The sequence below is a fragment of the Aquarana catesbeiana genome, linkage group LG07, assembly GCF_042186555.1.
Source record: "Aquarana catesbeiana isolate 2022-GZ linkage group LG07, ASM4218655v1, whole genome shotgun sequence".
In the NCBI taxonomy this organism is placed as follows: Eukaryota; Metazoa; Chordata; class Amphibia; order Anura; family Ranidae; genus Aquarana; species Aquarana catesbeiana.
In genome coordinates, this window is record NC_133330.1 from 245,547,876 (window position 1) to 245,836,233 (window position 288,358).

Here is a 288,358-nt window from a genome sequence, read left to right on the forward strand (position 1 = left end):
ATTGGGGTGCGTGTTATACGCCGGTGCGTGTTATACGCCGATAAATACGGTATATACTAATGTTTATAACTAATGAGGCAGTGTGAAGAGATTCTCTGCTTCATTAAGTGTCCTGTTCACACCTTGTGACTATTTATAATTACCTAGGTGAGGGCAACATCATACAGACATGTAAACAGGTGATTACAGAAGGAGCATACATCAAATGTTAAAAGAGTTTAGTTATATCATGTTTGTTCAAATTTTAAATGGTAAGTGCACTTTACAGCTGATTATTCCCTTTTGAGATGACTCAACGTAGCAACGGTCACTCACCAGCTCGCTGTTTAGGTCTCCTGGTCCTAGCCGTAAGCTCTCTTTAACTAGAAAATGGCTTATTCATAATAGATTTTTTTTGTACCTCAAATATCAGGGAAGAAGGATACAATGCTTATATATTAGCAATTATAGCTATGTTTATATTGACAACCCGAGCCAAAGACATTCAGCCAGCAGCTGGATGTAAACAAAGAGGCCAGTGATGTTGAATGATGTAATTGACCCAATATGTTGAGAGCATTAGAGGGAGTGTCGAGAGTATTGGCAGGAGTGGAAGGTCGGCACAGGCCACTGTATTTGTGTTAGCAGGATATCAGGGTGCCTGACATCATGAATCCACATCATGGGACGTTATTTGTGAATGTTTTTAATAAAGGATTTTTCTGAGGTATCTGTGTGTTTATTTTTTGTGTGTTACATTTGTATCTGTGTGTTACATTTTTTTAAAAATGAGAAACCAGGGGTGCTATATATACTATTACATATTACTCATTCACGTGGGGGTAGTTTTATGGGGGTCCCTTTATTCTAAAAGAGCTTCCAGATTCTAGATACCTCCCCTACAGACCCACACATCCACCTGGTAAGAAATTTTGGGGATGAGGCCCTTGTTCTCATCAACATAGGGAAATTAAATCTTACTTGAGGGAGTGGGGTCTCCATGAAAAAAGTACCCTCCTCATATTGAGGGCATATGGCTTGAGTTTGGTTTTGCAGTGTGGTGCACACTTGCTGCCTCTCTCCCTCTTCTGGCCAGCCAGGATGTATGTCTGAATTTTGGGAAAGACCCCATGCAGTTTTATTTTTTTTTTTTTACCTTTTGCACAGCATCATTGGTTGCTATGGTGTATCAGAACAGCTAATAACTGTAAGATCACTGGCATCCTAGCAGGCAATTATATCACTGATTGCTAGGATGCAGGAGGCCAGCCTATATAGCACCCTTGGATTACTAGTATGCAGGAGGCCGCCAGTGTCCTAGATACAAATGAAGGTAACTAGATACACAAACATCTGGAGTTCAAAGTTGATCAGAGCCCAGATCTCATCCCTAAGGACAACAGTAGACCATGCCTGCATAATAAACAGAATCTCCACCAGTGGTTGTGACTGGGTGACAGCCAAGGTGAACAACTGAGAGAACATGACCTGGGGAGTCATTTTGTTAAAGCGGAGTTCCAGTGTTTTTTCAGTTTATTAAAAGTCAGCAGCTACAAAAAGTGTAGCTGCTGACTTTTAATAAACAGACACTCAGCTGTCCCACGGTCCAGGGATGCGGGCGTCCAAAACCTCGCTCCTCTCCCCCTCCTCTCCGCAGCGCCATCATTATTAATGTGGGTGCCCAGCTGTGACAGATTGTGGCATCACAGCCGGGCATGCACTGTGCATGCTCCAGGTGCGCTGCGCTCTCTTAGTGGCCAGGCAATCGTCTGGGACATGTGACGTGTCCAAGAAGATGGCAGAGAGGGAGGGGCTGCCTAGAGGGAAGAAGAGGAGTCGCCTAGGTAAAGCAACGGAAGAAGGAAGTTGGACAGGAAGTACCTGTCAAAACCAGGTACCCACTCCCTGCTAAAAAAAAAAAATTACATGCCAAATGTGGCATGTAAAGGGTCAAGGAGTGCTTAAAGTGGAAGTTCCACTTTTGGGTGGAACTCCGCTTTAACATGACCTTTAACTAAAATGTAGATATTGGTTAACTGTTTAGTTTATAAAAGTATGGTTTTCCTTGCCTACAACCATAGCTCTCTCCCCTTTTCTGCTTTTTTTTCCTCATCCTTTTTTAACATGTCCCTTCTGTTTCTCTTTTAGGCTGAATTCACACTGAATGGACAGCTGCCAGAGAGGTAAACCACATTGCTTTACCCAGGGCTTTTTTTCTCAGACAATAGGTGCAGGAACTCCCCTTTTCTGAGTCACCCCTTTTCCCTGCCCCTACCCACCTCCGAGCACCGTCCCTTGGTTCCATCCCCTACCCACCTCCCAGTACCGTCCCTTTTAGACAATACAGAGCCAAGTATCATTTTGTGGTGCTAAGTAATTTGTATGGAATTTGGTAATGATATCAAGAAAAGCAGTAAAATAGATCCCCTTTAGCCAGCAACAATAGATCCAACAATGTACAACCCACAACAAAATCCCCCCCCCAGCAACAATAGACTCCCGGCAGCATAAACAGATCTCCGCACAACCAACATTAATAGACTCTCTGGCAACCATCAACAATAGACACCTCCCCTAACAGTAGATCTTCTTCAGCAACAACTGACCCCCCAGCAACATAAGACCTACCCCTAGCAACAATAGGTCCCCCACCAGCAACAATAGACCTCCTCAGCAACAATAGACCCCCCTGCAAATATAGATACCCTCCAGCTACAATAGATCCCCCCAGCAGTGAGCATTAATACCCTTTAGCACACCCCAGCACCACTTGCCATTACATACAGTCAGTCCAAGAGGTGCCGGAACTGCTTTCCCCCGTTGAAAAAAATCTCTGGCTTTACCCTTCGGCAGCTTTTTGTTTCTACTGCAGTAGGGGGCAGTGTGGTGTACGATTCAGTGTATCACACAGCTCCTTTGTTTGTTGAAACGTTATTTGAAGTGCACAAAAGTGACACTCTATTCATGTTGTTGTTGTACAACAGCACAATGTACGGTTCATTGCGATAAAATGCAGCATGTGTGCATTTTATCACAGCTCGCTACAGTGTAGCTCCAGGCTGATTTAATAGGACACACAGAAAACAATTGCTTCCTGTGTGTCCTAGCAGTGACCGGTGTTTGACAGTGCAGTTAAATGGCAGTCACCGCACATAGTGCAAATTAGCCCTAATGAATTTATAGTGCCTACATCATGTATTGATGCTTGTATATTTTGTACTACTTTGTTTTATTTTGGTTTATTGCAATCAATAAGGGGAACTGTACAGAGTACAATCACTACATTTGATTGGCTCTATCTGTGGATAAATCCTGATAAAAGTACTGGATTGAACAGCATTTAACACCTTTATAAATAACCACCGGTTAGCAAGAAAACAAAATGACTATAATGATACAGAACTGGAGGTTTAGCACCAAGCTGAAGCAGTGAACTCTTGTCATAATCAGTCCACAGCCTTTAGGTTCATTGCACATCTCTAATGCATAGTGATGAGTTCATTTTGTCGAAATATTTTTCAAACTGTCACAAATGTTTTGGTACTAACTTGGTTCTACTGAAAATACAAGCTGCTCAAATATCTGTTAATGTTTAGATACTGTGGACAATCCCTGTTTGACTAAAACATACAGAATCTGCTTATAGTTTTTCCACACATTGTAAAAGCAGTTTTATGACTTCTGAAGAACATTTAGCTTGCAATTTATTCTGATATAGAAATTAAAACAGTAGAGACTGTGGCCTACTTATGGATCTAGCTTATGTCAGGAAAGGTGGGTAAAAAGAGTATGTGCACATCATAGGAGAGCTACATTGCATAGTTCACCCCAGTACTCCACCATATTCCTAAATTTTATTTATTTTTGAATACATTTTTTTATTGGGTTTTCAGAGGAAATACAAAAAAAGACATAGTTGTAGACGCAGCCGCCTCAATAATAATGGTCAGTAAGGTGTAACTTGTTGAAATAACAGTACAATAAAGTAGAACATAAACACTGATACTAGTGTCATACAAATGGTACAAGGCACTGACAAATCTGAAATCAACAGAAAGAGAAATAACTGTCTAACTACTTTTGCACATATTACAGTTATAATACTTGTAAGTAGGAGACCCAAAGGCCGAGGAAGGATACCAGGAGCTTCATGGTTTTTACACAAGGTCAAAGGCTCAGAGAGATTTTTACTGTAAAGCTATAGACGTTTCCACCATAACACCTAAGTGAGACTTTGAAGACCAATTCCCAGTGGTTCACGCAATGTTTGGTGGAGTGGGAATAACAGATAGCCTGGGACCACTGGGAGTCAGAGAAGGAAACCTAAAAGTCTGATTCCCTCTGAAGCATTGGCTTAGTTTTAAATGTCCTGTTATCTTGTAGAAGGCTATATATGAAAGATCTTCCTTTCATAGATGATTTGGGATTTGTGTAAAACTGCCAAATTCTTGAATGTAAACAAACAGTAGGTAGTGGAAATGTCAGTAAAAAAATCATAGACTTGGAATAAAGTAAATAAAGTATTACATGGGACATATTCCTGAAATTTGATACTATACCATTGAACTTTTACTTGACTGATTATTGCCACCTTTACAAGTCATGATTGCCCACCATTGTCTATTGTGGGGCATATACACATACATATCCTTATAAAAAGAGAAAACTGTATGGAGCTTTTATTTATTTATTTTTTTCTTTAACGCCATCATTGTATGGTTGACAGTGTTGATAAATTTGACATGTTTAAAAAATTTGTTTTTATTTTTCTTCCAGACAGTGCTCCAGTCCAATCTCTGATGTTGTTGCCATATAGTTGCACCCTAGAAAAACATTTTACATAAGATACAAATTTCTTTTTTTTTCCATTGTCAGCATTCTTTCCTAGCTTTCAATGAAGATGTTTCTAGGATGGTGCAGGATCCCATAAAAAGTATATACATTTTTCCTTTATCTTTAGCTCCCTTTATCCTGATCCTTACTTGATCCTGTTAGTATTTGTCCATGATAACTTGATTTGTTTAGCCTTTCCCTTGACAATGCTGAAAAGACAAAAAATGGGCCTTCACTACCTTCAACCTTTTCTGTAATATTATGGTCTTTTGAATTCTGTTATGTTTTGTGACCTTATTATGTACACATACTGGTTTACAATCATACTTTTGTATTACAAAAATTCAACAAAAATGTATTGAACAAAACAAAGAGGATTTTTTTGAAATCAATAAGTTAACGAAAAAAAATGCAAAAAAAAACATTATTCATTTAGTTTCAGTATATTTATTTTCATTCACAAAAAAAAAAAAAGATCTAATAATTAGATATTCCTTTAAAAAAATGGTGGTCACCATACTTTACTAGGAAAGTCATTATAAATATGTACCATCCAGTAACAATTACAATAATATTAGCCAGAAAACACCATATTTTATAAATAACCTTCTAAGCTTCATTATTTGCATTAAATTGTTAGGCAAATCAATAGCCTCCCTAGACATTAATGTTTTATGTCTTCGGCAGTCATGGTAGTCACTTGTCCATCAAGCAGGATAAAACAGTAAAATCTGTAGCCGCTGAAGAACATCTAGGGACATGGAATTACCGATCTATATTCTGTTTTCAAAGAAGCATAACAGTGATTTACAGCCTCACTTCCTAAAAAGCTTGGGGCAGTTGAGATCTATCATGCCCAAGTCCTATTCTAAAACAATAAATTAATGTGATTATCCAATCCTGACAATGCTGTACACACTGTGAAAGAGCATAGAGGAAACAAAGAAAGAATTGCTCCCCAGTGATCAAGTGCTGCGTAAACATGAAATCTAGTTTTGGAACAGTTTATTACACAAAATACACTTCATATTCTGCAGGACTGGCACCACTTTACTGCACTTTTCAGACTCATTTGAATAAAGCTCAGTTATTCTGTCTTCTTGTTATTCAAATATTTTTTCTTGAAAAGAGAAATTACACATTTTAAATGGCTTAATGATTCAGGACCGCACTAATTCTTTTGTGTGTACTTGCACCTTAACTTAGTCTTAGACTATCTATGATATTTAGGGGAAAAATGAAGCAAGAAAGACATCTTATATTTGACAGACAGTAGTAAGATTCTCCACATTTGAAGTTATGCAGCCTAATGTACTGGTAGCAAAGATGCCAGCAAAATACTATTCCCACCAATCTTAAAATATATGTGAACTCTCACCTTGTAAAACAACCCATTCAGTTTAAAATAGATAATAAATGCAAAGTGTTTGTGTATATATATATATATATATATATATATATATATATATATATATATATATATATATAAAACAAAAACATTATAAATACATTTTTGTCTTTTTATAAGAGATCATATAACCTCTGTTCTCAGCTGCATAAGGAGCTCAGAGAGCTAGGAAAGGAGAAACAGCAGAACACTGGTCTTCCCAGTGAATGGGAGGGGGGGGACATGTCAGTAAGTCTAATCATTGGAAGAGAGCAGTCTGAGTTCCCTGCACAGCCAGAAAACTGAGCATTCTGTGCTCTCATGCCTAGTGTGGTCCGTTTTTATTAGGAAAAAAGAGGGACTGGCCAGGTATACACCAGGAATTTTGCACATAAAAGAAATACAAAGAAAACTGGATATGTTTTCATACAGTACATGGCACAACAGGCACATATCAAGAATATGAAATTTGGGGTAATATTCTTTAAGAGCACAATAAACATGAGCATGCTTACTGTATGTAGTATGATAAATAATATAGCTGACTATGGTTCACTTGTTAGCACTGCACAATTTTCTAGCGTTTGTATGCATTTACATTTTCATGAGGTTACGGTAGGTCCGGTGTCATCCAATACTGGCTAAACATACTGTCCTGTTACTTATACTGGACAAAGAGTTTGTGTAATTTCTCATGTAAATTGTGTAGAAACTTTTTATTATAAGCTAGGTTAAAGTAGAGAATAATTTGAATGATTCGGGAGCATGGTTATAAAGCAGCAGTGTGGCCTTTGGCTATACTAGTACTTAAAGCGGGATTCCGCCCCTGAAAAAAAAAATGTAAAAGTCAGCAGCTTTTAACACTGTAGCTGCTGACTTTAAATAAGTACTTACCTGTCCTGGGTGCCCGTGATGTCGGCCGCCCAAGGCCGACCCGTCCCTCGGCTCTCGGGTCCCGGCACCGACATCCTAAGTAAGGGAAACAGGCAGTGGAGCCTTGTGGCTTCACTGCCAGTTTCCTACTGCGCACGCGCGAGCGGTGCGGCACTCTGTGAATGGCCCTGTGGTGTTCTGGGAACACACACAGTTCCCAGAAGACAACGGGGCTGCTCACCGAGGAGCAGAACACTCCGCGGAATAGGAAGAGGCGGATTAGGAAGACTGCCTAGCAACAAGGGTTAAGGTAAGTTTAATTTTTTTTTTCAAATGTTTTTTTTTATTTTTTTTAGGACTTTTGGTGAATTTTTTTTTTTCAAGGTGGCCCTCCACTTTAAAGGGAAACAGTAGCACATTTGTAAAGCAACAATGTGCTGTACAAATGTGTTTACAGATGTGCTTAAACTTCCCTTGCTTCAAGACTCCCCATTCAAGCAAAGCTCCATTCATTTCAATGAATAGAGAAAGTGTTGGGTAAGGAGAGCTGAATGTAGCAGGGTACCCATTTACTCACCATGGTCAGATGCAGGTTAAGGCCCCTTTTAACTCCTTTGCCCCATAACCGCCTGGGTTCTTGGACATGTCCAAGGAAGATAAGCTTCTCTACTTCCCTCCTTAAGCAGCCCAGAGGGGCCACACCTGATGAGGCAGGGGTAGCTGGGCAAGTGATCTGCAGCCACATGAGAGGCCCTCCTCTGTCAGAACCAATGTGAAGAGCCTGATAGCATGCAGCTCCCCAGAAGACCCAGCTCCTATGAGGCGTACTACCCCAATTGCCACTAAAAACTCTAGTTCCAGTGGGGTGCCCCCTCCTTTGTCCTTGGGCCTGGGATTCCTCCAGCTCTTCACCTGTGTTACAAGAGCTACCATGGACTACGCTAAGTGAGATTCTGTTCATGAAGATAAGTGTGAGTTGCTGTGATCTAAACTGTTTTACTATTGAAGTGATTCTCAGCTAAACTCTGTTGCTATAGAGTCTTATAGAAGGTATGTTATGCAGCCAAGCTTGGTTCAATTAGGATAACATCTGACTGTATATGCTTTTTGCCATTCTGACCATTGTGATCCTGTTTTGCATCATCGACTTTAACTTTTCACCAGTTTAGTAAACTACAAGTTACATTTACGCTCTGTCTGATGATTTGGCTGATTACACATCCTGTTACAGGAACACCATGGAGAGATGTTTGGACTGGTGCTAGGGAGCAATTTAACTACTATATCAGGCCATACACAGTTCAAATCTCAGCCGGTTCAGCAGGAACCAGCCGAGATTCGAACTGTGTATGAGCAGGCTGAATGGATCAATCTATCAAGTTGGGTACAACCAGCATGCCGGGTTTCTACCTGCGATTATCACTAGCAGCTGCTATAGCCACTAGCAATAATCACTGTCTTCTCAGCTTCCCCCCCGCCAGGAGAAGACAATGACCTGGCAGGAGGTATTCCAGCATCAACACATGGTTGCAGGAATGAAATTTGATCCATGTATGGCTGGCCTAACAGCTGTAAGACATTTATATTTAGGTTTTCAGTTATTCCATATATCTAGCTACCTTTTAAAATATCAAATGGTCTCTAACAAAAGCATGTAATCTTTGATTATAACATTAACTCAGCATAACCCCTTAAAAAAGGACGGAACTTTGTAAGCTGTGACCAAAGAAGGCAAGCACAGCTGAAAAGACTAGTCACTATTGCCTGTAGGCTCCCTATAGCTGATCTTTTCCCCATTATTTGCCTTGCTCTGCACTGTGTCCCTGTGTAGAGATGGTAATTTTGGTAGAGGCAGTTCTTTGCTTCCCAAAGTCAGAGCTGATGATGAAAAAGCAGCAGGAGAAACATAGGGCAGTAGAGATCCACAGAATGGATGCAGCAGAAGAGAAATGTATACAGTACAGGTCCTCAGGTACAGATCCGTATCTCCAGCAGGACAGTAGTGGCATCTCCAGATCTTACTCCAAATGTCATGAGATTAGCTGTCAAAGAAAAAAGGGCCTTAGATGATCTCATACAACAGATATACAGTTATGAGGCTGTATACACAGGAGTGCCTAAGCACACTCACATATCAGGAAATGCATTTCAAGAAGTAAGACAACATTTCAAAATGTTCCCTATACCATTGCAAATTTTCACTTTTGGGTTGAGGTCCACTTTACAGTAAGTGTAAACCCTAAATTAAATTTAGTTATCTAAAGCAGTGTCCTATTAACAACCCCCTCTTGTGAACTAAAATGCTTGTTTATAACATTTTTAAATCAGCTGTTGCATTTCAGTGCTGCTGATCTCCTACAATCTCTTTGTAGTCAATTGTTGACTTCCATCACTACAACAATGGCTGTATGTCATTTCTCATGGCTGGTTCTTTGATGATGACAGCAGTGGGCTATGCCTACTTAATGTGCATTGAACTGGCCACTTGTAGATTCTACGAAAAGCCTGTATGACAGGGAGATAATGCAGGAGTACAGCTGGGAGGTAGGGACAGACAATTTCACTCTATAACATTAATTGCCTGAATGGAGACATGCATTGGAGGATCACAAGGTATTATTGTAATGAAAGCTGCAGGTTTCAACATATTAAAAATAACCTTTAAAAAGACATTAGCACATTAAAGCTTATAGGAAAATTTAATTATTGGGTTCATATATATTTTAACTAAGCCCTAACACCTAACTAAGCCCTTGTTCTGTATATATAGCTCATCCTACACCAGTAGCAACTACACTGCCTCCTCACAGCTTAGCACTGAAAGATAAAGCACATAGCTGCAAATGTTAATAACTTCTGATCCATAATAGCATGTAGAAAAGGGTTTCAGGGAAGGATATCAGCACTAAAAATGGAAGCATCAGAAAGAAAGAAAGAAAAAAGTCTGTGAGAGAAGAAATGTAGAAAGAGTGGTGTATACCAAGAAACCAAAGGCCAAAGTGGTTCCTGTCTGCTAAGAACTTTGTATGTTACAACAGGTTTAACTGGTGGTATTCCCCACGTTTATTTCTGGCCAGTGAGTTAGTTGCATGCAACGTGACACCTGTAGATTTTTAAATAAATGTATTACTTGCCATATTAGTTGTCTAATGTGTTGAAACCAGGCATAAGTAATGATCAACAAAATATATGTAATTAAACAGAATAAACGAGGCAGGAGTTTGTTTTTTTTCTAGGATGACTTGAAGTAGACATACAAATACTTTGGAAGGCATTATCTAATTGTATGCAGGGTTTATTTAACAGATGGCACAGCACCTCTGGGCAGATAATCCTTGCAATGCATAATTTACAGCTCTATTCTCACAGAAGCTCTCCCCTGACACCCTGGATATCAAGCCCAGTTGTAGACAACCCATTTAACCCTGTGCTCTTATTACTTTAGAACATATACATTCACTTATAATTTGGAATATTGATCCTAAATAGTATACATCATTTCATACATATAACTTATATTAGGGTCCTTTGATAAAGAGAATTATAACGCTCAACCCATCCATATCATATAGATGTGTCCACCAATAACAGGTGTTTTCTAATGACCTAGCATAGATAGCAGAACCAGTATTCTTACGCATAGACCTTCTAAATTAGCTTGTAATATGAACCAGGTATCAGTTTCCAGTGTAAGCAATATTGGCAACAGCCTAAGGAAGCATCACTTACTGGGACATGATAAAAATAAAAAAAGTTCCAAGGTGAGTGTATTCAGAATCAACACAAAAACATTATTGGGGACAGCCTTATAGGGGCTGAAAAAGCCAGAAATGGAATGTGACTTGCCCTCCTCATTAATGATGGTTGCAGAACTTTCATATGCTTGTATCTGGGGAGAACTAAAGAGGAACTAATTTCACCACCAGCAATTAGTTTGTGCACTTTGGCAGCAGCAAAAACAAAACTAAAACCTCGTACACAGGTCAGATTTTCAGATGGGAAATGTGTGATGGCAGGCTGCTGGCGGAAAATCAGACCGTTTGTTTGCTCCATCGGACAATTGTTGTCGGATTTCCTGCGGACAAATGTTGGATAGCAGGTTTTTAAATTTTCCGCGGACAAATGTCTGTTGTCGGATTTTCCAAACGTGTGTACGCAAGTCCGTCGGACAAAAGTTCAAAGTACAAACACGCATGCTCGGAAGCAAGGATGAGACAGATGCGGTCGGTCTTGTAAACTAGCATTCGTAATGGAGAATTAATATTCATGACGTGGCAAATTATGAAATCTCCAAATGCAGCGCATATTCTCTTCTTCTTTAAAGGGATAATAATGAAGCTGCTTTGCTGGTGATACTGATGGAGTTATTGCAAATTAATTTTCAAAGGCTTTTTTATTCTAGTGATATCAAGAATAATATTATTATGCTTTTTTTTTTATTTTGGCAAGTTACCACTACACTATTATCCCGTAGTTTTTAAGATCAAAGATACAACAAGATACAGTTTTGTTGGCCAACAATCCAATCATGTATAGGAGACTTAAGACTGGCTTGAAGATACAATGAAAGCTACTAAAGATTGCTTCAAAGTACACATATACATTTAATTACCAAAAGTATAGTGACGCCTGCCTTTACATGTACATGATTTTTAATGGCATCCCAGTCTTAGTCCGTAGGGTTCAATATTGAGTTGGACCAACCTTTGCAGCTATAACAGCTTCAACTCTTCTGGGAAGGTTGTTCATAAGGTTTAGGAGTGTGTCTATGGGAATGTTTGACCATTCTTCCAGAAGCGCATTTTTGAAGTTAGGGACTGATGTGGACAAGAAGGCCTGGCTTGCGGTCTCCGCTCTAATTCATCCCAAAGGTGTTCTATCGGGTTGAGGTCAGGACTCTGTGCAGGCCAGTCAAGTTCCCTCACCCCAGAATCACTCATCCATGTCTTTATGGACCTTGCTTTGTGCACTGGTGCACAGTCATGTTATAACGGGAAGGGGCCATCCCCACACTGTTCCCACAAGGTTGGGAGCATGAAATTGTCCAAAATGTCTTGGTATGCTGATGCCTTAAAGTGATTGTAAAGGTTTGTTTTTTTTTAAAATAACAAACATGTTAAACTTACCTGCTCTGTGCAAGGTTTTGCATAGAGCAGCCCCGATCCTCCATTTCTGGGGTCCCCCGGTGGTGCTCCTGGCCCCTCCTCTTCATCAAGTGCCCCCACAAAGAGCCGCTTTCCATAGGCAGCACTCATGCAGGCGCACTCCCTAGTCCTACTGCTGTGTCCATTGACACAGACAGCAGGACTCTGCCCAGGCCCCAAATCCCATGTCACAATGACTCCTGCTGCTATAAATCTATCCAATGAGGACCCGAGACTGTGGCTGGACTTGCTGTGCTCTTCACCATCGCTGGAACGATCGGGTTCGGGTAAGAAAAGGGGTTCTCTGGGGGGGCAGCTGCAGCACAGAAGGTTTTTCACCTTAATGTATAGAATGCATTAAGGTGAAAAACCATGAGGGCTTACAACTCCTTTAGGAGTTCCCTTCACTGGAACTAAGGGGCCAAGCCCAACCCCCAAATAACCAGCGTACCAAGCAAGGTCCATAAAGACATGAATAAGCGAGTTTGGGGTGGAGGAATATAACTGGCCTGACCTCAACCCAATAGAACACCTTTGGGATGAATTAGAGAGGAGACTGCGAGCCAGGCCTTCTCATCCAACACCAGTGCCTGACCTCACAAATGCGCTTCTGGAAGACTAATAAAACATTCCCATAGACACACTCCTAAACCTTGTGGACAGCCTTCCCAGAAGAGTTGAAGCTGCTATAGCTGCAAAGGGTGGGACAACTCAATATTGAACCCTACAGACTAAGACTTGGATGTCATTGAAGTTCATGTGCGTGTAAAGGCAGGCGTTCCAATACTTTTGGTAATATAGTGTATTAATGATGGTTTTCCCCCCTTAATAGGCCTGCCCCACTAAAACATAGATACATATACATACAGTAAATGCACTTTAAAAGAAACCCTCTGTAACTGCAGGCACTGGGGAGCAATTTATCCTAAAAGCTTGAAAGAGAAGCACTGAAGTTGTTTTCTCAGCAGCTTAGCTCCTCCTGTTCCCCCTCCAATAGCACCTGCTCTTTTTTTCCATTAGAGAATGGAAGACGTTTGTCAAATCACTATTGGAAAGGAGGAGCAGAGTGAGCTGAGCTGGCTTAGAAAAGGACTTAAAGTGATACTAAAGCTTTGTTTTTGTTTTTTTTGTTTTTCTTTAAAATACCAAACATGTTATACATACCTGCTCTGTGCAATGGTTTTGCCCAGAGCAGCTGCGATCCTCTTCTCTAGTGTCCCCCTCCGGCGCTCCTGGCTCCTCTCCCTTGTGCAGTGCCCCAGAGAAAGCAGTTTGCCCTGGGGGGCACCGCTGTGTGCTCGCTCCCGAACCACTGCTCTATGCCTCCATAAGACATATAGAGCCACAGTTCAGCCCCGCCTCCCCACTCTCTCCCAATGGGCTCCCGCTGCTGTCTCAGCCAATGAGGAGGCAGAGTACTGGGACAGCCAAGGCTATTGTGAACATTGCTAGATCGGAGGAAGCTCGGGTAAGGATGGGGGGGCTGGGGGGGCCACTGCACATAGAAGGTTTTTTTCCCTTATGCATAGAATGCATGAAGATAAAAAACCTTCAGCCTTTAAAAACACTTTAAAGTTCACTTTAGCAGCCAAATTGGGCTAATACTTATTTTATATTTCTTACATGTTCTTATGCATACAGCATAAAAAAATGTTTAAAAATTGCAGCTTACCATTTTAGATGCCCTATTCTGAAACCTCCATTGAGGAAAATACTACTAGTTCTCTTTGTTTATGAGGCTAGGCAGCTTTGTTTGCAATAATTATCCCTATCAGTATTTTTCAAGCAGATCTTCATTATCAGTTGTAAATACAAGGGTTTTTCAAAAAGTTTCAGCACTTTTTTTATATGTTTCTCATCCATCCTCTCCATAGCATGATAACTCTTATATTAAACTGCAAAGTCAACCAGCTTGCCAGACAGACTAGTCACATGACACTCACAACCAATTACTACTCCGCCCCTTACAGTTTCCAATGAAAATATAAAAGTTGCGGAAACTTTTTGAAGACCCCTCGTATATAACACTTCCTGTCCTAACAAAGGGTTAAAGATCTAGAAGCTAGGATTCTTGCCCTGTATGTTAATGAGAACAGACCTGGGACAGACTTACTTCTAATAAAACAGAGAAAAGGTAAGAAATACTGTATATATATTTTTTAAGTATGCTGTGTGAATGGGAACACATACCAAACACATAGAAGGGATTTCCCTAGTTTGTCTTTAAATGTGGAAATATGTTTTAAACTGCCAGAAACTTTAAAGATGAGTGCCTGAAGCTACAGAAGATTTATTTAAAGTTAATTTACTGCTTGTTAAAAATGTGTACTTATCTAAATGTCATTGCCCAGTCGCAGTTATACTTTAACCTTCAAATTAGGAAAATAGAAAACAATGATTTTTGCCTTTGGTGAACTGATGATCAAACGCATTGACTGGACTTACCTTCTGGTAATCTTACATGCTATTTTGTGTTCACACCTGGCTGACCAAATATCCATACTGTATATTATGGTAAATTGTTATTTTATAAACACCTTCATACAAAAGGCATTTTTTCATTAAAAGACCCATTACACATATTTGACAAATATTCACATATTTGAAATTACAGTTGTTTAATTGGACCTGAACTTTTGAAAATGTGCCCAAACAAATAAACAGAGGGAAAAGGACCAGCCATCAGTATTATCTATAACCTCCATGCACCTGGTCTTTTTCTTGTTACTATCTTACCATGATATGCATTGCATCTTCGTGTGGAGATGGTCATCTTGGAAAAGGCAGAATTTTGTTTATCCCATGTAAGAACAGCCCCATTGATGACTGGTTGGAGAAAATTCAAGACAAAGCCATAGAGATTCCTCCGTCCACACAAACGAGATAGAGGAAGTAGTCTTCCCCCACCAGGATATTGTATTCTGACAGCAGCACCTATCATTGATCAGCATCATTTATATAAAATTTTCCAACATGTCCCTTCAACAGAAGTTGACTTCAGTCAATTTTCCAGCAGAAGTCTCGTAAACAATTGACTTCTGTCAAGCTGGGGAGCCCACACCCTGACTGAAATTTAGCTGGTTCCTGATGGACTAAACAAATTTCGATCAGCGTATGGCCAACTTTACATCACTTTATATATGATAATGGAACTCTGTCTCCTGTTACAAATGTCTGCTGTGTTTAAAACAGAATTAAGCCAGCCAGAGGCGTACCTTGAAGCTTGTGGGCCCCAATGCTAAAATTCTACCCGCCACTTCCTCACACACCAAGATACTCCCATAGCATGCCAAGATACTCCAAGTGGCTAAAGAGTTATTTTATATCTTTATTTATATATATTTATTTTATAAATAATACATAATAAATAAAATCATTATTAGCGGACACAAAATTCCTGCTAAATCTAAAAGATAAAACTGTATTGAGGTAATAAATAAAGCTCTGTATGTGAATAAGGTCTTGGGGATATTTTTATGTGCATAGAGCTGTGTGCAGGCAATGTGGATGCAGAAACTGTATGAACACAGCCACAGATCCTAATTTGACAAGCATGTGGATGCATATGTACAGCCCCAAACACAGACAGTGTGTATTTGGTGCCACTCATTCTCACCTGCACACAGCCGCTGCATCCCCACAGAGTAAGAGGCAGCTCCAGCCACACAAAGTGCTCATTCACACTGTATGGGCCAGAGAATCTGCATAAATGAGCCCTTAATTTTTTTATTATATTTTGCACTTTTGATTATTTTATTTTTTTTTACTATTATTTTTATTTTTTACACTTTTTTCCAGAATGCTTTTGGTGGGGGGAGGGGGGCTTTGGTGCAATATCAGGGGTCTAAACAGACCCCTGAAGTCTCACTTTTGAAACAGAGAAAGGGACTGAGGAAACACATTCCCCAGTTCCTTTCTGCAGCACAGAATGAATGAACAGGAAGAGCTCTACACAGCCTGTGTTCACTTAGAAAAGGAAGGGGTGGGTAAATATGTAATCTTCCCCCACACTCCATCCTAAAACATCCCCCTTTGAGCCTACAGCTGCTGATAGGAGAGAAGGGAAGCCAGCAGCGTTGCGGGGGAGGGGCGGGGAACTTGATAGAGGACAGGAGGGGATGATCTGTGCGGTGGGAGGGGCAATTAGAGGAACCGATCCCCTGTATGGCTCTCTGTGCAGCAGCTGAAAGCAGCTGGTGGGAGAGGAGGAGAAGCTGGCTTTCAGCTGCTGCAGACTGAGCTGGACAGGGGATTGGATATTATAATTACCCCCTCCCCCAAAAAAACCTAATGTGACAGGGAGGCCACACGGGCCTCCTGGAGTATAGATGGGGTCACCATTGCGACTCCAGAAGCCCCACCAATGGAGCCAGCCAGTTTGGCTACAACAGAGCTTTCACACTAATGCCCTGTACACACGATAGGATTTTCCGATGGAAAATGTGTGATAGGACCTTGTTGTCAGAAATTCCGACCGTGTGTAGGCTCCATCACACATTTTCCATAGGAATTTCTGACACACAAAGTTTGGGAGCTTGCTATAAAATTTTCCGACAACAAAATCCGTTGTCGGAAATTCCGATCGTGTGTACACAAATCCGACGCACAAAGTGCCATGCATGCTCAGGATAAATTAAGAGACGAAAGCTATTGGCTACTGCCCCGTTTATAGTCCCAACGTACGTGTTTTACGTCACCGAGTTCAGAACGATCGTATTTTCCAACAACTTTGTGTGACCGTGTGTATGCAAGACAAGTTTGAGCCAACATCCATCGGAAAAAATCCATGGATTCTGTTGTCGGAATGTCTGATCAATGTCCGACCGTGTGTACAGGGCATAACTCTCATGAGAATAAGCTGTTCTTAGATATAGTTAATAGAGAGACCTGATGAGCTCCTGATGAGTATGTGGGGAAACTAGGATATAGACACACTGGATAGCTGCCTTCTATTAAGCATGCTGTAAATCTATTTAGGACAGTGATGTGCAGTTTTCTTTTAAAACAGCAAAACATTTGAAAAAGAGGTCATAAGTTTTGAAACTTGATGTCTAGTAATTAATCATCCTTCTGGAGGTGCATTGATTTCCTGGACCAGGAAAGAATACCTTACTGTATAGCCTAATGTCTCCTAATACAGAGTGTGTGCATGCATGAGATGTCCTCCCTGGACAGTAAAAATGTTTGTGCTTGAGGACTGCAGGTGACATGGGAGATGCAACAGTAAGTAATACATGCCAATGCTTTAAAGCAGCAGTAGCTGTTTCCATTTTAATAAAACACCTTCACCCCTGTAGATATTTTTGTTGGTTAACTTTAAGTATTACATTTTGTTTATTCTTCAGTTTTTGCAATTTTACGTCTATTACACACTATGTTACATTACAAAAAAATGGGATTGCAGATGAAAGGTCTGCATGAAAGCTAATCTCAAACAGAGATCTGTTTTTTCTATTGCTCCACTAGAGCTCTTTCTGTAGAATCTACACTGTACTTTCTTACTATTTCTTTCAAGACTCTAAGAAACAATAAAAGCACAAACATTATGCCAAACAAAATAAATAAAATATCAGTCTAGGGCACAGAATCCATGGGAGAAGATTTCCCAACATGAAAGATAAGAAATAGACACAAGTACAATCCGTTTAATACAATATAATCAAAAAAGAATAAATATACCAAACACAATGAGCCAAACAAACAGTTGCATGTGTCCAATAAGTGCATTTTCAGTCATACAGAGGGCAAAGTATACCAACTATATACAATTAAGAGAAGGTACTATAGGTTTGCATTATTGTTACTTTACAACATTTATTTTTTCTCTGTGCAGGCTTTGGTATGTGCAAAAGCAATGAAAGCTGGACTGTATCAAGATTCTGAAGAGGTATCTTACTGCCCCTTTTTATCTTACCATTTTGATTTCCTATGATAGCTTAGGGCATAAACTAAATTTGATTATCGTTGCCTTACATGCAGAATCCTACACAATGTTGTTGTTGTGTACAAGAGAGGACAAAATAAAATCAATCAGTGCCACTTTCATATTAATCAATTATCATTATTAGTCACCCAACTAATATATATATTTATATATATATATATATATATATATATATATATATATATATATATATATATACATACTGTATATATATCTGAAAGGCCTGAAAGGTTTCAACGCGTAATTGAATACAACAATGGTATATTGAATTGTTGCCTCACCCTGTCCAAACCACAGTAGCGTCACAGCATGCCAAACTTTCTAAATGTAGTACTGTCAGTACGTATCACAATGTCAGCACTGTTATTACACGTCAGTATCTTGAAACTCGAAAGACATCACTTTTTACAATATCACAACTCCAGTATATCAGAACATGTGTTTTTACCTGATCTTAGAATGCTATATTCTAGATATGTCATCCCCTACATGCATACCATATTAACCTATTTTTCAAAGGTAGCAGATCATGGGACTGCAGGTGCTCTTCATTTAGAGGGTAGTGTAAGTCATAACAATTATCCATCCTGAGGTAGGTTATGCATAAGTTTGATGCTTTTAACTACTCTTATTGTGCTACTCACTGATGCTTCTTATTTCAGGAAATGGAGTAAGCTACATGTGACCATGAGTTATGAAGTAAGTACATGGATTACATACTGTATTTTTATATGTCATCATGTGGATTACAGGTGGTACAGAATGTCACACAATGTATACCTTATCTCCATGGTTTACTGAGAAAGGCATCTCCATAATCTTGGCATAACTTATGATGAGGTACATCATTCTCTTGTTACTCTTGGGAACCAATTTTGGACACTTGCCTGTGCTTTTTTCTGTTTCCATGCTAAACATTCTCAAAAATGTGCAAGAGGAAGAGAAAGAGTGCATAGACCAATTTAGGCCACAGGTCAAATCTGTTGATTCCATATTTCAAAGAGTCTTAATTACATCCTCTGGGTTTATAATATAATATTATAATATACATTCCAGTTGCTACGTATGACACCCTTATCTGATATTGGAGTGGCAAAATATTGACCATCATATCAAAAAAGGTATATTGGCTTCTGTGAAAACATAAACAGGGGAGAAAAAGCACCAATGAGCCTTATAGTGTAGTAAATAAGTTTATTAAAAACCAATAATATGTAAACTAAAGGGGGTTAATTGGGACTTATAGAAACATAAACGCCTCTATCCCTATATCTATATGCAAGGAGAGGGGACTTTAGATGAGGCACGTGGGGCACAACTAAATATTAGTCAATGTAAAAAGACATATTTGTTTATTCTCTTGAACAATAAGTAGCAAGACACATTGCAGTTTGTACATACATAAGTATATGACTATACCAACAACGTACTGCAATTCATATATACATAAAGATAACAACATAGTACACTGCAGTATACGGTGTATATGATCATATGATCAATTACAATTGCAGAATTGTATATTATGTTCTAAAATATTGAACCATCTATAAAAGACATGACTGCATCCAAAAAAGCTCAACACATTTCATTGATTCGCTCCACTTCCTCAGGAGCGGATGCATGAAATATCGGTGAAAAGACATAAATATACCAATATGGTCTAATTAAAAGGGGAGGGGACGGGGAGTGGGACTTTAAATGAAGCACGTGGATATAAAAATTTAGATTTATTGGTATATATGGATAATATAATACATAATGGTAATCATGTCATATAACATATATAACAGTTAATGTAAATACATATGTACATACAATGGAGGCAAAAGGCCACATGATTGCACACAGTTAATCACATAATACTCAACATAGTCTCGTAAAACATAGATTAAGACATGGCATATAACATCTCTACGCGTTTCATAGATTGATCTACTCTTCAGGAGCATTGAGTCTGAAATGTACTGATGAACTGAATTTCTGTGAGGTCTGACCCTGTCAATGAAAAGGGGGGAATTAAAAATATTAAGATAGAAATTAAACTCGTATGATCCCCACTCTTTGAGATACTTACAGATGTAGCTAGATAATAGGGATGTGGCAATTGAGATCGGAGACTCCCTAAGGCAGTGATGGCGAACCTTGGAACCCCAGATGTTTTGGAACTACATTTCCCATGATGCTCAACTACACTTCAGAGTGCATGAGCATCATGGGAAATGTAGTTCCAAAACATCTGGGGTGCCAAGGTTCTCCATCACTGCCCTAAGGGCATCACAGCCAGGAGCTGGGGTGGCCTGAAGCCCAACAAGGACAGCATCCATTGAGGGCAAATGTCCAGGAAGTGAGGATGGTAATAAGTGACCATGAGTGCTAAAACATCAAAAGAGGGACTGCATAAAAAAGTCATAAATATAATGTATAATATATCGTCTACTTGGTAAAGGACAGGACAGATTAGTGGGTAGAGTAAATGAGGTCCAACCAATAAAGGTTGAAAAAAATAGGATGTGAAAGGTAGAAATCAAAACACCAAGAGAGTAGGCAAGAACCCACTCCTGACTCATGCCAATAAAGATAATAATGAGTGCTAGATTAACAAGTTGTCTGGTGCTGGAATAGGGACCTAGAAACCAGAATCATGTGAAGTGAATCAGAAATTACAGATGGGACCACCAAGGTAGATGAGCCACACAAGAATGGAGCCTATAAGGGCACGGCCGCCACACGCCCACCAAAGTCATGTAAGCATGCATAGGAGGGGGAGGCGCCGCCAACCAGGAGGGCAAGTTGCTCGAGATTGGCACCAAAAATACCTCCCATTAGCTGCTAGATGTGAGGACACTGTTGAAGAGGCAACACCACGTCATGACGCCGTACCTCCAGCGCAAGTGACGACGATGCATGGTGCAAGGGCATCCACCCACCCTGAGGGGAGGGGAGGAGGAAAGCACGCATCACAGCTCTCGGAAGAGATGGGAGCCAGAGGCTCCTGTGACCAGATCATGTGACACATGAATAAAGTACAGGAAATGGTTATTACGTCTCATTAGGATATGGGAGAAAACAATCCCATCCCTTGGGTATTAACCCTATAAAGAGTGGGGGGAATTAAAAAACTCATGGACTGGAATAATGAATAATAATTGTGGTATTGCAAACAAACCTAACTAGAAATAGCCTACGTGCTTCCATCCCTATATTTGATTTGAAAAGGAGAATATGGTCTAATGTTGTACCCAAACATTGGGGAGAGAATAAGAGTGGGAGGAAGAATGAGACTATCCATCCCTAAAATACTCACATATCGGCTAGAGTACAAAGCATGCAATACTGAAAACTAAGGGCTGCTTGAAATGTCTGTCCCAGGAGCTGTGGTGATAGAGGCCCGTGGAAAAACCGGGCTCACACATTTAGATCCCCAAAAGGAAAAGAGAATCCATGTGATGGTCTGTATGAGTTCCAAATTCTATGGAATTTTAAAAAATGGGTATAACTATGGGTATATAAAGATAATGCTATCAAAAGTGAGGTTCAATATTTTTTATTCAGACCATACCATACAATTTTAATCGATCATATGACATGGAGGACAATCGGCTTACACCATATACTGCAGTGTGCTATGTTGTTATCTTTATGTATATATGAATCGCAACACGTTATTGGTATATTCATATACTCATGTATGTACAAACTGCAATGTGTCATGCTACTTATTGTTCAAGAGAATAAACAAATATGTATTTTTTACATTGACTAATATTTAGTTGTGCCCCATTTGCCTCATCAGTTTTAAACCCCTCTCTTCGTATAAAAAACAATAATATGAACTCACAAGTGTAGGTAGAGGCAAGGCTTATTACAGGTGGTAACAGTCCAGGGCCTGAAAGGATGAATGGGTCAGCTGGGTATTGCTCCACTATCAGAGCCCTTGGAGCTGCTGCTGCTGCCAGTAGACTGGAAGCCCCTGGGACCAGGATCGATGCAACGATGAGAACTGCCCTCTATGAGAGGATTACCCACCACTGCGCACTACCGTGAGCTGCTAGGGTTGCTGGGTATGGGAGATACCCAGCAACCCTAGCAGCTCCCTTTTGTCAGCCTGAGCTAGCTGATAACCTCTAGGGATTAAATCGGAACCCATGGGTGTTAAACCTTGATGAGGTGAGAACCGACTGCAATTACTGAAGTGTACAGTATGTCCCTTAGGGAAACTGTGCTACCTGTCTGGTATAGTGGATTTGTGTGGGACATTATGAGTAGAAGATCATTTAAAAAAATAAAAATGATAATGAAATTAAAATTAAAGAAGTAAATAATGTAGAATTATCATATTAGAAATCTAAATTACAGAATAATGGATAAACTTGATGGGTTAATTAGGGTTAATGGATGTAATATTAAACAGAATTAAATAAATCATGATCAATAGTTATGTTATAAACGTGAATAAATGAACAGATAAATACATAAAATAATATAATAATGATAGAAAAAATTGTGTGAGGAATCAAATGGGATGTATTAGAAAATAAAGTTATTGATTAAATGACAATGAAAACGGAACCAATCAAACCTAAAAAATGAGTCAATAAATAAATGGATGCATTGGCCCCACTATTAAAAGTCAGGATTTTGATCCACCCAGCTTCAAATATATACAAAAATAAATATAAAAGGGGCGCATGCGCGAAGCTCGACACGGAGGATGCTTTCCACTAGAGCTCTGCACTCCCCGCTGCATTATCGGGACCCGAACAGACGTCTGAACAACCCATTTGCCTCGCTTCTTCAGGGATCACCTTACTGTACACCCCAGCATCACCCAGCATGGTACTATTGGGTCACCACGGCAAAAACAAGCAGAAACCCATAAAGGCAGCACTAGCCTGCGCCTCCTCCAAAATGGCGGCGAAGGCCCTGGCTAAGCAGCATGCAGCATCACCGACCAGATCCGAGCTCGCAGACAGCGGAGAGGAGGATGAAACTGATTTCAACCTCAGTGGCTCCGCAACCCTGCCTCAGTCAGGTATGTCTCAGAAAGACACAAAAAATCGAGATGTTTTTCTTGGGTTGTGCAGCCCCGGGTACTCTCATATATGTGTTTTTTCTAGTTTTTTGTCTCAGAAAGACTTTCTTAAACACATGGAGACAATGCTCCGGAAGGCCCTTAAAACAACTTCAGACCAAATCACCAATAGACTTTCACGGGAAATATGTGAATTAGGCCAGCGCACAGCAGATTTAGAAACAAGGGTTGATGACATGGAGCTCACCCTGCATGAACAGGCCCAAGAGCAAGCAGCACCCCGTGAGGAAAAAGCCATGCTGATTTCTCGCTTAGAGGACGCTGAGAACCGCTCCCGCAGATCTAATCTGCGACTCCGCGGGATCCCAGAAACGATTGACGATTTATAATCGTTTACCACCGCAATGTTCCAGGAACTCTCGCCCTCCATACCCATAGAGCATCTGGAGTTCGAAAGGATCCACTGGGTGCTCACCCATCCCCAAACAGACGGGCCACCGCGGGATATAATTGTTAAATTGCATTTCTTCCCCACAAAAGAACAGCTACTCTCAGCTGCCCACAATAAAGACTCCCTCCTGTTCCAGAGCCATGCATATCAGCTATTCTCTGATTTGGCACCCCTCACAATAGCCATGAAGCCGCAACTCCAAATCATGCTACAACACCAGCTCAAATATACATGGCGGTTTCCTTTTGCCTTGCCGTTTTCATACCACAGGCAGCAACACTCCTGCACATCACCTGAATCTCTGCAACGACTCCTGGAAGCCTTCCACCTAACTTCCCAGGCTCAACAATCTGAGACTATGTTGCCACGTACGCCAGCCTGCTCAGCTGCTCACCTGTACACTGCTACACCGAAACGCAATCAGCCGGGACCATCTTCTATCTGGAAGGGAACCCCATCCTGTTTACCAGGAGACAGTTTCCTCGATCTAAAGTCCTATACACCCCGCTGAGTATGCAATAGCTTTTTCATGTCTCTCTTTTTTGCTGAAAATAGGTTCTCGGTTGCCCGTGAAGAAATCTACCTCCTAACATCACCAGAAGGCTTTTCTTCAACCGAGACCTAAGGGACTGCATCCTGGTATGTACTTTTCATACCCTGAAAGACAGCCTACACAGATCCCTTTTCCCTTAATGGGTTCTATGGGTTAAGTTTTTGTATAATTCACTCACAGTTCTTAAGTTGTAAGTTTACACTCTGTTACATATATTATCCAGTTTGAAAGACTGAAGCTCTCCACATCTTTATTATACCCACCTTCAGATTTCAGCAGCACTGTTTTACTATGCTTAATCTAGTTGTTGATTGTTCTTTACACGAATGATGTTCATTAATGCTCTGTAAAGACAATCCTACCTTTTCCTACTACTAGATAAGTCCCCACTTCAGAACAATATTCCCCCTCCATACAGTTTCGCAAGCAGCTACAAAAGGCTTCTCTCCTCGACACATGGAGGGAGTGTAACCCCTTAAAGAAAAACTACACATTTTATTCCTAACCACATAAATCCTTCTCTAGGATCGACCATATATTTGTCCCGATTGCATCTTCACGAATATTACTCCACTCCAGTATACACCCCATCACATGGTCAGACCACTGTAATTACCACAGTCTCCTCATTGATACCTCAAGCCAGGGACAAAACTCGGTGTATGAATGACACACACCTAACTAATCAGTCGTACTGCTTTGACATCCAACTCGCCCTTAAAGAATATCTCTTACATAACACCACACCGGGAATTTCCCCAATCCTCCTTTGGGAAGTACATAAACCAGTGATTAGGGGTAAATGTATCTCAGTTGCCACACACCTCAAAAGTGACAAGAAACTAAAACTACAACTGGAATCGAACTTCCACCACCACTTTCTCCAATTTCAGTCTTCCCCTACTGAACCCCATAGAGTAACCCTAGAGAAGACTAAAGTAGAGTTGGATTTGCTCTTGGCTGAGTCAGCAGATAAAGCCATATGTAGATCCAATCGCACAATATAGACAAAAGCTAACAAGCCAGACACGTTCTTAGCCTTACGTCTTCATCGGCCAGAGTGGGTCCATAACCCCATTAGACTCAGATTGGCTAAACACGCCCACACAAGTAACCCAATCAAGGTGCTCTCTGAATTTCGTAAATGACTGGCCAAACTTTATGAAGCGAAGGTCTCCTTTCCTTTGAATCAAGCAAAGACACTGTTCCAAAACATACCAATACCTAAGTTGTCAGCCGCCGGTCGTGAGTCAATGGAGAGCCCAGTTACGGCCAAGGGAGTCCTCCTCGCTATTAAGTCACTTAAACCCCACAAATGACCTGGCTCTGATGGCCTCTCCAGTACATACTATAAAAAATTTGCTGACACGTTTAGCCCCTCTCCTCACAAACTCCTTTGATGCCCTACCTAAACAGCACTCCTTTGGTCGAGACACATTGACTGCTCTCATTTCCACAATTCCCAAGCCCAACACGGATAACACTCTTTGGTCCAACTATAGGCCCATATCCCTACTAAATGTGGATATCAAAATCCTGGCCAAAGTATTAGCGTTACGACTCAACCCAATCATTGGGGGGGCTGATCCACAAGGACAAGTGGGCTTTATACCCCGACGACAAGCCAGTGACAAAATCCAACGCATTATCTTGTTGCAACACTTAGCTAGATCCCGTAAAATACCTATGCATCTCCTGTCCCGTGATATAAGAAAGGCGTTTGACATGGTCTCCTGGCCTTATTGCATTATATCCTGCAATGCTGGGGCTTCAGCCCACTCTTCCTCAAATGGATTAGTGCCCTATACACCCAACCTCAAGCATACATTAAGTACTCTGGGTTTCACTCAGAATGCTTCCCTATCCAACGAGGAATGAGACAGGGTTGTCCCCTTTCCCCTTTAGTCTTTGCCCTTGCGATCGAACCCCTTGCAGCCCTGATCAGAGCGAATCCAAATATTTAAGGTTTGGAAGTAGCCTCCACGTCTCACAAATTATGTCTATTTGCTGACGACGCACTATTATTCGTTACCTCACCCCATACTTCATTTCCAAACCTCATCCAAGTATTAGACAAAATCGTACCGGTCACAGGCTTGGAGGTCATTCAAGCCAAATCTAAGGCCCTCAATGTGTTTCTTCCACAGGCAGAGCTCAAACACCTACAAGAGAATTTCCCTTTCATCTGGTCCACGTCGTCAATACCATACCTTGGGATAAAACTGACTAGCAACCCAACTCACCTCTTCCACACAAATTATCTCCCTATGCTAACCCACTTGTCCTCTCTAATTAACACCTGGCAACTCCTATGTGTCTCCTGGCTTGGGCGGGTTGCAGCCATGAAGATGGCATTGCTACCTAAGCTTTTATATCTTTATAGAGTCCTCCCGGTCGCAATCCCTCCCCATTTCCATCAAGCCATACAAAGCCGAGTATTTAAATACATTTGGGGCTCCACGAAACCCAGGGTTTCAAGAACTATCCTGCTCCGTAGCAAACTCAGCGGAGGCCATGGTTTGCCCAATTTCCTACATTATTTTCATGCAGCCCAACTGGCCCAAATCATACGTTATCATGCAAAATCTGAAACGCCTCTGTGGGTCAGTTTGGAAGCAACAGACCTCCACCCTAAAACAGTGACCAATTTGCTATGACTACCCACCTCAGCTATAGGAAGGGTTCTGGTCATCCCAAACGTCTTCCATTTAAGGATTATGGAGGCCACTGTGCTCTTAGGAACCTTAAGTGCAGCAGAATTTTTTTGCAACCTTGGCCAGATCTGTGCTTTGCCACAATTCTGTCTCTGAGCTCTTCAGGCATTTCCTTTGACCTCATGATTCTCATTTGTTCTGACATGCACTGTGAGCTGTAAGGTCTTATATAGACAGGTGTGTGGCTTTCCTAATCAAGTCAAATCAGTATAATCAAACACAGCTGGACTCAAATGAAGGTGTGGAACCATCTCAAGGATGATCAGAAGAAATGGACAGCACTTGAGTTAAATACATGAGTGTCACAGCAAAGGGTCTGAATACTTAGGACCATGTGATATTTCAATTTTTTCTTTTTTAATAAATCTGCAAAAATGTCAACATTTCTGTGTTTTTCTGTCAATATGGGGTGCTGTGTGTACATTAATGAGGAAAAAAATTAACTTTAGCCCCCGTTCACACCTATGTGAATTAGATGCAGCTTACATCGCATTCAATTCACAGGACATTTTAAAATACATTCATATGAATGCATCTGGTTTACATATGTGCGTTGCATTCGCACTTCGCATTGCACAAAAAACGTGTGCGTTTTCTGGACATTGCGGTGCGAATTACAAGCCCTTTATCTTCTATGGGAACGCATCTGATGTGCAGATGCATTGGATGGATTTTCTCCTTCTCCTCACTGCACCTCCCCCTCTCCCCCCTCCCTCTCCCTGCTCACTGATCCGCAGCTTAAACACAGATGAACCTCTGAACAACTGATTTTTATTTTCCCAGTGAAACCTGAGCTTCAATTCGCACCGCACATGTGTGAACCCGGGCTAAATGATTTTAGTAAATTGCTGCAATATAACAAAGTGAAAAATTTAAGGGGGTCTGAATACTTTCCGTCCCCACTGTGTATATATATATATATATATATATATATACACACACACACACACACACACACACACACACACACACACACACACACACACACACACACACACACACACACACACTATTGTCAAAAGTATTGTAACGCCTGCCTTTACATGTGCATGAACTTTAATGGCATCCCAGTCTTAGTCTGTAGGGTTCAATATTGAGTTGGTCTACCCTTTGCAGCTATAACAACTTCAACTATTCTGGGAAGACTGTCAACAAGGTTTAGTGTGTCTATGGGAATGTTTGAATTTTCTTCCAGAAGTGCATTTGTGAGGTCAGGCACTGTTGTGGGACGAGCAGGCCTGGCTCGCAGTCTCTGCTCTAATTTATCCCAAAGGTGTTCTATCGCATTGAGGCCAGGACTCTGTGCAGGCCAGTCTAGATCCTCCACCCTAAATATGGAAGGAAGGGGATATATGGGGCCCTCTTTATTTTAAAGGGAGCTTGAAGGTTATTATAAGTAGGGATGGGCGAATGGTTTGGCCCGAGCATAAGTTCAGGTCGAACTTTCTTTGTTCGGTTGTTCGGCGAACAAAGCCCCCCGAACCTACCACAATGCATTGCGGTGCTGAAAAGTGCATTGCAAGCCCTGATTGGCTGAAGCAGTGAAAGCTTTAGCCAATCAGGGCACAGAGCACAGTCAAAAGTATTCTTTCAATGGCAGCCATTTTCAGTCTGATTTCTGCATGGAGAGAGATAGAACAGTGCTCTGATCAGTGCTATCAGTTAGTTAGTGTGCTATACCATGCTATTTTGCTTCAATTGTCAGTGTAGAATATTAGTTTAGTGTCAGTCTAGGAATAATGTGAGTGTAGTGAGGAAGACCATCATTCAGCTTTGCATAGTGTGCAGCTAGAGTAGAGACAGCTCAGATACTACACTACAGTGAAACTGAGACCGTGTCATTCATACATACATTAGTGTGGAGTAGGGACAGCTCATATAGTTTCAGTGTAGTGTAGTGAGACTGTGTCAGTAATCTTGATATTAGTGTATAGCTAGAGTTCACACCATGCAGTCAGTTTCCGGTCAGTTTCTGCACCAGAAACTGACTGGAAACTGACTGCATGGTGTGAACTAGAGCCATTGGAATACATGGAAAACACTGTACATGCATTTTTAGTGCAGAAAAAAAAGCACACAAAACTGAACGGAACTGCGTCATGTGTGAACTAGCACTTAATGTTATCTTATGTGTACATGTACACAGGTTCGTTTACTGTCGTTTTTAGGCAGTTGAGTTTATAGGCCTTTTTCAGACGTCGAAGTTGAGTTCAGACGTTGAAGTTTCCGACTTTTCAGATGTCAGACACGTCTAAACGCAGTAACCTGCAATTAGCCACGTTTCGTTTATAGACTTTTTTTGTTTTTGGCCATTTAAAAAAAAAATACATATTTTTTTTTAAAGAAACGCTTCTAAACACAAACGCGGCAAAAGGCGGCAAAACATTTGTAAATGCGGCAAAACAGACGTTTTAAACGTGGGTTACTATCTGTCTAATTAAATCGTTCAGGAGAGGTTGTAAAAACGTCCCGTGTACATGAAGCCTTACTTCTGTGTGCGTTACTGCCAGTTTAACACCATTTACTTCTGTGTGCGTTACTGCCAGTTTAATGCCATATCGTTTTGCGTGCGTTACTGACAGTTTAACGCCATATCGTTTTGCGTGCGTTACTGCCAGTTTAACACCATATAGTTCTTTGTGCTTTACTGCCAGTTTAACGCCATATAGTTTTGTGTGCATTACTGCCAGTTTAACGCCATATAGTTCTGTGCGTCACTGTACGTTTGGCGCATTTTATTGCAGTATATTATAGTGTGTTTGTGTACTGTGAGTAATCAAATTAAAGTGCACCAAACACCTCTTTACATTGATTAAAGTGCATCTATGTACAGATTTCAACTTCTTCTTTACATTTGTTTATAAGCACTGCCCCCTCCCTACCAATAATGTCTGAGAGGACAACAAGGAGAGGCAGACGTTCCCTTGGCACTGTAAGGGTGCCAGCAACATATGTGTTCACAGGCAAAGGTGGACGTGGTGAATCCGTCCCAGGCAGGGCATCATTTCCTCTGTTTAGTGAGTTTGCCCATGCTATCCAGCCACAACATGCAGAGGAGGTGGTGGACTGGCTTACTAAACCTTCTTCATCCTTCAGTTGAGGATGACAGGAACATGAGCCTAGAGAATGGGAGGAACACTGGCAGACAAATTGGCTTTCATGTTCCCCAAGCCGCAGCATATTGCCAAGTTGTCTCTAGTGGTAATGATGAAGATGGAGGAGATGGAAATGATGATGATGATGATGATGAGGTCACTGGTGCGACTTGGGTGCCAGATAGAGCAGAGGAGGATACTGAAGGTGAGGCGGCACAACCCCAAGGAGGCCAACATCAAGAAAGAGTAGAGAGCAACCACCCTATTCCATCACATTCTGTAGCTGTTATCTCCCCAAAGCTCAGCTGTCCGGGCCTTTAAGCACATCTGCAGCAGATCGCACTGCTATCTGCAAACTGTGTCTCAGGCACATCAAACGTGGCAAAAACACCAACCATTTGGGTACCATATGCCTAACCAGGCATTTAAAGTCCAACCACTCAGCACGTTGGCAAGAACACCTAAGAGCCAAACAAAAGGGGCACAAATCTGTCCCTCCTCCTCCTTACCCACTTCAGTCTGTCCCTGCGATACCAAGTCATTACCTTTCAGTAGCCTCCACTGACAGGGATGATGGTATAGCACAGGGTGTCCCAGGTCCTAGCAGCACATCTGCCAGCAGCACACCACTAGCTGTAGACTGTAGCCGGCAAATTTCTCTGCCCCATCTGCTGCAGCAGAAAAAAAAATACAGTCCCTGCCACCCACATGCCCAGCGTCTGAATGCAAGCTTGTCAAAGCTGTTGGCTCTCCAACTTTCTGTCTGGTGGATTCTGCCCCTTTCGTGAATTCACACAATGTGCTGTACCACAATGGCAGGTTCCCAGTCGCTACTACTTTTCACGTAAGGCTGCTCCATCTCTCTACCATCACGTGGAAGGGAATGTTCTGGCATCATTGGGCAAGGCAGTCAGCCATAAAATGCACCTTACTGCTGACACGTGGTCCAGCAAGCATGGGCAGGGACGATATATTTCATTCTCAGCACACTGGGTAACGCTGCTTGCAACTCGAAAGGATGCAGGACAGGGCTTGGTGCTGCAGCTTGTTGTGCCCCCACATCTCCAATCAGCAAGTGGTGATGATGCCAGACCTGTGAGCTCTAGCCTCTCCTCCTCCTCCGCCACCTCCATGCCCTCCTCTGCAGAATTGTCCTATGAACATCAGGTACCCCCTAAGCATTCAAAGGGCTATTTCCAGAGCCAGGCTAAAAGGTGCCATGCAGTGCTTCAGCTGGTGTGTTTAGGGGACAGGAACCACACCATAGCAGAGATTCTTGCATCTCTGCAGGGACAGGCCAAGAGGTGGTTCACATCACGCCAGCTGGAGCCAGGAATGGTGGTGTCCGATAATGGCTCAAAACTCCTGTCCGCCCTTACACAGGCAAAGTTGACACATGTGCCATGCCCGGCTGTCAGGAAAGGTCCCCTCCATATCTGTACCTGTATCCCTGGATCCTTGCCCTGCAGCCTGATTCCTTCCACCTTGTCCCCTGTCTGTTTACTCCTGACCCCCCATCTACTGATCTCCTGTTTATTACCCTGGCCTGGCTCGAATACGATTCTGAAACTCCCTTTTGCTATATATACTGGTTGGTTTATTATCGCTGTTTGGTTGTTCCGTTTGTTCACTCTGTTTGTATTGGTGGTGTGTTTACATTTATATGCATCTACTTTAATAAACTAACTTACTTTCACCTATTTATGTCTGGTTCACTCTGTCAGTCACACAGTTCTGGTCACATCTGGTTTTTTACAGAATACCAGGGCCATCCCAGACCAGAAGTGGCTGCACAGGGGAACCATTTTGATTCAGTTTGATTGCAAACATGAATGCCGATGAGATTATTTATTTTTCTCTGCTGGCATCTGAAAGTGGTGATTATTGCAGCCAGGCTTTGAAAGGATGGTCTAGTGACCAGTTGTTTGCAACTATCCGTTTGGCTCACTCCCTGGTCGATCAGGGTTATATATTGTTTGGGGAGGTGCAGCCTTTGATCAAGACCTGTACTGGCCCTGCCCTGTATTCCAGAGGGCCATGATGATTTCACTCCTCCTTTTAATGTGAATCAGGTTGTATCCCTAGTGTGGCTTTTTGAAGATGATCTCACCGATTTTTGAGAGCACAACTCAGCCTGTTCCTCACAGGTGATTGCTGAGTGCATTGTGTCTGCTCAGTCTTTTGTTAGACAGGAAGATTTAAAACCACAGTTTGTACAACCTATACTTTCGGCATGGTCTGACATGGTGCAATCAGCCCCAGCCAAATAAACCACCTCTGCCATCAGACACCAGCCTACCCAAATGTATGTTTCCCCATCACCATGTCTACCTCAGTTGCAGCCCAGTATACTCTGCTCCCAACCAAACACTCATATCCGGTCTCTGCTCCCTGTACCTATCCTGCATTCAACCCACCTGCCTCTTCTCAGCTGCCTACAAACCCACAAGATCTTCCCCAGCTACTGTTACATCTTGTCTGCCATATCCCAATCCTTCTTTCCAGTCTGCTGCACTCCTTACCTACAGTCCTGCAGTCACCTACAGAGCTTCAGTGGCTAAGCCAAAGAAAAAACGAAAGTTTTTCCCAACCAAAAACGATCCTGCCATTAACTCAACCTGCCTCCACACCCACAATCTGTCCGAGCTTGAAGTTCCGGTGCCAGTATCCCAGCCCGAAGTGCCAGAGTTCCAGCCCGAAGTGCCAGAGTTCCAGCCTGAGGTGCCAGAGTTCCAGCCTGAAGTGCCAGAGTTCCAGCCTGAAGTGCCAGAGTTCCAGCCTGAGGTGCCAGAGTTCCAGCCCGAGGTGCCAGTGTTCCAGCACGAAGAGCCAGAGCCAGCGTTCCAGCCTGAAGAGCCAGAGGCAGCGTTCCAGCCTGAAGAGCCAGAGTTCCAGCCCAAAGTGCCAGAGTTCCAGCCCAAAGAGCCAGAGCCAGCGTTTCAGCCTGAAGAGCCTGAGCCAGCATTCCAGCCTGAAGAGCCAGAGCCAGCGTTCCAGCCTGAAGAGCCAGAGCCAGCGTTCCATCCTGAAGAGCCAGAGCCAGCGTTCCAGTCTGAAGAGCCAGAGCCAGCATTCCAGTCTGAAGAGCCAGAGCCAGCGTTCCAGTCTGAAGAGCCAGAGCCAGCGTTCCAGTCTGAAGAGCTAGAGCCAGCGTTCCGGTCTGAAGAGCCAGAGCCAGCATTCCGGTCTGAAGAGCCAGAGCCAGCGTTCCAGTCTGAAGAGCCAGAGCCAGCGTTCCAGCCCAAAGAACCAAAGCCAGCGTTCCAGCCTGAAGTCCCGATGTCTGTTTCCCGGTGTGAGGTTTGCGATGCCTGTTTCCCGGTCTGAGGGTGCATTGCCCGTTTTCTGGCCTGCGGAGCCTGCTGCCTAGCCTGATGTGTTCCTGTCTGCTGCCCAGACTGATGACCCTCTGTCTGCTGCCCAGCCTGATGTGTCCCTATCTGCTGCCCAGCCTGATGAGCCTCTGTCTGCTGCCCAGCCTGATGTGCCACTGCCTGATGCCCAGCCTGATGTGCCACTGCTTGCTGCCCAGCTTGAAGTGCCCATGCCTGCTGCCCAGCTTGAAGTGCCCGTGCCTGCTGCCCAGCTTGATGTGCCTGCTGCCCAGTTGATGTGCCCATGCCTGCTGCCCAGCCTGATGTACCCTTGCCTGCTGCCCCGCTTGATGTGCCTGCTGCCACGCTTGATGTGCCTGTGCCTGCTGCCCCGCTTGATGTGTCTGTGCCTGCTGCCCAGCTTGAAGTGCCTGCTGCCCAGCTTGATGTGCCCATGCCTGCTGCCCAGCACGATGTGCCTGCTGCCCAGCTAGTTGTGCCCGTGCCTGGTGCCCAGCCTGATGTACCCATGCCTGCTGCCCAGCTTGATGTGCCCGTACTTGCTGCCCAGCTTGATGTGCCTGTGCCTGCTGCCCCGCTTGATGTGCCTGTACCTGCTGCCCCGCTTGATGTGCCTGTGCCTGCTGCCTCACTTGATGTGCCCGTGCCCGCTGCCCAGCTTGATGTGCCCATGCCCGCTGCCCAGCTTGATGTGCCCATGCCTGTTGCCCAGTTCGATGTGCCTGCTGCCCAGCTCAATGTGCCTGCTACTCAGCTTGAGGTTTTGTGCCTGCTACCCAGTTTGATGTACTTATTGCCCAACCTGATGTGACTTTGCCCACTGCCCGGCTTGATGCCATGGGCCTTCCCCAGCAACAGCTAGTTGGAGTGTCCAGAGGTCGCTCCTTCGAGGGGGGGCACTGTCAGGAAAGGTTCCCTCCGCTGGTAATATCTATCATTTGGCGTGCAGTACTGAGGTCCTCCAGCAGGGGTCTCCCGGGAGTTTGGAACTGTCAGGAGAGCCTTTCCCTGCTGGTGTTACGTGATCTTTGGGCCACAGTACTGGCGTCCACCAGCGGGTGGTTCCTGGCAGTGTGGGGCCGACATTACCTCTTGCAATCAGGCATCACCTGAGTCTGATTGAGATGTGTATAAATACCCGGCAAGTGCACACACACCTGGCCCTGGTACTGACCTGCAGCCTGTCTATCTGTTATCCTGATCCCGATCCTGGACCTGAACCCTGATTCCTGATTCCTGTATCCTCTATCCTGTATCCTGAACCTGTTTGTATCTGTTCCTGTATCCCTGGATCCTTGCCCTGCAGCCTGATTCCTTCCATCTTGTTCCCTGTCTGTTTACTCTTGGCCCCCCATCTGCTGATCTCCTGTTTATGACCCTGGCCTGGCTCGACTACGATTCTGAAACTCCCTTTTGCTATATATACTGTTTGGTTTATTATCACTGTTTGGTTGTTCAGTTTGTTCACTCTGTTTGTATTGGTGGTGTGTTCACATTTATATGCATCTACTTTAATAAACTTACTTACTTTCACCTATTTATGTCTGGTTCACTCTGTCACAGTCACACAATTCTGGTCACATCTGGTTTATAACACTGGCACATGTCCTCAATTTGGTGGTGCAGCAATTTCCTAAGTACGTACCTAGGGTAGCAAGATGTTCTAAAACAGGCCAGAAGAGTCTGTAGCCATTTCAGGTGGTCATACACAGCCAGTGCTCGGTTAGCTGAAATTCAGTGTGAATTCCACCTGCCCATAAGCTGCCTGATTTGTGGCATGCCCACCAGGTGGAACCCAAGTTTGGAAATGCTGCAGCGGTTATACATGCAGCAAAGGGTCATCAACGAGTATCTGTGCCAATACAGCATAATGACAGGCTCAGGCCGCCTCAGCTTTTTTTCCCCACCCCAATGGCTGATCATTAAGGATGCATGCACTGTATTATCACCATTTGAGGAGGCCACAAAGATGGTGAGCAGTGACAGTGCATGCATCAGTGTCACAATCCCTGTTGCGTTCCTGCTGGAGCAGATTCTGTGTGGCATTATGGACAGGGCACTGGAGGCAGAGCAGCAGGTGGAAGAGGAGGACTTCCTTTCCTCTCAAGGCCCACTTTATCCAGACAGCATCATTCCTATGTCACAAAACACACAGGAGGAGAGGGCACTGGAGGCAGAGGAGCAGGAAGAAGAGGAGCGCTTCCTTTCCCCTCAAGGCCCACTTTATCCAGACACCATCATTCCTATGTCACAGAACACACAGGAGGAGAGAGGGGAGGAGGATTCTGGAACTTTCATAGGCTTCGAAGAAGAGAAAGACATGCGTCAATCTATAAGCGATGGCTTTCCAACCCCAGGACCCTTGGGAGTAGTACGCGGCTGGGAGGAGGAAGTTCCAGATGCTTTCATCCTGAGTGACCCCGAGGAGTCTGCTTCTTAAGCCTCGGCAAATTTGAGGCTCATGGGCAACCTCATGCTTCAAAGCCTGCGAAAGGACCCAAAAAAATGTGGCATAAAGGAGAAGAATGATTACTGGTTGGCAACCCTCCTTGACCACTGTTATAAGGGGAAGGTCTCAGAATTCATCTCGTCTCCACAGCGAGTGCAGAAGATAAAATCTCTTGAGAACACGTTAAAGAGGATTTTATTGAACGTTTTTCCTGACTCCAGTAGGTTATAGTGTGTTTTAAGTCTTCTGTTGATCAAGAGAGGAGCGTTGGAGAAGGCGTCCACCTAAGTGAGATATTTTGGGTTTTTTTAGTCCTCGCCACCCAGGGCTGTCAGCTTCCACATCCCGTTGGCAGCATCTGCATCACATGGTGGACAATTACCTCGGGGCCAAATCAGAGATGGAGAACTTTCCAGCTGATGATCCACTGACTTACTGAGTCATGAGACTAGACAACTGGCCAGAACTTGCCCAGTATGCTATTGAGTTATTGGGCTGCCCTGCATCCAGCGTGCTTTCAGAACGGGCATTCAGTATTGCAGGAGGTTTCGTTACTGATCATAGAACGCGTCTGTCCACAGACTTTGTGGACTGTTTGACTTTTAGAAAAATGAATCAGGCCTGGATTATCAGCTATGAAGCCCTTGATGCCGATATCACTGATTAAGTCTTTTTGGGATGTGGAATCTCTGTAGGACTTCGAGGCTGCCTAGCTTTGAGGGTGTTCAATCATTTCATCTAGAAGAATTTTTTTGGTATAGATTCATGGGCACAATTAACACCCAAAGACCAATTTTTCAGCACCTGTTTGACAGGTGCATATCATTGCAATTTTTTACAGCAAGGCCAATTCTTGCTTTCATCAAGATAGGGTTACGGTGGGAAGAAGCCCCCCACACCAAAAGAGTAATTTTTCAGCACCTGTTTGACATTGCATATCAATTTTTTTACAGCAAGGCCAATTCTTCCTTTCATCAAGAATACCTCTATAGGGTTATGGTGGGAAGGCACCACTGACACCCAAAGACCAATTTTTCAGCACCTGTTTGACAGGTGCATACCATTGCAATTTTTTACAGCAAGGCCAATTCTTGCTTTCATGAAGATTAACTCTATAGGGTTATGGTGGGAAGGCAACCAACAGCCAAAGACCAATTTTTACGCCCCCGTTACTTCTATCCAAAGTCAAAGTGACACCAGAATGTATCCAAAAAATATCTCTAATCTTGTTCTCAGTGCACTACATTGTGGCCTCATCATATACACTGGCTCCCCAGCTGTTGCTGAGCAAAATAAAGGCAGCTTGCAGGGAAAATTGCATTTTTTTGGGCTTTGTAAATGCAATCAGTGGCGGCTGGTGAAGTTTTAGGATGGGGGGGCGCCAGACCCCGCCCTTCCTTTTTAACCCCTCCCACTTGGTGAAAATGGGTGTGGTTTCGGGGAAATAGTGGGCGTGGCTCTAAGGTGGTGTGGTTAGTGTCTGAGATGAACGAGGCAGAGGGAGAGAGAGAGAGGGACAGCAGGCCTAGATCCTACACAACAATAGAAATGTGTATTCTAGAAAGTTTAACAATCAGCAGATAAAGATACTCCAAACACCTGGTGTTAGCGCTTCAATCATCCCGGCACCATGGTTGTTATGGTGTCAGGATGATTGAAGCGCATCATTACTATTTTTACATTGTAATATAAAATGAAATCATTCAACTCACCATAATGCGGAATCAGTGGGAACCCCAAGTGTGTCACTAGCCACGTCGCCTACAACCAGATGCCATCAGGTGTCCCCAGCAGTCCGTCCTTACATGCAGCCTCTGTCACATAAAATGCAGCCTCTGTCTCCCCAAATGCAGCCTCTGTCTCCCCAAATGCAGCCTCTGTCCCCCCCCAAATGCAGCCTCTGCCTCCCCCCAAATGTAGCCTCTGTCCCCCCCCCAAATGCAGCATTCCTGTGTCCCATTACATGCAGAATGCCTGTGTCCCATTAAATGCAGCCTCTGTTCCCATTAAATGCAGCCTCTGTTCTCCAAAATGCAGCCTCTGTCCCCCCCAAATGCAGCATGCCTGTGTCCCATTAAATGCAGCCTCTGTTCCCCCAAATGCAGCCTCTGCCCCCCCCAAATGCAGCCTCTGTCCCCCCAAATGCAGCATGCCTGTGTCCCATTAAATGCAGCCTCTGTCCCCCCCAAATGCAGCATGCCTGTGCCCCCCCAAATGAAGCCTCTGCCCCCCAAATGCAGCCTCTGCCCCCCCTCAAATGCAGCCTCTGTCCCCCCAAATGCAGCATGCCTGTGTCCCATTAAATGCAGCCTCTGTTCCCCCAAATGCAGCCTCTGTCCCCCCCAAATGCAGCCTCTGTCCCCCCCAAATGCAGCCTCTGTCCCCCCCAAAATGCAGCCTCTTTCCCCCCCAAAATGCAGCCTCTGTCCCCCCCAAATGCAGCCTCTGTCCCTCCCCAAAATGCAGCCTCTGTCCCCCCCAAAATGCAGCCTCTGTCCCCCCCAAATACAGCCTCTGTCCCCCCAAATACAGCCTCTGTCCCTTTACATCAGAGTTGCCATCAGTGTCCCCCCACAGCATGTGTCCCCATCAGAGCCCCCCACAGCATGTGTCCCCCACAGCAGGTGTCCCCCATCAGAGCCCCCAACAGCAGGTGTCCCCCATCAGAGCCCCCAACAGCAGATGTCCCCTTTAGAGCCCCCCACAGCAGATGTCCCCCACAGCAGGGTGTCTCCATCAGAGTCCCCCCACAGCAGGTGTCCCCATCAGAGTCCCCCCACAGCAGGTGTCCCCATCAAAGTCCCCCCACAGCAGGTGTCCCCATCAAAGTCCCCATCAGAGCCCCCCACCAGAGCCCCCCACAGCAGGTGTTCCCTATCAAAGCCCCCACAGCAGGTGTCCCCCATCAAAGCCCCCACAGCAGGTGTCCCCATCAGAGCCCCCCACAGCAGGTGTCCCCCATCAGAGCCCCCCCAGCAGGTGTCCCCATCAGAGCCCCCCACAGCAGGTGTCCCCCATCAGAGCCCCCCAGCAGGTGTCCCCCATCAGAGCCCCCCCACAGCAGGTGTCCCCATCAGAGCCCCCTCACAGCAGGTGTCCCCTACAGCAGTTGTCTCCATCAGAGTCCCCCCACAGCAGGTGTCCCCATCAGAGTCCCCCCACAGCAGGTGTCCCCCATCAGAGCCCCCCACAGCAGGTGTCCCCCATCAGAGCCCCCCCACAGCAGGTGTCCCCCATCAGAGCCCCCCACAGCAGGTGTCCCCTTCAAGAGTCCCCCCAAAGCAGGTGTCCCCATTAGAGTCCCCCACAGCAGGTGTCCCCCATCAGAACCCCCCACAGCATGTGTCCCCCATCAGAGCCCCCCACAGCAGGTGTCCCCCATCAGAGTCCCCTATCAGAGCCCCCCACCATAGCCCCCCACAGCAGGTGTCCCCTATCAAAGCCCCCCACAGCAGGTGTCCCCATCAGAGTCCCCCACAGCAGGTGCCCCCATCAGAGCCCCCCACAGCAGGTGTCCCCCATCAGAGCCCCCCACAGCAGGTGTTCCCCATCAGAGCCCCCCACAGCAGGTGTCCCCCAAAGCAGGTGTCCCAATCAGAGTCCCCCCACAGCAGGTGTCCCCATCAGAGTCCCCCAAAACAGGAGTCGCCCATCAGAGCCCCCCACAGCAGGTGTCCCCCATCAGAGCCCCCCACAGCAGGTGTCCCCATCATAGCCCCCCCACAGCAGGTGTCCCCGTCAGAGTCCCAGCGGTACTTACCTTGGGTCTCCTGCGGTGTCCTCCTCACACTGGCACCAGCATTCTTCCTGTTTCCTCTCTCGGGCGCAATGAGAGAGAGAGGCAGGAAGTGACATCTGACTCAGGGCAGATGTCAATCAAATCTGAAGTGCCGAGTAGCTTCCGCCCGGCGCCTGTAGTATCTATTACTATGGCCGGGCGGAAGCTACTCGGCGCTTCAGAAAACGCCACAAGGCGGGCTAAACGCCCGCAAATGCAGCGCCACGTCTGCAATCTCGTGATTGCATAGACGTGGCGCTTCCTATAAGTGCACTGTGTCCGGCGTCGCACTGTGTCTGGCGTCCGAACACAGTGCACTTAAGAACCTTTTTTTCCTTTTTTTTTTTTAAAGAGCCAGTAATAAAAATTTTTTTTTTTTGCTGCCTGGAGGGGGGGGGCCGCGCCCAGGCACCCCCTATGGATGGGCCGCCACTGAATGCAATTATTGCTGCTGCAGATTCTAGACATGGTACAGATCTGCCACTTTACAGGTAGACTAAGGGGACCCCCCAGGTACTATATTGGAAGGAATTTTTCATTTTTATGCTTTCACTTTTAAAAAAACAAAAAATCACTGCTCATTCAAAAATTACATTTTTCACAAACTTTTTTTTATTGATACATGTCCCCCAGCGTAGGACCCGGACCCCTATAACCATTGTATGCCCAATTACTTGCATATAAGCCTTTAAAATGGGCACTTTTTATTTTTGACGTTCGAGTCCCATTGATTTTAATGGGGTTCATTATTTGGGTCCGAACTTTCGTGGTGTTCCAAAGTTCTGAGCGAACCGAATAGGGGTCTGTTCAGCCCATCCCTAATGATAAGACATCCCCAAATAGTCCCCTACATCCATTGGGCCAAGGATGTTGAGAAGAGGCCCCTGTTTCCATCAACATTATCTGGTATGGTTCAAGAAAGGGTACACATACTCACTGCCCCATCTTTACTGGCCAGCTGTACTATATGCTCGGTTGAGAGTCTGGTATAGATTTTGGGGGACCCCATGACTTATTTGCTTTTTGCATGGAGTACCCCCTTAAAAATCCATATCAATCCCTCATCAATGATAAGGGTCTGTCATGGAAGAAAAATTCATTGCTGCTTTGTTTACAAATAGAAGAACGTGACCATGAAATGCCATTTAACAGCAATTTAAATGACATTTTTTTCTCCATGTGTCATATTTGGGCAATTATGTCAGCCAATATCCCCTGCCCCTTTATTTGTATTTAGCTGTTGTCATTCATTGTGTGAGTTCTTTGGGAGTGCAACATCTTGGCAGGTTATTGTGTTTTGTTTTAGCGGATCAACCAGCATCATTGATCATGCCTGACAATATATTTACATCATAAGACATGTTTTTTTTCGTATTAAGATCTTTTTAGTGATGTTATGTAATTTTTTACTTTGTGATTGAGTAATCAGGGCTACCCCTTACTTATTCAGGTGGGGGTCCAGATATTTGGGAACAAAAATTTTTTTGATTGCAAAAATTTCCCCTTCAGACCTCAATATCCACTGGGCCAGGGATGTAGAAAGGAGGCCATTGTCTTGTGATTTAGCTGTGATAGATAAGGCATATGAAGTGTTACTGATATAGTGCATAGAGATTAGCATAGGGGTTGTAGGCACTGGCAGGGTTGTTAATGTACTGTATATACGGTATAAGTTCTAAATCATTTTATTAAGAATCGGAATTTTGAGCGGGACGTGACGTCAGAACAGACCCCGACGTCACGACTGGCCGGAACTTCTGATTCTTAATAAAAGGCCCGAACCTCTGGTCTTTGGAACGCACGCTGCTTCCTAGTCTGGGACACGGCAGTGCAAGTTCCTGGGAAGGCTGTTTATATTGGTGCAGAGGCTGGGCACTTTTAAAAGTGAGTGGAATACTTTTATGCTTTTTATTTGGCATAATAAAATACTACACTTAGTTTACATTTCTTTGGTAATCTGATGTTGTGTTGTTACTGGAGCATTTAAAAGATGATAGGATAACATCTCAAAGATCTACTAAGGAATGGTGTGATCGATTTGGAGGTGTATATGGCTACAGTGCTTAAATACCTTTAATATTTTAGAGGTCACTGGACTGGCGGTGAGTGCAAATGTTTTGTGGCGGTGGTTGTGTAAGTTGGTGCACTACTGGAAGAACATTTGCCAAATATAAAAGATTTCTTCACTTGGTGTGGGGATTATTATGCACAATTTATGGGCATTAATAATTAATAATCAATGGACGCAGCTGCAGGACACAAGAGCAAGACCGCACGAGTGCCCCCAGGGAAAGCGCTTCTCCATGCAGGCGCTCAATACAGGGAGGAGCCAGGAGCGCCACTGGGGGACCTCTTTGTTATTTAAAAAAAAAAGAACCTTTACAACCCCTTTAACCACTTCAGCTCCGGTAGGTTTTACCGCCTTAATGACCAGGCCATTTGGCGATATGGCACTGCGTCACTTTAACTGACAATTGCGTGGGCATGCAACGCTGTATCCAAATAAAATTGATGTCCTTTTTTCCCACAAATAGAGCTTTCTTTTGGTGGTATTTGATCACCTCTGCGGTTTTTCCTTTTTTTTTGCGCTATAAACAAAAAAGGAATGACAATTTTGAAAAAAAAAAACAATATTTTTTACTTTCTGCTATAAAACATATCCAATAAAAAAATTAAAAAAACGAATTTCTTCATCAATTTAGGTCAATATGTATTCTGCTACATATTTTTGGTAAAAAAAAAAATCAATAAGCGTATATTGATTGGTTTGTGCAAAAGTTATAAAAAATAGGGGATGTATTTATGGCATTTTTAATTATTTATTTATTTTTTACTTGTAATGGTGGTGATCAGCGATTTTTAGCGGGACTGCAACATTGCGGTGGACAGATTGGACACCTAGCTGACACTTTTGAGACTTTTTTGGGAACCAGTGAAATTATTACAGTGACCAGTGCTAAAAATATGCACTGACATTGTACTAGTGACACTGGCAGGGAAGGGGTTAACATCAGGGGCAATCAAAGGGTTAACTGTGTTCTCTGGGAGTGTTTCTAACTGAATGGGGGATGGACACTCTGATCCGTCTGATTAGCAGGAACACTAGATTAGAGTGTTCATGCCTGACAGCACGGCCATCTGCTTTTTTACATCAGCAGACCACCGTTCTGTCTCTGTGGGGAGCGATCGTGGCTCCGGGGGTGTGCACTCCCAGTGGCTATTAGCAAAATCACGTACAGGTATGGGATTTTGCGTAATAGAGCTGCCTTGCTGCAGGTGGTCAGCAAGTGGTTAATGAACATTTTGTTGCTATAGTGCCATTTTTCTTTTCTTTTTATATCTTTAGGGAAGGTGGAATTTTTCACTTTAAAGAGGGCAGCTTCACATTCACATATGTCAATATAGAAGTATAAGTGCCTTTAATCACATTATCTAATCTGATTATTTTGTCCAAATTTGGGAAGGAGGCCAATCACTGATGGTGCCACAGACCACATCATTTTTTTCTATCTAATCTGATTGTACAATCTCTGTACAATTTCCTTTAGAAAACTATGGAACAAGAAGACCCACCTGAACAATCTATTCAATTTGTATCAAATCAGACAGGCCCTTACATAGTGCAGAGATGTATGCTCACCCTTGCAAATACACACAGCCCACAGTAAAAGGTTACCTGGGCTGTGAATCTGTGCACGGGGGCTTGACAGGGGATTTACCAAAGAATTATCGAGGTGAAGCCAAAGTCAGGGATTCCAGAAGTCAGAGTCGATGAACAGAGCCAGGGTCAGAAGCCGGGGTCAGTCTTGGAACAGAGAAACTTGAAAATAAGAACACAGGAAACCAGAAACCTTTGGCAATACAAGAGACAATGAACTGACACAGCCCTCAGAGTGAGGCAGTGTTTTATACCCAGCTCATTAGATAAACTGCCTCAGCTGAACCAGGAGTGACAGGTACTAATTGCAAAGCAAGATCCAGAGTATAGCCCTCAGTGCTGCATGCAGGACAAGGAATAGCTGGAAACCAGGCTGAATAATGAGCTGAGGTGTGGCTCAGAGGCAATACAGCAGGACCAGTAAACAGAAAGTCATGGGTTCAATACCTCCTTGAGCCACATGGAGCATGGCCAGGCCTGGCCGTTTGCATGGCACAGTAGGAACCGTGACAGTATAACAGTGTAAATTTTCTGTCCCCTCAAAACACCTCAACACACAGCCATTAATGTCTAAACCGCTGGCAACAAAAGTGAGCACACCCCTAAGTGAAAATGTCCAAATTGGGCCCAAAGTGTCAATATTTTGTGTAGCTACCATTATTTTTCAGCACTGCCTTAACCCTCTGGGGCATGGAGTTCACCAGAGCTCTACAGGTTGCCACTGGAGTCCTCTTCCACTCCTCCATGATGACATCACGGAACTGGTGGATGGTAGAGACCTTGTGCTCCTCCACCTTCGGTTTGAGGATGTCCCACAGATGCTCAATAGAGTTTAGATCTGAAGTCATGCTTGGCCAGTCCATCACATTTACCCTCAGCTTCTTTAACAAGGCATTGGTCATCTTGGAGGTGTGTTTGAGATCTTTATATTGGAATACTGCCCTGCGGCCCAGTATCCGAAGGGAAGAGATCATGCTCTGCTTCAGTATGTAACATGACATGTTGGCATTCATGGTTCCCTCAATGAACTGTAGCTCCCCAGTTCCGGCAGCACTCATGCAGCCCCAGATCATGACACTCCCACCACCATGCTTGACTGTAGGCAAGACACACTTGTGTTTGTACTCCCCTCCTGGTTGCCACCACACACGCTTGACACCATCTGAACCAAATAAGTTTATCTTGGTCTCATCAGACCACAGGACATGGTTCCAGTAATCCATGTCCTTAGTCTGCTTGTCTTCGGCAAACTGTTTGCAGGTTTTCTTGTGCATCATCTTTAAAAGAGGCTTCCTTCTGGGATGACAGCCATGCAGACCAATTTAATGTAGTGTGCGGCGTATTTACGTCTATTTCCCAAAGACAACCTCTGGATATGACGCTGAGCACGTGCACTTAACTTCTTTGGTTGACCATGGCGAGGCCTGTTCTGAGTGTAACCTGTCCCGTTAAACCGCTGTATGGTCTTGGCCACCATGCTGCAGCTCAGTTTCAGGGTGTTGGCAAACTTCTTATAGCATATGCCATCTTTATGCAGAGCAACAATTCTTTTTTTCAGATCCTCAGAGAGTTCTTTGCCACGAGGTGCCATGTTGAACTTCCAGTGAGCAGTATGAGAGAGTGAGAGCCATAACACCAAATTTAACACACCTGCTCCCCATTTACACCTTGTAACACCAAGGAGTCACATGACACCAAGGAGGGAAAATAAACAAATATATTCTAAATATATAAACTCGCACTGATGGTGTCACAAATATATAATGGTGTAGCAAATATTTCAAACCATAAAATAAAGTGGAAACAAAGATAACAAGTGCAGCTACTGTACACAATGTGCTAACCACTAGACCAAAATGATAATAATATGAATTTACAGCGCTAGTAAACACAACATTAGTGAAAGAAAAAACAATTAATTAATTACAAAAAGTGAAAGTCCATGTAAAGTGACTGACGTGCTCCAATCCAACAAAAGTGCAAAGTGCTCCAGAGTTTTAAGGTGTACCACAACACCCCCTCCTGTGTCCCCACTCACCAAATCAAATAGACCCTCAGCTTTTCAGTCTAGGGGTCACTTCAGGCTTAATAGTGATGGTCAGGAATGGCAGCTTGAACATCAGATCTTTCAGTAGATTTCCCTTGTTAAGGATACTCAGCCAGGATAACAGGTACCCAAAAATTGAAAGGAAAGGGACTGATAGTGACGTTCCGCTTTGATAAAGGATTTATTGTGCATAAAGGTTGATACTTACAAGAGGTAAGATAAAACCAGGCATAAAAAACATGGAGCCGTGAGTACAAAAACGCCATTCATGGCATGCTTTCCACGATACCGGATTTGATGTCAATAGGAACTGGAAATTACGTCTACGCGTTTCACCCTCCCACAGGGCATCATCAAGGACCTCATTTCCATTTAACTGAGCCATCTTTAAATACAGAGGGAGCGATACCTCCCTCTTAATGCACCAATCCAATTTGCATTGCGGCCATTTTGTCGGTAGGACAAATATGTCGCCACTATGGTCAGAGCAGAATCACAGAGGGGACATGACCGCCATATTATTGGTTAGAAAATTTTTTATTATAAAACCTATAATGCTAAAAACAATTGACGTCAGTCTAGGTTCTAACGCCATAGAACATATGACAAAGAACTTATTACTTAGATCTCTAAAAATTCAATAATTCTAAAAACTTAAATTTAAATAATGAATGACTAACATACCATGACATAAATGAAAAATAAGAAATAAAAACAAATGAAAAAAATATAATCATAAAAATAAATATAAAAATAAAAATAAGAATAAAAATCAAAATAAAATACAAATAAAATATAAATAAAAATAAAAGTGAAAATAAAAAAAAAAAAATAAAAATAAGAATAAATGAAAATAAAAAAAATAAAATTAAAAATAAAAACAGAACGAAACACCCTCAAAAATGACCAGTTAGACAAGAAACAATTTAGATCCAATTCGATGTTCAACCCCAAAGGACTCATCGTTCTAAGTCGATGGATCTACTGGGTTTCATTACGAGAGATGGCCCTCTTAAGGTTACCACCTCTCCAATGACCTTCAATTTTATCTATGCCACAGAAAGTCAAACCACTGGGATCTCTTCTGTGGAAGAGTCTAAAGTGGTTGGAGAAGCTGTGGTGCTTGAAACCTTTCTTTATCCTATTTACATGTTCCCGGAGTCTTACTCCCAGCGCTCTTGTGGTCCTACCCATGTATTGAAGTCCACATGGACAAGACAGTAGGTATGTGACGTGGGTAGTGCCACACATGATGAACTTCTTAATTTTAAAGGACTCACTAGAGGAGTGGGCTGTGAAATGTGTAGTCTTCCTCACCCTATGTTTAGAAGTCTTACACATTACGCATCTCCCACAACTAAAAAAAACCCTCTGGTCCAAAAAAGTGCATGTTTTCTTGGGGGGATCAATAACATTGGGTGCAAGTTTTAAATGTAAAGTAGGAGGTTTAGTGTAGATACACTGTGGGTTGCTTGGTAAGGTTTTCACCATCACATTCACAATCAGCATCCTTGAGCAGTAAATGCCAATGTCTATAAATAATTTTTTCTACTTGTTTGTGTTGACGAGTGAAGCCCGTCATAAAAGCAACTCCAAAGTCTCTTTCGATAGCCTCTTTCTTTTTAAACAGATCATCTCTTCTCATATTTCTTACCATTAACATTGTTTTATTCAACTCTTTGGAGGTATAGCCCTTTTCTACAAATCTGTCAAACAAAACTTTGGCCTGTGTGTCAAAATCTTTGATTCTAACACAATTGCGCTTGACTCTCATGAATTGGCTTTTTGGAATTGCACTTAGCCATCTTGGATGATGGCAGATGCCTAATGGAATGTAACTATTTCTGTCCACTTCCTTAAAATAAGTTTTAGTGGACAGATGGTGATCATCTTTAAAAATTGCTAAGTCTAGAAAAATGATACTTTGATTGTCAAAAGTTGCTGTGAAGGAGATTCCATATTTGTTGTCACCAATTTTTTTTCAAAAACTGTAAAAAGGAGTCCTGTGTGCCTGCCCAAATGATAATAATATTATCTATATGTTGCTTGTAAAATTTAAGCTCGGATATACCTCCACTAAAGATGGCATCTTTCTCCCAGTGGCTCATGAATAGATTAGCCACCGAGGGAGCATATTTAGCTCCCATGGCTACCCCTTTCTTTTGCCTAAAGTAATGCTTATCATGCCATAAAAAATTTTGGCTCATAGCCAGATCCAAAGCATGTACCAAAAAGTCTTTCAGTTTGTTTTTTATTTTGGTGCTGTTCAGCGCTCACACAACAGCTTCAATGGCATGTTGCTGTTGAATATTAGTGTATAGAGTATTAACATCAATACTGGCCAATAGATGTCCCTCATTGACCTCTACCTGCTGCTATAATTCCATAAGATTCCTACTGTCCTTTAGATAGGCTGGACACTTCTGTGCCAAAGGCTGTAAGAACTGGTCCAAATATTCACCCATTCGGGCAAACAAAGAGTCCACCCCACTCATAATGGGTCTGCCCAGCGGTTTGGATGGGTTCTGATTGACCTTGGGTAATTAGTAGATGACTGGCACCCTCGGAGCATCGGGCACAAGATATCTTGATTCCTTTTTGGTGACAATACCTTCATCTTGAGCATTTTTGACCAAACGTCTCAGCTTAGCTTTGAATTTATTGGTAGGATTACCTCCCGATTTATCATATGTTTCAGCATCATTGACAAGTCTATTAAGTTCTGCTAGTCAGATTTGTTGAGGATGACCAATCCTCCCCCTTTGTCATCCCCCCAATGACAATCTGTTTGATTTTTTCCAAAGATTTAATACCTCTCTCTACTTCGTTTTTATGTCTACTAGGTTTAATTTGTATTTCATCTAAGTCTTGTTGCACTAAGGTTTTAAAAACCTCAGAAAAATGGCTATTAGGATTTATAGGGTTAAACACCAAATTGTTTCTTAGATTAGTGTGATTAAAGTAGGGAACTTCTTGCTCCAATTGGGGTGTTGCCCTACTGAAATGCTTCTTAATATTAATTTTCCTCATAAACTTCTGAAAATCGATAAAGATATCATATTTATTGAGATCCCTATCGGGGGCATATTTAAGGCCCAATACTAAAACTTTTAACTCATCTAACGTAAAAGTGACATCACTTAAATTAAAAATACCTTGCATTAGGTCTCTCTCTTTCTTTTTCCTTTTACCTCCTCTGCAGGCTCTAGGTTTTCTGTGCCTGACTCTCCTCCATAGGGTCTGGGAGGTACCGTGGGATACCAAGGTCTCCAATCCCCTCCCCCATTCACCTGGGGATGTTTGCTTCTTCCTCTCCTTCTGGGATATGTGGATCCCCTCCCCCTCCATGGGAGGTCTCATACCCCCTTTTCTGAAAATCACCTCTATGGTTAGAACTAGTGTGTCCTCTCTGTGCTCTGAAGGGTGGACCTCCTCTAGACTGGGGTGGAGCCCACCTGGGACTACTGCAACCTCTGTTTTCACCATAATCCTGATGGTTATAACCACCAGGGGAATAATAATTATCTTGCTGTAGGGGTTCATACCGATTATAAGTGGGAACTCCATAAGAATTAGATTCTGCTTGGGACCTACCATTGTAATTACCCTGTTGTGATGATTGTGGCTTTGGTCCATTAGAACTGGATTGGGGATACAGTGGAAATGGAATGGTGTCACTGTCATCTACTGAAGTCAGAGAAGTGACTTCTTCAGAAACCGTGACATCCTGCCATTTATATACCTTGTTGGCTTTATAGTCATTAGAATGCCTCACATATTTTTTCATTTTTTTCTTTTGGGTTTATCAACTTTTCCAACAAAATCCTGTAAATATTTCATCTTTTCTTTAAACTCTGCTGATCCTTCCAAAGGTACTAGTTTGGTTTTAACCGCATTAAAATTAGCTTCTAATGCTTTAAATTTCTTTTCTTTCCATAAAATCAGAAGTTCCAATAGTCTCCTTTCAGTAAGATTAAAAAAGGAGAACCATTCCTCCTCCAATTCACTACTAATCATACCATCATTAGGAGCTATGTCTCATCTTAATCTCCTGGGGGGTGATGCCATCCTTGACATACTTAGTCAAAGTAAACACATCCCACCAGGTTCTAAATTTGTTTATCTAAAGCATTTTTCCTTGTCAAAAGAAGTTTATTGAGTATACAATGTTATAAAGATATATAAAGTAAGTTTACAAGGATCTATAAAGTAAGCTCATTGTTTTACAGTAGGGTTTATATAGGTAAATATCATGAAATTTCAAATATTAAACATTGGGTTCACGTAAACCTAAATTAAAGATATATATCATTTCCTTAGTTACTTTTGTAGGTATTTAAATGATTTATACCTACTATACATATTGTTTACAAGTAGAGTGTATATAGGTCAAATAAATTCTGATAATGAGCTTTAATCGTAAGGTGGAGAAAAGGAAAGAGAAAGAAGAAAAAGGGTTGAAAGGTAGAGGTATGGTCCACAAGGTTGTCCCGCTCGTCAGTTTATTATTCTTTTTAGTTCTCTTTGAAGCCTTAGAATGAGTGTCTCTGTAAGTCATTTAATCTGTTACCATGGCAACAGGACAGAGTCATTGAAGTTTGACAGGAACTGTTGTTTTATCCAAGGATGCCAAAGTTTTTCAAATTTTGGAATTTGATTTTGATCGATGGCTACCATCTTAGCATGGGACATTGTATTATTCATTCTGTGAATTGTTTCTGCTAGTACCAATGTAGGAGATTTCCATGCCTTGGCCACTGTTTGTTTTGCAGCCGTTATTAGTTGGATCATAAGTTTGAATTGAGAGAGTGTTAACCATTCCGGTTTTAGATTAAGTAAAGTTAAATATGGATCTGGTTGTATTATTTTTTTAAATATTTTAGATGCAATCACGAAGACTTCCTTCCAGAAGGTTTGGATTACTGGGCACGTCCACCATATGTGTAAATATGTGCCTATTTCTGGGCATCCTCGAAAACAAAGAGCTAAGGTATTAGGTGAATATTTTGCCACTCTAGCGGGTACAAGGTACCAGCGAGTTAGGACTTTATAATTTGTCTCCAGTGCTAAGATGTTGGGTGAAGATGACTTAGATGTGAGCCATATGTTAGACCAGTCCGTGTCTTCTAAAGTTCGTCCCAGGTCCTCCTTCCACCTCTGAACGTAAGAGGGTCTATTAAGATTTGCTACTCCATATAATTGATTATAAAGTGATGAAATTGTACCTTTAGCAAATGGATCTTTTGTACAGATTGATTCAAAAATGGATAATTGGGATAATGGTGATTTGGAGATATCTAAATATCTCAGAATTTGGTAGATCATATTTTTCTCTAAGCGATGGGAATGAAAGGAATGATTTAGATGCTATGAAGTCATTTAGTGTCTGAATGCCTGATGTTGTCCAAGCTTTAAAAGAATTTGGGTAGATCCATGCCGGATAAAAGGCCGGATTTCTGATAAAAGAAAGGAGAGGATTGTGTGGAGATTGTAACTGATATTTGGTTTTTAGTTTATCCCAGAGAGATAAGAAGTGTTTAGTTATGGGATTATGAATTTTAAAGCGGTCTTTAGGATCAAGCCATAATAAATTTGATATTAATAGAGGGTCATTTTCTGAAGCCTCTATAAATACCCATAATGGGATTTCCTGTTTTGCATGGTATTTGGACAGACTGGCCAAATGTGCTGTTCTGTAGTAGTTAGTAAAATTAGGGTATCCCAGGCCTCCTTTATTTTTGGGAAGATGTAGTGTGTGTATAGGTATACGTGGTTTAGAAGAGCCCCATATAAACGAAGTTGCTCTTTTTTGTACTATTCTCAAAAAATAGGAAGGAATTGGAATAGGGAGGACTCTGAATAGATAAAGCAATTTGGGTAGAATAGTCATTTTGATTGCATTAATCTTCCCTATCCAGGATAAAGGAAGTTGCGACCATTGTTTTATTAGATTTGTGATCTGTCTTAATACAGGAGGATAATTGGTTGAGAATAAGTCAGAATGAGATGCTGTTAAATGAATTCCAAGATATGGGATTGATTTTTCTGCCCATGTGAATGGGAGTGCAGCCCTAGCCGGGATCAATTCCATGTTTGTGAGTGAAATATTAAGCACTAGGCATTTCTTAGGATTAATCATAAGGCCGGATAGGGCTGCAAATCCATCAAGAGCTGGTATTAAGTTAGGACCAGAGACCTGTGGTGATGATAGAAAAAGTAATATATCGTCTGCAAATATACATAATTTGTGTGTAATACCTCCTACTTCAATGCCAGTTATAGTTTGGTTTGTTCTGATGTATTGAGCCATGGGTTCGAGTATAAGGGCAAATAATAAGGGAGATAATGGGCAACCCTGTCGGGTACCTCTTTCAATATTAAAGGCTTCAGATTTGTATCCAGCATATTTTATATAGGCTTTGGGTTTATTATATAATGCTTTGAACCATGTTAAAAAGTGGGGTCCAAAACCCCATTTTTGTAATGAATATTGCATATATTGCCAGGATACTGTGTCAAATGCCCTCTTAATATCGAGAGATAGAAAACATAAAGGGATTTTCCGTTTTTTAGCAATATGTGCCAATAACACTGCCCTGCGTATATTATCGCCTGCCTGTCTATTTGGCATGAAGCCTACTTGATCTCTGTGTATTAATTTTCCTATAATGCTATTGAGGCGTTTTGCTATTATTTTTGCTAATAATTTAATATCGAGGTTTAACAGAGAGATAGGCCGATAATTCACACAGGAAGTATCATCAGAAAGGGGTTTTGGGATCATACAATTGCCAATAGTGTTTCTTGCCGAAAAGAATGTCCATCTAGAAGTTTGTTAAAAGTTTCAGTGAGAATGGGAGAGAGTATTTCTGAGAATGTTTTATAGTATAAAGCCGAGTAGCCGTCTGGGCCTGGTCTTTTGTTAAGTTTTAGGTCTTTTATGGCGTTAGCAAATTCATCTATAGTTATAGGCTCATCCAAACTGCTTTTTTGATTCTGAGATAACTCAGGTAAGGTTATTTTTGAGAAGAAGGATTCAGCTTCTGTAGGATTAAATTCATTGTTTGTCTTGTATAAAGTTGCGAGATGTGAGTGAAATTTATGGACTATTTTAACTGGATTACAAGTGTAAACATTTTTTGATAATTTCAAACGTATTGGTTTGAAGGATTTGTTAGTTGAATTTAATGCCCGAGCCAAATATGTACCTGGTTTGTTTGTATTCATGTAGAAATTGTGTTTGGAGTGTTTGAGGGATTTATCAACTGACTCAGTGAGAAATAGATCGTATTCCAATCTAGATTTTTCCAGATGAGATTTTGTACTCTGAGATGGATTATCTTGAAATGATATGTAGGCTGCATTAAAATTGAGTTCTAGTTTTTTTGCTAGATTTTTGGGTTCTCGTTTAAATAGTGCCATTTGTCTTTGTATTGTACCACGCAAGACAGGCTTATGAGCTTCCCACAGTGTTATTGGGGAGATGTCTGTTGTATTATTAATTGATATGTATTCCTTTAAAGCTTGTTCAATGGCCATCTGATGTAGTGGGTGTTTGAGCATTATGTCCGGTAAGTACCACGTTGGGTCATGCGCTTTTGGTATGGCTGAGGCTATAGTAGTGTATACTGCATTATGGTCAGACCACGGAATCGGAATTATATCTGATGCAATAATTTCTGGTATCATTCCTATTGTTAGAAAAATATGATCTATTCTGGTGAAGGTTTGATGAGGGTGCGAGAAATAAGTGAATTTCTTTTTCATTGGGTTACTTTCTCTCCACGAATCTACCAGATTGTATTTGGAAAGAAGTTGAGAAAAAGGTAATCTAGAGGTTATTTTGAATGGTGTAAAAGGTGATTTATCTAGAAATGGGAGGAGGACCTGGTTCGAATCCCCACACATTATCACTGTTCCTATTTTGTGTGTATTAATCACTTGTAATATATGTGAGAGGAATGGTGTAGGTTGTTTGTTAGGAGCGTAGTAGGAAATCACCGTGATTGCTGTATCCATTATATAACCCATGAGTATCAGGTATCTACCTTCTGGGTCTTTAATTTCTGATGATAAGGTGAATGGTGTGGATCGGTGAAATGCAATTAGAGTTCCCCTTTGCTTGGTACAGGCAGAAGCCGTGTAAATTTGTTGATAAAAAGGAGAAATATATTTTGGAGTAGAATCTTTGGTGAAGTGTGTTTCTTGGAGGCATACTATGTGAGCCTTCTTGTTATGGAAAGTACGGAAGGCTTTGGTCCTTTTTTGAGGGACATTTATTCCCTGAACATTCAGGGAAAGTATATTCAGTGGTGCCATGGCAACAGATCAAATAGTTTTGACTTACTTTTTGTTATGCAGAGCTGACTGCGCAGATCAACCTGTGTGGACTGAAGAGATGAATAGATAGAAAAGAAACCAGTGAATTCTGGAGTAAAGAGTAAACAAAAAACATATGAGATTAGATGATACATTGTATAAATTATTTTTTGCAAGTAATCACAATTTACCCGTGAAAGAGAATAAATATCTCTCTCAGGGGAATAAGTGCCTTCGTCACACTCCCACATAATATGGTTGGGAGAATGAGGAGGGCTAATGGGGGTACACGGATCTTCCGCTTACAGGAGAGAAGTGCTATGTCAAAAGACATCAAAATGATGTTTCATTAATTGGAGTGCAGAATATAGTTTTTGTTGAAATTATTTATTCCAGGGTGGTTGTATATGGTTAGTCATGCCCTAGGCTAAATAATTCAGTTAGAAAGGTACTGTTAATAACTTTGGTATTGATGAAGATAGTTTGAATTATTTTGGGATTTTAACCCTTTTAGAGTAAACAATTACATATTTTATTCATATGTAACTGTTTAGATATGTTAACTCATAAAATTGAGGTTGTATTGCTTCAGATTAGAATAAACAAAAACATAATTCTAGGAACTAGTTAGGTAATAATATATTTGTTTTAAGAAAAGAAAGAAAAAGCTTCCATTACTTCTGGATTATTGAACATATTTGTCCTAAAAAGTAATAAATCTATTGTTATTACCTGATAATATATAACTGAATAAGAATTTCCTTATTTCACTTATATATTCTAAGGCTATATGAATCAGAAGTAATAAGAAATATAACTGGAATGTAACATGATCCCACACAGTGTGCAGTTACTTTCAGTAATAAATACAGGTTTTTTATAGAGAACCATCTCTTAGTATAATAAATGAAGAGATATCAGGAATTAGGATGTCAGTCCATTGAATCTTCTTGGTCCATGGATGATGTGGCATAACGGCCTCTTTTGTGAGAATGATGATTCCCATTTTGTTCTGAAATTTTCTGAGTGCTGCCTGAAGGTGAAGATGATGCCATTCTTCTGCGTGTGGGAGAGTTGCTGCTTGTGGGTTCTGTCAGATTTAATTTTAAAAGGGTTTGTTGTAGTTCATCTACTGATCTGCTTCTGTAAATTGTACCTTGGTAGTTAAATCTGACTGAAAAGGGGAAGCCCCATTGATACATAATGCTGTAGCGTTGCAGTTCCATTAGTTGGGGTTTCATGGATCGTCTTTTAGTAATAGTAAGTTGGGATAGGTCAGCAAAAATTTGATAATTGTGTCCTTGAAAATTAAGTTCCTTTTTTTCTCTTGCAGCAATTAGTATTTGTTCTTACGTTCTGTAATAATGAAATTTTGTGATTATATCACGTGGGGGTCCATCTTTCTTTTTGGCTGTGAGGGCTCTGTGTACTCTGTCTAGTTCTAAACGTTCAATAGGGATATCTGGCTTTAGTTCTTGTAATAGAGCAGTAATAGTAGATTGCAGGTCTGTCACAGTTTCAGGTATTCCCCTTATGCGCAAGTTTGAACGTCTGGCTCTATTTTCGTAATCTTCGAGCTTAGTTTGAAGTATTAAATTCTCTTCTTTTAATTGTTCCAATTCTGTTATATTTACTTGGGTTGTAATTTCAATTTCATCCATTTTTATTTCTAAGGCTGCGGTGCGGTTTCCCAGCTCTCTTATTTCTTTGGTTAGGCTTTTTGTTATTTGGTCTGAGGTTTGTTTTAAAGCCTTATGAAGCATCTTTTCAAATTGTAATAATATTACTGGGGATGCTGAGGAGGCTTGTGGAGAAGTTTGTGAGAGGATTTGTTCTGTATCTGACTCAAATGGAGAGTCTTGCTGTGACATTTTCTGTCTGTGAGAGCGCCCTGATGCTGTATCTTGTGAGGTGACTGGAGCTGCTTTAGTTGCAGTGAGTGCCTGTGAGCTCTTTGTGAGGTGATTTTTATTTCTGCCACGGTTTCCTCCCAGTACCATATTTCCTGCCCAAACTTTCACAGTTTGTTCCCTGGGGCAAAAAGGTTCAAATGGATACCTTTTGAGCCTGCAGGCTCCGCTTTGTCCTTCTCTTCTCTCCTCAGCGGTGCGGAGCTCTAACAATGCATGTCTGCTCCGCTAGGCTCCGCCCATCTCCCTCCTAAAGCATTTTTCAAGACCTTAAAGTCATGATTAAGATCTGAACTGCCATTGGTGCATGAAAAAAATTCATCTGCATTAATAGTTCTATCAACAAAATGACAAAATTAAATATTTCCATAGCTCCTGAGTGCACTCAATAAAGAAAAAATAAACAAATATATTCTAAATATATGGTGTAAACAAGAAAAAGAGAAAAATATTGTTGCGCTACTAAAAAAATTTTCTCTTAAAAGTGTAAATCAGCAGCCAGCATCACCAGTATGATAACCATATACAAAATGTGATCAATAAATAAATGCAGCGCTAAGTGTCATTAACCATGCGTTTTTCAGTAGTCAGCAACCCGACATGTTTCGGACGATTGTCCTGCCCCTGTAGATGTAGATGTCGGGTTGCTGACTGCTGTTACTCTGTTACCACACTAATTTCCAGTCCTATTTTTATTTCAACTTGTGATCACTTGTTCAACTTTTTTATCTGATGCTTGTGAAACGTCTGCTGTACCGCTGATGATTTCAAATAAACCTGCTTTTATCGGTTCATGCACCATGTGGAGATTCCCTTTTTTTCCCTATGTGGATGACATTGTGACGTGGTGAGAACTACATCCTTTCGGCCACCAGCGTATTGGGAGAGGTGAATCCATCCATCCATCCATCCGATGACCTACAGTCTACCTTGTCTCCGAAGTCGCTGTGTATGCAATTTCCAGTACTGTCCATTGGCACGCCTCACCGAGTTTCCAATGAACATCCATAGGATCATCTGGATCCACAAGCCCTTATGACACCCCGCCGTACGGTGAGAGTGTCCATCCCTTCTGGTAAGCGCATCCACCTTACTATTTCTATATGAAATCTGTATGCAGGAAGATTGCCCACCAGATGTAACAATCACTACGGGATCTCATCAGTGCCACAGTTTGCACAGCGTTATCGCTAGAGTTTTTTATGTATGGACATTATTCCTTTATATACCACTATACACTGCTGTGATGTAGGGTGATATATATTATTCTAATTAGATGATTCATGTGTGTAGACACTGCACTTTGTTTATTTTCACTTATATTTTTTGAATCACCATCACATTTTTTCGGATGAACATCCTTATTACCTATGAATGGTGATATGTTTGATTATATGTTTGTATAATCACTGAAAACGCATGTTTGATTATACGTTTGTTTAACCACAGAAAAATGCATGGTTAATGACACTTAGCGCTGCATTTATTCTAAATATATAAACTTGCATTGATGGTGACACAAATATATAATGGTGTAGCGAATATTTTAAACCATAAAATAAAGTGGAAACAAAGATAACAAGTGCAGCTGCTGTACACAATGTGCTAACCACTGGACCAAAATGATAATATGAATTTACAGCTCTAGCAAACACAACATTAGTGAAAGAAAAAACAATTCATTAATAACAAAACGTGAAAGTCCATGTAAAGTGACTGATGTGCTCCAATCCAACAAAAGTGCAAAGTGCTCCAGAGTTTTCAAGGTGTACCACAACACCTCCTCCTGTGTCCCCACTCACCAAATCAAGTAGACCCTCAGCTTTTCAGTCTAGGGGTCACTTCAGGCTTAATTGTGATGGTCAGGAATGGCAGCTTGAACATCAGATCATCAAATAGTTTTCCCTTGTTAAGGATACTCAGCCAGGATAACAGGTACCCAAAAATTTAAAGGAAAGGGACTGATAGTGAAGTACCACTTTCATAAAGGATTTATTGTGCATAAAGGTGGATATAAGAGGTAAGATAGAACCAGGCATAAAAAACATGGAGCTACCTCCATCTTAATGCAACAATCCAATTTGCATTGCGGCCATTTTGTCGGTGGGACAAATATGTCGCCTCTATGGTCAGAGCAGAACCACAGAGGGGACATGACCGCCATATTATTGGTTAGAAAAATTTTTATTATAAAACCTTTAACGCTAAAAACAATTGACGTCAGTCCAGGTTCTATCGCCATAGAACATATGACAAAGAACTTATTACTTAGATCTCTAAAAATTCAATATTCTAAAAACTTAAATTTAAACAATGACTAACATACCATGACATAAATGAAAAATAAGAAATAAAAACAAATGAAAAAAATTGTATACTATAAATAAAAATAAATATGAATAAAAATAAATAAAAATGAAAATAAAAATAAAAATAAAAATAAGAATAAATGAAAATAAAATTAAATCTAAAAATAAAATTAAAAATAAAAATAAAACACACCAGACTCGCTACAGGACTTCTTAGCTCAAATAGAATTCCCTACCTTATCAGAGGCTAACAATGCTAAACTAGATGCACCAATCACCCTTAAGGAAGTGCAACTGGCGATTTCATCACTCCAGCCTGCCAAAACCCCGGGCCCAGATGGTCTACCAGCCGAATTTTATAAGACTAATAGTGAAGCCCTTGCCCCACAGTTCCATGAGCTTTTACTACCTATGCTGGAGGATCAATGTCTTCCCCCATCTATGTTGGAGGCTGTGATCGTGGTGATCCCTAAGCCACGTAAGGACCCTGAGCTCTGTGAGTCATACCAACCTATCTCACTTCTTAATGTTGATGCTAAAATAGTTACTAAAATATTGGCGAACTGTCTTAATTTGGTCATCCTTTCCCTGGTTCATGGAGACCAAAGGGGCTTCATGCCAGGGAAAGGCACTGACATAAACCTACGTCAGTTGTATACGAACATATCACACGCAGTGGCCATGGACTCCCTGGGGGGGGTGGCCTCCCTGGATGCCGAGAAGGCTTTCGACTTGGTCGAATGGGAGTTCCTCTGGCAAGTATTGGACAAGTTTAATATCGGACCCAAATTTATCTCATGGATAAAGCTAATGTATGCCAATCCCACTGCGAGAGTCAGAACCAATGGCACACTCTCGCCCCCCCTGACCTGGAAGTCCCTTCCATTAACACCGGTAGGGAGGATTAACCTTCTTAAAATGACATTTCTCCCCAAATTCTTCTATGTCTTTAGAAATACCCCAGTTCCCATCCCCAACTCCTTTTTCCAAAAAGTAGACCAGGTGATCTCACAAGTGGGAATGGTGCTGCGCTAATCCTAATGTACGCACCGGTGCATAGGTGCAATCATACTGAGGTATTACTGGGTGGGAGGCAAATTGCCTACACTCAGTATACTATATACTATAAAACTCAAACAAACAATAAAGGTATAAACGTGCTGTGCTCAATTAAGAAAAAATTATACATTGATAAAAATGGGTGGAGATATTCAAACTACGCATAAATAGTACTAAATAAAAATATCGAAATAAGTGTATAAATTATGCAGTGTAAGCACTTCACCTATAGTGCAAAAAATAAATAAATAAATATCTGGAGCATAGATCACATAACAACAAACTAGACCGCAAAGGTGCAATGTTACAATGGATGTCCAGAGAGATCACAATGTCTGTGACGGATGCAATAAAGTGTCCAGTGCCAACAATAGGTGCTCACAATTGTATATAAACAATATTAAAGTTCAAAGAAAAAGTGACTTGTGCAGCAGCAAACAGCTCCAATGCTTCATCAAACGTGCCAGACAGTGAGATAGTGCAGGCAGCAGCTAGATTCTAGCATCACTTGCTTGAATAAGTGGAGAGTGTGAAGTGTATAAACCAGTCCTCTTCATGCAACAATCCTACACTGGAAGGTAATGTACCCTTACCTCATTACACTGAGGTTACAGCATAAGGCAATCAACGCTTGTGGTAACTCCTGTGGGGGTGGGTCCTGGGTCCCGGACTGTCATTCAGTATACATCAAATCCACAGGGGGCATAGCGGCCAAAGGAGAGACAAGGATGCCATATAGTGTAGTATTTTACAATGTTAGGGCTTTTTTCAAAAATAACAAACAAGGGTACTCACACAGTGAAGTGGTAGAGGATATATTGTAAGCCACGTGACCAGTGACGCCACGCGTAGGGACAGGCACCTTCCACTGTCAGCAGTGTATGAGCTCGCCCCTCGTTTGGTTACAATCTTTCCTCTACCACTTCACTGTGTGAGTACCCTTGTTTGTTATTTATTAATAAAGCCCTAACATTTTAAAATACTACACTATATGGCATCCTTGTCCTTCCTTTGGCCGCTATGCCCCCTGTGGATTTGTGGTATACTGAATGACAGTCCGGGACCCAGGACCCACCCCCACAGGAGATACCACAAGCGTTGATTGCCTTATGCTGTAACCTCAGTGTAATGAGGTAAGGGGCCATTACCTTCCAGTGTAGGATTGTTGCATGAAGAGGACTGGTTTATACACTTCACACTCTCCACTTATTCAAGCAAGTGATGCTAGAATCTAGCTGCTGCCTGCATTATCTCTCTGCCTGGCACATTTGATGAAGCATTGGAGCTGTTTGCTGCTGCACAAGTCACTTTTTCTATGAACTTTAATATTGTTTTTATACAATTGTGAGCACCTATTGTTGGCACTGGACACTTTATTGCATCCATCACAGACATTGTGATCTCTCCGGACAGCCATTGTAACATTGCATCTTTGCGGTCTAGTTTGTTGTTATGTGATCTATGCTCCAGATATTTATTTATTTATTTTTTGCACTATAGGTGAAGTGCTTACACTGCATAATTTATACACTTATGTCGATATTTTTATTTAGTACTATTTAAGTGTAGTTTGACTATCTCCACCCATTTTTATCAATGTATAATTTTTTCTTAATTGAGCACAGCACGTTTATACCTTTATTGTTTGTTTGAGTTTTATAGTATATAGTATACTGAGTGTAGGCGATTTGCCTCCCACCCAGTAATACCTCAGTATGATTGCACCTATGCACCGGTGCGTACATTAGGATTAGCGCAGCACCATTCCCACTTGTGAGCTTATGTCCGTATCAGGGGCCAGGTTGGACCCCATTCGGTGCAAGCTGCTTTTCCCCCCTCACCGCTTTTATTACCGCATGGTAGCGCAGTAATAATATACCTGACATTGTTTATCTAGACCAGGTGATCAACTCCTTCATTTGGGCCGGGCTGACCCCTAGGGTGACTAAAACTGTTTTACAACTTCCCCTCTCTGCAGGTGGATTGGCACTGCCGTGCTTTAAACAGTATTACTGGGCAGCGGTGCTGGTAACAGTACATTGGTGGTTCACCCAGTCACGAAATAACCCGTCAGTTAACCTGGAGGCAGCCATCCTGGGGTTGTACTCAGCACTGAGTAACCTAGTGTTCAGGGGCCCGAGGGCACAGGCCGCAATGACCGTCTCCATGTGCACGACAACTGGGGTTTGGGAACAGTTGATTGCTAAACTCAACCCACCTAATACACTTTCCCCCTATACGCCACTGTGGGGCAATCCTAGACTACCACATTTATTGTCCCAGACCCAGCTATCTGGGCTAGATATGATAAAAAAATTTTACAGCATATCATGCCAGCAGGTAAACTCCTCTCATATGATGAACTAAAACACACCTTCCAACTTCCAACGAAGATGTTTTTTCGCCACCTACAATTGCATCATGCCATACAAGCCCAATTTCCCACTGACATCCACTTAGAGTCACATATGGTGGAGCGATTCCTTATTTCAGCCAATGTAGACCGTATTCTCTCCGCCCTGTACCTTCGGGTATCCTGTGGGACTGATGACCAGGGGACTGGGCTCTTTAATAAATGGAAGGTGGATGTGCCCTCCCTGATGGATGATGATTGGGAAGAAGGTATCCAACAGTATATACCTTTAATGATATCCGCCAGGAATAGGCACATTCAGCTAAAATTCCTCCACAGGGCATATTATACCCCCCAGAGGCTTGCTCGGATATACCCCACCTAATCTGACAAGTGTCCAAAATGCAATACTGAAAATTATCTCCCGATGGAGATTAATAAAAACTTTTCTGTTAAAAAATACAAATAAAAAATAAAAATAAGAATAAATGAAAATAAATATAAAAATAAAAATAAAATTAAAAATAAAAACAGAACAAAACACCCTCAAAAATGACCAGTTAGACAAGAAACAATTTAGATCCAATTCGATGTTCAACCCCAAAGGACTCATCATTCTAAGTCGATGGATCCACTGGGTTTCATTACGAGAGATGGCCCTCTTAAGGTTACCACCTCTCCAATGACCTTCAATTTTATCTATGCCACAGAAAGTCAAACCACTGGGATCTCTTCTGTGGAAGAGTCTAAAGTGGTTGGACAAGCTGTGGTGCTTGAAACCTTTCTTTATCCTATTTACATGTTCATGGAGCCTTACTCCCAGTACTCTTGTGGTCCTACCCACGTACTGAGGTCCACATGGACAAGACAGTAGGTACGTGACGTGGGTAGTGCCACACGTGATGAACTTATTAATTTTAAAGTACTCACTAGAGGAGTGGGCTGTGAAATGTGTAGTCTTCCTCACCCTATGTTTAGAAGGCCTACACATTCTGCATCTGCCATAACTAAAAAAACCCACCTGGTCCAAAAAAGTGCATGTTTTCTTGGGGGATCAATAACATCGGGTGCAAGTTTTAAACATAAAGTAGGAGGTTTAGAGTAGATAAACTGTGGGTTGCTTGGTAAGGTTTTCACCAAATCAGCATCCTTGAGTAGTAAATGCCAATTCTAAGAATAATTCTATTCTAAATATTCTAAGAATAATATTTCTACTTGTTTGTGTTGGTGAGTGAAGCCCGTCATGAAGGCAACTCCAAAGTCCCTTTCGCTTGCCTCTTTCTTTTTAAACAGATAATCTCTTCTCATATTTCGTACCATTAACCATTGTATAAAGGACAGTAGGAATCTTATGGAATTATTGCAGCAGGTAGAGGTCAATTAGGGACATCTATTGGCCAGTATTGATGTTAATTCTGTATACACTAATATTCAACAGCAACATGCCATTGAAGCTGTTGTGTGGGCGCTGAACAGCACCAAAATGAAAAACAAACAGAAAGACTTTTTGGTACATGCTTTGGATCTGGCTATGAGCCATATTTTTTTCTGGCATGATAAGCATTACTTTAGGGGTAGCCATGGGAGCTAAATATGCTCCCTCAGTGTCTAATCTATTTATGAGCCACTGGGAGAAAGATGCCATCTTTAGTGGAGGTATACCCCAGCTTAAATTTTACAAGCAATATATAGATGATATCATTATCATTTGGGCAGGCACACAGGACTCCTTTTTACAGTTTTTGAAAAAAATTGGTGACAACAAATATGGAATTTCCTTCACAGCAACTTTTGACAATCAAAGTATCAATTTTCTAGACTTAGTAATTTTTAAAGATGATCACCATCTGTCCACTAAAACTTATTTTAAGCAAGTGGACAGAAATGGTTACATTCTATTAGGCAGCTGTCATCATCCATGATGGCTAAGTGCAATTCTGAAAAGCCAATTCATGAGAGTCAAGCGCAATTGTGTTAAAATCGATGATTTAAAGATGGCTCATTTAACCGGAAATGAGGTCCTTGATGAGGCCCTGTGAGAGTGTGAAATGCATAGGCATAATTTCTGGTTCTTATTGACATCACTTCTGGTATCATGGAACACACACCATGAACAGCGTTTTTGGGAAAATGGCTAATTGGTCCCAATTTGGACATTTTCACTTAAGGGTGTACTCACTTTTTTTTCCATAGGTTTAGACATTAATGGCTGTGGGTTGAGTTATTTTGAGGGGACATCAAATTTACACTGTTATACAAGCTGTACACTCACTACTTTACATTGTAGCAAAGTGTCATTTCTTCAGTGTTGTCACATGAAAAGGTATAATAAAATATTTACAAAAATATGAGGGGTGTTCTCACTTTTGTGAGATATTGTATTTACTAAGCCATGATGAAGTTTTGAGACATGGTATTTTTGTAACAAGAGCTTGTGGTAAATTTATCATCATCTGTATCACCAATATAATTTATACTTGAATTTATATCTTTTTTGTACATCACAAATTATATTTGATACTATTTTGCACTGAATGATTAGTTAATAAATATATATATAGTTTAGCACACCGCTGTATTCCTCTTTGTTTTCAAACTACCATCGATAAACGAATTAGAATTATTTGGTTGATTTGTGGAAAGAGACGTGAAAATCTCCTTAACCATAGATTTTTGCATATTTCCATAAATATAATACTGGTAATATTTCAATATAAACATCTGACAGAGTGATCCATCATGAAGATAATTATGTAAAAAGCTTATGAGTTTATAGGCAGAAACAATAGCAAAGAAATTCAATCTACCAATTTGTGAACTGTGAAATAAAAATTTCCATTCTACCAATGACTTTAGCTGAGAGTAAAACCAACTTTAATGAAAATGATAATGGAACATGTGAAAGTGCCGCCTATTTAAGTATACTCAGGTAATATGCTACGAGCCAAAAAATCTTGTCCTGTCCAACAACTGCAATGTCTTCACAAATGTAATGTTCCACTTTGTTTATGTAGCAAGAGAGGCTTTAGCACTTACAAAATATTTAATGGTATTCTATTGTAAATGCTTACTTGAAAAATGTCCATCTCTGCAGAGAATCTGCATGTTTTTCAACTTCTACTTTGCTGTTTCAGTTTCTACGTATTCCATAGTCATTGCTGCCTGTAAGTAATGACTCCTGCACTGACTGACACCTGAAGCTCCTCCTTTCAGCACTTCTGCAGTACAGAAGGCAGGCTCTGTGAATTCTGTACCACAGCAGTGACTATTCACAGTGCATAGTGGATATGTGTCAGAGAATTCAAGAAAGTAAATGTGTAGGGGTCTTCACAAAGTAAGTTTACAAGCCTCAAGATCATTCAGAGTCCAGAGTCCACTAAATTCAGAAATACCTGAAATGCAATATGAAAAGGAGTGTAATGATTTCAGATTTTACCATAGATACACTTATTCCTGTAGTCAACTAGTTTTGTTATGTATTATGTTGCTTTTATATTTTTTCTTTTTATATCTCAAAAGCACACAACAGTTTATTAGAGTTCTGGGGATTGTAGTAACATTTACCAATTAAATTTATCAATTACAGTTATTGTAATTGTATATGCAAATGCAAAACATAAAATAGAAGCCTAAGTATGGTAACTCTCAGCATACAAGCCTATTTTACTAGAGGCACAACAAGATATCATGACCTGAGCGACAGAGCTTGTTTTGCTACTTCATTGCAGACACTGTTGTCACTTAAAGTGGTTGTTAAGACACTTTGTTGCCTCCTTTCATCCTCTATGTTTAATAATGTAAAGAGCTCCAGTGTCTGTGCTTTATATCTATATAGCTATAGCTACATATCTGATTTCAGAGCGTTGATCAGTGCTCATGTGACTGGCCTTACCTCAGTTGGTAGGAGAGGTGGCTCTGAAATCAGGTATATAGCGGCATATTTTTTTCATAGCAAAAAGAGGGGGGAAACTGCGTGACAACACAGGTGGGACTTTAAATGAGGCGCATATGAAGTGTGCCTCCATCCCTAATACAAAACAATCGAAAAAAGGGGGATTTGGGACTTTAAATGAGGTTCAAGACATGGTGGAGAGGTGTTAGAGAAAATCACATGTTTATTAACATGGAAAGTGTATGAATATATGGGTCATAGGATTGCGCATAAAGTACAAATATAGCATGAACATAAGAGACACATAATCATATCAACTTGGAAACTCATGACAATATGGCAGTGCATATATCTAACATGGTACATCAAGGATGCGAAATGATGTCAACTTACACATACATGACAATAATGAAAATCAATGAGCAATTCCCATGAATCCATATATATAAACACATATAAATGCATTGAAGTGGCATGGTATAAATAGTTAAAAATAGGTAAAAACACAATTGCTTTGGGAATGGCGAACTTGGTTGGTTGCTGGTGGTGATGTGTGTCGGCATCCTAGATTGGCCGACGCGTTTCGTGTTTACACACTCATCAGGGACGGATGCTCCCAAATATCTAAAGAGATAAAATTATTCAATCTAGTGAAGCACTGGAGGTAAGCCCGTCCTAAGTACTTACATATAAAGAATAATGGACGATGAGCAGTACAGATGAGCAGTAAGTGCTTTTAAGTTCCACGTGACCACCTGTAGGTTACGCCCCCTTTCTGACCAGGCCATATTTTGCTATTTAGTGTGCTGCAGCTTTAACTGACAATTGCACACTCCTGCAATGTACTACCCAAATGAAATTTATGCCCTTTTCCCGCCACATATAGAGCTTTTTTTGGTGATACTAGATCACCGCTGGGTTTAAATTTTTTTGTCATTGAAACAAAAAAAAAAAGAGTTAAATATTTAAAAAAAAGAAAAAATTGTTGTGTTACGGTGGCTGGACTTAACCAGCTTGCGGACCCGCCCTATGTTTACGATGGGCGGGTTTGAATCCACAATTTACACCATACACAGTTCACACAAGCTTGTAATTAGAAAGGTGGACTGGACATCTATTTACTCTGCACAATCCTGTCTTTTATATTTTATTGTGCACCAAAAAGCATATGTTTCGATTTTCCAAAAATAAATTTGGTTAATAAAAAAAATGTGCAAATATTGTGCTACTTGAACAATTGCACCTAATCCAAAAATTGTTTCATTCTACGGATTCATTCATGTGTTGATGTCATTTTCAGATTACAATTGAAGTTTAATTATGGAACCAGTTTCTCTTCTCTTTTTGTTTTGCAGTGCCATAGCGCATAAACGCAGGCAGGCGGGGTGCAGAGGGAAGCAGGTGCCTCTCCTCCCCCATGAGGCGGAGCTCCTAGTGGGTGTAGGGGAGGATGAGAACACCCAGCTGCTGGCTCATCAAGGTTGGTGTCAGCATTGCATTGTGCAGGACATTTTTTTTGTCAAGCATGTCATTTACAATGTTGTGTTTTTTTATTTATAGATCGTATCCAGGCCCAGCGCCGCCGGAGGTGGAGGGTGGGTGAGCAGGAGTCCTCCACTTCATCATCATGCAGTAAGTACTGTAGTAGTGACATGAATACAGTGGATCCTTTTCCATTTGTCCAGCCTCCCATTGTCGATTCTAGCATCACTGCTTCTCGCTGAAGCAGTGACAGACAGAGCCTCAGCGACATTCTGTCAGGTAATGCAAGCGCTTGCGTAACTTACGCAATCTGACAGAACGCTGACGCTCTATCTGAACTGCAGCACCGAATCACTGGTGGAGCGCCTAGCACTCACCGCTGGAACCAGGACATGTAAATGCCTCATTCTTTTTCTATTTTTACTGATTTTTATTTATTTTTCTTCCTAAATGGCAGGTGAGGCTCTGCCTCTAGTGAATGCATGTCCCTGCCTTGTAGATAAACAAAAGTTAGTGACCTGCCCTGTATTGCCATGCTAATGGATAATTAATTTTATCTATATGCAGTATTTATTTATAGTAATTTGAAGCTTGAACATTGTAACGTTCATAATTTTGACTGCGTGACTACCACCCCTCTCTGCCAATCTCTTCACTGGCTTCCCCTACCCCACCGTGTAAAATTGTAAATGCTAACCATAACATACAAGGCCATTCACAACATCGCCCCCATCTACATTACCAACCTCATCTGTAGATATTGCCCAAATCGTCCCCTCCGCTCCTCCCAGGACCTCCAGCTCTCTAGCTCCCTTGTTACCTCCTCCCATGCTTGCCTTCAGGACTTCTCCAGAGCCTCTCCCATCCTCTGGAACTCCCTGCCCCAGTATGTTTGATCAGCCCCTACCCTGTCCACCTTTAGGAGATCCCTGAAAATTCATTTATTCAGGGAAGCCTATCCCACACCCACATAACAACTGTCCCTGAGCCACTGCCATCAAATCATTCTCTGCAGCTATTGCCTTTTGTACCACCACCCCCTCCTTTAGAATGTAAGCTCTACAAGCAGGGCCCTCCTGTACCTTTTGTATTGAACTGAACTGTAATTGTGTTGTCCCCCCTATACATTGTGAAGCGCTGCATAACCTGTTGGCGCTATATAAATTGCGTATAATAATAATAATTATTATTTTTACTTCATGTTAAATAGGTGTTATCCAGTCAAAGGGGGAGACTCAGGAGGAGGCGGCTGAGGCAGCAACTCCCACATTGTATCTGCTGATCATACATGTTTCAATGTTCTTGTACTAATATGTGAGATTGTTGTACACTGCAGATTGTAATGTTCTTTTCTATATTAATCAACAGCTGCTGAGGCTGAGCAGGAGGTGGAGGAGACCTGCCCTGTAGAGGCTGCTGGGATGGTGAGCAACAGCCAGACGCGTCAGATCCAGGTAGTAAGTACAACTTTTTTGTATTTTCCAGGCAAATATAGTATTTTAAATATGAAATGCTGATGGCATATCTTGTCTAGAATTGGTTGTGATTTATTCTGCAAGGCTTCAGTTTAGCTGGAATTATTAGCTGATTCCAGTCTTCCTGTTAGCATGACCTGTGCTTGTTATTTCCTCAGTATCATTTCCCTGGTCATGCCACCTTCTTGCTGCCCTTCAGATTCCCAGTCTGGGCCAAACACTGTTAATCATCGTGAATAACACAGCAGGCTGGAGGGGGTGTGTCAGACAAGAATCTCCAGCTATTGGCTGGCAGTCCCTGGACATGTTCAGTCTCTGGCATGTCCCTGATGCATGCATTAACACTTTCCTCATGATGTCTGTTGCCTCCTCTTGGGCATCATCTAAAGCAAAAAATTCTAAATGACCTTGTGACCTCATAGATCTTTGTAGGCAAAGATCTGCAAAAATTTGAGTCTTTAGGTTATAGTTCAGACTCCAGAGTGTTTTGTGTTGCATATTGACAAGGCTATTTACTGATATTTTACATGTATCCTGGAGTTCTGCTTTAACTGCTCCTTTTTGTCTAGTGTTTTTTGTTTTAGAAGTTTTAGACATACTGATCCTTGGATCCCCCAGTGGTCAGACACATTTCCATGCACCCTCTCTCTCCATGCACCTAAATGGTCTAGGCTCTGAAGTTATTAAGACCTGCATAGGTCTTGAAGGCTCAGGGAGAGACCACTGCAGTAGCAGAGGGGAGCAGATGAAGTAATGGCTGCCAGAAGATTGGAGGATTAGTAATTGTAAATTCTCTGTTCTACCACCTAGACTAGACCAGGAGTGAGTAACCTACCTAGCCTAGAACAGGAGTGGGGCTTATTCAGTGACCATATAAAATTATCAACTTTAAAAAGTAGCCTGCTACATTTTATTAAACAACTTTTCATTAGGTCATCCCTAATGTGATGGCTTGAATGGCTTCTCTTTGGTGAGTGTAATGTTAATAGCTGGTATAGCTGATATGTTTCTACTTGCAAGTCTAACTGATCTTCCAGATTTGCGTCAGTCAGTCAGTCTAGATGAGGTAGATTAAGATTAGTTAGTGGTCAGCACTTAGGCATCCATTACACCTTGAGATTTTCTCCAGCCGGCCGTGCGACCGAGCGGATAAAATCTTTGGGAGATTCCCCTTTACACTGCTCGATGTGTAGAGGGGAATCCCTTTGTACTCTGGCCGGGGTGGACACACAGCTCTGCCCCGTTCAGAGTACAGTAAAGTACTACACCTTCCTGCACAGCTCTACAAACTTGGGATGACACAGCGAATCGACACAGACACCACTATCTCTTACACACAAATTGATTAGGTGCATCTCACTGAATATCAAAAATGGAAAACTGGTATGTAGAAGTGAAAACAGCTCAAAATTTTACATGATTGTCTATAAGGGCTGGGAGATAATTGCCTTTATATAATGTTAGGGTGAAGCAGCTATGTGTATTGTATTATCTATTGTATTTTCTTTTCTTCACAGGTGAAATCTTCATCCTCCACCTCTGCCTGTGGGATGAAGCCCTGGAACTGTCCGCATCTGGTTCGGCTCACTATCTTTCCTCGGTTTCTCTGGTGCAGGTTCTCCTCCACCCTCCACTATCCCCCACCTGGTCCCACCCATTGGTGCCTCCTCCCCAGTGCGTCCTGGTGAGGATTCTCCACCCACTCCAGTGCCCACTCCAGAGCCATATGTGAATGTGAATGTGTATCTGCGGCATATTGTGGAGGTCCAAGAGTGACAATATGCTGTAACCAGGAGGCTATTTCACTCTGTGACCCGCCACAATCACGGGCAGCGCCATCACAATGTGGTTTTGGAGAGGTCCCAACGTAGCCTTGGGAGGCAACTGGAGGCTTGTAGGTCCTACCTTGGTGACCAAATGGCTGGGATCAATAGGTCCCTACAGCTAAGGCTCACCAGTAGGGATGAGCCGAACACCCCCCTGTATGGTTCGCATCAGAACTTGCGAACAGGCAAAACATTTGCTCAAACACGCGAACACCGTTAAAGTCTATGGGACACAAACATGAATAATCAAAAGTGCTCATTTTAAAGGCTTATATGCAAGTTATTGTCATAAAAAGTGTTTGGGGACCTGGGTCCTGCCCCAGGGGACATGGATCAATGCAAAAAAAAGTTTTAAAAACGGCAGTTTTTTCGGGAGCAGTGATTTTAATAATGCTTAAAGTGAAACAATAAAAGTGTAATATTCCTTTAAATTTTGTACCTGGGGGGTGTCCATAGTATGCCTGTAAAGGGGCGCATGTTTCCTGTGTTTAGAACAGTCTGACAGCAAAATGACATTTCAAAGGAAAAAAAGTAATTTAAAACTACTCGCGGCTATTAATGAATTGCTGGTCCGACAATACACATAAAAGTTCATTGATAAAAACGGCATGGGAATTCCCCACAGGGAAACCCCGAACCAAAAATATAAAAAAAATTGACGTGGGGGGTCCCCCTATATTCCATACCAGGCCCTTCAGGTCTGGTATGGATTTTAAGGGGAACCCCGTGCCAAAATTAAAAAGAAATTGGCGTGGGTTCCCCCCAAAAATCCATTCCAGACCCTTATCCGAGCACGCAACCTGGCAGGCCGCAGGAAAAGAGGGGGGGACGAGAGAGCGCCCCCCCTCCTGAACCGTACCAGGCCACATGCCCTCAACATTGGGAGGGTGCTTTGGGGTAGCCCCCCAAAACACTTTGTCCCCATGTTGATGGGGACTAGGGCCTCATCCCCACAACCCTTGCCCGGTGATTGTGGGGGTCTGCAGGCAGGGGGCTTATCGGAATCTGGAAGCCCCCTTTAAAAAGGGAACTCCCAGATCCCAGCCCTCCCCCCTGTGTGAAATGGTAAGGGGGTACAAAAGTACCCCTACTATTTCACAAAAAAAGTGTCAAAAATGTTAAATATGACAAGAGACAGTTTTTGACAATTCCTTTATTTAAATGCTTCTTCTTTCTTCTATCTTCTATCTTGTTTCTTCTATCTTCTATCTTCTATCTTCCTTCGGTTTCTTCCTCCATCTTCTTCTTCTTCTGGTTTTTCTGGTTCTTCTGGTTCTTCCTCTGGTGTTCTCGTCCGGCATCTCCTCCGCGGCGTCTTCTTCTCTTCATCTTCTTCTCCGGCCCGCTCTGCATCCATGATGGCATGGAGGGAGGCTCCCGCTGTGTGATGCTTCTCCTCTTCTGACGGTTCTTAAATAATGGAGTGACCCCAGTGACCTCGCCCCCCCCTCTGACACACGGGGACTTGACGAGGACTTCCCTGTGGCATTCCCCGTGACGTTGAGGTTTCCCCAAACAACTTTAATCATTTTCTCTTAATCCCAGACCATCATACAAAAATGGTTAAATTAGCACGAGCTGCTATTTGTATATACAAAGAAAGCAACACATGAGCAGTAGCACCACATCAAGGCTTCAACCCTTGCTACTGTCCATTCACACAACATTCATTCATGCAATCATGCACACTCTAGTCTACACAACACTCATCATTGTATTTTCCAAAAAAGGATGATGGAAGGAATAAAGGGAAAAATGTGGCTTTCTTAAAACAATATAATTTAATTTAAATCTTGGGGTCACTCCAAAGACAACTGCTATTGTCAAGTGGTAAGAAAATTCAAAAATTAGATTTTTCTCAACATTTAGATGGTTCCTCTGAGTCCCATCTATCTTCACATGGTGACAACGATTCAGGCCTCACAAGTTAAGGGTAGGGTAACCCAGCTTGGGGAGGTTAAATTTGAGGAAAGCTATTTGTTCCATCAAATGGGGTGTCAGTTGTGCACGGTGTGGATTCAGGATGTTCCCAGTAATAGAGAAAACTCTCTTACTTTGCACGGTGGTTGGAGGACAGGATAGTAGCTGCTGGCAACCAGGCAAACAGCAGGCCACACACTTTTCTTACCATCCCAATAGGTCAATGGGTTACTACTGTAACATGTAGTGATTCTCTGAATTGAAATCGCAGTGTATATGTTCATAAGAGAGAGTGAGTTCCTGTAATTATTAACAAGTATAAACAATTATGAATAGTCCATCCACGTGCCAATCCACATCAAAAAGCAAGAATAAATCTTCCATCCAAACAAAATTCCTCTGTGCATCTCAAAGTGCAAGTAAAAATAGGACTCCACTACTGAACAGAAAAAAGATGGCCACTAGCCTCATGTTATAAACCTCTAAATTATGAAAGGTCTAAAGGCACCTGTTCCACTTTAAAATCTGGGATCAGCTTTAGGTAGCTGGCTCACTGCTATGAATTTTTTCTCCTTAAGGCAGCAACAAAATATATAAATACAGCCCAAAAAAGTATACAAAAGGAAAAAGACTAATAGTGCACTATGTATTAAAACCCACATAACTTTATTCCAGCAAAAAAAACACTTGGCATAGTTAGGCAGAACATCAGTGCACAGAGCAGAATGGCTCCCGAGACAGGTCAGGCTACAGCTGGGACAAGCAAAATCCTCTGCTCTGGACTGATGCCTGCACAAGCTCCGCCCTATGTATTACATCAAGGATGATTTCTTCATACGAGTATCCTTTCGATTGTAAACAAATTACTGTTAATGTCAGGTACTCACCAAGGCCGAGATGCTGAGAGTGGCTCCACTTGCAGTTGAGCGCACTCTACCCCTGAAAGTTGTATAAAGGGTATAGGGCACAGAGAGGCATGGGTCACCAGCAGGTAGAAGAGGCTTGCTTGGAGATCTCCTGTAGAAAGAATGAACCGTGCAAGGGCAGACTTGACACAAAGCTGGGATGGGAAGCCCAGCCGGGGGGGGCTCTAACACTAGAAATGGAGACTGGAGCAGAGTCTAGAGGAGGAGGCCAAGGGTCAAACACGAGAATCAGGCAGTAGAGAAGTCCTTTAGGCAAGCCAGGGTCATATACAGGAGTCAGGCAGTAGAGAAGTCCTTTAAGCAAGCCGGGGTTATACACAGGAGTCAGGCAGTAGAGAAGTCCTTTAAACAAGCCGGGATCAAAGTACTGGAGAAGATCAGAGGAGGTTAGGGTCAATCCGGGTCACAACAGGAAAACACACCCAAACAGAACTTGGAACAAGAAAACTGGAAGCTGAAAGACAAACCAGCAATTAGACAAGGGGCTGAACTGCCTTTTATAGGCCAGCCAGGGGGATCTCACGTTGTGCGCGCTGTGGCACGCACGTGCCCGTGCCGACGCGCTGTATCGCACACCCGTATGCACCGGCCTGCTGTATCATGCACCCGTATGCGCCGGAGTGCTACTCTGCCGCGCAGGCGCACAGGAAAGTGGCGATACCGGCAAGTCCAGTTTCTGCCATTTCTCTGACAGTGCCCCCCCAAGGGGCAGCCTCCGGATGCCCAACCTGCCCAGTATTCCTGGGTATCTTCTGTGGAAGTCTTGTACCAAACAAGGAGCGTGTACATTGTTTGAAGGTTCCCAGGAATTATCTTCTGGGGATACCCTTTCCACTTAATGAGATACTGGATTTGTCCTCCCCCTTTTTCTACAGTCCATTATTGCCTCCACTTCAAATTAATTTTCACCTTTAATTTCAACTTGTGGAGGTGGTAATTCTTCCCTTCCTGAAAAAGGGCTGGGGACCACTGGCTTCAGTAAAGCTGCATGGAACACGGGATGTATCTTGTAAGAACTGGGTAGAGCTAATTCGAAAGCCACAGGATTTACCACTCTTTTTACTTGAGGGGCCGTTGAATTTTGGGCCCAATTTTCATGACGGACATGGTAATTTGAGGTTAATGGTGGATAGCCAAACCTTGTCTCCTCTTTTGAAGGTTGGATTACTCCTTCTCCCCCTGTCATAGTATTCCTTATAACTGTTTTGGGCTTTCTGTATGGCTTCCTGGATCTGCAAAAAATGTGTTTGGATGAAATTTATCTGGTCTTGTACTGCAGGAGTTGAGACTTCGGGAATAGAATCAGGCAAAAAGGAAGGATGAAACCCATAATTGGCCCAAAAGGGAGTTTGATTGGTGACAGTGTGTATGGAATTGTTGTAGGCAAACTCCACACATGGAAGAAAGGAAGACCAGTTATCTTGGGAACAAGAACAAAAACAGCGGAGATATTGTTCTAAAGTCTGATTTGTCCTTTCTGTTTGGCCATTGCTTTGAGGGTGTCAGGGCTGGGCTCAGCCCTTCCTGCTCTGAGCTGGCCACTCAGCTGTCGGCTAATTGCCAGCTCCCATCTCTCTTTGCTTGGCTGACTACCCATTCCAGTTACTGAACTCTGGCTTGTTTTGACTACGCTTACTCTGTTTACCTTATTATTATTATTATTATTATTATTAAACAAGTGTGATTTAACTATACTTCTGTCTCGGTCTGATTCATGGTCCCTGATAGTAGGCGAAGGCCACGAATTCAGAAGATACAGTCAATCCACTTGTTGGTAATATTTTTTCCAGATTGGAAGAGCAAGATCACTGCATGGATCAATTTGCCATAGCGTTACAAATGCTCCTGAGTCGCACGGCTCACCTGGAAACTCCCACTGTGGCTGCTCTGGTACAACCTGAGTTGCAGGCCGTCCTTGCTGCTGCGCCAGTCTCTGTGCAGACACCCGCCTCGAGTATTACCTCTATAAGAGGTATGTCTGGTTCTGCTCCGCTTCCCCAGTGATTTGGGGGCGATCCAGTTCAATGCAGAGGGTTTCTCAAACAGGTTGAGATTTACTTTGAGATGCTGCTCCAGGCGTTTCCCACGGACAGAAGCAAAATAGGTTTTGTGATATCTTTGCTTTCTGAGAGAGCCTTGGCCTGGGCAAACCCTCTATGGGAGACGCAAAAACCTGTTGTCTTGAGTTACCCTGACTTTTTGGCCTCCTTTAAAAGGGTATTTGACGTTCCCGCATGCTCCGCTTCTGCTGCCAAGTGCCTCATGTCCATCAAACAGAGTATGAGAACTGTTGCCGATAACGCCATGAATTCCGTACGCTGGCAGCAGAGGTTGCTTGGAACAATGAGGCCCTTGTGGCTGCTTTTTCTCATGGTCTCTCGGATTCCATCAAGGATGAGATAGCAGCCTGAGATATACCCAATGAGCGGGAGAGGTTTATCACGTTTGCCATCCTCATTGATTCCAGACTCAGAGAAAGACTCTCTTTTAAGGAGCGCTTGCGGAAGCCTCCTGTACGTTTGCCTCCGAGTTTTGCAGTCCCACCCGTGCCTCCCTCACCTCCCAGTCAGTCAGTGAAGATGAACCCATGCACTTGGGCTTCACACGTCTCTCTGCAGATGAGAGAGCCTTTAGGAGGAGGGAGAGATTGTGCCTTTATTGTGGCCAGGCAGGTTACTTTTTGAAGTCTTGTCCTACCTGTCCAGGGAACGCCCGAACATTGAGGGCCTATCATGATCAGACCTTAGGTGGCAGTGTTTCATCCCCAGTTATCTAGAAGGATAAGCCCCTGGTTTTGGTCACCCTTTCTTGGGCTGAGTCGTCCATCGAGATACAGGCTCTAATCACTCTGGGGCTGCAGGCCTGTTCATTGATGCTGCCTTTGTATCGCAGCACTCGATTCCACTGCAGCTGCGTGACACTCTACTTGCCATTGAGGCTCTTGATGGGAGACCTCTAGAGCCTGCCCATGTGACTCATGAGATGGTTCTGTTGCCCATGGCCATAGGGGCTCTTCACCATGAGATAAGCCGATTCCAAGTTATTTCCTTATTTCCCCTGGTTATTGGTTATCCTTGGTTACAGAGACACAACTCCTCTTTTGATTGGCTCCATGCTGAGGTTCTCTCCTGGTCACCACAATGCAGTGAGACATGCTTCCAGAAGGTAGCTAAGGTCCTGTGCACCTCTTAACTCTCCTCCCTTCTGGAGGAGTACCACAATTTTAGCGATGTCTTTGACACCGGCCTTGCGATTTCACAATTGACCTTCAACCTGATTCCATACCCCCTCGTGGCTGGGTTTACCCTTTTTCGGTCTTGGAGGATAAGGCCATGGAGGAGTATGTTGCAGACGCACTTTCTCAAGGTTTCATCCGCAAATCCTCATCTCCTGCTGGTGCTGGTTCCCTCTTTGTGAAGAAAAAGAGTGGTGAACTGAGACCTTGTATTGATTATAGGGGTCTCAATCGTTTCACGGTTAAGAATGCCTACCCGATTCCGTTGATTACAGAGTTATTTGACCGCTTCTAGGGAGCAACGGTTTTCACGAAGCTTGATTTGAGAGGGGCATACAAATTCATGCAGATTAAGGACAACGAGTGGAAAATTGCGTTTAATACCAGAACAGACCATTATGAGTACCTCGTAATGCCTTTTGGCCTTTGTAACTCCCCGGCATTTTTCCAGGAATTTATTAACAATGTCCTCCGAGATTTGTTGCAGTTATGTGTGGTGGTTTATCTCGATGATATCCTCATATTTTCCAAGTCCCAGGAGAGCCACCACACAGATGTCTGTTGTGTGCTTCAGAAACTAAGAGAAAACAATCTCTAATGTATACTGGAGAAGTGCGAGTTCCATCATGAACAGGTTAAATTCCTGGGCTATGTCATTTCCACTGCTGGTTTTGCGATGGACCCAGAGAAACTTTCGGCAGTCCTACAGTGGCTCCAACCAGTGGGTTTACGTCCTCTGCAGCATTTCCTAGGCTTTGCCAACTATTATCGGAAGTTTATTCGTAACTTCTAGTCACTGGTCAAGTCCCTGTCTGATATGACCATAAAGGACGGTAACCCACAGAGTTCCTCTCTCTGAGTCCATTAGGGCCTTTGAGAGTCTCAAGACTGCCTTTGTTTCTGCTCCTGTGTTGGCACATGCTGATCCTACGTTGCCTTTTATCCTAGAAGTTGATGCTTCTGAGACTGGTGTTTGCGCCCTTCTGTCTCAACGTTCTAACTCTGAGAGCGATATGCATCCGTGTGGTTACTTTTCCAAGAAATTGTGACCTGCAGAGTGCAGTTACGAGATTGGTGACAGATAACTGTTGGTGATCATTTTAGCCCTGAAAGAATGGAGACATCTCCTGGAAGGTACCACTGTGCCTCATTCTTACTGACCATAAGAATCTCACATTCTTGTCTGATGCTAAGCGCCTCTCTCCCAGAAGGGCGCGATGGGCTCTCTTCTTGTCGAGTTTTAAAGCAGAGCTCCACCTTAAACAAAAAATATTAAAAGCCAGCAGCTACAAATACTGCAGCTGCTGACTTTTAATAAATTGACACTTACCTGTCCCAGGGTCCAGCGATGTAGGCACCTGAAGCCGATCGATCGCTCGTCTCTTGGCTGCCCCCACCGCCATGCTCGGTCAGGGAATCAGGAAGTGAAGCATTGCGGCTTCACTGCCCGGTTCCCTACTGCGAATGCGCGAGTCGCACTGCGCGTCTACACTGGTCCCCGTTGTGTTGTGGGAACTGTGTGTTTCCCAAAACACAACGGGGGGCGGGCATTTGCGGCTAGCTGCGGCTATCTATTCCCGGAAGTGGGTGCAGATACCTGTATTATACAGGTATCTGCACCCCCCTGCCCCCTGAAAGGTGCCATTTGAGGCACCGGAGGGGGGAATCCGATGATCGGAAGTTCCACTTTAGGGTGGAACTCCGCTTTAATTACATTGTCTCATTCTTACCCGGTACCAAGAATGTAAGGGCTGATGCCTTGTCACGACAATTTTCCTCCACTTCCAAGTTGGAGTCAGTTCTGGTTCCTGTGATTCCTCCTGATCGTATTCTGGCTACGGTTCACACCAGTCTTACTTCTCCTTTGGGTGACAAAATTCTTGCTGCTCAGGTCCATGCTCCTCCTGAGAAACCTTATGACCGCTGCTTTGTCCCAGAGAGTCTCTGTACTGCCGTGCTCCAGACTTACCATTCTTCCAAGGCAGCTGGCCACCCTCGGAAGAATCAACTCGTTTGGGCCATTTCCCAACAATTCTGGTGGCCTAGTCTATGGGCTGATGTAACTGCCTTTGTAGCTGCCTGTTCCATGTGTGCTCAGAGTAAGACTCCATGACACTTTCCAGTGGCCCTCCTACAACCCATACCCAATGGAGAGAGACCCTGGACCCACCTTTCTATGGATTTCATTGTGGAGTTACCCAACTCCCAAGGCAACACTGTTATCCTTATGGTGGTTGACCAGTTCTCAAAGATATGTCATTGTATTCCACTTATGAAGTTGTCCACTTCTAAGGAACTAGCTTCCATTTTTGCTCGGGAGATCTTTTGCTTACATGGGCTACCCAAGGTGATTGTTTCGGACAGGGCTAGTCAGTTTGTCTCCCGGTTCTGGTGAGCCTTTTGTGCATAGTTGGTAATTCAGCTTGCTTTCTCCTCTGCATATCACCCGCAGTCTAATGGGGCTTCAGAACGAGCCAATCAGTCCTTGGAGCAATTCTTACATTGCTATATTTCTGACCATCATAACAACTGGTCAGACCTATTACCGTGGGCAGAGTTTGCTCACAACAGTGCCTTGAATTTTGCTTCCCGATTGTCCCCGTTTATGACGAATTATGGTTTCCAACCTTCCATGTTGCCTGACTCATTTGTTCCACAGAGTATTCCTGAATTAGAGGAGCATCTCCGTGGTCTTCGTTCCACTTGGGCACAAGTTCAGGAGGCTTTGCAACATGCTAATGATAGGTACAGACTCCATGCTGACCGCAGACGCCTGCCTGCACCTTCCTACCAGGTTGGGGACAGAGTCTGGCTGTCGTCTCGCAACCTCCGACTTCGTGTTCCTTCTTTGAAGTTCGCACCTTGGTTTATTGGGCCTTTCTGTATCCTTCGCCAGATTAACCCAGTGGCTTATGCTTTGGACCTTCCTCCTACTATGCGCATCTCAAATGTGTTTAATGTCTCCTTATTGAAACCTTTGGTCTGCAAACGCTTTACCACCTCGGTGCCATGTCCTCACCCTATACAGGTTGAGAACCATGAGGAGTATGAAGTACAATCCATTGTTGACTCCCATAGGTTCTGTGGGCACATACAGTACCTGGTGCATTGGAAGGGGTACGGTCCAGAGGAACGCTCTTGGGACTCATCCTCGGACATACATGCCCCTGTTCTCCTCCATGATTTCCATAGACGTTTTCCCCTCAAGCCTGGTGGTCCTCCGAGGGGGAGGGGTCGTTGAGGAGAGGGTACTGTCAGGGCTGGGCTCAGCCCTTCCTTCTCTGAGCTGGCCGCTCAGCTGTCGGCTAATTGCCAGCCCCCATCTCTCTCCACAGTTACCCAGCTGTTGTTGATTCTGCTCGTCAGTCCTGCCTACTTAAAGTCATCCAGCCCACTTAATCTCTGCCTTTGTCAACATCACAGAGACTTTTCTCCTGCGTTCCTGTTGAAGACTTGCTCGGCTGACGTTCCTTCTGGCTCCTGATCCTGTTTGCTGTACTACTACGTTTATCTCTGGGTCTCTGACATTTGCTTGGCTGACTACCCGATTCGGTTACTGAACTCTGGCTTGTTTTGACTACGCTTACTCTGTTTACATTATTATTATTATTATTATTATTAAACAAGTGTGATTTAACTATACTTCTGTCTCGGTCTGATTCATGGTCCCTGATAGAAGGTGGTATGCTGAGGAGAGGGAGATCTTGATTTCCAAGGATTTGCAGAGGTCCTTCCAGAACTTGGAGGTGAATTGGATTCCCCTGTCAAACACAATGTTGTGAGGTACACTGTGAAGTCTCACCACTTCCTTAATGAATATATTTGCTGTATCCAAGGCAGAAGCAGTGCCCATCATGGGCTGGAAGTGTGCCATTTTTGAGCGGTGCTCGACTACTACCAGGATGGTGGTGAACTTTTCAGAGGGGGGCGGGTAAATGATAAAATCCATAGACACTTCCCTCCAGGGTTGTTCTGGAATAGATAAAGGCTTTAGTAGACCCCGGGCCTTAGTGTTTGACCTCTTGCTGCATTGGCAGGTAATGCAGGATTTAACATAGTTTTTACAGTCCTGTCTCCAACTCGGCCACCAGAAGGAATGGTAAATTAATTCAGAAGTCTTTTGTACTCCAAAGTGCCCTGCCATCTTGTGGTCGTGGAATGTTTTTAAGATTTGAAGTCTTACTTGTGGCGGAATGAATATTTTGTTTTGGGCCCATAGCAAACCATCTTGTTCTATTAAGGACACCTCTGGCTCAGTATACTGGCTGCAGGCCTGTGTAATGGCAGTTTTAAGATCAGGCTGGATGAGACAGAGAAAGTTTTGTGGAGATAAGATGGTGCTAGGTTCAGTCGCCTGGATGGTTTCTGGGAACATCCAGGAGAGTGCGTCCGCTTTCCCATTTTTTGAGCCGGGTCGGTAGGAGATGTGGAAGTTGAACCTGGTGAAAAATAATGCCCATCAGGCCTGTTGGGGTCTAAGGTGTTTGGCTGTTCTGAGATACTCCAGGTTCTTGTGATCCGTGACGATCTGTCAGAGTATCTAATTGACCAGACTGCGTGGACTGCACAGAGGAGACCAGAAACACATGTAAGTGAAATGGTGTTTATTAACAAGTGATAAGTAAAAGGAAAACAGTGCAAAACCCACACAACAACCCACTACAAACAACAATATATATATATATATATATAAGTAAATGGAGATACCGTAATCGTAAACAAGCCAAGCCAAGGTCATACACAGGGAAGTCAGCAGATGGGGTACAGGGCAGGGATCCAAGGGAGCCAGGAACAGAAGGGACAGGACTAGGAAGGCCTCAGGATAGGGATGAGATCAGATCAGGACAAGGCAGATAGCAGGCTCAAGGTCAAACAGGCAGCAAGGTCAGAACGCAGGGAGAGAGAGAGATACCAAGGCAAGCCTATGAGGGCTTGCCGGGTATTTGTAAGGCTGTGGTAATTGACCTCATGTCACAGCTGAGCGCAGTGTGAGCTGTTTGCTCCACACTGCCAGAGTGTACCCGCTGGTTGACGCCGGTACTACGGCCCAAGGATGCAACAGTGCCACCAGCAGGAAAGACCTCTTACTGCAGGTCCTAGGTGTTGGAAGACACCTGCTGATGGACACTGGTACTGCGATCCAAGAGACCGATAGCGCCACCAACGGGTAGACCTTCTCATGACAGTACCCCCCCTAAAGGAGCGGCCTCCGGACGCTGCAACAAGGTGCATCTGTTCAAAGTTCATGGCCTCCAACTGAACAGATGAGGGCACATCAGGCCGGGCATCGGGTACATCAACCTGGACAGTGGGTACTGCTGGCATGTCAGAGTCATTAAGCTGGGCAGCAGATGACAGGAACCACTTGAGCTGGGCAGCAGACGACAGGAACCACTTGAGCTGGGCAGCAGACGACAGGAACCACTTGAGCTGGGCAGCAGACGGCAGGAACCACTTGAGCTGGGCAGCAGACGGCAGGAACCACTTGAGCTGGGCAGCAGACGGCAGGAACCACTTGAGCTGGGCAGCAGACGGCAGGAAACACTTGAGCTGGGCAGCAGACGGCAGGAAACACTTGAGCTGGGCAGCAGACGGCAGGAAACACTTGAGCTGGGCAGCAGACGGCAGGAAACACTTGAGCTGGGCAGCAGACGACAGGAAACACTTGAGCTGGGCAGCAGACGGCAGGAAACACTTGAGCTGGGCAGCAGACGACAGGAAACACTTGAGCTGGGCAGCAGACGACAGGAAACACTTGAGCTGGGCAGCAGACGACAGGAACCACTTGAGCTGGGCAGCAGACGACAGGAACCACTTGAGCTGGGCAGCAAACAACAGGAACCACTTGAGCTGGGCAGCAGACGACAGGAACCACTTGAGCTGGGCAGCAGACGACAGGAACCACTTGAGCTGGGCAGCAGACGACAGGAACCACTTGAGCTGGGCAGCAGACGACAGGAACCACTTGAGCTGGGCAGCAGACGACAGGAACCACTTGAGCTGGGCAGCAGACGACAGGAACCACTTGAGCTGGGCAGCAGACGACAGGAACCACTTGAGCTGGGCAGCAGGCGACAGGAACCACTTGAGCTGGGCAGCAGGCGACAGGAACCACTTGAGCTGGGCAGCAGGCGACAGGAACCACTTGAGCTGGGCAGCAGGCGACAGGAACCACTTGAGCTGGAGGGCAGACACCCGAACATCAGGCTGGAGGGCTGGAACATCAGACTGGAAAGCTGGAACATCCGACTTGGAAGCTGGCACATCAGACTGAGAAGCTGGCACATCAGACTGGGAAGCAATCTTCGAGACATCAGGCTGGAAGGCAAGCTGCAAGACATCAGGCTGGGAAGCTGGTACCGCAAACTGGGAAGCTGGCACATCAATCTGGGAAGCTGGCACATCAATCTGGGAAGCTGGCACATCAATCTGGGAAGCTGGCACATCAGACTGGGAAGCTGGCACATCAGACTGGGAAGCTGGCACATCAGACTGGTAGGTAGGCATCAAGACATCAGGCTGGAAGACAAGCTGCAAGGCATCAGGCTGGGAAGCTGGCACATCAATCTGGGAAGCTGGCACATCAATCTGGGAAGCTGGCACATCAATCTGGGAAGCTGGCACATCAGACTGGGAAGCTGGCACATCAGACTGGGAAGCTGGCACATCAGACTGGTAGGTAGGCATCAAGACATCAGGCTGGAAAACAAGCTGCAAGGCATCAGGCTGGTAAGCTGGTACAGCAAACTGGGAAGCTGGCACATCAATCTGGGAAGCTGGCACATCAATCTGGGAAGCTGGCACATCAATCTGGGAAGCTGGCACATCAGACTGGTAGGTAGGCATCAAGACATCGGGCTGGAAGGCAAGCTGCAAGACATCCGGCTGGAAGGCAGGGACATCGAGCTGGAAGGCAGGCATCGGGACGACAGACTGGGAGGCAGGCACATCAGACTGTAAAGCTGGAACATCAGACTGCAAAGCTGGAACATCAGACTGCAAAGCTGGAACATCAGACTGCAAAGCGGGAGCGGGTTGGGTTACTGGCAAGATGGTGTGGGTCGGGAAGAATTTTTGTTTCTTTTTTGGTTTAGCCCGTGCAGTCTTGTATGTAGGTGCAGGGCTGTAAGAAAAGAAAGTAGCTGGGCAGAAGGAAGACCAAGGAACTGTAGCTAGAGAGGGGTTTTGTGGGACTGTTACAGTTGAAGGAGAAGAGACAGGTGAATTGAAGGCAGGATAGGTGCGACACTTGGAGACTGGGTGGTAGTATTGGGTAGGGAGCTGGTTAAACTGGGTAGTAGCTGAGGTTGCCATGAGTGACGGGGAGATAGATTTTTTGGAAGGTAGATGATTAATGGCAGGGCTGGAATATTGTGGTTTAGCTAAAGACAGGAGATCTGACCATGCCTGCAGCAAAGGTTGAACAAACGCTGATTTACACACAGCCTGACTAACCAAAGATTGTACTGAATAAATACAATCAGATAACACCTGCTGGGAACAAGCGGAATAATGTTCATCAAAGGAAGCCGGATCATCCTCTAACAACCATATCAGGGATTCAACCTGGTCACAACTGAAAGGAGGGGAGAAATCGTCACTACCTTCGGGAATGCATGACAAAGCTGACTTTGTACATAATTGGATCAAAGGCTGAACATCCTCAAATAACATATGACCTCGATCTACAAGTAAATGGGCGGTTTGTATCGTTTCCAGCAGTTGGTCTCGGGTCCAATCTTTAAGAGTCTGACAACAATATTCATTATCCTCTGCCGCCAGCAGAGAATAATAGACAATTTCATCAAAGTCCATTTTGCGCGCCCACCGTAACAGGACGGTTTCTCAGTGCAGCCACGTCTGGTCAGGGATGGCCTTGGTATACTGTCAGAGTATCTAATTGACCAGACTGTGTGGACTGCACAGAGGAGACCAGAAACACATGTAAGTGAAATGGTGTTTATTAACAAGTGATAAGTAAAAGGAAAACAGTGCAAAACCCACACAACAACCCACTACAAACAACAATATATATATATATAAGTAAATGGAGATACCGTAATCGTAAACAAGCCAAGCCAAGGTCATACACAGGGAAGTCAGCAGATGGGGTACAGGGCAGGGATCCAAGGGAGCCAGGAACAGAAGGGACAGGACTAGGAAGGCCTCAGGATAGGGATGGGATCAGATCAGGACAAGGCAGATAGCAGGCTCAAGGTCAAACAGGCAGCAAGGTCAGAACGCAGGGAGAGAGAGAGATACCAAGGCAAGCCTATGAGGGCTTGCCGGGTATTTGTAAGGCTGTGGTAATTGACCTCATGTCACAGCTGAGCGCAGTGTAAGCTGTTTGCTCCACACTGCCAGAGTGTACCCGCTGGTTGACGCCGGTACTATGGCCCGAGGATGCAACAGTGCCACCAGCAGGAAAGACCTCTTACTGCAGGTCCTAGGTGTTGGAAGACACCTGCTGATGGACACTGGTACTGCGATCCAAGAGACCGATAGCGCCACCAACGGGTAGACCTTCTCATGACACGATCATGATAGGATGGGACGTACCCTCCAATAAGTATCTCCACTCTTCCAGAGCGAATTTGATGGCTAATAGTTCCCAGTCACCTACATCGTAGTTCTTTTCAGGTGGGCTAGGTTTATGGGAAGCAAAAGCCACTGGGTGGAGAAGTGCCTTCTGACCTTGTCTTTGGGACAAAATTGCTCCTGTCGCTGACTCCGAGGCATCTACTTCTAATACATAAGTTAAGACTGGGTCAGGGTGTTGTAGCATGGGAGTGGAGGTAAAGAGATTCTTTAATTTACTGAAAGCTTCTTGGGCTTCCTGGGACCACCGAAACCGGTTTTGCCGGCGAGTCAGTTGGGTGATGGGAGAGATGATTGATGAGAATCCTTTAATAAATCTGCGGTAGAAATTGGCAAAGCCTATAAACCGCTGGACTCCTTTTTTATTAGAGGGGGCTGGCCACTCCTGGATTGCTTTTACCTTTTGTGGGTCCATTGCGACCCCTTCTGTGGAAATGATGAGCCCAAGGAACTGGATGGTTGTCTTTTCAAACTCACATTTTTTTCCTTTCAAAAAAAGTCTGTGTTTCCTGAGGATAGTGAGTAACTTCTTTTTGTGAGTTCTGTGCAGTTCTACTGTGGTGGAGAAGATTAAGATATCGTCAAAATAGACGATTACGAAGTTGTCTAGGTACTCTTGGAAAATGTAATTTACTAGATGCTGAAAAGTGGCCGGGGATTTGCATAGCCCAAATGGCATCACTAAGTACTCAAAGTGTCCAAACGTGGACCTGAAGGCTGTCTTCTATTCATCCCCAGCAATGATCCGAACGAGTTTGCAAGCATCCCGTAGATCCAGTTTGGTAAACATTCGGGCGGTTCAAAAATGTTGAATCAGTTCTGCGGTGAGAGGGAGCGGGTATCGGTTTTTAATAGTAATTTTGTTGAGTTCTCTGTAGTCTACACAAGGTCTTAGCATGCCATCTTTCTTTTCAACAAAGAAGATACCTGCTCCAGCCGGGGAAGAGGAAGGGCGAATTAAGACTTTTTCGAGATTCTCGTCAATGTAGGACCGGAGAGGTTCCAACTCAGTCTCAGACAGTGGGAATATACTGCCAAAAGGAATCTAGGAACCAGGTAAAAGATCAATAGGGCAGTCATAAGGCTGATGAGGTGATAAACTTTCGGCTTTCCTCTTATCAAAGATGTCCATGAATTCATGATAAACTGAAGGAACATGCTGGAGATTGTCAGATACTGGCTGTATAGTCAGACAGGAGGCAATGTTACTGGAAACTGGAACAAAGCAATGCTGGGAGCAGGAGATTTCTTTTTTGCTCCAATTTATCTGAGGATCATGGGCATGCAACCACAGAAGTCCCAAGATGATGGGGAACATGGGTGAGCATATGATATCAAAGCAAAGAAATTCTTGATGGCCAGAGTCCGTGGAGGTAAGAGTGGGTCTGGTTTCTTGGGTGACGGGTCCCGAACAGGGTAGAGATCCATCTGCCAAGTGTATCTGGAGGCTTTGTTTCTTGTCATGAAGGGGAATATGCAGTTTTTGGGTCAGAGATGCATCCAGGAAACAACTGCATGCCCCAGATTCAATGATGGCCAACAGCCGAACCTCCTCTTCCACCACCTGTAATGAGACAGGGAGGACAAGGTGAGATTGAACAAAACCAGCAACGTGGAAGTTCATGGTGTACTGCGGGCAGGACTTACTGGGTCTCACGGGGCAGTCGAGCAAGAAATGGCCTGCTCCTCCACAGTAAAGGCACAGATTGGCTTGACGCCGGCGTTGTTTCTCATCAGGAGTGAGTGGAGACCGGACCAAACCCAGTTGCATGGGTTTACTGTCTGAGGAGGAAGAAGGAACTGGAGAGGGTAAATGAACTGGAGGAATCCGAGGTAGCATCCAGGTAGGCCGTAAGGACTGGAAGCATTCAGTTCGGCGTTCTCGCAGGCGTCTGTCTAATTTAATGGCCAGTTGAATTAGGTCTTCCAAAGAGGTGGGAGTTTTCACCCGTGCCAGCTCATCCTTAAGTGTTTCAGAAAGACCCTGACAGTACTGGTATTTGAGAGCTGCCTCATTCCAACCGGTATCCTCGGACCATTTTCGGAACTCGACGGTGTAGTCCTCCACTGGTCTTTTTCCCTGGGTCAAGGTGTGCAGGATGGTTTCAGCAGTGGCCATGCACTGGGGATCATCATATAGTTGGGTCATAGACTCGAAGAAAGTTTCCACAGAGTTGAGAAGGGGGCTTTTCTGTTCTAGGAGATTATGGGCCCATGCTTGGGGTTCTTCAGACAGTAATGAAATAATGAACACCACTTTAACTGTTTCAGCATAAAAAGTCCTGGGCTGGAGAGCCAGATATAACAGACAGGCATTTTTAAAAGCCCTGAATTTCTTCCAGTTTCCTGAGAATCGCTCTCTGGTGTGGGGACCCTAGGTTCAAGGAGGGTCATTACCACTGCAGGAGCTATATTGGCTCGATCGTGTGAGGACGCCCCACTGGCAAATGCTGGAACTGCATCTGCAGGAGCAGGAGATACTGTCAGGTGTTGGAGCCGGCCTTCAATTTGGAAATAACCCTCTTGAAGTCTTTGGACTGCCTGCATGACGGTTGTCACCTGCTGTCACAGAGCCTCAAGGGGAGAACCAGCTCTGTCGGCCTCTGAAATGGCTGGTTTGTACTGTCAACTACTCACCAAGGCCGAGATGCTGAGAGCGGCTCCCCTTGCAGCTGAGCGCACTCTACCCCTGAAAGTGGTACAGAGGGTATAGGGCACAGAGAGGCACGAGTAACCAGCAGGTAGAAGAGGCTTGCGTGGAGATCTCCTGTAGAAAGGATGAGCCATGCAAGGGAGGACTTGACACGAAGCTGGGATGGGAAGCCTGGCCAGGGGGCTCTAACACCAAAAATGGAGACTGGAGCAGAGTCTAGAGGAGGAGGCCAAGGGTCAAACACAGGAATCAGGCAGTAGAGAAGTCCTTTAGACAAGCCGGGGTCATATACAGGAGTCAGGCAGTAGAGAAGTCCTTTAGGCAAGCCGGGGTCATATACAGGAGTCAGGCAGTAGAAAAGTCCTTTAAACAAGCCGAGGTCAAAGTACTGGAGAAGATCAGAGGAGGTCAGGGTCAATCCGGGTCACAACAGGAAAACACAGGTAAACAGAACTTGGAACAGGAACAATGGAAGCTGAAAGACAAACCAGCAATTAGAAAAGGGGCTGAACTGCCTTTTATAGGCCAGCCAGGGGATCTCACGTTGTGCATGCTATGGCGCGCATGAGCCCACGCTGACACGCTGTATCGTGCACACGTATGCTCCGGAGTGCTACTCTGCCACGCAGGTGCACAGAAAAGTGCCGATACTGGCAAGTCCGGTTTCTGCCATTTCTCTGACAGTTACAGAATGACCTCTATACATCACCCACTCTCTTGAGCAGTGGGAAACAGATTTAAATATCATTTTCACCCCAATGAAAAAATGCCAAATCTTCTCCCTAGCTATACATTTTCTTTCAGCAACAACTATTAAGAGTCAGAATACAAAGTCCTCCCTTGTTGGTACTGAACATCTCAGCTACTGTGCCATGTCTATTCCAATACTTCTTGCCAATGTTGGAATTGTGGAGACTCTAGTGGAGATATCCATCATATCTTCTGGTCCTGTCACAAACATGACCATTTCTGGAACTGTTTGTTAACAGTTTACTGACCACCACAACCATAGAGTTCTGGGTTTTGTCTTATTACACCATAACTTCATGTCCCTTAATCACTAAAAGGAGTCAGTCCTGATCCACATGGTAAATGCAGCCAAGGCACGGATTCCACCCTTCTGAAAGAACCCCCCCACACCAACAGTAAAAGAATATATAAAACACAAAGCGCTGTGATGCTAAATAGCTGATAATTACACATAAAACCAAGGGAGGTTGCTATCAAAAGAGAGTGTTTTCAGAGTCACTTAAAAAGAATAAATAATGATATTTGAAGCGCTTCACAATGTGCATAAAAATGAATATATATGAATAAATATAAATAAATAAATATAAATACTCAAATAAATCCAGCGGTGAATAAAAATTCCTAAAAAATTCAGCAATCAAAATAGTGTAAAATTAAAAAATTAGTGCCACCAAATGTGTAAAAAAATACACATAAAAAATCAACATAAAAATAAATATATAGGGATGTATTCAGAAGGTTCAATTATACAAGTGTAGAATCTGATTGGTCTAAAGCTTTGATCCGGTTCCACTAGCAAAGCTGTTTAAAAACACTTGCTTAATTAAGGTGCTCATTGACATTTATAGTAACAATGTTTCTTTTGCTTCTGTTCACAACCAATGTGAGAATCATAAACAGATCTCATTTGACAAGCAGATAAGAGAAAAAAACAATCATTGTGCAATAGTTAGGATACCAAGGTACACAAGCAAACTTCAATCCACTCACGTGTGCCTTATAATGATAAGGCATATGCAGGTTTTACTATAGCAGTCAGCCGCCTTAGACAGGAGCAGATTCACTGCAGTACACTGTATGATACTGCTGATCTGCACAGAGCGTCCTTGGCTCCTCCCACGCGTTGCATCACAGTCACGTGACTTTTTCAAGGATGTAAAAGAGTGGTTTGAAAAAATAAATGATAAATTCCATGCTAATGGAAGACCTTACTAGCTCCTTTAAAGTGGCTCCCAAGGCAAAAAGTTTTTTACCCTAATTCATTCTATGCATTAAGGTAAAAAACCTTCACGTGTCTGTGCCTCCACCTGCAAACACTTATTTGACACCACTTTTGATCCAGCGCTGTAACTGCTGGCAGACTAACACTCCTGCATTATCAGGCTTTACTAAGAGCTGGGGGAGCCATTGGCTCCCCCTGCTGTGAGTCAAATCCTATGAGGAGGGAGCAGGGTATGGGGACAAATTGCGCTGTCTGTGTCTATAGATGCACGGATGCACACAACTTAGCTCGGGATTAAACCACATTGCTCCAATAGCAGGTGGCTTGCTATAGGGCACTCAAAGAAATTGAGGAGCCAAGATTGCTGGTGAGGGACCCCAGAAGACGAGGCTCAGGGCTCCTCTGTGCAATACTATACAATTTATTCTCTGAGAATTTCACTTTTGTTACTTTTCATACATATTTATCTGTATGATTTATGCACCGTACCCTTTTCGATGCCAAATAAATAACGATCGTTTTTTAAAAGGAAGACCATAAAAATATCTGGGACTTCTCCTTTCCTAAACTGGCCTCAGCCAGGAGACTTTTTTATTCAATTTAAAACTAAACATGCACATAAAATACATATAATGCATATTACTTGTTAAAAGGATTTGCATTATTGTCCATTCTGTTCTCAGATGTACAAAGCTCTTCCAAATAGCACAGTCCTGCCTGTCAGGGAAAAATACCTAATTTTCTCTGCTGCAGTTTCACATTTACTTAAAGATCTCCTTCCCAACCTTGCCCTGTGACTGGACACTGAAAAGAAAAGCATACAGGGGGCTGCACATACAGGGGTTCTTCCAAAGAAGTGGGGTTCTTTAAATAAGTGGCACTTCTGCTCTTGCACCATCCATCTGAACATTTTCTTCTCTCTTCACAGGTAAACCTGCGTTTATACCTCCTTATACCATTAAACTGAACATTGACTGACTGCTCAAATGCATATTTGGTAAACCTGCGTTTATACCTCCTTATACCTTTAAACTGAACATTGACTGACTGCTCAAATGCATATTTGGTAAACCTGCGTTTATACCTCCTTATACCTTTAAACTGAACATTGACTGACTGCTCAAATGTATATTTGGTAAACCTGCGTTTATACCTCCTTATACCTTTAAACTGAACATTGACTGACTGCTCACATGCATATTTGGTAAACCTGCGTTTATACCTCGACTGACTGCTCACATGCATATTTGGTAAATCTGTGTTTGTCACCACTGTTTCAACTCCATCTGTAGCCATGCTCACATTATTTCAATGTTTATTTAGCTATTAAGTCTTACCTAAATTATGGGTTCCCTTATCTTTACAATTTTGGCCTTTTAGTCCCCTTGCAGTTTGATTGTGGTGTAAAAGTTATGCTCTGCTAGCTGTGTTCCTAATATCCCCTCTCAATTGATTAATTGCCAGAGTTTATCCACACCTAACACACAGTATAAAAACAAGGCCTTCTTTATGGGGGAACACATACAGGGGGCTGCACATACAGGGGTTCTTCCAAAGAAGTGGGGTTCTTTAAATAAGTGGCACTTCTGCTCTTGCACTTCAGCAATTTGCACAAAGCAAACTACAACAGACTGCAGATGATCTCAATTCCAAATTATCTCACCTTCCTCTCTGAAACATGCTCTCTTTAGCTCTCCTCCTTTTCACAATTGCTGCCTCACTCCTCAAACTCTCTTTTCTTCACCCCTCTGCTCCACCCCACAATCTGTACATATCACCCTCACTTCTCCCCTATTACTGCACTCAACACCTCTTTCTAACTCTAAGCCCACTTGCTAACAAACCCCCCAGGATACTGAAGCATGTCCCCTCATACAAATCATATTCTCATATTACCTCCCTTACTCTTCTGCTTCTCCTAACCGCTGGAGATATTTCCCCAAACCCTGGGCCTCCCTTATTTAACTGTGCCCAACACACCCATCACCATCACCCTACACCCTCTGGCAGTAGTCGCAATCTACGCAATTTAGTCTCCATTCCTCTTCTTCCCAACGCCAGCCTCCCTCTCTCCTGCACCCTCTGGAACACCCGCTCTGTCTGCAACAAACTCACTGCTGTTCATGAACTCTTTGTCACTAATTCCTTCAATCTACTTGCTCTCACCGAAACCTGGCTCCACGAATATGACACCCCTTCTCCTGCTTCCCTATCCCAGGGTGGCCTTCACTGGACTCACTCCCCTAGGCCTAATGGACGCAAGGGAGGTGGAGTGGGATTCCTCCTATCCCCCCAATGCACCTTCCAGGTTATTCACTCTCCTCCCTCTTTTTCTCTCTCATCATTTGAAGCCCACTGTATACGTCTATTCTCTCCTACTTCCCTAAGAATTGCTGTGATCTACCGGCCCCCTGGACCATTATCAACTTTCCTTGATGAGTTTTCTGCCTGGCTACCCTACTTTCTCTCAAGAAATTCCCACAATACTTCTCGGTGATTTCAACATCCCTGCTAATACAAACACTCCTGCTACTTCTAAACTTCTTAGTCTAACCTCTTCATTTGACCTAAAACAATGGGTACAGGCTTCTACTTACTCTGATGGCAATACCCTTGACCTTGTATTCTCCTACCTATGCACTCCATGCAACTTCTCAAACAATCCTTTTCCTCTCTCCGACCTTCACCCTATTAGTTTCTCCCTCCCCCTGTCTTCCACCACCTTTCCCTCCAATCGCCTAACCATCACCCGTAGAAATTTTCGCAACTTCAACTCCTCTCTCCTCTATTCTGCTACTGACCACCTCTATGACAAAATCTCTCCCTTGTCCTGCCCTAACCAAGCCACGTCCATCTACAATAAATCCCTGTCCTCCACCCTGGACAAGCTCGCTCCCCTCACTACACGCAGAATCAGGCCTCGACCCCTACAACCCTGGCAAACAGATGGCACTAAAATTCTCAAAAAACGTAGTCGCTCTCTTGAGCATCTGTGGCACAAGACTAAGTCTCTCAAAAACTTCAACCAATACAAATCTGCCCTCCAAAAATACTATTCTTTCCTCCACACTGCCAAGCAAACCTATTTTACAGCTCGTATTAACACCTTCTCATCTAGTCCCCGTAAACTCTTCTCTACCTTCAACTCTCTACTTTGTCCTCCACCACCTCCACCCACTGACTCACTCACTGCCCAGGAGATCGCTAACCACTTCAAAAACAAGATTGATACAATCCGCAATGAAATCTCCACTCTACAGGTATCTCACCCAGCTAAGACCCCATGTCAACAGGTACAACTGACACTCCCCCTATTCAAATCTGCTACTACAGACAAAGTTGCTAAACTCCTTTCTATCGCCCACCCAACCACCTGTCCCCTGGACCCTATTCCCTCTCATATGCTACGGTCGCCCTCTGACTCCATCCTACACTCTCTAACCCACATCTTCAATCTCTCTCTCACCTCTGACATCTTCCCCAATGCTCTAAAACATGCACTGGTCACACCCATACTTAAAAAGCCGTCCCTGGACCCTACCAATCTTAACAACCCCAAGCCCTATCTCCTTGCTCCCCTTTTCCTCTAAACTCCTTGAACGCCTGGTTTACAACCAACTGAGTGACCACCTCATTAAAAACAACTTTCTTGATCCCCTTCAATCTGGATTTCGCCTTCAACACTCCACAGAAACTGCTCTTTTAAAACTCACAAATGACCTACTAACTGCAAAAACCAGCGGACACTATTCTGTACTCCTACTTCTGGATCTTTCAGCTGCCTTTGACATGGCTGACCACCCCCTCCTCCTCAAAAAACTTTACTCCCTCGGTCTGCGTGACTGTGCTCTTCAGTGGCTCTCATCCTACCTATCCCAACGCACCTTAGTGTCACTTACAATTCTACTTCCTCCACTCCTCTTCCCTTCTCTGTCGGGGTCCCCCAAGGTTCTGTTCTTGGGCCTCTTTTATTTTCAATCTACATCTCTTCCCTGGGTCAGCCTCTCACGGCTTTCAATATTATTTCTACGCTGACGACACACAAATCTATCTCTCCACCCCTCAACTCACTCCATCAGTCTCCTCACGCATCACTAACTTGCTAACCGACATATCTGTATGGATGTCACACCACTTCCTCAAATTCAACTTGTCCAAAACCGAGCTTATAATATTTCCTCCCCCACGTGCCTCTTCCCCTGACTTGTCTGTCAAGAGCAATGGCACAACTATCCACCCCTCCCCACATGTCAGGGTGCTAGGTGTTATCCTGGATTCTGAACTCTCCTTTCACCCCCACATCCAATCACTTTCCAAAGCTTGCCGCCTCAAGCTCCGCAACATCTCTAAACTACGTCCCTTTCTAACCAATGAAACCACAAAGCTCCTGATTCACTCCCTGGTTATTTCTCGCCTCGACTACTGCAACTCCCTTCTCATTGGCTTACCTTTAAATAGACTATCCCCCCTTCAGTCCATCATGAATACTGCTGCCAAACTCATCCACTTTACAAACCGCTCAGTGTCTGCTACCCCTCTCTGCCAATCCCTCCATTGGCTGCCACTCGCCCAATGAAATAAATTCAAACTACTAACAATAAGTTACAAAGCCATCCACAACTCTGCCCCCAGCAACATCACTAGCCTAGTCTCAAAATAAAAACCTAATCGCCCTCTCCGTTCCTCCCAGGACCTCCTGCTCTCTAGCTCCCTCATCACCTCCTCCCATATCCGCCTCAAGGACTTCTCCCGAGCCTCGCCCATCCTCTGGAATTTCCTACCCCAATCTGTCAGACTGTCTCCAAATTTATCCACTTTTAGGCGATCCCTGAAAACTTTCCTCTTCAGAGAAGCCTATCCTGCCTCCATCTAACAACTGCACTATTTTCTCCATTAGCTCATCCCCCCACAGCTATTACCCTTTTGTATAACTTGACCCTCCCTCCTAGATTGTAAGCTCTAACGAGCAGGGCCCTCTGATTCCTCCTGTATTGAATTGTATTGTACTTGTACTGTCCTCCCTAATGTTGTAAAGCGCTGTGTAAACTGTTGGAGCTATATAAATCCTGTATAATAATAATAATAATAAAAAAGCAGCACACTGATGAACTCATCTCTCTGTCACTCTGCTCTTTCCTCCTACCTTGTACTACAACACAACTTCCTGGCTCCTTGTGTTGCTTCTTTTTTTTGTTTCATAAAGTTTTTATTGATCAGGCAAATTATCAAGGTACAGAAACATTGCAAGAAAATATGAATATGATTAGGGCACAATTTACAACATTAATCAAATCAACAACATATCATGGCATGAATTTAGCTCAGTTGTCAGGTGATAAGCAAGTTTGAATCTAGTATTTTATATCTGGTATACTAAACATAAGAGGACATATCAAGATACTTAAATGCTGGAAATCTGTAATTTCCATACATTTGCATCATTTTTGCTATTGTCATAGTGGAAGTTAATGTAGAAGGGCCTCAGGTAGATATGTTTCTTTGGCGATTGATAGAAAGGGGTGCATCTTTATTCTGTCCCTTTCTTCTTATGAGCTATTTTAAAGGGAGAGAGGAGGGAAAGAGAAAAAAAAGAAAAAAAATTCTATAGATATATATTATGATAAAAGTGAAAAGTGATTGAAAACCCAGTGGAGAAATGGGTAATGATGATGTTTCATTTCCTTACCAAACCAGATCTTATTATTAAACCAGCAGATAAGGGGGTGGGATTATTGTCCAAGATAGAACAACTTATGTGACTGAAGCTATGAGGTTGCTTTCAGACAACAAGACATACAAAAAACTTCCCATAGACCCTCTGCCTTCTTTTCGTATAGAAGCAGAGACCCTTAATTCATAAAGCCACCATTGATCAAGTTATAGATAAAAAAGAGGCAGCCTTCATGAGAAAAGATTTTTATAGTACACCTTATTTTTATCACTTGCCCAAAGTGCACAAAGATCTATTGCACCACCCTGGAAGACTTATTGTGGCTTCAATGAACAGTGTCACTAGTGGCTTCTCATTGTACATTGACTCCTTTCTGCAACCCCCTGCATCTTATGGAACTTCTGTCCCCTTACACATGGCTTGACAGCAGTTCTTGGCTGTCCCTTGATGTAAACTCCCTGTACACCTCCATTCCCCATAATATAGGTTTATTGGCTGTGCAACAATTTTCATCATCAGACCCCATGCTCAACACCAAACAGACGACATTCATCTTGGATGCCACTTCCTTTTGCCTTATGTATAATTACTTCCATTTTGATTGTGATTTCTACCTGCAGACCCATGGTACAGCAATGGGTGCCAATTTTGCCCTGTCCTATGCCAATCTGTCCATGGGTCTGTGGGAGAATCAGCTCATATAGAAAAATAACCCCTTTGCCAAGCACCTGGTATTTTAAGGCAGGTACATTGATGACATTGTCAACATCTGGGAAGGTCCTTCGTCACTGGTTAATGAATTTGTCACCCACTGTAACGCCAATAACCTAGGACTTTTCTTTTCAGCTGTTTGGAACAAAGATAAAAAAGAAAGAAGGACGGCGTCCTCCAAGTGCAGCATGTATGTTAAAAATATTTATTACAATAGATAAAAACACTCACATTTGAGTTGCTAAAAACCAGCATGTAAAGCAGTTTCATCCGCGTGCTCTCGGGGGATGTGGGTGTCACGGGCCAGTGGGGGGGTTCCTGGGATGTGAGTCCTGTGACCTGGATCCTGGTAGCTGTTCCGGTGGTGCTGAGGGTCCTCAGAGTGGCCAGGATGTTGGTCATGGATACTCCGTGGAGCACCGTGCTGACCTGCGTCTTCACTTCCGGGAGCGGGGTGAGGCAGGTGGTGCTTCGCATTCGGAGCATGCGTGCTCCTTCATCAGGCTATGCTGATGGCCATATTCAGTGTGGGAATTTATACCATAGACACTGGGAGGGGTGGAGAAGTAATTGAGAGGAGGGCAGGACTATGTATAATGATTGGGCGCGTAGGTAACCATGGAGATGGGGTGTACACAATGTGGAAGGGGAGTGAAGGGAGACAGGGAGTGGGCGGGCGGGGAGTGAGGAGGGGGGGGAAAGGAGATATGCAAATGAGTATGTTGTGGTAGGAATGTGTATATGGATCGTGGGGTAAGGAGAAAGCGGTCTATATGAAGAGGAATGTTGTATTGATCATAGTGGACGGGAACAAAATATATATAGATATATATAGATATAGATATATCTATATCTATATATATCTATATATCTATATAGATATATATATCTATATATATACATATATAGAGCTATATATATATATGTAAACATATATGGGAAGGGAATACAAAAATGCAGAAAATGGTATATAATTAAATAGGTATATAATTATAGAGAGAGATGGGTGGTATATATGAGAAGAAATGACGCAATGATGGAAAAGGAATAAAACATGTACAATGTATATACGTTTGTAAACACAAAGAACCATTTATAAAGGATCCTTTCACACACACACATACACATATATACACATTTAAATGACGCGTAAGATTGGGACAAAAGGAGGGGGAAGTGTGTTTCCAGATGGGTATTTGGGAACGAGAGGAATGTTATGGGAAATACTGGGAAATAAATAAAAGTGAAAATAATAAAAATATATAGAAATATAAATAAAAATAAAGATAAAAGATAAAGATAAGAGATGTATCTTTATCTTTATTTTTATTTATATTTATATATATTTTTATTATTTTCACTTTTATTTATTTCCCAGTATTTCCCATAACATTCCTCTCATTCCCAAATACCCATCTGGAAACACACTCCCCCCCTCCTTTTGTCCCAATCTTATGCGTCATTTAAATGTGTATATATGTGTATGTGTGTGTGAAAGGATCCTTTATAAATGGTTCTTTGTGTTTACACACATATATACATTGTACATGTTTTATTCCTTTTCCATCATTGCGACATTTCTTCTCATATATACCACCCATCTCTCCCTATAATTATATACCTATTTAATTATATACCATTTTCTGCATTTTTGTATTTCCTTCCCATATATGTTTACGTGTATATATATATACATATATATATATATATATATATACATATATATATATATATATATATATATATATATATATATATATATATATATATATATATATATTTTGTTCCCGTCCACTATGATCAATACAACATTCCTCTTCATATAGACCGCCTTCTCCTTACCCCACGATCCATATACACACATATATGTTCTTACCACAACATACTCATTTGCATATCTCCTTTTTTTCCCCCCTGCTCACTCCCTGCCCCGCCCACTCCCCGTCTCCCTTCACTCCCCTTCCACATTGTGTACACCCCATCTCCATGGTTACCTACATGCCCAATCATTATACATAGTCCCACCCTCCTCTCAATTACCTCTCCACCCCTCCCAGTGCCTATGGTATAAATTCCCACACTGAATATGGCCACCAGCATAGCCTGATGAAGGAGCACCCATGCTCCGAACGCAAAGCACCACACGCCTCACCCCGTTCCCAGAAGTGAAGACGCAGGTCAGCACGGCGCTCCGTGGAGGATCCATGACCGACATCCTGGCCGCCCGGAGGCTCTGAGGACCCTCAGCACCACCAGAACAGCTACCAGGACCCAGGTCACAGGACTCACATGCCAGGAACCCCCCCCACTGGCCCGTGACACCCACATCCCCCGAGAGCACGCAGATGAAACTATATATTCTTTTTTATTGTTCCAGAGCTTCTTCTAGCTTTTATAGACTGGCTGTCTTCCATTTATTCAGCATCATTTTATCCTTACATGGACTAATACCTGAACTTGTTGTGAAACATTAACTACCACCACCAAGTTCCCCCTCTCAGGAACCCCCAACCCACCCCCTTCCCCCCACCATTTTTAGCTATATGTACTCGGCTACCTCCATTGTGCGCCATATTAACCCCTTGATCGTTTATTTGGAACAAAGATAGCCTAGCCTTCTTGGACCTCAAACTCAATCACAAACATAACAAAATCTTTGCTTGTAACTATACAAAACCCACTGCGGGAAATTCATATCTTCACTTTGACAGCTGCCGTCATCCTCAATGGGTTACAAATATACCCAAAGGACAGTTCTGTAGATTAAGGCAAAATTGCACAAGAGATAGTGACTATATCTCTCAGAGTACACATCTTAAACAAAAGTTCCTTGAAAAAGGATATCCAGAAAAAATAGTAGACCAGGCCTACACCACTATTCTTCCCGGAAAAAAACCCAAAAGTGTTAAACCCTAGAAGAAACCAGTTGTTAAGTTTATCACTGGGTTTCATGGACAATATAAGAAGATGGAACACATCCTCAACAAACACTGGAAAATCTTAAAACAAGATCCTCATCTGATTACCACCCTATGTGAAAGAGGTCACTCTAAGGTCACTCTAAGGTCACTTATAGGAGGGCCCCCACACTAAAAAATAAAATAGAGCCAAGCAAACTAAAAAGCCTAATCCCTCTTAAAGGGATGTATAGATGTAACAAACCCTTGTGTAAGACCTGTCATTTTCATAAAACATGGACAAAAGAGTTTCACTCACAAAGAAAAGATCTACTATCTTGACAATTTTTACAACTGCTCCAGCGATTACGTTGTATATTGTCTTATATGTTCCTGTAAGCTGCTGTATGTTTGTCACACCATTCGCCCACTGAGACAGCGCTTTGGTAAATATCGTCGCTTTGTGGAAGTTGGCTGTGACGAACACAGCATGCCACGTCACTTTCTAGAGCATCATAGCCAGTCCACGATGGGCTTGTGGGTATGGGTTATAGAAGCCATACCCAGAAGTCTGTCTGAAGCGGAACGTTTCTCCAGATTATGCGAACGTGAAACATTCTGGATGTATGCCCTGGATACCCTTGTGCCCAATGGGTTCAATGAGGAACTGGAAGTAAACACTATTATATAATTCTCTTAATCATTAAATATCCCCTGCTAATCACCATTGCTATTATTACCATTACCATTAATTATTATTTGATTTTATTGACAATGATGACCTGCTTATCCATACATGATATCATATCCTTATATATATCTTGCATAATTTATTGCCAGATTTGATTAATTTTTCCATAATCCTAGAACAAAAAGGAAATTTGGGACTTTAAATGAGGTGGTAGACTTGGTGTAGAAAACGTGGTCAGTTTTATTGGAATAAAAATTATATAAAAAAGGTATAATACATATGGATGATAAACATCATATGGAAAAGCATATAATGAAGTATTCTCATAGTGTACATATGCATACTCGATTCAAATTGCTGAGTAATAGTAAATTTCATATACAGAAATCAATAACTAAGTAACATCGTAATATACGTATGCATAGAACAATAACATCATATGGGTAGATGTATACATGAAAAACACTTGGTGCATAATATAGCATAATCAATTAGCCTGACAGCTGGCAGCCAAAGGAATGATAAAAAAATTATATGTAACATATCTTGGTACGGAGTTGGTAGGCATGTAACTACATCCTTAATGCCCGACGCGTTTCTGTGTGAGATACACTTCTTCAGGGGCGGATGTGGTGGGGTATCTATAAAAATTGTATAAATTATAAAAATTAATTCTAATGTAGGTAAGTACAGCGGGTGAAAAACTGATGGTGTGGTATGCCCTAGGTACTTACATGCCCATGCGTAGCGACGGTATGCAGAATAGGCAAAACCGGAGCCGTGGGAATGGTCTGTCCCGGGAGCTGAGGTGATGGAACACCCCATGTCCAAGGATTAGCACATGCAGAAACCCCCAGAAAAAACGCAGGCCTCTTGTGATGAAGGTATAAACAGTGATGGAATCCAACAAAAATGTGAATGAGACCTAGTAATGAGGTAAAAAATATATGTAAGGAGGTGACCAATGGTGGTGGTGGTGGATAACTAAAAAATAAAAAATATGTGTAAGTGTGGTGTGTAAGGCCGGTGGTGGTATGAACCACCGCATCACCAAGGATGGGTGACTAGTGAAAAGCAGGAAAGGAGGGAAACGGAAAAAACGTGTGCTGAGAGGTGCTGTCCATAGGACACCTCTGTGTTTACCTAATGTAAGAGTGCTAATGTGAAGGGCATCCAAAAAGTGAGCGTGCTGCCTGTGTATGAACGGAGGAGAACTGCGGTGGGGAAAGACTATATGCGCGTCCGAGGAGGGGGGGCCATCACCAGCGTCACGCGTACGACAGGAAGAAAGAGGTGGGAGCCTGGGCACGTATGGTAGTCGCACGTACCCTGACGCCGAGAACCCCACTGTCGGCCAGGTGGAAACAACGGGCTACCCCGCTGTGGCGCCAAAAAATGATGACGCCTCACACGCGAGGCCGCTGGGCGTGGCGCCGATGCGCTGTGGACACCCGCCCACCACCCCAAAAGGGGGGGGGGGAGGGCGAGCGTGCAGAGCGCATCGCAGCTCCCGGGAACAAGACAAAAAACCCGGCCCGGAGTGGCAGTATCTGCACAGTCCGCTGTGAACATAGGCATGATAAGGTACTGGCGCCAACTGAAAGGCATGGATAGATGTTGTCTCGCCACGTGTACAACTTCTACACATGGATGGCAGGGGAACACTGCCAACCAAAGTCAAACACCTCCATCCCTATTGCAAAAACAATCAAATAAGGGGAGTTGGGACTTTATCATCCCGGATTCAGTAGAACAAAAAGGAAATTTGGGACTTTAAATGAGGTGGTAGACTTGGTGTAGAAAATGTGGTCAGTTTTATTGGAATAAAAATTATATAAAAAAGGTATAATACATATGGATGATAAACATCATATGGAAAAGCATATAATGAAGTATTCTCATAGTGTACATGTGCATACTCGATTCAAATTGCTGAGTAATAGTAAATTTCATATACAGAAATCAATAACTAAGTAACATCGTAATATACGTATGCATAGAACAATAACATCATATGGGTAGATGTATACATGAAAAACACTTGGTGCATAATATAGCATAATCAATTAGCCTGACAGCTGGCAGCCAAAGGAATGATAAAAAAATTATATGTAACATATCTTGGTACGGAGTTGGTAGGCATGTAACTACATCACTGTTTATACCTTCATCACAAGAGGCCTGCGTTTTTTCTGGGGGTTTCTGCATGTGCTAATCCTTGGACATGGGGTGTTCCATCACCTCAGCTCCCGGGACGGACCATTCCCACGGCTCCGGTTTTGCCTATTCTGCATACCGTCGCTACACACGGGCATGTAAGTACCTAGGGCATACCACACCATCAGTTTTTCACCCGCTGTACTTACCTACATTAGAATTAATTTTTATAATTTATACAATTTTTATAGATACCCCACCACATCCGCCCCTGAAGAAGTGTATCTCACACAGAAACGCGTCGGGCATTAAGGATGTAGTTACATGCCTACCAACTCCGTACCAAGATATGTTACATATAATTTTTTTATCATTCCTTTGGCTGCCAGCTGTCAGGCTAATTGATTATGCTATATTATGCACCAAGTGTTTTTCATGTATACATCTACCCATATGATGTTATTGTTCTATGCATACGTATATTACGATGTTACTTAGTTATTGATTTCTGTATATGAAATTTACTATTACTCAGCAATTTGAATCGAGTATGCATATGTACACTATGAGAATACTTCATTATATGCTTTTCCATATGATGTTTATCATCCATATGTATTATACCTTTTTTATATAATTTTTATTCCAATAAAACTGACCACGTTTTCTACACCAAGTCTACCACCTCATTTAAAGTCCCAAATTTCCTTTTTGTTCTACTGAATCCGGGATGATAAAGTCCCAACTCCCCTTATTTGATTGTTTTTGCAATAGGGATGGAGGTGTTTGACTTTGGTTGGCAGTGTTCCCCTGCCATCCATGTGTAGAAGTTGTACACGTGGCGAGACAACATCTATCCATGCCTTTCAGTTGGCGCCAGTACCTTATCATGCCTAAGTTCACGGCGGACTGTGCAGATACTGCCACTCCGGGCCGGGTTTTTTGTCTTGTTCCCGGGAGCTGCGATGCGCTCTGCACGCTCGCCCTCCCCCCCCCCCTTTTGGGGTGGTGGGCGGGCGTCCACAGCGCATCGGCGCCACGCCCAGCGGCCTCGCGTGTGAGGCGTCATCATTTTTTGGCGCCACAGCGGGGTAGCCCGTTGTTTCCACCTGGCCGACAGTGGGGTTCTCGGCGTCAGGGTACGTGCGACTACCATGCGTGCCCAGGCTCCCACCTCTTTCTTCCTGTCGTGCGCGTGACGCTGGTGATGGCCCCCCCTCCTCGGACGCGCATATAGTCTTTCCCCACCGCAGGTCTCCTCCGTTCATACACAGGCAGCACGCTCACTTTTTGGATGCCCTTCACATTAGCACTCGTACATTAGGTAAACACAGGGGTGTCCTATGGACAGCACCTCTCAGCACACGTTTTTTCCGTTTCCCTCCTTTCTTGCTTTTCACTAGTCACCCATCCTTGGTGATGCGGTGGTTCATACCACCACCGGCCTTACACACCACACTTACACATATTTTTTATTTTTTAGTTATCCACCACCACCACCATTGGTCACCTCCTTACATATATTTTTTACCTCATTACTAGGTCTCATTCACATTTTTGTTGGATTCCATCACTGTTTATACCTTCATCACAAGAGGCCTGCGTTTTTTCTGGGGGTTTCTGCATGTGCTAATCCTTGGACATGGGGTGTTCCATCACCTCAGCTCCCGGGACGGACCATTCCCACGGCTCCAGTTTTGCCTATTCTGCATACCGTCGCTACGCACGGGCATGTAAGTACCTAGGGCATACCACACCATCAGTTTTTCACCCGCTGTACTTACCTACATTAGAATTAATTTTTATAATTTATACAATTTTTATAGATACCCCACCACATCCGCCCCTGAAGAAGTGTATCTCACACAGAAACGCATCGGGCATTAAGGATGTAGTTACATGCCTACCAACTCCGTACCAAGATATGTTACATATAATTTTTTTATCATTCCTTTGGCTGCCAGCTGTCAGGCTAATTGATTATGCTATATTATGCACCAAGTGTTTTTCATGTATACATCTACCCATATGATGTTATTGTTCTATGCATACGTATATTACGATGTTACTTAGTTATTGATTTCTGTATATGAAATTTACTATTACTCAGCAATTTGAATCGAGTATGCATATGTACACTATGAGAATACTTCATTATATGCTTTTCCATATGATGTTTATCATCCATATGTATTATACCTTTTTTATATAATTTTTATTCCAATAAAACTGACCACGTTTTCTACACCAAGTCTACCACCTCATTTAAAGTCCCAAATTTCCTTTTTGTTCTACTGAATCCGGGATGATAAAGTCCCAACTCCCCTTATTTGATTGTTTTTGCAATAGGGATGGAGGTGTTTGACTTTGGTTGGCAGTGTTCCCCTGCCATCCATGTGTAGAAGTTGTACACGTGGCGAGACAACATCTATCCATGCCTTTCAGTTGGCGCCAGTACCTTATCATGCCTAAGTTCACGGCGGACTGTGCAGATACTGCCACTCCGGGCCGGGTTTTTTGTCTTGTTCCCGGGAGCTGCGATGCGCTCTGCACGCTCGCCCTCCCCCCCCCCCTTTTGGGGTGGTGGGCGGGCGTCCACAGCGCATCGGCGCCACGCCCAGCGGCCTCGCGTGTGAGGCGTCATCATTTTTTGGCGCCACAGCGGGGTAGCCCGTTGTTTCCACCTGGCCGACAGTGGGGTTCTCGGTGTCAGGGTACGTGCGACTACCATGCGTGCCCAGGCTCCCACCTCTTTCTTCCTGTCGTGCGCGTGACGCTGGTGATGGCCCCCCTCCTCGGACGCGCATATAGTCTTTCCCCACCGCAGGTCTCCTCCGTTCATACACAGGCAGCACGCTCACTTTTTGGATGCCCTTCACATTAGCACTCGTACATTAGGTAAACACAGAGGTGTCCTATGGACAGCACCTCTCAGCACACGTTTTTTCCGTTTCCCTCCTTTCCTGCTTTTCACTAGTCACCCATCCTTGGTGATGCGGTGGTTCATACCACCACCGGCCTTACACACCACACTTACACATATTTTTTATTTTTTAGTTATCCACCACCACCACCATTGGTCACCTCCTTACATATATTTTTTACCTCATTACTAGGTCTCATTCACATTTTTGTTGGATTCCATCACTGTTTATACCTTCATCACAAGAGGCCTGCATTTTTTCTGGGGGTTTCTGCATGTGCTAATCCTTGGACATGGGGTGTTCCATCACCTCAGCTCCCGGGACGGACCATTCCCACGGCTCCGGTTTTGCCTATTCTGCATACCGTCGCTACGCACGGGCATGTAAGTACCTAGGGCATACCACACCATCAGTTTTTCACCCGCTGTACTTACCTACATTAGAATTAATTTTTATAATTTATACAATTTTTATAGATACCCCACCACATCCGCCCCTGAAGAAGTGTATCTCACACAGAAACGCGTCGGGCATTAAGGATGTAGTTACATGCCTACCAACTCCGTACCAAGATATGTTACATATAATTTTTTTATCATTCCTTTGGCTGCCAGCTGTCAGGCTAATTGATTATGCTATATTATGCACCAAGTGTTTTTCATGTATACATCTACCCATATGATGTTATTGTTCTATGCATACGTATATTACGATGTTACTTAGTTATTGATTTCTGTATATGAAATTTACTATTACTCAGCAATTTGAATCGAGTATGCATATGTACACTATGAGAATACTTCATTATATGCTTTTCCATATGATGTTTATCATCCATATGTATTATACCTTTTTTATATAATTTTTATTCCAATAAAACTGACCACGTTTTCTACACCAAGTCTACCACCTCATTTAAAGTCCCAAATTTCCATTTTGTTCTACTGAATCCGGGATGATAAAGTCCCAACTCCCCTTATTTGATTGTTTTTCCATAATCCTTTATACACACTCCCCTGTGTATTTCTAACACTGAACTTCTGCTATGATCTCTAACATCCAGTGAAAAGACTGGAAAGTAACCACATGACTTCAGCATGCCAAATCATGCTGAGGTGTGGAACAGCCAATCCTTGCAGAGCTGCTGAAGAAAGGAGTTGGGGAGGGAATTAAAAAACACTGCATGTGTCTTAGGCTAGTGCACGAGATGTAAATCACCTGTCACTCACAGCAAGGGGGAGTATTTGACAAAGTTTTTCTCAGTTTGTCAAGAATTATCTCACTGAACAATAAAAGAGGATTGCTCAGAGATGGATTAACTCTGTGTGACAAGACTGGGCTCAAATGATAGGAAATCTTATACTCTACAGTATGATATAAAAAAAATGTTTTTTCGGGTTTACATCCACTTTAAGTGAAAAGATTTCTCAAGGCATGAAGCCCATCGAGCCAGTGTGGATTTGCTCTAAAATAGTTCTTGGACATGAAAAGTTGAGAGTTATGCCGCGTACACACGAGCGCACATTCCGACAACAAAATCCATGGATTTTTTCCGACGGATGTTAACTCAAACTTGTCTTTCATATACATGGTCACACAAATTTTGTCGGAAATTCCGAACGTCAAGAACGCGGTGATGTACAACATGTACGACGGCACTAGAAAGGGGAAGTTCAATACCAAGTGCGCCACCCTTTGGCCGCCTTCTGCTAATCTCGTGTTAGTAGAATTTTGGTGAGAGACAATTCGCGCTTCTCAGCCTCGTGCTTTTCCGATCGTTACTGCTCTTCAGTTTGTGCTTGTGGGTTCGTATCTGGTTTTCAGTGCTTGCCCCCCCAAAGCGCACGCAAGGTCCGTATAAAATATATGGAGTACTTTGCGGGTAGGGGGGCCATTGATATGCCAGAAAATGTTTAATAAACATTTTAAAAATAAATTATTTTATTTAAACTGAAATAATATTTCCTTTGATTTACTGCTTGTGTTTCTTTTAGCTGTCTCCTAGGTTCTCCAATGTGCTTTTATTTTTTGACATTTTCTTCAATAGTGCAATTGTAATTTATTTGATACAGAGGTGACAATCTCTTCTTCAGCGAACTATTATTATGTTGTGGGTTTGGTACACACACACCTTGTTTTTTTGTTAATGTATGTAATGCATTACAGTTAAAAATATACATAATTTTCAGCACCATGAATGAATTTTTCAGAGTCACGAAAATGGTATGATTGTGGCAAATTATAAAGCACTGTGGGAGTTATTTAATAAAGGAAAATCCACTTTGCACTACAAAAGTACACTTGAAAGTGTACTTGTAGTGCAAAATGAATTTGCCTTTAGGAAATAACCCCCATTGTCACTGTAAACAACAACTTACTACAAAAACTGCTATTGAGCATTGAAAGAAGAAGCCACACGTTGTTGAGTCTTAAAATTTTTACTCTGTGGACATTCACATGTGTGTTAAAAAAGGGTTTTTGAACAAACCAACATATTTTAGGAATAACATTTTTGTTATAGACAGTACAAATAGCCTTTTTTGTGTTAAATAGGCATGTTTAAAACCATAAAACAATACCCAACTCAGGAACTTACAAAGTCCAACTTTGAAAAAATGAAGGAAAGATTAGACATTAGTATGTCCAAACTGTGTTGATCTTGCCTTCATCAGATGGGGTGATGTCACCCCTGTGAAAGCCAAATTTTGAAGATGCACACAAATTGAGAGTCAAAATGGGGATTTCCCTCCTGATCCCATGCCTAATGTCAACATGTGCTAGCTCCCATCATGGGGGATCAATCGACGTGTTTCAGGGTTGCAACCCCTTCCACTCAGCTACTTTAGTTGCAAGGAAGGGGTTGCACCCACCAAACACGTACATTGCTATCCTGTGAGGGCAGATAGCACATGTTGACACACTGTGTGCATCTTCAAAATTTGTCTTTCAAGATACTTAAAAAATTGGTGAAAAATAGCAAAAAAATGAAGACTTTAGGTGTTTTTTAGATTCGGCCTAAAACATCAATGATGTTTTTGAGTCTTTTTTCAATACCATTTATGTCTTCCTTGATCTTTTGTAAATCATGATTACACACCATTATCTCCCCGATGAGGACGTGTGCACTTGCACTTGTGAAATGCGAATCTTCTTCCACAATATCCACATCACCTAAAATTAAAAAACACACCATGTATTATAATTTGCAGGCATACATCTATTACCTAAAACTGTGGTCTCAGACACTCACCTGTTGTGGTCTCCTTCCTCCACATCTTCTGGTAGTGATGTGGGGATTTGCTTTTCTTTCAGAGGTGGGGGGGTCTATGGTGTCCTCAGATGTCGCCAGTCTTTTTTCCCCTATGTGAATAAAAAAAAGGTATACTTAGCACACAGGTATTTGAGGCCAGAAATAGTAATATGAAACATTGCTTGGAAGTGTCATACAATTGTCTTTTTTGGCAGAGTTCCAAGCTGAAGACATTTTTATTCTCCTTTTCTAAAGCTGGAATACTGACTTTTTTTGTACAATTTTCACACATGGAGAGACCCCTAGTATCCACTGGAGCACCTGTGTGGGACACCCTAAAAAGTTTGTTCTGGTGTCTCACACTAGTGCTCCTGCATCCAGATGTGTAAACAGCTGCTGAGTATCCTCTCCTTACACTGAATCAGGTTTGCATTTCATTCTAGTACAAACCCATCAAGACAACAATGTACTAAACTTCTTTTAATACAAATAGGCCTAAACAAATGTAGTTAACCTGTATCTGCCAAAAACATTGTATTAGTGGCTGAACGAACAATGTTTACTATGAATGATTACTGTGCCCACGAATCTGAAAGTTGCCATTTTAAACTGTATAACAGTAAAGAAAAGCACATGGAGCAGCATGCAAGTAATGATAATAATAGGAACACACAACAACTACTTACTTTTTTTCTCCGCCATGTGCTCACCACTGCGCCTAAAGAGAAGGGGCAGGGAATAGACTAGAAAGAACATCACGGCGGAGTTTCACACATGCACAGTGTATATAAAGTGTAACAGGCGTGCGTCGTACGTACAATCTGTGAGAAGAGGAAGGTGTACCAGAAGCACCGATAGTTTGAACGAAGGTACAATTTCAACTTGGTGCATCAGTGGCCTATTATGCTTCTAGATTGAGGCCTATATTGGGACAATATTAGTTTTGCCTGACATTAGGGTTTGTTTTGTGTTGTGTCTTGCAGAGAAAATGGATCTATTGAATGATCAGGACTTTATCCCCATATTCATTGATATGTACAGGGGGCTGCCCTGTCTGTGGCAGGTACTATGGCAGACTGCATTTTCTGGCAGGCCAGCCTGAAACCAGACCAGCACTCTCCAGTCTTCCTTCAAGGCTTCCTTCCACCTCAGCTGAGGCTTCTGACATCCAACCTGGGCCTTCCAGCCAGGAAGGTGTGGAGGAGCCCAGCTTGAGCCAGGTATAGCATTGTTCAACATATTTCTTGTCAAATAATTAATGATGTTAACTAGATGTTATTATTGAGCATTAATTTTGGATTTTACAAAGTGTTTTACATATCAATAGACAGTAATGGCCACAAATGATTGTGACAAGAATGAAAAATGCTGTGGTCAGAATGATAGTCTTTTCTATTTATTAACATTCAATTTGCAACAATCATGAGCTTAAAATTGTGTGTGATTGATGAAGCAAAAACTAAATCTATGTCCCTTTTTCATACACAGGAAAGTCTCAGCCAGGAGGAGGCTGTGGAAAGTGGCAGCCAGGAGGTGGCAGGGATAAGTGGCAGCCAGGAGGTGGCCGGGCCCAGAAGCCTGCCCAAAACCCAGGTCCCTCCCCTGCGCCTTTAAAAAAAAAAGCCCAGGAAGAGGAGTAACCTGGAGGAGGCAGCACTTGGCCTATTTCGGAAGGCTACTGCGGCCCTCAGAACCCCCCAATACTCAAGAGGACTATGCCTACATGGCAGCCTGCAAAATGCAGGAAATGGAGGAGGGCCAATGCCTCTTATGTGAGGAAGTTAGCTTACAAGCTCTAAATAAGGGATTGAGGGGCGAACTCACAAGCCAAAGCCACGTTTGTAAGTTCAACCATGGTCCTCCTCCTCTTCCTCCACCTGCTGCCACAACTACAACACCAGAGCCACAGCCTGGAAGCAAGCATGGAAGGAAGACAAGAGAGTGATAGCCTGGGTTCAGTCTGGCCTGACAAAAGAAGCAGGCTGTTGTAAGACCACAGCCTGGGGACAGATATATCATCTGCTGCTGTTCCTGATCACTTGTAGTCCTGGACCGGATTGTGCTCACTATTATAAGGACTCCTCAAGTCACCAAATTTCACTGTAAAATAATTGATGTCTGCCCTGGGGTACAAAGGCTTCGCAAATTTCACCAGTTTCTCCAGTGTTGCCTTCCTCTTTATTTTGTTATCACCCAGAATAGATCAACCTCCTTGAGGTTAAAAAATACAAGATAATAATGGTGTTGTGGTAACACAAAATGAAAGAAAAAATTATGGAGATCACAATAAAAAAACAAAATCAAGATAGGAGATCTGGATCAAAAAAATATAAACCAAAATTAAAAACATTATTATGGAGATTTGACGAAAAAAAAAAAAATTCATGAGATCACAAAAAATACTAAAGAAATCAGTTTGTCAGAACTCTGTGTGAATATCAGCAGCAAAACAACTTAATTATCCTAGCATTATAAAGAAGAGAATGCGCTGCATTAAAAGATTTTAAAATTTGAAGCATGACAAATGTGCTATCTCCATTACAAACGCTAGTTTTACCAGAACGAGTGCATCCGTCTCGTACTTGATTGAGAGCATGCGTGGAACTTTGTGCGTCAGAATTGTGTACACATGATCGGAATTTACAAGAACGGATTTTGTTGTCAGAAAATTTGAGACCCAGATCTCAAATTTTGTGTGTCGGAAATTCCGATGGAAAACGTCCGATAGAGCCTACACACAGTCGGAATTTCCGACAACAAGCTAACACTGAACATTTTCCATCAGAAGATCCGACCGTGTGTACAGGGCATTAGAAATAATTATGCCAAACACCTTTTATTATGAGAAGTCTTGTGGAAATATACCCATTCAAGGTTAAGACTTCCTTGTTAGCAATGGGATATGTGGTAAAGTTTTAGGATAAAACAGTCAATAACCTAAAGCTTTGGAGTCTAGTTATTTTGGTTAGTAAGGCATGGTATAACACTGTTTCAAGACACGGTAACGGTGTACTGAGATTTTACTTGGTATATAACAGGTAACGGTCTAAATAAAGAAGTTGTTAGTTTAAATGGAAGGAACAAAAGGGAGTGATAACACACAAAAAAATGTATAACTTTAAAGCTACAGGGTACTCACAAATCTTTGTGAGGTGGATAAGTGGGTAGAACATCGATTGATTTTTCAGGTCTCCATGCGGTCACGGCGTCTATGTTGAGAAATACCCAGGCTCCAATCAGCTTGACCTCTTGGGTTGCGGTGATTAGGCAGATCTGAAGGATGGGATCTGCGGCATCGACCTCTCTGTCATTGTGCTCATGGTGTGCAATTGTTGGAGACTTCAGATCAGTTTTCTGTGAGGGAGAAGGAGCTGTATCATTCCAGAACCTCGATTATTGGCAGATCCAGGGATTTGCAGAAGTTGTAGGTCATCTGGGGTGAGGAGGAATGCTGTGTGATCCCTCCAAGTAGCTGATAAACAGAACGGAAACTTCCATTGATATGTAATTCCCTTTGTGCATAATAGCTCCAGCAGGGGGTGCAGAGCTTTCCTGTGTTGCAGAGTGATGTTTGATAGGTCTTGAAATAGCTTTATTTCTGTTCCATTAGAGAGAACTTGGTTTCTTTCTCGAGCTTATCTTAAGATGGCTTCCTTCAGAGGAAAGTTAACCAAACAACAGATTATATCCCTTGGGGGATCTGTATCATGAATCGTCGGACGGAGAGCTCTGTGAATTCACTCAATTTCAATCGGGGAGTCCACAGGTCTCTCCAGGAGCTCATTGAAAATAGATGTGATGGAATGTACAAAGTTTTGCTGATCTATATTTTCAGGCACTCCCTTCACTGTTATATTGTGGCTTCTCCTCCAATTGTCCAGGCCCTCTAAGTGTCAGTGCATCTCTATGATGTGTGATAGTTGGTTGTCAGAGGACTGTTGTAGTTGGTGGATGGTATCAGCATGGCGGGTTGTCACTTGTTTTACTGATCCCAGCCTCGTGGCAACTGTCTGTATGTCTGCACGAAGGTCCGTTATTGCCGCTGACAAGGTGTATTTGATATCCGCTGATACTGCTTGAAGGTCAGTGAGGTTTGGGTATTGAGAAGGAACCGTGCTTTCCCCTGCTCGTGGAGTATTTGTCCTGTGGCCTGGAGAGCACGGCGGATCACTGCCAGGAGCTGCATGGCTGTCTCCCTGTGTTTGGAACATCGCTGGTATGTTCCCGCTGAGCTGTGTGTTGGATTCCTGGGGGTTGGCGTGATGCTGAGGTGCTTCTGTCACCTTTCCCCATTGTTTGAGGCTAGAGTTGGTGCTGGATGTCTCCCGGTGTGCTGACTTTTGTCCCCGACTTGCAGGAGCTCTTTAGTCACAAAGCAATCTTAGACCTACACCATACCACGCCTCCCATGTTGTTTCTCACTTATCAATTCTGAGCTCTGCTTTACAGGGAATACAAAAGGCTGACACCAAGTCAAATTCAGGTACTTATACTGCTTGCATTAACAAAAAAAAAATTTAAATAAAAATGCATTAGTGATTACAGAGCTGCAATTCTGTGTTTTATATAAAGATATATATCATTTTATCAGGGCATACTTTTCATCCACCTCTAAACTTAGAAAAGACTGCACATTCCCTTTAAGCACAGAAGCATTTGGGCATTGCAAGCACATCACATCAGGGATCCATTTTAAAAGATTGCAATATGAATCCTGCAAAGAAAAAACACTGTTTTAAATTTAGGAGTTGTCACTATTAACCATGAAGAAATGTCAAGAATATTATAAAACTATAGAAATGTATCCTATATGCAAGGACCTAGGAACTTGAGCAACAGAACACTAACATACAACAGAAGGAGAGGTAGTAAACTATCCTTAGAAAATTATTAATATGGTGTTCCTAAGGATGAAATGAATTATAGCGCCAATAACTTATTTCAAACTATTATGACACTGTAAGCTCCTACCATAAAAGATTATAAAATACTTGAAATACTTGTTTAGTACAAAACAAGTGTAAAACTATTGTTCTGATAATGAGAGAGGGGAAATTCTACTTAGTGATTCCTGTTGGTGGTATTTTGTGTCATAATTCCATGAACCAGAAAAAAAAGGCTTTTACTGATAACAAGATTTATATGGATGTTTCACTTTTGCTGAGAGAATAAGTTAGGTTAATCCAGTCAATGACTTGGAACTAACATGAAATAGGGAACTGAGCAGTAGTGGATTTGAAAATCAGGGGCTGATTTAATAAAGACAAATAGACAATTCACTTTGCAAGGGAGGTTGTGCTTTGCAAGGGAACTTGCACTTTATATACAAATGAATAGGTGCCGCATTTCACTATATGAATCCTCCTGTTTGAAACTCACAGTAAATGAAAAACCATCATAAAACCCTCATGTAGTTACATATAACTCTTATATCTGTAACTTCAGTGAAAACCTAACATATAACATAAATTCATATAACCAGTCCATGCATCTATAGCTGAACTATATATATATGTGCCAAAAAGTGTCCACATAAAATTAATAAACTTTTTTTTAATGAATTTGTGAGTGATTTCTTGTTGAATCCTCCAAAACTGGTCAGAAACAGCTTTTTGTCCTATAAATGAAGATTAGATGTGCTCCCTGGATGGGTATTCCCATTCACAGAGTTTCAGCTTTCCTGCCTTAGGCATTGATGTTACCATCCATCCGGACATAAAAAGAAGAATCACTGGACATAGTGCTTAATCCTTATTAAAAAAATATGTCTCTATAAAAACACTTACAGATATACACACACTCTTTTGTGGTGCTTCCATTCTCCTTGCTGCAGTGGTTCTGCTAGATCTGTGATTTCATTTACATGTACTAATGGCTTCTCTGTTCACCTATGAAATTTGCACTTTGCATGAGACTTTCTCCAAAGCTTAGTGCATGAGGTGAAGCTCTGCTGACTTCCATCATCCAATGTACAAGCAAAAACACTTTTTTTGTGTGGTTTTTTAATTTTCCCTGCACATGATTGGGTCATTTTTGCAAAGTAAAATATTACCACATTCACTAAGCTCTGGGGAAAATTTGCCTTTAGTAAATCAACCCCTCAGAATCCAATTCCTTGATGTCCTGGTCTTGGGTTAAGGAGTGTCAGAGGTGAAAAGATCAGCAATACACAAGGGTACATTTGCTAAGAAGTGGTGCATGTTTATGAAGTGGGAACATAAAGTACTTATATTTAAGCTATATTTTGGAATGATGAATGATCAGTATTTGGATGAAAAGTGTAAGTTAACCCTAACAACTAACTTCTCATATTTGCTACCTTTTGGTCTTTTAAATTTACCATTGAAAGTGATTTGTTATATCTGTTAAACAAGTACAAAAAATAGCTGTTGATCATGTAATAAATGTAACGCTGTTCTGTGTCTCGTGCACATTTCCTCAAGCAGTCATCTTAGGGAGAGAAATTAGCTCTATCAATTCTTATTTTGGACCATGGGACAATTAGTCTCAATAGTAGAGAAGAGTAGAGTTAGTAAGTTTAGCAAAGGCAATTGGGCAGGACTAACACCAGTCAGTCCAAAAAATCTTTTTTGTACCTATATAGTGTAAAAGTGGATGGTCAAGACCTCCAGGACTCCAATAGAAAATACTAACCAATCACAGTACAGTGCAAAACTTTTAGGTAGATGTGAACAAATGCTGTAAAGTAAGAATGCTTTCAAAAATAAAAATTTGAATCAAATTAATTTAATCAAATAACAAAATACATAAGAAAAATCTAAATCAAATCAATATTTGGTGTACCCTTTATCTTCAAACCAGCATCAATTCTTACTCTTACACACTTTGCACACTTGCACAAAGTCAGAGTTGTAGGATTAGAGTAATGTATATGATTAACCAATTATATCATTCAGGTGCCAATGATCATCAATTCCACATGTAGGTTGAAACACGGTCATTAACTGAAACAGAAAAAGCTGTGTTTAAAACTGGGTAAGGAACACACAAATGCTGCTACTAAGGTGAGGTTGTGCAAGACAGTTTAATGTCACAGGTCATACACCAAGGACTACTGAGTAGAGCAACAAGACACAAGGTATTTATACTGCATGAGCAAGATCTCTCCCAAGAAAAGATTTCAAAGCTCTTTTGAAGAAGCACAAAGAAAGGAGCAATGGTGAGGACCATAGATGCAGTGGCAAGAAAACTTAATGCAGCATATGACAGACACATCATTCTTACTTCCCTTCAATAATGGAAGATGTCCAGCAGTGCCTTCAGCACTGGGACCCAGTGTGGGACCCAGGTACACCTATCTACTGTCCGGAGAAGTCTGGCCAGAAGTGGTCTTCATGGAAGAATTGCAGCCAAAAATCCATATCTCTGACCTGAAAACAAGGCTAAGTGACTCAAATATGCACAAAAACATAAGAACTGGGGTGCAAAAAAATGGCAACAGGTGCTCTGGGCTGATGAATCAAAATATTAGAAAATGGTAATATTTGGCTGTATTAAGAGGCAGTTTTTTTGCCACAGGGTTGGACAGCGGTACTAAAATGAGTGTCTGCAGGCAACAGTGAAGCATGGTGCAGGTTCCTTGCAAGTTTGGGGCTGCATTTCTGCAAGTGAAGTTGGAGATCTGGTTAGGATCAATGGTGTCCTGCATCAGGACAAACATACAGTCAATGTCATTAAGAAATATCTTTAACATAAAGGAGAACAAGGTTTGGCCCCCACAGAACCCTGATTCCAACATCATCGAGACTGTCTGGGATTACAAGAAGAGACAGAAGTATTTGGGGCAGCCTGCATCCACAAGGCTTGATTATTTCTCCAGGATCTTTAGAGTAACCTACCTGCCGAGTTCCTTCAAAAACTGTGTGCAAATGTTCCTAGCAGAATTTGTGCTGTTTTAAAGGCAAAGGATGGTGCACCAAATATTGAATTGATTTGGATTTCCCCTCTGTTCATTTATATTTTGTTCATTGATAAATATAAACTTTTATTTTTGAAAGCATTCCTAATTTACAGCATTTTTCACACATGCCTCAAACTTTTGCACAGTAGTGTATATTTAATTATTATTGTATAGCTCTTGGTAGGATGGTTTATAAGGAGCAAATTTTGCATAATTGTAGACCACAGATACATAGTATACAGCCATGCCTTAATACAACATGACTGCTTCTTGAATGCAAGAACACAAAAATCAAAACTTTTAACACAAGATGCTTTATCCTATAAATGAAAGAAATGGTAATAAACTAGAAAAACAAACAATACTAAAAAGTAAAAAATGAAATAGAACTTTTCAAATGCTCACAAAAATTCGAACATTGTTAGTAGCAATCAGAAAGCATAATACAATATTTACTTACTGTATCAAGAAGTGCAAACATATTTCCACACAGTACTGAGTGTTGTGGGGAAAGGCTAGTCAGGTTCTTGGATTATGATATTAAATTCATCTGCCAGCTTGTTTGTACCATCATTTGAAGCTTTTAGAATTCCCTCCATGTGTTGTGCTTGCAAAATGTTTATAAATATATATCTAATGCATGGGAATAAATATAAATCTTGAATTAATCATGTTGAGGATTTTGGTAGCACAAGATGCATGGTAAGCATGTACAACTGAATGCAGAAAACAACCTAAAGGCAAAATACAACATCTGGATGAAGTTTAGTCATTTGATTTCTCTGGCTCAAAAGATTTGAATCCAATTAATGCCATTACCTAGTGGTGCATCATAAGAAAACAGCCAAGATTACTATACAAGAGCAGTGCAATGATGGAAATAACAAAGAAATCTGTAGTTTCTCATCTTGTAGTCTACTACTGACCTATGAAGATTATGACCATTACATTTTAAATTCACAGAATAATTTAGTTTAATCAATACATTAAATTGTTTTATGATGACATAATTAAATTAAAAAAAATATGCATATCACATCACAATTAGTTATTTGCCTTACAAAGAACATCAAGCACATCCCAAAAAAAGGGGTTCTTCTTTGAAAATGTCTTGTATTTTATTATTCAAAGCACATTTTTATCTGAGGCTCTTATTGCACATATTAAATAGATTACATAAGGCTAATGTAGAAAAAGGAGCCCAAAGGCCAACGTTGCGCTCGAAAAAAAATAAAAAAAATTGTATGTGAATAAATGTACACAGCTGCTAGCACCTTAAAATATAATACAAAAACTCTAACAGATAAAATATGCAAAATTGATGCAGCTCTAGTGAAAATATTGATCAATTTATCAAGTGAAAAAAAAACTAAAGCAGAGTCCCATTAAAATTAAAGTCCATGAATAACAAGGGGGTAACGTGAATAGAGATGATAAGTTACAGTGGAGGAAGTTGTGAAAAAGCCTTCATATAAAGTGCGTCCAGCTCCACACCCAGGTGAGTAGATAACCTGCTTACCAGATCGCCATGACCACTAAACAGTATTCTCACCAAGCTTGGGGAAAGAACGGTCTCCCCAGGACCTTTAAAAGTTGTCTGGAACTGCAGCTGAAACTGGTGATGCTCAGAAAAACATGACAAGAAATGCTTCCATAGTGTAGTACTTTATAAAGGAGAATTTAATAAAAACGAGTGCGTTACATTTACCAGATAAAAGCGGTTTGAAAGTGATACAGCACCATGTGTTGAAAACAGAACCACGGTGTCTCCATAGGCTTCACTTCACTTCCTATATTGTTTGCCCTTCTGCCTCCTGAGAGGAAAAACATGATGATGTCAGCATCAACCTACTGTTGGCCAATCCCCAGTCGATGTCTGTTAGTGACGAAACATGTAGGGTGGAGACTACGATGGCGACTTCTCTATAAAGTACTACACTATGGGGCCATTTCTTTTTCTGTTTTTCTAAGCATCACCGGTTTCAGCTGCAGTTCCAGACAACTTTTAAAGATCCTGGGGAGATCGTTCTTTCCCCGAGCTTGGTGATACTACTGTTTAGTTGTCACAGTGATCTGGTAAGCAGGTTATCTACTCACATGGGTGTGGAGCTGGACACACTTTATATGAAGGATTTTTTACGACTTCCTCCACTGTAACTTATCATCTCTATTCACAAGGATGGGTGTTACCCCCTTGTTATTTATGGACTTGAATTTCAATGGGACTCTGCTTTAGTTTTCTTTTCACTTGATAAATTGATCAATATTTTCACTAGCGCTGAATCTATTTTGCATATTTTACATAAGGCTAATACATTGTAAAGGATTTCCAGAAAAAAAGAATATGTAACCTCTGAAAAATAAAGCTACATGTAGCAGTAGAGTGTGGTCTACCATCCAATGCTCCATTTAAGTAACAGAGCAATTCTCTTTATCCATTTGTTTACTTCCCTTTCTAGAAAAGGTTTGAAAGTTTTATACAATATATATGCATATATATTCCATAAGGGTAACAGAAAATTTAAGTAGATCTGAACCCAATCACTTCAATCCCATATAAACGTTAACATGTTTACTTAATTCCAAAAGGTATTTAATTATTTTTAAATCTACAGCTTTCACTAAAATAATCCCAGGTGATTCTTTCATTAATGTTCCTGTTCAGGCACTTCCTATTATAGGGTGACAACTGTCTATCAATTGTGATTCTGCTTTGCTATCCTGTTCCATTTGCCTCCAATGGCAACAACAAATAAAATGTGCTGATATTGTTCACTGTTGCCAGTGCCACTATCAAGAAGCCAGTCCAAACCATTTCTATGCAGCCACTGCTGGAGCAAGTTCATGTAGACAGAAAATGGCAGAATAAGGAAATCAGCAGCACTGAAACACAAAAAAATAAAAATAAAAAAAGTGGAAACAGTATTTTATGTGGAAAAAAAAGCGCAATTGTTTATAATTCACAAGGCTTTGGCAAACTAAATGTTGTCCAGTTAGGGTTTAGCTGTACTTTACATATAAGCAACTAACAAACTCCCTAATTAAATGTATTACAAATACAGCAGAAAAAGAGATCAGTGAGCGTTTTTAAAGTTAAAGTCATGACAATCTCTAAATTTGCTAAGCAGAATGATCTGGAATAATCTGGATCAAACCTAGGAATAATATTCAGATTTATTATCACTACTAATCATAGCAGTTATGACAATTGTCACCAGCTTACAAGTTTCTATGAAACTTCTCATTACTATTGTTATAAACCATGACCATGTTCATCACGGCCATTATTACTGCAATAGCATGTATAGTACCCAAATCAAGGAATCAAAATAATCTAAAAAATGATAACAACTTCTGTCATATAATTTTCTTTTCTTTTTTCCAGAAAATCAGGAACTATTCATTTCATTGTAAGATCATCCGGCTAATACTACTGGTATTTAAAATAGCCTTATTCAGTATTGCAGCGCCATTTTTATGGTTCGACTAGTCTTTAATCTTTCAGTCTATTTTATTTTTACTATTATTATTTTTAAGAAGGAATTTCATCTAAAGATGTTATATGATTATTTGTAGATACTGTATCTGTAATGTCGGCTGCAGCACAGTTGTCTCCTGCAGTCTCCCTAGAGACACATGCATACAGACACAATACTATATGTGAGTAGCAAGCTATTATACTAGGATGATCTGTTGTATTGTATATAAATATTCTAATGAGCTTTCTAAATTATTTGTAGAATTGTCCATACTTTTCTAATAAAAAAAACTAGGGTCTGAGAAGTACATCAAAGAAGCTACCAGATTTCTACTTGTGATCATCTCCAAAATTTGAAAGCTACAGGGAGTAAAAACATTTCCAGTAGATTGTTTAGTATGGGCAATGGTATATACATATGCAATATCTTCATGTATCATGTTTCTATACCGGGTGTGGGATATGTATTTTAAATGTGGTTTTACATTTTTATACATAAAATGGATGTATTTTTTCATGATTTTGTGATATTTTAAAGCCCTGTGTTTTACTTGTATTGTACATGAGATGGGGTGTCCTTATATAAGTTAGAGACTAGTTAAACCATTTTTATTATATTAAAAAAAAAACTGAATTTAATTTGTAAGCACTTCATAAAATATTATTTATAGCCACAACCATTAGCAATACGGTTTTCCATCTGTCCTGTAGTCTGCATACTAGTTGTGGTTCCATTTAAGAATAGATTTGTGTAAATGCATATTTGTGGATCATTTTAATTTTTTTTTTAGGTCTTTTATTTATGCTTTATTTGAATTAAAATATTTAATTGCTAAGGAAAATTAAACAACAAGAAGCAAGGATTTACCTTTTATTTTGATCCAGAATCAACAGTAGAATACATTAATGATTACTAGATCTTACAAAACAATTAATAAATGCATGGAAAACTGTTTAGGATAGGCCACTCAATCAGAGCACACCTTCAAAGAAACATAATCACAATTTTCCACGTTTGCACAGAAGTAAAACTGCAGCTTTTAATTACACCTCTGAAATGTCTTCTTAAAGACTTTCTAGTCAAATAGTTACCTCTTCAACTATGGAATGGCTGAGTGGTGGACTCACGAGGCCTGTTCATTACCTGTCATTAAATGTTTGAAAGTTTGCATAATTGATCCGTCTAATAAGTCATCATTGATTTATAGGGAATGGTGCTGAAGTGTTCCTCTTTAAAAATTCATAACACCAGTATGTGTCTTTACAATCCATTAGCTGTTTACGTACCTAGAGTCCTCAGATTGATTGACCTTGGACTGAGATTCTCCTGGACTTAGCTGATTTTCTTTTCTCGTAGCTCGCCTTAGGTTTAGAGAAGCAATACTTTGGATTTCTCCCTTGACAACTATACTTTGATTTTTTTCCCCTCAATCAAAACGGAAGCTTACTTCAAATGATGAATAAATAAAGCATACTCCATAAACAGCTTTCTACTATTATTTAAGCTTGTGAGCCGAGCACTGTTAGTCTCCTTTCTCTGCCATCAGATTCAAGTGTGTAAATGTTCTAAAAGGTTTTGAATGTTTTATGATGATTTCAGGGAATGATGGAGTAATAGCTGAAGAGTGAAGCTATTAGTTTTAATATTTATATTGAGTGCTCTGAAACATTAATGTGACAGGATGTAGGATCAGAGCAGCGGGACATATTCACTTCACAACTTGTACCACGTGTTAAAAATATTTATTCTGTTAAAAAACAATCTTTTTTCTTTTTACAAGTTTTTGTGAACTTTGAAACTTTATCACTGTGAATTTATACAGTTAACGGGCAGTTATTTGATGGCAAAGTGAAAGCATTTTTGCTGCTTCTTTTAGTAGAGAGTATTTGAAAACACACAAATGTCTATTGCTAACATACAGTATATACAGTGTATTAGAGGGAGAGAGTGAAACTCTAATAACTAGGCAGAAACCTAAATCAAAAGTAGAAGCAAATAAAAGAATTATTAATGACATTTTACAAACATGCAAGCAAAATCTTGAGTCTTCTTTTCAGAAATGTAGATATTTGCTCTACATCATTAGAATTAGATTTAAACTATATTTTTCTGCACACAAGAGGCTTCTTTGTAGATGTTTAAGTGATTTACAGTACACTCTATTGCCCAGCACTCCCACCCTCTAAGTTAAAGTTCTTAAAATTATATTTAACCTCCTCCCACCCAGCCACTGTACATAAACGGTCAGGTGGGCCTTTCATCATTCTTAGTGAATGTTCATCAATGTCCCTCAGACCTAGTGCCCGCAGGGTGGCCCTGAAGCTGTGCTGTGGCTTGATCATGTGATGTCTGTGATCGCAGATGGAATCGGGATATGGGCGCTGTGATTGGCCCTCCCAATCACGTGACGGCTGTGTCCAATCACAGCCTTCACTGTGTAAACAGAAACATGTGTCTCTGAGACAGTTCTCCCTGAGGGGGGAACGGGGGAATCTGCAAGATCTGTGACAGCTCTTTGTGTAAGGATGATTTTACACACAGAGCAGTCACAGATCCTCCCACGCATAGTACACCAAGCACCACTGTCCCTGTCCCCATACACATCTGTCACAGTGTCCCCATAAACATCTGTTCCAGTTCACAAAACATCTGTCTGTCCCCATCACATCTTTACCAGTGCACAAAACAAACTGCCAGTGTCCCATCACATCTGTACCAGTGCACAAAACATTTGCAATAGTGCAATATTGTACCATTGTGACATTAACATCTGTCAGTGTCTACTGGTGGCCGATCAACATCTGTCAGTGTCCGTCAATGGCCAATCAACATCAGTCAGTGTACCACCAATAAATAAATAAAACATTTAAAGCACCCCAGTCATCGCCCCCCCCCTCCCCGCTCGCATGCAAAGGCGAACGCACACGTTGGTCCTGCACTCATACATAAACACTGATTGCACTACACATGTGAGGCATCACCGTGAACGTCAGAGCAAAAGCAGTAACTCTAGCACCAGACCTCCTGTGTAACTCTAAACTGGTAACCAATAAAGGCTTATAAAGCGTTGCTTATGTAGATTTTCAAATACCAAAATTTGACACCATTTCACAAGCATGCACAATTTTAAAGCATGATATGTTTGGTATCTATTTACACGACGCAACACCATATTTTATATTTTACCAAAAATGTGGGTATTGTATTGTCTCTGTGTGCATTTAAATTCATTAACCACTTACAGACCGGAAGATTTTCCCCTTTAATGACCAGGCCATTTTTTGCGATACGGCACTGCGTCACATTATAAATTGGGCAGTAGCGCGACGCTGTACCCCAACAAAATTGACATCCCTTTTTCCCCACAAATAGAGCTTCCTTTTGGTGGTATTTGATCACCTCTGCGATTTTTATTTTTTGTGCTATCATCAAAAAAAGAGCGACAATTTTGAAAAAAAAATATTTTTTACGTTCTGCTATGATAAATATCCCCCAAAAAAATTTTAAAAAACTATTTTCTTCATAAGTTTAGGCCAATATGTAGTCTTCTACATATTTTTGGTAAAAAAAAAATGCAATAGGCGCATATTGATTGATTTGCACAAAAGTTATAGCATCTACAAAATAGGGGATATATTTATGGCATTTTTATTATTTTTTTTTATTAGTATTGGTGGCGATCTGCGATTTTTAGCGGGACTGCAACATTGCAGCGGACAGATTTGACACTTTTGACACTTTTTTGGGACCACTGACATTTATACAGAGATCAGAGCTAAAAATAGCCACTGATTACTGTATAAATGTCACTGGCAAGGAAGGGGTTAACACTAGGGGGCGATCAAGGGGTTAAGTGTGTTCCCTGGGAGTGTTTTTAATTGTATGGGGGCTGGGCTGACTAGAGGAGGATAGAGATCACTGTTCCCAATCACTAGGAACAGCAGATCTCTCTCTGAGACCCCTTTCACACTGAGGAGCTTTTCAGGCGCTTTCACGCTAAAAAAAGCACCTGAAAAGCTCACGAAAACCTATTTTCATTAAAATCAATGAATGCTTTCACTCTGGGGCAGTGCGCTGGCAAGGTGGTGAAAAAACGCCCCTCTCCATTGAAATGAATGGAAAGTGCTTCAAAAGCGCCTGAAAAGCTCTTCAAAAGCACCTGAAAAGCTCTTCAAAAGTGCTCAGTGTTTTACTGGCAGTTTACAAGCGCCTCAGTGCGTAAGGGGCCTAACTCTCCTGTCATAATGGGGATCTGTCTGTTTACATTGACAGATCCCCATTCTGGGTCTCATTCCCGCGATCGCGGGTGGCCGGCAGACATCGGGTCCTCTGCCGTACAGCGGGTGCGCGCGTACCTGCTACGGCTCCTTAAGGGAGTCGACATACACCTACAGCAATTTGCGCGAACGTGCCGACCTGCCGCCGTATAATGATGGCGGCTGGTCAGCAAGTGATTAAAATGTATTTATGCAATAGTGTGTAAAACTGCTGTGCAAATACCATGTGCCAAAAAACCCACAATTTTTTTCTCTAGGGCCTCTGCTTCAAAAACATATAATATTTGGGGGTTCTAAGTCATTTGCTAGCAAAAATACAGATTTTTACTTGTAAACAAAAAGTGTCAGAAGAAGGCCTGGTCTTAAAGCGGATAATACCTGAAGGTGCTACTTGGATGTTGCTCTTCTCTATGTGGCCAGGCTGTGAAAAAGTCTCACACATGTGGTTTCGCCATACTCAGGACGAGTAACAGAATGTGTTTTGGGGTGTATTTGCAAGTATGCCTAAGCCATGTGTGAGAAATAACTTGTTAATATGACATTTTTGTGGGGAAAAAAATCATAATGTCTTAATTTTCCAAAGAATTGTGTGAAAAAATGACAACTTCAAAAAACTTGTCATGCCTCTTACTAAATACCTTGGACTGTCTACTTTTCAAAAAGGGGTAATTTAGGGCAATATTTGTACTGTCTTGACACGTTAGGGCCTTAAGAAATTAAATATGCCATCAGTACATCAGTGTGATCAATTTTTAATGATTTGTATCATAGCTTGTGGACTCTGTAACTTTCACATAGATCAAATAATATACACTGATTTGGGTTATTTTCACCAAAGAAATGTAGCAGTATAATTTTTGGTCAAAATTTATGAAGAGAAATTACTTTTATTTGCAAAATTTATAACAGAAACTAAGAAAACGCTTTTTTTTTTCAAAATTGTTTGTCTTTTTTCATTTGGGCACAGTTTTGCATGACTGAGTAATTCTCATTCAAAGTGTGAGAGCACTGAAAGCTGAAAATTGGCCTGGGTAGGAAGGGGGTAAAAGTATCCAGTATTGAAGTGGTTAAAACCACAGTTGTATCAACAGAATTTATCGCTGTGTAAAAGTGGTAGTAAAGACTAACTATAAGTGTTGTTAAAGATGTTGCATCCCCCTTCTTCCTGCCTATGCTGCATCGCCTTTTAAAAAAATTATGTGTGGAAATACCTTTTTTGTAAGTGCTCTAGTGCTGCCACATGGTACAGAAGCTTCAGCTCCTTTGTGTCATGGTTGGAGCATGTTGGTGACATTACAGCACCAGGAATTAGGAGCTGTTTGTGAGCACTTAGTCAGCATAGGTACCCTTTACTTCCACTTTAAATACCACTACCACTTTGAAGCAACCTATTGGCTTATAAAATATCTATACTTTATGCTATAATCTATATTTTTCCAGCTTTCTTTGGTCTAGTGGTGTCACAGGCCATCGGTAAGTGAGCCAGATCTGCTTTTTTAGTTTTACCAGCTGATATAGTGATGGCAAAGGTCCTCTTTGCCCTCATTTTTCTCCAGCAGTGGATGGATCCTACATGCAGCAGTAGTAATGTGCTACTGCTCCCTGCAGCATTCTCCTGTGAGTCCAGCATTGGGAGCAGAGCACTAATGATCTGAGCTCTCAGAAAGTGGGTTGAATCACACTGGACATTATTCAGACTGGAAGAGGACAGGTGCTGGATTGGTGAATAGAGAGTGAACTGCGTCTGCTTTTTATTTTTTAATAGCTCCTGGGGCATACAGTTATTTAGTTTTTGCTCAAGGTGGAATTGGGCTTTAAGATATGGGTGTTTTTTATTTATAGACCTTTAAGATTTCTAAATCCATTTAGCTATATCTCCAGCTTGAATGTATTTGTTTAGTTTCAACAGCAGAGTACATGATATGGATAGTTTAAATTGAAATACTCCAAAATTAGAAATATCAAATATACACATTGTATATCTATGAACATTCAAATTTTAGATAGAAAGGAGTTTTTTTTTCCTTGTCAAAAGAAGTTTATTGAGTATACAATGTTATAAAGATACATAAAGTAAGTTTACAAGGATCTATAAAGTAAGCTCATTGTTTTACAGTAGGGTTTATATAGGTAAATATCATGAAATTTCAAATATTAAACGTTGGGTTCACATAAACCTAAATTAAAGATATATATCATTTCTTAGTTACTTTTGTAGGTATTTAAATGATTTATACCTACTATACATATTGTTTACAAGTAGAGTGTATATAGGTCAAATAAATTCTGATAATGAGCTTTAATCGTAAGGTGGAGAGAAAGAGAAAGAAGAAAAAGGGTTGAAAGGTAGAGGTATGGTCCACAAGGTTGTCCCGCTCGTCAGTTTATTATTCTTTTTAGTTCTCTTTGAAGCCTTAGAATGGGTGTCTCTGTAAGTCATTTAATCTGTTACCATGGCAACAGGACAGAGTCATTGAAGTTTGACAGGAACTGTTGTTTTATCCAAGGATGCCAAAGTTTTTCAAATTTTGGAATTTGATTTTGATCGATGGCTACCATCTTAGCATGGGACATTGTATTATTCATTCTGTGAATTGTTTCTGCTAGTACCAATGTAGGAGATTTCCATGCCTTGGCCACTGTTTGTTTTGCAGCCGTTATTAGTTGGATCATAAGTTTGAATTGAGAGAGTGTTAACCATTCCGGTTTTAGATTAAGTAAAGTTAAATATGGATCTGGTTGTATTATTTTTTTAAATATTTTAGATGCAATCACGAAGACTTCCTTCCAGAAGGTTTGGATTACTGGGCACGTCCACCATATGTGTAAATATGTGCCTATTTCTGGGCATCCTCGAAAACAAAGAGTTGAGGTATTAGGTGAATATTTTGCCACTCTAGCGGGTACAAGGTACCAGCGAGTTAGGACTTTATAATTTGTCTCCAGTGCTAAGATGTTGGGTGAAGATGACTTAGATGTGAGCCATATGTTAGACCAGTCCGTGTCTTCTAAAGTTCGTCCCAGGTCCTCCTCCCACCTCTGGACATAAGAGGGTCTATTAAGATTTGCTACTCCATATAATTGATTATAAAGTGATGAAATTATACCTTTAGCAAATGGATCTTTTGTACAGATTGATTCAAAAATGGATAATTGGGATAATGGTGTATCCCCCTTTAGGAATGGTGTATAGAAATTTTTGATTTGGAGATATCTAAATATCTCAGAGTTTGGTAGATCATATTTTTCTCAAAGCGATGGGAATGAAAGGAATGATTTAGATGCTATGAAGTCATTTAGTGTCTGAATGCCTGATGTTGTCCAAGCTTTAAAAGAATTTGGGTAGATCCATGCCGGATAAAAGGCCGGATTTCTGATAAAAGAAAGGAGAGGATTGTGTGGAGATTGTAACTGATATTTGGTTTTTAGTTTATCCCAGAGAGATAAGAAGTGTTTAGTTATGGGATTATGAATTTTAAAGCGGTCTTTAGGATCAAGCCATAATAAATTTGATATTAATAGAGGGTCATTTTCTGAAGCCTCTATAAATACCCATAATGGGATTTCCTGTTTTGCATGGTATTTGGACAGACTGGCCAAATGTGCTGCTCTGTAGTAGTTAGTAAAATTAGGGTATCCCAGGCCTCCTTTATTTTTGGGAAGATGTAGTGTGTGTATAGGTATACGTGGTTTAGAAGAGCCCCATATAAACGAAGTTGCTCTTTTTTGTACTATTCTCAAAAAATAGGAAGGAATTGGAATAGGGAGGACTCTGAATAGATAAAGCAATTTGGGTAGAATAGTCATTTTGATTGAATTAATCTTCCCTATCCAGGATAAAGGAAGTTGCGACCATTGTTTTATTAGATTTGTGATCTGTCTTAATACAGGAGGATAATTGGTTGAGAATAAGTCAGAATGAGATGCTGTTAAATGAATTCCAAGATATGGGATTGATTTTTCTGCCCATTTGAATGGGAGTGCAGCCCTAGCCGGGATCAATTCCATGTTTGTGAGTGAAATATTAAGCACTAGGCATTTCTTAGGATTAATCATAAGGCCGGATAGGGCTGCAAATTCATCAAGAGCTGGTATTAAGTTAGGACCAGAGACCTGTGGTGATGATAGAAAAAGTAATATATCGTCTGCAAATATACATAATTTGTGTGTAATACCTCCTACTTCAATGCCAGTTATAGTTTGGTTTGTTCTGATGTATTGGGCCATGGGTTCGAGTATAAGGGCAAATAATAAGGGAGATAATGGGCAACCCTGTCGGGTTCCTCTTTCCATATTAAAGGCTTCAGATTTGTATCCAGCATATTTTATATAGGCTTTGGGTTTATTATATAATGCTTTGATCCATGTTAAAAAGTGGGGTCCAAAACCCCATTTTTGTAATGAATATTGCATATATTGCCAGGATACTGTGTCAAATGCCCTCTTAATATCGAGAGATAGAAAACATAAAGGGATTTTCCGTTTTTTAGCAATATGTGCCAATAACACTGCCCTGCGTATATTATCGCCTGCCTGTCTATTTGGCATGAAGCCTACTTGATCTCTATGTATTAATTTTCCTATAATGCTATTGAGGCGTTTTGCTATTATTTTTGCTAATAATTTAATATCGAGGTTTAACAGAGAGATAGGCCGATAATTCACACAGGAAGTATCATCAGAAAGGGGTTTTGGGATCATACAAACAATTGCCATTAGTGTTTCTTGCCGAAAAGAATGTCCATCTAGAAGTTTGTTAAAAGTTTCAGTGAGAATGGGAGAGAGTATTTCTGAGAATGTTTTATAGTATAAAGCCGAGTAGCCGTCTGGGCCTGGTCTTTTGTTAAGTTTTAGGTCTTTTATGGCGTTAGCAACTTCATCTATAGTTATAGGCTCATCCAAACTGCTTTTTTGATTCTGAGATAACTCAGGTAAGGTTATTTTTGAGAAGAAGGATTCAGCTTCTGTAGGATTAAATTCATTGTTTGTCTTGTATAAAGTTGCGAGATGTGAGTGAAATTTATGGACTATTTTAACTGGATTACAAGTGTAAACATTTTTTGATAATTTCAAACGTATTGGTTTGAAAGATTTGTTAGTTGAATTTAATGCCCGAGCCAAATATGTACCTGGTTTGTTTGTATTCATGTAGAAATTGTGTTTGGAGCGTTTGAGGGATTTATCCACTGACTCAGTGAGAAATAGATCGTATTCCAATCTAGATTTTTCCAGATGAGATTTTGTACTCTGAGATGGATTATCTTGAAATGATATGTAGGCTGCATTAAAATTGAGTTCTAGTTTTTTTGCTAGATTTTTGCGTTCCCGTTTAAATAGTGCCATTTGTCTTTGTATTGTACCACGCAAGACAGGCTTATGAGCTTCCCACAGTGTTATTGGGGAGATGTCTGTTGTATTATTAATTGATATGTATTCCTTTAAAGCTTGTTCAATGGCCATCTGATGTAGTGGGTGTTTGAGCATTATGTCCGGTAAGTACCACGTTGGGTCATGCGCTTTTGATGTTATGATGCTATAATAAAGTGTTTCTGGATATGAACATTTTTAGTTAAATATATAGTTTAGTAGGGCACAGGATAAATATATGGGGAGTAGGTGGGGGGGGGGGATCGGGGTATTAGGGCATAGGTAAGTTGGTACACAATACAGGCTGGGTCAGTAGAAGATGGGCACGGGGAGCCCACAAGTTCATTTTTACAAACCTCTCTTCTTGTATTTTTTGTTGGTGTCTTTGTCCTTTTTCTTTCTCCTTACTGGTCCCCTCTTTCTCTAAACTGAGTTGGAAAAGGATGGGTCCCTCTGGTTATCGAGTCCTAGTTGGTGGGGCTTACGAGATGGAAGTGACAGAGGACTTGTTGGTAAAGAGGCGTAATGGAATCCGTTGGTCATTATGACGATATAAAAAGCAATGAGAAAAAGTATAATCCACTATGATGTGAATACGAGAAGGCGACAGTTAATGAACATCAAACTGATTTAGCCCTCCAAATACTGTTTACTGATGTGGAAAAAAAAAAAAAAAGATGTTGCATCCCCCTTCTTCCTGCCTATGCTGCATCGCCTTTTAAAAAAATTATGTGTGGAAATACCTTTTTTGTAAGTGCTCTAGTGCTGCCACATGGTACAGAAGCTTCAGCTCCTTTGTGTCATGGTTGGAGCATGTTGGTGACATTACAGCACCAGGAATTAGGAGCTGTTTGTGAGCACTTAGTCAGCATAGGTACCCTTTACTTCCACTTTAAATACCACTACCACTTTGAAGCAACCTATTGGCTTATAAAATATCTATACTTTATGCTATAATCTATATTTTTCCAGCTTTCTTTGGTCTAGTGGTGTCACAGGCCATCGGTAAGTGAGCCAGATCTGCTTTTTTAGTTTTACCAGCTGATATAGTGATGGCAAAGGTCCTCTTTGCCCTCATTTTTCTCCAGCAGTGGATGGATCCTACATGCAGCAGTAGTAATGTGCTACTGCTCCCTGCAGCATTCTCCTGTGAGTCCAGCATTGGGAGCAGAGCACTAATGATCTGAGCTCTCAGAAAGTGGGTTGAATCACACTGGACATTATTCAGACTGGAAGAGGACAGGTGCTGGATTGGTGAATAGAGAGTGAACTGCGTCTGCTTTTTATTTTTTAATAGCTCCTGGGGCATACAGTTATTTAGTTTTTGCTCAAGGTGGAATTGGGCTTTAAGATATGGGTGTTTTTTATTTATAGACCTTTAAGATTTCTAAATCCATTTAGCTATATCTCCAGCTTGAATGTATTTGTTTAGTTTCAACAGCAGAGTACATGATATGGATAGTTTAAATTGAAATACTCCAAAATTAGAAATATCAAATATACACATTGTATATCTATGAACATTCAAATTTTAGATAGAAAGGAGTTTTTTTTTCCTTGTCAAAAGAAGTTTATTGAGTATACAATGTTATAAAGATACATAAAGTAAGTTTACAAGGATCTATAAAGTAAGCTCATTGTTTTACAGTAGGGTTTATATAGGTAAATATCATGAAATTTCAAATATTAAACGTTGGGTTCACATAAACCTAAATTAAAGATATATATCATTTCTTAGTTACTTTTGTAGGTATTTAAATGATTTATACCTACTATACATATTGTTTACAAGTAGAGTGTATATAGGTCAAATAAATTCTGATAATGAGCTTTAATCGTAAGGTGGAGAGAAAGAGAAAGAAGAAAAAGGGTTGAAAGGTAGAGGTATGGTCCACAAGGTTGTCCCGCTCGTCAGTTTATTATTCTTTTTAGTTCTCTTTGAAGCCTTAGAATGGGTGTCTCTGTAAGTCATTTAATCTGTTACCATGGCAACAGGACAGAGTCATTGAAGTTTGACAGGAACTGTTGTTTTATCCAAGGATGCCAAAGTTTTTCAAATTTTGGAATTTGATTTTGATCGATGGCTACCATCTTAGCATGGGACATTGTATTATTCTTTCTGTGAATTGTTTCTGCTAGTACCAATGTAGGAGATTTCCATGCCTTGGCCACTGTTTGTTTTGCAGCCGTTATTAGTTGGATCATAAGTTTGAATTGAGAGAGTGTTAACCATTCCGGTTTTAGATTAAGTAAAGTTAAATATGGATCTGGTTGTATTATTTTTTTAAATATTTTAGATGCAATCACGAAGACTTCCTTCCAGAAGGTTTGGATTACTGGGCACGTCCACCATATGTGTAAATATGTGCCTATTTCTGGGCATCCTCGAAAACAAAGAGTTGAGGTATTAGGTGAATATTTTGCCACTCTAGCGGGTACAAGGTACCAGCGAGTTAGGACTTTATAATTTGTCTCCAGTGCTAAGATGTTGGGTGAAGATGACTTAGATGTGAGCCATATGTTAGACCAGTCCGTGTCTTCTAAAGTTCGTCCCAGGTCCTCCTCCCACCTCTGGACATAAGAGGGTCTATTAAGATTTGCTACTCCATATAATTGATTATAAAGTGATGAAATTATACCTTTAGCAAATGGATCTTTTGTACAGATTGATTCAAAAATGGATAATTGGGATAATGGTGTATCCCCCTTTAGGAATGGTGTATAGAAATTTTTGATTTGGAGATATCTAAATATCTCAGAGTTTGGTAGATCATATTTTTCTCAAAGCGATGGGAATGAAAGGAATGATTTAGATGCTATGAAGTCATTTAGTGTCTGAATGCCTGATGTTGTCCAAGCTTTAAAAGAATTTGGGTAGATCCATGCCGGATAAAAGGCCGGATTTCTGATAAAAGAAAGGAGAGGATTGTGTGGAGATTGTAACTGATATTTGGTTTTTAGTTTATCCCAGAGAGATAAGAAGTGTTTAGTTATGGGATTATGAATTTTAAAGCGGTCTTTAGGATCAAGCCATAATAAATTTGATATTAATAGAGGGTCATTTTCTGAAGCCTCTATAAATACCCATAATGGGATTTCCTGTTTTGCATGGTATTTGGACAGACTGGCCAAATGTGCTGCTCTGTAGTAGTTAGTAAAATTAGGGTATCCCAGGCCTCCTTTATTTTTGGGAAGATGTAGTGTGTGTATAGGTATACGTGGTTTAGAAGAGCCCCATATAAACGAAGTTGCTCTTTTTTGTACTATTCTCAAAAAATAGGAAGGAATTGGAATAGGGAGGACTCTGAATAGATAAAGCAATTTGGGTAGAATAGTCATTTTGATTGCATTAATCTTCCCTATCCAGGATAAAGGAAGTTGCGACCATTGTTTTATTAGATTTGTGATCTGTCTTAATACAGGAGGATAATTGGTTGAGAATAAGTCAGAATGAGATGCTGTTAAATGAATTCCAAGATATGGGATTGATTTTTCTGCCCATTTGAATGGGAGTGCAGCCCTAGCCGGGATCAATTCCATGTTTGTGAGTGAAATATTAAGCACTAGGCATTTCTTAGGATTAATCATAAGGCCGGATAGGGCTGCAAATTCATCAAGAGCTGGTATTAAGTTAGGACCAGAGACCTGTGGTGATGATAGAAAAAGTAATATATCGTCTGCAAATATACATAATTTGTGTGTAATACCTCCTACTTCAATGCCAGTTATAGTTTGGTTTGTTCTGATGTATTGGGCCATGGGTTCGAGTATAAGGGCAAATAATAAGGGAGATAATGGGCAACCCTGTCGGGTTCCTCTTTCCATATTAAAGGCTTCAGATTTGTATCCAGCATATTTTATATAGGCTTTGGGTTTATTATATAATGCTTTGATCCATGTTAAAAAGTGGGGTCCAAAACCCCATTTTTGTAATGAATATTGCATATATTGCCAGGATACTGTGTCAAATGCCCTCTTAATATCGAGAGATAGAAAACATAAAGGGATTTTCCGTTTTTTAGCAATATGTGCCAATAACACTGCCCTGCGTATATTATCGCCTGCCTGTCTATTTGGCATGAAGCCTACTTGATCTCTATGTATTAATTTTCCTATAATGCTATTGAGGCGTTTTGCTATTATTTTTGCTAATAATTTAATATCGAGGTTTAACAGAGAGATAGGCCGATAATTCACACAGGAAGTATCATCAGAAAGGGGTTTTGGGATCATACAAACAATTGCCATTAGTGTTTCTTGCCGAAAAGAATGTCCATCTAGAAGTTTGTTAAAAGTTTCAGTGAGAATGGGAGAGAGTATTTCTGAGAATGTTTTATAGTATAAAGCCGAGTAGCCGTCTGGGCCTGGTCTTTTGTTAAGTTTTAGGTCTTTTATGGCGTTAGCAACTTCATCTATAGTTATAGGCTCATCCAAACTGCTTTTTTGATTCTGAGATAACTCAGGTAAGGTTATTTTTGAGAAGAAGGATTCAGCTTCTGTAGGATTAAATTCATTGTTTGTCTTGTATAAAGTTGCGAGATGTGAGTGAAATTTATGGACTATTTTAACTGGATTACAAGTGTAAACATTTTTTGATAATTTCAAACGTATTGGTTTGAAAGATTTGTTAGTTGAATTTAATGCCCGAGCCAAATATGTACCTGGTTTGTTTGTATTCATGTAGAAATTGTGTTTGGAGCGTTTGAGGGATTTATCCACTGACTCAGTGAGAAATAGATCGTATTCCAATCTAGATTTTTCCAGATGAGATTTTGTACTCTGAGATGGATTATCTTGAAATGATATGTAGGCTGCATTAAAATTGAGTTCTAGTTTTTTTGCTAGATTTTTGCGTTCCCGTTTAAATAGTGCCATTTGTCTTTGTATTGTACCACGCAAGACAGGCTTATGAGCTTCCCACAGTGTTATTGGGGAGATGTCTGTTGTATTATTAATTGATATGTATTCCTTTAAAGCTTGTTCAATGGCCATCTGATGTAGTGGGTGTTTGAGCATTATGTCCGGTAAGTACCACGTTGGGTCATGCGCTTTTGGTATGGCTGAGGCTATAGTAGTGTATACTGCATTATGGTCAGACCACGGAATCGGAATTATATCTGATGCAATAATTTCTGGTATCATTCCTATTGTTAGAAAAATATGATCTATTCTGGTGAAGGTTTGATGAGGGTGCGAGAAATAAGTGAATTTCTTTTTCATTGGGTTACTTTCTCTCCATGAATCTACCAGATTGTATTTGGAAAGAAGTTGGGAAAAAGGTAATCTAGAGGTTATTTTGGATGGTGTAAAAGGTGATTTATCTAGAAATGGGAGGAGGACCTGGTTCGAATCCCCACACATTATCACTGTTCCTATTTTGTGTGTATTAATCACTTGTAATATATGTGAGAGGAATGGTGTAGGTTGTTTGTTAGGAGCGTAGTAGGAAATCACCATGATTGCTGTATCCATTATATAACCCATGAGTATCAGGTATCTACCTTCTGGGTCTTTAATTTCTGATGATAAGGTGAATGGTGTGGATCAGTGAAATGCAATTAGAGTTCCCCTTTGCTTGGTACAGGCAGAAGCCGTGTAAATTTGTTGATAAAAAGGAGAAATATATTTTGGAGTAGAATCTTTGGTGAAGTGTGTTTCTTGGAGGCATACTATGTGAGCCTTCTTGTTATGGAAAGTACGGAAGGCTTTGGTCCTTTTTTGAGGGACATTTATTCCCTGAACATTCAGGGAAAGTATATTCAGTGGTGCCATGGCAATAGATCAAATAGTTTTGACTTACTTTTTGTTATGCAGAGCTGACTGCGCAGATCAACCTGTGTGGACTGAAGAGATGAATAGATAGAAAAGAAACCAGTGAATTCTGGAGTAAAGAGTAAACAAAAAACATATGAGATTAGATGATACATTGTATAAATTATTTTTTGCAAGTAATCACAATTTACCCGTGAAAGAGAATAAATATCTCTCTCAGGGGAATAAGTGCCTTCGTCACACTCCCACATAATATGGTTGGGAGAATGAGGAGGGCTAATGGGGGTACACGGATCTTCCGCTTACAGGAGAGAAGTGCTATGTCAAAAGACATCAAAATGATGTTTCATTAATTGGAGTGCAGAATATAGTTTTTGTTGAAATTATTTATTCCAGGGTGGTTGTATATGGTTAGTCTTGCCCTAGGCTAAATAATTCAGTTAGAAAGGTACTGTTAATAACTTTGGTATTGATGAAGATAGTTTGAATTATTTTGGGATTTTAACCCTTTTAGAGTAAACAATTACATATTTTATTCATATGTAACTGTTTAGATATGTTAACTCATAAAATTGAGGTTGTATTGCTTCAGATTAGAATAAACAAAAACATAATTCTAGGAACTAGTTAGGTAATAATATATTTGTTTTAAGAGAAGAAAGAAAAAGCTTCCATTACTTCTGGATTATTGAACATATTTGTCCTAAAAAATAATAAATCTATTGTTATTACCTGATAATATATAACTGAACAAGAATTTCCTTATTTCACTTATATATTCTAAGGCTATATGAATCAGAAGTAATAAGAAATATAACTGGAATGTAACATGATCCCACACAGTGTGTGACTATTAGAATGCAGTTACATTCAGTTATAAATATAGGTTTTTTATAGAGAACCATCTCTTAGTATAATAAATGAAGAGATATCAGGAATTAGGATGTCAGTCCATTGAATCTTCTTGGTCCATGGATGTGGCATAACGGCCTCTTTTGTGAGAATGATGATTCCCATTTTGTTCTGAAATTTTCTGGGTGCTGCCTGAAGCTGAAGATGATGCCATTCTTCTGCGTGTGGGAGTGTTGCTGCTTGTGGGTTCTGTCAGATTTAATTTTAAAAGGGTTTGTTGTAGTTCATCTGCTGATCTGCTTCTGTAAATTGTACCTTGGTAGTTAAATCTGACTGAAAAGGGGAAGCCCCATTGATACATAATGTTGTGGCGTTGCAGTTCCATTAGTTGGGGTTTCATGGATCGTCTTTTAGTAATAGTAAGTTGGGATAGGTCAGTAAAAATTTGATAATTGTGTCCTTGAAAATTAAGTTCCTTTTTTTCTCTTGCAGCAATTAGTATTTGTTCTTTCGTTCTGTAATAATGAAATTTTGTGATTATATCACGTGGGGGTCCATCTTTCTTTTTGGCTGTGAGGGCTCTGTGTACTCTGTCCAGTTCTAAACGTTCAATAGGGATATCTGGCTTTAGTTCTTGTAATAGAGCAGTAATAGTAGATTGCAGGTCTGTCACAGTTTCAGGTATTCCCCTTATGCGCAAGTTTGAACGTCTGGCTCTATTTTCGTAATCTTCGAGCTTAGTTTGAAGTATTAAATTCTCTTTTTTTAATTGTTCCAATTCTGTTATATTTTCTTGGGTTGTAATTTCAATTTCATCCATTTTTATTTCTAAGGCTGCGGTGAGGTTTCCCAGCTCTCTTATTTCTTTGGTTAGGCTTTTTGTTATTTGGTCTGAGGTTTGTTTTAAAGCCTTATGAAGCATCTTTTCAAATTGTAATAATATTACTGGGGATACTGAGGAGGCTTGTGGAGAAGTTTGTGAGAGGATTTTATTCTGTATCTGACTCAAATGGAGAGTCTTGCTGTGACATTTTCTGTCTGTGAGAGCGCCCTGATGCTGTATCTTGTGAGGTGACTGGAGCTGCTTCAGCTGCAGTGAGTGCCTGTGAGCTCTTTGTGAGGTGATTTTTATTTCTGCCACGGTTTCCTCCCAGTACCATATTTCCTGCCCAAACTTTCACAGTTTGTTCCCTGGGGCAAAAAGGTTCAAATGGATACCTTTTGAGTCTGCAGGCTCCGCTTTGTCCTTCTCTTCTCTCCTCAGCGGTGTGGAGCTCTAACAATGCATGTCTGCTCCGCTAGGCTCCGCCTCCTGCCTCCTGATAGAAAGGAGTTTTAAATAACTGTATAATTTGAACAAACTTTATTTTCTTCATAATATTTACTGTCTTCATAATGATAATGCTTTAAAAATGTTCTGACTGGCTATAATTAGATACATTGTTTTCTTCTTTCTTATTTTTAGGTTTTTGTTAAAGATGGAAAACCAAAGTGTGCCATTCTCCCCTTGGTTGATTGACATATTAAGGACATGAGCCAGGGGAACCAAAATGATGGTGTACATGTGTACACCATCCAATATGACCTTCAATATTAGTTGCATTGTTCAAGAGGGTGCCTTAAAGATTGGGCTTCTAAGAATATCACTAACCTAAGGTTGATGCTCATTTGGTTGGTCTGAACCATAAGTGATTTGGAATTTGGGGCATCTATGTTCAATTTATCTGTCCTAGATTGGTCCCCTAATAGAAGCATGGCAGTTTGGGAGATTCTTATCCATGCTTTGATTACTTAACTGGGAAATTAATCATATGGATTTCCAAGGATCCAGTTATTTTGTTTTTAGGAATAAAAAGGTTATCAAAACAAAGGGTATGCAAAGTCTTCTAGTTAATTGTACTTAGAAAGAATACACAGTCCGAGTCAAAAAGTCTGACCCCTGTCATTACCCTCACTCTCTGTATGAAAGCAGTTACCTTTTGGCAGAGGTTCAACATGCCCCTCACAGAGTTAGGCCTATTGCTCTGTAATCATCGATGCTCATGTTGCCTGCTGACTGAAGAGCTCTAACTCAGAATCAGCAGGTGACATTTCAGACTTCTACAGAGAGACCACTGCTTCCACATACAGTAGAAAGCAATGGTCCTTATCTACATCAGGCTGGTGGAGGACAGGCTTTTCTACTCCAAAGAATATGATCTGTAAGACTTTGCACACCTTTTATTTTGAGGCATCTTGAATGTATTTTGCTGATTTAATTTGGGTGTTAAATTGGACTAAAAATGTTAGTACTAAGAAGCTTCTTACAGCTTCTCACAGTCAGATTTAAATATGTCTTTGAGATGTGAATCTCAGTTGGTGATATTGCATGCAGCAAAAGAGCAAGTTACGCAGTACAGGGATCAGAAAATTTTCTCCTACCAAACATGTGAGGGCTTCTTTGAACTCTGGCTACACAAGATTATGTCAAAATGAAGTCAAGGTACATTGAGTGTTTTTACTTATTTTAGTACAGCTGCAATGTTTACCAGATAGCAATAATGAGCTCATTGACAGTTTTTACTTGTTGCCCATGATTGTTTCTTAGTTACGAGGGGGTGCTGATAAATATTGAGCCTTACCCAGAAACAATTGAGCTAGGAAGCTGTAAATTGCAGGGTGTTCTGACCAATTTGTCTATACTCAGTGGTGCAAAAATCAACTACCTATGATTTTATTTTTGTTTCATAAATCAAGAAACATACAACTTAATGAAGTAAATTTGGGATACAGGTTCCATTTGTAGTAAGCTCTGCAAGGGACACATTTACACCAAAAACAATGTTCAAGGCTCAAGGGTATATTGTCCCCTCTATTAGTTACATGCCTCAATTCAAATTGGTCTATTAACACTTCAGGAGACTATCAGAACCACCTGCAAGAGCACATTCATATTAGCTCTGCATTTCCCAATTGTTCCTTCCTTAAATGTCAACCTGGAGATCAGGACCGGCCACTACAGTCAGTCCCAAGTGCCACGTCCACTATAACTTAGGGCTCAGATAACAAAGAAGAGAAAAGTGCAGAAAGAATAGGAAGGGGAGGTGAAGGGGAGGAGATGAGTACAAAGAAAAAAAGGGGGAGACAGATGGAGAGGGGGTGGAATCTCACCTGCTACCCCCTCTATCTACTGTTAGTCAGCTACATCTACAGGGTCCCCCAGATTCCCGGGGTGGACTGTCCGAGATCAGACTGTGTCTTGATAATAAGTTACATGTTGTGTTGCAACAATTCCTGATATAACTGGGAATTTTTATACATGATCCACACCTCCCAAGTAGCTGAGAAGCTCTAGATTTTGTCTTGCGAAGTGAATATCAGCTCCTCCATCATCGCTATGTGGTCAATACGTAGTGCCCATTATTTTATTGAAGGCGACTGTGTCGACCTCCAATGTACCGGTATACAAAGCCTAGCAGCGTTTATCAAATGCATAGCTATCGATTTGAAGTATATTTTTTGGAGGATCTTGGAAAAGTGCAGGAGGTACTGTGCTGGTGAAAACTCCAGTGGGAGCGAAGAGATAGCTGTCGTCACCTCATGCACCTTCCACCAGTATGGCTGGGTTAGAGAGCATGACCATCAGATATAGAGAAGGGTGTCTAGTTCATTTTTACAATGTCAGCAATGCTCTGGCACCATCAGAAAGATCCTATGCAGCAGCTGTGGGTTATTATACCATCTAGTTATAAGCTTATACCCATTCTCCTGTGTATTTACATTGTGAGAGCCTTTGTGTGTAAATAATTGGATGCGATGCCAGCTGGCGTCCCCTATCTCAGTGTCCAAGGCTGATTCCCAGAATGCATGATCTGAGCACAGAGAGGAGTATGGCTCCCCAAACATAGAGGCATATAGGGCTGAGATCACATGACTCTGGAGTGAGGAGATTGAGCACAGAGATTCGAACACCATGGGAATTTTCGTGTATTTGGCTATTTTCGCTGGGACGTCTAGAAAGTGTTTTAGTTGCATGTAAGAAAAAGAGGGGAAAGATTTAGTGTTGGACATAGCAGCAAGCTCTTGTACCCATAGAAACTTGCCATTCCCTAGGTTCTCGGTAGGCCCAGAGGGAAGTCTGGATTGTCTCTAATGGGGGTAATCGGGCAATATGTGGCTGAAAGTGCATGGACTTTACATACCTTTTCAAAATCTTGGAGAGTTGCCCAAGTAAGGGGATGTGCACTGAGTTTAGGCGGCACATACTGTTTAGAGACCCAGGGTATCGAGCCAAGCTCAGATTCCACAATCAGTCTCTCAAGATTCACTCAGCTTTTACAATGGTCATGAACTTTCCAATCCACCACCCTAGTCATGTGGACAGCCCAATAATATCGCTGTAAGTCCGGGAGACCAATTCTGCCTTTTTCTTTAGGCAATACTAGATTCGCCCAGCCGATATGAGCTGGTTTTGTCAACCATTGAAAGCATCTACACATTTTCCTATAGGCTGTAAATAAGAAAGGTGGTAGGTGGATCAGGACAGTCTGTATCTTGTATAATAGACGGGTAAGACCGTCATCTTTAGGATAGAGGCCCATCCAAACCATGAGAGGGTGGGTACGTCCCACTTGAGAAGATCTTGTTGTATAATTTTCAGTTCAGATAGAATGTTTTTATCATACAATGTTGTTAGATTACCCGAAAGCTGGACACCTAAGTAGGTGATAGCCTCTGTTTCCCATTTAAATGGGAAATTGGCTTGGCATTGCTGTACCAGGTCATTCTGTAACAAGACATTTAGCACAAATGATTTTGACAGATGGATTTTTAAATTCGAGATATGCTGAAAGTGGTTTAAGACAGGCATAAGGTTTGGTAGGGACGTCAATGGCGAGGAAAGAAAGAGCAGAATGTCATCCGCAAAGGCCGCAATCTTGCATTCCCTTTGGTGGACTTCTGTGTCTTTTATATTTAGATTAGCTTGGATGCATCATAGTAGAGGTTCTAGGGTAAGGATATAGAGTAAAGGTGAAAGAGGACACCTCTGCTTAATGCCATTTTGGATGGGGAAGGCGTCTGATAAGTGGCCATTGATTTGGACTCTAGCTCGTGGGTTTACATAAAGGGAGCTTATAAAGGCACATATACAGCTCCCTAAACCAAGAGCTGTTAACACCACTTCCATGTAGTCCCAGGCCACTTGATCGAATGCCTTCTCCGCATCCATTGGCAGGAAAGATCCCTCCTGGTTTGAGGAGGTGAGCCAGTGATGGAGATTCAGGGCTTTTATGGTGTTCTCCCCAGCTTCCCTGCCTGGGACAAAACCAACCTGGTCCAAACCTATCCAGGCGGGTACGTGGTATGCAAGGCGGGTAGCCAGGATTTTAGAGAAGAGTTTGACATCCACGCTCAGAAGTGAAATTGGCCGATAGTTAGCCACATTAGTCAGGTCTTTATTTTCTTTGGAGATTACTGTAATATAGGCTTCTCATAGGGTGTCTGAGGGGCAAGAGGCAGTGGCCAGCGTATTAAAGGCTTTAAGGAAGTGTGGAGCCAGAAGGTCCGCAAAGCATTTATAGTATTGCACTGAAAAGCCATCTGGTCCCGGACATTTGCCAGGATTCATGGCTTTCAGGGCTTCCGTCCATTCCTCGGAGGACAATGGGGCTTCCAACGCAGTACGGTTGATCTCCGACAGGGCCCCAGGGCTACATGTGCTAAGCAAGTCCTGTATCAACTGGGAATAGGTCTCAACCGCTACAGGGCTCTGGTTTTGGGTGGCCCCTTTAAGATTGTAGAGTTCCCTATAGAAGCAAAGGAATTGTTGCGCAATATCTTCATTTTTGGAGTAGATCATTCCCAACGGGTCGGTCACATGATGTACTGTGTGGGCCCAGATACGTTTTTGTGTGAATGTGGCTAGTAGCTTACCTGGTTTGTTGCCCTGCTCATAGAACAATTTGTGTGACAGTATGTGGCCTTTTCATGCCTTCTTAAAGAGTTCCTCCACCAGCAGGGATTGCGTGTTCGCTAATTCCGTAGCTACGTGGATAGCCTGAGAACATTTATGTTGGGCTTCCAGCATAGTTATTTTCTTGGAAAGAGATATTATTAATGCTTGATGCACTTTCTTTTTCCTAGCTGCCATAGCAAGCAGGTGCCCTCGTATGACACACTTATGGGCTTCCCATTGGGTCATGGGAGACACCTCAGGTGTGTCATTTTGGCAGAAATGGCCTTTAAGAAACTGTCTGATGTTTTATAGATCCCCAGGATCAGCAAGGATGGAAGCATCCAATCTCCACGTCTTAGTGGACTCCACCCTCTGTGGGAATCGTAAGGTTAGAGTAATCGGGTGATGGTCAGAGAGGACCATATTTTCAATGGTTGCATGCACAAGATATGTCAGGTCTGATTGGTGGATAAAGAGATAATCCAGCCTCGAGTAGCGATTATGTGGCGACGAAAAGAATGTGTAGTCTCTCTCTCAAGGGTTAAGAGTGCACCAGATGTAGCATAAGGGAGGCCAATTGAAGCTTCACTTGTCGTAGAGCCGAGAAGGGAAATGAGGAGGTGCCAGTAGACGTATCTAGTAGTGGGTTTAGGGCCATGTTAAAGTCTCCTCCCAGGATTAACAAAGAAGCAAGTTTCAGAAGGATCACTTTCAGAAAGGTGACCCTCTTGGAGTTGGGACAGTATACATTTGCGAGAGTCACTGGCTTGTCTTTCCAGGTGCTCTTTAGAAAGAGAAACCTGCCCTCAGGGTCCAGCACTTGGTCTGTCAGGTAAAACATGAGTGACTTGGACAGCAGAATGGAAACCATCTTTGTTTTGGAGTCAGCACATGTCGTGTAATATGCCTCTGGGAAGATTTTATTAGCAAGCATCGGTGAGCTTCCGCTAAGACACTGCTATGCTTTTCTGGTACATTGAGGCCCTTAGCGTTTAAAGAATACATTTTGAGTGATAGAGGAGCTGACGAGTGTACTGTAGAAGACATGAGTAATGGTAGTGTGCGTGGACAGCACTCGTAAGACATAGACGGAGGGGGTTCACATGGGGGGAAAAGGGGAGTATAGAGGGAGAGATTGGAAAGGGTCAGGAAGGGGAGAGAGTAATGTGAATACCAAATTACAGTCACCTTTGTGGGGGTAATGGGCCGGAGCCTTAAATAAAAAAAACACAAAGAGGCAAAGACCGGTGATCCTGTTATAACAACCAGCAGAGTAGACCACAGGAAACATTGCTGGGTATAAGGCCACACGGCTAATGTTCAATGGCAAGCAGGTGTCTCAGAGGGCCGGGTGCAGGAGCACTTGCAACCCCCAGAGTGACAACTGAGTTTTTAGCCCATATGCTTTCCTATGGAGCCTCATTGGCATAGTACCTGTGGCATGCATATTTGGGGGAATGAGTCTCCCCTCATGTTAGTTACAGCTTCCTAAAGCCAGGCGACCAGTCTGCTCACTGGGGTGTCAGGGATTAACAGGGCAACAACACAAGGAAGAACAACAAAAACTACTCCCTGGTTCAGGAGGATTACCCCAGTGTCCCATCATATGGGAATGCGAGTCACATGGCCGCGTAGGGTACAACATGCCTGTGGTCATTGCAGACCGGCACTTGTGTTCTGTAGGCTGTCCATGCGTAAATGGTCAACAGTCTCCTCGTTAATATAGAAAACAATTGTAAGGCCCCATAGTTATAGGCATAAATTTAAAGGTGTTCTAAACATTCTGCGCCAAACGGATGATGGCGAAGCTCGTGGGCTCTCATTTGTCTCCATGTCCCCACAAATCTTCGATGGGGAGTTGGTTGACGTTCTATGATGCCTCTGCCTGTGTCTGTGCGATCTTGGAGTGTCATCAGGTTGTGTGGGGATCCAGGGGTCTGGTTGTATGAATGCGCTGTACCAGTCCGGAACCTCTGTCAGCGGAATGCCCAGGGTGTCACAGAAAGGTTGTAAGTCGGCTGGGGTTCTCAGCTGTGCTGTGCGATTTCCAGTGGTTGCCTGTAAACAGAAGCGGAATTTCCATCTATAAGTTATGCGTCTGTCATGCAGAGTATGCAGCAGGGGACGCAGATCTCTCCTGTGTTGCAGGGTGATTGCAGACAAATCCTGGAATAACTGTATGACTGCACCGTCATGTTCCAGGCATTCCTGGTTGCGAGCCAGGTGCAGAAATTCTTCTTTCTGTGTGAAATTGACCAGGCAGCACACTGCATCTCTGGGGGGGTCAGTGTCTCTACCTCTCGGTCTAAGAGCTCAGTAGCACCTTTCCATCTCCACAGGGGCATCAGGTGGCCGCCCCAGCAGCGTGTTAAAGATGTCCCAAACCACAGATTGTAGCTAGGGCCCTTCCACTGTCTCCGGTATGCCTCTCACCCACAAGTTGCGCTTGCAACCCCTATTGTCTAGGTCCTTCATATGTCGGTGCATATCAGTCAGGTGCTGTGCATGTACACTGATGACCCTTTGGACTTGCTGAATGTCCCATGTGTCATTGTGTCATGGGGGCTGTCTCCACGTGCTCTAGCCAAGAGGCTACTGCTCTGATGTCTGTCTTGAGGCCGCAGATAGGGTGTTTTTAATGTCCAGTGCGACTTGTTGGAGGTCAGATAGGCACAGCAGGGGAGATGTGTGGGGGGCAGAGGTACCTACAGCAGGGGCAAATGCGCCCAAGGAGTCTGCGGTGATGGCGTGACTTGCCGTATGCTGGTCCTAGGCCTGAGATGCGGCCTGTGGATCCCCCTGCTGTGTCCGGAACATCGCCGGCTAAGTTGCGTAGACAGGTCTTGTTGTGACCAGGTGACTGACGAGCTCCTCCTGGTCATCTCCACGTGCAGGTGGAGGGATTGTCCCGCTGATTATAGGAAAAAGAGGAGTTCTAGGTGGCGGAGCTGTCATCTTCCTCTGGTGCTAAGCCATGCCCCCACTACCTATGATTTTAACTTATCTTTCTTTTTCAGGTCCAAATTGAACATACTAGCACCTCCAGAAAAATTTAAAGCGGAGTTCCACTCAAAAGTGGAACTTCCGCTCATCGGATTCCTCCCCCCCTCTGGTGTCACAATTGGCACCTTTCAGGGGGGAGGGGGGTGCAGATACCTGTATAATACAGGTATCTGCACCCACTTCCGGGAATAGACTCCTGCGGGTGTGATGCCCCCTCCCGCACTCCCCCGCTGTCTCCTGGGAAAGACACAGGTCCCAGGAGACAGCGGGGACCATTGAGAATGCGCAGCGCGATTCGCGCATGCGCAGTAGGGAACCGGGAAGTGAAGCAGCAATGCTTCACTTCCTGATTCCCTCACTGAGAATGGCAGTGGCAGCACCCGAGGACTGAGGGATGGTTCGGTCTCGTGTGCCGACATCGCTGGACCCCGGGACAGGTGAGTGACCTTATTTTAAAAGTCAGCAGCTGCAGTATTTGCAGCTGCTGACATCTAAAAAAAAATTTTTCGCCGGACTCCCACTTTAACGTATAAGAGCATAAGACCATAGTCAAGTTCCTGTTTCTCCAAGGAAAAGGTGCGAAGGAGATCCATGATAAAATGTCATAAACGGGTGACAGTGGCCCTTCATATGCAACTGTTAAACATTGGGTTGTCAATTTTAAAACTGGCCATTTCTGTGTTGAAAGTGGGAAACCCAGTGGAAGGCCTGTTTCTGTCTTCTGTGCATGCAAATGTGAAAGTCATCCGTGACATGATCAGCCAAAAGTATTGCTACATATCTGGGAATATCACGTGAGAGAGAGTTGGTGTTATTATCCACAATGACTTGGAAATGAGAATGCTTGCAGCAAAGTGGATCCCAAAACTTTTTACAACCAAACAAAAGAGAAAACGTATGGAGATATCAATGGATGTTTTGTAACATTTTACAAAAAATTAGTCAGATTTCCTTGACAAACTGGTAACTGGTGATGAGACATGGATCTACTGTTATGATCCTGAGACAAAGAAACAGTCTAAGGAATGGAGGCACAGTGGTTCCCCCAGGCCAAAGAAGTTCTGTGTGCAATGGTCAGTGCAGAAGCAAATGGCAACAGTTTTTTTGGGATAAGAAGGGAATTCTGCTGGTGGACTACCTCCAAAAGGGTTCAACCATCAATACAACATATTACTGTGCTTTATTGACGAAGTTGTGACAAAATATCAAGGAAAAACGTTGAGGAAAGCTCTCCAAAGGTGTCATCCTGTTACATGACAATGCCTCGTCACACACTGCAGGTGAAACAATGGCAAAACTGACCTTCTTAGGCTTTCAAGTGATGCCCCATCCACCCTATTCGCCCAATCTTCTGACTATCATCGGTTCCCCAATCTCAAAAAACAAAAGGGACAACGATTTGGGTGCAAATAAGTGGTTACACCAGCAGTCGGAAGAATTTTATTTGCAGGGATTTAAGAAGTAGCAGAACAGATGTCACAAGTGCATTGACTTCCTGGTGAAGATGTAGAATAGGGTGGCAGTTAAAGATTCCTAGCTCAAATTTTTCTGGGTAAGGCTCAATACTTATCAGCACCCCCTCGTATTTACCATGCCTAGGACTAAAATGAAACAATGGAATATTACACATGAACGTTTTCTATAAAGTATACAACCTGCAGGAAGCTGTAAACAGGCTGTATTTTGCTCTTGTAAAAACACAGAACTGTTGTATATGTTGTAATATGTTCACCGATTTATGTGGGACATTGTTGTGTGTATGTACACATGCAGTCAATGTTGACCAGGCCAGAATGACAATGGTTGATTTGTCCAACTGAATTTTAACAGCTGAAGACTCTTTGATGTGTTAATCTTATGCAAGTCTATTTGAACATCTCAAAGGGTATTCAGGTGGTATCTGTTAATCTAATCTAATTACATATATCTAAAGGGGACTTGTTGATGTTGATATGCGGGAGTGCAAATTGGGGTGGTTCAGGGCTGTTCACGGCTGGGGGTTGTTGTCTGTTTGATAGACTAAAGCTTATCAAAGTCCTAAATTGAAACGGCCAATCAAATTGCTCAGCCATTCAATGCCTGGTGAATATAACACGGCATTCAGTCTATAGTTTAAGTGAGGCTTGTCTGTGTATGGACACACAGACCTAAGAACATGGGACTTTGAATTATATACTCTGTCGGATTTTTTTGTCACCTGTGGACTTTGGACTTTGTTCTGTGTTGGAAGTCAATAAAGTGCATCTCTCTGGAAGAATTGGGTTGCTGGGGAAGAATACTTACTAATTAATTATCATACCCACGATACCACTATACCACTACTAATATCACCCAATATATTAAATCACTACATTGGTGCCGTTCAAGTGACCAGAAGAGCATTTTCGGACTTAGTAACAGAAGTCAGTGGTGACAACAATCCTGTGAGGTGGACAGAAGTCTGATGAAGAACCAAGAGCTGTGCTGTGACTCTAATGTCTGGTTGTGACATAAGAGAGTCTGATCTACAAATTTAAATAAATTGGGAACCCCAGAATTATCCTTTGGACACTGGAAACAACAACAACAAAAAAGGACTGTATCATGTACCAGAAGACCTGAACTGGAAGCTAATAGAGTAACTAATGCGGTGAGTAAAATATTTCCTTTTTTTTTAATTATTAGTAATATAGTCAAAATGCTTACTCAGCGTGAAGCTAGTGTCAGTTCTGATAAAGTTAACAGATGGGTATTAAAATGTATTAAGCGCCATGGCGGTCCTTATGAAATTCCAGAAAAATGTAAGCAGACGTGGACGATGATGAAGGAATTTTTAGAGAAAAATGTTTTTGATAGCAAAATTTCAGAAAGTAAAAGAAAAGGTTGTATTATACAGGGCTTATTATCTTGCTGTTTAACAATGGAAAGTTCTTTAAAAGGTAAGGTTGAGGAAATTACCCAGTTACAGAAGGCAGTTGATAATAGCAACAATGTTTGTGAGAGGTTACAAAACCAATCAGACACTGAGACAGTAAATTTAAAGTTGCATGCGGTTACCATTGGTGAAGCCTTAATTGAGAAATCTAAACGTTGTGATGAATTATTAGAGGAAAATGAGAGATTAAAATTAAGAATTATGGAATTAGAGAAGAAATCTCAGGAATGCAGATATGCATCAAATCTTGGATTCAGCTATCTGCAGCAAAATACAGACACAGACTCTCTATCAAATGAAACAGAACCTCATATTAAATCTGATAATTCATTACCAGCTGCCCCCACTGTGACTACCACAGTTTATAACAATAATAATAATACAGGTGAAGTTCAGCTTGTAATGAAGCCTTTGAAACCAAAATTATTAGACGCAATTCTTAAAGAAATAGGAATGGTTCCATACCATGATGTAAACAGATTTTTAAAATGGTTTTGTGACGTGCAGCAAGTCAGAGATATGTACAATCTCAACCCATCTGACTTAGAAAGAGTTTTGCAACATTCTGTAGGAAGTGGTCTTTGGATGAGAATTAAACAAATCTGTATTCAGCCTCTGAGGACAAGGGACATATTACTGGAATTATTATGTGTTTTGTATGGTGTACGTTCTGATGTTACTATTCATGGGAAGATCCAACAAATGCAAAATGAATCTCCCTATGAATTGTCACACAGGATAGCAACTATTATGGAATTATTGGTCGGTAATAATCTTGCATTTGAGCGTGGGGGCTTGATACATATGAGTATGTTACTAGATGCGTTGCATGAAGATATCAAACAAAATATTTTATTAGTTACCCCAAATCCTCATGATTTAAAAGACATATTGTTGAGAGCAGACCATTTATGGAGAAAGTCAAATGAGCAGGCTGTCAAAATTGATTTAGCCACATTGTTTAGGACAAATACTGAGCATAAAGATCAGAAGATAATATCCTATGATAACACCCAGAGAGGACACTCCGGGTCAAACATAGGTGATATTAATATGAAAAACAGAGCTGAACAAAATAATAATAAGAAAAGGTCCAAGACTTGGATACCGTTTTCTCAGTTAAAACAGAAATATAACCACCTAAAGATTGAGTATGACAAGATGAGAGAGGAACGTGATAAATTATTAGAGCAGTTGAAGGAGGTACAGGGCGTCCTGAATGTACAAGATGTACATTCTCCAGATCTGTTTTTGAATACAAATGACACTTCTCTAGCAGTGGGGGTGAATTAGCTTCAAACTGTAAACGTATAAATAATGCTTTGTTTTAACTTCAAACAACGTTTAAGGACCTTGCTAATTAGTTTTGTTGGACAGGGACGTCTGAAGATGCTTGCATGTGAATAGCAGAAGCACAGTCTGAAATTGCTGGCTAGTGGGGGAGAATTATGGGAGAAATGCTGAATAGACAATATATCACTATACATGGAATTATAAAGTGTTCATGGACTCTCTCGAAATTCATCAAGCAATGGACCTTTTTTTCTTTTTTCTTCAACGTCCTAATTTTTAATCTTTCTCCCTTTTCCTGATATATTTTGCTTTTCATTTTTTTATTTTCTTTATGTTTTATTTCTTGAACTTTATCTTAAAACCAAAGAGAAGCATTTAAACCTAAAATAATTTTCATAACATCTGTACATATTACACAATGCATATTGATCAATATATTTGACATCTAAGGTGAGATGCTGCACAATGGCTTGGCATAGCATAAATCATAGTATGTTGGGTGTTTTTTCTTAATTTATAAGAGGGGTGAGTGAAATTCATCACTCTAGTCATGATTTAAAACTTTGTTGATTCAGTTGTTTATAATATGCTAAAGGCTATGACATATATGGATGAAAAAGACCTTTCTACCTTTCATGGTGAAGATACTGGCAAGAATTTCCACTGCCACTTTGTCTGGATAGAAGATCTGATAAACACTGATGACTCTATCTGAACCATCGTGTGGGGGTATATGTTGGTATACCATTCAAGTGTAATTGTGGACTGAATGATCCAAGTAACTGCTTTATTGAAGGCAATGAGGGGTTGGCCTACAGCAAATTACAAAAGCAAATTGTGGCTGGCAATCAACAAAGATGGACTCGTGAATGTCAAGTGCAAGGAAATAGTTTGCATCACTGTTTTTACTGCCATATCCAAACCTTTTTGACCTTGAAAGTGAATGCTGGTACATTGATGGTTCTTCTTACTATAAAGATGAAAGTAGAGTGTTTGCGTAAAAGTATCTTTAAAAATGAAAAGCTTGAGCCTGGAGATGAGAGAATCCTGGACTTGTGGATTGGAGCTCCCAGAGCATACCAAGTTTACTTTCAGTGAGATGGTGAGAGATGTGATGAAGTCAGACCGAAGGATGGACTGTGACATCAGCTCGTCTTTGCGCAATATTCAAGATCTTGATGTGATATAATAAGGCCTAACAGCTTAATGGGCCACTGACGTTTACCAAATCCTTTTCCAGTCATGGTCTAAAAGTTATATTATCTAATAACTGTTTCATGGGGATATTTTAGAGGCTGGCGAAGAGAGATGTAACCAGTTTCAACTTCATATTTTATATGAGCCATTGTAAAGCATCCAGTACCTTAAATCGTAATGATATTTTTTGTTGTTTGATTTATGGGTCAGTTCTAGTAGTTAGAACTGACCCAAGTGGGGGTATATGTTGTATATGTTGTAATATGTTCACCGATTTATGTGGGACATTGTTGTGTGTATGTACACATGCAGTCAATGTTGACCAGGCCAGAATGACAATGGTTGATTTGTCCAACTGAATTTTAACAGCTGAAGACTCTTTGATGTGTTAATCTTATGCAAGTCTATTTGAACATCTCAAAGGGTATTCAGGTGGTATCTGTTAATCTAATCTAATTACATATATCTAAAGGGGACTTGTTGATGTTGATATGCGGGAGTGCAAGTATGGACACACAGACCTAAGAACATGGGACTTTGAATTATATACTCTGTCGGAATTTTTTGTCACCTGTGGACTTTGGACTTTGTTCTGTGTTGGAAGTCAATAAAGTGCATCTCTCTGGAAGAATTGAGTACTTACTAATTAATTATCATACCCACGATACCACTATACCACTACTAATATCACCCAATATATTAAATCACTACAAGAACCAGCTAAATGAGTGTGAGGACCATCATATCATTTACCCTTCCAGCTTTTATAGACCTGCAAGTGGTTTCATCTAGACAAGGATAGTAAAAAAGTGAGCAGTATTTTATAAATGCAATTATATTGTTCTTCTAGACATGTATACTTCTATCATTATGTTGCTATTCCTCACTCTTCAAGTGATCAAGATTTTTTTTTTACACATTATGTTTGCTTATAGCAGTGAATTAAATTGCTATAAGCAAGCATTTTACTGAATGAAACTGAATTATTCAGTCTGTTTTGTGATCGAACTGACCAATCACAGCTAGCAACAAAATTGTACACAATGGAAGGCATGAGAGGAAGCCATCCATTGTGTACAACTGTCATGTGACCTGCTGTAGTTGGTCATGCGGTCACATGTTACCAGCAGCAAGACAGTAATCTGGTCTGATCAGTCATTGGCTGTGTCTCGTGGACACGGCCAGTGACAGATCATTCCACTGCAGGGCGATCAAGCGATCGTCGATTCCTAACAGGACGTCATATGATTCCCACTCAGGATAAGAAAGCCACTGCACGGCCATCAAGCTGCTATTGGCCAGGTGGGGACTGGTTAAAAATATATGCATTAAATTACCTAAAATACATTGTATACGAACAAATTCAACAAATCAACTATTACACTGTCCTTCTAATTCTAATGGTTTGCGGACAGCTTAACTTTTTGTATTTATTTTAAAGCTTTTATATTTTTACTATAATATACAATCTATATTTTACATATTAGCATTTAGGACATGCCAATATATTTTTAGAGCTGTGTGGGTTTATTTAAAGTGGCAGCACTGTAGTAGCAGCCTGGTTAATGCCTCTGATGGAGCTGTCAAAGGATCATTGACTATTCTGACTCAGTCACATAATTGCATAAATCTCAGCTTGAGCTATTTAGCTCTGCATATAAAAGGTTTTTATTATAACAGGTAGTAAGGAAGCAGCAAAATTACCTAAAGCTCCAAATATTATTATGCAATATTGCATGTTTACCTAACTAGAAAAAACATTTAGAATTGCTTACGTCCTAATCATAATAAATAAAAAGTAGACATAACTCCTACACATTTCCTTTTGTACCAAGGCTTGCATACTGTACAACCAATCCTTAGAGGGAGAAGTTAAAGTGTATCTAAAGTGTATCTGTAAGCTAAAGCTTTTTTTTTCAAATTTGAATACAGTAGACAATGTTTAAACCCCTCTCAGATTTTCGTTTGCACTTTTTGTCCTGTTGGCAAAACTTAGCTTCATTTCATGACCTTCTGATACATCAGGAAGTGACAAGAAATCTCTCTAAAGTGAAAGGAAATCCCCTGAGACAGTTGTATCCAGAACAGATGTCTCTATTGGAAAATTCCCCTTCACATCCTTTTCTGCTGACAACTGTAAATTGGAGATTTCTCAGTTACTAGTTTGTGTTCTAAGAATGGACACCTGGACAATTAAAAAAGGTGGCTCTCTCCAGCAAGGATACAGACAGCTAAAACCAGTTCTAATCCATCCTAACTATATCTATACAATTTGAAAAAAGTTTTGGTTTTGAATATGCTCATGTTCATCAAACTCTAAGTGAAGTTTGCACACATTGAACTCTATGACATTTTGCATGTAAAATACATAAAACAAATTACTGATGCCATATGGACATTAAAGGGATGGTATTTATTTTTAGTTTGATAGTGCTAACTTTAAATGTGATATCAGGCCAGTTGACTGTTAACCTCCTAGCGGTATTCCCGAGTCTGGCTCTGGGTGGATTTTCAATACCAAAAGTGGTATCCTCGGGATTGCATCGCAGGATCCTTGTAGATGTTACTTACCTTGTCCCCTGGATCCTGCGATGTCTCCCCGTTGTGATCTGCGAGCCACCGTGTCTCGCTCAATTCACAGTGCCGAGCTCTGTTCCCTGCGAGCGTTGCGACACACTGGGACAGAGTTCGGCGCTAGATTCAAAAAGTAAAACACACAGTACTAATACAGTATACTGTAATCTTACAGATTACAGTACTGTATCAAATAATTACACATCCCCTTTGTCCCTAGTGGTCTGTCCAGTGTCCTGCATGCAGTTTTATATTATAAAAACTGTTCTTTCTGCCTGGAAACTGGAGATTGTCCATAGCAACCAAAACTGTCCCTTTACATCAAAAGTGGTTTTAGACCAGCTAGAAAACAGCGATAACAAATTAGAATCACTTGCAGGATTGAGCGATAGTGAGGAAAATTGTGGGGAAATCCGTCATCAAACACTGAAAGTAATGACAGCGACAATTCTGAAACTGAGCAAATTGCAGTGTTTTTGATTTGATTACATTATTGAATAATTGTTATTATTATTATATTATTATTTGTTATAATTATTTATAGTTATTTATTACATTATAATTTTTAATTTTGTTTTTCAAACTTTATCATACCCGGGATGTCTACTAGACTCTTGTTTGGAGAGATTTAAGTGAATTATTCCTAAGAATTACAGGGCTATAATATAAAACAGCAAATTTCTGTGCAAAATAATTGTACCGCTTTCAGCACCTAAAATCTGAAATAATCATACCGCCAGGGAGGTTAAGACAGATAATCACAGTAAACAAGGCAGGCGTACTAAAAAAAAAAAAAACATTGATCAAAAAGCTTGCACCATTTTAAAGTTTAAGCAGGCAAGACCAATGTGCATGAAGGTGAAAAAAACTTTAATTCAAATGCATTTAATATGCACAATTTAATCTTGACCACAACATTAAATTGTGCATATGCAGATAAACAACAACTACAGTCAGACTTTAGTTTTAAAAAATGCCATGAAAATATCAAGCAATTCCAGTAATAGCAAAAAAAAGAAGAATCCAATAAAACAACTAAAAAATACTTACCATCATATTGCCAATGTACATTTTTTAGCCTCCTCTAATCTCCCCAGCTGGCTCCATGGGGAATGTTACATGGCAGAATGTACTACTAGACCATATATTTTTTACATGTTGTTGTATTATAACACATTTCACAAAGACACCAGAGAAAACATTTCTGTAGGAAGCGGATGGTGCAATCAATACATGAAAAATTGAATATTCTACAACATAATCTCCAAAAAACATTTCTTAAAGTCAAATCACTTATTAAGTGAAGAAAACACAAATTGTTTACAATTCAGTCTTTCACATGCTGGGAGTAATCGCACAAGGGGGACTTGGAAAGAAAAAGCTAGTGTATTTCATCTCTTATTAAGCAGTTAGGTTTTAGGGCTTTTACACCAAATTACATTACAAGGAAAAGTAAATGAAGGAAATATATAATATGGTCTGCGTGTTGTGGTATTCAGAGCCAGTGCTGCTTTCATAAATATGTATGACTGTCTATCTGCAGGTTAACCAAGGTATGGTAAATTACTTTGCAGTGTATCATTCTGGGGTTATATTCTCAAATCTCATGAGAACAGCTTTGTTACAGGTTTGGAGCACTAATAAAAAACAGCAGTGTGACTTGAACAGATGTTTTCCTTGGGCCTGCCTTGTTAATAGTCTTTTTAGCTTCTCCTAAGGACTTAAATCAGGTCTCATTCAGTCTGAATATTTGAAATGATGTTAACACCATCCACAATAAGCACTAACAAGGTACATTAGAAATGCTCAGGGTATTGAACAAGCTTTCTCGATGATTATACAAGACATTTCTACAAAGGTAGGGATGGCTGAAATGCTCCATAGTGAAGGTTGCACTTGGCAAGGAAGAAAGGCAGCAGAGTATATACAGCACAAGATTGAAATTGAGGCAATTATAGGTGATAAATGAATGAAGCATATTTAACAAAAGTAAAGGCTGTGAAATAACATGTGAATGATATTAGTATGTTCATAAACTGTGAAAAACAACCTCTGCTTGATTTTGGGTCATCTGGCATAATTTTCAACGCTATGGTGGGAATGATTCTTACCATTGCCAAACATAGTAATGACAACATATATGAGATATCATGACCTTGGTTTAAGGTGGAGGAAGTGTTCTAGCAACCAAGATTATAAGAAGAGAAAATATGGCTCTACTGTAATCCATACTACCTCATAGTCCAATGTGTCTGGCTACTTTACTACTAAGACGCCTGCCCATTTTGAGGACAAAATGAAAAAGCAATGGTGGAAGTAAGGGTCTGGATTTAAAGTTTTCCAAAGATTACAAATGGCCATGGTGAGAGTAATGGTAATAATAAATGTTAATGATAAGTTAAATCTTTCATACACTGTCAAGCTAAGCCACAAGTATAAAGTTAAAATTCCTTTAAAAGAACAAACATCTAAAATTAAAATGGAAAAATATTGCACTAGACGTAATTATTATAATACAATCATATTATGAAAAATAATAAACACCATCTACCTCCAATATATGTAAATACAGCTGACTTAACACACAAAGCAAGTGCTCAAACACAATTGCCTATAAATCTGTGCTATTCATAAAACAGTGTCCAAAAACAATGATTCTTAGTCCTGTTATATCTTCCACAATTGGTGAAAAACCTGTATTTTTGAAAAATCTGTGTCCCATTCAGGAGATTTCCTTTCACATCCTGTTTTGGGGGCACAACAGAAATTGAAAAGAAATCTCTACAAATTTCTTCTATTTTTTATTAACAGGTGATTTACACTACCCTTTTTTGTGAAAATTGATGCAAAATTACAAAATAACTAACTACTATTGTGAAGGAGAGCATTCATTTTTTTTTTTTTTGCGTTTTATTTTGAATGCAACCTTCATGGTATATACTTTATGACAGCAGACAGCTTGGGCAAGATACTGTTTTTGAATTTGTTTTAACTTCTTAGTGCTCATTAGCATTGTTTAACATTCAGCTTGCATACACAGCCCCCAATGCAGAAAATTAAAAAAAAATAGTGAATAGAAAAACTATATAAACATAAGTATGCAAGTAGGCCAAGCTGTTCACTAAAAGGGCTCCTTTTACTTTTGGCAATTAGTGAGCAATCATCTTACTCTTTATTTTCTAGATATAAAAATAGTATTTAATTACTTTCTTAAATGCTTTGAGTCATTTAGGTAATACAATTTTATTTTGATTGAGCGTGTCCATTAGTGTAGTCACCAGGGAAACTACCGTTCAGCCAGTTATGATTCTGGAACTATATTAATATTTTAATACTGTTTACACTTCAGAAGCAACACATACAAAACTCAACATATTTAACAGACCGAGCCAAGGTTCCTGAGAAGGCACAGTATAAGAATAAATGGATTTGCTCTATCAGACAATTCAGTCTGATATGGGAACTAGTCATACTAGCCTGAATAAAAAAATAGTTATAAAGGTACTGAAAGCTAGGGATGAGCCGAACACCCCCCGGTTCGGTTCGCACCAGAACCTGCAAGCGGACCGAAAATTCGCACGAACGTTAGAACCCCATTGACGTCTATGGGACTCGAACGTTCGAAATCAAAAGTGCTCATTTTAAAGGCTAATTTGCATGGTATTGTCCTAAAAAGGGTTTGGGGACCCGGGTCCTGCCCCAGGGGACATGTATCAATGCAAAAAAAACTTTTAAAAACGGCCGTTTTTCGGGAGCAGTGATTTTATTGATGCTTAAAGTAAAAAAAAAAGCAAAATATTCCTTTAAATATCGTACCTGGGGGGTGTCTATAGTATGCCTGTAAAGTGGCGCGTGTTTCCCGTGTTTAGAACAGTCCCTGCACAAAATGTCATTTTTAAAGGAAAAAATCTCATTTAAAACTGCTTGCGGGTTTAATGTAATGTCGGGTCCTGGCAATATGGATGAAAATCAGTGAGACAAACGGCATGGGTACCCCCCAGTCCATTACCAGGCCCTTTGGGTCTTGTATGGATATTAAGGGGAACCCCGCACCCAAATTAAAATAAGGAAAGGTGTGGGGCCACCAGGCCCTATATACTCTGAACAGCAGTATACAGGCGGTGCAAACAAGACAGGGACTGAAGGTTTGTTGTTAAGTAGAATCTGTTTGTAATTTTGAACGGGTACATTTTTAACGTGTTTAGCTCCAGCCAAAAAATCTTTTTTAAGCTTTTTGGAAAACATAGGGAAGGGTTATCACCCCTGTGACATTTGTTTTGCTGTCTGTCCTCCTCTTCAGAAGATTTCACCTCACTTTTTGTCCCAATGACAAATGTTTTTGAAAATTTGGGTTTTTTTGTGAAACAAGGATTGGAAAGCATCAGTGGAAAGGAGAAATGTTTTTCCTTTTTTTTTTCCCTTTTTATCATTTATTATCACTCGCTCTTGGTGGGCGCAGAAATGGGCCCTGCTGTGAAATATTAGATCAAGAATTGTAATTACATGCCCCTGTTGAACAAGGGAAGAAAAATTGGGCCTTTGGTGGTGGTGCTGGTGCCACAACACTGTAAGTCCTCACTCGCTCTTGGTGGGCGCAGAAATGGGCCCTGCTGTGAAATATTAGATCAAGAATTGTAATTACATGCCCCTGTTGAACAAGGGCAGAAAAATTGGCCTTTGGTGGTGGTGCTGGTGCCACAACACTGTAAGTCCTCACAGACACTCTAGTTGGAACGCAGGAACGAGCCCTGCTGCAAAGTATTGCATCAAAAATTGTAATTACACGTCCCTGTTAAACAGGGGCTGAAAAATTGGGCCTTAGGCACTGGTGCTGGTGCCACAACACTGCAACCCCTCACAGATACTCTAGTTGTAACGCAGAAATGAGCCCTGCTGCAAAGTATTGCATCAAAAATTGTAATTACACGCCCCTCTTAAACAGGGGCTGAAAAATTGGGCCTTAGGCACTGGTGCTGGTGCCACAACACTGCAACCCCTCACAGATACTCTAGTTGTAACGCAGAAACGAGCCCTGCTGCAAAGTATTGCATCAAAAATTGTAATTACACGCCCCTGTTAAACAGGGGCTGAAAAATTGGGCCTTAGGCACTGGTGGTGGCGCCCAGAACCAAAAATGTTCTTACAAGCTATCAGCGTGATCATTGAGGAGGAAAAGGATAATTACTCAGGGATAGTCACTCAGCATCAGCATAGGCAGTCTTTGAAGGAATCTGAGATTTCAAAAAAAATCATTCGGTTACATCAGCATCAGGTGCTTGGTAGCTGGTGGTGATCCAAGACTGATTAATTTTTATGAAGGTCAGTCGATCGACCGAGTCGGTGGACAGACGCACCCTGTGATCGGTTACAAAGCCTCCAGCAGCACTGAATGTGCGTTCCGAAAGAACGCTGGATGCAGGACAGGCCAGTAGCTCGATTGCATACTGTGCAAGCTCTGGCTAGTGATCCATCCTCAAGACCCAGTAACCCAGAGGATTTTTTGCAAGGCCTCCCGAAGATGTTTCATCCTCTGCTCCCTCTGCGATGGCAAGATAAGGTCCGCAACCTTACCCTTGTAACGTGGATCAAGGAGGGTTGCCAGCCAGTATTGGTCCTTCTCCTTGATACCAAGAATACGAGGATCCTTGCGCAGGCTTTGCAGGATCAGGGAGGCCATGCAGCGTAGGTTTGCTGAGGCATTCGGTCTGGAGTCCTCTGGGTCACTAAGGACGACATGGTCCGCAGCCACCTCCTCCCAGCCACGTACAAGTCCATGTGTTTCCTGGGACTGATCCCTTAAAGACTGCTGCTGATGCTGAGTGCCAGGCTCCACCTCCATACTGACACAATCTTCCTCTTCCTCCTCCTCCTCGTCCTCTTCCTGTGTGATCGGTGGGCACGCAGGAACACTGTCTGGATAAAGGGGGCCTTGAGAGCTAAGGAAGTCCTCCTCTTCCTGCCTCTGTTTTGCCTCAATTGCCCTGTCCATTATTCCACGCAGCGTGTGCTCCAACAGGTGGACAAGGGGGACAGTGTCACTGATGTATGCACTGTCACTGCTCACCATCCTCGTGGCCTCCTCAAATGGTGACAGGACAGTGCATGCATCCCTGATCATGGCCCACTGGCGTGGGGGAAAAAAAACAAGCTCCCCTGTCCCTGTCCTGGTGCCATAGTCGCACAGGTACTCATTGATGGCCCTCTGCTGCGTGCGCAGCCGCTGCAGCATGGCCAACGTTGAGTTCCACCTGGTGGGCATGTCACAGATTAGGCGGTTCTTCGGCAGGTTAAACTCCTTTTGGAGGTCCGCCAGCCGAGCACTGGCATTATAAGACCGGCGGAAATGCACACAGACTTTCCTGGCCTGCCTCAGGATACCCTGTAAGCCCAGGTACCTGCCCAAGAACCGCTGCACCACCAAGTTAAGGACATGAGCCAAACAGGGCACATGGGTCATTTGTCCCTGTCGGAGGGCAGAGAGGAGGTTGGTGCCATTGTCGCAAACCACCATTCCTGCCTTAATTTGGCATAGCGTCAACCACCTCTAAACCTGCCCCTGCAGATCTGACAGAACCTCTGCCCCAGTGTGGCTCCTGTCCCCCAAGCACACCAGCTCAAGCACCGCATGGCATCTTTTGGCCTGCGTACTTGCGTAGCCCCTTGAACGGCTACGGAAAAAGCACAGGAAGAGGCCATGAAGGAAGAAGAAGAGGAGGGGGTAAGGGAGAGAGGTGTGTCACAATCATTAGTAGTGGCATTTTGGAGGCGTGGTGGTGGAACAACCTCCAACACTACTGCACCTTGTCCTGCATCCTTCCCAGCTGCCAGAAGAGTCACCCAATGCGCTGTGAAACTTAGGTAATGTCCCTGTCCATGCCTGCTGGACCATGAGTCAGCGGTAATATGCACCTTACCGCTGACCGCCCTGTCCAGCGAGGCATGGACATTGCCTTCCACATGCCGGTAGAGAGCCGGAATCGCCTTCCGTGAGAAAAATTGGCATTTGGGTACCTGCCACTGAGGAACCGCACATTCCACAAACTCACGGAAGGGGGCAGAGTCTACCAACTGAAAAGGCAGCGGTTGAAGTGCTAGCAATTTTGCCAAGCTAGCATTCAACCGCTGGGCATGTGGATGGCTGGGAGCAAACTTCTTTCGGCGGTGCAGCAGCTGGGGCAGGGAAATTTGCCTGGTACAATCTGACATCGGTGTACCAAAAGCAGATTGCCCACGAGTACTTGGCTGTGACACACCTAATTCTACACCTTCATTCCTCTCAGTGCAGGTCTCAGAGAGGACTGAAGGTATAGTGGGGTTGGAGATCTCAGCTGATGAGGAGCAAGGAGAGGTCCTCTTTGTTCTTTGGTGTGGGTCTTTTAGATACGCTTGCCAACGAACTGCATGGCAGGTCAACATATGTCTGGTCAAGCATGTGGTACCCAAGCGGAAGATGTTTTGGCCACGCGAGATACGCTTGAGACATATGTTGCAAATAGCAGCGGTGCGATCTGATGCACTCGTCTCAAAAAAGGCCCACACCAAAGAAATTTTTGAATAACGCGCAGAGACTGCAGCGCCCTGCACATGTGGAGCTTTGGGGTGTGATGCAGTCAATGTGCTGCCCTTAGGCTGGCCCCTGGAGGGCATCCTGCCTCGTTGGTGATGTGCCACCTCCTCCTCCTCCTCTCTCCTATCAGGCACCCACGTTGAGTCAGTGACCTCATCATCCCCTCCCTCCTCATCACTGGAGCAAACCTGGCAGTATGCTGCAGCAGGGGGAGCATGACTGCCATATTGCTGTCCTTCTTGGGCACCCCCTCTTTCCATGCTCATGTTACTGCCTTCATCGAGCTCAGTATCATCATCAGAGCCTTCCAAACGCTGGGCATCCTCCTGGAGCATGTACCCAACACTGTAGTCAAACAGTTCGAGGGACTCCTCAGGAGGACATGGTGGGGCTAGGGAAGGAGTCACTGATGACATTGAGCCGAGGGAAGAGGCCGCTGCTTTGCCAGACAAAGTACCCTGAGCATGAGTGAGAGAGGATGAGGAGGATGAGGACGGCTTGGTCATCCACTCGACCAAGTCTTCGGCATGTTGCGGCTCAACACGGCCAGCTGCCGAAAAAAAGGGCAAGCGTGTCCCACGGCCACGTGCTAATGAGGATGCACCGTCTCCACGACCAGCACTAGACACAAAGCCTGCTTGCCCTCTCTTATTGGCTTGTGACTGTCTGCCTCTCCTTCTTGGCCTTCCAGACATACTAATGGCCTGTAGCTGCACTAAGCTGGGATATATATATATATATATATATATATATATATATATATATATATATATATGTACTGATACTGCAGCTAGCAAAATCAACTGCCTGCCTGTAGTATGAGAACACCACCAACCTTCCACAGGTAGCTTTAGCTGAACACTGTGCAGAGCTCGCAAAAAACTAACTTGTAGCTTTTTTAGCTGCCTGCGGTAGTGATAGGATCAGGAAAACACCACCAACCTTCTACAGGTAGCTTTAGCTGAACACTGTGCAGAGCTCGCAAAAAAATAACTTGTAGGTTTAGCTGAACACTGTGAGGAGGATGCACCACACTAACATGTAGTTTTAGCTGAACACTGTGAGCAGGACACACTGCACTATCTTGTAGCTTTAGATGAACACTGTGCAGAGCTCGCAAAAAAATAACTTGTAGGTTTAGCTGAACACTGTGAGGAGGACGCACCACACTAACATGTAGTTTTAGCTGAACACTGTGAGCAGGACGCACTGCACTAACTTGTAGCTTTAGATGAACACTGTGCAGAGGTCTCACTACACTAACTTGTAGTTTTAGCTGAACACTGTGAGCAGGACACACTGCACTAACTTGTAGCTTTAGATGAACACTGTGCAGAGGTCTCACTACACTAACTTGTAGTTTTAGCTGAACACTGTGAGCAGGACGCACTGCACTAACTTGTAGCTTTAGATGAACACTGTGCAAAGGTCTCACTACACTAACTTGTAGTTTTAGCTGAACACTGTGAGCAGGACGCACTGCACTAACTTGTAGCTTTAGATGAACACTGTGCAGAGGTCTCACTACACTAACTTGTAGTTTTAGCTGAACACTGTGAGCAGGACGCACTACACTAACTTGTAGCTTTAGATGAACACTGTGCAGAGCTTGCAAAAAAATAACTTGTAGGTTTAGCTGAACACTGTGAGGAGGACGCACCACACTAACATGTAGTTTTAGCTGAACACTGTGAGCAGGACACACTGCACTAACTTGTAGCTTTAGATGAACACTGTGCAGAGGCCTCACTACACTAACTTGTAGTTTTAGCTGAACACTGTGAGCAGGACACACTGCACTAACTTGTAGCTTTAGATGAACACTGTGCAGAGGTCTCACTACACTAACTTGTAGTTTTAGCTGAACACTGTGAGCAGGACGCACTGCACTAACTTGTAGCTTTAGATGAACACTGTGCAGAGGTCTCACTACACTAACTTGTAGTTTTAGCTGAACACTGTGAGCAGGACACACTACACTAACTTGTAGCTTTAGATGAACACTGTGCAGAGCTTGCAAAAAAATAACTTGTAGGTTTAGCTGAACACTGTGAGGAGGACGCACCACACTAACATGTAGTTTTAGCTGAACACTGTGAGCAGGACGCACTGCACTAACTTGTAGCTTTAGATGAACACTGTGCAGAGGTCTCACTACACTAACTTGTAGTTTTAGCTGAACACTGTGAGCAGGACGCACTGCACTAACTTGTAGCTTTAGATGAACACTGTGCAGAGGTCTCACTACACTAACTTGTAGTTTTAGCTGAACACTGTGAGCAGGATGCACTGCATTAACTCGTAGCTTTAGATGAACACTGTGCAGAGCTCGCAAAAAAATAACTTGTAGGTTTAGCTGAACACTGTGAGCAGGACGCACCACACTAACTTGTAGTTTTATCTGAACACTGTGAGCAGGACGCACTGCACTAACTGTAAATAGTCTAGCTGCCTGACTGTGGTACTAATAGGATCAAAAGAACACCAGCAATTTTCTTCAGGTAGCTGTAAATACTGTAACAAGACAAGCCTGCCTGTCAGTAAGAACATAACAGGAACGGATCTAGCTAAACTGAATACAGTGTATATATATATATATATATATATATATATATATATATATATATATACAACACCTGGGATGCATATATATACACAATACACTGTAAGTGCAGCTAACTCACTGATTGTCCTGCCTAATATATCTAACTCAAATGAAATAACACTGTCTCTCTGTCTATCTATCTCTCTTTCAACGCCGGAACACACACTACACAGGGCCGCCGTGCAGGCGGCCTTATATAGTGTGGGGCGTGTTCTAAACCCCCTGAGCCATAATTGGCCAAAGCCACCCTGGCTTTGGCCAATTACAGCTCTCTCTACCAACGGCGCTGTGATTGGCCAAGCATGCGGGTCATAGTGCATGCTTGGGCAATCATCAGCCAGCAATGCACTGCGATGCCGCAGTGAATTATGGGCCGTGACGCGCCACACGAATTTGGCGCGAACGGCCCATAAAGTTCGGAATTCGGCGAACGACCAAACAGCCAATGTTCGAGTCGAACATGGGTTCAACTCGAACACGAAGCTCATCCCTACGCAAAGCATATAATAGTACAAATGTAGATAATTATAGCATGTTGATACCCATAAAGCAATATGACACACCCGCACTTTATTATCATATCAACAAGAATGAGAAGTGGACAGACATTTCAAAAAGCATAATGGCATATGCAAATGGACTGGAACCCTTTACCAACTTCTTCCAAGCTTTGTGTATAGTCTTGTCAGTGAACTTTTTAAATATTTTGTCAATAAACTAAAACATTGTTTGTGGTAAAATCCTACATTTTGGTTTCAAGAGAAATTAGCTTTAAAGTTTGGTCTTGTGTATACTATGCCTGGTCAACAGCTATCACACTAAGCTGAACATAGCCATTCAACCTTTTGTGATTCTGTAGTTACAGACACACCTTCATTTATAGTCATAACTAAGTCCAAAACACATATATAATATTACAGAGAAAAAAGTGGAACTCTAAATTTCCCCCCCGTTCCACATGACATTTTTCAAACATTTTCAAAAAGGTCTAAAGTTGCAATAACTACAAACTATCAATGTGTCAGTTACCACACAATGCAAGATCAAAATGCCAAGAAAAAATAAAAACTAAACAATTACCAAAATCGATAATGGACAAAAAATATTTGTCTTGATGGATAGGTCTTCATCCCTATTCATTTTAACTATATCGGAATATCATAAGCCACCTTGTATGGATTCTTCCCCTTTCTATTCATTGATATAGTCAATTTAGAATTAGTAGCAAATTTCATAGTGTGCATAAAGAGCAATATATATATATTTGTAGATTTTTGTACTGGCATAGCAAGCGAAGGTATATAGTACATGTCCAAATAAAAGGCCCATAAACTTACAATGTAAGCACAGATAAACTCCAGGGTTTTGTGCCATTTCTGTTGTCTGTGAGTCTGGATCTATGACCACAAGCTGTAAAACCTTCTGATATATTTCTGCATCACATGTATGACCCAACTGGATCCCTTTTGCACACCTGTGCCAATCTGCCGATGTACATCAGTGCGCAGCAGTCAGAAAGCAGGTAAAATGTATTTTTCCCAAAAAAAATTGCATTAGAAAGACCGCTGCACAAATACAGTGTAACATAAAATACTGCAACAATCACCATTTTATTCTCTAGGGTCTCTGCTAAAATAAATGTTTAATGTTTGGAGGTTCTAAGTAAGTTTCTAGTAAATAATACTAATTGAAACTTGTAAACAAACAGTTACAGAAAAGACCAGGTCAGCAAGTGGTTAACATTGAGCAGTTTTTGTCAAACAAGCGATAGTAATTGTTAAATCAGAGAAACTTTGTTAGGATTTTGAGGTTGAGGTTTTGAGATTGAGGCCAGTTAAGAACTGGCCATTAGAAATGAGGTTGAGGTTTGTGTTGAACATGGGTTTGTGTACAAATGCGGTCGCGGGCTTTTGATTCAAGACACATGAAGTATCTTGTTACCAATAAAAAAGCCAGAATGGTGAGACTCCATGAGGCAAGGGTTAGCAACAAAATCCCTCTGGTGTTCTTCTTGGAGCATACATTGTGTAGTGTGATTTACTAGTCATTAGGGATGGGCTTTGAGTTCGGCTGTTCGCCAGTTCGCCGAACAGCGAACAATTTGGGGTGTTCTCGGCAAATTCGAACTCTTTAAAAGTCTATGGGAGAAATCAAAAGTGCTAATTTTAAAGGCTTATATGCAAGTTATTGTCATAAAAAGTGTTTGGGGACCTGGGTCCTGCCCCAGGGGACATGGATCAATGCAAAAAAAAGTTTTAAAAACGGACATTTTTTCGGGAACAGTGATTTTAATAATGTTTAAAGTGAAACAATAAAAGTGTAATATTCCTTTAAATTTCGTACCTGAGGGGTGTCTATTGTATGCCTGTAAAGGGGTGCATGTTTCCCGTGTTTAGAACATTCTGACAGCAAAATGACTTTTCAAAGGAAAAAAGTCATTTAAAACTACTCGCGGCTATTAATGAATTGTCGGTCTGACAATACACATAAAAGTTCATTGAAAAAAATGGCATAGGATCCCCCCACAGAGGAACCCTGAACCAAACTTTTAAAAAAAAAATGGCGTGGGGGTCCCCCTAAATTCCATACCAGGCCCACACAGAAACTTCACACAGTGGGAGCCTCCCATCACGGATGCGGAGCGACCCAAAAACGAAGAAGGGAAGAAGACACCGCGGAGGAAAATGCCGGACGAGAACACCGGAGCAAGAAGCAGAGGATCGGAGGAAGAACCAGAGGAAGAAGAAGATGGAGGAAGAAACCGAAGGAAGATATAAGAAAGAAGATAGAAGAAAGAAGATGGAAAGAAGAAGATTTTAAAAAAAGAAATTGTCAAAAACTGTCTCTTGTCATTTTTAACATTTTTGACACTTTTTTGTGAAATGGTAGGGGTACTTTTGTACCCCCTTACTATTTCACACAAGGAGGGGCCGGGATCTGGGGGTACCTTCCGATAAGCCCCCCACCCGCAGACCCCCACAACCACCGGGCAAGGGTTGTGGGGATGAGGCCCTTGTCCCCATCATCATGGGGACAAGGTGCTTTGGGGGGACCACTAAGCACCCTCCCAATGTTGAGGGCATAGAGAAAAAGAGGGGGGGTGGGACTTTATATGAGGCACAGGTACGTGCCTCCATCCCTATATTTGGATGCATTGAGGAGGAAATGGGACTTTAAAATGAAGCGGTTGAAATGCGGAGGTGATGGTAAAATTACAAAGTTTTATTTATATCAAGATAAGTAATTTCGTATATTACATATATGCACAAGATATGGACATGGTGATACAAAGGTATGAAGGAACACATAGATAAATGAGGGTTAATTCATGGAAATCAAATAGATGGTATGTAACAGCAAAATGGCCTAAAAAAGCCAACCACAGCATGCCCGGCACCTGTGTAAATAATCGCATAATAGGAATCTAAGATTGCTGGGTTCATATTAATATCATCATCGAACTGCAGTATGTGTCTCTGTAGCATCATGCGTTTCGTGGATAAGTTTCCACTCGTCAGGAGCAGATGCGACAGATTCCTGTAAATATGATAAATATAGTAAACCACACTCTGTTTGAAGGTAAAAGGTAATATTAAAAAGGGTTAACCCAGTACACTCACCAACCCCTGCAGTAAGTGCAGTAGGGGGCAAGCGAGACACGGTGAACCGGGAGCATGAACCACATCATGGGAGCTGAGGTGGCGTAGTAGTACACAACCAGCTTGGGGAGATGTTGGAGTGCCTGTGAAGGTCTCCGTGTACAAATGTGCTGGCATGTGAATCTGCAATTAGGGATATCTGGGAACAAATGAAAAATTGTAGTGTGAGATAAAATGTGTATGAAATTAAGTGACATTGAAAAGAGATTGTATGTGTAGAGATTGTGTACACATACAATCTCTTTTCATTTACTAACCATGTTTTTTTCGCCCACTACCAACACATGCGGCACATTGGGTGTATATATACACATCACCCAATTCATCACTTCACCCTACACACACTTCATTTGTTTCCCGACACTTTCATCACTTAATTTCATACACATTTTATCTCACACTACAATTTTTCATTTGTTCCCAGATATCCCTAATTGCAGATTCACATGCCAGCACTTTTGTAAACAGCCACCATAAAATTTGTGGATATTGTCTCTAAGATAATACATTCTAATGCTTATTTGAAGATAAAACCTGCCTGGAATCTCCCACTTGCATTGCAGGCCCAATAAAGCTGCTTATATACTGCCCAGCCACCGAATAACATTTGATTGTCTCTCAGATATTATACTCTAATGTTTATTGCTGCTGTATTTAAGCCAATAAATCATGCAAAAAGGTAAAAAAAAGCTTGACAAATCTCACAAATCAAACTGGTGCACATTTGTTCAACCATGATTACCATATTATTATGTACAGCAATGCTGTGCAAGGATTATCAATGTGAACAATTTATGTCACCATATAGCCCACTATTGTGATGACATCTTTGTGGTACAAGATACAGCTGCTAGAAAGGTACTTTAATGAACTAAAGAATACAGAAAATTATGTTTCTCTTTGAGAACAATATATTCCCCTGAAAATATGCCTTAAAAATTGCATTACAAATGGTTTTTGAATAGATCTCATAATTCCTGATCATTTATCTTTAACAAGTTCATTTTGATTTTCAGAGGTTGACTCACATCAAAACATGCAGCAAATGGAACACCTTTCTTAGTAATTGACATCTAACTAACAAATCATTCTTGTTCACCATAATTATATGTGCAATTTACAGTTTAAAATATGATTTGGTTAGGCAAATAGAATAACATACTGAAAAATAAATACTATTAATTTTTATGAAAAAAAAAGACTGCCCCTTTGGTAATACAGAAAATTACATGGTTTAGACCTGTAAATTGGATTTGTGTGGAAATATGTTAAAACTTAGTATATAAAGAAAAATTGGGGAAATGGCGCTACCCTATTAAGACAGTGATTTAAATTGCAAATACAATAAAAAATAAAAAATATATTAAAAATTAAACAGTGCAAATCCCAGTGCAATTGTCACATATTAGGGTGAGTATCATATACGTGCGTGAGGATAATATTAAGCATACAGTACTTAAATCGCAGTAGCGCTAGATACAAAAAATCAATATAATTGTTACAGTGTATCAGCCCTTAAGGCAAACAGCGCTGATGATAAATACTAAATAAATACTAAATACTAAAGTGTATAATCAATGTGTACATTCAGTCCAATGTCTTCTGTTTCTAATGAGATAAGCAGCAGAACATCTACTGAACCGATACCGGAAAGTTCGTGTATGTGTGTAATCATATAATTAAACCATACATTGACTCGTGTAAAGTGTGTGAAACAAGATCTGTATGAGAAAATCCACACAATAATTAGTAGTCTTGTGTAAAGTAGCAAAGTCTATAAAAAAGAGCAAATGCTCTGTGAAAAAACGAAGTCTCTGTGAAAAAATCTGTGAAAAAAATCTGTGAAAAAATCAGAACCGAGATAACAGGAGTAACTTCCCACCATATGCGATCCAAAAAATAATAAAGATAAAAATGGTGACTTCTGTGCTCATAAAGACTGGTGACTCCAAGTGCTCCCCCAATGTTCCCCCCTCACCAGAAGCAGTCACCCCTACAGGGGTGATGAGCATAGAGTGGGTGTCTTGGGATGGATGTCCCCTTAGATGTCCCGCTTGTACTCCGCTCCTCCGCAGGTTTGCACCAGCAAACCGGTTCAGGATTCCCGGCAGGTATTCCAGAGCTGGGGTCCTCCGTATCTCACCACCATAAATCTGTCCTTTCCTCCTTATAAAAAGAAACAGGGGACTTCCGTAGTGAAGTAGGTTCAGTTTATTTAAAAAGTATATATTCCATAAAACCATAAGAACAGCAGACCCAGTGCAGCACGGCTTTAGACAAGAATGAGACCAGGAAACCAGTCCTAGCGTGCGTCCCAGCTTGCGTTCCAGCCAGAGCTTCCGGATGTGACGTGTGAGCGTGACTCTGCCTTACGCGTTTCGTCAGAAGGACATTGTCAAAGTTGTTAAAACTTAGCCTTTTTGACACCTGAGAAACATAAGGTCAGACCAATATATTTTACTGATTAAAAACCAAGTTTATCGCTTGTACCATGTTTTTAAATACAATGCATATACATTTTGTTACAGTGTAGAATTTGATACAGTATCAATCTTGTCTAAGAGATCGCTTTTGTATCCCCTTTAGTGAATAAACCTAGAGAGAAAACATGTAAAAAAAACATACAGTAAGTACTAAAGGTTTTTTTTTATTTCGTGCCAGAAACAAATACACAGATGAAAAACACTATGGGCCATATTTATGAAGCAGTGGATCTAACTTTCACCAAATGTTCACTGCAAGTGAATCTTCCAGGTGCAGGTGTTTAATCAGAATCAGCTTTATTGGTCAAGTATGTACAACAAGTCGTAAGCTTGGTACACATGAGCAGAATATTGGCATGCTGGAAAAATAGCAGGGAATTGGCATCTGATCAGCACTCGCAGCCAATGAACTGCAAGCACTGATCAGTGTGCTCTGGCAGGGTGGCAGTCCCCCTGTCAGAACACAATAGCTTAGCAGGGAGATTGCTGTACTAACATTGCAAAGTTAGTACAGCAAACTCCTTGTGAGCTCCTCAGTTTTTTTTTCTGTGTGTACTGGGCTTTAAATGATAGCCTTTGGTTTATCAGCAGTATGAATTTGGTGAAAGTCACATTCACTACTTTGTAAATATGCCCCTTTAAGTGCATTCACTAAAAATACAAATGTGGAAATGAATGAAATGATGCATAGTAATACATTCATCTTAGTTTGACCTAAGAAAAACAAAAAATCTGATTGGCCACCATGGGTTATTGCATTATGCCATTAAAACATTGTTTTCGCATAATGGCAAACACAATAATATAATAAGCTGCAGCATTAAGTATAATCATTCACTAGTATAGGTTAGCTTAGTTCAAAGGAAAGGTTCCCCCAGGGTGGGGTTTTTAGGCAGCACAATAAAAAAGGGAGTCAGATTCAATATCAAAAAATATATATATAAGCTGCAGCATTAAGTATAATCATTCACTAGTATAGGTTAGCTTAGTTCAAATATTTTTTGTTGTTGATGTTGCATTATGTATGTCTAAGCAATCAACTGACACCATCCTCATCTGCTCATCTAAGGAAGGGTGCAATAATAACCAGCCTGGAAAATCCAACCCAGTAAATTGAGCCTTCTCCTAAGACTTTTCAAGGGGTGGGAGGTACTTCATTCATTGCCATAACAAGAACTAAATGCCTGGTTTTCCTAAAAGTAGATCAGATGAAATTTTATTAACCACTTTAGGGCTAGAGATGATACATCTTATGCTTAGGAGCAAGCAAAGTTTACATTTTGGCTATGTGCTTTTCATTTAGCAATAATTTGTCACTACCTAATTACTGAAGTAATGCATTTTATGGCTTCAGTAAGACACAAGGTTTTCTTTTGGTGTTATTTCTTCCAATAATTATTATATTTTTCTGCATTTTAAAGGAAAACTATTTAAAAAAATACTTTTCCAGTTTTAACTGTGTTAACTATTAAACAATTATGCCGCGTACACACGATCGGACTTTGCGCCAACAAAACCATGGATTTTTTTTCCGAAGGATGTTGGCTCAAACTTGTCTTGCATACACACGGTCACACAAATGTTGGCCCAAAATTCCGAACGTGAGAATGCGGTGACGTGCAACACATACGACGAGCCCAGAAAAAGGAAGTTCAAAAGCCAGTGCGGCTCCTTCTTCTTGATTCAGAGCATGCGTGAACTTTTGTTCGACGGACTTGTGTACACACGATCGGACTTTACGACAAGCTTTGTTGGCGAAAAATTTGGGAACCTGCTCTCAAACATTTGTGTGTGGAAATTCCGACAGCAAATGTTCAATGGAGCATACACATGGTCGGACTTTCCGACAATAAGCTCAGTCCGACCGGGCGTTCGCGGCATAAGTGTTACAATAGATTCAGGATACCTATTTTATTTTGCAACATGTCCCTTATTTAATGACTCTACAATTATGAGGGAAGAATGAGGGCATGGCTTGCCTAAGGCCAAGAGCAGACACAAGTGAGAGGGCTCCAGCACCTAGAAGGAGACAACACTGGGTTACCACTATCATTGCCCTTCACTCACTAGTTATGGAGTGCAGTACGACAAGAAAAAGTCAGAGCTCTAGTCAATCGGCCATTTCCATCCCCACTACAGGGTACAGGCATTGTTTGTCAGTGGGGTTTTTCATTCCATCTGTTGGTGAGATAGAATGAGAAGGCACGTTTTTTTCTGATCCAATACTGACTTCTTTGCATTCCTGAAGGCCCTAAGCCTCATTACTGTGGAACTGGAGCTGTGGCCCGACCAAATCCACCTGTATGGTTCCCACTTGCTCTGCCTGAACAGTGGCAAAAGGTGACTTCCTCATCCCATCACCACCATAACCATCAGTCTCAGTTTCACAATCGACCCCTTAGAAGCTGCCTATTCACCTACCTCTGCAGCATGGAGTATCTGTAACATAACTGTAACTCATATGTTCTAGTTATATAGGTGTTATGTACCCAGAGAGCAAGGATAACTTGACACAAATTTGTGGCAGTGTTGAATTGTAAGTCTGTTAACTTACTGCACATTTACACTAGCAAGTTGTACACTTGCAGAGTACTTGAAGCACAAGTTCTAGTTGACACTTTTCCAATCTGTAGCAAATTTGCATGACAAGTCTCTAACAGGAGAAAAGTTGCAGTGGTGAATCTACAGCAAGAGCTCTGCAAGTCACAGTGACCCCTGTGGTGGGATGACTATTGCAAAACATAACTGAACCAGAACTTGCAGAAGACTTACAGAATGTTTGTAAAGAAAGATGATCTGGAGTCATGCAATGTGGGCTTGCTGCAATTGTGCAACAAACGTGTGAAGCCTGGCAAGTCTAGCAATAGCTTAGCAAGTCATTTTCAAACTTGCTGCACAATTGCTTGCTATCTGAGTACTTTATATACTTTTTTTTTTGGGGGGGGGGTTGAGGTGACTATTGGACTTTGCCCTGCCTACATGAATGTCAGCTCCTGCTGACAGATAGCTGTGAAGTCCTACCATCTCTTATTACCTACTTTGTGGGACTTTGTGTTGATTTTTATACCATTTGTGTTATATGTGTGCCTATGCTACCTCAGGATGCTCAGGGTAGATCTTGTATGGTCTCTGTTCTTATACAAGGTAGGACACTCTCACAGTCACTCTCCTACAGTTATGCAATTATATCACACTGAAATTAGCTTTTTCCCCTTTCCAAACGTGAACTGTGTTTTTGCAGGGCAGTCCTTTGTTGCGTCTTTACACACTACATTTCACTTTTGTTATTTCACTGTACTTTATGCTCTGTTCCCTGGGGATATAACCTAGGTCCCTATCCCTGACCTTGTCAGTTCACTGCATCTGTGGAATAGGATCAAGCCACCCTATGTTTATTCCCACACCCACTTCTTCACTTGAGTTCTGTAGATTTTCCATGGCTGCCTTGCAGGCCCTGGGGATCTGTGTATTACTCTCCATTTTGCCATTGGTTCTTCCACTTGGCCTGGTAGGATATTTCAATCCCACAGAGCCAGTATCCACAAACATAGTCTTAATGTATACCTTCCATATAACTTGATAAAGGGGTAATTTGCTTTGTTGGGTGTTCCCACATGTCATGAACTCTACACCAAATGATTTTATATGGATATTTTTAATGGGGCTGAGCTTTGCTTCTGACAGGATGGGCTTGATCCTTTATGAATCCTTCATGGGGTAAGGGACAAGTGGGTGCTCAAGAGGTGTAGACACTACTTCTTCTATCATGCTGGTTACACATCTTACTTTACTCCTTTACTGATTTACCTGCTCCTAATGCAGAGGTATATAAACATAATTATACCCACTTCTCACTCTCCTGAGACCACAAGGCTTCTCCAACAGCCTGGGGTTGCCAGGCTCTCAGTTCTTGAATCCCACTGCTATATGCCTCCTTTTCGCTGCTTTTTGCTCACAGTGTCCACACTTGATAGAAGAGTGCACCAGGTTTAGCTTGAGTCCTACATATTCATGTCAGGTGAACAGTTTGGCCCCAGGAGGATTTCATTGGCTGTTCACCCCATTTGGGGAGAACAGCCGAATTTGTAGGGTGTTTGGCGGGTGTTCGCCCTGCCAAACACCCTGCAATGCACTGCGTGCTGCACAGTGTATTCTGTAAAGGTTGGTTGTTAAGGAGTGGGGCCAAGAAGCTGGCCACTGTGTACTTACCAACTAATGAGCCATCAGCTATAAATGGGCTTCCCCACTGACAGCTGGTATAAAAAAAAAATTGCCGGTAAATAATATAAAAAATAAAAAAAGACATGGGTATGAATTTTAAGGGGAACCCCATGCCAAAATCTAAAGAAAAAAAACGCGTGGGGTCCCCCCAAAATCTGTACCAGACCCTTATCCGAGCATGCAGCCAGGCAGCTCAGGAAAGGGGGGATGAGCGGGCACCCCCCCTCTTGAACTATACCAGGCCACATGCCCTCAACATGGGGGTGCTTTAGGGTGGGGGGCTCTGCCCCCCCACCCCAAAGCACATTGTGCCTATGTTGATGGGGACAAGGGTCATTTCCTCACAACTCTGGACTGTGGTTGTGGGGGTCTGCGGACAGGGGACTTATCAGAATCTGGAAGTCCCCTCTAACAATGGGGCCCCCATATCCCCCCATGTGAATGAGTATGGGGTACATAGTACCCCTAACCATTCACCAAAAAATTGTCAAAAAGTAATAAAAACACACACAGAGACAGTTTTTGACAATTCCTTTAATAAAAAAAAACAAAAAAAAAACAAAACAGTGTCTGCTGATGTAAATCCATTGTCAATCACGCCATCTGCCTCACCTGAAAAAGAACAAAAAAAACCCCTCTTCCTTCATTGACGGCTGACCGCCAAATGCCTCCTCTGCTGTTTGACAGTTCTTATATAGGTAAGGATGGGGCCACCTGTCGATGTCACCTGGTGGCACCGCCCCTTGTGATGTCACAGACACAGCATGCACCAGCCCATGATGTCACAACATGGGCACAAGAGCCCCCCCACCCCAAAGCATCCCCCATGTTAAGGGCATGTGGCCTGGTATGGTTCAGGAGGGGGACACTGCATGCTCGGATAAAGGTCTGGTATGGAGTTTTGGGGGAGTCTGGTATTGAGTTTTGGGGGATACAGTACTACGCTGTTGGTTTGGTGTTCCCCTTAAAATCCATATCAGATCCCCACCGTTTTTTCTCTATTTTTTATTTCAATAGCCAGGTTTCGGCAATTGCAACCATAGTCAATTTAAATGTGATTTGACTTTTTTTTGTCATTTTTGCTGCAGTATGTTCTATGCATGCTACAGATGCCCCTCTTTACAGGAAGACTAAGGGGACCCCCCAGGCACTACATTTAAAGAAATGTTTCATTTTTATTCTTGCACTTTAAGCATCATTAAAATCACTGCTCATGAGAAAAATATTGTTTTTTTTTTTTTAATTTGCATTGATACATGTCCCCCAGGGCAGTATATGGACCCCATACCCCTTTATGGCTAATTAGCTGCATATACAGTAAGCCTTCATAATGGGCATTCTTGATTTTTCCCGTTGGACTTCCATAGACTTCAATGGGGTTCGTTGTTCATGTTAGAACTTTTCCCCTGTTCGGGAGTTCTGCTGCGAACCGAACAGGGGGGGTGTTCGGCCCATCTCTACTACATATACTCCCCCTCATCTATACTCCCCCTCACCAATGGACCTCCTCACCCATTTCTCTTTCTCACCTGTCCCTTGAGTTTTGTTGGTATCCCCATATACTCCTATGACCTCAGTCTTACATATTCTAGTTCTGAGGCTATTGCTTGTTCCTCCTTTTGCCGTTTTTGGGCTTGACCCTTTTGCATAATCTCAGTTGATCTATGTTACACCTTACATGGTCAAGAACCTCTATAACTTCTTCTCTCCTTTCCTTTTTCAATTTTTTTTTCTCCAAGTTCCTACAGAAGATAGTGCTCCCCAGGCCTATGTTTTTATGTTGCACCAATGGTATTATGGTTCATATCCATTTTGAACCGCACAATGTCCAGTGCTTTAAAAGCCCTCACAAGTGGTCCCAGGTACTTTGCAGCATGCACAAGCGACAAAAACAAGTATTCTTCCTTAAGAAAATCACATTAAAGCGTTTGTTACCCCAATACTTCATATCCCTGATATGTGCCTGCTGTACAATGTAATTGTATGAGAAAGTATCCTGTTCTCTTTGTATTTCTTCATTTGTGTGAAATCCCTGGTATTCCTGTCAGTCCCTCTGATTAGCTATTAAAAACTGACCCCACTAAGCAGGAGAGCACACCGTTGTCAGTTCTCTAGCTATGCTGGGAACTCTGCCAGCTCTCCTCCACTGATCAAACTTGTCCTGACATGCCTCCGCTGCACAGCCATTCACTGGGAAGCTCAGTGTGCTGCTGCTTCTCCTTCCCCCAGCTCTTATGCAGCTGAGAACAGAGGGAATGTGACCACTTATAAAAAAAGGGGAAAAATGTATTTGTAATTTTTTTTTATATGTATAAATAAATGTTTTGCCTTACATTTCTATTTTAAACTGAATGGGTTGTTTTACAGGGTGATCGTTTACAATCACTGTAATGCCCCGTACACACGGTCGGATTTTCCGATGGACAATGTCCGATCGGAGCGTGTTGTCGGAAATTCCGACCGTGTGTGGGCTCCATCGGACATTTTCCATCGGATTTTCCGACACACAAAGTTGGACAGCAGGAGATAAAATTTTCGGACAACAAAATCCGATCGCGTCAATTCCGACCGTGTGTGGCCTGTTCCGACGCACAAAGTGCCACGCATGCTCAGAAGAAATTCCGACACGGGACAGCTCATTCTGGTAAACTTAGCGTTCGCAATGGATACAGCACTTTCGTCACGCTGCAATGTTCAAAATGGTTTAATACAGCGCACTCTCTTCTTCTTTATAATGTGACAAGAATTAAGTAGTTTTGATGCTCATATTCACACACACTTCTCACAAACTTCTTTCGTTACTATTTATCGGGATTCCCTCAATATATTTTGATTTCTCACATCTGACAACATATTTTTTTTTTTACTTTAATGTAGATTCTTTTTTTGTGTTTCTCTTTTTTAATTTTGTTTTTTGGTGAATTTGATTTGTACTCCCGAAAATGTTTGTGTGTTTTTTGTGACAAGTTCCCACAACACCATTGATATGTTGTTCTATTTAATCTGTAGGAGATTGTTTGGTGTTGTTGTCCCTTGTTAATTTCACATTGTACTTTAGAAATGTACCTGAATCGTCACCAACAAACTGTCCTTTTTGGATGAAAACACACACAGGAGAGTAGAATTTACCTAAAAAAAATTTATTAAGGGGTCACAACTATAAACAAAGAGGGAGGCAACGCTGGAGAAACTGCAGAAGTGGGTGAAGCCTTGGACCCCCAGGGCAGACATCAATTATTTAAAAGCAACATTGGTGGCCTAAAGAGTCCTTATCTAAGGGAGGGCAGTCTGGTCCAGAAGTCCCAGAGATCCGGAAAACAGCAGATGACATCTATGTCCCCAGGCTGTGGTCATACGAGAGACTGCATCTTCTGTCAGACCAGACTGAACCCAGGGTCATCACTCTTTGGTCTTCCTTCCACGCTTCCTTCCAGCCTTTGGCTGTGGTGGTGGAGTTGTGGCAGCAGGAGGAGGAGGAGGAGGATCGTCGATCTCAATGACATCCGTCTTGTGTGTCAGTTCCCCACTCTCCCCCTTACGTAGGACTTTATAAATCAGGTCCTTAGAGATCTTGCGTTGGCCCTCCTGCATGCCCTGCAATTTGGTGGCAGCCATGCAGGCAAAGGCCTCTTCAGGACTGGGGAAGGCTCTGAGGGACGCCGAAGCCTCCTGGATCAGCCTGTATGCTGAATCCTGCACAGGACTGGGAGTCATCTTCCTGGCTCATTTATGTGGCAGGCAGAGGGGAGGAACCTGAGACTCAGTCAGGCTGCGACTTGTCCCAGGCTTCTCTTGGCTGCCACTTAGCCCCGCCTCCTCCTGGCTGACACTAATCCCCGCCTCCTCCTGACTGCCACATTCCACAGCCTCCTCCTGGCTGAGGTCTTCCTGTGTATGAAAAAGGGACATAGTTTTAGTATTTTTTACATCAATCACACACAATTTTCACCTCCTGACTGCTGCAAATTGAATGTTAACAAATATAACAGACTATCATTCTGAGCCCAGCATTTTGCATTCTTGTCCCAATTTTGGGTGCCCACTACTGTCTATTGATATGTAAAACACTTTTTTTAATCAGCAATTAATGATCAATAATAACATCTAGTAAACATCATTTATTTATTGCCCAGAAATCTGTAGAAGAATGCTATACCTGACTCCGGCTGGGCTCCTCCACTTCTTCCTGGCTGGAAGGCCCAGGTTGGACATCGGAAGCCTCAGCTGGGGTGGAAGGAAGAGTGGAAGGAAGAGTGGAGAGGGATTCCCTGACTTCAGTGTGGTCTGACAGAAATCGCAGTCTCTCGTAGTACCACAGCCTGGGGACATAAACGTCATCTGCTGCAGCTCCGGACCTCTGGGAATCTGTGACCTTCTTGCGCTCCCTAAGATATGTGCTCCTCAGGCCACCAATTTTTGCTTTTAAATAGGGGATGGTTGCTGTGGGGACCACCGGCTTCACCAACTCCAGCAGTTTCTCCAGCGCTGCCTGCCTCTTCTGTTTGTGATTATAGTGGGGGTGTCTCACTTGCCACAGACAGGGCAGCTCCCTGTACTTGTCAATGAACAGGGGCAGGAAATTGTGGTCATTGAACCCATCCATTTTCTCTGCAAGACACAACACAAGACAAACCCTAATGTCAGGCCAAACTCCCCTAATCTTGTTACAATATAGGCTTCCATTTTGAAGCAGTATAGGCCCAAGTTTAGATCCTACCTTCGTTAGCACGATCGGCGTCTCCGATGCTCCTTCCTCCGCTCACAGATCGTAAGTAAGACGCGCGCGTTACGATTTATACACACTGCGCATGTGTATAACTCCGCCCGCCCCTGACGTTCTTTCTATTCTATTCCCCGCCCCTTTTCGTTCGGCGCAGTGGAGGAAGAGCACATGGCGGATAGACAGCAGGATCGTGCTAATTACAGCAACGAGGAGGAGGAGGAAAGGCCGGAGCCTGAAACGTCCCGATCCAGAAGGAGATTAAAGGACTCAAATATGTCCTTTGGGGAGATGTTGGAGATGGTGGACATCCTGAAGAAGGCCGACTATGATGGAAAGTATGGGCCTTACCCCAACCACAATGTCCGAAAGGCCAAGATCATGGCGAAAGTGGTCAGAAGTCTGCACCGGAAATTCAGGGTACGACGATCGAAAGATCAGCTCAGGAAGCGGTGGTCGGACCTGAAATTACGAGAACATGAGCAGTACAAAAAGATCCGGAGAGTGCTGCAAAAAAGTAAGTAGTTGTGCTGTGTTCCTATTTTTTTTGTGTTTATTACGTTCGTGCTGCTCCATGTGCTTTTAGGAACTGTTGTACAGTTTAAAATGTCAACTTTCATGTTCATGGGCACATTATTCGTTCGAATCACACATTTTTATTTCGGACGATAAAATACCATTGTTTAGGCCATATGCATTTGGCCACCATTTGGACGCCCTATACTTGTCTTCAAAGAATTGGGTTGTGTAGAGATGGCTTTGTTACTAGAATGAAATGCAAACTAGATTGTGTGTAAGGAGAGGACACTCAGCAGCTGTTTTCACATCTGGACACTGGAGCACTAGTGTGGGACCCCAGAACACCATTTTTATTAGGGGGGGGCACACAGGTGCTCCAGTGTATACTATAGGGGGGGCTACATCTGTGAAGCTTGTACAAAACAGATAAAGTATTGCAGCTTGACAAAGGACACTAAAAAAGCTACATCTTGGAACTCGGCTAAAATAGACAATTGTACCCCACTTCCAAGCAATGTTTCATCTTTATAGTTCTGACATTAAATATCTGTGTGCTAATTATACCATTTTTGTTTTACATAGGGGAGAAAAGACTCGGAGGACACCCCTCATCCGAGGAGACCAGAGCCCCCCCCCCCTCTGGAAGAAGGGGAAATCCCACCAACACAAGATGAGCAGGAGGAAGAAGACGTGGTGGAACTAGTCACCACAACAGGTGAGTGTCTGCGACCACAGGCTCAGATAAGAGATGGATGGCGGCATATTTTTTAGACCTCATTTATTTTGGGTTTCCTCTCTTTTTAGGTGATCATGAGGTTGTGGATGAAGATCCTTTCACATCCGAAAGTGCCCAGATCCTGATCGGGGAGATCATGGGGTGTAATTTACAATTGGAAAACATCAAGCAAAACATCAATGATGTTATTCCAAAATATAAAAACATCATTGATGTTTTGGGGCGAGTTTAAAACCCCTCCAAATCACTTTCTTCTTTTGTGTGCTACAATGTGCTAAATGTTTTTGTGATTTTTCCCAAAGCCAAATTTGGAGGATGCATACAGTGTGTCAACATGTGCTATCTGCCATCACGGGAGACCAATGGACGCGTTTTGGGGGTGCAACCCCTTCCTCAATAATAAAGTAGCGGTGAGGAAGGGCTTTCTCCCCCAAAACACGTCCCTTGATCCCCCCTGATGGCAGATAGCACATGTTGACATTGTGAAATTTGTGTGCATCTTCCAAATTTGGCTTTTCCTGGGGTGATTTCCCCCCATCTGAACGCTATATCAAACACAGTTCCTAAATACTCATGTCTGATATTGCCTTCAAGTTCTACCAAATGTGAACTTTGTAAGATCAAGATTTGTGTCTTTCTTGTTGGTTTTACACAGGCCTGTTTTCTATAAAATGCACATTTTGATTTTGGATAATGACACCACAAAAATTGGTATACAACAAACATGTTGGTTTGTCAGAAAAACCTTTGGTAAATGCACATGTGATTGTGCAGGTATTAAAAAGATTGTTCATCAAGAATGTGTGGATTATTGTCTCAACACTACAACACTTTTGGGGTGATGTAATTGTTGTTTTATGAGAAAATGGGGGTTAATTCCTAAGGGCAAATCCACTTTGCACTACAAGTGCAGTTTCAGTGCAGTTGCAAGTGCACTTGTAGTAAAAAGTGTCTTTGCATTTAGTAAATAACAGCCAACAGTGCTTTGTATAAGGTTACACAATCACGACATTTTCTGCACTCCACACATTTCTGTCAGGGTCAGCTCAAACAAACACAAGCAGTAAATGTCCACTTGAGGTCCTGCAGGCTTCTCCCTGTGGCCAAATACCACAAGGTAGCGACCAACCTCTGCTCCGGAGTGATGGCTTGCCTTATGCAGGTATCCTGCCTGCTGATATAGGGGGTCAGCAAAGCCAACAAACGGTGAAATACGGGGTCCGTCATCCTGAGAAAGTTCCTGAAATCATCAGGATTATTCTCACGGATCTCACAGAGCAAAGGCATATGACAGAACTGGTCACGCTGAAGCAACCAATTCTTGGTCCATGAACTCCTCCCCACCCTGTTCATGGACTGGACTTGTGTCAAGGTCAGGACCCCAACACCAAGCCCCCACACAGCACGAACTCTACGAGGAGTACGCATACGAAACATGGCTAGAAAACGGTCGGCTGCTCAGAACGAAGTAACAGAACGCACTGAAGAACAGCAAGGCCTGTGAAGAGTGACCTGAAAAACAGCAACGAGCAGGCAAGATCACACAGAAAACTCCGATACGAACTGACTGCATGCACTGAAGAGCAGATACAAACCCACAAGCACAAACTGAACGGCAGAAAACGATCTGAAAGCCACGAGTCTGAAAAAGCACGAATCGTCTCTCACCAAACTTTTACTAACACGAGATTAGCAAAAGGAGCCCAAAGGGTGCCGCGCTTGGTTCTGAACCGGCCTTTTCTAGTCTCGTCGTACGTGGTGTACATGACCGCGTGGTTGTCGATCGGAAATTCCGACAACTTTGTGCGACCGTGTGTAGGCAAAACAAGTTTGAGCCAACATCCGTCGGAAAAAATCCTAGGATTTTGTTGTCGGAATGTCCGAACAAAGTCCGACCGTGTGTACGCCCTATAAGTCTTCCTCAGACCCCACTTTTCCAACAAAACACTATAAGACATTGCTTACACTAATAGGTCCACAAGTTCAGGTGAGAGCACATAATAAATGGTGGTGAGACTCACTTGTGCCGTTGATGCATGTGGAGGATTTTTCATTACTTTGAAGAAGGCACATTTAAAGGGACTTATGTTTTTATTAAGCTAAATTATATATTTATATGCTATATGTTATAAGATATGGTAAATAACAGGGGGCTATATCCGCACTTAGTGGGGTACATGAAAAATAACAGCAGCTGACATAAGTATTATTGATTGTAATATAGGATAATGAAAAGTCTGTATCCTCCCACCAGAAAGCCAGAAAAAAACAGCTCACCAGTGTACGGCACACCCAACACCCCCCCCGCTGGCAGTGCCATCCACCCCCACACAATGACCAGCGCAAGAGCCCCCAGGACAAGGGACCCCCCGCAGCCCCCACCCCCGGACGACACACACGACATCAACCCCAGTCACAACCAGCAAAATCATTACACTGACTGTGACTGGAGCCGATGCCACACACCTTACCCGGTAACGGAGGCCACAGAGGACCCCCCGCGTGAAAGTGGATGGTGCCACCCACAGAAGATTGAAGGAACCTATGTGATAGACATGTTTATGTGAGGTGTATTATTTTTATTACTTTAAGGATAAGTGTTATTGTAACTTACCAATGTACAATAAATGGGTGCATGTATCATTATTTTATTAATGCAACATTGAGATTTTTATCATTTTTAACATTTTTGTGGATTTATAGTAGTGGTATTTACTTATGAGTATTTACTTATTGTTTAATTTACTATTGGAGCACTCACAATAGGTGTTGCACAGCTTTTTTTTTTGTTTACTCCTAAAGTCAGATTGACAACTTCCTCATCTTTGGTCCTTGGATTTGGTTGGATCATTTCCCTATATTTTTTCCAAAGTCATCCTAAATACACCTAAGATGTCAGCCACCTTTGCATTCAACAAGTGCTAATGAACATTGCTGTACAAATGTCTACTTCCCAGACTATCTCAAAGTTTCTCACAGACCATTAAACAGACACCACCCCACTCCCCATTACATGAAAAACACTAATGTCGCATATACATGCTCAGAATTTCCGACAACAAATGTTCGATGTGAGCTTGTGTAGGCTCCATCGGACAGTTGCTGTCGGAATTTCCAACAACAAAAATTTGACAGCTGGTTCTCAAATTTTCCGACAACATAATCAGTTGTCGTAAATTCTGAGTGTGTGTAGACAATGCACAAAATTCCACGCATGCTCGGAATCAAGCAGAAGAGTCACACTGGCTATTGAACGTAATTTTTCTCGGCTCATTGTATGTGTTGTACGTCACTGTGTTCTTGACATTCAGAATTTCCAACAACATTTGTGTGACCGTGTGTATGCAATACAAGTTTGAGCCAACATCTGTCGGTAAAAAATCCAGGATTTTGTTGTCGGAATGTCCGATCATGTGTGCGCGGCATTAATGTATATTAGAAGTTTTCCATAATAGCTTATAGTGCCCTTATTAAAAAAAAGAGAAGTCTTTACAAAATTCCACCCATCTCTTGATAATAATAAATCATAGCAAGGCCACAAACATACCTGGGATCTTGGTAAATACTATATGATTTAGGAAATCCAAATTACAAATTGCTGGATCAATCTCAAGTCTGTTGCAGATGCTTCTTTCTTGGATCAATCCATGAGTATAGTAATAAATCTAGTAAGTTTATTGTGTACTCTGCTGAACAATATTGAACCTTCATCCCTAAAGTTGTGACCTCCGAGGGAAATGTTGATCAAAGCCCCTGTGACATAGCCTTAACATTCCATGCCTATTATACAGCTTTGTATAACATCTGTTATCATTACAGAGACATCCTCCTGCCTTACTACCAGACTAGGCACCAGGAATACATCAAGTCCACCAAATTCCTCCTTTACCTAGTTCTTTCATTAATGCCCTGTCAGCCCTCTTTACTTCCCTTGAAATTCAAAAGCCCAGGCCCCAACAGATTCACACATGCCTTCTACAAACATTTTAAAGAGGACCTCTCACCCACTATGAAGAGTCTTTTTAATGCCATCTCACCTCAGACACCTTTGCCTAAATATGTACTAGAGGCACACGTTGCCTTGATTCCCAATAGTCAAAAGGTTCCCACATGATGTTCTAACTAGTGCCGAAATGTTCGGATTGACATGGACCAAAAGATTTATTTCGAAATACCATCCCTAATTCACACAGAACAGATAGGTTCATCCCCTTGAGGCAAGCGTGGGATAGCACTATCAGGAACATTACCTTTATTTACTATGCTACTGAACAGAAACGCTGCATTTGTCTCCTTTTTTCTAGATGCTGAACAAGCATTAATTGCCTTGACTGGGATTGCTACATGAAATACCCAAACAAATTTACATCGTCTATACCCACTTGATCAATTCACATTCCTCTTTGACTCACCATCCGAAAAAAATACATTTTCTATCTGAGCCAGTGCTGATATGTAACGGTATGTGTAAGGGCTGTCCACTCCACAACAATCTGACAATTAGCCCTTTCACTACCACCAATGTAAGGTTTATGTTAGTGGCAGCACATGCTTTTAAGCACACTCTCAGCTGCTATAGAAGCCAGGACTGTTTTTCACACTTGTTAAGCCAACTGATTGGCTTTTGGCTGAAAGGGATTGGGTGACTGTAAGTCTGCCAGATCACTTTCATACACCCTGCAATATTCCAACTCTGCTTGACCACCTCCTGCCATGTATTTTAAACTCTGCTGTTCCTCTTGCAGGCCCAGGATGGCCATTGTAGGTTTTGGCAGTAAGAGCAAAGGGGCATAAGCAAACATTGACTGATGCTTATTCACAGATCATCCTGGTAAATGAAGCAGCAAGCATTTCCTCACTTTGGGTTTCATAGTTGTCATTCCCCTACTGCTGTGGCTGGGGAAGCATGATTTGTGCTTGTTTAGTTTTAATAGAGTGCAAGGAAGACATTAGAGGCCTAATAGACCCCTGATGTATCTAAACAGAAGCTGTCACTCCATATACTTTATGCTCATGTATCACATGGAGGGCTTATCAGTTAGATTAAGACAATAACGAATAAAAAGAGCACATTTTTTAAGGCCCCCTTCCTCAACATACACACACATCACAAACATACAAAAACAACTATTGAGTTAAACATATTAGGTATCACTGCACACACCAGATTGAAAGCAACAATTCTAAGGTGACATTAAAAAATAGCTTTTCCTAACATCCTACAAGAGTTTGCCATCTTTGGACTGTTTAGTAACTTCAAGGTCAACACACTTAGATAGTTACATAGATACATTTAAATCACTTGCACTTGACATTCCCCTCCCTAAGGTAACATCTCATAAATAATTTATTTTTTCAGTAGGCTTCTAAAGCTATCAAATACTATTGCAAATCTGTAGACCTCATGCACCATTATAAACCTAAGAACCTTCCAATGTTCAACGCTCAACAGACTCAAAGAGTGGTCAAACTAAAAATACTCCTGGTTTGGACATTTAACATTCTTTAAAATTTGTATCCTACCATTCATGCTGTACGCTTTTTAAAGCATACTGATCTCTGTCTCACAAAGTGTTTTATGACGTTCAAGTCAGCACAATTGTGCTACATCTGGACACTCCCTCCACCATGATTGAGCTATAAAAGTCTGACACAATGGAAACGTTCTGGGGAGCTAGGCTTCTCATTTGTTTCCCTCTACAATAAATCTGCAACCCATATCTTAGATAGATTTTTCCACAAAAGATAAAATATGGGTTGACATAGAAAGCACACAATGCTTATGTCACTTGTCTCCTTGCCATGGGTAAAGTCCAAATATTGACCTTCACAATCCTTCTTTCCTGCTTGTATTTCTTCTCCCAGACTGGTTTGGGACTATTCAATTAGACTGGGCTATATCTTCATATGTGGGTCTGATGCCTGTGATTTTAGGAAACCTGCCTTCCCCACCAGGGTTCCTCTGTGCCTCATACTTGTACTGTAAGTGGGGCAGGTTCACTAACATATCAAAAGTGCTAATTGCTAGGTGCTTTCAACCACTTTACACACTTAGGTCTTAGGCCCTCTCTATAACCACTGGTTACAATATTTCCAAATATGGGAATTCCATCAGCTTAAAAGACTGGGTGATGTTGTTTGAGACTTTACCCCCTTTGAGGTACTGTGTGTCCATAATGCAGGGATCACACAACTCACCTTGTTTCTTATTTTGGCACTACTTAAATAAGCCAGTCTGAGCATCCCTCTTTCCATATGCTGTTGGAAAAAGGAGTTGGATCAACAGTTTCAAGACACAGACCTCCTAAAAGCATTTACACTTTCCTGCAGGGCATATATTGCATATTTCTCTCAAGAACAGAGTTATAAAATCATTAGGCAATGGCTTAGATGTCCATATAAAATCTCAAAATATTTTCCATCAACATTAAATCATTGCTGGTGATGTGAACTAAAAAAAGGATGGTCTTGTCCACTGATTCAGCATATTTGGTCCCACATCTTTGCCATAAACAAAGAGGTCATTCACAGGTGCAGAGGTTCCATCTCAGTAAAATAAGGCTTTCTTTGCTTCTTCTTACTACTTGCCAGGTCAGTTATTCAGAGACATCGGGAAAAACTACATGTACCTCAAAGATGAAAAAATGGTTCTTCAAATTCACCTACTTCCAACATTTGGGGGAGTTGACTGCCTGACTCTATGACCATTGCACTACATACATGAACACAAGAGAATTGATTTACTAAGAGGCAAATAGGCTGTTCACTTTTCAAGGGAATTTTCTCTTACTTTAGTACATTTGGCAAAAATTCACTTTGCACAGAATACCCAAATATGTGCAAGGAAAAAACAAACTGTATTCTTGCTTGCACATGATTGAATGATATAAATCAGCAGAGCTTCACCTCAATCACTGAGTTATAGGGAAATTCCCTTTCAAAATGTGAACATCATATTTCCCCCTTGTAAATCAACTCCATTGAACATTCGAGTTGTCCACCTGTGATCAGCAAAGCCTAAAAGTATTTTACAGTAAAGACAATCACCTTCATAGAGCTTTTGGGTTTTCCATTTTTCTCCCTTAGGGCATCTGATTCTACTCTTCCGTGATTTCTTTATCCAACTCTCTTTCTCCCTCCTGCCCTTTTCTCTTCTCTCTTTCTCTCACTTCCCTTGTTTTGTTTCTATCCATCACCTTTTTCTTTATTCTTACACCTCTTATGTGGCCCTTTGGTCCAGTGGGGTGACAACACCATAACATTTTCCCCCATATGGCCTTCCCTATAACATTAGTCTGTTGCTTCTTTATTGCATTTGCCTCATCACACTGCATACAATACTTTAGGTCTTGCTGTCAAACACTTCTTATTCATTCTGCAACATTCTGGGGTGTGTCTCCTCTGGAATTGTATATGTTATTCTGTATGGAAAAACCTAATAAAAACATATTCTTTAAATAATAATAAAATATAAAAATAAAATAGGAAGGAGGATTAATTAGGAGGCAATTATGACTAATAAGCAATTAACTGGGGGTTATATGTTAAAAAAATCTTTATTAAAAACAAAATGATACTTTTTAACATTCTCTACAGAAATAAGTCAAATTAATAGCTCACTCTCTCATTTAGTTGTTGTCAATATAATTCAAAACTTGCAGTGATAGAATTATGTAGGTTCACAATGCTGACCTTTCCTTTTGAAAATGCTAATGACATGGCTGTCAGGCCGATCAGATGAGTCGCTGACTCAAAACAATTATGAAGCTTAGGAGATTTGACTTTGCTCTAACTATATTTGTGTCATGAATTTCCTGAACCAGTGATTCAGAAAGTAAAGCAATTAGAGAGAACCAAGCAAAGAGCACTTTCAGATTAAGGTTAGCAATAGCAGTCTCTGCATTTCTCTCAGCACAGGCTTCTTTGAATTTAGGCTTCTGTTCTGGAGCATCATATAGACAAAAGTTTAAAGTATAGGACAAAACCATTTTCTTTAGTTTTGAAGATAGTGGGTAAGGGTTAGGCCCTGTGTCAATTATTTTGGCTCTCTGTTTCCCTGTTAGGTAGACTTATCTTTCTGTTTGTCCTGGGGTCCTCTGCCATGTGGCAGAAAATAAGGTAAAATCCAAAATTTGTTGTCACCAGAACAAAAGGTGAAGATAACCATCCAATGGGACAAACGTTCCACTGACAACTGTCTAAGATAGAAGTTAACTTAATGTCCGTAAGATTTCCTATAGTTTCCTGTAGCATCTTTGGGAAAGGAAGTAAAGTGAAATCTCCCCAGTTGGACACAGACAGCACGAAAGAACACAATAGGGGTTTACACCCTTCCTTTTATTAATAATAACATTTTTTAAACAAATGATTTATGAAAATGTTTGTTTCTAATACATACATATCATAATTAATAATTTAACTCCAGAAATTTTGTGTTATGCTCTCCAAAATACATGCCAGGTTATCTGATTGCCAAAATTAACTCCTGGCTCATTAACTGTAATAATTTTGCAGTGAATACGTTTAATCAAGCAACCATAAAATCATGACTTTTAAACTATTTCTAAACTTGATCATATTCTTTAAACCCAGCAAGGCTAAACATATAATATGCAAGACTACACATTATGTATATTGCATATATCAAACTCTTTTTTTCCTGACATGTACCTTGTCTGCCCCTTATTTTAGGAATAGATGAAAGTAAATGTATCTTCAAGAGCCACTGTGTTCTCTGTTGACAGGTATGATTGCATCAGCAAGCAATATTTTGTAAATTCAAATCAAATATAAGGGTAGAATTGAAAGCAGCCCCCTGCCCACCATGGTTGCAGTTGTTGCTCAGTAGTTAAGTCACTGTAAAGTTCAGATTATGAAAAAAATCAATACATGTGGTTTTCTCAAACCACTAAAATCCTTTGATACTTTACAACCATAGTAGATTTTTCTTGAATGCATCCCAAGAGGGCAGCAAGCAGAAAATCTCAAAAAGGGGAAAAAATGTTGGCTTGAAAATGTTTTCATAATTATTTCATCATGTCTGTATTTTAACATCACACATGTAAAAATTGTGAATTTATTTTTCAGTAACCAACTTTGAAGATCAACCTATATGTTACATCTGTTAAGTTTCAGGGAATTTGTTTGCAAATATTTTAAAATGAATGTTTAAACGAGAGAAAAAGTTTGTAATGTCTATTTATTTTATTAAGTATCATCAAGTCTGAAGTATAGAAAAAAAAACACAATATTTTACAATGTCAGTTGAATTTGTGAATGCTTGGATGACAAATAATTAAAATGTAATGTTTTTTAAGGTCTAGCAGTCATAAACTTTTTGTGACTACCGTCTATCAATGAATTTTTTTAAATGATGTTGCAGCTCTTTAGAAGTTCCCTTCACTGAATCATAAAACAATTTTAAATAGACTTCTTAGTTGTCCCCTTGCTCTTCAAAATCAATAAACACATGCCACGATGGAAAGAAGACTCCGTAAATCACTGTTTTCTTTGAAGAAGCAATCCCATTGGGCCTGGATGAATAAATAAGAGAGCTTTCACTCAATTCAAAGCCTGTAACAACTTTAATTTGATGTATCCCCTTGAAAATGCTGTTATAGATTTGGTTGAAGGATCTATGTGCTTTAGTCCAAGAATACATCTGCTTTTGGTGGACTCATCCCCTACCTGTTGAAAGGGGCTCCAAAATGAAGGTATTCTAACTACACTAGCTTAATCTACTTTTTGTAGACCACTTGGAAATTTATACTGAGAAACAAAAATATTCACATCCTTCAAAATATTAGCAAGTGTTCATTTAATCTACAGTATTAGTTTATTTTACATGAATTGTCAGAGGGATTTTTTATGGGTATGTGGTGACATATATAAATTAAAATGGCACTTAAAATGCCAGGACAGTACAAATACCCCCAAATGACCCCTTTTTGGACAGTAGATAGTCCAAGGTTTTTAGTAAGAGGCATGGCGAGCTGTTTGAAGTTTCAATTTTTTATCACAATTTTTTGGAAAATCAAGAAATTACCGTAAATACATTTTTTGTTCTACAATTTTTTTACACACTGTCACCAGTGCAGTTTTTTTTTATATATTTTTTCTCTTTTTTCTACTTTATTTCTTTTTTTCTTTTTTTTTTTTTTTGTTTTTACGCACTTTCATCAAAGTAGTTCAGTGTCACCAAAATGACACTATACTACACTGGGGGTGATCATGGATTTTTTTTTTTTATAATTCTTTATTTATTCAAAAGAACTGCACATCCATCAAAACAATATACCACATAATAAATTCAAAATCTTCACCTAATACAAAACCATTTCAAAACAGCCTATTATTATAATAACCGTGATGCAGGCCACTAGAGGCAAAATGATCAGACACCACTAAGTCATGCATTATTTTCTCACTTATATCATAATTAAAGAAATTATTCAGAATAATATATTAGCGTATGTTCAAATGAACACTTCAGCCCTTCTTCTTCCCAGTCAAAAGGGGAAAAAAACAACAAAAAGGGGAAAAAAAAACAAAAAGGAAAAAAGGGGGAAAGAGGGGGAAAGAGGGGAGAGGGAAAGAAAGAAGAAAGGGCCAGAGTGATGGACTGCATGCATGTATTGACCAAAAAGGACAGAAGGACCTCAGTCCCCAGTACAACTCTCCAAGAGTAACCTCCCCTCATCTGAGTTTACAAACGTGATCCAGTATGGCCATTAGTATATTGTTCCCTTCTGTCCTGGGCCACAAACACAAGATATTCCATAGCATTGATACTCCTAACCTTATTGAGCCACATAGCAATGGTAGGAGGATTAGGATCCCTCCAACACATAGTGATACAAGCTTTAGCAGCATTAACCAGGTGACAAAGTACTGATTTCCTAAATGTCTGAGTCGGAATTTGTGTACAGTGGAGCAGGAAGATGGCTGGATCCTCTGGTATTGGGGCATCTGTCAATTTTTGAGATATCCTTTGGACTTCCAACCAGTACTGTTTAATCCTTGGGCAAAGCCAGAAGATATGGAATAAGGTTCCCTGTCCCTCTCGGCATTGCTTCTGGAAAAATCTTGTGAAGGACTGACGGAGTACAGTACCATTGCATTAGTAATTTATAATTAAATTCCTGAATACATGTACAAATTGATGATTTCAAAGAGATAGATAATGTTCTGACACTGGGCAGTTGTAAAGATTCTATCAAGATCTCTTTCCCATTTCTCTTTTCCATTTATTAAGACCCGGCATCAAAAAATCATCAGGAGGGGCTATTAACAAAGCGTATATTTTAGAAAGCGTCCGAGGGAGAGAAACTTTATCCTCGCTATACGTTTCAAACTTTGTCTGTTGACATCTGAAATTTGCCGGGGGTCCTAGGGATCGAAAATAGTGACTTATCTGTAGCGCCTGCCAAAAGTTTAACCAAAATCTACCCCCCCAACTGTATCAATGTAGAAACTGTAGGCCATGTGTCAGAAGTCAAAAAATGAGAGGCCTGGAAACATCCCGTCTCAAGAAGACTACGAAACAGACCGGACACTGAGCCTGGAGGAAAGCCAGGATAAAATAGGGAATAATTGTGAATGTATTGAGGAGAGTTTAGAGGTCCGACAGACCGTAAAGCCTACTTGGAGTGTGGGGCGTATAGTCGGATGCTTCTTAATAGAAGCTGGTAAGGTTGCATAACACCACAGTGCCCTGTGTAAAGGCACAATACTAAACTGTTGCTCAAGATGGAAAGTTCAATGCAAAAGTATCGGCTAAGTTTGAAGAAATATATGTGCCTAAATAATTTAATGCAGCGAACGTTCATTTACATTTGAAGATAAGTTGTAAGGTTTTGCGCAAAGAAGGAGATAAGGCCACTCCCAAAACTTCAAATTAAGTATAATTTATTTTCAAGTTTGATACGGCTCTGTATCGGTCAATTTACTTATGCCTAAATAATTTAATGCAGCAAACGTTCATTTACATTTGGACCAATAAAGAAATTGGTCGATATCTACCGCAGTCCGACACATCTTTTCCCTCTTTTGGAATACTTAATATATGTGCCACCAGCGCAGCGAGGGGGAATGAGGTGGACTGTCCCAAGGCATTAAATACTTTAATCATATGTGGGCCTAAAAAGGTAAGAAGAGTCTTATAATACTGTATGTTAAATCCATCGGGACCTGGTGCCTTCCCATCTTTAGTGGCTTTCACCACTGTATGTAATTCCTCAACAGTAATGGGGGCTTCAAGGTCACCACAAACTGAGGATTGAAGGCGAGAAAGATGTGCAGAGGAAAGATACTCCTGCAAAGATGGAGAGGAGAGAGAGCAGACGCAGGAAGGTTATATAAGGAGGAGTAACATTCTCCAAACGTCTGCGCAATATCTTTTGGCTGGGAAATTATCTGTCCATTTTTACTCTTTATATGTGCTATTTGAAATAAGAAAGGACTCTGAAAACACCCCATTTACCTTGACCAAGGCCTGTAGGGCAGAATAGACACTAGCAATCCACTGAAGCAGCTGGTCACCTATGCCCATATGTTTCAAAACTGCCAACATAAAAGTCCAGTTTACCCTATCAAAGGCCTTCTCTGCATCTGTATTCAAGAAGACACTGGGAATACTAGTTTGATTGGCGTAATGGACCAGGTTAAGCACTTTGATGGAATTATCTCTCGCTTCACGCAAGGGAATAAAGCCTACTTGATCCAAGTGTACCAGCTGAGGAAGCTGGTATTGAAGACGAGAGGCGAGTAATTTGGTGAACAGCTTCAGGTCCACATTTAGTAAAGAAATTGGTCGATATCTACTGTAGTCCAACACATCTTTTTCCTCTTTTGGAATAAATAATATATGTACCACCAGTGCGGCTGGGGGGAACTGTCCGAAGGCATTAAATTCTTTAATAATATGTGGGCCTAATAAGGTAAGAAAAGTCTTATAATATTGTATGTTAAATCCATCTGGACCTGGTGCCTTCCCAGCTTTAGTGGCCTTCACCACTGTATATAATTCCTCAACAGTATTGGGGGCTTCAAGGTCACCACAAACTGAGGATTGAAGACGAGAAAGATGTGCAGAGGAAAGATATTCCTCTAAAGATGGAGAGGATAGAGCAGACGTAGCAAGGTTATATAAGGAGGAGTAACATTCTCCAAACGTCTGTGCAATATCTTTTGGATGGGAAACCATCTGTCCATCTTTACGCTTTATATGTGGTATATATGAAGACCTATGTTGTTCCCTAAGAGTCCTGGCTAATAATTTCCCACATTCCCAGATTCATATGATATCTTCCTACAGAATTGCATTGCCGCTTTAGCTTTAAAAAGAAGAAGGTCCGATACCTGTCACCAGAGATGACGCAGGGATTTTTTTTTTTTAAACATGATTATGATTATTACTGTAATAGCAATGTTTTGAACTGTCATGAATGGGTTACATTCATAACAGCTGTGAGTATAGTGATGTGTGATTGGCTACGGTTAATCACATGGTACAGGGTGCTGTGATTGGCTCAGGTTAGCTGTGGGCCAATCACATCATCACTATAGGAATCACAGCTATTATGAATAAAATTAATTCATAACAGCTTTGATGACATGGTGATCATGTGATCGTATAGCGACCCGGTAACAGGATCTGCAATCCACCCTTAAACAGCGGTCATGGGAGGGGTAAGCTGCGTGCCTCTAACCCAGAATAAGATGGATTATTTATAGGAACATGATCCATTGATATTATATGGTTTATTTATCCTCCTTCACGGTCCCCCCTTCCTGTGACTTCACCATTAACATCAACAACACAACCATTGGTCCCTCCACACATGCCAGGGTCCTGGGTATACTCCTTGACACTGATCTCTCCTTCAGCCCTCATATCCAATCACTGGCTAAATCCTGCCACCTTAACCTCCGCAACGTCTCCAGAATTCGATCTGACTAATGACACCACAAAGCAATTTATTCACTCCTTGATTATTTCCCGCCTTGACTACTGCAACTCTCTCCTTAATGGCCTACCCTTAAGCAAGCTATCCCCCCTTCAGTCTATTATGACTGCTGCTGTTAGACTAATACACCTCACTAATGGATCCGTGACTGCTGCCCCTCTCTGCTAATCTCTTCACTGGCTTCCCCTACCCCACTGTGTAAAATTCAAAATGCTAGCCATAACATACAAGGCCATCAACAACATTGCCCCCAGCTACATCACCAACCTCATCTGCAGATATCACCCAAATCATCCCCTCCGCTCCTCCCAGGATCTCCTGCTCTCTTTCTCCCTTGTTACCTCCTCCCATGCTTGCCTTCAGGACTTCTCCAGAGCCTCTCCCATCCTCTGGAACTCCCTGCCCCAGTATGTCTGATCAGCCCCTACCCCGTCCACCTTTAGGAGATCCCTGAAAACTCATTTATTCAGGGAAGCCTAACCCACACCCACATAACAACTGTCCCCGAGCCACCCCCATCAAATCATTCTCTGCAGCTATTACCTTTTGTACCACCACTCCCTCCCTTTAGAATGTAAGCTCTAAATTGTAAAGCACTGCGTAAACTGTTGGCGCTATATAAATCGCATATAATAATAATAATTTTGCTAATGACTGAGGCGTGAAGAGGGAAAGGTAGCAACCATACCCCTGAACTGGAAGAAAAGGAGTTCTTGGTGCATCTCCTAGAGGAGGAATCGGTCAAAGGTGTATTAGACTCTGTAGTGGGGGTCAGATACTTGAGGTGCGCAGGTACTGGTGGTGGGTCACCAGAAGCACTGAGAAGATATATGAACTGTCACTACATTTCACTATATATATGGGACTTTTTAGAAATATGCTGAGTTTTGTTCACATTACTATATGGTGTTTCTGATTGCGAATCCAGTGGAAGTGTTGTCTGATCAATGAGTAGACTTCACATGCATGTTATAAAATGACACACTTTATTGTAGCACTAATTTTTATTTTGTCTTGTAATATATTTATATACCTGTTGCACTGCACTTATTTTATGTATATTTTTTAGTACACTTATGCCCTATACACACGGTCGGACATTGATCGGACATTCCGACAACAAAATCCTAGGATTTTTTCTGACAGATGTTGGCTCAAACTTGTCTTGCATACACACGGTCACACAAAGTTGTCGGAAAATCCGATCGTTCTGAACGTGGTGACGTAAAACACGTATGTCGGGACTATAAACGGGGCAGTAGCCAATAGCTTTTGTCTCTTAATTTATTCTGAGCATGCGTGGCACTTTGTGCGTCGGATTCGTGTACACACGATCGGAAATTCTGACAACGGATTTTGCTGTCGGAAAATTTTATAGCAAGCTCTCAAACTTTGTGTGTCGGAAATTCCTATGGAAAATGTGTGATGGAGCCTACACACGGTCCGAATTTCAGACAACAAGGTCCTATCACACATTTTCCATCAAAATATCCGACCATGTGTACGGGGCATACCAGTGCCTTGAAAAAGTATTCATACCCCTGGAATGTTACACATTTTGTCATGTTACAACCAAAAACATAAATGTGTTTTATTGTGATTTTATCTGATAGACCAACACAAAGTGGCACATACTTGTGAAGTGGAAGGAAAATGATAAATGGTTTTCAACATTTAGTACAAATAAATATCTGAAAAGTGTGACGTGCATTTGTATTCAGCCCCCCTGAGTCAATACTCTGTAGAACCACCTGGATGTCTCCACCAGCTTTGCACATCTAGAGAGTGACATTTTTGCCCATTCTTTGCAAAATAGCTCAAGCACTGTCAGATTGGATGGAAAGCGTCTGTGAACAGCAATTTACATGTCCTGTCACAGATTCTCAATTGGATTTAGATCTGGACTTTGACTGGACCATTCTACCACGTGAATACGCTTTGATCTAAACCATTCCATGGTAGCTCTGGATGTGTATTTAGGGTCGTGGTCCTGCTGGAAGGTGAGTCTCTGACCTAGTCCAAGTCTTTTGCAGACTCTAACAGGTTGTCTTCTAAGATTGCCCTGTATTTAGCTCCATCCATTGTCCCATCAAATCTGACCAGCTTCTCTGTCCCTGGTGAAGAAAAGCATCACCACAATATGATGCTGCCACCACAGTGTTTTGGTCTCATCTGACCAGAGTAGCTTCTTCCACATGTTTGCTGTGTCCCCCACATGGCCTCTCACAAACTGCAAACGGGACTTCCTATGGCTTTCTTTCAGCAATGGCTTTCTTCTTGCCACTTTTCCATAGGCCAGATTTGTAGAGTGCATGAGTAATAGTTGTCCTATGGACAGATTCTCCCACCTGAGCTGTGGATCTTATTTTTTTATAACCTAATCCTGCTTTAAACTTCTCCACAACTTTATCCCTGACCTGTCTGGTGTGCTCCTTGACCTGCATGATGCTGTTTGTTCACTAAGGTTCTCTAACAAACCTCTGAGGGCTTCATAGAACAGCTGTATTTATACTGAGATTAAATTACACACAGGTGGACTCTATTTTCTAATTAGGTGACTTCTGAAAGCAATTGGTTCCACTAGATTTTAGTAAGGGGTATCAGAGTAAAGGGGGGTAAATACAAATGCACACCACACTTTTCACATATTTATTTGTAAAAAATGTTGAAAACCATTTATCATTCTCCTTCCACTTCACAATTATGTGCCACTTTGTGTTGGTCTATCACATAAAATCCCAATAAAATACATTAATGTTTTTGGTTGTAACATGACAAAATGTGGAAAATTTCAAGGGGTATGAATACTTTTCAAGGCACTGTATGTGGTGGTTTTAGTGAACACACCAGGAAATGTTAGCAGCAATTTATGCCTGGGTCACAAGGCATTATAATTTGAGCATTTTGATGCAGGGTTGAGTTGATGGTTGCGCTGATTATTTTTACTATTATATACGCACATGATCCAGCCTGCCCATGCCACCCATCCACAGGAAAAGTACTATGGGCAGTCTTAAAGTAGTTAAAAGAATGCCTGGTGACCCTGCCATGAACTTTTTGTTAATGCGCTTATTGTTATGGGGTGACAACTAATTGTATTTCTGTGCTGTCACCTTGCCACATGCACCTGTGATGGTGGCTACAGTTGGGCATTTGAAAACTCATTATGAAGACATGCTATCATCTATTTTTGACCGATACATATGATGGTTATGTTTCTTGTTTATAATGGTGCACAGTGATTGTGTTTTCCTGATCCTCTTATTTTTAGTGCAATTCTACCACATGAGTAGAATTGCAATAACTTTTTTTTCTATTCTCCAACAATGTGAAACACTCGCAATGTTCATTGCAGCTATATGATTTTCGCCTAGAGTTTAGGCCACATTAGTAAGCTTGTCAGCAGTGTTTTTTTACATTGATGAAAAGAAAGAGGTATATATTTAAAGTGTTGATGCTGATAGCTTCCCTATTGATTAACATACAGGTAATTTGTATGATAGAGCAAAGCAAGGGGTTCACTTTTAACTCTCCCTCTCCAGAAAACTTGGCAATTTATTTACTCCCATCATCTAAATGGAGAAGTGGAGATGAATGAAAGGCAAATATGTGCTGCTTGAGGTGGGGGGATTACTCAAACCAGTTTATTTGCCCTGCATGAGCAAATCACAGGTTTCCCTTTAGTGTATGTAATGTCAAAACCTTTTCTTTTCTTGTTTTGGATAGTATGGGGAAGGGTTACTTGTTAAGTTTGGATTGCTGGCTGTGTCCCTGATTGGTATAATTACCTTCATTGTTTGTACTTATAACCATATTCAGCAGGACACAAAGTGATGGGGAATCCAACATTTTAAAGTTGTATTTAGAGAAATAGTCTGGGGGGATCTTCTAATGTGGACACCTGGTCAGGTAACAATGTTCTAATAGAGGAATTCCACTCACTTTGGGAAAATTTCCTCTCTCCTCCTGTTATATTTCTGGGTGCATATTAAGGGGAAATCTCAGACAGCAAATAATAAACTGACATGGATTTTAACCCTTCCCCGCTCTATCCAAAAGGAAAAAAAAACCTTACATTACATTCTATAAATATCAAGCAAACGAAAAGGGAATCTTAAAAATATATTATATATATGTGTCAACCACACTAGAGATAAATTAATTAGTTCCTTGCATATAAAAGAAAAAGTGTTTATTTTCTGTATTTTTCTATTTTAGAGAATTGTAAACAGAATGAAGCAGCAACCAAATAAATAAAAGTTTGCTTGACAAAGTACTACCTAAATAGATGATAAAGTGCTGCACTGTGAATTGCCAACTAAACGTTTATTCTTGGATCTCTGCTCGTGACCTTGGACAAGTCACTAAAAGGGTTATAATTCTTTTATAGTTTTACCTTGGCATTCAGTTACATTTAGCTATAAATTAAATATGATTTCAAACATACAGAAAAAATACCTGATATTACTTATGACCTCAGGTAAAATTTCAACTTAGTTGTCTGCAATTATTATGAGCTGTATAGTTATGCTTACTTCATGATAGTTGTGGAAGCTCAGAAGTCATGGCCCCCTACTTCAGCTACCAAGAGTTAATTATTAAAGGCTGCACTATCATATTAAAACAGAAAACATAAAAAGGATTCGCACTTTCATTGATTTTTCTTGTGCTTCTTACAGCATCAAGCAATTTCTTGGAAAATCATGTTTAAAGACTTCCCAATCAATAATTATTAGTAGCCAATGATGAAATAAAATGAAACATAAAGCTTATCCTTCATCAATCAGTTTCTAAAACATCCAATTTTTATAACAATTCTGCCAATCAGGAAAAGAGGGCTGATGCCAATGTATCCAGGCAGGACTATATAAAGGCATTGCAGATTTGACTTCTGCAGTTGATTTGTTACACAGAGTTTTCCAAGTTGCTATCTCAAGCCTAGTTAGTACACACTGAGTTTTTTTTTAGTTTAACCCAACCATCTGAATGAAATAACTGAAGAGCTCAGGAGGTGATTTTAGTGCAGCGATCTCCCCTGCTGAGCTATTGTGTTCCGAAAGAGGGTAGGCTCCCCCCGCCAGAACACATTGGCCATTGGCTGATCGGATGCTGATCGGCAGACCTTTTTTGGTCATGTCGCTTTGACAGAAGGCGGATGATTGGCCGGCTTCTGTTGGACCGGCTGCCGTACACATGGGTCAAATGTTGGCCAGTTTCCATTGAACCAGCTGATACCAACTGATATTCGGCCCATGTGTATGGCCCTTTAGGATGATACTGATACAAATTTTTGTTGAAAACTCCAGTTGGCCAGTTACAATACACAGAAAGACTAATTCTGAATTCTAAGTAGACTATCCACAGCAGGCATAGGTACCAAAAAAACCCAACCTGATTTCTAAAAGTTTAGGATAAAAACGTCCAGAGTAAAACAAACATAACTAGTGATTGTTTATGTTAAGATTTTGTAAAAACTTTATCCATTTTGTCTTAAAGAGGAATTGAACTCTGGAAGCTGTACCCAAAAAAACGAAATGGTAGAGGCCAAAAGATTAGTCACCAGCATAGTCTCACTACAGCTGATCTTTACCTAATTATTGATTTACCATGCCTTACTTGGCTTTGTTCTCTGTATGGGGTGGCTATCTTTGTAGAGGCAGAGCTTTGCTTCCTAATGTCAGAGCCTCCAGCAAGGAGAACAGTGAGCAGCACATCACCAAATCTCACTCCAAATCTGGTAATACTTGCAGTTAAATGCAGAAGTGCCTTAGATCTCACACTGCATATACACAGCTTTGAGGCTGTAGGCACAGGAGTGCCCAGATATCCTCACATATTAATAAGTGCACTTTCATTTTTCAACAGGAATCCCAGACAGATTTTTCACAGTACCGGTTAAGAACAATTAACATTTCTAGACGTTCCCTTTAACCACTTGAGCCCCGGACCATTATGCTGCCTAAGGACCAGAGGTCTTTTTCCAATTTGGCACTGCGTCGCTTTAACTGCTAATTGCGCGGTCATGCAATGCTGTACCCAAACGAAATTTGCGTCCTTTTCTTCCCACAAATAGAGCTTTCTTTTGATGGTATTTGATCACCTCTGCGGTTTTTATTTTTTGCGCTATAAACGGAAAAAGACCGAAAATTTTGAAAAAAAATGATATTTTCTACTTTTTGTTATAAAAAAAATCCAATAAACTAAATTTTAGTCATACATTTAGGCCAAAATGTATTCGGCCACATGTCTTTGGTAAAAAAAATGTCAATAAGCGTAAATTTATTGGTTTGCGCAAAAGTTATAGCGTCTACAAACTAGGGTACATTTTCTGGAATTTACACAGCTTTTAGTTTATGACTGCCTATCTCATTTCTTGAGGTGCTAAAATGGCAGGGCAGTACAAAACCCCCCCAAATGACCCCATTTTGGAAAGTAGACACCCCAAGGAAATTGCTGAGAGGCATGTTGAACCCATTGAATATTTATTTTTTTTGTCCCAAGTGATTGAAAAATGACAAAAAAAAAAAAAAAAAAAAATATTTACAAAAAGTCGTCACTAAATGATATATTGCTCACACAGGCCATGGGCCTATGTGGAATTGCACCCCAAAATACATTTAGCTGCTTCTCCTGAGTATGGGGATACCACATGTGTGGGACTTTTTGGGAGCCTAGCCGCGTACGGGGCCCCGAAAACCAATCACCGCCTTCAGGATTTCTAAGGGTGTAAATTTTTGCTTTCACTCTTCACTGCCTATCACAGTTTCGGAGGCCATGGAATGCCCAGGTGGCACAAAACCCCCCAAAATGACCCCATTTTGGAAAGTAGACACCCCAAGCTATTTGCTGAGAGGCATATTGAGTCCATGGAATATTTTATATTTTGACACAAGTTGCGGGAAAGTGACACTTTTTTTTTTTTTTTTTTTTTTTTTTCATAAAGTTGTCACTAAATGATATATTGCTCACACAGGCCATGGGCATATGTGGAATTGCACCCCAAAATACATTTAGCTGCTTCTCCTGAGTATGGGGATACCAGATGTGTGGGACTTTTTGGGAGCCTAGCCGCGTACTGGACCCCGAAAACCAATCACTGCCTTCAGGATTTCTAAGGGTGAAAATTTTTGATTTCACTCTTTACTGCCTATCACAGTTTCGGAGGCCATGGAATGCCCAGGTGGCACAAAACCCCCCCAAATGACCCCATTTTGGAAAGTAGACACCCCAAGCTATTTGCTGAAAGGCATGGTGAGTATTTTGCAGCTCTCATTTGTTTTTGAAAATGAAGAAAGACAAGAAAAAACATTTTTTTTTTTTCTTTTTTCAATTTTCAAAACTTTGTGACAAAAAGTGAGGTCTGCAAAATACTCACTATACCTCTCAGCAAATAGCTTGGGGTGTCTACTTTCCAAAATGGGGTCATTTGGGGGGGTTTTGTGCCACCTGGGCATTCCATGGCCTCCGAAACTGTGATAGGCAGTGAAGAGTGAAATCAAAAATTCACGCCCTTAGAAAGCCTGAAGGCGGTGCTTGGTTTTCGGGGTCCCGTACGCGGCTAGGCTCCCAAAAAGTCTCACACATGTGGTATCCCCGTACTCAGGAGAAGCAGCAGAATGTATTTTGGGGTGTAATTTCACATATTTCCATGGCATGTTTGAGCAATATATCATTTAGTGACAACTTTGTGCAAAAAAAAAAAAAAAAAATTTGTCTCTTTCCCGCAACTTGTGTCGCAATATAAAATATTCCATGGACTCGACATGCCTCTCAGCAAATAGCTTGGGGTGTCTACTTTCCAAAATGGGGTCATTTGGGGGGGTTTTGAACTGTCCTGGCATTTTATGCACAACATTTAGAAGCTTATGTCACACATCACCCACTCTTCTAACCACTTGAAGACAAAGCCCTTTCTGACACTTATTGTTTACATGAAAAAGTTTTTTTTTTTTTGCAAAAAAATTACTTTGAACCCCCAAACATTATATATTTTTTTAAAGCAAATGCCCTACAGATTAAAATGGTGGGTGTTTCATTTTTTTTTTTCACACAGTAATTGCGCAGCGATTTTTCAAACGCATTTTTTGGGGAAAAAACACACTTTTTTTAATTTTAATGCACTAAAACACGCTATATTGCCCAAATGTTTGATGAAATAAAAAAGATGATCTTAGGCCGAGTACATGGATACCAAACATGACATGCTTTAAAATTGCGCACAAACGTGCAGTGGCAACAAAATAAATACATGTTTAAAAGCCTTCAAAAGCCTTTACAGGTTACCACTTTAGATTTACAGAGGAGGTCTACTGGAAAAATTACTGCACTCGATCTGGCCTTCGCGGTGATACCTCACATGCATGGTGCAATTGCTGTTTATGTTTGACGACAGACCGCCGCTTGCGTTCGCCTTAGCGCGAGAGCAGGGGGCGACAGGGGTGTTTTTTTTTTTTGTTTTTTTTTTCTTTATTATTTTTTTGCTTTTTTAATCTTACTTTTAAACTGTTCCTTTCATATTTTTTTTTTTAATCATTTTTATTGTTATCTCGGGGAATGTAAATATCCCCTATGATAGCAATAGGTAGTGACAGGTACTCTTTTTTGAAAAAATTGTGGTCTATTAGACCCTAGATCTCTCCTCTGCCCTCAAAGCATCTGACCACACCAAGATCGGTGTGATAAAATGCTTCCCCAATTTCCCAATGGCGCTATTTACATCTGGCGAAATCTAAGTCATGAAATACTCGTAGCTTCCGGTTTCTTAGGCCATAGAGATGTTTGGAGCCACTCTGGTCTCTGATCAGCTCTATGGTCAGCTGGCTGAATCACCGGCTGCATTCTCAGGTTCCCTGTTGAGACAGGAGAGCCAGAGAAAAACACGGAAGACGGTGGGGGGGGGGGCATTCCCTCCCACGGCTTGTAAAAGCAGTCTAGAGGCTAATTAGCCGCTAGGATTGCTTTTACATGAAAGCCGACCGCTGGCTGAAAAGAATGATACCAAGATGATACCTAAACCTGCAGGCATCATTCTGGTATAACCACTCAAAGTCGTGAATGGCGTACCTGAAGACAAAAAAATGGTTAACAATGGTTAACAATAAAGCACAGTAAACAGTAAAGTATAAATAATTACATACCTGAAAAACAAACATGATAAAACATAATAACAATAACAATAACAATAAAACATTTCAGAATAGAATACAGTAAAAAAGAGCAGAACAATAGAGAGAGAGAATAGAGAGAGAGAGAACAATAAAACAACAACTATTTTTTTTTATTTCATATTTTTTTTTTTTTTTACACTTTTTTTGTAACTAACTTTTATAACGGTAACCGGTTCCAGGTTCGGGTCTCTCAAAATGCGATGGCATCTTGGGAGACCCTGTGAAAGTGTGCCTAGTCTGTGCAATGCTGTACCCTACGCTAATACTCAACTAGTGAATGGTAGCGTTCAAAACATTCACCAATGCAAAGACCAGGATTGTCAGGACAGGAGGGACAATAATAGCGGGTGTCACGCCTATATCCGCGCTTGCTGCAGACACGACATCTTTTTTGGGGGGTTCGTTGGGTAGGGGTACTCGGGAGGACATAAAAATGCCTCTCATGCAGCCGACTGCATTTGGTTGGGGATGTGAATGGGGGAAGTACGGGCGCTGCAGAAGCGGTGGGTTCCCAATTAGGATTGGCGAATGCAGCAGGAAGGGCACTATGGGCACGATGGGCCTGTGTTTGTCTTTTTGGTGGCAGCGGGACACTACTTGTGCTTGCCACCTCACCAGCTTGAACTGCACTTATGGGACTCGCCACGTCACCAAGTGTTACTGCAGTGCTGGTTTGACTACGACCGGGGTGTACTAGGCCGCTGGCACTTGCCAGTTCACCAAAACGCTACCAAAAAACGTTAGCGATCGCAGGGATCAGGCCTGACTCTGCGAACGCTGCAGTTATGCGTTTAGTGTTTTGTAAGTGTCAGTGATCGATCGATACTGCACTTGGGTGGGCTGGGCCGGGCCGGGCGGAGGGGCAAAACGCAGGTGCTAGCAGGTATCTGGGCTGATCCCGCTAACACTGCGTTTTTGGGAACCCTAAACTGCTGGTGACGCTAGTATAGATCTGATCGGATCAGATATTGATCCGTTCAGATACTATACCACTAAGGGAGGCGTATGCTGCGTGCGTTGGTGTTAGTGGTACTGGCGCTAACCTGACGCTGCCTGGGGCTGGTGCTTGCCAGTTCACCAAAACGCTACAAAAAAAACTGTTAGCGATCGCAGGGATCAGGCCTGACTCTGCGAACGCTGCAGTTATGCGTTTAGTGTTTTGTAAGTGTCAGTGATCGATCGATACTGCACTTGGGTGGGCTGGGCTGGGCCGGGCGGAGGGGCAAAACGCAGGTGCTAGCAGGTATCTGGGCTGATTCCGCTAACACTGCGTTTTTGGGAACCCTAAACTGCTGGGGACGCTAGTATAGATCTGATCGGATCAGATATTGATCCGTTCAGATACTATACCACTAAGGGAGGTGTACGGTGCGTGCGTGGGTGTTAGCGGTACTGGCGCTAACCTGACGCCTGGGGCTGGTGCTTGCCAGTTCACCAAAATGCTACCAAAAAAACTGTTAGCGATCGCAGGGATCAGGCCTGACTCTGCGAACGCTGCAGTTATGCGTTTAGTGTTTTGTAAGTGACAGTGATCGATCGATACTGCACTTGGGTGGGCTGGGCGGAGGCACAAAACGCAGGTGCTAGCAGGTATCTGGGCTGATCCCGCTAACACTGCGTTTTTGGGAACCCTAAACTGCTGGGGACGCTAGTATAGATCTGATCGGATCAGATATTGATCCGATCAGATACTATACCACTAAGGGAGGCGTATGCTGCATGCGTGGGTGTTAGCGGTACTGGCGCTAATCTGACGCTGCCTGGGGCGACGCATATCACCGCCGGGCGATCAGGGGGCTAAACCTTTATTTGGTAATAAACGGCGGGTGCCCTGACACTATAAAAAATAAACGAACTAACCAGCGTCATCCGTAACGGTTATACGGTGATCAGTGGTGAAAGGGTTAACTAGGGGGCAATCAAGGGGTTAAAACATTTATTAGGTAGTATATGGGGGTCCCTGACGCTATAAAACGCTGACGGCGAACCTAAATATTTACCTCACTAACTAGCGTCACCAGCGACACTAATACAGCGATCAGAAAAATGATCGCTTAGTGACACTGGTGACAGGGGGTGATCAAGGGGTTAAAACTTTATTAGGGGGGGTTAGGGGGGTACCCTAGACCTAAAGGGGGGTAATACTCACTGTCCCAACACTGTAACTGTCACAAACTGACACTATGCAGTAATCAGAAAAAAAAACAAAAAAAACAAAAAAAACTGCTGGTGTCAGTTTGTGACAGGGGGGGGGGGGGTGATTGGGGGGGGATCGGGGGGCGATCGGGGGGGGGATCGGGGTGTTTTGTGTGCCTGGCATGTTCTACTGTGTGTGTGTGTGTTGGTGCACTCACATAGATGTCTTCTCTCCTCGGGCCGGAACGGAAAATACCGACCCGAGGGGAGATGACATCACTTCCTTTGCTGCTGTTTAGCATACAGCAGCAAAGGAGTGTTTTCATTGGCCGGCGGCGATCGCGAGGGGGGGGCCACGAACGGATGGTCTCCCCCTCATCACCGATCGCCGCTGGACAAAAGACGACCGCCTCGGGCACCGGGGGGGGGTCCGATCGGACCCCCCACCCGCGGAAGGCAAATCACGTACCCTGTACGTGATTTTGCCTGTCCGTGCCACTTTGCCGACGTACATCGGCGTGAGGCGGTCGTCAAGTGGTTAACATAGAAAATCTTCACTTTTTGAGTTCAGGTCCACTTTAATGTCATAAAATGAAACTCAATTAAAAGCATTTTAACTGTAACAAGCTGCTTAGGACAGTAATCACTTTTCATCTCAATTGCGAAGTATCTGTAGGCACCTAGTATTAGCAAAAACATTTTGAAGGATTTTTTTTTATAGTTTACCCGCTGTGCCAGAGAGCCAGATGTACTGAATGAACAGACTTCATTTTATTAATTTGGACTTGGAGAAAAAGTGGCCTTAAAAGCTTCAGGAACACTGACATTTACAGAGCTCTGGGAAAAGTCAGAACTAGAAGACAGTGACTGTCACTCACGGTAAAAATACTTAGCCTTTTAACAATGATTTTATACCTGGGGCTTTTGCTCTTTTTTTTTCAATTCAAAGGCACCAAATTAATTGTTAAGCTTTAACAATTAAAATTTTGACCTTAGTTTGGTATCAAGTACATTTTATAATTTATAACTTGTACAGAGCCATAAAAAGGGTCTTTTTGTCTTATGCAATTCTAATTAATGCTTTAAGTATAATTTCCTGCTAACGTTTTATAAGGAAGCACCGCATGCCAACTAGCAGGATGAAAAAAACAAGTCAAGGTATAGCAGAAGAAGATGACATTCTGACAACATGTCAATGCTGTACAATTTGGAGACTGAAATAGCATTCACTTTAAGTTCCCAGAATTCTAAATGACGCATTACAACTCTACGTTGTTCATGAAACACTAAATGAGTAGAGAGTCAAATTTGTAAACACTGATATTATTGTGGAATGCACATTAAAATTAATCTCTACATAAGTGAAATTTGATTTACAAAAGAAATCCGAATGTATTTTCCACATTAAAGCTAATGTAAACGCTTAACCGTCACCAAGAAATTCCATGGCTATATGGTGACAGGGCATCATGTCTAGTCCATGGCAAATTAGCAAAGTAAGTTATTATTTTTCAATATAAAAAATAAAAGACAATAAGAGAAGGTAAAAATAGAAATAGGAGAAAGTGTTATATGACAAACAGCAATAAAAAATATAAGGTCTGATGCTGCCAGTTTATAGGAAATAAATACAGGTTGGACTTTGTATGAGCCGTGACCATCTGGTACACAGGTCTCCATCCCCGATAATTTGACACAGAAGGGAAAGGGGGCAAAGGGGGGGAACAGCGGGACTTTATATGAAACAAGACACTCAGGGTAGATTAAATCAATCAATATGATAAAAATAGTCATTTATTGGCAACACAGAGGGAGGTAGTACAGTAGATAAATTAATGATAGGTCAATATGTAATTAGCAGAATTAAAAGGTATGATAATAGCATAACACAAAAAAATTCATAGTACAGTAGCATTGTTACACATGATTAATAATAAACCAATAGTACATTCCAAAGTGTGTGTACAGTAATAACCAATCAAATTATTTGATGATTTAAATGGATCAAACCCATAGTAGAATCATGGTTACTGGGGCATAGCATCCAATGGTAAAAAGCTTGACGCGTTTTGTGGATTATTTCCACTCATCAGGAGCAGCTATATATTGGGGGTACCTGTGGTAAATAATATATTAATAATCAATGGTAATTCATTATAAAAGGAAAGAGAGGGAGCATAAACAATGGTCCTAACAACTAGGGATGAGCTTCAAGTTCGAGTCGAACTCATGTTCGACTCAAACATCGGTTGTTCGCCAGTTCGCCGAACAGCGAACAATTTGGGGTGTTCGCGGCAAATTCGAAAGCCGCGGAACACCCTTTAAAAGTCTATGGGAGAAATCAAAAGTGCTAATTTTAAAGGCTTATATGCATGGTATTGTCATAAAAAGTGTTTGGGGACCTGCGTCCTGCCCCAGGGGACATGGATCAATGCAAAAAAAGTTTTAAAAATGGCCGTTTTTTTGGGAGCAGTGATTTTAATAATGCTTAAAGTGAAACAATAAAAGTGTAATATTCCTTTAAATTTTGTACCTGGGGGTGTCTATAGTATGCCTGTAAAGGGGCGCATGTTTCCTGTGTTTAGAACAGTCTGACAGCAAAATGACATTTCAAAGGAAAAAAAGTCGTTTAAAACTACTCGCGGCTATTAATGAATTGCCGGTCCGACAATACACATAAAAGTTCATTGATAGAAAGGGCATGGCAATTCCCCACAGGGGAACCCCAAACCAAAATAAAAAAAAATGATTTGGGGGTCCCTCTAAATTCCATACCAGGCCCTTCAGGTCTGGTATGGATATTAAGGGGAACCCCGGACAAAATTTTTTTAAAAATGGTGTGGGTCCCCCCAAAAATCCATACCAGACCCTTATCCGAGCACGCAACCTGACAGGCCACAGGAAAAGGGGGGGTGAGAGAGCGCCCCCCCTCCTGAACCGTACCAGGCCACATGCCCTCAACATTGGGAGGGTGCTTTGGGGTTCCCCCCAAAGCACCTTGTCCCCATGTTGATGGGGACAAGGGCCTCATCCCCACAACCCTTGTCTGGTAGTTGTGGGGGTCTGCGGGTGGGGAGCTTATCGGAATCTGAAAGCCCCCTTTAACCACTTCAGCCCCGGAAGGATTTACCCCCTTCCTGACCAGAGCACTTTTTACAATTTGGCACTGCATCGCTTTAACTGCTAATTGCGCGGTCATGCAATGCTGTACCCAAACTAAATTTGCGTCCTTTTCTTCCCACAAATAGAGCTTTCTTTTGATGGTATTTGATCACCTCTGCCATTTTTATTTTTTGTGCTATAAATGGAAACAGACCAAAAATTTTGACAAAAAATTATATTTTCTACTTTTTGTTATAAAAAAATCCAATAAACTCAATTTTAGTCATACATTTAGGCCAAAATGTATTCGGCCACATGTCTTTGGTTAAAAAAATGTCAATAAGCGTATATTTATTGGTTTGCGCAAAAGTTATAGCGCCTACAAACTAGGGTACATTTTCTGGAATTCACACAGCTTTTAATTTATGACTGCCTATGTCATTTCTTGAGGTGCTAAAATGGCAGGGTAGTACAAGCCCCCCCCCCCCCCAAAATGACCCCATTTTGGAAAGTAGACACTCCAAGGAAATTGCTGAGAGGCAGGTTGAGCCCATTGAATATAAATTTTTTTTTGTCCCAAGTGATTGAATAATGACAATAATGGCAAAAAAAATTTACAAAAAGTTGTCACTAAATGATATATTGCTCACACAGGTCATGGGCATATGTGGAATTGCACAATAAAACAAAGTAACATTACAGTATAACAGTAAGACTTACCATACCTGCAAAGCAAATACAAAAAAAACATAGTAAAAAATAAAACATTTAACGCAACCTGTGCCTAAAATATATATATATGCCGAGCATGGGGCATCCTCCCGCAAAAGGTAGGAGCAAATCGCTCCTCCACCCACTGCTGCCCCCACGCTTCGGAATATATGCTGAAGTATGTAACTGTGGTGGTGAAATCACCTCCGACAGCGCTGAAGTCACGGCTTTATGTATCATGGGAGCAAACGCTGTTGCTGTCAAGATAAATAAATCCGCTCTGCAGCTGAATGGCGTACCTGAAAACAAAAAAATCGTTAACAATAAAACACAGTAAACAGTAAAGTATAAAAAAAATGCATATCTGAAAAGCAAACATGGTAAAACATAATAACAATAAAACATTGCAGAATAGAATACAGTAAAAAAGAGCAGAACAATAGAGAGAGAGAGAGAGAGAGAGAGAACAATAAAACGACAACTATTTTTGTTTTATTTATTTTATTTTTTTTGTGTTTTTATTTTTTTTATTTTTTATTTTTTTACAATTTTTTTTGTAACTATAACTTTTGTAACTGGTACCAGGTTTCTCAAAATGTGATGGCATCTTGGGAGACCCTATGTTAGTGTGCCTAGTCTGTGCAGTGCTGTACCCTACGCTAATACTCAACTTGTGAATGGTAGCGTTCAAAACATTCACCAATGCAAAGACCAGGATTGTCAGGACAGGAGGGACAATAATACCAGGTGTCATGCCTATATCCGCACTTGCTGCAGACACGACATCTTCTTTGGGGGGCTCGTTGGGTAGGGGTACTCGAGAGGACATACGGAAAATGCCTCTCATGCAGTCGGCTTACTGCATTTGGTTGGGGAAGGTGAGGTGGAGCACCGTCTGGAAACAGAAGGGCTCTGATGATCTCTTCCTGGAATTTAAGGAAGGATCCAGTCCGTCCTGAAGCTCTGTATAGCACATGAGCATTCAGCAAAGCCAATTGAAATAAATAAACAGACACTTTTTTGTACCAGCGTCTGACCTTACGGGCAACTAGGTACGGCGCCAACAACTGGTCGTTGAGGTCCACCCCTCCCATATTTTGGTTATATTCGTGGACACAGAGGGGTTTCTCCACAACACCAGTCTCCGTAGTAATTGGGACCATGTGTCTGCGTGTCTGCATGAAGGGAGGTAAGAACGAAAACATTCTTATTATCCCTCCACTTCATAGTGAGCAAGTTATTACACTGCAAGCAGGCTCTCTCCCCCAGCCTAAGACGGGAATCTACAAGCCGCTGGGGAAAGCCCCGGCAATTAGATCGCACAGTGCCACATGCTCCAATTTGATGATCAAACAGGTGAATAAAAAGTGGCACGCTCGTGTAATAATTGTCCACGTACAAGTGGTACCCCTTTCCGAATAATGCCCCGTACACACGGTCGGACTTTGTTCGGACATTCCGACAACAAAATACTAGGATTTATTCCGACGGATGTTGGCTCAAACTTGTCTTGCATACACACAGTCACACAACGTTGTCGGAAAATCCGATCATTCTGAACGCGGTGACATAAAACACGTACGTTGGGACTATAAACGGGGCAGTGGCCAATAGCTTTCATCTCTTTATTTATTCTGAGCATGCGTGGCACTTTGTCCATCGGATTTGTGTACACACGATCGGAATTTCCGACAACAGATTTTGTTGTCGAAAAATTTTATATCCTGCTCTCAAACTTTGTGTGTCGGAAAATCTGATGGAAAATGTGTGATGGAGCCTACACATGGTCGGAATTTCTGACAGCAAGGTCCTATCACACATTTTCCATCGGAAAATCCGACCGCGTGTAGGGGGCATTAGGGTGACACCAAGTCGCACACTATCTTGCCATTGCTTCCTATGTAGTCAGGGCAGTTTGTCGGCTCTACGTGACTATCTTTGCCCTCATAAACCATAAAACTACATGTATAGCCTGTGGCCCTGTCACAGAGCTTATACATCTTGACCCCGTATCTGGCACGCTTGCTGGGAAGGTACTGTTTAAATGACAAGCAGCCAGAAAATGTAATCAGGGACTCATCAACGCAGACAACTTGATGGGGAGTAAACAAGTCTGCAAAACGTTGTTTGAAGTGGTTTGCCTAGCGTACAAATTGCCTTGGGTCACAATAGATCTATAGAGATCTTTGGTGAAAAACAGCGAATAAAAATCCAGTGACGTAAAATCAACTGTTTCCATCTGAATGCCGGGTTGGCCAGTGAATGGGGGAAGTATGGGTGCTGCAGAAGTGGTGGGTTCCCAATTCGGATTGGCGAATGCAGCAGGAAGGGCACTATGGGCACTATGGGCACGACGGGCCTGTGTTCGTCTTCTTGGTGGCAGCAGGACACTACTTGTGCTTGCCACCTCGCCAGCTTGAACTGCACTTATGGGACTCGCCACGTCACCAAGTGTTACTGCAGTGCTAGATGTACGACCAGGGTGTACTAGACCTCTGGTGCTTGCCAGTTCACCAGAAGGAATAGCGGCGCTAGTACTTCTCTGCTCCATACGAGGGACCTGCGGTTCTTGCACATCAAGGACAAAAGAAGAAGTTCGGGGTCTGGTACGCCTGACCTTGGCAGGGACCACAACTCCGTCGTCAGAGCTATCTGTCATGGAGCCGCTTTCCTCTACAGGATCGTATTCTGAGCCTGAATCTGACAGATGAGTGACTTCCTCTTCACTATCTGTCATGCTCAGAAACATGTAGGCCTCTTCACTAGTGTACCTTCGATTTGCCATTTTGGGCTCTAAATTTAGTGGTGCTCTAGTGAGACTCACAGGGAAAAAAGCTCCTGACTGTTAGCGACTGTATCAAAACGCTACCAAAAAAACTGTCAGCGATCACAGGGATCAGGCCTGACTCTGCGAACGCTGCAGTTATGTGTGCTTAGTGTTTTGTAAGTGACAGTGATCGATCGATACTGCACTTGGGTGGACTGGGCTGAGCTGGGCCGAGGGGCAAAACGCAGATGCTAGCAGGTATCTGGGCTGATCCCGCTAACACTGCATTTTTGGGAACCCTAAACTGCTGGGGACACTAGTATAGATCTGATCAGATCAGATATTGATCTGTTCAGATACTATACCACTAAGGGAGGTGTATGCTGCGTGCGTGGGTGTTAGCGGTACTGGCGCTAACCTGATGCTTCCTGGGGCAACGCAGACCTTATCTGACCCTAAAACCTAACTTATATCACCGCCGGGTGATCAGGGGGTTAAACCTTTATAAGGTAATAAACGGCGGGTGCCCTGAAACTATAAAAAAATAAACTAACTAACCAGCGTCACCGTAATAGTTATACGGTGATCGCTGGTGAAAGGTTTAACTATAGGGCAATCAGGGGGTTAAAACCTTTATTAGGTAGTATATGGGGGTCCCTGTCGCTATAAAACACTGACGGCGAACCTATATACTTACCTCCCTAACTAGCGTCACCTGTGTTACTAATAAAGCGATCAGAAAAACGATCGCTTAGTGACACTGACGACGGGGGGTGATCTAGGGGTTAACCTTTATTAGGGGGGGTTAGGGGAGTTAGGGGGGTATCCTAGACCTAAAGGGGGCTAACCCTAACTGCCCTACCACTTATAACTGTCACAAACTGACACCAATGCAAAAAAAAAACTGCTATTGGTGTCACTGTGACAGGGGGTACAGGGGGGTGATCAGGGGGTGATGGGGGTGAAAAGTGTGCCTGGTGTGTTCTACTGTTAGTGTTGTGTTGGTGCACTTACTTGGATGTCTTCTCTCCTCGGCGCTGTAACGAAAAGACCGGCTCGAGGAGAGATGACATCACTTCCTCTGCCGCTGTTTACATTACAGCAGCAGAGGAAGCATTCCATTGGTCGGGAGCGATCGTGAGGGGGTGGCCACGAATGGATGGCCTCCCCCTCACCTCCGATCACCGCGGGAGAAATACCGACCATCTCGGGCACCGGGGGGTCCGATTGGACCCCCCACCCGTGGGAGGCAAGTAAAGTTACTTTGCCTGCCCGTGCCATTCTGTCGGCATATATCGTCATGAGGCGGTCGGCAACTGGTTAACAAGGGGACCCCCAAATCCCGGCCCTCCCCCTGAGTGAAATGGTAAGGGGGGACAAAAGTACCCCTACCATTTCACAAAAAGTGTCAAAAATTTTAAAAATGACAAGAGACAGTTTTTGACAAGTCCTTTAATTAAATGCTTCTTCTTTCTTCTAACTTCTGTCTTCTTTCTTCTATCTTCTTTCTTCTATCTTCTATCTTCCTTCGGTTTCTTCCTCCATCTTCTTCTTAATCTGGTTCTTCCTCCGGTGTTCTCGTCCGGCATCTTCTTCCGTGGCGTCTTCTTCTCTTCTTCTTCTTGGGCCGCTCCGCATTCACCATGATGGGAGGCTCCCGCTGTGTGACGCTTCTCGTCTCCTGGCGGTTCTTAAATAATGGAGGGCGGGGGAAGAAACCAAAGGAAGATAGAAGATAGAAGAAAGAAGATAGAATATAGAAGAAAGAAGAAGCATTTAAATAAAGGTATTGTCAAAAACTGTCTCTTGTCATTTTTAACATTTTGGACACTTTTTTTGTGAAATGGTAGGGGTACTTTTGTACCCCCTTACCATTTCACACAGGGGGGAGGGCCAGGATCTGGGGGTCCCCTTGTTAAAGGGGGCTTCCATATTCTGATAAGCCACCAGCCCGCAGACCCCCACAACCACCGGGCAAGGGTTGTGGGGATGAGGCCCTTGTCCCCATCAACATGGGGACAAGGTGCTTTGGGGCTACCCCAAAGCACCCTCCCAATGTTGAGGGCATGTGGCCCGGTACGGTTCAGGACGGGGGGGCGCTCTCTCGTCCCCCCCTCTTTTCCTGCTGCATGCCAGGTTGTTTGCTCGGATAAGGATCTGGTATGGATTTTTGGGGGGACCCCACGCCATTTTTAAAAAAAAAATTGGCGCGGGGTTCCCCTTAAAACCCATACCAGACCTGAAGGGTCTGGTATAGATTTTGAATGTAACCCCACGCCATTTTTTTTTTAAATTTTGTCCGGGGTTCCCCTTAATATCCATACCAGACCTGAAGGGCCTGGTATGGAATTTAAGGGGACCCCCACGCCATTTTTTTTTAAATTTTGGTTCGGGGTTCCCCTGTGGCCTTTTTATCAATGAACTTTTATGTGTATTGTCGGACCGGCAATTCATTAATAGCCGCGAGTAGTTTTAAATGACTTTTTTTCCTTTGAAATGTCATTTTGCTGTCAGACTGTTCTAAACACGGGAAACATGTGCCCCTTTACAGGCATACTATAGATACCCCCCAGGTACGAAATTTAAAGGAATATTACACTTTTATTGTTTCACTTTAAGCATTATTAAAATCACTGCTCCCGAAAAAATAATAATAATAATAATGGTAGTGATGATATGGATCAGAGGCACTGGAAGGTGAAATTTGCATCCCCTGGGAGCTGAGGTAACAGCCAAAGACCGACAAGCAGGCCATGTGGTGGAATGGATCACAAATGTGGATGGGGTTCACTCTACCAGAACTGGAGTAGTGGGGGCAAACCCAAGAAACTGGTGAAAAACAAATGATGGAATGGTGTTAGTAGGGTGTAGAAAAGAAGAACTGTGTAGCGGAAATATGAAGGGAAAGGAAAAGAGTGGGTAAAAAACTAAAATTAGACCAGAGCAGGCACCCCAAAGTGAAGAGAAGTGTGCAAGAAGTGAAACAAAATTAGAAACAAGAGTGACAATCCACCATGAGGTTGAAGAAGAGACCCAAAACAGAGGTCATGGTTACCTGAAGCTACACAAGGGAGTGTGTAGTGTGAAGGTGAGAGGTGTGTAGGAACAATTGGAAGCAAAGAAGACACTCCAAAGGGGATCAGTGGTGAAAATAGCCCACAACACCACCAAGGATATAACCAGCGTCACGCAGAATGTGCACAGCTCAGAGGAAGAGAGCACCCACGTCCAAGCGACTTGTGCTCATATGTAGGAGCCCGACGTCCCTCATGCTGAACGTCGTTGGAAAACAAACACGTCAACGTGCGGTGTCACAAATGACGCCGGACGTAAGGCGTGTGGGCATGGCGTTGACGCGCAGTGAGGGCGAGCCGCCACCCCATGACAGGACGGCCAGGGGGGTGGGGAATAGCCGCGGTGAGCGTCCCAGCTCCCGAATGTGGATGGAATCACCCCCCTCATACAAGAAAATAGGTGGCCTCATTATAAAACACAGGATTATTGCCAATAAAGCATGTACCTAAGCTGGCTAAACTGGATAACATGCCCACAGATGACCAAGGGGTAAACAGAATAGACAAGTGTGTTGTTTCCATCCCTAATCAGGTTATAGAAATAAATACAGGTGGGACTTTGTATAAGCATTGACAATCCGGTACACAGGTCTCCATCCCCGATAATTTGACACAGAAGGGAAACACAACACAGATGATGGAATGGTGTTAGTGGGGTGTAGAAAAGAAGAACTGAGTAGCAGAAATATGAAGGGAAAGGAAAAGAGTGGGTAAAAAACTAAAATTACTAACACCATTCACCATTACTAACACCATTAACACCATTCCTATCATTTGTTTTTCACCAGTTTCTTGGGTTCACCCCCACTACTCCAGTTCTGGTAGAGTGAACCCCATCCACATTTGTGATCCATTCCACCACATGGCCTGCTTGCCGGTCTTTGGCTGTTACCTCAGCTCCCGGGGGGGATGCAAATTTCACCTCCCATTGCCTCTGATCCATATCATCACTATCATTATTTGTATGTATATTACTCGCTACCCATAGGTAAGAGTTGTTAGGACCATTGTTTATGCTCCCTCTCTTTCCTTTTATAATCAATTACCATTGATTATTAATATATTATTTACCACAGGTACCCCCAATATATAGCTGCTCCTGATGAGTGGAAATAATCCACGCGTTGAGATTTTTACTATTGGATGCTATGCCCCAGTAACCATGATTCTATTATGGGTTTGATCCATTTAAATCATCAATTAATTTTATTGGTTATCACTATACACACACTTTGGAATCTACTGTTGGTTTATTATTAATCATGTGTAACAATGCTACTGTACTATGAATTTTATTGTGTTATGTTATTATCATACCTTTTAATTCTGCTAATTACATATTAACCTATCATTAATGTATCTACTGTACTACCTCCCTCTGTGTTGCCAATAAATTACTATTTTTATCATATTGATTGATTTAATCTACCCCAAGTGTCTTGTTTCATATAAAGTCCCGCTGTTCCCCCCCTTTGCCCCCTTTCCCTTCCGTGTCTGATGCTGTCAGTGACACATCTCCATCACTATGCACATATACAACAAAACAAAATTTAGCCCTGGGACTTTAAATGAGGTGGACACTGGTGGCTACTTGATGTAAAGTAAACATATTGTATACATTTATTAAAAGGTAATCATCATACTCAAGGTGCATAAACAAGTGCCAAACCAATAAGTAGTAACTACATGGTGTAATAGACGCTTGGAGATTGCAATTATGTAGATACATGATGGTACAGAGGCATCTTAAAACTCAACGCGTTTTGTGAGCTACCGATCACTTCTTCAGGAGTGGATGCTCATAAAACATGTCTATAAAATAGAATATCAGTTTGAAAATATGCATCACAATAGCAAATAATGTATTGCAAATATTAACCACTTAACAACCGGCCCATAGCCGAATGACGGCTACAGGGCGGTTGCTTAACTCTGGGAGGGCGTACAGTGACGTCCTCCCAGAATTCCGCTCTCGCGTGCCCCCTGGGGCGTGCACCCGAGAACATCCATGACCGCCGGGTACAGAGGACCCAGCGCATTACGGATCACGGTAAACAACGGAGCGATCACATGTAAACAAACCGTCATGTCATGACGCCGGTTCCTCTCTCCCCTCTGTGTACCGATCAGTAAAGGGGGAGAGGGATCGGATGGCAGCAGCGCTGTGGGCCGTATGTGTAGGGCCCACAGTGCTGCTCTGTGACATGTGCAGTCACATCCATGGATCCATCCATTCATGCTCAGCCATCCCTCCATGCTCAGCAATACCCTGCACTACTCTGCAATACTCTGCAATTCCCTGTGCAATACTCTGCAATAGCCTGCAATACTCTGCAATAGCCTGCAATACTCTGTGCAATACTCTGCAATACTCTGTGCAATACTCTGCAATACCCTGTGCAATACCCTGTGAAATACTATGTGCAATACTCTGCAATACTCTGCAATACCCTGCAATACCCTGCAATACCCCGCAATACCCTGCAATACCCTGCAATACTCTGCAATACACCGCAATACCCAGAAATACCCTGCTATACCCTGCAATACTCTGCAATACTCTGCAATACTCCGCAATACCCAGCAATACTCTGCAATACCCCGCAATACCCCACAATACTCTGCAATACTCCGCAATACCCAGCAATACCCTGCAATACTCTGCAATACCCTGCAATACCCTGCAATACCCAGCAATACCCAGCAATACCCTGCAATACTCAGCAATACCCTGCAATACCCTGCAATACTCCACAATACTCCGTAATACCCAGCAATACCCTGCAATACTCTGCAATACCCTGCAATACCCAGCAATATCCTGCAATACCCTGCAATACCCTGCAATACTCTGCAATACCCTGCAATACTCTGCAATAACCTGCAATACCCAGCAATACTCTGCAATACCCTGCAATACCCCGCAATACCACGCAATACCCTGCAATACTCTGCAATACCCCACAATACCCAGAAATACCCTGCAATACTCTGCAATACCCTGCAATACCCTGCAATACTCTGCAATACCCTGCAATACCCCGCAATACCCTGCAATACCCTGAAATACCCCACAATACCCAGCAATACCCTGCAATACTCTACTATACCCTGCCACACCCCGCTATACCCAGCCATACTCTGCCATACCCAGCCATACTCGGCCATACTCTGCCATGCTCAGCCATACTCGGCTGTACTCGGCCTGTGTATGTGGCCAGGCTGTGGAAGTCTCACACATGTGGTATCCCTGTACTCAGGAGGAGTAGGAGAATCTATTTTGGGGTGTCATTTTAGGTATGTATATGCTATGTGTTAGAAATATTGTATAAATGGACAACTTTGTGTTAAAAAAAATGCGTTTTAACCACTTTCCGCCCGCCGTCATACGACGTTCTTGACTTTGTGCGGGGATATCTGAATGATGCCGCTACAGGCATCATTCAGATATCAGCTTTTTCAGCCGGTAATTCCCTACACCATAAGAATGATAATCATGGCTGTTCCACTGTTTGATCGTTCTTACAGGAGGCGAGAGGGGGACGTCCCCCCTCCCGCCATCCTCCGGTGCTTCTACCGACTCACCGCTACGATCGAAGCCAGGATCGTTTTTTTTTTTTATTATTTCAGGCTTCCCAGCCTAGAGGTGAGATGTGGGGTCTTATTGACCCCATATCTCACTGTAAAGAGCACCTGTCATGCCATATTCCTATTACAAGGGATGTTTACATTCCTTGTAATAAGAATAAAAGTGATCAAAAAAATGATTTTTTTGGAAAAAAGTGTCAAACTAAAATAAATTAAGTAAAATGAACAATAAAAAAAAATTACATTTTTAAAGCGCCCCTGTCCCCATGTGCTCGCATGCAGAAGCGAACACATACACAAGTCCCGCCCACATATGAAAACAGTGTTCAAACCACACATGTGAGGTATCGCTGCGATCCGTAGAGCAAGAGCAATAATTTTGGCCCTAGATCTCCTCTGTAACTCAAAACATGTAACCAGTAAAAAATGTTAAAGTGTCGCCTATGGGGATTTTTAAGTAGCGAAGTTTGGCGCCATTCCACGAGCGTGTGCAATTTTGAAGGGTTTACTCTGCATAACTTCATCTTTCACATTATGCAAAAACATTGGGCTAACTTTACTGTTTTTTTTTTTTTAAGCACAAAACTTTTTTTCCAAAAAAAAATGTTCGAAAAATTGCTGCGCAAATATGGTGCAAGATAAAAAGTTGCAACAACCTCCATTGTATTCTCTAGGGTCTTTGCTAAAAAAACATATATACTGTTTTGGGGTTCTATGTAATTTTCTAGCGAATAAATGATGATTTTTACATGTAGGAGAGAAATGTCAGAATTGGCCTGGGTGCTCCAGAACGCCTGAAGGTGCTCCCTGCATGTTGGGTCTCTGTATGTGGCCACGCTGTGTAAAAGTCTCACACATGTGGTATTGCCGTACTCGGGAGTAATAGTAATTGTCATTCAAAATGTGAGAGCATCGAAAGCTGAAAATTGGTCTGGTTATTTAAGGGGGTTTAAGTGCCCAGTGGTCAAGTGGTTAAGGGGACCCCATACTTACAAATCGGAATCTGAATATAAGGACAAACTTAAGGAGAAAATGAAAAAAAAAGCTAAAAATCAATGTATATGTGTAAAAAAAGAAAGAAAAAAACAACCAGAGATCATTTTACCATGTAGTTACTACTTATTGGTTTGGCACTTGTTTATGATGATTACCTTGTTAATATTTTAATGAATTTATACAATATGTTTACTCTACATCAAGTGGCCACCAGGGTCCTCCTCATTTAAAGTCTCAGGGCTAAATTCTGTTTTTTTGCATATGTACATAGGTATGGAATTGTGTCACTGGCAGCATCACACCTTATATTTTTTATTGCTGTATTTAACCCAGGTGGAAGTCACCTTTTGCCCAACATGGTCTAATGCTGCCTTGGCCCTATTCTCATTAAAATTTACTTTTAGACATTCATGTTTCATCTATTTTCTAAATGCCATCACAAGAGCCTGTTCCCATTGGGGCATTCCCTCTGGTGAATGTGGTGTCCGTTATGTCCCGGAAACTGCGATGTATTAATAGGAAGGTTTTCCTCCCCTGCTGTCCTCTCTTTTCTTGTCTGGTCTGATGGGGGGGCCACCTATACATCAGCGCCATGTTTCTGCGCCCGACACATGACGTCCATGTCAACATGGAGTCATCGCATTTGTGCGCAGTACGTCACTCCCAGGCAACTGGTGGATGCCCACTCCTGCTCGTCGTTCATCCCCCACGAGGCATTGAATGCCGGTCCAGCCTTCACACGCTCTCCCTAGCCACCTGTGCATGACGTTAGGGGTGGGACCGTTAATGCCCATTCTGGGGTACAAATGGGAGATTAGTGGACAGGGATTCACATTTCCACTTCTACACGTTGGACATATTTGTTTGCTAACTTCACATTACCCATAACCCATGGTGAGTATTTTCTCATCTCCAAACACTCCTTTACATTTCACTAATGATCCGTTTGTTTTTTTCTTTCTTTTTTACACATACACATATACATTTTTTTTGTTTGTTTTTATGTTTGCCTCCTGAGTTTGCACTTTTCTTACACATTTTCCCCCACATCCTGCACAATTTTGGTTGCACCAACTATCATCCCCCTTTTGTCCTTATACTCATGTCTTTGCTGTACTGGGTCAAAGTTGTCACAAAAATGTGAGGGGTGTACTCACTTTTGTGAGATACTGTATATATATATATATATATATATATATATATATATATATACACATCCGGACCAGACCCCCCCACAACCGGACCAAACCCTCCACGACTGTGAGCAGCAGTGGGTGACCTGGGGACCCACAGTGGTGGCAGAACGTGACACTGTGGTGTGAGAGCGGGTGTACTGAGGACAGTAATCACCCCACAGACGCAGACAGAGGAGGCGGGAGGACATCCAGTGGGACCGGAGGTGGAAGGTTGACAGGAAGAGGCAGCGGGTAAGTGAAGTGCAGACCAGAGGAGGGAGAGTGTGAGACTGGTTAGTGAGCAGCAGCACTGAAGATGACTGACTGCTAGTGTCAGATTACAAGGGGAGGCTGTGCAGAGTGACACAGAGACACAAACACTGAAACCTGACTGACAGTGTATGTGAGTACCTGAGTATTGGGAGTACCTGAGTATTGTGTGTACCTGAGTATTGGGAGTACCTGAGTATTTTGTATACCTGAGTATTGGGAGTACCTGTGTATTGTGTGTGCCTGAGTATTGGGAGTACCTGAGTATTGTGTGTACCTGAGTATTGTGAGTACCTTAGTATTGTGAGTACCTGACTGTTGGAAGTGTTGGGAGTACCTGAGTATTGTGGGTACATGAGTATTGTGAGTACCTGAGTGTTGGGAGTACCTGAGTGTTGGGAGTACCTGAGTATTGTGAGTGTTGGGAGTACCTAAGTATTGTGAGTGTTGGGAGTACCTGTGTATTGTGAGTACCTGAGTGTTTGAGTAGTGTTTGTGGATCGTTAGTACCTGTGTATTGTGTATACTTGTGTATTGTGTGTATCTGTGTATTGTGAGTACCTGTGTATTGTGAGTGCACTTGGGCAATGAGTACTTGAGTGCTGCGGGTGCATGTGGTCTGCGAGTTCACATGGTCTGCGAGTGCACGTAGGCTGCAAGTGCACGTGGCCTGCGAGTGCATGTAGGCTGCGAGTGCATGTTGTCTGTGAGTGCACATGGTCTGCGAGTGCATGTGGTCTGCGAGTGCACATAGGCTGCGAGTGCATGTAGGCTGCGAGTGCACATAGGCTGCAAGTGCACATGGTCTGCGAGTGCACGTAGGCTGTGAGTGCACGTGGTCTGCGAGTGCATGTAGGCTGTGAGTGCATGTGGTCTGTGAGTGCACGGGGTCTGCGAGTGCACGTGGGTCTGCAAGTGCAAGTGGGTCTGCGAGTGCACATGGGTGGCGAGTACCTGTGTATTTTCCTGTTGAGTACCTGTGTATTGTATTGTTGAGTATTAGTGTCATTAAATAATAGTCCAGCGGGTGTGGAGATGCGACTCAGTGTACATCTTGCAGCATGTATACGTTCCTTGATTATCTGATCGAGGGCGAATACTGCTGTGCAAAATGTAAGCACATTGTTTCCCTGGAAGTACAGGTTCTGAATCTAGGGAAGCAACTGTCAGCACTGAGAAGACCCTCCATACTAAAGGAGAGCCAGGAACATACCTGGCAGGTGCCGACAGGGGCCAGCACAGAGGCGGGTGGAGACAAAGAGGTTCTGGCACTAGAAACGAGTAGATGGGTGACAGTCAGGAAGGATAGAGGGGGAAGTGCCAGGGGGGCCAATCCTGGGCTGGAGCTTCCCAATAAGTACGTTCCATTGAGTGACATTGGTGAAACCGGTCAGGGACCAGCACTGCTGGAGCTGAGGGACTCTCCTAGCTGTCAGTGGAACAACTCCTCCAGTGAGAGTGGGGGGAAGCGAAGGGACAGAATAGACAGATTCTGGTGGTAGAGGACACAATTCTTAGAAGGACAGAGAGGGCAATCTGTGACAAAGACCTGAAGCGTTAAACTGTATGCTGTCTACCGGGCGTTCGGGTTCTGCACATCACGAATCTGGTGGACAGATTACTGGGAGGGGCTGGGGAAGACCCGGCTGTCATGGTGCACATTGGCACCAATGATAAAGTCAGATGCAGATGGAGTATCCTAAAGAACGATTTTAGGGACTTAGGAGCTAAATTGAATCCTCTGTCTGCGTCTGTGGGGTGATTACTGTCCTCAGTACACCCACTCTCACACCACAGTGTCACGTTCTGCCACCACTGTGGGTCCCCGGGTCACCCACTGCTGCTCACAGTCGTGGAGGGTTTGGTCCGGTTGTGGGGGGGTCTGGTCCGGATGTGGGTATATATATATATATATATATATATATATATATATATATATATATATATATATATATACTACCGGTACCTTGAGCCACACCAGAAAGGCAGAGGGAGATTAGGGAAGTAAACAAGTGGCTGAGGAGCTGGTGTAATAAGGAGGGGTTTGGGTTCCTGGACAACTGGGCTGACTTCTCAGTCGGTCACCAGTTCTATAGAAGGGACAGACTGCACCTAAATGAGGAGGGTGCAGATCTGCTGGGAGTAAAGATGGCGAAAAGTTAGAGGGGTCTTTAAACTAGGCGACAGGGGGAGGGTCCAGAGGAAGAGATAGTCAGCGTGGGGCATATTCCAGAGGGTAGCATTGGGGGCATCAGTGGTAGGTTGACTAAAGCACATAAACCCAAAATAAGTATAGTAACAAGTCCTATTTGCAATCTCAGAACACCCAATAAGAGGACAGTATGCGACCAGTCTAAACTTCGTGGCATGTTCACCAATGCCAGGAGCCTGGTGGACAAGATGGGTGAACTAGAGATACTGTTGAACAAGCAGGATTTAGATTTTGTGGGAATTTCAGAGACCTGGTTCAACAGCTTTCATGATTGGCTGACAACCATTCAAGGGTATTCCCTTTATCTCAGAGATAGAGAGGGGAAAAAAGGGGGAGGGGTACGCTTATATATCAAGAATAATGTACAAGTGAATGTGAGAGATGACATCAATAAGGGAGCTAGGGAGGAGGTAGAATCCTTATGGATAGAGCTCCAAAGGGATGAAGCTAAGAGGAAAATAATACTGGGAGTATGCTATAGGCCCCCTAACCTGAGGGAGGAGGGGGAGACGGACCTCCTATCACAATTTGGATTAGCAGAAAGGATGAGAAGTGTTATCATAATGGGAGATTTTAATAATCCAGACATAGACTTGGTGGAGGGAACCACGCATTCGTCTAAGGCTCTCCAGTTCCTAAATGTCTTGCAGGACAATTTCATGGGTCAGATGGTAGACGCACCAACTAGAAACAAGGCGTTACTAGATCTACTGATTACCAACAATACAGACCTTATCATGGATGTGGAAATACAGGGCAATTTAGGAAGCAGCGATCAAAGGTCAATTGGCTTCAGTACAAATCATACAAATAGGAAACACATGGGAAACACAAAGACACTGAATTTCAAAAGAGCCAACTTCCCTAAACTACGAACCTTGCTAGAGTATATAAATTGAGATAAAATCTTAGAAACAAAGAACACGGAGGAGAAATGGGTTTGTTTTAAGAGCATATTGAATGAGGGCATTAGCCAGCGCATCCTATTGGGAAATAAATTTTAAAGAGTGAACAAAAGTCCTGGATGGCTTAACTCCAATGTAAAAATGCATATAAAAGCAAAGGAGAAGGCCTTCAAAAAATACAAGGCTGAGGGATCATCATCAGCATTCAGACTTTATAAAGAACGCAAGTTATGTAAGGATACAATTAGGGTGGCTAAGATGGAACACGAAAGACACATAGTGGAGGAGAGCAAAAAAAATCTCAAGAACTTCTTTAAGTAAATAAACAGTAAAAAAGGGAGGACAGACCATATTGGCCCCCTAAAGAATGAGGAAGGACATCTGGTTACAAATGAATAATAAAGTGACAGTGTAGCACTGCTGAAGAATGTGAAGTGTATCCAAAGGAAGCTCCAAAGGACAAACATGTAAAAAAGGAGGGAGGAGGACTCCAATGATGCAGGTCAAACCGGATGGTTTTAATGATAAAAGGTCAATAGACAGACACTGGTACAATAAAAGTGATCACAAAAAAGGGGATGATAAAAAGTAAAGGCAATGTGGGATACAAGTAATGCTAGCCCAACGCGTTTTGACACTAGAGTTTTGCCCCAGTTGAAGACCTCCTAGTGTCGAAACGCGTTGGGATAGCATTCCGTGTATCCCACATTGCCTTTACTTTTTATCATCCCCTTTTTTGTGATCACTTTTATTGTACCAGTGTCTGTCTATTGACCTTTTATCATTAAAACCATCCAGTTTGACCTGCATCATTGGAGTCCTCCTCCCTCCTTTTTTACATATTTGTCCTTTGGAGCCTATGCGGGAGTAGTTTGGGAGACGATCGTTTGGCTGTAGAGTACCTGTTGAATCCATGGACCGAGAGCTGGGGACACCGTATTGGACCTGCCCCATTCTCCTACGTCCAGTACCTGAGCAGCATCCGATCCATACTCCATAGGATCCCAAGCCTGTATGACCCCTTTGTCATATGACATTTAGGGTCCACCATAGCTGGTAAGAGTATTTATTTACCTCTGAAGTGTCACTGAAAATGACTACAGACAAGCATTTCAATACTTCCTTGTAATTGAAGACACCCCCACTGAAAGAACACATTATTTTACATCCTTGTGGACTTTACGTCACACACTTATTGTGTTGCATACAGTTTTGTTGATTATTGTTTAGTTTTAACATTTTGGTTTATTATATTTACTCCAAGTTTTTCACATTTATGATACACGTCACATTCTTCAGCAGCACTACACTGTCACTTTATAAGTCATTTGGAATCTTGTACGTTTGAGTGTTGGCAGCTTTGTTTCATTTATTTTATTCATTTATTTGCTTACTATTGAAGCATTAACGCAGTCATTTCCCACATATCCATCTGGTTACAAAGAATGGGGAGATGGCAAAGGTATTGAATTTATTCTTCTCCTCAGTCTTCACGAGGGAATCAGGGGGCTTCATTAACCAAAACTGAGGTGTTTGTCCTCCTGGCACAGCACAAGAAGCACCCTCATGGCTAACAGGGGACAGAATTAGAAATAGACTTGGGAAACTTAACATTAATAAATCACCGGGACCAGATGGCTTTCACCCGAGGGTATTTAGGGAACTCAGTCATGTAATTTCCAGACGATTGTTTTACTGACAGTCTACTGACTGGAATGGTACCAGCTGATTGGAGAAAAGCCAATGTAGCACCAATATTTAAAAAAGGGCCAACATACATCCCTAGGAATTACAGACCAGTTAACCTAACACCAATAGTATGCAAGCTCTTGGAGGGGATGATAAGGGACTATATACAAGATTTTAGTAATGAAAACGGTATCATTAGCAGTAATCAGCATTGATTCATGAAGAATCGTTCTTGCCAAACCAATCTATTAACCTTCTATGAGGAGGTGAGCTGCCATCTAGATAAAGGAAGGCCTGTAGATGTGGTATATCTGGATTTTGCAAAAGCATTTGACACAGTTCCCCATAAACGTTTACAAAGTAAGGTCCGTTGGCATGGACCATAGGGTGAGTACATGGATTGAAAACTGGCTACAAGGGCAAGTTCAGAGGGTGGTGATAAATGGGGAATACTCAGAATGGTCAGTGGTGGGAAGTGGGGTCCCCCAGGGTTCTGTGCTGGAACCAATCCTATTTAATTTGTTCATAAACAACCTGGAGGATGGGGTACACAGTTTAATCTCTGTATTTGCGGACGACACTATGCTAAGCAGGGCAATAACTTCTCCGTAGGATGTGGAAACCTTGAAAGAAGATCTGAAGAAATTAATGGGGTGGGCAACTACATGGCAAATGAGGTTTAATGTAGATAAATTTAAAATAATGCATTTGACTGGCAAAAATTTGAATGCAATCTACTCACTAGGGGATGAACCTCTGGGGGAATCTAGGATGGAAAAGGACCTGGGGGTCCTAGTAGATGAAAGGCTCAGCAAAGGCATGCAATGCCAAGCCGCTGCTAACAAAGCAAACAGAATATTGGCATGCATTAAAAAGGGGATTTTCATATATACTCAAGTATAAACCTACCCGAATATAAGCCGAGGTACCTAATTTTACCACAAAAAACTGGGTAAACGTATTGACTCGAGTATAAGCCTAGGGTGGGAAATGCAGCAGCTACTGAGTAAACAATGCCCATCTGCAGCCTCACTGTGCCCATCTGCAGCCTCACTGTGCCCATCTGCAGCTGTACCTTTGATAAAGCCCCACCTCCTCCTCGTCCATGATAGACAGAATTCTGATTCAGTTTCCCAGCACTGTATCAGTGTTCCATCTATCACGAACAAGGAGGAGGAGGCGGGGCTTTTTTACAGTGGATGGTTGCAGAACAGACTGCATGACACAGCTGGAGACACCCGCTGTTTAAATTATCAAAGGTACAGCTGCAGATGGGCACAGTGAGGCTGCACCGTCACTCGAGTATAAGCCGAGGGGGGCTTTTTTAGCATGAAAAAGTCAGCTTATACTTGAGTATATACAGTAACTCCAGGGATAAAGCAATAATTCTTCCACTCTACAAGACTTTGGTCTGTCCTCACCTGGAGTATGCTGTCCAGTTCTGGGCACCAGTCCTCAGGAAGGATGTACTGGAAAGGGAGTGAGTACAAAGAAGGGCAACAAAGCTAATAAAGGGTTTGTAGGATATTAGTCATGAAGAAATGTTGCAAGCACTGAACTTATTCTCTCTGGAGAAGAGATGCTTGAGAGGGGATATGATTTCTATTTACAAATACCATACTGGTGACCCCACAATAGGGATAAAACTTTTTCACAGTAGGGAGTTTAATAAGACACGTGGCCACTCATTAAAATTAGAAGAAAAGAGGTTTAACCTTAAACTGCGTATAGGGTTCTTTACTGTAAGAGCAGCAAGGATGTGGAATTCCCTTCCACAGGCGGTGGTTTCAGCGGGGGGCATCGATAGTTTAAAACTATTAGATAAGCACCTGAACGACCGCAGTATACAGGGATATACAATGTAATACTGACATATAATCACACAAATCGGTTGGACTTGATGGACTTGTGTCTTTTTTCAACCTGACCTACTATTTAACTATATATATATATATATATATATATATATATAGTTATGGTCAGAGCCCTCCAACTGAGATAGACGTGAAACCACATAAAGATGCCACAAGGTTCACAACATTATAGACCTGAGGTGTGCCCTGCTCAGCTGGTCGGTGCACCAAAAAGGGGGAATATCCAAGAAAAGTAATGGTTAATTGTAGAAGAAGGATGTGGAGGAAGTGCCCTGTAAAGGGGATGTTGAGGGAGGGTATGGTGCACTGGAAATGACAAGGAACACAGGTGAGTGGGCTGCTTAAATACCCTCCCGAGCTCCTCCCATAAATTCAGGCCACCATACTGGCCTTCTAATTTATGGTCTGTGGTGGAGATTTTGCAATCCATATTTATATCTTCAGGGGAACTCCCTAATAAAAGTACTATATTTTGTGATATCAGGTTGAGCCCAGCTTAGATTTTTCCTGGTTCTCAAAAGCTGTTGAATGTTTTAGGCAGGTGATAATTCACCACCTGGATGGGGGGTCTTTTGACATGCTAATTTCCGAATTGGTTATATTGAGTTCAAACAGAGCTAACTGGTTTAAGGCAGACTCAGAGGCACCAGAGAGTCTAATGTTTAAAGCAGAAGTTAAGCCAACTTAACCAATAAACTTCAGGCTTCAGGGGTAGCCAATCAGGATTCAATGCCACTTCTGAACCAATGAGGTGACCCTGAGTTCTGATTGAGTGGGAGTGGGTTCTAACAATATACAACCAAAAACCTGGAGAGGCGAGCTCTCTCCGGCGGACGGTCTAGATGCAGGATGGTTACGTAAGACTTCTCCATACAATGTATCTCTATGTCTCTTTTCTCTCCTGTAACCTTTTCTATCGTAGGATTTGGCCTTAATACCTTATTAATCTCTTGATAGCATGGGTATGACCATTATGGCAATATTTATTATCATTGGTAACATTGTTGTTTTTAAGGTTGTATCATTTATGTTATAGTTGCTAATCTCATATTACCACAAGTTTCTTTTCTGTACAATAGTAAGTTTAAATAAATTAGATTGTTACCCTTTTTGAACAGATATCATTCGTTCTTAATTTCATGGGTTGATTCATATATAGATAAAAGGTTTTAATCACTTATGTATCATTAAATAAGTGAGGTATGTATAAAGGTAGCCATGTCAGATGGTGCCCCGTGTGAGGAAGTTTAATTTTGGGGTGAATATGATTCTTGTATGGAAGACAGAGCTGGTTTTGTGTTTACCTGTCTCCCATCTGAATACCCAGACTAAAAAAACTTATTAGAACTTTACCTTTTGTCTATGCTAATTCTTTGATGAGACTGATTTTGAATAATGCATATGAGAAATAGAAATGGAAACTGTATATTGTGTATGATTATAGATGTGGGATTAGTTGCATCCTGCAATGTGTGGGTTTTGTAAGCAACTGCATGTTTGTGGCCATGCACGGGGGAGGGGCAGCCAGGCTCGCTGTCCCATGGTTGTTACATTAGGATATGTATGTGGAAAGGGCTACTCCCTGTGCACAATAGGAAGAGGGAGGCTTTCTTTTTGTTTTTGAGATGAAAAGACCATGCAAGCATTCACTGTGGGTGGGATGGTCTCAGGATCCCAGGAACGCCATTTGTATTTCTGAGATGTTTTTTTCTGTGAAAGCTGATGCCAGAAGAAGGATTGAACTTTCTTTGAGAAAAGTGGGTATGTTTGAGCTGTGTTATATTGTGGCGTTGTTGTTTCATTGTAAAGCATGTGTTACTAAGTGTGCACTCTCAATTGTGCGGCGAGATTACATACTATTCAGTGGAACTGTTCCTAAACTGTGTTTCTATGGTTAAGTGTGCATTTACAAATGTGTAGTCAGTCTTTGTGGAGAAAGATTCTAATGAAATCTGATTTAGCAGGATCAACAATTGCATTTCATGTGTTGGTGTTTTAGTGTGCCCTTTTTCTCATTGGCCATTTTGTGGTCACCGTGAGACTGTGGCTCGATGTTGAGAGCCTGTATTTGAGGCCTGCCAGGGTCCCTAGTGATATGCAGAATGAAATGTTTGTAAGTGTTCATTTAGTATCTCAAATGTGTAATTTTGTAGGGAGAAATTTTAGTTTTGGCTGGAAAATGCGCCATTTTGTTGTGGCCTGGCCTTCCTCTGCCATTTCCTTTTGTTGTTACCATGTGACTGTGCTGTGGTTTTCATCGGCCGTCTTGCTGTAGTCTACCATGTGGTCGTGGCCTGGCTTTTGTTTGTGCTGTTTGGCCTGTGGGTCATTCTATAGGGGAAGGTGTAGCCACCATTCCTTTGTGTGTGAAACCATGTGACATGAGCCACCATTTTGTTTCTAGGCATTATTTCTGTTGTAAGTGAATGTAAGCTTTTGTAGGTGTTCTGTGTTTGTACTTTTTGTCAACTCTTCAGTAGAAGAGTGGCGATTTTTGTATTGGATTTCTGTTTTGGTGGGAAAATGCACCCTTTTGTTGTGGCCGGGCTTTTGTTGTAGACACCATGAGGCCATGGTCGGCGGCCATTTTGAGAGGTGCAGTTTAAGGATTTTGTGCTTTCTAGCCTGTAAATCATCCCAGAGGGGAAGCTGCTACAATTCCTTTGTATGGGTGTAGCCATCCAGTCTACTTTGCATTGAATTTAATAGCTTTAACTGAGTTTTTTGTACTTTTAGCGGTGCATGTTTTTAAAATATTTTTAGAGTTCTTCAGAGGGCAATTCATTGTTTTGAGGCTTGTATTGTATATCCTGCAAGAGTTTAGTAAGGGGCAATTTATTCTTAGATATCTCTATGCAGTTATGGTTAGGGAGCAGGATGTTTGGTGCACTCTGGGAGTGGCAGACAGAAGAGATGTACTGTGTGGACTATTAGAGGAGAGATATGCTGTGTGTACTGTGGGGGGTGAGTCTGGCGGATATCATCAGACTCAGAGATCAAACTTTTTTATTTAAACAAAAAAAAACAATTTGGAAATAATAGGGAACTTCTTGGTCAAGGGATTTGTCAGACAGTGTATGTGGTTTTCGTTCAGAAATTACATTGATTTTAAAAACAGAATGTTAAAAAAAAGTTAAAATTTCAAACATTTTTTTTTCATTCAGCGAAGGTACAAAGATTTTTTGTCTGAATATTCCTGTCTGAAAATTGATCTGTGTGGCCAGCATGAGGCTCGGTGCACGCCTATGCAGTTTGTTTTTTATCTATTTCTGCAGTGCTTTTTGCTGTGCGTTTTCGATTTTCTTGCATGTGATTTTGCTGCAATTTGCGTTTTTGTTTTTTTCTGGCCAGGTTGTTGTAGGTCAGATTGGAGGACACGGGTTGCTGCAGGGGTGCATTGTATGTTTTCTGCAGCTTCTCCATTGAAGTGTATTGAACAGAAGAGGCGCTGTTTTGCATTAAGGAGGGAGTCCCCGACCCTTTCCAAATATGCTGGGGGGGGGCATGGATGTGAACGTGTCTCATGGGAGGCCATGTGAATGAACTGTCGTGTGTTTCTGCAAAAGGCACCAGAAAAGCACATAGATGTGAACCAGGTCTAAGACGTTTATTAACATAATGGGGTTGAGAAGGCTAGGGTTGGCCCTTTGGGGTGCAGGGGGGAGCAGATAGTCACTACTGTAAGGGGTTCATTTTTTTACTGTAGAACGATGAAAGTTATATTTACGTTTGCGATTGTTTGCTCTTTTTGTACTATAGAGGGCTCATTTTGTTTTTGTTTTTTTAACCTCCATTGTGTTACCAGCTGATTGATTGATTGTGAAGGTAGTAGTCGAATGATTTTGTGGTCGATTGGTTGTAGATTAGTCGATTAGTTGTTTCAGCCCTAGTATGGATCTGTCTCTTTGTAAACTACTAACTGTGGATGGTGAGCTTTGTAATTAGACCTGTATACACTGGCTATATTGTAAACTGATACCAATCATATTGAACTTAGGTGTGCATCAGTTAACTGCCTCCTGTACTACAAGCACCCATAGGGTCCTGATTATCCAAGTTTATGTTAATCATTATGGAGATAACAGAAGTAATAGCCCTTCGTTAAGCATTTCCTTTAGAATACCTCTGAAAAGTCCACGGGGGAGATTGAACTATTATAGTTTGGAAAATCTCCACGCTATTTTTTTTTGAAGGACTATAGTCAGAACAGGGAACATTAGGAGTAGTACGCTAGCAGCCCGCTCAGGCCGTGTAAAATAACCGGAATGCGGGGGCCGGTTATCGTGATAAAGGCGCAAACCATAACCGCTCCGAAAGTAAAGCGCGGGGTTCTCTGTACGCAGAGTCCGGAAAAAAAATTGTTCTGACAAGTAGTGAAAAAAAAAATCGGCAAGGGTGACAGGGGCGGTACCTGTCAACCCAATTCTTGGTCAGAGAGTAGCTACCTCTGAAGTAAAGGCAACCTGTAAAAAGGTTGGGGAATCAGTTCAAGGTCCGGAGTCCGTAAAGGATGGGTAATCTAATCGCTTCAAAGAGGGGGTTTGAATGGGGTAAACCCTATCAAATGACCCCAAGGGAAGAGATTATAGATAGATATGGACCTTGGGTTGTGAAATATTTGCAAGATTGGGATCGTTGGACTGGGAAGAAGTATTTTAAAAGAGGTACTTTTAAGCCAACAGCTTGGGAAAATCTGTACCTTGCTCACCACAGAAAGATGACACGGCCATGTGAAAAAGACACGTTATTTATATGGAGGCTGGAGTCAGCAAATAAAACAGAGGAAGTGAATGTTATTACTATGGGATTTAAGGAGAAATCATTCCAAACTCCTGAGAATGCGTCCATACAGGCTGAGAAGGGGCTAATGAAATGGGATGGATCTCTGAAAGAATTTTAACCTTACCAAACAGATGTTATGGGTTTAAGAAGAAGTACAGGGTATTATAGAAAACATGCTGATGTGTGATGTCTAGAGTTCATCTATAACCTAGCCATTTGTGTGTGTGTGTGTGTGGAATATGCAATATATGTCGTGTTGTGTAACGTTTGTTCTCAGCTGCTGACAGCCCACCCAAATGACCACCCTTCTTTCTCACCAGGTCTGTGAAAAGGTGCAGCGAACTGTATTGACATGCAAATGACCTGAGCCAAGATAATTATCTGTACTAGTGAATTGAAAGATACATGTACTAAAATGGGTTTGTTTTTCAGGAAAACAGTACTGGAGAGGTTCTTTGTGGTGAGGTATTATCTGTTGACAAATGGTACTGCTAAAAGGTTTTTTACGGATTGCTAATTTTTTTCAACCATGGTGAATAAATTTTTTTTGGGAATTATTGGTATACCATAAAACAAAAAATCCACGTGGTATTAATGTGTATTAAGTAATACATATTAATGATTAGTTGAGCTCAACAATTTTTTGGTATCTTAAAAAAAAAAAGTGCACTGTTTATGTAATGTAATGTAATGTATATTTGTGTTTCATATGCTAATGTATTGTTACAGGTATATAACCATTGGATTATTTTGTTTCTAGGAGGAAAATGGAATATTTATTACTAAATTTTATTGGTGTTTTATTTCTCAGATTCGATAATTGGGTTTCCTGGCTTTAAAGGGTCGGCTCGTGTACCCACCACTGTTCAGTGATCCCGGCGCCTCAGTGCTGCAAGGGATATTTCTTTGCCCTTTGGCCAGTTGTGTTTGGTAGCAGAAGTTCCTCGAGTTGAATACACATTATGCAATTTTTTGTTTTCCAATTTCCTTCAGATTTACCTTCAGATGTGTAGTATGAGGGCCTGCCTGATGGCATACAAGTTGAGAGTGTATAGTTTTGGGAGAGCCTGGAGAAGAGTTGTGCAGGAAGATTGTGTATATTGCACTCTGTGTTCTGGATGGAGAGGTCATTGCTGGGAAGGAAGCACCTGGGTATTATTTGGGACATAGACGAGTTTGTTTCTGTGTCCTAAGGAATACCGATGTAACGTTAGTCAGGGAACTAGAGGGTTCTTTGAACCTAACCATAGGTAGTGGTGCATTGTATACCCTGGGCATGGTCTCTGAAATCCAGGCACAGGGATGGAGTTGTGTGGGCACGCTGTATTCTCCTCAGTGGATACCCATAGGTGTCCTTCCTGTCCTAGACTCCTTGCGTACCTTAACTAGTGGTCTGTGTCCTGCATGACAGGAAGACCAGTGCCCCATAAGGTGTGCAACCTCTATGAAGAGACAAGTGTACCTGGTGGCAGGTGGTTTTCAATCCGGGTATTCTGACTATTTCTCATCCTTAGGAAAGAGAGGCTTAATTGAGACTGTCTTTGGAGCTGGAGGTGGGGCACTGGGTACCTTAAAACACTATGGAGCTGGAGATATTCAGGATATTCAGGATCACATTGGGGGGGTCTTGTGCTACATATCAGGGAAGGGGTTAGGAAAGCCAACTTGCTCTGTCCAGCATCACTTTGCAAGGACAGACAGGGGGGGGGGGGGTAGTATCCAGGTTGCCTAGGAGTCGTGATAGATTGGTGGATGACTCAGTTCCAGGATCGTCAAAAATCTTACTTGCACTGTTCTCATCCCTAATGGCAGGGATGGAACATTGTGCAGATATCACGGTCAATCTGGGTACTATCCTATCAGACTCTACTGGATTACACCCTGGAGTCCATCTTGTTCTGATGGTTTGAGTATGGACAGCCTCAGATGACTGGTACTGATGAGTGCTAGAGGAAGGTAAGGGTTGTGCTATGGGAAAAGGCAATAAAGCTGGCACGGGGGGGGGGGTCATGTCTAATGGATGCCGGGGTAGTGTCCCAACTGGTCCTAAACAAAGTTAAAACTACTTGAGACTGGAGACCAGGGTACTGGTGCTAGTATCTCATGTCTAATGATGCACTGTTTTCAGCATCAGGTTAAATGGTACTCAGCAGGATACACTACCTCGGGGAGTCTATAGTACACCTCCTCTGGCCCGTGGCATGGATATAGCAGGAACACCGGGTTGTACCCCGATCACCCCTGAAGAAAGGTTTTATAGCAAACCTGACATCCCCTTACACCTACAGAAACTTCCTCTGGGATTTGGGGCTGAGTTAAAAGCTTGGCTGATGGATTTCGGACAACAGGATGAAATATTAAATGTACTAGGAGATGCTGAAAAACAAGCCACCATACGACTCACCCATGATCAAAATAGACTGATCCAAGTATCCCACGCTTTAGACGCAGATGCTAAGATTTCCTGGTGGGAAAGTTTATTTGGGTATAGTCCGAACGCTACAGCTTTCCTAAACATTTTGCTCCACCCTGTTGTTGTCCTAACCTGTGCAGCCTTATTGCTTTTCCTGATGCAGGTAATAATGTGCGTTACTATCAGGAGAATGAATGCCAAAGCTATGAGAATGTGTACCTCAACAAGGTATCATCTCTCAAGGAACAGAAAGGCCACTAACTCAGAAACAAATCTCTGAGGAAGCCATATCCAATCCAGACCAGTACAAAGAAGTTGCGCATTTAAGAGAGGACCCTAGAACTATATTTTCTTGTTCCAGGGATAAGCCTCTTCAATTTTTAGTAATAAAGTGCAGTCAGGTTTACCTAAATTCCAAAAGTTTCAATCATTTTTTTTTATTATTTTTATTTTTTATTTTTTTTCCCCTCCCTTTTGATGTTAATATCTGTGTACCTAACCTGCAAAAATACTGTTAATGGGAGAGGAGTTTTTTTTTGAAAAACATTTTTTTGTTTTTTTTGTTTTATTTTTTTATTATGTTTTTTTTAACCAATGTATTCATTTTTTTTATATACAGATTCAAGGCTCTTTAACAGTCTTGGTTGGAGCAGCGTTCAATCTGTAGTTTTTTCTGTTTTTTGTTCTTTTTTTCATTACTATTCCCACTATTTTTCCTGTTCATTTTCATTACTCACCTCTCTTCTATTCCTTTTTCTTATTTAATATTATGCTCTCTAAGTTTTTCCTTTGGTTTCTATCATTTATCTTCTCAAGATAATGTAACTAAGACATCAGTCATATCATTTTTCTTTAAAAAAAAGACTTTGCCTGCCCACAAGTACCATATTTTAACTAAAGTATCCCTGGACATCCAGTTTTATGTCTTAATGTAATTTCACCTCCCCTAGTCTACCTACTACTTTAACCTGAGCCCCGTGAGCAGGTGTGGTGAACCCAGGGACCTGGCAATAACAGACAGTATTGTCTATCCCTACCATCAAGGGCCATGGATGATACTGGCTGTTGCTCAGACTCTGTACCCTGTGGGAACCCACTCTACTCGTCCACATTACACCCTTTATGAATATTTAGTCTTAATGGCCAACACTCTGTTCCTGTCCAGCATTTCTCTGTACACTAACGTTCTCCTCTCTCTTTCTGTATTCATGCACGACTGTCTGGAGACCCGCCCGACCCCACCTGAAGAAGCAGCGACCACCAAGTTATTTCTTGAGATAAATGTGTCACGAATAAGACTTTCCTGGACTTTCCTTCACCATGCTGAAAAGTGCTGTCTCGCGGTCCGATCCAATCGATGCAACCATTACATGGTCTTACATAGATACAGGACTAGATATGCCAGGATCCCGCCATCAATGTTGGAGTTCCGCTCCTCCAAGGCAGAGGAGTGATGAAACATTGCAATACAGACACTCATGGTTTGGATGTGAAGTCTCCAAAGGACCAGGATTTCTTTGCTATCTTAAGCCTACTTTGAGGAGTTCCTGCGTGTTCAAGAAAGGAAGAGGAGGCCGCAGTGGTGGTGGGGAAGGGTCGGGGCTTCTGGGCTGTTGTGGGTGGGTGCAAGATCATTGAAGGAGGACATAAGTTCAAGAATGAACTTCAGGGGGGACTGTGGTGGAGATTTTGCAATCCATATTTATATCTTCAGGGGAACTCCCTAATAAAAGTACTATATTTTGTGATATCAGGTTGAGCCCAGCTTAGATTTTTCCTGGTTCTCAAAAGCTGTTGAATGTTTTAGGCAGGTGATAATTCACCACCTGGATGGGGGGTCTTTTGACATGCTAATTTCCGAATTGGTTATATTGAGTTCAAACAGAGCTAACTGGTTTAAGGCAGACTCAGAGGCACCAGAGAGTCTAATGTTTAAAGCAGAAGTTAAGCCAACTTAACCAATAAACTTTAGGCTTCAGGGGTAGCCAATCAGGATTCAATGCCACTTCTGAACCAATGAGGTGACCCTGAGTTCTGATTGAGTGGGAGTGGGTTCTAACAATATACAACCAAAAACCTGGAGAGGCGAGCTCTCTCCGGCGGACGGTCTAGATGCAGGATGGTTACGTAAGACTTCTCCATACAATGTATCTCTATGTCTCTTTTCTCTCCTGTAACCTTTTCTATCGTAGGATTTGGCCTTAATACCTTATTAATCTCTTGATAGCATGGGTATGACCATTATGGCAATATTTATTATCATTGGTAACATTGTTGTTTTTAAGGTTGTATCATTTATGTTATAGTTGCTAATCTCATATTACCACAAGTTTCTTTTCTGTACAATAGTAAGTTTAAATAAATTAGATTGTTACCCTTTTTGAACAGATATCATTCGTTCTTAATTTCATGGGTTGATTCATATATAGATAAAAGGTTTTAATCACTTATGTATCATTAAATAAGTGAGGTATGTATAAAGGTAGCCATGTCAGGTCGGAGCCCTCCAACCCAGATAGATGTGAAACCACATAAAGATGCCCCAAGACGCACGACATAACATAGACCTGAGGTGTGCCCTGGTCAGGTGGTCGGTACGCCAAAAAGGAGGCAAGGGTCAGGATAGGGTAAGCTGTTTTATTGGTATACATGACATTTATTGGGCAAGGTTGGTGAAGGCTTGCGGCATCTCAACCTGGGGATTCAGAATGTACCGGGTAAAGCAGGTGGATTTCCATCTGCCTAAGCTTCTGTTGACATGATCCGACACCCCAGAAAACTGGTTAGGGTTGAGGCCTAGATTAGCCAGGAGGATGCAAACGTCTGATGAACTGGTTAGCTGTTATGCCACATACACACAATCCTTGGATGGTTTTTCCGACGGAATTCCACTCAAGCTTGCCTTGCATACACACGGTCACACAAAAGTTCTCTGAACTTTCGACCGTCAAGAGTGCGGTGACGTACAACACTACAACGAGCCAAGAAAATTAAGTTCAATGCTTCCAAGCATGCGTCGAATTGTTTCCGAGCATGTGTAGGAATTTTACGCGTTGGAATTTCTACATGCGATCGGAATTTCCGATAGGAACTTTTTCCGTCTGAAAAATAGAGGACCTGCTCTCAATCTTTTGCTGGTGATGGAGCATACACACGGTCGGAATTTCCGACCAAAAGCTCACATCGATCTTATGCTGGTGGAATTTCCGATCGTGTGTACGGGGCATCAGTGGGCTGGAAGGAAAAGGCAACAAATGGGCTGGAGCTAGACTGGCTCAGCAGGTGTGATAACAACTGGTCCAGAACTGCTACTGGACTCCATTCGTTGTGGGTCTGTAAAAATTTGATGTCGACCCTGGTGCCGGACTGATGAGTTTTGGACAATGCCAGAAGTAGGACAAAATTGTCTTGAAGGTGGGCCAGATGGCACCTGCGTAGCACCTGGCAACCGGGGCCACTGTAAGTGAACTCACCAGGCCGTAAGAAGCCATAGAAGCCAGGTAGATGCTGTTATTTTAACAAATTTTGTAATAAATATTTTTTGATTGCTACGTCTCTTTCTGATACCCTTAAAGTCTGTAAAATTGCTCCTTTTTTTCTAAAATCTTTGATTGAATGATGTATCTATGTATACTACTCATTTTTTAGTTATCACAGATTGTTTTCACACCTGCCAAGCCAGTCTAGCTCCAGCCCATTTGTTGTCTTTTCCTTCCAGCCCACTAACAGCTCAGCTGAGGAGGCTGAAGCTGTTGGGATGAACACGGACACGCCATTCCAGTTCTCAACGAAGTTGTCCCACATTGCTAAATCTGCAGCAGCTGCCTGGTCTAGCCTGATGAGGATCAGGGTTCTGTGCGTGGGAAAGAAAGACCAGGAGGCGAGAAATGAAGGAAAATGAACACCCCTAAGGGACAATCCTCATAGCAAAGTTCAGCATGCCTAACAGGGACTGCAGCTGTCTCTTGGTGCAACTTCGTGAGGTGGTGAAGGCGTGAATGACTGCTCTTATCTGGGACAACTTGTCAGGGGGTAGACTGGCCTGCATAGAGCAGGTGTCAAGGGTGATTCCTAGGAAGGTGACGGACTGCACGGGGCCTTCAACTTTTTGGCACATTGAGGTTGCCGGACACTACCCTTAAATTGTCTAAATCTGAGGGGGGCTCGTCGGGCCGTTCGAACAGCAGTCGAAGGTAATGGATGACTTTCTGGCACTGCGCCTGGTGAGTTAGGATCCAGGTGAGGGACTGTTTGACCATGGGGGGGAGCCTGAAGTCTGTGTTCAATAGATCCTTTTAGTGAATAATGTTTCTTAATTCCAAATTTGATTTTAACTTGTGTCTTACAAAAGTTGTATTAAAAGTTATATTGTGTAATCTATTACTAAAAATAAGTATTGCTGTAATGCAGACTTAATGGAATGATGACTTGCTTATTTACCGATATCACTATGGCAACTAATATGCTGTCCATAGCTTAAATAGAAAGCTTGGCCGGTCACATGACTACCCTTGAGAAAGTCACGTGACATGTGATGATACGCATGGGGAGAAGGAGTCGATGTCTTCGCATAGTGTTCGGCAAACACAGCGATAGCTGTATGAGCGGTGAAGCTGTCTGACCATTATAACTAAAGGGATTCAGCTATTGCAAATGTGTGAGTGGATTACATTGTTTGCTCAGTTTTTGTAGCATTTAAAAACACTGCGCAATGATGGTTTTTCTTTTATCTTTATGTGAATCATCACCTTGCAAATGTAATTCATCATGCAACTGTGATCTGTGATAATTGTAATACAAGCGAGTTCATCAAAGGCAATTGTTTGAACATCTAGACCTTAGCTGGATTAACACAAACAGACACTGTTTTTTTTTTTTTTCCATCTACATATACCTGGGATGTGTGTTCCCTTATATGTTTTTTGATGCATATATTTGCATTTATTCACTTTATTGTTTGATATATTTATTTGCACTTATTCACTTTACTGATAGTGATATCAGAGTATATGTTTTTTGATGCATTTATTTGCATTAGTTCACTTTATTGATTGAATATTTATTTGTACTTATTCACTTTACTGATTATGATATCAGGGTATTTTTATGGTTTAGGATTTTATATATAAGCACCACTCCAACAGATGGGGATAGTTTGACAAGCACACTAACATATTTTATATTGATTTATAGCAACAGGTGTCACAGCACTAATTGGTTGGTTGCAGCTTTTTGGTGTTTTGTTATTTTATATATAAAAAAACTGAATCGCGCTACTAGGTATCGTACAAATTAGCAGTGATGGATCTAATATATCCCAAACTCGATGAGCAGAATGAATGTAAAAATGTGTAATATAATAAGTCTGACCTTATCAATATATATCTATATGCTCATCATTAATAAAACATTATGTGCGCTTGTGATCAACAAATGAAAAGAAGAAAAAAAGTCTCTCAATGTGATAAATAATCCACCCGTGCAAAACACAAATTGCAAAAGTCCACTCGTAAGGAGATCTTCAACTTTTATGCAGTGAAAGATGTGATCCACCACCAGTATAGAAGGGGTTACTTCTTACCAGACATAAATGATCCCCCATTACAGAGGATCATAACAGGCATATCAACTGTATAACTCCTGTGCTGGACTGCTGCAGCTGTGCCTCAGAACATCAGGGGGAACCGATCGGTGCAGTGGTGAATTTAACATGTAACACAAAGTGGGAATTTCCATTCGTGTAAAACCTTTTAGCTTTATTGTATAAACAAGTCAAAAACACACTTACATAGAACATCCATAAACAAGCCTAAAGTCCGGTGTGTCGATCGAACACACACGGGCAAACCCGTCCTACTGGAAGAGAACACACAGTCTGGAGGTGACATCAGGGCGTCGTCCTGCTCCGCCCTACGTGTTTCGTGATAGGTCACATTATCCAGGGGCATGATCAGCGCTTTAGAATCTGGAGATAAACCCACGCACCAGGAATAGTGCATATACGGGTGACGGGTGAGAGGAAAGGTAGAACTCCAGCCATCGTAAGTTCAGTCAAGATGAGTTGGGTCACTTGAAGGTGCATGTGCTCATGGGATGAGCTCTATGACAGCTGACACAAATGTGGAGCAGTCGCATTGGTTGAAGCTGCAGGTGCCATAGTTGAAGTTGTTGCAGATAGGCATCTTGCCTAGTAACTGGATGGGCCATCCCAACTTGTCCACCTGAGGATGTTGCATATGGGCAGGCATGCCTTGAGCTGCACTAGAGGTAGGAGGGAAGGTCGAGGAACATCTGGCATCCATGTTAGAGCACCAGTTTGCCATGTGCATGGAGGACTGGCAAGCGCCACAAAGTGGGGAACGCAGACCCGCAAAGTGGTGGCAGAACAACTCGGTGTCCACGATGCTCCAATTCATGCTGATTTGGAACTGGGCCAGTTTGGCTGCGGCTCCGGCTATGAACGAGTGGTGGTAGTCGTAAAGCGCAGAGCCTCGGTAATTGTGCCCTAAGTCAACTACGGCACGGAGGTACAAATCCATCTCTTCCCTCCTGCCTGGGTTGGCCAAGCACAACACGTCCCTGAACATGTCAAAGGCCAGCACAAACTCGGTGATCAACAGTTTGCGACTGAGCCTGGGGTCGCTGGCCTTCAGAACCATGGACATGTCCCCCCAGGCGTAGGACTTACTCTCGGCCAGATTGTGGACCGAGATGAGAAGGGAGGACCGGTTAACATCCTTTCCCTTCAGGATGTCCTTCCTGATGCTGGCAGGGATGAGGAGTGTGCAGGAAAAATAGTGGAACTAGTGTGGGTGGTAGTGCCAAGACAGAGGCTGAGACCGTGTCTAGGGTGGTCACCACTTGGCGCACCTCTAGGACACCTATTCTCACCTGCACGTCAGAGACTGCTGCAATCAGCGTGCCAATCGTGGTGTGCAGTTGGGCGAGAGCTGAGGAGATGGACTGCAGGGATGCCTGCTGGGTGCCGGGTGCAGCTGCTGCTGGTATTAGGGACAGCAGCCTGAACAATTCAGCTTTTCTGGCCATGGCAGGTGTAACAAGCCCCTGCTCGCTCGATTCCACTCTCCCGACACTCCTCTGCGGCTATAGAATCAGATTGCAGATCGCAACATCTGATGGTTCGGTCATCCAATGCTCCGGGACTAGAACTACAGCTATGTGCCGTTCTAATCCAGTTGTGTAGCTCAGAACAAACACCAGGCAGGCTGTATGTAAGTTCAACCAGTAATCTCTTTTATTGAGGAATACAGGCTCTTTTATACAGTAAAAGAGGAGGTGCATATCTCCTGCTCATATTACTCTGAACATACACCTGTGACCAGAAACCTAATTAACATGGGCTAATTAACTAATCTCTTTAGACAGCCTAGATGACTCAGACATGACCTTTAGGCCAGACTGGCCGTCTTGTAGCTCAGAAAACCCAATCAACATTATCACAAATCCACGCCGAACTCTTCTTCATACAATAGCAGAGTTAATTAACACAAACAACAATGGGGATCTAATGACTCTAGACTTATTTACAATACACATTCTAGCAGGCAACAGACAGACAGGTGGCTGGAATTGACATCAGCATCTCCTAACAGTATTTGTCCCAGTATTATGAATCAGCCACTATTTCTAATATGGCAAATCCAGGGTCCCCAGAGTCTGTGTGTCCTGGGAGACCAGGACCCGAATCCACAGTGATACCACCTCATGGGTCCCCAGGCATACAGCTCACAAAGGGCACTGTTCCCCCAAATGCCAGGGCCCACGATCGATCGGCAAGAGGCTATCATTCAGTCCCCTCCAAAAGTCTCTCTCCCAGCTAGGTCTGTCACATTTCTTCCCTTTCGGCAGGAGACTAACACAGGAGGAGACCCCAGACAGGTTGCCTCTGAAGTTAGTCAGTAGTTCCAGTGCTCTAATGCCTGTACCCACACAGTACCCCAAACACATTGTTCCAAACAAAGCATTACTCACCCAGCCAACCTCTGCCTCTCTCAGAGAACATATCTGCCGCTGGGGAGAGGCTTGGACTGGCCCTTTTCCCTGTAGTCCTTTCTGCCACTGGAGAGAAGACAGGGTGTCTGGGCTCGCTCCGTCATGCTGTTGGGGATCTGGGCCGACTGCCCAGCATCCCTGGGGTATACAAGTGGAGACTGAAGTCCCATCCACCTTCACAGGAAATCCATCCTCTGTTAGTTGAGGGCAGAGTCCAGCAGTACTCGGCCCTGTTGCCAGCCCTTCTGCTGGAAACCCCACATCATCTGCTCCGGCTAACTGTTGGGGAGGGAGGCCAACTGCCCCGCCTCCCTGGAACTCTGTAGTTGTTGCAGGTGCTGGGCAGAGGTTGGTAGCACTCTGCCCTGTTGCCAGCACTTCTGCTGGGGACTCCGCATCCTCCGCTCCAGCTAACCGTTGGGGCAGGAGGCTGGCTTCATCCACTCCCAAACTGTGTAGCTGCCATTGGGGAGGTGATCCGGCTGCTTCCTTTTCCATTCCCTCATCTGGATGTTGGGACGATATGTCTGTGATACTGTCTCCCAGGTGCACGGATCTTTGCTGGGGAGGAAAGACCACTTCCTCCACCCTGGCCAACTGTTGGGGAGGGACGACGAACACCTTCTCTCCCTTCTTCCCCTGTATCCTGATCTGCTGCTGGGAAGTGACCACCTCCTTCTCACCCTGAGCCTCCAGAACCGCCGCAGGTGTAGGGCAAAAGGAGGCGAAAACAAGCGAACATGTATGGGGATAACCAAGGACATGCTGACTGAGTGACGTAAATAAATGAGCTGACACTAAAAAGAGGTGTGCTGAAGCATGTTGGCATTTGCGACCTAAGAAGTCGCATGAGTTGTAAGTGTGAATGGGCAAATGAGTGGTATAAGTGGCAACTGAGAGCTTGTGGCAGGAACCTCAAAGGGGAGGCCGTGCTGCAGAAGCTTTTGGTGCCTGAAAACGGGTAATGAGTGGTATGAGTGGCGACTGAGAGCTTGTGGCAAAGAACCTTGAGAAGGAGGCCGTGTAGCAGAAGCTCATGGTGTCTGTGAATGAGTAATGAGTGGTATGGGTGGCGACTGAGAGCTTGTGTCAGGGACCCTGTGGGGGAGGCCGTTTTGCAGAAGCTCATGGCGCCTGTAAACGGATAATGAGTGGTATGAGTGGTGATAGAGAGCTTGTGGCAAAGAACCTCGAGAAGGAGGCTGTGTAGCAGAAGCTTGCAGTGCCTGTAAACGGGTAATGAGTGGTATGACCAGCAACTGAGAGCTTGTGGCAGGAACCTCATGGGGGAGGCCATATTGCAGAAGCATGGTGCCTGTTGGAAGAAAGTATTTTATATATATATATATATATATATATATATATATATATATATATATATATATATACAGTATCTCACAAAAATGAGTACACCCCTCACATTTTTTGTGAACATTTTATTATATCTTTTCATGTTGCAACACTGAAGAAATGACACTTTGCTACAATGTAAAGTAGTGGGTGTACAGCTTGTATACCAGTGTAAATTTGCTGTCCCCTCAAAAATAACTCAACACACAGCCAATATTGTCTAAACCATTGGCAATAAAAGTGAGTACACCCCTAAGTGAACATGTCCAAACTGGGGCCAAAGTGTCAATATTTTGTGTGGCCACCATTATTTTCCAGCACTGCCTTAACCCTCTTGGGCAGGAGCTCACCAGAGCTTCATAGGTTGCAACTGGAGTCCTCTTCCACTCCTCCATCACAACATCATGGAGCTAGTGGATGTTAGAGACATTGCGCTCCTCCACCTTCCATTTGAGGATGCCCCACAGATGCTCAGTAGGGTTTAGGTCTGGAGACATGTTTGGCCAGTATATCACCTTTACCCTCAGCTTCTTTCGCAAGCCATGCTTGACTGTAGGCAAGACACACTTGTCTTTGTACTGCTCACCTGGTTGCCGCCACAAACGCTTGTCACCATCTGAACCAAATACATTTATCTTGGTCTCATCAGACCACAGGACATGGTTCCAGTAATCCACATCCTCAGTCTGCTTGTCTTCAGCAAACTGTGGGCTTTCTTGTGCATCATCTTTAGGAGAGACTTCCTTCTGGGATGACAGCCATGCAGACCAATTTGATGCAGTGAGCGGCGTATGGTCTGAGCACTGACAGGCAGACCCCCCACCCCTTCAACCTCTGCAGCAATGCTGGCAGAACTCATACGTCTATTTCTCAAAGACAACCTCTGGATATGATGCTGAGCATGTGCACTCAACTGCTTTGGTCAACCATGGCGAGGCCTGTTCTGAGTGGAACCTGTCTTGTTAAACTGCTGTATGGTCTTGGCCACCGTGCTGCAGCTTACTTTCAGGGTCTTGGCAATATTCTTATAGCCTAGGCCATCTTTATGTAGAGCAACAATTCTTTTTTTCAGATCCTCAGAGAGTTCTTTTCCATGAGGTGCCATGTTGAACTTCCAGTGACCAGTATGAGAGAGTGAGAGCGATAACGCCAAATGTAACACACCTGCTCCCCATTCATACCTAAGACCTTGTAACACTAATGAGTCACATGACACTGGGGAGGGAAAAAGGCTAATTGGGCCCAAATTCGACATTTACACTTAGGGGTGTACTCACTTTTGTTTAGACATTAATGGCTGTGTGTTATTTTGAGGAGACAGCAAATTTACACTGTTATACAAGCTGTATACGCACTACTTTACGTTGTAGCAAAGTGTAATTTCTTCAGTGTTGTCACATGAAAAGATATAATAAAATATTTACAAAAATATGAGGGGTGTACTCACTTTTGTGACATATGTATATATATATATATGAATATATATATATATGAATGTGAGTGGCCGAATTGTGTGCCAATGGAGACAATGAGTAGTCGGATCGAGTGCCCCTGGAGACATTCTTGCAACAATTGCAAGAAAGTAGCCTCATCAGGGAGGCGAAAACAAGGACAAATCGTGCCGACTCGGGTCAAAGTTTTGAAGCTGGGGTATCGTATGTGTTTGTGAGTAAGTGCTACCGTATGAATGGTCTGAGTACTGACTGTTTATGGCAGGAGCCTTTTTTTTTAATGTATTTAACTTTCTTCATCCTTATCTAGGAATGACATATGCAGCACAATCTCGTGTATGCGCAGACATGCTATGAGATCCATAGGATCTGTCAGAACCATGAAGGGTGCCTGTCCATTCTATGAATTACGTGAAACCCCTGTACATGCACAGAATGCAGCAGGTCTCTGCCAGGTTATTGGACCTGGCAGAGTCGCAAGGCTGCTCTGTACACACATAAGGGTTCACATTATTTCACTCATAGGCAGGCACTCCATGCAGCTCTGCCAGGCCCATAGACCTGACACAGACTCACAACATGTGTGAATGCATGAGATGTCGGACCAAGATGGCATTGCTAAAGCACCATGACAAAGAAGAACATAGGGATAGAAGGAGAACAACACTGGACTACATGGACTAATAAGTATGTATTTTTATTTCAACATAGGAACAATTACCAAGGAATAAACAAAAGATACCTAGGTAGGGGTGAAGTTCCTCCTTAAAACAGATAAGTTCACTTTTCATAACAAGTTACCCATATTCAAGGTGTAACATGTAACATGTTATGAATACGGCGACCCCCGTGAGCCCCCCTCAATCCCTGCTGTTGCTGCCACAATTCAAAAAAGACTCGGCCGAGCGGGGATCCAACCACCCAGACAGGTCACTTATTCACAGTCCTCTGTGAATTGAAAACTACAAGGTCTGGCAGCCTTTGCGGCTGTTGGCTTGTAGTTTTCAATGAACTACCATGGGGCTGAGAGTGCCATGGTAGTTCATTAAGTCTTCCTGTCAGAATGTGACGGTTTCCTCGTACGAGGTACAAGCAAGCTGATACACTGTGACAGTCCTGCAGGAGACCTGCTGGTCGTTGGTGCAATGCATGGTAACACACATACTGTGGGCTGTATTAGTGCCAGCCTGGCACCCATAATGAGAAGGATGTGACAATGAGGTGAATTTACCCTATGGCCAACACAACTAAGAACTGGGCTAATCCTAACAGAGTGGAGTCCCAACCAAGCGCATATTGACTACTTTTAAATTAAAGTGGTTGCATGCTATCTGGGGAGTGTTTGATGGTTTCACTGGTCACCGGGTGTATTTTTCACAAGATTGGAGTTGAAAAAGAAGATTTAAGTTGGTGGATTTAAGGACTTACAGTGTCTTGAAAAAGTATTCATACCCTTGAGATTTTCCACATTTTGTCATGTTACAACCAAAAACGTAAATGTATTTTATTGGGATTTGATGTGATAGACCAACACAAAATGGCACATATTTGTGAAGTGGAAGGAAAATGATAAATGCTTTTCAAAATTTTTTATAAATAAATATCTGAAACATGTGGCGTGCATTTGTGTTCAGCCTTCTTTACTCTGATACCCCTAAGTAAAGCAGGGTTAGGTTATAAAAATATCCCAAGCTTTGAACATCTCACAGAGCTCTGTTCAATCCATCATCTGAAAATAGAAAGAGTATGGCACAACTGCAAATATACCAAGACATGGCCATTCACCTAAAGTGGCAGTCCGGGCAAGGAGAGCACTAATCAGAGAAGCAGCCAAAAGGCCCATGGTAACTCTGGAGGAGCTGCAGAGATCCACAGCTCAAGTGGGAGAATCTGTCCACACAACAACTATTAGTCATGCACTCCACAAATCTTGCCTTTATGGAAAAGTGGCAAGAAGCAAGCCATTGTTGAAAGAAAGCCATAAGAAGTCCTGTTTGCAGTTTGCGAGAAGCCATGTGGGGGACACAGCAACATGTGGAAGAAGGTGCTCTGATCAGATAAGACCAAAATCAAACTTTTTGGCCTAAAAGCAAAATGCTATGTGTGGCAGAAAACTAACACTGCACATCACCCTGAACACACTAGCCCTACCGTGAAACATGGTGGTGGCAGCATCATTTTGTGGGGATGCTTTTCTTCAGCAGGGCCAGGGAAGTTGGTTAGAGTTTATGGGAAAATGGATGGAGCCAAAAACAGGGCAATCTTAGAAGAAAACCTCTTATGCCTCGTACACACGATAGGATTTTCCGACAACAAAACAGTGGATTTTTTCCGAAGGATGTTGGCTCAAACTTGTCTTGCATACATATGGTCACAAAAATGTTGTCAGAAATTCAGAACTTCAAGAACGTGGTGACGTACAACACGTATGATGAGCCGAGAAAAATGAAGTTCAATAGCCAGTGCGGCTCTTCTGCTTGATTCTGAGCATGCGTGGACTTTTGTGTGTCAGAATTGTGTACACACGCTCGGAAATTCCGACAACAAATGTTCTATGGAGCATACACACGGTCTGACTTTCCGACAACAAGCTCACATCCAACATTTGTTGTTGGAAAATCCTATCGTGTGTACAGGGCATTAGAGTCTGCAAAAGATTTGAGACTGGGGCGGAGGTTCACCTTCCAGCAGGACAACGACTCTAAACAGACAGCCTGAGCTACAATGGAATGGTTTAGATCAAAACATATTCATGTGTTAGAATGGCCCAGTCAGAAGTTAAGACCTAAATCCAATTAAGAATCTGTGGCAAGACTTGAAAATTGCTGTTCACAGACGCTCTGCATCCAATCTGACAGAGCCTGAGCTATTTTGCAAAGACGAATGGGCAAAAATGTCACTTTCTAGATGTACAAAGCTTGTAGAGACATACCCAAAAAGACTCGCAGCTGTAATTGCAGTGAAAAGTGGTTCTACAATACTTTTTCAAGGCACTATGGGGTTGATTTACTAAAATTGGAGAGTGCAAAATCTGGTGCAGCTGTGCATGGTAGCCAATCAGTTTCTAACTTTAACTTATTCAATTAGGTTTTGACCATAAAACCTGGAAGCTGATTGGTTTCTATGCAGAGCTGCACCAGATTTTGCACTCTCCAGTTTTAGTAAATCAACCCCTATATGTTCACAAGCATAGAGAGACTGTGTTTGCACTAATGGGAATTGGTGTTACTTGCTTGTTTCACATTTTATTAATAGTATATGATTGGTTCATTTAATATATTGAAGATTATAGAGTTGTGTTTGTATTTGCAAATGTGCAGATATTGGTAATCTATTTAAGCACTTGCCGACCAGCCGCCGTCATTATACTGCGGCAGGTCGGCACGATCCCGCGAACCGTCGTAGCTGAACGTCGATCCCTTTAAGCGGGATAGCTTAGCAGGGGTGCTGATGCTCGTGACTGGTGGTAGCGATGACCGCCAGCCACAAGTAATCACAGGCACGAGAGGCAGAACAGGACGTGTGTGTGTAAACAGTTCTGTGAGGAGAGGAGTGAGAGATCGTGAGATCCTTTGAACTGGGAACCACGATCTCTCATCTCCTATAGTCAGTCCCATCCCCCACAGTTAGAACACACACATAGGGAACACAGATAACCCCTTGATCTCCCCCTAGTGTTAACCCCTTCCCTGACAGTGACATTTACACATTAATTAGTGCATTTTATAGCACTATCGCTGTATAAATGCCAATGGTCCCAAAAACGTGTCAAAAGTGTCCAATATGTCCGCCATAATGTCGTTTTCCGATAAAAATCACCGATCGCCGCCATTACTAGTAAAAAATAAACTTTTGAGCATGCCAATCAATAAATGCTTTTTTGCGATTTTTAGAGGGGATGTTGAAATAGCTAAATATATTTAAAGTAGTCATAAATGGTTCCCCCCCCCCTCCCCACCCCAAGATATTTGTGCTCCAGCCGCCACTGGCTCCCGCTGTGTCTAATCACAATCACGTGTGCCCCAGACCTGGAAGTGCATAACCCCTTCTCAGCCAGTGTCATTAGTACAGTAACAGTGCATATTTTTTAGCACTGATCACTGTATTAGTGCCACTGGTCCCCAAAAAGTGTCAAAAGTGTCAGTTAGTGACCCTACTGTCCGCAGCAATATCGCTATAAACCAATCAATAAACGTTTATTGGGATTTTTTACTAAAAATATGTAGCAGAATACATATTGGCCTAAACTGATGTAGAAATTTGATTTTTTTTTTTTTTTTTTTTTTTATTGGATATGTTTTATAGCAGAAAGTAAAAAATATTGTTTTTATTTTCAAAATATTTATTTTTTTTGTTTATTGCTCAAAAAAATTAAAACCGCAGTGGTGATAAAATACCACCAAAAGAAAGCTCTATTTGTGGGAAAAAAGGACATACAGGCGATCCCCGGGCTACAAACAAAATAGGGTCTGTAGGTTTGTTCTTAAGTTGAATCTGTTTGTAAGTCGGAACAGGTACATTTTTTAAGTGTAGCTCTTTGGATAGCATAGGGAAGGGTTAACACCCCTGTAAGGTTTTTTTGCTGTCTCTGCCTCTGTTCAGAAGATTTCACCTCACTTTATGTCCCAATGACAATTGAATTTTGAAAATTTTGGGTTGTTGTGGAAACAAGCCTTGTTGATAAAGCTTTAGTGGAGGTATCTTTTTCCCATAACAACTCTTAAAGGAGTGAATTTCCCTTCCTAGGGGTAGATTTCCTCCCACTTCCTGTTGTCTCCCTCTGTCTGTAAGGAGGAGACGTTTGTAAGTCAGATGTGTGTAACTAGTGGACCGCCTGTACTTTTCATTTTGGTACAGTGTCGCACGGCTGCACAATTTTCAGTTAAAGTATCGCAGTGCCATATCGCAAAAAATTGCCTGGTCATGAAGAGGGGTAAATCTTCCTGAGGGCAAGTGGATATACACTGTGAGAAGGTTATAAAACAATTGCAGTACTGAAGGGGAACCTTTACAACTGTGTAGGATGCAAGGTAAGACTGGAGTTCAGCTTTAAATCAGGCCAAATAAAGAGCAGATTAAGTCTACAGCTACTTAACTCATTTTATTCCTCACTGGTATACTGACAAATGACTGCAGTAATGCATTGGCACAAGCAGCAAGTCCAGGCCAGTCTATAGAACTCTAGAGATTAAGTCATTTGTCCAGCTTTTGAGAGTAGGAGTAAATGAGCATAACATGAACAGAGTCAGGTGGTCGGGAGGGGCATGTTTAGGTGAACAACTGCACACAGCCAGTGACATTCTTTGGGATTTTTAGAGGACCCATGATCCCAAATGTCCGGTAGCAAACCCAGGGCAATTAGCATGGCATCTTGTTATCACCTTGACAGCCATGATTGTCACACTAATTATGTGGCACTTGTCAAGAGAGTCTTTGATGACATGATTAACAAGCCACCTGAGCCTAATCGTTGTCCTTTTTAAATTGGTTTTCCACGCTTCTGTTGACACTTCAGTGCCTGGCAATAAAATATTTATTTGGGCTTGTCCTTCTCCTGGGATCCCTACAATTTGCTATAATAACCAGGGTCCTGGGACATGCATAGAATTAGGATATATGCATCTTACCTTTGTAAATCCTAGGACAGCTTTGGAGAATAGAATGGAGCAGCTGTCCATAATATTTGTCTGTAAATAAGAGAAATGGAGTCAGGTGAGACCCAAGACCAGTAATTACAATACTTGTTCCTTCCTGGTATCCATTAATGAAAGATTTGATAAATGTATTGTGTATGCATATTTTTAATTTGTTTTAATTCTTTACATTTACAACTTTTCAATTTCAATAGTGTGTTAAAACCACTTTAACCCCTTCACGCCCACCATACGCAAATATGCGGCCCCGCTGGGCTGGGCTTTTTTCTGTAGGTTTGCATATTTACGTATCTCACTTTGTGCTGCACGGCATGCTCCCAGCACAGAGATCGGGGTCTCACCGAGAGCCCCGGGCCCCGTTCTAACGATCAGGGCCCGGAATATCTGATTCCGGGTCTCCTGATCTCTGCGATAGCCTCTGATTGGCTGTCACAGTGATCAGTCACTGTGAAGCCCGCCCCCGTGTTTTCTGTCTCTGTGAATAGACGAGACAGATACATGCAGAGATAGAAAAAAAAAGTGTGAGTAAAAAAAACAAATAAATAGTAATATTTAAAATATATCAATAAATAAATAAATAAAATAAAAAAAAAATACCTAGATCAAGGTTTGATCAAGGTCAGCCCAGGGTTAGTATTTGGGTCAAGGTTGGGGGCAGGGGCGGACTGATCATTGAGCCACTCGGGCACTGCCTGAGGGCCCTGGGCCACTAGGGGGCCCCATCAGGGTTGCCAGCCTCAGTAAAACCAGGGACAGTATGTATAAATCTGTGGTTTTTTTACATCTGTCTGTGTATACTGTGTGTACATGTATTTGTATAAGGTGTGATTGTATACTGTGTGTGTGTATACTGTGTGGCCCCATAATCTCTGATTGCCTGGGGGCCCCATAATCTCCTATTGTCCGGGGGCCCCATGAGTTATCAGTCCGCCCCTGGTTGGGGGGCCAAAGTTCAAGGTCAGGGCCAAAGGTCAGGGTCAGTATTTTTTGGACAGGATTTTTTTTTTTAATTAGTATCAGTGTCAGTGTGTTTTAGGTAAGATTTGAAAAAAATAGGTAGAAACAACAACTAACATACACATATGTGGTATTGCTGCAATTATCAGGAGAAGGAGAATTTATTTTAGGTTGCTCTTTGGTAGTTGGTTATAGTAGTAGCAAGAAATATACAGTATAACTTAAAAAATATATATTTTTGCCCAGTTTTCCTTAGATCATGAAAAAAAAAAATCAGGAGATATCCATTACCATTTACCACAAACTGAAAGCCCAATTTGTCCTGAAAAAAACAAGGTATAATCCACCTGGATGCACAAAGTAGTTGTGATGATATGTATGGTTTTACTAACACATGTCGTTGCAAACTGAGGCTTAGGCATTAAGATTTGCTTTACACTTAGGTGCTAAGGAGTTAAACTAAATTCAGAAAACACTAGTGTACATTAGTTACAGAGACCCTCTCAGAGCCTTTTGACAGCTGCTGCACACAACTGTAGCATACTCCTGACCCTAACATTCAGTACTTTACATGCTTCTGACCTCTGCACTCTTTTGCTATATACTGTATATATATTTATATTTATATATATATATATATATATATATATATATATATATATATATATATATATATATATATATAAAACCCCTGCACTCTTAATGCTATATTACATACTCCAGACAAAAGCGTTCATTACCTCAGCAGCTGCTGGATGCTGAGTTGTCTTGGCTATTTTAAAAAAAGTTTTCCATTAAAGTAAGCTGAAAAGAAGTGTTAGCTCTTTGCCCGTATTCTAAGTGCAGAAAAATGTATGTAATGGAAGAGTTTTATTTAAAACCCTCCCCCTCCCCAAAAAAAAAAGCCTATTGCTCTTGGTTTATTTGCTCTTGTGAGACTCTTGCTTGTTACCAATTCACATGAAGGGGAGACTGGGATCTGGGGGTCCCCTTGATAAAGGGGGCTTCCAGATTCCGATAAGCCCCCTGCCCACAGACCCCCACAACCACCGGGCAAGGGTTGTGGGGATAAGGCCCTTGTCTCCATCAACATGGGGACAAGATGCTTTGGGGGGCTACTCCAAAGCACCCTCCCCATGTTGAGGGCATGTGGCCTGGCATGGTTCAGGAGGGGGGCTACTCTCGCCCCCTCTTTTCCTGCGGCCTGCCAGGTTGCATGCTCGGATAAGGGTATGCTATGGATTTTGGGGGTACCCCTACGCCTTTTTTTTAAATTTGGCGCAGGGTTCCCCTTAATATCCATACCAGACCTGAAGGGCCTGGTATAGATTTTAGGGGGCCCCCATGCAATTTTTTTTCATTTTTGGTTCGGGGTTCACCTTAATATTCATACCAGACCCAAAGGGCCTGTTAATGGACTGGGGGGGGGGAACCCATGCCATTTTTTGCAATGAGTTTTATCCATATTGCCGAGACCTGACAATTCATTACAGCCGTAATCAGTTTTAAATTACTTTTTTTCCTTTAGAAATGTCATTTTGCCGTGGTACTGTTCTAAACACGGGAAAACTGCGCCACTTTACAGGCATACTATAGACACCCCCCAGGCACGATATTTAAAGTAATATTTCATTTTTATTGTTTCACTTTAAGCATTATTAAAATCACTGCTTCCAAAAAACGTCCATTTTTAAAACTTTTTTTTTGCATTGATACATGTCCCCTGGAGCAGGACCCGGGTCCCCAAACACTTTTTATGACAATAACTTGAATGTAAGCCATTAAAATGAGCACTCCATTTTTTGTTGCCAACATCCCAATATTTTGTATAGTCAAAGGAAAAAAGTACCCCCCCCCCACCACCACCAACAGCACCACACATGAAACAGTACATAATATACATATAGTATGAGAGAAACACTTCTCCTATAGCCCTCAGGTCTCATGTATGGTGCTGTTTCACATCATTACATTTTTTAACCTTTTATAACCTTTAAATAATACATTTTCTATGTTTTAAATACATTGTTTACAAGAGCTCGCCCTTAAAGTCCCATAGTACCTTTGACTTTAACGGGGTTCCGCGGCCTTCGAATTTGCCGCGAACACCGCATAATGTTTGTTGTTCGCCGAACAACCAAAGTTCAGCCCAAACTTATGCTCGGGCCGAACTGTTCGCCCATCCCTATTAGTATGTCCAAAGACTTAATTCTCTTTCCACCAGCCCATGCATAGGTTTGCATAAGTGAGCACAAACTTTGCAGTCACAGAAACGTCATGTCTTTGGAGATAGGTTTTTTTTAGGTTCATATGAATATAGATATGAGGCATTTCACCATCATGTCACTCCTGATCCAGATTTCCCACCGGCCTCAGTATCTCATGACAAAATGGGACAAACCTCATAGTGTAATCCTGTTAAGGGCTTTATTCCCATAAGAACCACCCTTTTTCCATTACACTTACAATAAAATAGTTAAAATCAGCATTAGAATATATAAAAAAGACGCTCTGCAGCACGAGCCCTCTCACCGATCCTTAGAAATCTTGTCGGCCTATTGACAAAGACGTAATGACAAAACGCATCTAGGCGTGACCACATGGCTTGCAAGACTGCCAGCAGCTACAAGCTCTACCTGGGAATCACCACCGACAGGATTTCTGAGGATCGGTGAGAGGGATCGTGCTGCAGAGCGTCTTTTTTATATATTCTAATGCTGGTTTTAACTATTTTATTGTAAGTGTAATGGATAAAGGGGGGTTCTTATGGGAATAAAGCCATTAACAGGATTACATTATGAGGTTTGTCTCCTTTTGTCATGAGATACTGAGGCCAGTGGAAGATCTGGCTCAGGAGTGACATTATGGTGTGAAAGTTATCATCTAAAGGCGCATTTACTTTATACATGTGGTGAGTGCAAATTTTGAGGGGAGTGGTATCACGAGGTGTGGTGAAGGATGACTTAATAAATCCGACTCACTCCGAAACTTCTGGCCGGATGTGACCGAGGCAGCAAACCTCCCTCCACAGCTCCGTTACTCCTGATAAATCTCTGGGATTTTGGAGTGTTTTGTACCTGCTTGTACCGGTTTAAATTTATACCACCGGACAGGGGAGGGTGTACTGAACCCAGCGATGCCTTCATCTGCCTCAAAGAAGCCCGCTAAGCTACCCTCGGACAAAGACAAACCCGCTCCATTATGGATACGGCTCCTGGCCCCACCCCACCATCTTATTTTCCTCACCGAAGGAACAACGTGCTAAAACAGCAGCTGCTAAGATGGCACAGGCTAAGGAAGCAGAAGGGACTGCTCAGGCGCCTGACCAGACTCCTGCAGAGGACACCGAGGCAATTACCCGGCCGATCTTTGAGGCAATCAGTGCTAGCAAAGCAGAGCTCATGGGACGCATAGACCACCTCTCATCTGAGTGCAACCTAATAAGGCACGACTTGGATAAGATCCGGGGCCACCTGACTACGGTGGAGACGCGGGTCTCTGACATAGAAGACACGTCTCATGATCATGGTGCCCAGCTAGCTTACCTGAGAGATCAAGTTAGGGCTCTGCAACACAAAGCCATAGATGCAGAAGACCACCAGAGGAGGAACAACATCCAGGTGGTAGGGCTCCCGGAGGGGGGCTGAAGGAGACAAGCCTGCTCAATTCGCTGAGAACTTCTTCAAACAGTTGCTATCCATACAAGATATGCCTCCTACCTACGTTGTAGAACAAGCTCACAGGGTCCCTACTGGCAGCAGACCTCCAGGTGCCTTTCCTCGGTTGTTCCTGGTTCGATTCCTGAATTTCTGCGATCGTGACATGATTCTGACCCAGGCCAGAAAACAGCAGGAGCTACGACACGAAAACACACTGATAATGTTATTTACAGACTTCTCGGCAGCTACGCAACAGAAACGACGATCGTTTAATGAAGTCCGAAGACGACTAAGGGAGAAGAAAGTTAAATATAGCATGCTGTACCCTAGCAAGCTTAGGGTTCAGCATAAAGGGGTGGTAAAAAATTTTGAGCACCCAGAAGAAGCCAGTGACTGGATGGATAAAGAATTCTGAGGCCCTTCACCCTACATACAGACCTGCACTTGAAGTTAGTATATTTTGTTTTTCTTTTTTCTGTTATCGTTTTCTTATATCCTTAACATGCTTTTCGAGTTCTAGGATTATAACCCTGGCAGTTTTTCCGTTAAGCATGTGTTGGGGAGAAGGTTAATCTAAACCCCTAAAAGGTACTTGGCCTGGAGGGCTATTGTCTTCTCACAATTTACATTGTCCTTTGAGGGAGATGGAAGGGCCGTGGAGGTGTATGGGGTTATGGTTAACGCCTATGTTCAGGTATTTTCCCTGTGAATATTTTACATCATTAGTGACCTCCACGTACCCAGTTTGGGCTATACAGACTCTTGAATTTATGAGGAGATGGCCTTTCCTCCTGTATTACAAGTGTATGGTTTTATTCGTTCATATCTGCTTTTTCTTTTTTTTTGTTAACACCTCCCCTGAGATAACCAAATATGCAGATCTTTTCCTTTATCGTATATAGCTCCACTAATTCATACTGGAGCAGGTGGAGGTGAAAAGGAGATACAAAAGGAACTGCTGAACTTTCGATTGCTCTGGCGGGAACTCACTGCAATTTTTTGTTTTGGGATAAAGCTATATGCCGGACTGGGTTTGTTTGTTTCTGGTATAAAAGCAAGGGTGGGATGTTCTGGAGCCACAGCTCAACCTAGGGATATATGCACAACATTTGTTTTCCCAGTAGATATAATATGCATTGTATCTGGGGTTAACTCCCCTTTACAGATGGTACTCTGGTTTATGTTTGACAGTACAAATTGCAATGGCGGATGATATTAGGATTGTGTCTTGGAATGTTCGAGGCCTTAACCACAAACTTAAGAGGGCCTCAATATTTCAATATCTTAAACAAACCCGCCCACATATCATACTCCTACAAGAGATACACTTAGATGGCAGTAGAATACTTTCTCTCCGTAAACCGTGGATCCAAAAGGCCATACATTCAACTTATTCCACCTTTGCTAGAGGTGTCCCTATCCTAATTCGTAGAACTATACCCTGCACAATTCAGAAGGTGTTCTCTGATTCAGGAGGCAGATATGTGGCGGTTGTTATAGATATATGTCATAAAACTATTATGGTGGTAAATATTTATGTGCCCCTGCCCTTTCAGGCCAAGATATTATATGATCTATTAGCTAAAATAGCACCATATGCTCACCTCCCTGTGGTTCTGTTGGGGGATTTCAATGCTGTTCTTGATGCAGTGTTGGACACTTCCAACCCAGCTAGGGGAAGCTCCAATGATCTGAATGGCTGGAAGTCAGTGGCAGAGGCCATGCAGTTATATTGGTCTTCCAATGGAGATTCAGCGGACCCTCCAATGGTGTGGGATGCCTTTAAGGCAGTGACCAGGGGGGAATGCATCTCAGCAATCAAAACGGCACGGAAACAGGACAGGGAAGAGACTGAGCTTCTACAGCACAGGGAACGGGAGAGTGCGAGGGCTCATGCGGAGACCCCTACGGGGACCTCGTATGACGCCTTGTTGGAGGTGTGACGTTCTTTATCCATACATTTTACAGGTCAAGCTCGCGCAGACATGGTAAAAAGGGCTCAGACAGTTTTTGCAGAGGGAGACAAGAATGGGAAACTCCTGGCTATGCTAGTTGCTGATTATCATCCGCTTACTAGCATTCCAATTATTAGAGATCAGAGGGGAGAATTGATTAGTGAACCCAGGCGTATTATGCAAGAGTTTGTCAAGTTTTATTCATCTCTCTACTCCCCAATCCCTTCTTATGACCCTGCAGAATTTGACTCCCTTTTAGTTGACCTACCCATACCAAGACTTTCAGAGGACGACATGAATAATCTAGAAGCTAAAATTACGACCAAAGAAATTGAAAAGGCGATATTTTCATTCCCCCAGAATAAAGCCCCTGGACCGGATGGCTTCCCTGCCGATTTCTTTAAGGCTAATGCTGAAGTATTGGCCCCTAGAATTAATTTACTCTTGGAATATTGCCATGAACATGACACCTTACCGGACTCTATGCTGAAGGCCTATATGGTTCTTCTTTTAAAACCAGGGAAGGACCCAAAGGAATGTGCGTCATACCGACCTATAGCTTTGCTAAACACGGACTTAAAAATTTTGACCAAGATTTTGGCCCTCAGACTGGCTACGGTACTCCACTCTATTGTCAACATAGGCCAAACAGGTTTTATGCCGGGGAAGTCGACTGACACAAATTTAAGAAGACTATTCACCCACCTGCAAATTCATTCAAGGGCTGTTAGCACTAGAGTAGTGGTTTCTATAGATTTTGAAAAGGCCTTTGATTCTGTAGACTGGCTGTTTATGTTTAAGGTCTTGGAGATTATGGGGTTTGGCCCAAGATTCAGAAAATGGGTAGCCATGTTATACAGATGTCCGAAAGTGGCCGTCCGACTGGGATCATCCATTTTGGACTTCTTCGAAGTGGGAAGGGGAACTCGACAGGGTTGTCTGCTATCCCCCTTTTTGTTTGCCCTTGCCCTGGAGCCTCTGGCAGTCACAATTAGGTCCTCAAAAAATATAAGATCTATACGGGTGGGAACAATAGATGAGTCTCTGGCGTTATACGCAGGCGATATGTTATTGTCCTTGAGGACCCTGAGGATTCCTTGAGAGCGGCATTAGGAATCATTGATCATTTTGCCACCTTCTCAGGGATAAAAGTAAATTGGGGCAAATCCTCCATTTTACCAATAGATACAGAGGTCAGGACAAGGGCAGATCCTAGTCTGCCGCTGCAGTGGGTCACGTCTATCAAGTACCTAGCAGTACAAATCACAGCAAATGTTCAGGACTACATGCCCCTTAATTTTTTGTCATTGATAACGTTATTAAAACAAAAGGTTCAAACATGGATAAAACTTCCGCTGTTCCTCATAGGTCGCATTAGTTTGTTAAAAATGAAATTTCTCCCTGTCATTTTATACTTTCTGAGACATGCACCTGTCTGGATTCCGAGATCATACTTTCGGAAGCTTGACAGCATCATCTCATCTTTTATCTGGGCTCCCAAGCCTCCAAGAATAGGCCTTAAGGTACTGCAGGAACCTAGAGATCAAGGGGGCTTGGCACTGCCTGATTGGCAAAAATATTATACAGCGGGGCAAATGGTCTTCACTTGCAGGTGGTTGATGGCTGAGGATGGAGATGCGGCCACGGTGTTGGAGGCGGCCCACCTCGGATCATATGAAAGTCTACGATTTGCCTTGTTTAGGGGTTTCAGGTCTGATCTGCCCTTGACGTTGACAATGAAAGCCACCATCAAGGCATGGGTGACAGCGGTGAAATTGGCATGCCCTAGCTATGGAGGGGTATCACCTTCGACCCCTATTTGGATGAACCCGACATTGCCACAGTTCTACAACCTACCAGATCCTATGATTTGTTCGGTTAAAGGAATCAAGACGTTAAGAGATATAACATCTTTTAGGGAGCTATTGACCTTTTCTCAATTTCAATCGAGACATGCCTTCCAGGCGCAGTTTAGAGAGTTGAGGGTGGAGTCCCTGCCCTCATCTCTTGAAACGTTATTGGCAGATGGAGACTTTGCCAAGCCTCTCTCGGTAACGTACAAAGAATTTTTTAAGGTAACCCCACTGGCAATTGCCAGATGCAGGGAGAGATGGGAGGTGGAGGTGTCTAAGACCGTAATATATGAATACTTACATAAGCTTCTCTTTTAGTGTATTGATGGGAAACTAAAGATCCTGATATCTTGTCGAGCCTTGGTTCGTGGGTGGTGGGAGGGGGGAATTAGGGGGGAGAGTGGGGTGTTTTAGATAGTAGGTCTTTGTTAGACAGGTATGAGGTCATGTTGACCTAGTATGGACGTTGTCCTAGTTGGCATGTCCAAATGTTGTATGATATGCTTATAAAACCAATAAAAAGAATTAAAAAAAAAAAAGAAAACCCGACTCATTCCCAAAGACACACTCAGAGGAGAAAGCTTATATATATGAACTCACCTGTCATAGGGTGTAATCACGTTGAACTGTTTGGGAGGTGTGCAATTCACCGAATGAGCGCTGCTTTGGCTTTATCGATTATAATTGTGTATTTTCGTTATAAGCAGATGTGTTATTGATTGTTTTATATTATAGCAGCTGCTTATATGTGTTTTATCTATGAAAATGTATTTTCCATGAGCACTGGATTAGTGATTCATTTTTCTTTCAGGTTTATAATAAAAAATATATTTTTTTTCATTTATTTATTCACATTACTTTAAAAAATATATACATGTATACATTTCTTCTGCCTCTTCAATGAGGCTATACCACACACAATGAATTTAAATACCAATTCCCTCCATACAAAGACCTCCCCACAGGTGACCAACCCCTTGCTATGTACAAGGTATGTATCAAATAGTCCAGAGGTTCACTTGCTTTGGTACCAGCGGGAGTTTTTTTCTCAACACATTTCACTTATAAAGCTTCACATATATTTAGACTCAAAACCACATATTACCCACTGTTATATCTAGGCCTTTCCCATGATATTATTCAGATGTGTCTATATATTACAGAGTGTACAATAAAGCTGATAATTTTGTACCACATTCTCCTCATAAATTTTAAACACCCTCACATTGGAAGGGATCTCGGGTATCTAGGATATTATTTGTGTATTAAATAAAGTGCTGGCGAGGAGGATAAATATCAAGATATGATTGGTTAGTTAATAGCCATTTAACCATAAAGCCGCAATTATTATCCCACCAGTGTACCCACAGGTCCTATCTAATTAGCCCAATAATATACGACATAAGATACATTGCACTTTACCATTTTTTTCTCAATTGTATCCCAAACTGTACTTTTCACCAAACACCTAATTACATAACTACCAGGTAATTTCATTGTTATTAAAAGGAACAAAAAAAAACAAAAAAAACTCCAATACAATATTCCTTCTGTATCTCAGTAACATTTTGAATACCCATCAAAAGGTCCCATTAGCTTTCAATCACAAAGGGGAAGAGGGACTGTCTCCCCTGCATTGCAAGGACATTCAGTCCCCTCTGCCTTATATATCCCCCATCTACAAAATGGAGCCCTAGCCTGTCCGTTCAGCATGTGACATCTTTCCACTGTGACCATATAAATGGTAATATAAAGACCATTTTGCTAGTGCAATATTATGTATGCCTTGCAAAAGAAAGTTTATCATTTAGAAATTGTGGCTAGTTGTGTATTCAGAGCTGCTGGTTTACAGTACAGAATAATCCATACAGTGAAAAAACACTCCCCTGAAGTTGAACTTTATTTATTTATACGGTATATTGCAAGGATTTTAGTAAAAAAAAAAAACATTTTTTACAGATTCATACTTTTCTCTGTTAGATAAAGTTGCTTTTTGTGTCATCATTCCTTTCTCAAAGTGATTTATTGCTTTACCATTTTAACCAACTGCTGCAATCTCACTACTCTAATGAGAAATGCTGAAGTGTTTGCATCCCTTTAGATGGGGGTAAATTATTGATAGTATGTTACCAAAATGAAACTCCTATTGTATGGGATGCCTGAAATACTTGTATGACTTCTGAAAAAAAAACACTGAACCTATCACACAACCAGGAAATTTAATTTCTGGGGCTATTCTGTACACCGTGTACAGAACATATCCAGGCTGGCACATTGCAAGGAAGTAGCATTTGAATAGTTTGACAGTTTAAAATGCCTGTAGATTGAAAGATAATGGTAAGTTTTAATAACATTAACCACTTCAATACTGGGCACTTTCATCCCCTTCCTACCCAGGCCAATTTGCAGCTTTTGGAGTTGTCACACTTTCAATGATGATTGCGTGGTCATGCAACACTGTACCCATATGATATTTTTATTTTTATTTTTTTTCACACAAATATAGCTTTCCTTTAATGGTATTTAATCACCACTGTTTCTATTTTTTTTTTTTTTGCTAAAGAAAAAAGATTGAAAATGTTTAAATAAAAAGCATTTTTCTTGATTTCTGTTATATAATTTAGCAAAAAAATAATCTTTCTTCATACATTTAGGCTAAATTGTATTCTGCTACATTTCTTTGGTGAATATAACCTAAATCAGTGTATATTATTTAGTCTGTAGGAAAGTTATAGAGTCCACAAACTATAGTATATGTATCTGAATCTCAATCAATCCTGATGTACTGGGTGCCTAGCTCCTTTCTTGAGGCCCTAAAATGCCATGACAGTTCAAATATCCCCCAAATGATCCTTTCTTTGGAAAGTAGACAGTCCAAGATGTTTAGTAGGGGGCATGGTGAGGTTTTTTTTTGAAGATGTAATTTTTGTCACAATTTTTTGGAAAATTAAAAAATTAAAAAAACATTTTCTCACATTTTGTTTTCTTTTTACTGTCAATGGTGCAGTACAGTGTCATCATATAACTGGTGTGGCACTAATTCGGGACACTGACTGGTGACAGTATGTAACAAAAATAAATAAATAATATTTTTTCTTTTTTTTTTTCTTTTTTTTAACACACTGTTACCAAAGCAATATAGTGCTACCATTCTAACACTCTACTACTCTGGGATGTGCTCTGTATTTCTTTTTTTATGTATTATGATTGCTTATACCACTGAAAGTTACTGTTATAATCAAATATTTTACTGAATGAAATGGATTCATTCAGTGTTTACTATTGTGGTCAGCTATGATTGGCCACAGCTACTTACATGGTACAGATGGGCTGTGATTGGCCCTGTCTGTACCATGTGATCATTGTGACCAATCACAGAGATCAACACAATAGTACACAATTATATCAGGATTAGCGCATTAGAGACCAAAAGAATAAAACAACGTTTCTCACTTTAGCAGCAGTTGAAAAAACTCTGCACCACAGCAGAAGAAGATATTAGTTCTAAAATCAGCGCTAACTATTAAAGTCTTTCCCACCCCCATCCACAAAATGTCTTTCCAAGGATCTTCAACACTTTAAAAGCATGGAATCCACATCTTCTTAACCGACCCTGGATCTTTAATAGTGCTGCACTTGACAAGACAGTATATTACAAAAAGAAAAAAACTATATATGGTGTAGTATGTTTTAAATTCATATGTGCACAAACTGCATTCTTACAATGTGCTTACATTTAAAATAAAGCAAAAGACATTTACATTGAAGATGTGTTTTCTTATATACACCCTCCAAATTATAAATTATCAGCCTTCAGTATGACTCCAATGAACCTCTTTTCCTGTGAACTTATGTCCTTTCAGAACAACCTTCCCCACTCTCCTCCCAATGGGTCACAGGAATTCCCGAAAGTATATATAGTAATACTGTAGACAATCTACTATCCACAAAATGTAATTAATATTACTCACAAAAAAATGCTTTTATCAATGTGTGAGTTCCTTTTAATCCAGTAATATATGCACCATGTGTGCTGTGATCCACTGATCATTCCATGCACCTTACCAAATATGAAAGCTGCATTGCGTAATCAATCAATCCTCTCTGAGTAATGTTTCTCCTTCTTGCATCCAAGAATATATATGAAAAAACCTCTGAAAACAAAATAACATATAATAATAGTAATAATAGTATAATAGTAATACCACTTTAAAACTCCAAAATGTGCAACGGTGTCATGTCCACTCATATTTAGCATACAGAATCGATTGCCAACTTATCAACACTGTGCAAAGTATTGCCAAGCCCACTAACCACCATGTGATCACTCCATGCACCTTACCAAATATTAGTATAAATATGCTCTTTTCCACAAAGTTCTTGTCAACAGCACTCTATCTGGTTCTCCATTCCTCAATGTCAGGAATCCTCTATGCAAAGATATCAAAAAGGGCCCATAATGCAGCAAGATCACTTAAAATCCAGCATTTATTAAACACTAATTACTTACAAACAAACACTTGTTAAAAGCCTGTAATCCTAACTCAAAATGGTCACCGTGGCAATTTTCAGGCATGCGTGATGATGTCACTTTCTTTGTTTGTGCACATATGAAGTTAAAACATACTACACCATATATAGCATTTTTTATTTTTGAGATCTACTGTCTTGCCGAGTGGAGCACTATTAAAGATGCAGGATTAGTGAAGAAAGTGTAGATTCCATGCTTTAAATATGTTGAAGTTCTTTGGAATGACATTTTGTGGACTGGGTTGTGAAAGACATTAATAGTTAGCACCGTTTTTTATAACTGACAATAGTACACAATGAATGGCATGAATCAAAGCCATTCATTGTGTACAATTATCACGTGATCTGCTGTGACTGGTCACAGTGATCACATGGTACCGGCAGCAGCCAGTACACTGATGAGTCATCCACTGTGTCCACCGGTGACAGATTGCGATGCAGCACGGCCCATGGGGCATGTGTGAGGCATGTCCTGGGAGGAGATCGTGTGATGTCCACCCGGAACAACGAATGTCCCATCTGGCCTTAACTTTAGGCTGGGCGACAACTGGTTAAATTGGAAAATTGTTTGTATAGTAATTATGTGTTTGATACGGGGCCTCAATCACACAACCATACTTAAGCATACATCCATGCAGAGGCTGTCTTTTCCCTCACTGAATGCACAAGTGTCTCATGTATCTACGTGCAAGTAGTCCTATCCATGCCTATTGGGATGCACCTGCTGCACAGACACAGCAGCTGGTCCCAATTTGACAGCCATGTAGGTGTGGGTGTGTGTCCCTGAATGCATTCTGTTTGGATTCAGGGACACGTACCCGCACCTGCATGACTGTCAAATTGGGACCAGTGGCTGTGCCATTGAAGCTGCTGTGTCTCTAAAGACATGAATAGGAATGCCAGCACGCAGATGCACAGAACACTTGCATCCCATGTGGGCAAGGACGGTCCTTCACATGGATGTATGCTTAAATATGTAAATGGAGCCCAAATGTAGTTTTCCTCGAAATATTCAGTCATATGTCTATTGTGTATAAAACCGTTTTGAAGTTTGTAATCTATCTGAAGTACAAGATATGAAAACAAAGGCTCCTGGGGTGGGGCTTTGCAAGTCCTGCTTTAAGATTAGGCTGATGCAGGCATCAGAAGCGGCTCTCTAATTATGCAATTTAGGCGGTCACCTTAGGCCTTGCACTCACAGGGGCCTCGCGGCTGCCTAATTTGCGTGTGTGGGAGTGGGAGAGAATGTCCCCCGGTTAGTGTCCTGAAGCTGGCGAGGTGAGCGAGCGAGTCCGTAAAGAGTCAGTTTAAAGCGCTGCATGCCTGCAATGCTATATTAACAGCACCGCGCCGACCTGAAGCATCTTCCTTCGCCTCCCTCGGCACTCTCCAGCGCCCCCACTCACTGTCCTCCAGCACTGCCTGTGTTCCCGGCTGGCCAATTCTGACAAATTGTAGAGGTGGAGGTGGAGCTGCTGGCCACTGCTGAACCTGTCAGGAGGGATGCATGGACGCACTTGCAGGAGTTTGTTCGGATGTGTGGAGGGAGGTGAGCTGTCAGCTTTTTGGGAGAACTTGGGACTTGAGGAAGGGACTTAAGATGGGGGAGGGGGCGGTGAGAGCAGTGTCTGCAGCAAGGTGGCAGAGGCCAGTTCTAGTGCTGTGCTGCTAACTTCAGTTGCTCAATGCATTCCACTGCAAGGTGCCCCCTGCAGTGATGGAGCAATAAATTAGGGCTCATTCACACCATATACCACTTTTTTACCATCTGCACCCCTCTCATGTACATGTTACCCACCTCCATACACCCCGCAACCCTCTCATGTACCATGTACATACTACCCACCTCCATAAACCCCGCACCCTTCTCATGTACATATCACCCACCGCCATACATCCTGCACCCCTCTCATGTACATACTACCCACCGCCATACACACGGCACCCCTCTAGTGTACATGCTACTCTCCACCATACACCTCGAACCCTTATCATGTACATGCTACCCACTGACATACACCCCGCACCCCTCTCATGTACATGCTACCCACCGCCATACACCCCTCACCCCTCTCATGTACATGCTACCCACCGCCATACACCCCGCACCCCTCTCATATACTTGCTACCCACCGCCATACACCCCACACCCCTCTCATGTACATGCTACCCACCGCCATACACCTCACACCCCTCTCATGTACATATCACCCACCGCAATACACCCCGCACCCCTCTCATGTATATACTAACCACCGCCATACACCCCGCACCCCTCTCATGTATATGCCACCCACCGCCATACACCCCGCACCCCTCTCATGTACATACCACCCACCGCCATACACCCCACACCCCTCTCATGTACATATTACCCACCGCCATACACCCAGAACCCCTCTCATGTACATACCACCCACCGCCATACACCCCGCACCCCTCTCATGTATATACTACCCACCGCCATACACCCCGCACCCCTCTCATGTACATGCCACCCACCGCCATACACCCCACACCCTTCTCATGTACATGCTACCCACCGCCATACAACCCACACCCCTCTCCTGTACATGCCACCCACCGCTTACACCCCGCATCCTCTCATGTACATACTACCCACCGCCATACACCCCACACCCCTCTCATGTACATACCACCCACTGCCATACACCCCACACCCTTCTCATGTACATATTACCCACCGCCATACACCCAGAACCCCTCTCATGTACATACCACCCACCGCCATGCACCCCGCACCCCTCTCATGTACATACTACCCCCACACCATACACTCCGCACCCCTCTCCTGTACATACCACCCACCTCCAAACACTCCACAGCCCTCTCATGTACATAATACCCACCACCATACACTCCACACCCCTCTCATGTACATACTACTCGCCGTCATACCCTCCACTTTCCTCTCCTACTCATGTTTACCACCATTGTACAGTGCCATCATAATAGCATCATGGGTAAAGTAATGCACTGGGGCACTCACTAGGGAGATGGTGACCTGTGGCATACACAGTGCACCGCAGAAAACAGAGAGTGTGGCTTAATTATGCTACATATTGGGCATTGCTTTTTAGTCTGATTAGAAATTTTCATCAAACTTTTTTTTTTTTACAGTTTTATTATTGTTTTACAGTGTTTTTATTTTTTTATGTTTTGGTGAGAGTTTTTTGATTTCTTTGATGAGATATAAGGGTTCTAAACAAACCCCTTAAAGTGTTTGTACACCTTGTACAACCACTTTTACCTACAGGTAAGCTTATATTAAGGCTTACCTGTAGGTGCTTGAAATATCTCCTAAACCTCCACGGTTTAGGAGCTATTTACGAAAGACCCAAGCGCCGATGACTATGGCTCATGCGCCGATGTCATTGACGCATGCGCACTTTAGAAAGGACACATTGTGCCGTTTCTAATAGGGGTCATGCCATGACTGGTGGCTCCCGCGTGCATGCGTGGGAGTGATGTCACGCGACTCCGGCCAGTCACAGTGCTGGAGTTTCCCTACTTTGCAGGGAAATAAAGAGGAAGTAAAACCCACCAGGGTTTACTTCCTCTTTAAGTCTCACTTTTGAGACTGAGGAAACACTTTCCCCAGTCCCTTTCTCTGTAGCCTTAGCTGCACTGCAGATGAATGAACAGGAGACAGAGGCTCCTGTTAATTCATAAACCGAATCATAGTAAACACAGTTTACTATGCTTCAGTTATGAATAAACACAGTGAGTGATTAGTACTGATCACTCACTTTGTTCATTTAGAAAGGGAAGGGGCTGGTAAATTACCTATTTACCAGCCCCTTTTCCCGGCCTCCATCCTGAAGATCCCCCACAGCAGTCAGCAGGAGAGAAGAGGAGGGAAGTCGGTGCGCTCTGGGGGGCACACAGTTAATTTTTATCGCTTGAATTATTTTTCCCATTTTGGCCGTGAGTGGGGCCTCATGTCTAAGTTTTGGCTAAAGCTTCACAAAGCCTAGAGCCTCCTCTGGCAGGCATTTTTCCTGTTCACGCAGTATCTTGAAAACTGTTCAAGAAAGAACAATCTTCATTTTGTGGCTGACCTTCAGAAACTCTGCTCTAAAACTATCCCAGAAGCCCTGGTCCTTCATTATCCATTTAAAGTAGATAGAGCTTACAGGCTGTGTGCTCTGCTCCATGCCTAATTATTGCTTGCTACCTGAACTTTAGTGAGAAAACTAAAATCCTGGGAGCCTACTGCATCCAGCATTACCTTAACATACAAGACTACAAGCTGTTGGTCTTCTCTGACTATTTGGCTGATGGGACCAAATGGCACAAGGTCTTTGCTGGCATATGTCATCAATTTGTCAACCAGTAGAGCAGATGTACAGTGTCCTACTCAGCTGTCTTAAACCCTACTACACAACTGGGCAAACAACAGGCCTTCACAGACCCAGCTAAAGTTGAGAAGTTTATCACCCTATTGGGTCCCCTTTTTTTTGTGAAAAATTCAGTTTTTTTATTTTTAAATGTAAAAATAACACAATTACAGAGGTACAAAAACAAAACCCCTGAACAAACAGTGATATAGAGGTTTTGCAGAACCTCCTCCCCGGATGAGAAGACCCCCCTCCCCCCGTCCATACAAAAAAGATACAATAGTCAGGATAAAAGTTGTGCTTACACCCTATATGGTATTTAATCCAGCATCCCCAACAACCAAGTCTGTTTGCTCCAATGGCTCCTCCCCTACAGTGCCATCTATCTGGGTGGCTTCACCACCTCTGTTGATTCAAATTAACCTGGGAAGTGGATAAACCCTTCGGAGACCCCCTTGTTGCAATGGCACTTCATATGCTTGAGACAGCAGCTGGTTATCAACATATGTACTAGACAGCTATTGTTCCACAAGACTGCACTGCTACTTGCTTTGTGGCAAACAGGGCCATCTTTTGCAATGTACATGTGCTTTGCTTTAAAAGATTTGTATGCGTTCGCGCTTTCCCCTGCTTGTTCCTGGTCAAAAGCTTTCTTGTTCTTAGGAGGTGTGCTCCTGTTCCTATTCCTTTCTCAGGTCTCTTAGCATCTGAGGGCCTTCTACAATGGTTCAAAAAAAAAAAAAGAAAAGATTTTTATGTGATTCAGGTCAGGCTTCTTTCCATTCCATAGCTCACATAGAGTTTCCTCTGTTGCTTTTCCAGGTAAGAGGTTTTAGAGATAGCAGGCTGTCATAATTGCCACTTCACAGTATGTTGTTGACATATCCGCATCAAAAAGCAAACCTCTGCCATTCTCACATAAAGCGTGGTTAATTTTCTTTGCAATTTGATGCTGTGTCTGGTATTGTCTCTATACGGGACGTAGCTGCCCATATTTCCACATCTTCCCTGCCTCCTCAGTGCTGTAGAATGTTTTGACATGGTTCTTATGCTGGCCACACCCGACCACACACAACCATACTCTGCACAATGGCAATCCCCCCTCCAGTAGGCATGCGGTGGCAACAGCAGGAGTGAACAGTTCTCAAAAAGGGCCATATAAATTACTTGGAATAATCCTTAAATATATGCACTCATGTTTACCCTGGTAATTTCAAAAATATTGAATAAACTCTGATACTGGCTTGATCATTCACCCTCCCGGTGTCACCTGGTAAAAACAATACGCTTCCCCAAGTACCTTTTATCCACTTCAAATGCTACCACTTCTACTAAAACATAGCAATTTAATTAAGTTGAACTAGGCTGTAACTAAATTCCTCTAGAAACATAAAACAAATTGCATAGCAACATTTAGGTTACAGCTTCCCGCCTCTTCTTAAGGGAGAACTTACCTGACCAGTATAGATATAATGCAGTAAGTACCTGGGTTTATGACACCAATAAACTTTTTATGCACCACTCCAGCATTCCCTCCAGGCATTGCAAAAGTTTGACCTGTGTGCAACTCGAGGCATACAATGGAAAGAGCCCATTTAGACTCTTATGGGATGTTCACGCCATTCCTTCTGCTCCAAGCCAGGTATACCTGACTTGGATGGGCCTACACCCAATGATTATCTTGCACAAAACCATAAATTACTTTCATCTCCAAAATATACCAAACAGGGATGTATGCTTCAGACTTTTGAGGTGACACTACATCCTCATCCTTTGTCAAGGCCTGCACCAGTTTCTTTGATTAAAATATTGATCTTCTCGCAAACAGGACATGTACCAGAAAATGTATACTACCTAGTGGGAAATGCAATAAAAAATCATACATATCATGGCTTTAGTATTACCCCAAAACTAACATTATCCACTCCATATCTAGACCTGGATGATGACTCAGCCCGTTAATGACTATAAATGACATTATCTATCTCAATCTCTTCCACTAGATGTGAAGGTGACAATAAAAGTCCCTCATTTGCTATGTCTGTTGATCTACCTAGCAATCATGTAATCATTATATTACAGCAAGGTAGATGAATAGACATACATGCATACAGGCACTAGACAGGTAAAAGGTGCTGGAAGATGGTTACTTTTTTTTTTTTTTTTGCAGAGCAGGGGTGAGTTGCATTGGAAAAGGGTGGCAGGAGATGTAGAGATGACCAGTGTTGGAAAAGGGTGACAGGGGGTGCCTTTTCCAACACTACTTACCCCTGCACCCCCTGCCACAGTCTTCCAACACTGTATCTCCTGCCATCTTCTTCCAGTGCTGTTCACCTCTGCACCCCCTTAAACCCTCTTCCAAACCTGCTCATATCTGCATCCCCTGCCACTCTTTTACAATGCTGCTCCCCTCTCCATTTCCTGACACACTTTTTCCAGTGTTGCTCACCTCTGCATCCCCTGCCACCCTTTTCTACACTATTCTCACCCTGCATCCCTGTTACCCTCTTCCAACACTGCTCATCTCTGCGTCTCCCGACACCCTCTTCCAACAAAGCTCACCTCTGCAACCCTCTTTCAGCACCATTTAATCCACTGGGGAAAGGGGGAGAGGTGCAAAGGAACTGTCTGTCAGAGCATGCCACATCACTAAGGAGGCAAGATAGATGTGGAAATATGGGACAATCTACATCTATAGACCACTGCACCATACAATCCAGAACAAAATGTTTTTTTGCAAAGAATGAATCACAATTTATGTGAAAGTGGCAGAAGTTTGCTTTTTGGTGCAGATATGTCAACAACATACTGTGTAGTGGCAATTATGACAGCTTGCTATCTCCAAAACTACTTTGCTGGAAAACCAACAAAGAAAACTCCATATGAGCTATAGAGCTATGGAATGGAAAGAAGCCTAACCTGAATCACATCAAGGTCTTTGAAAGAAAAGCATACCTACATGTTCCTAAAGAAAAGGGCACAAAATGATAATCATACCACAATGGCATACTTAGTTTATTATCCTTAGAATTTAGGTGCTCCCTTTCCCCCAATAAACTCAATAAAGGATATGGTTGAGGCTTCTACACTAAAGTGCAAAATGTAGTTCACATTGCTAATGCTCACTTCTGTATTTCCAGGTCCTTCAGCCATAAGTAATCACACTGCAATCCAGTTCCCATATACATTATCTGCAGACTAACTGCTGTCCAAATCTCATTTTGGTTTTACCCAGCAGTCTCTTCAGGTTGCTTTATCCTCCACCACTCATTCTCACTCCAGATGGTCACCAGTTAGCTGGCTGCATGGACTAAAAGGGGATGCCATCACTATTTATGTGGTTAGATTAATAAGTCATAACCCTTAGAGAATTCCCCAATGTTGGTTTTTCACAGTCACTAAGGTACAGTACACCTCTTGGTCATCCGATGAACCCACCACCAGGCTCCTTCAACCCAACATGTTTTGAGGAATAGAAAACCTTCATGTATTTGGTCTGCCAGGTCCTGAAAATGAAAATGCCCAACCATTGGATGAAATGCATTGATGTCAAGGGGTATGGCGCTGCCCCCTTACCCACATGCTATAACTGAATGACAGACCACATAGGTATACTGACATGAGATGTCCTTCTCCCCTAGAAAAACAATTGCATAGATGCACTGGAACAGAGCAGGACTGCACAATAAACAGAGAAGCAGCTGCATGTAGATAAATACTGTAATGCAAGCCTGTTCCAAACATACTGTATGTGAGAGCAATGTAAGGTGGTCTTGCGATTGCTTTGCATATATCAGGAGTTGGGAAATATGCTTTTTTTATTCAGCAGGTTTGTTGTGATTGACATGTATCATCACTGGTCTATGTGACTGACGATGGCTCTACAACTAGGGACTTTTTTTGTAATAAAGGACATGTCAAAGATAGAGTGTATATGTTTCTTTTTGTTTTTTTTTTAATAAAGGATTTTTTCTAAGATGAGTGTGTGTTCATTTACTTTTCAGTGTTTTCAATTTTTTTGTGGCCAGGGGGACATAGTCATTCATATGGTGGCACCCTCTTTTTCTAAATTCTGATAGGTCATTCCCTGCACCCCCACAATCACCAAAGTGGGATTGTAGGGAAGAGGCCCTTGTCTTTATCAATGTGGGGACAAGATTCTTTGCCACAGAGGTTTCCCTATCAAGGGACCCTCCCGATGTTCAGGGATTGTGGTTTATGGTTCAGGAGAATGGGGGGGGGGGGGGCACAAAGTTGCTGCTCCCTTATCTGCCATGGCAGGCTTCATGCTTCAATTAAGAATCTGTTTTTTATTTTAAAAAATACAGTTATATTAAAGTTGTGGCACAGATACAGAAAAATAAGCATGCTGCTTCGGATTCCACATTGAAAAAATTAGGGTTACAATCTTCTGGTAGGAAAACAAGACAGCACTGGTGTACACCTTAGAGGTGATTAACATACGTGCAAGAGAAGAAAAGGTCCAGGCACAAGCAATTCCTTGATCAGTGTCAGTTCAGGGTGAAGGTAAAGAGAAGAAGCCAGGCCCGGTGTCATCACAAGGTCTAAATATACAGTAGGGGATATGCATCTCCACAGTGATGACATGTCATTGAAAAACTAGTTTGAATCTTTAGCTGATGGCACTTTTTAAAACCAAACTGAAAGACAAGGAAAATCAAACAGAAGAGGGGGTGGCTTTGGAGAAGAAAGAAGGCACGAAAAAAAAAGAGAGCATAGGTGTCCAATGGGAGGAACCAATTAATGGGTTCAGAAGACTTGGTTATCTAAGACAAGATAAGAGTTTGGATGAGTCCGAATTCTATCCATGGAAACCACAGGTCTTGGCATTTGGTGACGTTTTTATTGTCAGGAGTTAGAAACTCCTCTATCTGCATAATGTAGTTCAGTTCCATTAACCATTCCTGAATTTTAAATACTATTGAACTTTTCCTGTCCCTAGGAATCAAAGTACGGCCTGCCAGGATTAGAAATCAATACAGGCATTTTTGATGCTGTTAATGGACCCTGGGATCATAGATATGAGAGCTACTTCTGGCCATGTTCTACCCGTGTGAGGTGACTTAACCTAAAGATAGCTTTCAAAAATGGTCTGATCCTGGAAGAGGACCACCACAGAAGGAGATGCATTCCACCTGGCTCTCTGCATCACCAACACTGTTTTGATATCAACAGGATTATCTTGTGTAGCATGACTGGACTATGGTACCATCTGGTCAGTATTTTGAAGTTCCTCTCTTGTGCCTGCAAAGAAATAGTTATTTAAAAAGCAAACAGGAAAGCTTTATCTCAGGCTTCCGGGGGAAAGGCATGCCCCAGTTCCCACTCCCAGTCTTGGATATAGAAGGGTCAAGCGGAAAGGCACTCAAGAGTAAGATATATATTTTAGATATGGCATGTGAGCATTCTGTATCAGATAAGCACAGACCTTCAAATGGGGTCAGATCCCTTTGAAGTCCCACTGTCCTGAAATGTGTTGGAGATTAAAATAACGTAGCAACTGTCCATGGCATGAGGAGGAAAAGAGCATAATTTCCCACCGGGGTTTTAACCCATGTGGGTCAATGGCCTGTCGAATGGAAGAATCAAGTGCTGTCTGCCATTGAAGGAAGCTGTTACAGTGCAACATGGGGGGGGGGGACCTCTGAATTTCCCATGATCAGCGTCAGGGGACCTGAATAAGGAGAAATTCCATATTTTCCAAGCACAGTGTCCCAAATATTGAAAAACAAGAATAATAATGGTAACTCTGTGACTGAAATCTGACAAATATTGGGGTGGATACAAGGGAGGGAGAATAGTGGAAAAGATACTACATCTCTCTCAAGACCAACCCAGTGTTTGGATTGGTATTGATGGAACCAATCTAGCAATCTCGCTCCACAGTCCCCTCTAATTTTAACCAATATATAGTGTCATATACAGGCCAGGGATCGATGCCAGAGATATTTGAGCAGTAGAGTGTGCTGAACAAAAGAACAGGTGGGGGCCTGAACTGGTATAGGTAGATGTTGCATGGCAGTTAAAATAGGAAGGCACTGTAATTCGGCTCATGCAATGAATTGAGTTGATGGACTGATGGACATGATCTGCATGCATAGATATTTGATTGCGCTCTTGACCCATTGGAACAGAAACCTGTCATTTAGTAATACTTGTGTGACTGGTGGCAACAAAACATTGAGGCATTGAGATCTAGAGGCATTTATTTTAAAGTTATTGAAGGAACCAATGAGTTCCAGTTCCATGAGAATGGAAGGAAATGCTATTTGTAAAAGAAAAGATCATCTGCAAATAGGCTCAGTTTGTATGTCAATGCTGCATATGGAGTCGTTGACCCTCAGAGAACTTGCCAGATGCTCTATGGCTATGATGAACAACAGCAGAGAAAGGGGGCATTCCATTAGAAATATGAGCAGGTCTGTATAAAAGGCCATTTACCCTGATATGTGCAGTAGGGAAAGACTAGAATGCCATGATTTTCTTTAAGAATCTTGACGGTAGACCATTTCTAACAAATAAAAAGGCAGCAGGGAAATATCAGTTACCACAGTTTAAATTACTTTTTTTCTTTCAAAAATTTTGCTGCAGTACCTAGGTTTAGGGCACCCCCAGGCATATAATTAAGGAATATTATAAGAAATGTGTAGCTTAATGTTCTTCTTTAAGCATTAAACATGGCTGAATGGTATTATAAAAACATGCACTGATACATGTCCTCCAGGGTAGTTCCCAGCTACCAGTGCCATTTTTTGACAAACCCTTTTAGCTATGAAAAATATTTGGCTCCCATCTATGATATCTATGCTCTATTTGGCTAACCCCCCCAGTACCGAACCCAGGACTTTTGGTCATCACTAATTGCAACTACAACACTTCCAGACTTAGGAACATGTAGTTTCTCTGCAGATGCATAAGCAAACCTTGGGAAGGAGCCTAAGATGCAATTAGAAGAAGATGGCACCTAGAATCAGTTGTTGAGTGGGATTGTTAGCATGCTGTTTATACAGACAAAGGTGCAACAACCATGCCATATATTATACTGTTATTAGTGGTGCTGGTAATAGTGTAGTATGTTAATGCTTGGACGAGTGTACCAGACCTCGATTAGGACAGCGAAGTCAAGGGATATAAGTTATTCCTAGTTTCACATAGATTAAGCAGGCTAAAGGTCTACTGACTTTGTTCCCAAATTATTTTAAGTTAAAATGAAAAGGTGAACTAACACCTTACACCCTTTCCAACCCCCGCCCCTTCTACCCAGTGAAACTAGATGGTTAAGATGTAATTTCCTATCTCTGTGTTCTTGTTGTTTTCCAGCAAAAAAAGGGCCCGTCATGTGTCTACTATAATTTTGACTGGTAAGAGTCATACCTGCAACAGCTTTCCAACAAATTTGTCCATCCCTGAAAAGACAAGACCCTGGGCAAAATAATGTATACATGGTAAATCACCCCTAATATCTATTGCATGAAAACAAGCATGGTATAATGACAGCTGAGTGTTTAGTCTTATAACTATTACTACTAGTACTGAATTTACAAAAAAATAAAATGCATTTTTACACAAGCTCTCTATAAAAACCCACTTACGTTTTTCAGATTTTTATATTTTTTAATTCCCTTTGATTGATTGATTCTCTTTTTGATTGCCTTGTCATTGAAAGCTAAAACAGGCCAGCAGTAAGGTTGTTCCTTTTCTAAATAAACCCTTACCATCGCAATAAACCATCCCCTTATGACCTATGTAGATTTTTATCTTCATAAGTAAAAATCAATTAGCTTCTTAGTGAAGGGCCAGTATTATATATATCTTACAAAAGTATATTGCCAACACCTTTGTAGTGCCTTGCAGGTTCACCGGTTATTAACAATTTATGAAGAATGTGGTTTTATTATTAGATAAAAGCAATTAATGCGTTGTTCAGACATAGAATGCTAACATGGTGTGTTCCTCAATAGATGGATTTGGATCTTGATGTAGAGTTAAATAAACAAATGATAATAACACCAATCACAGTTTTCAGTTAAAACCCTGCAGAGTCAATCTGCTTCTGGCTGTGGAGGTACCAACCAGCAAAGAGAAGCTAATTAGACACAGGCAAACACTTAGGCGATCACACCTTGTGAATCTAAGCGTCTTCCTGTCATTTGGCAAATCTCTCAGCTGTTTCCAAGCATGAGTCAACAAATCCTCACAAACAAGTTCATCACTTTTGTTGTTAGTGATATCTAACGGCTCACAATGGCCGCAGGTGGAATGTGGAAATCTAGTCAGGTAATGACTTTACATTAAGAGATGTATATTCCAAGCATAAAGATTATTTAGTAACCTATTTTCACCAAAGCAAAGAGTTGTTTTCATAAATTCATAAATTCAATTGTGGTATTGTTTGTATGCATGCTACAATGTTTTGAAGGTAATGGTGTATACCTTATCAGACGATGATGTCAAATATAATTTACAAGCATTTATGAACAAGGACAATCTTTCACCTATTAACATCCCAAATATATATTGAAATATTACACCAATTTACAAACCACATGCATGGCATTTACACCCACTCTTGTCCTAGTGGAGCTCAAAATTAAAGTGTTACTAAACTATGGTTTAAAAAAAAAAAGTCAAGTACGTATTCTTAATTTAAAAAGTACCTTCTATTTCTCTTAGGCTCTTCCGAATCTTCAAATTTCTGCTAAAGGTTTGTTCTCCACATTCCCACTGTACGTAGAAATGTAGCCACCCTCTCTTGTTCACTTTCAAGATGAACTAGAGATTATGAATGATGGACTATAGGATGTGTAGTGTACATAGAACACAAACGGAATGGAATTGAGTGGGAATAGAAGAGGTTCAGGATCTCACAAAGGATGGTATAAGAAGGCAGAAAAAGAAGTAAGAAATTATTTACTAAAACTAGATTACTGGGCCTTTAAGTACTGGATGTCTATAGATTATTTTTGGAGAACAGGGATATTGTTTACTATCACTTTAAATAAGTGTAAGATATTGTAAGGGCTTGTGCACATGTCTGTCTACCATTTCACTTCTTGCTTGTCATGTTTTTGTCTAAAAAGTGGTTAGTAACTGGAAGATGGCAGCAGAGAAGTGCACTTAGCTATGGTGTTTTATGCAAAATTGACTTCGCTCTACGCTCAGACTAAAAAAATAACAACATATGACACTTTTTCCTAACTTTTTTAATGTACTTATCGAAAACTTTGTGTGTGTGCAAAAATTATTTTGGTGTACAGAACAATAGTTCTGTGTATTCACCTAGTTAGGTCCTTATCTCACTGTTTCTGAAGAAAACAGATTACAGAGGACACCTTTTTACACATTAACGTAAAAAAAATACACTAATATAACCAAAGTAAAAGCCTAAGTTTAGTCAAAATAAAAGTATTCCCCCAGGCTGTAATCTGGTGCGGCAGGGGTTAATAGAACTGAGGGAACAGTGACAGACACTTTAACTAGCGATTGCGCAGTCATGCAACAATGTATCCAAACAAAATGTAAATACATTTTTTCACACACATTAAGCTTTCTTTTTGTGGTATTTGATCAGCACTGAGTTTTTTCTTTTTTCAATATAAACGAAAAAAAAAAAATTTGAAAAAAAAATATTTTTACTTTGTGCTAAAAACATGTCCAATAAAAAAAAATTTCACATTTTCTTATAAATTTATGTATTCTGCTTAATGGTTTTGATTTAAAAAAAATCCCAATAAGTGTTTATTTATTGGTTTGCATGAAAGCTATAGTCCCTACATATTATGGTATATACTGCACATAGTGGAATTTGTATTTTTTTATTTACTTTTATACTACTATAATCAGCGACTTATAATGGACTGCGATACTGCGGCGGTCAATCTGACACTAACTGGGGGGAAATGACTAACTGCCACTGACATCACCAGTGACATTATTACAGTGATCAGTGATAATACTATACACTGTCACTGTACTAATGACACTGGCTGGGAAGCAGTTAACATCAAAGGCAATCAAGGGGTTAAATATGTGCCTAACTATGTGTAATGTGTATACAGTGTGCTGCTTTTACTAACTGATCTCTTAGTTTCTCATCCCTACTTTGCAGGGATGAGAAACTAACAGAGGGTTCCCTTCCTACAGTGCTCTGTGTTGTTTTCCAACACACAAGCTCTGGGCTGTGATTGCACATGGCTCATCAGTAGGTCCCAGCCATGAATCATTGGCCGGGACTTGCAGGCAGGCTCCCACTGCATACAATCACAGTGGGAGCCGAGCAGGGGGCACACATGCACATGCTCTAAACCCGGAAGTAGGCAGTGAGGAACAGGTACACCGCTTTGTCTACAGTGGCTGCCCGCAATATATTGCGGGCGGCGGGTGGCAACTAGTTACTAGTTCTTGGTGGGATGACTGCATTTATTTTCCTTCTTTTCAAGATTCTTTTGCTTTATTATAACCTGGTAATACTGCAGATAACACACTTTCTGTCCCTGGGTGACTATCCCATTCCTCCACCTTCTCTATGGAGAAAGCCATTGTTGTCACCCTAGGCTGCTTTCCTGATGTGGACTACAAACATGTCCATATGTCTTCATCTATATTACATGGGGGCAAAACAATTAGTAGATTGCAGAGTATAGATAGAAAGGAAGACATTCTTCAGTGCAGCTACCAATAAATCACATTGCATTTCTGGCAAGATCAATAGGTATTTTCTGTATTTGCTGAAAATGTTCTTAGCTTCAAAAATAAATAAATAAAAACTAAGGTAACCTTCACATATAAGGACTGTAAGCTTCAATATATAAAGTGTTTGTTTTGGGGTTTAGTTATCCTTTAAGGGTAATTTTTAGTGATTACACAGAGTTATTTTTTATATGAGCACATTTTGGAATATCACATGGCCCCCAGTGAAACTTGCAGTATGAAGGTCTCATTATAGCCAATCACATCCAATGTTGTGCACAGCTAAAAAGGTACGTTACTGGTTATAACAACTTTCCTTAACCCTCTTAACATATAGAAGCCCTCGAAATATCTTTCTGATCTCAGGAAATCCCTGCTAATCATTTTTAAATCTATAGCTCACAGTATTATAGTGTGATAGTCAATGGAAAGAATGTTCCTTCTTACATTTGCAGTGTGTTCATCTAGAATTTGTAATGTTAACAAATTCTTTAGCACCTGATAGATTATTTATTTTATTATGATTATGTATTTCAGGTTCTTGTATAGCACCATCAATGTATGCAGTATTTTGCATATACATTGTACATTCACATCAGTCCCTACCCTCAAGGAGCTTACAACCTAAGGTCCCTAACACACATTCATACATACTAGGGACAATTTAGACAGGATCCAATTAACCTACCAGCATGGCTTTGGAGTGTGGGAGGAAACCGGATTCCTCGGAGGAAACCCATGCAGGTACAGGGAGAACATGCAAACTCCAGGCAGATGGTGTCGTGGTCAGGATTTGAACAAGCAACCCTTTTTGCTGCTAGGTGAAAGTGCTAATCACTACACCACTGTGCTGCCCCAGCACCTGATAGATTATATACAAGTACAAGCTATTGGGATTTGAACTCTGGTATGTCTTGTTTTTGTGTCTGTTTGCCCCATGCTGGCATTGTGTCCACCATAGCATCTGCAGTGGCAAAGCAAAGTAGGACTGGCCATAAGAGGGATTACTTTGATGCAGTTGGCTGGCTTAAACATGTATTCCGATATGTGTGAACTAAAAATCCCTGTTTTTCATTGCATAGTTTGCTGGAAAGGGTGTATAGCAGTGTGCAGAGGGTTCATCCGGAATTTGTAGTCCTTACATTTGAGGTCATTAGGAAGAGTCCTGCTTTGTAGATAAGTAAAAAGATCTTTGATGTCAGTGGTTACTTATCTGAGAGGCAGAAAATGCTCATTGCTCATGGTTACGAACCTCTGGAGGGTTCCACGAAAGCCTGGTTGAGAAAGGCTGGGTTATACCATGGGCCACTACCTGGCTTTTGCATCAGTTTTCATATATCATCTCACTTCTATGCACAGAACATATCTATACTGACAAGAGATACATTATGTAGTAGCTGGTATTATTTGCTAGATTCTAAGGTGCTTTGCAGCATTTGCCTTGGCAAATAACCCTTTCCTAATGCTATGGGGAATTGTAGAATCGACTAAAGTTACCTATAACATCCTCAGACTGAATGTGTTATTATATCTATCCTGAAAACAAGTTCAAACATTCCATGTATAAAGGCTGTCTCTCCAAAGAGTTCTGCTGTGGGCTAGGAATAACCTCGGCTGTCTTGAAATTAGGGCTAGTAAATGCTCTTAAGTGACTGAAGTGGCCAAACTTTTGTGCTGTGAGTCATGAAAAATGGATTTTGGAGCCTTTGGAATCTGTGCACTCTAACTTAAAAGGAGATTAAAAAAATAAAAATAAAACTTTTTTTTTAAAATGCTGCAGAGAGGATTGAGTGGAAAAGCTAGCTGAATGAAACACGAATAACAGTCAACTGTGGCTCTTGTCATGTTATGTTATGTAGCATCAAATCACTGTACAATATGACACAATATAAGCAACATGAGTGGCGTAAATGTGACACAGCAGATAGGAAAGGTCACATTATAAGGAAACATCTTTTTGTGAGATAGCGGCTGTCAATTCACATAACGGCTACCTGACCCAAATTTTCATATGACTGCAATGGGCAAATACCGAAGAAAAGTACGCAGCGCCAGTAGGAAAAAAAAAAAAAAGTTCAGATTTCATAGTCGCCTTTCCTGATGTTCATTTTTTTTTCCCCAACACAATCACGTTCCATACTGATATTGAATCAATTATTCTATTTCTACATTACAAATCTTAAGACAATACCAGCAAAAAGAAGTATACTGAATTTTACTTACTCACGTTTAATTATTAATGCTTCTTCTTTAAACATATTTGGCTCTCAGAAACATGTCTTTAGAACTATGTTCCATTTCTTAATGCTTACCTATTCTGTTTGTTCTCCGTCTCCCTGATCCTTTTCGATTTTCTGCAGGTTAGCAAGTACTGCATTGTCTGCTTTTGAAACGTGTCTTTAGGCGTGCTTTTGTTTGACAAGAAATGCCAAGACTGAACTGACAGGGCCTGTTTGAAAATCAGTTTCCAGGTATACAAGATCAGTAAGTCTGCTCAATGTATGCTCTGATTAGTATTTTTCCTCAGATATTTATATCAACATTTCATTTTTACCCAAAGATGTTTTCTGAGTATACCTGTCAGTAGGAAAAAAACACACTAAAAGTAAGTAACAGTATCATTTATATATTCAAATGTGTGAATATATTTGGAGTTAAAACTTGACACATTCTTTCTTCACTTAAAAGAAAATATACAAGGTAACAAGCGCTCTCAGTCAGTGCTCTTTCAGTAGTTGAAACAAGGTTCAGTTTAAAGAAAAGTCTTTCACGCTAGTTCTGTATCTGCCAAGAAACCCAAGAACACTTTACAGCAATTTAATGTAATTGAGGCGAAATTTCACACATCAGTGCAACTGTAAATCAAAACATTGAATCACTATACCTGCCTCAGTGTATGAGGGAGAGACTGCACTATTTTGTATGCTAATTATTTGGTAAGTAAACCAGGTGTCAACACAATTATATATATATGCATTTCAGAGAAAGCTTTGTGTATATGGTGCATACATCACTAGAACAGTGTTGCCAACAGTCAGTATTTTTACTGGCAACCAGTAAAAAACAGACACTTTTCTCCTGCCAGTAAATGCCAGTGACAGGAAAAGGTTGCTAGTAAGGCTGGGTTCACACTATAGAACGCAGCGTCTCCATTCACCGTATTAGGTCCAATTTTAGCCCTAATATTGGGCTGAATTTGGACCTAAAATGGATCAAGAGACGCACAGGACTCCTATGCAATTCACACCGCAGCTGCTGCGGAGATGTGTGAACTGACTCCATTGAGAGCCGGTTACAATCTCCTGCTATGCCAATTGGAAACCTGCATCCAATTCACAATAGTGTGAACCCAAACTCAAAAATATGGCTGTGACACTTAGCTCTGAACTGGTCCAGAGCCAGCCGAGATAATCTGAGTGCCTGCTACAGTGTGTTCAGGCAGCTCCCAGCGGGGGGGTGGTGGGTCTGGCGAAGGCGGGGCCTGAGCATGATGTGTGATGTCATGGTGCAAGGGAGCCGAGTGCAGCAGGCAGAGTCTCCTGTGAAGGTCTGAGGGATGGGAGCAAGGTAAGCTGGGAGTGGGGTTTTCAGTGCTGTTTGGACTGGAGTTGACTGAAGGGACCACCTGGTGTGGAGAGAGACTTTCACTGTGATACAGGAGGGGTTGTGTCATGTCAGTGAGGTGTCATCATCATCTTTGCTGCTGCACACTGCTATCTGTGTCACTGTTGGAGCCAATTTCATGTGTGTGTATGTGCCTGCCCATTCTAATTTCTTGCCACCCTGAGTCCTGTCATGAGCTACCTACATGTTATATTGAAAGTAAAATAAGAAATATGTTTTAAAGTGGAAGTAAACCCTTTTTTTGAACTTGTACCTACAGGTATGCCTATATTAAGGCTTACCTGTAGGTACAGTAAATATCTCCTAAACCTGCACGGTTTAGGAGATATTTACAGTGCATGGAGCCGGTTTAAAAAAATGTGGTTTACTACCGCTTTGATATCTATTGTATATACTCGAGTATAGGCCGACCCGAATATAAGACAAGGCACCTAATTTTACTACAAAAAACTGGGAAAACTTATTGACTCGGGTATAAGCCTAGGGTGGGAAATGCAGCAGCTACTGGGTAAACAATGCCCACCTGCAGCCTCACTGTGCCCATCTGCAGCCTTACTTTGCCCATTTGCAGCCTCACTGTGCCCATCTGCAGCCTCACTGTGCCCACCTGTATCATCAGTGCCCATCTGCAGCCTCACTGTGCCCATCTGCAGCCTCATTGTGCCTATCTGCATCCTCACTGTGCCCATCTGCAAGCTCACTGTGCCCATTTGCAGCCTCACTGTGCCCATCTGCAGCCTCACTGTGCCCATCTGCAGCCTCACTGTGCCCATGTGCAGCCTCCCTGTGCCCATCTGCAGCCTCACTGTGCCCATTTGCAGCCTCACTGTGCCCATTTGCAGCCTCCTTGTACCCATCTGCAGCCTCATTGTGCCCATCTGCAGCCTCACTGTGCCCATCTGCAGCCTCATTGTGCCCATCTGCAGCCTCACTGTGCCCATCTGCAGCTGTACTTTTGATAGCTAAAACAGCGGGTGTCTCCCGCTGTGTCATGCAGTCTGTTCAGTGACTGTCCATTGTAACAAAACCCCGCCTCCTCCTCATCCGTGATAGATGGAACACTGATACAGTTTCCCAGAATTGTATCAGTGTTCCACCGAACAGACTGCATGACACAGTGGGAGACACCCGCTGTTTTAACTATCAAAGGTACAGCTGCAGATGGGCACAGTGAGGCTGCAGATGGGCATAATGAGGCTGCACCCTCACTCGAGACCCTCACTCGAGTATAAGCCGAGGGGGGGGGTTTTCAGCCTAAAAAATGTGCTGAAAAACTCGTATTATACTCGAGTATATACGGTACCTTAAATCACATAGACTATAATTTTGTAATTTTTGGAAATGTCAGTAAAAACTTGGCGGTGTCAGTAAATTGTGGATGTCGTGTCAGTAAATTTCAATCTGGTAGGTTGGCAACACTGCACTAGAAATGCATTGGATGGATGGCACAGAACCTACACCAAAGACATGGCTGATTTATTGTTGGCAATACTTGCTAAAGCTGGCTATACAAGATTTGTTTTTTTTCATTCAGTCAAAGACAGACAAATTCTTCTATACATCTAAGTAATGTGGATGGAGGAATCCCCCTGGTGGGACATTGTATTCTGACAATGGGACTCTCTGCTGTCAGAATACACTGATTAGCAGCATTGCTAGATCAACAAAGGTTTTCGAGGAAGTCCAATCAACAGAAGTCAGTCTAACCGACAAATGGAGATTGCCAAACCTGAAATTTAGCCAGTCCCTGCTAAACTGGACAAATTTTGATCCATCTATGGCCAGCTATAGAGTATTTGAGATATCAGTTGATCCTGAGCCCTGGGACTGATAAGAAATTGTACAGCACCCTAGGGGATTTTTCAGCACCAGTCATTAATTGTCTTATTTTCCTGAATGTTTTAGGACTTGTCCACACCAGTTCAATTTCATCTGCATCTGCCATTGCGCTGCAAGGCACAACAATTGAAATCCCATTGTTCTTTATGGTAGGGTTTCTCAACCTTTTTTTCTTTCAAGGTACCCTTTAAAATTATGGACTGTCTCAAGGCACCCCATTCTAAAATGTAAGAACCTATTCTAATTGTTTTATATAACACATTAACATCCACACACGTAGGACACCTAACGTTAGAGGCAATTTATTCTTCCAAATCCAATGCACTTTTGCACACTGGTACTGACTAGTATTTCAATGTTTCTCTTCTCCCTGAGTTTTTCTCCATCAGTCAGCTAATGTGACCCCAGCGGTGACAGAGAGGGGAAGGTCAAACAAGGATGCTGTGCAGACAAATGACATCCTCCTTATCAACTGATGACATCATTGGTTGTTAAGACGCTGGGTCCTAGAAGGTCATAATGGTGCACAATGAAAACCTGTGGCTTTGTATAACTAAAAGGCAGGTTTCCTCCACCTGCTGGCTTGTATACAAGGCTGCTCTGTGGTGCTGGTTCAGATCAATGCAACAGGGTGCAGTACAATTTTTTTTGTTGCTTCTTTTGGTGCAGCATAGTACATTTTTGTCCCCATTGACTTCAAAAGGAGCAGATGAAAAGGGCATGTGCATGTGTTTCCAGTGCATTTTTGGCAGGGTATTGTGTTTAACAACCAGTCACCTACAAAAAAAAATGCATTATGCATGAAAATGCATTAAAAAGGCACATAACAACAAGCTACATAAAAACCCTGAAAAACGCATGATTATGCAGCAGCACTAGTGTGCAGATAGGCTTAAAGTGTATGTAACCCCTAAAATGTAACTTATCTTATTTGTTCGCATTTTGTCTGATAAGTATATCATTAAAAGCATTTTGGCATTTGGTTATATTTGTTCAATAAGTGCAAAAAATACCTGTTGATCCTGTCAGAAATCTTGTGAGCTGATAACTTCCTGTTCTCTATGCCTGTGTTGCATGTTTAGAAATTGCAGTTTTCCCAGTTATCTCTGTAGACATCTACCCCTATGTAATGCAGAAGAGGGTTTCTGTAGTCCTGTCCTGTTATGACAATGCAGACCTATGATGAAAATAGAACACCTCCTCCTATGTAATGGAAAAGAGGGGTAGGTGTTCTGTAGTCCTGTCCTATTGTGATAACATGATCCTATGATGACAACAGAACACTTCCCCCTATGTAATGGAGAAGAGGGGTAGGTGTTCTGTAGTTCTGTACAATCATGACAAAGTGGTCCTATAATGACAACATATTTGGAAGGAGAGCAGACCAGAATATAAGAGTCCAAATTAATTTATTGATGTTGTGTTAAAAGACAGCCAACGCGTTTCATGGGACTCCCCCTTCATCAGGGCTTCAGTTAAAAATGAGAAGCTTGAGTGGACTCAAAGTAAGGCTTTCCTGTCTGAATTTGTGCAAGGAAACTGATTGCTGGATTAGGACACCTGGCCTGCAGTATCTGCGTCAGTAGTCAAAATAAGACTCCTTCCATATATGCACGTCTTTTCCTGGTAACCTGCTGGAGTACCCACGGTAGGGTAGCCTTGCCTATTGCAGTGTAACCTGAGGCAGTGGGCTCTTCAAATGTTTCTTGCCATCTCACCACCTGTCACGTACCTGGTAGGTTGTGAGCCTGAAGTGCAGGGAAAGACCTCCCTTACAGCTCCCACTCCCGCTCCCCTGGAATGGAAACAGAGGATCAGGAGTGAAGAGTGGTATGGGTGCCTGGCAGGATCAACAGTTGCTGGAAGTACAGTAGTGGTGGCACCCTCTGGAGTCAGGAACCTGAAGACAGAAACTGGAAAGCAGGTAGGACCAGGAACCCAACAGGTCAGCAGGCCGGATAGTAGAATGCTGGACTGGAACCAGGAACAACAGCAGGTAGTAGCCTGGAACGCTGGGCTGGAACCAGGAACAAGCAGTAGGTAGCAGGCTGGATCGCTGGGCTGGAACCAGGAACAAGCAGTAGGTAGCAGACTGGATCGCTGGAACCAGGAACAAGCAGCAGGTAGTAGCCTGGAACGCTGGACTGGAACCAGGAACAAGCAGTAGGTAGCAGACTGGATCGCTGGACTGGAACCAGGAACAACAGCAGGTAGTAGCCTGGAACGCTGGACTGGAACCAGGAACAAGCAGTAGGTAGCAGATTGGATCGCTGGACTGGAACCAGGAACAACAGCAGGTAATAGCCTGGAACGCTGGACTGGAACCAGGAACAAGCAGTAGGTAGCAGACGGGATCGCTGGACTGGAACCAGGAACAACAGCAGGTAGTAGCCTGGAATGCTGGACTGGAACCAGGAACAAGCAGTAGGTAGCAGACTGGATCGCTGGGCTGGAACCAGGAACAAGCAGCAGGTAGTAGCCTGGAACGCTGGACTGGAACCAGGAACAAGCAGTAGGTAGCAGACTGGATCGCTGGACTGGAACCAGGAACAACAGCAGGTAGTAGACTGGAAGCCGGTATACACAGCGGAGGGTCAACAAGCTGGTGGTCGGTAGTGGTCGGACAGCAGAGGTACCAGGGATAATGCAGAGGGATGGTCAGGCAAGCCAAGAGGGTCTGGTGCAGGCGGAGAGCAGGATGGTCAAACAGGAAGCCGGGTCAGATAACAGGATACACAGATCAGATCAGGAAACACTCACAGAACGCTGTAGAGCAGACAGCGGGGATGGAGTGTGACAGGCAGGTTTAAATAGCCCGCCTGACACCAGCGGGAGTGCGCACGCGCGTGCCCGTGCGTGACCGCACCCGTGAACGCGCGCGCATGCGCAATGGAACCCGTGGCCGAGTTCCCGTGCACCTGGGCCGCCGGTTACTGGCAGGATCTTCATGACACCACCTTGTTTAAACTCAAGGTGGTGAGTCCTGTCTTATCATGACAATGCAATCCTATGATGACAACAGAAATCCCCTCCCACCCCTTAGTCCTTTTTTATGATGACAGCTCTGCTTCCCCATAAATACAGTACAGTGAGTAAGCATTGTTGCCTAAAGACAAGAAGTGTGTTATTAGCAGGATTACCATGTAAAAATAAAGTAGAAACAGAAATGTAGCCATTGTGTCCAAAGACTGGCAAGCTGCAATATAATACACTTTTGCCCATATGTTTATATACTTACTTACTATACTTACTTACTATATACTTAGATACTCTTTAACTGTTCTTGTATGGGTTGGGAGATTGTAGCAACCGTTACACTGAGAACAAACAGATCACAGCCAGAGGCATAACTAAAATACCCAGCAGCTTGCATCTCATAAAACACCCTTTCGGTGGCTTTGTATGCTGGAATATACTTTATTTTTTATTAATATCTGATATTTTTTTTTTTTTGTTGTCTGTACAAAATGCACAGCAGCTTAATGATGGGGGAGTAGCTGTCATATATGGTCTCTCTGACCTTGTGGGCCCTGGAGCAACTGCAGCCTCTGTACATCTTGACACCTTAGCTCTGGTAGTTTCCTTTGAATTCTGCCATTTGTCTTAAAGCTGAACTCTAGGCTTTCTGAAAACTAGCAGCCTATGTACCTTTGTTTAGAATAACTATCCCTTTGCAGAAGCTCCCGCCCAACCTTCTGTCAAGTTCATTTCTCTTGCATGTTGAAAATTTAGACCTTAACACATTCTCTTGTGTTACTTCAGTGGGAATTCCTAGAATCCCAGCTCTCTGTGGGTCACTCACCAGCAATGAACACATGCTACAAATACCTAAACAAAGTAATGGTGCAATGCATGTTGGAAATTGTAGTTTGAATACAGTCCTGTCACTAGCAATAGCTGCAGTCTGCACTCTCTTTAGCAACTGCAAAAATATGTGATACACAAAGGAATCATGTGAGCCTTTTTTAACAAATTACAAGCAGGCATTTAGAATCATATATTTTTAAATAAAACTGAACTTTACAACTATTTAGGCTATTACGAAATGCAAATATACACAAGCTGCACTCCAATGTCAACTCATCCGAAAGTCTTTATTCAACCACAAATGACATAACAGCGTACAAGATGTTCCGGCCCAGGGACAGCCCCTCCTTGGAGCATTTCACTATAATTGGCTTAATCAGAATTATGATTCACCTAACAAAGTTATTGTAAAAGCTTCCTTTTAAAAAAAATTAAAAATAAATGTTATACTTACCTGCTCTGTGCAATGGTATAGCACACAGCGGCTCCAATTCTCCTTTTCTAGGGTCTCCTTCCAATGCTGTAGGCTCCTAGTCTTCTTCATGCACCACCATAGGTAACTGCATCCTATGGGGGAGCCCCTGTGTCTATAGACACACATAGCATGGCTCTGCCTTACTCATAGCACCTGTGTCTATAGACACACATAGCATGGCTCTGCCTAAAATACTACACTATATGAGCATTATTTGGGCTCCCATTGGTGAGCTTTAGTACAGTGCTTGATCCCACTGGAGATCATCACCCACCATTGTTTGCCATCTGGTGAGTGTTTAGCTTGGTGGAGGTTCGCGGTTGTGATGGGCCTTTCCCAAACACATTGGGTAATGTGTGTTTATTTGATGCTGGATTTTTCTACTTTCTGGTGAGTGGTTAGACATATCACACATACTGTTGGAATTACCCTGGTATACACAGAAGATTCCTTTAAGCACTTGCTTACTGGGCACTTAAACCCCCCTCCTGCCCAGACCAATTTTTAGCTTTCAGTGCTGTCACACTTTAAATGACAAATGCGCGGTCATGCTACACTGTACCCAAATTACATTTTTAGCATTTTTTTCACACAAATTGAGCTTTCTTTTGGTGGAATTTAATGACCACTTGGGTTTTTATTTATTGCTAAACAAACAAAAAAACATACATTTTTGAAAAAAAAAAAAATGTC